Source organism: Pseudophryne corroboree, chromosome 1 (genome assembly GCF_028390025.1).
Source record: "Pseudophryne corroboree isolate aPseCor3 chromosome 1, aPseCor3.hap2, whole genome shotgun sequence".
NCBI classification, from domain to species: Eukaryota; Metazoa; Chordata; class Amphibia; order Anura; family Myobatrachidae; genus Pseudophryne; species Pseudophryne corroboree.
Genome location: NC_086444.1, coordinates 81853339 through 82141696, shown reverse-complemented (window position 1 = coordinate 82141696; position 288358 = coordinate 81853339). Strand labels below are relative to the sequence as shown.

Here is a 288358-nt window from a genome sequence, read left to right as displayed (position 1 = left end):
CCCCTGGGGATCACCACCTAAAACTATCCCCCCACCCTCTGCGTAGTATTTACCCGCCGTACTGTTATGACGATCGGGAACCTGGAGGTCGGGATTCCGGAGTCGGTGTCCTGGCCCCTTTCGGGATTCTGGCGTTGGCATTCCGATGGTGTGTCGGCATTCCGGCGCCGGTATCTCATGCACCGGGATTCTGACTGCTGGGATTTTAACCACATCATATATATATATATATATATATATACAGTATCAGTGGTGCAAGTAGAAAAAAAGTTTTACAGGTACTTGTGCGCCAATGAGAATGGGGGCGTAATACACATATGGGGGGGGGGGGCAGATACACATATGACCCCAATAGAGACAGATACACGTTGCCCCACAGTGCCAGATATACATTTCCCCAGGGTGCCAGATACACAAATGCCCCCTCAGTGCCATATACTGAAATGCCCCCACAGTGCCAGACACATATTGCCCCACAGTGCCAGATATACATTGCCCCAGAGTGACAAATACACATTGCCCCAGAGAGCCAGATACTCAAATGCCCCCACAGTGCCAGTTACACATTGCCCCAGTGTCAGATACACAAATGCCCCCACAGTGCCATATACTGAAATGCCCCCACAGTGCCAGACACATATTGCCCCACAGTGCCAGATATACATTGCCCCAGAGTGACAAATACACATTGCCCCAGAGAGCCAGATACTCAAATGCCCCCACAGTGCCAGATACACATTGCCCCAGTGTCAGATACACAAATGCCCCCACAGTGCCAGATACTCAAATACCCCCACAGTGCCAGATACACATTGCCCCCCAGTGTCAGATACACATTGCCCCAGTATCAGATATACATTGCCCCAGTGCCAGATACACAAATGCCCCCATAGTGCCAGATATACATTGTCCCACAGTGTCAGATACACAAATGCCCCCACAGTGCCAGATACACAAATGCCACCACAGTGCCAGATACACATTTCTCCCCAGTGTCAGGTACACATTGCCCCCCAGTGTCAGGTACACATTGCCCCCCAGTGTCAGGTACACATTGCCCCAGTGTCAGATACACATTGCCCCAGTATCAGATATACATTGCCCCAGTATCAGATATACATTGCCCCAGTGCCAGATACACAAATGCCCCCACAGTGCCAGATACACATTGCCCCAGTGCCAGATACACAAATGCCCCAGTGTCAGACACACAGTGCCCCAGTGTCAGATATACATTGCCCCAGAGTGCCCACGCCTCCCCCTCTCACCGCTGCCTCTGATGCTGCTATGTGAGGGTAGGAGAGTGCAGCGCAGCACCTCTCCTGCCCCTCCATGCTGGTAAAGTCCAGTCTCCGGCACTGGGTATCTCAAATGAGGCGCCGGTTCGTTAGCGAATCAGAGCTTGCGAACCGACAGCCAATCAGGAGCCGTGGCTGGCGGTCCGCGAGGTGTGATTGGCTAGCAAAGCGGTGCCTTATTGAGATTCACCCCGCCGCCACACATCACAGAGAATTGAGGGGCAGGAGAGGCGCTGTGCTACGCTCTCCTCCGCTCACACAGCACACATCTTTATTATCTGCGCCATGATATGGAATCCTTATATCCTGCCCTGCAAGATCATAACACATGTGAACAATGTAATTTTTGTCATGTCATGTAAATAATATAAGATGCATTATGCATCATAACTGTTGTGTAATTCCTGCCAGCAGTGGGAACCTGAAAGGAGGGGGCATTTGCTGGCCAAAGAGTTAAAGGGAAAAAGGACACAAAATAAACATGAGAACTCACTAATACTTGTGCAGCATCTGCAGCAGCAACAGAATATCCAAGCGCAGAAAGTGCCACTGCACTGATGGTGCAGTGTGCTTTGTGGCATTAGGCTCCGCCCATTTTGACGCAATTAGCAGGTCACGAAATGGGCGTGGCCAAGCGCGGGTGGGGGGCGGGGCTTAAAGCAAGGACCGCGGCGGGGGCTCCAATACAAGAAAAAAAACAAGGTGATCTGGCAGTGTCGTGCTCCACTTGAGGGAGGGGTGGGGGGTCGGGGAGTTGTTGGTGCCGGAGGGGGCGGGGCCAATGACGCTGCAGGCTGCAGTAGCAGGAATTTCTTTTTTCCTGTATACAGCAGCTGCATGGGCATTTGCAGATGGTGTGGGCCTGTTTTAGAGGGTGGGCCTGGAGCTGCAGCTCCATCAGCCCCATTGTTAATCCGGCCCTGCGTGGACCAGTGGACACTTAACAACCAATCTGAGGAAGCATTTATCAAGTACACCCTATAAAATGATAGGTTGAAGTTGATTGGGTTGCTATGGGCAACTTCTCCACTGGTCCACTTCTCCATTCTTTTCACTGCTTGATACATCAACCCCCATGTACAGTAATCACGCTGGAACATAATGACAGTTGATGTGAACTCTGACCACTCCCACCTGTGTCAGTGATTTACAAATAGAGAGTTCTGACATAACACTCCTCTACACTTAAGAAAACACTTCTGCCATGTCCTACTCATCCCATACACACAAAGAAAGAAGCCTTTCTTGGGGTGCACCGAGATTCAAATACCTTATCAATTAATATATAACTTTTATTGTTCTATATTAAAAAGTTTTTAGCCACAGGAAATATAAAATACAATTTTTAAGTGAAAATAAAGTGAAAAATAGTGAGATTAAAAATCTGTTATTCTCCACAGAGACTGCTGCTGCTGTGATGAAATATTCTCTTTCAATAAAGGCTCAATGGCCCCTGCTGCTATTATTGTTATTCACAACCTTGCTGATTTCATTGTTTTCTTTCAGCAATCACCAGTACCTCTTCAATCAATTCATATTTAATGTTTATTGTTGAAATAAATTGTGACTGGTGTGTTATTTCAATAAACTAAATTGTTTATGAAAACATATGTCTATACTGTAGTCTTGTGTCAATATAATAGGAAGCACTCAATTTATTCCACACATCTTTATTAACACTAGTTGTCTTTACTCTTGTTTTATCAGTGTGTCTGCATGGTTAATTTCATTTCTAATAACAATCAGTACGTAGGAATGTTTATTCATTATATTGATATCAGATGCCAGTGATATTCTTTCTCATATTCCCCCAAATATTGGATTATATGCCTGCATCTGGAACAATATTAATCATAAATGTGTTTGTGAATACATAAATGCTGATATATTGATCGTTTAATATCTATAAGTTCATATAGTAGTTCCAGATATTGATCATATGTTGCCGGTTAATTATCTCAGCCAGCACTTATAGACACCTGTTTCCAAATCTGCAATTATGTTTCAATCCAACGTCTCCAATTAATTTGAAAACTGTAGCCAGTATATAGTCATAACATTCCTTTACTTTTAATCGTTACATTCGTATAGTGAATTGAATAATTTAAATTATGCCCACAGTATATTTGGGTTTAACCTTTTATGGTACACACACTTATACACATGCTTATGTTAATTAAATAGTGGGAGCCAGTAGCGCTAATCTATTTCTTAGAGCCGGGTGTTTGGATTGATTAATGTTGCCTGACCTCACAACCACCTTTCCATGTAATCACATATGTTTCCTGGTTAATTTAATATCTCCGTGGTATGTTAGATGGTCAGGCTAGCATTTCACAGTGTTAGTGCTGTCTTAGATCTCAGCCGCATGCTGCGGCTCTGGACAGCCGTCGCGTGCGGCTGACTCTATCCCTCCGCCTACACGTCTCTGCACCCGCTCCTAATCTAACCGCCCAGTATCGGGTGTTACAAGGCCGTTCGTTCTCCTTTCCCCCGGCTACTCTATATCTGGCCCAAATGAGATCACTACAGTGTACAATTATAATTTGACATTATGTTTCCATTCTAAAGCAGCAGAATATTACAGCAATGCAGCAGTCTCTGAAAAAACGCCAACGCACGTTTCACAGAGGCTGCTTCGTCAGGGCATCAACCTGATTGTTATTCCTTACAGGTTTATATACCCCTCCCCTCCTTCCTATTGGTCATCATGTGCCTGATGTCACATTTATAAATGAGAGCATATTGAAGCCCTTTCCCTCAGAGCCATACATCCATTATTTCTCTTATATATAAAAGGGAGATACTATTTCAGTTGTATGAACCACAATAATTTTAAACCATTCATGTTCTAACCAAATGTTAGCATAAATTTGTATTAGTTAATTCACATATATTTTATGTAATTTATATATTTTCGATTTTTTTACACTTATATCCTAACTTATTTATTTTTAAATTTCCCAGAACTCCAATTGTTCCTATCAATTTCCAATTTGATGGTTTGTATAGATGGGTATTCTGCTCATACTTTCTTTTACCTATATGTGTATTTTTCTATCTTCAAGAAATCATATTGTTGGTATTATAACATCATTTCTGGCTCTACTTGTTTATTTACATTATTTCTTTTTTCATAGGGTGTATGATTTATTAAGTATTTTTATCATCTCTTTAATATATTAGAGCGGATACTGTCTGTGAATGAATTATACATATTTATTAAAGTGCTGTTTATTGTTTTTATACATTGAACATAGTGTATATATAGTGAAAAAAACTAATTATTTAAATAGTGGATATTATATCTACTAGTGTTATCAATAATTATAATCATTATTTGCTCTGTGATGTACTTGCATAATTATAAGTGTGATGCAGATAATCTGCTAGTGAACATGTCTAATTGATTTATTACATTATTACTTTGCTCCTACCTTTACCAATGTGATCAACAGGGTGCCACTCCACTACAATAAATTTTGTGAATAAAAACAGTACTCCCAACCCAACAGTTTATCCCCCCTTATATAGTTCTTTTTCAATCTATTATTTAGTTTGATGTATTTATCACATATTCAGTTATAATAACTTAATTGCCAACTGCTATCTCATCCACCCCTACTCCTTAACATGTTTTCAAAAATAAATCCTTTTTATTGAGCATATTACCCAGCTTCCCAAACCATCTGGATTCCAAACCCTGCTTTTTCCACTCCACCATTTCCCCAAGGTAAGTATAACTGAAATCTGTTTTTATGTATGATCATACATGATTGTTATTTTCATTATGTTCTTTTCAGCACTCATTAGTATATAACTGTATATCTTATATCTTGCATATTATTCATTTTTCTTATAATTTCTTCTCCCTTAATTTCCTCTTCTTTTTTCTCTTATCTACATTCAAAAAATATATATTTTTCATAAATCTTATATTTCTCTCCCAAAATCTCTCCTATATGTATTAGACTTCTGAAAGGATAATCGGTTCCAATAGCTATCATTATGAAATTGGTATATTCAATCCAAGAAAGTGGAAAACTGATTGTGTTCATTTAGACCCTCTGGGTCAACACTGTTCATCAAGAAGATCCACTTAGTTTCTTTCTTCAGAAGCTCTCTCTTCGCATCCCCTCCTCGAATTCCTAGCTGTAATCTTTCCAAACCTCTTATCCTCAAACTCTCAGGATTGCCACCATGTTTGCTCAGGAAATGTCTTGCTACGCTTGTTAAGTTTTTCATTCTGGATCAATCTTGTGCAGCATTATTAATGTTCCTGATATGCTCAACCAGTCTCATTCTCAGTTGTCTGCTTGTTAATCCAACATATTTAAGACCGCATCCACAGTGCAGACAATATATGACCCCTGTGGTCCTGCAGTTGATGAAGTCTCTTATGGGGTGTGTTTTTCCATATCTGCCCTGCACTTCTTTGGTTTGTTCCACATATTTGCATGTCCTACAATTTCCACACTGGAAACATCCTTTTGTTGTCCCCTCCTTCTTTCTTTGGTTCTCATAATGGCTATGCACCAATTTGTCTCTAAGACTGGGAGACTTTCTCCAGCTAGCATTAACCCTTCCTCCTATTACCTTAGCCATTTCCTTATCATTTGTGAGGATGTTCCAGTGTCTTTGGAGAATCTGCCGTATTTCACCCCATTCGTCACAAAATGTGCCAATGAACCTTATTGTAGAATCAACTTCCTTGTTCTTAATTTTAGGGCAAATTAGGGAATTTCTGTTTTTATCTGCTGCAGTTCGATATCCTTTCTTAATAAGGGTCCTGCTGTAACCCCTTTGTTCCAATCTATTCCCCAATTCCTTTGCTCTTAATTTGAATTGGTCATCACTGGAGCAGTTTCTTCGTGTACGCAAGAATTCTCCTTTTGGGACACCCTTAATTGTAGCTGGAAGATGCGAGCTTTCTGCATGCAAAATGCTATTACTGGCTGTTTCTTTCCTGAACATATCCGACGATATCCTTCCATCTCCATCAATCTCTATGGAGAGATCCAGAAATGTAATTTTCTTTTGACTCATCTCTGTAGTCAATTTCAGATTCAAAGAATTTTCATTAAGTTTTCCTAAAAATTCCTTCAGAAGTTCCACTTCTCCCTCACAAATGATTAGTAAGTCATCTATATATCTTGACCAATTTAGGACGTGATCCGTATATTGGTCATTTTCTGGTGAGAAGACGTATTGTTTTTCCCACCACCCGAGGTACAGGTTGGCATACGTTAGCGCACACGTACTGCCCATCGCTGTACCCCGGGTCTGTAGGTAGAACCTTTCGTTGAACACGAAATAATTTTTCGTGAGAATGAACCGCAATAACGTGATAATGAAGTCATCAAATATATTCCTTCCTTTTGTACCCAGAAAGTACTCCACTGCTTGAATCCCTCTTTCATGTTCTATACTTGTGTATAGGGACTCAACGTCACACGTACATAGCCATGTTCCAGGGGTGACTACCAGAATATCCAACCTCTTCAATATATCCATTGTATCTCTCGTATAGGAGGGTAATTCCATCACAAATCCTCTCAAATATTTGTCTACAAATATGCTTGCCTTTTCTGTAAGTCCTCCGATTCCTGAGACTATAGGCCTTCCCGGTGGTTTTTTCAGGTTTTTGTGGACTTTGGGGAGTGCATAAAAGGTAGGTATTTTAGGATTGGTAACTTCCAAAAATTCTTTTTCTCTTTTATTGATAGTTCCTATATCAAACTCACCCTCAACTAGATACTAAAATACTAAAATTGGGAAAGAAAGTGGATCTTTTCCTCAGCGTTGTATCCCTAAAGGTTTCAAGATTTCCTTCTCCAGTAGATAATTCCTCTAACATCCTGAGAGCTTCCTCATCAGTTCCATCTAATACAGAGCTGTCATATTCGTCATTTTTACTAGCTTCTCTTAATAGAAAGATTTTTTTAAGTAGGATCTTCCTCACAAATAGATAAAGATCTTTTTCTATCTCAAACCTGTTCACGGATTGTGTGGGAGAGAATGAGAGACCTTTGGATAGGACACTTAGATGGCATTCTGTGAGTTGTCTTTCAGAGAGATTAATAACTTTCAATGAATCATGTTCTTTCACCTTCTGTAAGTATTGTATTTCCTCTGGGGATTCGGTCCCCAATCTCCTCTCTCTCTTTTTCTTTCATTTCTTGTTGTTGTGTCCCCTCCTTGTTCTCTTATAGGGCCTCTTGAATCCATTTGACCAGTCCCTAAAAAATGATGTTGTCTTTTTACTGGATTTCTCCTATTCTCCGATCTAAAAAAAAAAAAATGATGAATATGACAGCTCTGTATTAGATGGAACTGATGAGGAAGCTCTCAGGATGTTAGAGGAATTATCTACTGGAGAAGGAAGTCTTGAAACCTTTAGGGATACAACGCTGAGGAAAAGATCCACTTTCTTTCCCAATTTTAGTATTTTTCCAGAAGCAAAAATCTATTTGGATTTAGTCTCCAAGGCTTTGGATAAACTATACTGTGGTAGAAGCAGCTTTCATAAACACAATCTTACTAGAGATGAGAATGAAGCCCTACGTGAGATTCAGAGTTGGAGTGAAGTCGAAATTAAACCTTCAGATAAAGGGGGAAATGTTGTCCTCTGGAAAAGAGATATGTACCTAGAAGAAGTCATGAGACAATTGAACAACCAGGAATGCTACCAGAAATTGATATTTAATCCAACAGCTAACTTCTTAAAACAATATCGGAATCTAGTTGAGGGTGAGTTTGATATAGGAACTATCAATAAAAGAGAAAAATAATTTTTGGAAGTTACCAATCCTAAAATACCTACCTTTTATGCCCTTCCCAAAGTCCACAAAAACCTGAAAAAAACCACGGGAAGGCCTATAGTCTCAGGAATCGGAGGACTTACAGAAAAGGCAAGCATATTTGTAGACAAATATTTGAGAGGATTTGTGATGGAATTACCCTCCTATACGAGAGATACAATGGATATATTGAAGAAGTTGGATAATCTGGTAGTCACCCCTGGAACGTGGCTATGTACGTGTGACGTTGAGTCCCTATACACAAGTAAAGAACATGAAAGAGGGATTCAAGCAGTGGAGTACTTTCTGGGTACAAAAGGAAGGAATATATTTGATGACTTCATTATCAAGTTATTACGGTTCATTCTCACGAAAAATTATTTTGTGTTCAACGAAAGGTTCTACCTACAGACCCGGGGTACAGCGTTGGGCAGTACATGTGCGCCAACGTATGCCAACCTGTACCTCGGGTGGTGGGAAAAACAATACGTCTTCTCACCAGAAAATGACCAATATACGGATCATGTCCTAAATTGGTCAAGATATATAGATGACGTACTAATCATTTGGGAGGGAGAAGTGGAACTTCTGAAGGAATTTTTAGGAAAACTTAATGAAAATTCTTTGAATCTGAAATTGACTACAGAGATGAGTCAAAAGAAAATTACATTTCTGGATCTCTCCATAGAGATTGATGGAGATGGAAGGATATCGTCAGATATGTTCAGGAAAGAAACAGCCAGTAATAGCATTTTGCATGCAGAAAGCTCGCATCTTCCAGCTACAATTAAGGGTGTCCCAAAAGGAGAATTCTTGCGTACACAAAGAAACTGCTCCAGTGATGACCAATTCAAATTAAGAGCAAAGGAATTGGGGAATAGATTGGAACAAAGGGGTTACAGCAGGACCCTTATTAAGAAAGGATATCGAACTGCAGCAGATAAAAACAGAAATTCCCTAATTTGCCCTAAAATTAAGAACAAGGAAGTTGATTCTACAATAAGGTTCATTGGCACATTTTGTGACGTATGGGGTGAAATACGGCAGATTCTCCAAAGACACTGGAACATCCTCACAAATGATAAGGAAATGGCTAAGGTAATAGGAGGAAGGGTTAATGCTAGCTGGAGAAAGTCTCCCAGTCTTAGAGACAAATTGGTGCATAGCCATTATGAGAACCAAAGAAAGAAGGAGGGGACAACAAAAGGATGTTTCCAGTGTGGAAATTGTAGGACATGCAAATATGTGGAACAAACCAAGGAAGTGGAGGACAGATATGGAAAAACACACCCCATAAGAGACTTCATCAACTGCAGGACCACAGGGGTCATATATTGTCTGCACTGTGGATGCGGTCTTAAATATGTTGGATTAACAAGCAGACAACTGAGAATGATACTGGTTGAGCATATCAGGAACATTAATAATGCTGCACAAGATCGATCCAGAATGAAAAACTTAACAAGCGTAGCAAGACATTTCCTGAGCAAACATGGTGGCAATCCTGAGAGTTTGAGGATAAGAGGTTTGGAAAGATTACAGCTAGGAATTCGAGGAGGGGATGTGAAGAGAGAGCTTCTGAAGAAAGAAACTAAGTGGATCTTCTTGATGAACAGTGTTGACCCAGAGGGTCTAAATGAACACAATCAGTTTTCCACTTTCTTGGATTGAATATACCAATTTCATAATGATAGCTATTGGAACCGATTATCCTTTCAGAAGTCTAATACATATAGGAGAGATTTTGGGAGAGAAATATAAGATTTATGAAAAATATATATTTTTTGAATGTAGATAAGAGAAAAAAGAAGAGGAAATTAAGGGAGAAGAAATTATAAGAAAAATGAATAATATGCAAGATATAAGATATACAGTTATATACTAATGAGTGCTGAAAAGAACATAATGAAAATAACAATCATGTATGATCATACATAAAACAGATTTCAGTTATACTTACCTTGGGGAAATGGTGGAGTGGAAAAAGCAGGGTTTGGAATCCAGATGGTTTGGGAAGCTGGGTAATATGCTCAATAAAAAGGATTTATTTTTGAAAACATGTTAAGGAGTAGGGGTGGATGAGATAGCAGTTGGCAATTAAGTTATTATAACTGAATATGTGATAAATACATAAAACTAAATAATAGATTGAAAAAGAACCATATAAGGGGGGATAAACTGTTGGGTTGGGAGCACTGTTTTTATTCACAAAATTTATTGTAGTGGAGTGGCACCCTGTTGATCACATTGGTAAAGGTAGGAGCAAAGTAATAATGTAATAAATCAATTAGACATGTTCACTAGCAGATTATCTGCATCACACTTATAATTATGCAAGTACATCACAGAGCAAATAATGATTATAATTATTGATAACACTAGTAGATATAATAGCCACTATTTAAATAATTAGTTTTTTCTCTATATATACACTATGTTCAATGTATAAAAACAATAAACAGCACTTTAATAAATATGTATAATTCATTCACAGACAGTATCCGCTCTAATATATTAAAGAGATGATAAAAATACTTAATAAATCATACACCCTATGAAAAAAGAAATAATGTAAATAAACAAGTAGAGCCAGAAATGATGTTATAATACCAACAATATGATTTCTTGCAGATAGAAAAATACACATATAGGTAAAAGAAAGTATGAGCAGAATACCCATCTATACAAACCATCAAATTGGAAATTGATAGGAACAATTGGAGTTCTGGGAAATTTAAAAATAAATAAGTTAGGATATAAGTGTAAAAAAATCGAAAATATAATATATAAATTACATAAAATATATGTGAATTAACTAATACAAATTTATGCTAACATTTGGTTAGAACATGAATGGTTTAAAATTATTGTGGTTCATACAACTGAAATAGTATCTCCCTTTTATATATAAGAGAAATAATGGATGTATGGCTCTGAGGGAAAGGGCTTCAATATGCTCTCATTTATAAATGTGACATCAGGCACATGATGACCAATAGGAAGGAGGGGAGGGGTATATAAACCTGTAAGGAATAACAATCAGGTTGATGCCCTGACGAAGCAGCCTCTGTGAAACGTGCGTTGGCGTTTTTTCAGAGACTGCTGCATTGCTGTAATATTCTGCTGCTTTAGAATGGAAACATAATGTCAAATTATAATTGTACACTGTAGTGATCTCATTTGGGCCAGATATAGAGTAGCCGGGGGAAAGGAGAACAAACAGCCTTGTAACACCCGATACTGGGCGGCTAGATTAGGAGCGGGTGCAGAGACGTGTAGGCGGAGGGATAGAGTCAGCCGCACGCGACGGCTGTCCAGAGCCGCAGCATGCGGCTGAGATCTAAGACAGCACTAACACTGTGAAATGCTAGCCTGACCATCTAACATACCACGGAGATATTAAATTAACCAGGAAACATATGTGATTACATGGAAAGGTGGTTGTGAGGTCAGGCAACATTAATCAATCCAAACACCCGGCTCTAAGAAATAGATTAGCGCTACTGGCTCCCACTATTTAATTAACATAAGCATGTGTATAAGTGTGTGTACCATAAAAGGTTAAACCCAAATATACTGTGGGCATAATTTAAATTATTCAATTCACTATACGAACGTAACGATTAAAAGTAAAGGAATGTTATGACTATATACTGGCTACAGTTTTCAAATTAATTGGAGACGTTGGATTGAAACATAATTGCAGATTTGGAAACAGGTGTCTATAAGTGCTGGCTGAGATAATTAACCGGCAACATATGATCAATATCTGGAACTACTATATGAACTTATAGATATTAAACGATCAATATATCAGCATTTATGTATTCACAAACACATTTATGACTAATATTGGGCCAGATGCAGGCATATAATCCAATATTTGGGGGAATATGAGAAAGAATATCACTGGCATTTGATATCAATATAATGAATAAACATTCCTACGTACTGATTGTTATTAGAAATGAAATTAACCATGCAGACACACTGATAAAACAAGAGTAAAGACAACTAGTGTTAATAAAGATGTGTGGAATAAATTGAGTGCTTCCTATTATATTGACACAAGACTACAGTATAGACATATGTTTTCATAAACAATTTAGTTTATTGAAATAACACACCAGTCACAATTTATTTCAACAATAAACATTAAATATGAATTGATTGAAGAGGTACTGGTGATTGCTGAAAGAAAACAATGAAATCAGCAAGGTTGTGGAATAACAATAATAGCAGCAGGGGCCATTGAGCCTTTATTGAAAGAGAATATTTCATCACAGCAGCAGCAGTCTCTGTGGAGAATAACAGATTTTTAATCTCACTATTTTTCACTTTATTTTCACTTAAAAATTGTATTTTATATTTCATGTGGCTAAAAACTTTTTAATATAGAACAATAAAAGTTATGGGGGTAATTCCAAGTTGATCGCAGCAGGATTTTTGATAGCAATTGGGCAAAACCATGTGCACTGCAGGGGAGGCAGATATAACATGTGCAGAGAGAGTTAGATTTGGGTGTGGTGAGTTCAATCTGCAATCTAAATTGCAGTGTAAAAATAAAGCAGCCAGTATTTACCCTGCACAGAAATAAAATAACCCACCCAAATCTAACTCTTTCTGCACATGTTATATCTGCCTCCCCTGCAGTGCACATGGTTTTGCCCAATTGCTATCAAAAATCCTGCTGCGATCAACTCGGAATTACCCCCTATATATTAATTGATAAGGTATTTGAATCTCGGTGCACCCCAAGAAAGGCTTCTTTCTTTGTGTGTTTGTGGTATAGTCTTCTAAGCCAGGGGTAGCTCTCCCGGACAGGAATAAAGTGTGGAGTCACACTATAGATTAGTTATAAGGGAAAGAGAGTAATTGTCTGGATAAATCTTGGCTGGAGAGGAATATCTTTTGCTCTATATATAACGTGTAGCTGGTGTCTTGCCAGCATTCTTATTTCCCAGCACGGCACTTGAATAAAACCTGTTTACAACATTAGAATAAAGAAAATACGATTATTGAAAGTATATATCCTTTCCAGAAATTTTATTAGAATGGCATCATTTAATTTAAGTCAGGATCTCCTAAATAGACAAGAGAAATGGAAAATGGAAAAAGGGAACATTTTTGGTGAAATGCAGATCGGTGCAGTTGGAGGAGTACAAACCAACTGGAATACCAACCTGATAGATCTAAAAAATGTCCTTATGAAACAGGCTAAAATATTTTGGAATAAAGCCATGTTTGAGAGTTATCAGCAGAACAAAATGACACAGAGGGTACTTCGTCCCAAGGTCTTCCCGGCTTTTGAACTGGAGGAAACATTAAAAAAGGAATGGGAGGAGGCCTTATTAAAATGTTCACATGAACTTATAAACATATTAATCAAACATGATGATACTAGAATGAGACTATGTACAGAGGAGATTACTGACTTAAGTGCTAAATTGAAGGATTATGAAAACCTAGAATCATTCCAGAAAGCCTATCAGAAATACAAGATTGAAATAGAAAATTTTGAAAAAAATCTGATAGAGAGGAAACAACAAAATTTTTTGCGAGATAAGAATGATTACATCAATAACACTGTGTTTAGATGGAATAAAAAGAGGAACCCTAGGGGAGATAGGAGATCTGGTGAGATGAACTCCACATCGGAAATGGAGACAACGGATGGTGAGCTTTCAGATGGCTCCTCGGAGAATAGGAGAAATCCAGTAAAAAGACAACATAATTTTTTAGGGACTGGTCAAATGGATTCAAGAGGCCCTATAAGAGAACAAGGAGGGGACACAACAACAAGAAACGAAAGAAAAAGAGAGAGAGAGGAGATTGGGGACCGAATCCCCAGAGGAAATACAATACTTACAGAAGGTGAAAGAACCTGATTCATTGAAAGTTATTAATCTCTCTGAAAGACAACTCACAGAATGCCATCTAAGTGTCCTATCCAAAGGTCTCTCATTCTCTCCCACACAATCCATGAACAGGTTTGAGATAGAAACAGATCTTTATCTATTTGTGAGGGAGATCCTACTTAAAAAATTCTTTCTATTAAGAGAAGCTAGTAAAAATGATGAATATGACAGCTCTGTGTTAGATGGAACTGATGAGGAAGCTCTCAGGATGTTAGAGGAATTATCTACTGGAGAAGGAAATCTTGAAACCTTTAGGGATACAACGCTGAGGAAAAGATCCACTTTCTTTCCCAATTTTAGTATTTTTCCAGAAGCAAAAATCTAATTGGATTTAGTCTCCAAGGATTTGGATAAACTATACTGTGGTAGAAGCAGCTTTCGTATACATAATCTTACTAGAGATGAGAATGAAGCCCTACGTGAGATTCAGAGTTGGAGTGAAGTCGAAATTAAACCTTCAGATAAAGGGGGAAATGTTGTCCTCTAGAAAAGAGATATGTACCTAGAAGAAGTCATGAGACAATTGAACAACCAGGAATGCTACCAGAAATTGATATTTAATCCAACAGCTAACTTCTTAAAACAATATCGGAATCTAGTTGAGGGTGAATTTGATATAGGAACTATCAATAAAAGAGAAAAAGAATTTTTGGAAGTTACCAATCCTAAAATACCTACCTTTTATGCACTTCCCAAAGTCCACAAAAACCTGAAAAAACCACCGGGAAGGCCTATAGTCTCAGGAATCGGAGGACTTACAGAAAAGGCAAGCATATTTGTAGACAAATATTTGAGAGGATTTGTGATGGAATTACCCTCCTATACGAGAGATACAATGGATATATTGAAGAAGTTGGATAATCTGGTAGTCACCCCTGGAACATGGCTATGTACGTGTGACGTTGAGTCCCTATACACAAGTATAGAACATGAAAGAGGGATTCAAGCAGTGGAGTACTTTCTGGGTACAAAAGGAAGGAATATATTTGATGACTTCATTATCAAGTTATTGCGGTTCATTCTCACGAAAAATTATTTTGTGTTCAACGAAAGGTTCTACCTACAGACCCGGGGTACAGTGATGGGCAGTACGTGTGCGCTAACGTATGCCAACCTTTACCTCGGGTGGTGGGAAAAACAATACGTCTTCTCACCAGAAAATGACCAATATACGGATCACGTCCTAAATTGGTCAAGGTATATAGATGACTTACTAATCATTTGGGAGGGAGAAGTGGAACTTCTGAAGGAATTTTTAGGAAAACTTAATGAAAATTCTTTGAATCTGAAATTGACTACAGAGATGAGTCAAAAGAAAATTACATTTCTGGATCTCTCCATAGAGATTGATGGAGATGGAAGGATATCGTCGGATATGTTCAGGAAAGAAACAGCCAGTAATAGCATTTTGCATGCAGAAAGCTTGCATCTTCCAGCTACAATTAAGGGTGTCCCAAAAGGAGAATTCTTGCGTACACGAAGAAACTGCTCCAGTGATGACCAATTCAAATTAAGAGCAAAGGAATTGGGGAATAGATTGGAACAAAGGGGTTACAGCAGGACCCTTATTAAGAAAGGATATCGAACTGCAGCAGATAAAAACAGAAATTCCCTAATTTGCCCTAAAATTAAGAACAAGGAAGTTGATTCTACAATAAGGTTCATTGGCACATTTCGAGCCGGTCCTAGTTCTAAAAATCCGGGGGGAAAAATGACAGGGGATCCCCCGTATTTTTAAAACCAGCACCGGGCTCTGCGCCTGGTGCAAAAAAACGGGGGACAAAAAGAGTAGGGGTCCCCCATATTTTTTACACCAGCATCGGGCTCCACTAGCTGGACAGATAGTGCCACAGCCGGGGGTCACTTTTATACAGCACCCTGCGGCCGTGGCATTAAATATCCAACTAGTCACCCCTGGCCGGGGTACCCTGGGGGAGTGGGGACCCCTTCAATCAAGGGGTCTCCCCCCAGCCACCCAAGGGCCAGGGGTGAAGCCCGAGGCTGTCCCCCCCATCCAAGGGCTGCGGATGGGGGGCTGATAGCCTTGAGAAAATTGAATGAATATTGTTTTTTCCAGTAGTACTACAAGTCCCAGCAAGCCTCCCCCGCAAGCTGGTACTTGGAGAACCACAAGTACCAGCATGCGGGAGAAAAACGGGCCCGCTGGTACCTGTAGTTCTACTGGAAAAAAAATACCCAAATAAAAACAGGACACGCACACCGTGATAGTAAAACTTTATTTCACACATGTCGACACATACATACTTACCTATGTTCACACGCCGACCTCTGTCCACTTGTCCAAGTAGAATCCTCGTGTACCTGTGAATAAAATTATACTCACCTGATCCAGTGTCCAGATTATAATCCACGTACTTGGCAAAAAAAAAACAAAAACGAACACCCGAACCAGGCGGACTGAAAGGGGTCCCATGTTTACACATGGGACCCCTTTCCCCGAATGCAGAGACCCCCCCCCCCGTGACTGCTGTCACAGAAAGGTCTCTTCAGCCAATCAGCGAGCGCAACGTCCTGGAACTCTGCTGATTGGCTATGCGCGTCTGCTGTCAGACAGCGCATCGCACAGCTCCCTCCATTAGTTTCAATGGTGGGAACTTTGCGGCCACCGGTGGGGTTACCCGCGGTCAGCCGCTGACCGCGGGTGACCTCACCGCTGACGCAAAGTTCCCACCATTGAATATAATGGAGAGGCTTTGCGATGCGCTGTCTGACAGCAGATGCGTAGCCAATCAGCAGAGTGCCAGGACGTTGCGCTCGCTGATTGGCTGAAGAGACCTTTCTGTGACAGCAGTCACGGGGGGGGGGGGTCTCTGCATTCGGGGAAAGGGGTCCCATGTGTAAACCAGGACCGGCTCGAAGAGCCCGAGGCTGGTTATGCTTAGGATGGGGGACCCCACGCAATTTTTTTTCGGATTTTTACCATTCCATTTTTTTTTTTAAAATAATAAAAAAAATAATATTTTTAAAAATATATAAATAATACTTGTGCCTCCAAAATAGACAAACCAAGTACCTAATCCCTTCTTATATAAATAGATATGCTATTACCAAAAAAAAAAAAATACAAAAAAAACATGTTTTAAATTTTTTTTATTTGATTCCGCCACCAAAGTGTGGCGGATTGAAAATGACGAATTTACTGTCTAAAAGCACTGTTGTCGAATTTCCAAACTTCAATTTAATGTACTTTTGGCGAATTGCCGCATTTGTACCATTGCAGAAATGTCGAATTTGACAAATGTCGAATTTCAAAAAGTCGAATTTTGAAAGTCCGTTTTTTTGACGGAAAGTACTGAATTGCATTGTCGATTTTTTTTTTTTGGCGAAAATGTCCTGTTTTTCGACATTTTCGGGAATTCGACCGCAATTGCATATACCCCACAGACTCTGGTGTGTGTAGGGAAGGAAGGAGAGATATACATATTTATATATTTGTATAAATAAATATATCAATATTTGTATTTTTTTTAAAGTTTATTATATAGCGCAAATTCCGTTGCACTTTAATAAATATATATATCTCATCTGAGGGGGCCCCAGTGATATTACTGTACGAGGCCCCAAGATTTCTGTTGCCGGCCCTGATTGTCTAATATCATAAGATAATGTTCGTCAACTTATTTATTTATGTATTTATTTATTTATTGATGCTCATTCTTTGTTAACCATATCTAATATAAAATGATATATAAATTGGACTCATGATAAAATTGAGTGATACAACTCATGTATTTAGTGACCCAATTTAATGTTATTATTATTATTATTATTATCATCCTTTATTTATATGGCACCACATGGGATCCGCAGCGCCCAATTACAGAGTTAAGAAGTAAGCAAAACATGAAGACAGTGACTTACATTTCAACACAATATAGGACAAGTACAGGGTATATAAACATAGCTGCATCAGTAAACAGCACTAAAATAAGTATCAGGGATTTGGTGCTATCAAAGGGAGTATTGAAAAGTTGATAGGTTAAGTAAGAGATGTAAAACCACATGAGGGAAGAGGACCCTGCTCGTGAGAGCTTACATTCTAAAGGGGAGAGGCACACAGACAGGGTTGACACAGATGGAGAAGAAAGTGAGCGTGGGCCACAGAAGGCTTAGGATGAGAGATGGCTGGGTTTGGTGAAGAAGTGTGTCTTGAGAGCCCGTTTGAAGTTTTGTAGAGAGGTGGAGAGTCTGAGGGGGAGAGGTAGAGAATTCCAGAACAAGGGAGCAGCACGTGCAAAATTTTGGAGGTAGGAGTTGGAGGAGGTAATCAGAAGACAGGAGAGGCGGCGTGCATTAGCAGAGCGAAGAGGACGGGCAGGAGTGTAAAGGGTGATAAGGTCAAAGATGTATCTGGGAGAGGAGTGGGTGAGGCTTTGTAAGTGAGTGTGAGAAGCTTGAAATGGATTCTGAAAGGGAAGGGAAGCCAGTGAAGGTCTAATAAGAGAGGAGAGGTGGACGTAGTGCGTTTGGTGAGGAAGATGAGCCGGGCAGCAACATTGAGGATAGATTGGAGTGGAGAGATGTATGTGATAGGGATGCCAGTCAGGAGGAGATTACAGTAGTCCAGTCTGGAGATGACCAGTGAGTGGATAAGGGTCTTGGTGGAATCCTGGGTGAGAGAGTGTCTGATCCTGGAAATATTTTTTAGATGAAAATGACAGATTTGTGAGAGGTGCTGAATGTGTGATTTGAAGGAGAGGGAGGAGTCAAGGATTATTCCAAGACAGTGCACTTGGGGGCTAGAGGAGATAGTTGTGCCATCGATAAATAATGAAATTGTGGGAGGTGAGGTTGTGTAGGAGGGTGGGAAAATGATCAGCACAGTCTTATGGTGCCCATACACTAGGACAATATTGGGTTCAATGATACGATTGTGACCGCATCGGTGCTATATATCGCATGGATCGCATATCAATCACGGTTTACCTGATGCGATGCACGGGCACGCTGGTCGAATCTCACATCTTAAGATATTATGTGCTGCACTTAATATTTATCGCACTGCATGTGCGATCGCATGGGGTTTTTAAGCACATGCGATTTATCGCACTGTAATGGCCAATCTGTGTTATTTTGAGCTCACCTCCTGGACACTCCCCTCCACCCATTGTGCTGAGGTTCCACGCTGCTCTGCTCTGTGATATAAACAAGGTATGCAGGCTACACCTCTGCCCACCAATGCAATATTATGCAGGCCTACTGCCCACCGTTAAGCTGGCCGCACTCTGGCCACCGATATGCTGGCCGCACCCTGCCCACCATTATACTGCCGCACCCTGCCCTCTATGTTAATTTAAAAGAGATCAACAAGATAAATCTGGTGTGCTTTGGGCAGCATGCGATGCGATCGCATGCGATCACACAATTTCAGGTTGCAAGGGGCATGCGATTTATTGCCTGATCGCATGTACATCAAATTCAAAGAAAAGCACTTCAGATGCGATTTATCGAAGCCTTGCCTGACGGGAAAATTGCATCATGGCCAATCGCACAAGTGTATGGGCACCATAAGACATGTTAAGTTAAAGAAAGCGCTGGGACATCCAAGAAGAGATAGCAGAGAGACAGTTGGATACACGAGTGAGGAGAGCAGGAGAGAAGTCAGGGGAGGAAAGGTAGATTTGGGTATCATCAGCATAGACATGATATTGTAAGTCAAAGAGCTAATGAGTTCTCCTAAAGAGGATGTATAGAGAGAGAAAAGGAGAGGACCAAGAACAGAGCCTTGGGGTACGCCCACAATTAGTGCAGTGTTTCCCAACCTCGGTCCTCAAGGCGCACTAACAGTCCTGGTTTTAGTGATATCCAGGCTTGAACACAGGTGACTTAATTAGTACCTCAGTCATTTTGATTTAACCATCTGTGCTGAAGCCTGGATATCACTAAAACCTGCACTGTTGGTGTGCCTTGAGGATCGCGGTTGGGAATGACTGAGTTAGTGGAAGTGGGGGGGAGGTGGAGCCATGAGAGGAGATAGAGAAGGAACGGTCAGAGAGGTAGGAGGACAGCCAGGAGAGGGCAGTATCACGCAGACCAAGGAAGTGAAGAATTTGCAGAAGGAGAGGGTAGTCCACAGTGTCAAAGGCAGCAGAGAGGTCAAGGAGAATAAGCAAAGAGTAGTGACCCTTGGATATAGCAGATTGGAGGTCATTGCAGACTTTTTTGAGGGCAGTTTCAGTGGAGTGAAGAGGACGAAAGCCCAACTGGAATGGATCAAGTAGTGAGTGGGAGCAGTGGCAAACGCAGAATTTCAATGGGGGGGGGGTTCCGTACATATACTGTATGTACGTGTGTATATATGCATGTATATATACAGTGCCGTAACTAGGCATTTTAGTGCTGTGTGCAAGAAACGACATTGGCGCCCCCCCATGTAAGATAGGGGCAGTGCGCGCAAAAAATATATAGGGGCGTGGCTTCACGGGGAAGGGGCGTGGCCACAAAATAATAGCAATTCATACTACGGTGCACAGTAGTCTCCATTATTCAAATTACGCTGCACAGTAGCGCCACTACACCAGGTAGAGCCCCTTTTACACATTACAGCAGACAGCGTCCCCCTTTTTACACATTACAGCAGACAGTCCCCCTTTTTACACATTACGGCAGACAGCGTCCCCTTTTTACACATTACGGCAGACAGTGTCCCCTTTTCTACACATTACGGCAGACAGCGTCCCCTTTTTTACACATTACGGCAGACAGCGTCCCCTTTTTACCCATTACGGCAGACAGCGTCCCCCTTTTTACACATTACGGCAGACAGCGTCCCCCTTTTTACACATTACGGCAGACAGAGTCCCCTTTTTACACATTATGGCAGACAGCGTCCCCATTTTTACACAGTACAGCAGACAGCGTCCCCATTTTTACACATTACGGCAGACAGCGTCCCCTTTTTTACACATTATGGCAGACAGCGTCCCCATTTTTACACAGTACGGCAGACAGCGTCCCCGTTTCTACACATTACGGCAGACGGTGTCCCCCTTTATACACATTGCAGCAGCCAGCATCCCCTTTTTTACACATTGCGCCAGCCAGTCTCCCTTTTTACACATTGCGGCAGCCAGGCCCCCTTTTTACATATTACGGCAGACGGTGTCCCCCTTTTTACACATTGCGGCAGCAGGCCCCCTTTTTACACATTATGGCAGCCAGTCCCCCTTTTTACACATTGCGGCAGCCAGGCTCCCTTTTTACATATTACGGCAGATGGTGTCCCCCTTTTTACACATTGCGGCAGTCAGTCCCCCTTTTTACACATTGTGGCAGCCAGGCCCCCTTTTTACACATTGCGGCAGCCAGTCCCCCTTTTTACATATTACGGCAGACGGTGTCCCCCTTTTTACACATTTTGGCAGACAGTGTCCCCGAGAGAGAGATAGAGAGAAAGAGAGAGAGAGAGAGAGAGAGAGAGAGAGAGAGAGAGAGAGAGATACTTACCATCTCCCCGCTGACAGGCTCCTTGTGCTGGCAGCTCCCTTGGTGCAGGCATCGGACAAGGAGGAGGAGGGAGGGGGAATGGAGCCGCAGCAGCGCTATTTCATTGGTAGTAAGTGCCGCTGCAGCTGTCCCCTCTCATTCCATATTGGCTGCCCAGCGCTGCTGTGGATGCTGGGATGGAGGAACCGCATCCCAGCATCCACAGCAGCGCCGGGCAGCCAATACGGAAGGAGAGGGGACTGCTGCAGCGGCGCTTACTACCAATGAAATAGCGCTGCTGCGGCTCCAGTCCCCCTCCCTCCTCCTCCTTCTCCGCTGCCCGGCGCTGCTCTCTCCTCCAGAGTGTGGCGGCGGCGCACGGTGCACACAGCAGAGGCGGCATGTAGTGAGTCAATTTGACTCATTACATGCCGCTGGCCGTGCGCCCTCAGGGCAACTGCGCTGTGTGCCAGGCCCACTTGGCACACTTAGTTACGGCCCTGTATATGTATATATATATATATATATATATATATAGATATGTCAGTAATGCTCGGCACTCAATGCCTCTAAACTAAGTGCCCTGGTGCCCTCCGATTACCTTACGGCAGAAATAGCAAACAGCAACGGATGGCGGCACTCACTCAGGACTTAGTATAGGAATGAAAACTGCAGAGATCAGCTGCTGTTAACGTTTCAGTTCTATTATGAACTTTCGTCAGAATATATATATATATATATATATATGTATCTCTCTCAATATATATATATATATATATATACACACATATATAATAATGCACGGATATATACACTGTTAAAAAAAATAAAGGGAACACTTAACACAATGTAACTCCAAGTCAATCACACTTCTGTGAAATCAAACTGTCCACTTAGGAAGCAACACTGATTGACAATCAATTTCACATGCTGTTGTGCAAATGGAATAGACAACAGGTGGGAATTATAGGCAATTAGCAAGACACCCCCAATAAAGGAGTTGTTCTGCAGGTGGTGACCACAGACCACTTCTCAGCTCCTATGCTTTCTGGCTGATGTTTTGGTCACTTTTGAAAGCTGGCGGTGCTTTCACACTAGTGGTAGCATGAGATGGAGTCTACAACCCACACAAGTGGCTCAGGTAGTGCAGCTCATCCAGCATGGCACATCAATGCGAGCTGTGGCAAGAAGGTTTGCTGTGTCTGTCAGCATAGTGTGCAGAGTATGGAGGCGCTACCAGGAGACAGGCCAGTACATCAGGAGACGTGGAGGAGGCCGTAGGAGGGCAACAACCCAGCAATAGGACCGCTACTTCCGCCTTTGTGCAAGGAGGAACAGGAGGAGCACTGCCAGAGCCCTGCAAAATGACCTCCAGCAAGCCACAAATGTGCATGTGTCTACTCAAATGATCAGAAACAGACTCCATGAGGGTGGTATATATATATATATATATATATATTTCCAAGTATGGCACTCAGCAGTCTATCATCGAGCAAACTCACGTAGCCAGCTTCGGGCTTTAATTCCCCATTTTCAAGCAGCATATACAAAATTGTATATGCTGCTTGTAAAAGGGGTATTAAAGTCCGAAACGTCGCTGAAGCTGGCTACATGAGTTTACTCGAAGATAGACTACTGAGTGACATACTTGGAAAAATGCATGTTACATTGTAATAGACACTGTGCCAAACTGCTTGAGAGGGGAGAGTGCCTGCAAATTGGATTTTATATATATATATATATATATATATATATATATATATATATATCCAACAAGCCCAGCAGCTGGACGGGAGTTAAAAGTGACCAGGGATAAGATACAGGAACTGGAGACGGAGCACAAAGACACTTTATCTTTGGAGACTAGCCAACATCTATTGCACAAATTGCAGACCCAATGTGAGAATTGTAGAAAAGAACTCATTAAGTTCAAACGCAATAAACATCAGTCTGTGAAGGAGGACTATGAGAATAATAGAGTTTACCGATGGGTTTCAGGAGGTGAGCCGGGTAACCACAGACCGTATAATCACAGGGCTAAATTTAGTTGGCGGAACCGTCGTGAAATGCGCCACAAGGATTCAGCCACGTCCAATAGTGACAATGAGTTTGTAGTGGCAGAATCGGAAGTTCCCTCTGACAGCAACAGCAGGGTCCCTTTAGGAACCTCACCGGTTGCTGCAGAACCAGCAAAAACAAGAGGACGCCCACCCGCAGGGGCCACCAGAACTACCGGATCCAGAAATGCCTCCAACAGAAGGAAAACCTAATTTATAATCTTTATGATAGGCAGTTGAGTAGCCTTGAGTTGAAGGTACTCAACTGGTACTCAACAATGGTCTGTCATTTACACCCACTAATAGATTTGATGGGTTTGAGTGGCAGATGGAATTGCACAAATTTGCACGTAAAATGCGACTTCAAGAATTTTTTCAGAACCGTGAGGGGGAAGTCACGAGTGATCCGCATCAGCACTTTATTAGTCAAAAGCACAAGTCCACTTTTGACCCTCAATCCAATAACCCCTCGATCAAAACTGTGACACGTTTATTGGATGAATCAGTTGGTAAATACACCATGGCAAATACCAATCCGAATTCCAATCTCTCTAAATCAGAGTTTAGAGCGTTGAAACAGCTGGGGACATATCAGGACATAGTGATCCGCCCCGCCGACAAGGGGGGCGGGATAGTGGTCCAAAATTTAACATACTCAAGGCTGAGATTTATTCTCAATTGTCGGATACAACAGTATATCAACCTCTGACGTTAGATCCCACAGCAAATTTCAAATTAGAGATTGATGACATCCTGGACCAAGCAGTAGGGTCTGGAACAATTTCAGAGAAATTATGTTCAGCATTGAAACAGGAGTACCCTAAGACACCAATATTTTTCACCGTTCCCAAGGTCCATAAGAGCCTCACGAGGCCGCCGGGCAGGCCCATAATTTTGGCACGTCAGTCACTTTATCAGCCAATCTCCATTTTCCTGGGCAGTGTCTTGCAACCTTTAATCCAGAAGCAATCCAATTTCATTAAGGACACTACCTCTTGACTCGTCTTAAGGACTTGAGTGAGATTCCAAGTGGTACACTACTTTGTACAGTAGACATTTGTAGTTTGTATACGAGTATACCACATGCACAAAGACTGGCAGCTATGAGATCCTTTTTAACCCGTGAAAATGTGACTGTAATTGACGTTGATTTATTCTTACACTTGTTGAAGCTTACATTGAGTAGAAACTATTTCCTTTTTGACCGTAGATTTTATTGTCAAACAAGTGGGTGTGCGATGGGGAGCAATGTCTCCCCATCCTTTGCTAATATTTTTATGTTACAGGAGGAACAGGATATGTTTTTTAAGATGCCAGAGGTCACTCAGTATATTTTACATTATTCAAGATTTATCGACGATATTTTCATTTTATGGACGGGAGGTCAAGATAGGTTTAATGCACTGGTAACCCAGATCAATAATAGGCTTTCGCCCATTAGAATTACAGCTCAGTATGACCTAGAGTCCATTAATTATCTGGACGATAATGTGTGTGTAAAAAATGGTAGGATTCACACGGAGGTTTATTACAAACCTACCGACAAAAAAACTCTCTTGCGGTATAACAGTCATCACCCCAGGGCCCTTAAGAAAGGTTTGCCACGATCACAACTCATCAGGGTGGCCAGAATAACAAGCGACGATAATAAACTTAAGGAAGCACTTACCACAGTGGTGGAACGTTTTGTCGCACGGGGATATGACCGCAATGAATTAATGCGAACCAAACTAGAGGTGATGGCCATTCCCAGGTCTGATTTATTGGCACCCAAAAAGAAAACAGGGCAACAAGTCCTACCTCTCGTCACTAAATATAATACCACTAGTCCGGTAGTCCCGAGGGCACTGAGGGCCTTGTGGCCTATAGTGGCCACGGACAAAAATCTACCGGCATTCAAACAGAAGCGACCACTCACATGTTTTACTAAAGGAAAAAGCATTAGAGATCACGTGGTACATACTGATATCACGGGATTTGGAACCTCTCCGGTAACTAACTTTTTATCTAAAGCACCGGGCTGCTATAGTTGCCTTGGATGCAAGACGTGCAATAGTTTACTGACAGGGTCCACTTTCAATTCAAGTGTGACAGGTAGATCTTTTAAAATTAGACATGTCCTTACTTGTACTACAACCCACATTATATACGTCATTACGTGTCCGTGTCAGTTGCAGTATGTAGGCAAGACAGTACGAACTGCCAGGGAGAGACAAGCTTTACATAGATCAGCTGTCAAAAGTGCGTTATCAGGCAAGGTGTCTGACCAACCTGTGGCCAGACACTACGCTGAAAAGAAACATGATCTATGTGATTTAAAATTCCAAATCATCATTCATGTCCTGAAATCTCTGAGAGGGGGAGTTTACTTTTAAGGAAAGAGGCCAGGTGGATTTATACTCTTGGCACAATTAAGCCGGCAGGACTTAATGATAAATTTTTATGGAATACATTCCAGTAATTATATAATAACCATTCGGGGAGGTCAGGCATGTATACTCAGTACTAAGTTCGGACTGTCCTTCTGCTTTGAGGTTTAGTATAGTTGGTGATCCAATTAATTTATAATATGTATACATATGGATATAGTCTCTAGTGATTTAGTATGCACAATTTTGTCTAAATGTTTATTGTCACATATGTCACTATGTTTTAAACTAGAGATGAGCGGGTTCGGTTTCTCTGAATCCGAACCCGCCAGAACTTCATGTTTTTTTTCACGGGTCCGAGCGACTCGGATCTTCCCGCCTTGCTCGGTTAACCCGAGCGCGCCCGAACGTCATCATGACGCTGTCGGATTCTCGCGAGGCTCGGATTCTATCGCGAGACTCGGATTCTATATAAGGAGCCCGCGTCGCCGCCATTTTCACACGTGCATTGAGATTGATAGGGAGAGGACGTGGCTGGCGTCCTCTCCGTTTAGAATTAGAATAGATTAGAGAGACACTTGATTTACTAATTTTGGGGAGCATTAGGAGTACTCAGTAGTGTACAGTGCAGAGTTTTGCTGATAGTGACCAGTGACCACCACTTTTATTTATAATCCGTTCTCTGCCTGAAAAAAGCGATACACAGCACACAGTGACTCAGTCACATACCATATCTGTGTGCACTGCTCAGGCTCAGGCCAGTGTGCTGCATCATCTATTATCTATATATAATATTATATATATCTGTCTGACTGCTCAGCTCACACAGCTTATAATTGTGGGGGAGACTGGGGAGCACTACTGCAGTGCCAGTTATAGGTTATAGCAGGAGCCAGGAGTACATAATATATTATATAGTGAGTGACCACCAGACACACAGTGCAGTTTATTTAATATATCCGTTCTCTGCCTGAAAAAAGCGATACACACAGTGACTCAGTCAGTCACATACCATATCTGTGTGCACTGCTCAGGCTCAGGCCAGTGTGCTGCATCATCTATATATATATTATATATCTGTCTGACTGCTCAGCTCACACAGCTTATAATTGTGGGGGAGACTGGGGAGCACTACTGCAGTGCCAGTTATAGGTTATAGCAGGAGCCAGGAGTACATAATATTATATTAAAATTAAACAGTGCACACTTTTGCTGCAGGAGTGCCACTGCCAGTGTGACTAGTGACCAGTGACCTGACCACCAGTATATAATATTAGTAGTATACTATCTCTTTATCAACCAGTCTATATTAGCAGCAGACACAGTACAGTGCGGTAGTTCACGGCTGTGGCTACCTCTGTGTCGGCACTCGGCAGCCCGTCCATAATTGTATATACCACCTAACCGTGGTTTTTTTTTCTTTCTTTATACATACATACTAGTTACGAGTATACTATCTCTTTATCAACCAGTCTATATATTAGCAGCAGACACAGTACAGTGCGGTAGTTCACGGCTGTGGCTACCTCTGTGTCGGCACTCGGCAGCCCGTCCATAATTGTATATACCACCTAACCGTGGTTTTTTTTTCTTTCTTTATACATACATACTAGTTACGAGTATACTATCTCTTTATCAACCAGTCTATATATTAGCAGCAGACACAGTACAGTGCGGTAGTTCACGGCTGTGGCTACCTCTGTGTCGGCACTCGGCAGCCCGTCCATAATTGTATATACCACCTAACCGTGGTTTTTTTTTCTTTCTTTATACATACATACTAGTTACGAGTATACTATCTCTTTATCAACCAGTCTATATATTAGCAGCAGACACAGTACAGTGCGGTAGTTCACGGCTGTGGCTACCTCTGTGTCGGCACTCGGCAGCCCGTCCATAATTGTATATACCACCTAACCGTGGTTTTTTTTTCTTTCTTTATACATACATACTAGTTACGAGTATACTATCTCTTTATCAACCAGTCTATATATTAGCAGCAGACACAGTACAGTGCGGTAGTTCACGGCTGTGGCTACCTCTGTGTCGGCACTCGGCAGCCCGTCCATAATTGTATATACCACCTAACCGTGGTTTTCTTTTCTTTCTTTATACATACATACTAGTTACGAGTATACTATCTCTTTATCAACCAGTCTATATATTAGCAGCAGACACTGTACAGTGCGGTAGTTCACGGCTGTGGCTACCTCTGTGTCGGCACTCGGCAGCCCGTCCATAATTGTATATACCACCTAACCGTGGTTTTTTTTTCTTTCTTTATACATACATACTAGTTACGAGTATACTATCTCTTTATCAACCAGTCTATATATTAGCAGCAGACACAGTACAGTGCGGTAGTTCACGGCTGTGGCTACCTCTGTGTCGGCACTCGGCAGCCCGTCCATAATTGTATATACCACCTAACCGTGGATTTTTTTTCTTTCTTTATACATACATACTAGTTACGAGTATACTATCTCTTTATCAACCAGTCTATATATTAGCAGCAGACACAGTACAGTGCGGTAGTTCACGGCTGTGGCTACCTCTGTGTCGGCACTCGGCAGCCCGTCCATAATTGTATACTAGTATCCAATCCATCCATCTCCATTGTTTACCTGAGGTGCCTTTTAGTTGTGCCTATTAAAATATGGAGAACAAAAATGTTGAGGTTCCAAAATTAGGGAAAGATCAAGATCCACTTCCACCTCGTGCTGAAGCTGCTGCCACTAGTCATGGCCGAGACGATGAAATGCCAGCAACGTCGTCTGCCAAGGCCGATGCCCAATGTCATAGTACAGAGCATGTCAAATCCAAAACACCAAATATCAGTAAAAAGCCTCTTTTTTTCTTTGCGTCATGTGCTGTTTGGGGAGGGTTTTTTGGAAGGGACATCCTGCGTGACACTGCAGTGCCACTCCTAGATGGGCCCGGTGTTTGTGTCGGCCACTAGGGTCGCTAATCTTACTCACACAGCTACCTCATTGCGCCTCTTTTTTTCTTTGCGTCATGTGCTGTTTGGGGAGGGTTTTTTGGAAGGGACATCCTGCGTGACACTGCAGTGCCACTCCTAGATGGGCCCGGTGTTTGTGTCGGCCACTAGGGTCGCTTATCTTACTCACACAGCGACCTCGGTGCAAATTTTAGGACTAAAAATAATATTGTGAGGTGTGAGGTATTCAGAATAGACTGAAAATGAGTGTAAATTATGGTTTTTGAGGTTAATAATACTTTGGGATCAAAATGACCCCCAAATTCTATGATTTAAGCTGTTTTTTAGTGTTTTTTGAAAAAAACACCCGAATCCAAAACACACCCGAATCCGACAAAAAAAATTCGGTGAGGTTTTGCCAAAACGCGGTCGAACCCAAAACACGGCCGCGGAACCGAACCCAAAACCAAAACACAAAACCCGAAAAATTTCAGGCGCTCATCTCTATTTTAAACACTATACATGTCGTATTATTCCAACCCAGAATGTGGGTTTCGTCATGCACCGGGTTGCCGGGAAGCGTTGGTCGCCTAGACGACACTAACAACCCTGGTTTCCAGGAAGCCGACGTATCCACGGAGCTAGGGCGGAAGTACGTCATCACGTAGCACCGTTGAGCCAGGCCGGGGGCGTGATCCACGTCGGGAGCTCGTCCCGTTCGCGGGTCTTCTGCTTCTTTATAAAAGGTATGTTGTGTTCACATGTTGTTATGTATCACCTTGAAAAAGGGTCGTTGTGGCCCCGAAACGTTGGACACTGAGTGATGAAATAAATGCACTTTATGCACTTTACTGACTGAGAATAGACCCGTGAGTGCCGCCGCTGCTGGGCTTGTTTTATTTAAAGGATTGTTCCGGATGGCACCAGGGCAGTGAATTGCAATTGGAGGGAGTGCCGGTTCATTTCTGTATGTATATATATATATATATATATATATATATATATTGTGAATGCCAAATTGTTTCCTTAAAAATATTTAAAATGCCCGCTCTAATATATATTGTAAACGCCTGCACCTCTTATTACCATGTGCCATGAATGTGCGCTATACATAGCAAAACACTGCATCCCATTAGAGAAAACAATACACCCACACATTATCTGAGTTCCAAAGCTCATTGATGTATATATTTGTTATTAAAAGGATATGGATTCAATATATTACAATGTACAGTATACACATAATTACATGGGTACAACTCACACAGTAAGCAGTTAATACATACAGTTACATACAGTTACAGGCCAGCGATACAATACCATTCCCTCAATGCACCTTATATCTCTCCCTTTCAGCAAATAAATACAGGAACTGGTCTGGCAGCAACTCCATCATCCTCTGGGACAAAAGCAGCAATTGCCTACTGTGTGATCAGCAATGTGTTATCTAGTTTTTGGGGGAGGGGACTTTCTCATTCATGATGAGTCACTAGTCTATTTGTATATGCTCAACAGGTTCAGCCTTGAAGACATCCAAAGGGGCTGGCCTGAGCTTCCTGTCCACTACGTGTTTGCAATATCTATTGTTCTAATAAAAGTGATTTTACCTTTCATACATTTAATCATAACTATTTGTTGCAATGTACTACAACTTAATAACAAGTATCAAATGAATCTACACATTAATCTGGTTGCTTTAATAGTAAATATGACAGGTCTATCTTGCTTCGTTCAAATAATACACATACATGAAATTACTTCATTATATAATTTTAAATCATCATGATGTCTGGCGCTTGATATTATTATAATTATGTACTGCATGAAATAAGTGTTGAATCCATCTCTGTGGCATGTCCGTGTAAATGCATGTGTTACCATATTTTGCTGTGCTCGCTGTGCATATTTGCAAGTATAGTGACTTATATGTGTGTAGAGTTTGTATGTTCTTTCTATGTAATATTTTTGACTTTGCCAGTCCACCCTTTGGCAGTAAACAACAACTGCCATCAATTATTAACATAAGAAAAAAAAATTCATACAATAATCGGTGACCTAGACACAAGTATGTATTCATTTCGCAAATAAGACACTTGACTATATTTGGGGAAGACAGGGAGGAGGACGAGACATCCTCTATATGCACTCGAAGGGCACGGGACCACTGGTTGGGTGTGGGACAACATTCAACCTATAGAGTATGCTGGGACAGTGCTTTGGCCTATAATGTCTGATTTGCGATGAACATTTCACAAATACATATACCTACGTCTTTGTACACTGATGTTTGGATTCGATTGAGGTTCTGCTGGGTAGATGAAGAAGACACAAACAAATCGTGACAGTGACATATAAAATTTTCATGATCTACATATTCCTATCATTTTCTGAACATTGTTTCCATATCTGGAACGTATGCTAGGTCTGTTTAATAATTGAACAAGGGTTATAAGTAGTATCCTTCCTAAATAACATAAACCTTCGGAGTTTGGGGAGAGACACTCATAAACCTTTCTTCCACATATATTAATGAGCTCTTTATCTGCAATGTGTGAATAGCCATTGTCTGATTGTTCCTGATTACCTCTGAACTCCATAACTACTAGACCTTTGATTTTTCTCTGACTTTAACAAACTGATCGGCTAATCCTGGGATCCTATAAGGAAATCACTCCTTCCTCCAGAACCAGTTCCAGTCCCACACTCGACTCCTCATAAAAAAAACCTTGCAAAAATAGAATATCCTGAAAAAAAAATGTTTGTCAGCGGGAAAGAGAGAACAGAGAAATAGAACAAAACAACTCTTGTTCATAACAAATCAATTACAATGACTGGTCTTTCTGCAATCCTTTAGTACGCTCAGGTAGTGTTCAACAGTGCCGCCTCTCAGTCTTCACGGAACAGAGTCTCTGGTGATACTTTTGCGATCTCACTCCATTTACGAGATACTTCCGGACTACCGACTTTCCTGCAATGGGAAACGTGGACCCAAGTCTATCTCTCGGCTACTTTCACTGGAATAGTGCTGTCAACAAAACTTGGTATGGTCCTTCCCACCTGTCTATTAGGCAACCTGAGCGTAAGAACAATCACACAGTCTCTTGGTTCACAATCAAGAAAGTTAGTATTTGGCATACCAGCAATCAACAGTTTCAAGTTCTTTTGTCAAGTTCTCAAATGCTGGCTCATCTCAATAAGGTACTGTACTGTCACCTCATTGGTTTATTTCTGATCATTGTGCGGATCAATCATGACATGAGGTTGTCTTCCAAAAACAACCCAAAAAGACACAAATACCAAAAACAAAAACAAATTTCGAAGATGGTGATTCGTCAAGTGAAGATCTGGGAGTGGTTCCGATGCTACATAATACTAATGGCAGTATCTATGATCACAATAGTACAATTTCAAGCTTTGCTCCTACTTCTAGGGGTACCATTATCTACACATAAATTTCTGCACAATTTTTCTTTGCTGTAAACACAGCAGCATCCATGGTACCCAGTTTGAGAAAACATTAGTGCACACCAATACATAACAATAATTCCTAAAGGGTGTTAACTGTACGAAGTCGATTTGTATTTCCTGAAAAGATCCGTCTGCAGGAGGGATATGGGATGGCTCTGTTGGTATTGCTTTACCAATATTCTTCCTCAAGCAAGCAAGACAGGTCATTGCTCTCTTACCTGCATGAGAATAGAATCCTGGCGCACACCAGTAGGCTCTCATCAGCCTGCACATACCCTCTTTGCCTAGATGAGTCAGCAGGGCCAGATTAAGACTATGGTGGGCCCAGGGCGCACTTCAGTCAGGGGGGCCCCTAATAAAGAGGCGGGCAGAAGAAGACACACACACATATCCCCACACGGTGCAACACTCTAGGCAGCTGAAATAAATACTATAACAGCAGCATATATTTGGTAACGTTTCAGTGCCGTTTATAGGTGACACTTTCTATGTGCTGCTGTTATAGTGTTTATTTCAGCCGCCTGGAGTGCTGCACTATGGGGGATGTGTGTGATTCAGAGTGTGCGGGCACCCGGCACTGATGGCTTTATTCTACAGAGAGAGCCAGACACCTTGCTGTGATGTGTGTGTGTGTGAGTGTGTGTGTGTGTGTATATATATATAAATATATATATATATATATACACGTGTGTGTGTGTGTGTGTGTGTGTGTGTGTGTGTGTATTTATTATAATGGGTAGGTGGGTGCATGTCAGAGCTACTTACTGAGGGCATCTGCTCCAATCCACTGGATCCTCTTCTAGATACTTGGTTTTCGATGTCCGAGACTTCAAATCTGTAGACATGTAAAAGTACGGAATCCTATGAATGTATGAACCCTAGCACTACAGCATGTCAAGTCGGGCCAATATAATATGTCCCAGTCGTTACCACCAGGAGACACATATCTGCATTGCATGGATAGCCAATTTCGTTAGGTGTTCCTGGGAGGTGATTGGATAGTGGTTAATAGCGGTAGACGAGTCAATGTCAGGGACTGCGTCATAAGATGCAGTTCCATTGGCACTGGCAGCCATGATCCAATGGACATTCTGAGCACCAAAGGGATTCTATAATGTCTGATCGTGCAACCGATGTTTGATCGATGGCCCATCTTCATGCACACATCGACAGATTTGCATTACAGCTGGTGGACGACACATAAGGGCGCCCACTGACTGCGGCATTAGCATAAAGACGTAGTAGCAGCTGCTGCAGCTACTGCAAATCCACCCACCTCCAAATCAGGCTCAAAGGGATATTCAATTACCCCCCGAAGAAACATCGGGAGTATAAACCCCCGATGTTTCTTCGGGAGCTGCGGTTGGGCTATTTGATTTAGTCGGCTGGTAAAAAGTGCATTTTCACCCGAAAACAGACAGGTTCAGTGAAACCTGTGTGTTTACGGGTTTACGGCAATACAATGTTTACGGCAGTGTTTACGGCAATACAGTACACCCGACAGCAAGTCAGGGTAATTGAATATCCCTTTCAGTATTATATAACCCCACCCCACCACCCAGATAACAGTAATATACCGCCATATTATTAATACACCCCCACCCCAACTCACCACCCAGATAACAGTAATATACCCCCATAATATTAATACACCCCCACCCCAACCCACCACCCAGATAACAGTAATATACACCCATAATATTAATACACCCCCACCCCAATAACAGTAATACTGTATAGTCCCCATAATGTTAATACACCCCCATCCTCTTAACATAACCCCAAAAATATAACATTAATACAACCCCAGACTGTATTAATATACCCCCCTACACTTCCCCATATACTTACCTCAGTAGGAAGTAGGCTGCCTGTTCTCAGCAGACTGCGGAGCTGGAACTCATGGGGAGAAGGAGAGACAGTCACAGATAGGGTAGAAGAGAGGAGGAGAGGGAAGGGGTGGAGACTAGAGCAGGATAAGCAAAGACATAGGGATAGAGGAGAGAAGGGGGTGGGGCTTCACGGAGAATAGGGGGCGAAGTCTCAGCAGGGGGGGGGGGAGTGAGCAGAGGCATCCTCACCGCAGCCCATTGGTGGCAGTGGGAGATGACCAGTTCAGCAGCTGTGACTGGCTGCTGCACTCACTGGCCCCGATGACAGCAGCAATGCAGCAGCAGAAGCTGCATGATCTTGGAGCCTAAGTGAAAGATTCCTACGGATCCTCTAGGGGGCCCCTGAGATTTGGGGGGCCCAGGGTAACGTACCCCCTGGGCTCCCCCCTTAATCCGGCTCTGTGAGTCAGACCGTGTGCCACCTCAGCTTGACTTGGAAGGTATGCTCTGGGGGCTACTGGCTTACCGTGTCCACCTGTCCACAGTCCTGAGGACTCCTGGCCATACCCCTTTGTCCTCCAGACTGCCTTTTCCTGTAGGGAACACACATTTTTCATTTTAATTTACTATCGTGTGTTTGCAATGTAGAGTACCATGAGCATAACTCAAAAAAACAAAAAACAAACATCTCTAGAGGAGAGAAAGAAGAAGAAAATGAAAAAGAAAATGTCAGGTTTGCCATTCACCAACAGGCATATCAGTGTCTATACAAAATTTCCCTTCACCAGTATTCCCATTCTCCACCCTTTGTGCATGACAAGGCACACTGCAGTAATACTGGAGTTATCGTGCTGCTGAGATATACTGGGTTTGGGCAGAACTCTGAAGGACCTAGGCATGTGGAATTTGAACTGTAATTGGGTCCATGTATTGTACCACCCTGTGTGAACGAAAAAGGTGAAGAGGAAACTGTAGAGAAACAGAATAGAGGTTGGTGACAGATGAGTTTGTAGAGGTGAAGATTTTATAAAAATTTGACAACTGGATTGGGCACTACGGGGAAGTGATTCTCTACTTGGTCTACTCCCCTTAAAAAAATTCTGTGTTTATCGTATCGCTATTGGGACTATCCCAGCCATCAATCCAGTGTCCTGTCCATCCTAAATTCATAGGGAACCCGGTATCTGTGAGATAATTTCCTCTACCTGTGATGGACATGCATCTAGAACAGTGATATGTAACATTAGTCTTCGTGGGTGTCTAACATATTTTGTTCTTCCTGAGCGGGAGCATAGTATATGTATATCATATCTAACAAAATTAAATTAATCAGGGGCCATTTCTGCAAGGAAAAAGAAGCAAAAGTTTAGAGGCCCCATCTTAACCCCAGCAAGTTTTGTCAAAGGGTAATGTTGCATTTATTTTGTTCTTCCCATTAGCCGAATCTGTGTTTTCTATATGGCTTATGATTCCTTACTATATGTCCCTTGGTCCCGTCTATGTGTTTAATAATGTGGCTTGTGTTTTCTGTCTAGGGGATCTATATTGACTATGTGTCCTACTACTCCTACAATCTCTGGCAAAATGCCCTTCCTTCCTACAAGTGTAACATATTATTGACCATTAGGGATCTGGGGTTTGGACTGATGGGTCTTTCCTGTATGTGCCAGTATACTTACCATCCTCAACCTCTCCACCTGTTGTTCTCTGCGCCTAGCACTATTCTTGTGATGTTCAATAGCACACTATCTAAGATTAGCTACTGTGACCTTTCCAATTTTGCAAAGAAGTCTGCACCCTGACACTCAATGCCTTATTGAGCCCGTACATTTGCACAGAGACAGCCACCTCCCATTTGCCGAATTAGTGTTTACCAGTGGTCTTATCCAGATGGAGAGTTTTCTATTACTGCAAAAGACAAAAGAAAAAGAAAAAAAGTTTAACAAGCTTCTAGGTCATGCGAAGTATTCATTCAATCCTTCTTATCCTGTATTAAGGGTCTGTACATGGTCCAACAAACATTTCCGAGCTCATCTTGACTAGGGGCATTACTAGGAATGAATACTTCTTATATGTAACTGAAAGAAATACCCGGGTGTTACCTTGTCTCTGTCCGTTTTCCTACTGGCAAATACTAATGTGCGGACAGGTTTTTCTCCATTTCTGACGTTACTTTCTTGATTTTTTTGGGGGGTGGGTTTTACTATATATGTACACGAATGATACCATACTTACCTGTTCCACTGGTCTCAGCCACTTCCCCCACAGGCTACTGCTCTTCTTTTACCAGTTGGATACTCCTCTGGGTGCATGAGAAATGGCAGAAAAAAATCAGGTCACCTTCTCCTCCTAAATAAAACTTCAACATTCATTAGTACATATATAGGTTACAGTCATATTTTTCATATTTTTATTATTTTCTATAGTTTTTATGCTGGCCGTAACTGCTTCCACACCTACATATGGCGGTGTACGTGCATTCTTTTTTTTTTTTTCCTTCCTACTTGTTTATTGTTGCTACAAGTTCAAACAGTTCTTTCCATTCTTGTCTTATATGACTTTGGTTAGACATATTACCTGCAATACCTTAGGATCAAACTCACCAACCCCTCTTGCTGTCACAGGTTTAAACAATTTGTATGTTTGACCCTTTGTTTTCGGGATTTTATCAGACATATTCTTATCCATAAGTTCTGCAGTACCTCTGGTTCAAAGCTGCCCACCTTAGGGAATGGTACCCTATCTTTGTCAGTCATACATACCCATTCAGACAAAAAGTCTTCAGTGTGTGGACCATATTTTCCACACATAACAAACCTCGCTGACCCCTTGGGCCGTGGCTCTTCAACCTGAACCCTGGCTACCATACATCCACCGCTTGTGCAATTGGATCCCATCGCAGACTTTTTCCTTTTACGCAATCCCCAATGCATGACACGGATAGACGGTGAAAGTTCTTAGAGCGCTTTCACCCACTCCTTCTCCGCTGAGTAACACGACTCACTCCAATAGTGACCACCGCGTACCCAGTGAGGTCGACCTAGTTGGTTTATATTTATTTGAAGTGCTAGGAGGAACTTACCTTTTCCAGCAAATATCCACCGCTGGAGATTTTCCTGAGAGAGACCAGCGAAAACTCCCTGTGCACTTATACACAAATCACGCTTGCGTATGCTCTATACAGCGCTAACGATACCGCGATTTTACGCAAAAGCTCGTAAAAGGGGAATCAAGTTGCGCTATATATCGCACCCACAAATGCGCGGTCCAATCGCACAGCATATAGGTACTTGTTACCTATCTGCCGTACGACCACTGGAATCGAATCACAAGCTGCAAAACCTCAGCCGGAGCGTATTAAAAAAACTACATGGGTCACACAGTTCACAATTCACAATTCCCTACCATGCTCCTGTGCAAGTCTCCTCACGACTTACGTATTTCAAATCCAATACTAACGTGAGTCAGCCGCCTCACGCCACCAAGCCTCCACTCACTTGGTGTACCGAACGACGGGATCCCGAATTCCGGGGTTCGAATCCACTCACTCCTACGTTCACTCACTCAAATACACTTTGTTTTTTCTGTACAGAAAATTTTAATTAATTCAGATTGGCAGCTTTACCCCCAGAGGCAATACAGTTTAAACAAAAGTTTTATACTAATCTGCTTTAGAAACCAGGTAGTTTTGTGCTATTGTAGCCTGGCTACTGTCCCACCTTTTAACTAAACGAACTATCGTGTGGTTTTATTATGCGCACACAACCCTACGCAAACTTGCGTAATTACACAACCGTGCGTACCTCTATGCCACCTGTGCGGCCTTGTGCCACGTGCACGTTTTTGTACGCTGTCCTCACGTTCCGTACTATGTGTACCAATGTGCGTACGCAATTCAACAAACCACACAGTCTCTATAAATGTGAGCAATACTAACTATAATCTCTCACTTAACACAACACCCATTTTTTCTTAACAACCATGCCAGAACTGCGTTTGTGTCTGTACACTTACTTCCTTAAATACTGTTATTTCAAATTTACCTATATAGCAACAAATGTATCCGGTTTCACACAGATCTATAATGACTGCAATAATCTATAATTTGATTATAAATGATATGATTCAGATTGGATAGCTATCTTGCAGAACATACACTGATATAAATATACACAGAATTATAATAATATTATATATATGTATCATTCACTAGCCTTCTATGTGACTCATTTACCCATTCAGTGCTTCTAATTTGCATTTCAAAGCTATTTGATTTTCACTGCTAAGAAGAAGCAGTTACACAGGTTAATTTGCATTTCAATAGCTATCCTATAGCAAACAGAGAGTTAACTAAATCCTGGGAAAGAAGAAGAAAAAAAAAGTATTTTTTTCTTTTCTTTTTTTGTGTGCAATTTCTTACACCAAGCCAAGCATTTATCTCACCATTTACTCTCACTAGGCCCAATTGAAACTATTTGTAATTAACTATGGCATGGGTTAAATAAATGCATTGGTAACTCATAAATGGTGCTTGATGTGACCAAGTAAACTGATTGTTCTGAGCAGACTGAAAATCAGCTATTTAGAAAATGACCTTCCTAAAATGGCCTCTGCTCCTCCCCCTTCCACATCCATGAGGTTTACACAAAATGGTGGACAGGCCATGTGCTAGTCCAAAATGGAGGACAGACCATGCGGCTTCCTTTGTCACAAAGAAATCACACATTATACAAGCACCAGAAGTTATTTTAGGCCTGAGTTAAAAAAAAAAAAAAACTATATCAAGGCTATGCAGCAACTTTTAAATGTACTTTTAAACCTACTTAACAGATAAACAATCCAATCTGAATAAAACACAATATGACTTATTTGAACTTTGTTTTGTAACAATAAAAATACATTTTAGCATTTTAAATATTCTGAGAAACGCATTGTCCCTTGAAATTTCATACAATTGGCTTACTGATATCACAACAATACACACAAATATGATTTTCTCAGCTATACGATGCGTCCACCACAAGCTGATCGACCACAGCATCGCATTTATAATGTACAGTGCATCATTAAGACCATGATATCGCGGACCAGCCCCCATCTGTGAATGCCAAATTGTTTCCTTAAAAATATCTAAAATGCCCGTTCTAATATATATTGTAAACGTCTGCACCTCTTATTACCATGTGCCATGAATGTGCGCTATACATAGCAAAACACTGCATCCCATTAGAGAAAACAATACACCCACACATTATCTGAGTTCCAAAGCTCGTTGATGTATATATTTGTTATTAAAAGGATATGGATTCAATATATTACAATGTACAGTATACACATAATTACATGGTTACAACTCACACAGTAAGCAGTAAATACATACAGTTACATACAGTTACATACAGTTACAGGCCAGCGATACAATACCATTCCCTCAATGCATCTTATATCTCTCCCTTTCAGCAAATAAATACAGGATCTGGTCTGGCAGCAACTCCATCATCCTCTGGGACAAAACAGCAACTGTCTCCTGTGTGATCAGCAATGTGTTATCTAGTTTTTGGGGGAGGGGCTTTCTCATTCATGATGAGTCACTAGTCTATTTGTATATGCTCAACAGGTTCAGCCTTGAAGACATCCAAAGGGGCTGGCCTGAGCTTCCTGTCCACTACGTGTTTGCAATATCTATTGTTCTAATAAAAGTGATTTTACCTTTCATACATTTAATCATAACTATTTGTTGCAATGTCCTACAACTTAATAACAAGTATCAAATGAATCTACACATTAATCTGCTTGCTTTAATAGTAAATATGACAGGTCTATCTTGCTTCGTTCAAATAATACACATACATGACATTACTTCATTATATAATTTTAAATCATCATGATGTCTGGCGCTTGATATTATTATAATTATGTACTGCATGAAATAAGTGTCGAATCCATCTCTGTGGCATGTCCGTGTAAATGCATGTGTTACCATATTTTGCTGTGCTCGCTGCGCATATTTGCAAGTATAGTGACTTATATGTGTGTTGAGTTTGTATGTTCTTTCTATGTAATATTTTTGACTTCGACAATATATACTGTATATATACCTCTGTACATAAGCATTAATACATACACATATAGCTGCATCATTGACACACAGAATACACCCCCCCAAATAACAGAAAGCACAGCAAGTGGTACAGTACAGCCTCTCACCTGGTGAGACCCCCCATCCCCACACACACGCACACACGCACGCACGCACTTCCCCCGACCCTATATGTGACTCACTGCAGAGTCCTTGGGAGTGCCGGAGACGGTCTTCACTACCCAGCACCTCACCCGCCTCAGTCAGAAAGTCCTGTGCCTGTGTGGAAGCTGTGCGCAGCCACTGCAGCTCTCCGTACATGCAAACAGCCAATCAGTGCAGCCACATTGTAGATGCAGCCTGCTGATATGCTCCACACAAAAACAAAATCGATCCACAGCGCCGATGGATCGGCAGTCAGGGGGGGTTTCTAGGTACTCGAACCCCCCCCCCCCTGCGTGCGTGTGTGAGTGGGAGGAAAGAAAGGCATTCAGGCGGTTATAGATAATATGCTCAAGGAGTTTGGAGGCAAAAGGAAGGAGAGAGATGGTTCGATAGTTGGAGAGAGTGTGTGGATCAAGGGTAGGTTTTTAAAGAATAGGGGAGACAAGTACATGCTTGAAGGCAGAGGGGACAGTGCCTGATGAAAGGGAGAGATTGAGGAGGTGGGCAAGATAGGAGCAGGCTGAGAGAGAGAGGTAGCAGAGGAGGCGGGAGGGGATAGGGTCAAGTTGGGAGGTGGAGGGGGTGAGGAACAAATGAGGGCCATGACTTCCTCACCAGATCCATGGGAGAAAGATGTCAGAGTTGGTAAGAAGGAAGGGGAGGGGTGGTAAGGGATAGGAGATAGCTGGTTGCTGATTCTTTGGTAGGATGTGATGTCCTGACTTTTGGAGTCAATTTTGGATGTGAAGTAAGTGGCAAAGTCAAGAGCAGAGAGTGAGGGGGGAGACTAGGTGGGGGTGGGCAGAGGGGGGAGTTGAGAGTGGCAAAGAGGCGCTGGTGGTTGGAAGACTGGGAGGACATGAGGTTCTTGAAGTATGACTGTTTAGCGAGGGAAAGGGAAGCACTGAATGATGAGAGCAGATGTTTGAAATGGAGGAAGTCTGCCTTAGAGCATGATTTCCTTCACTGTCGCTCAGCAGTACGTGAGCATTTTTGCAAATATTTGGTGCATTTGATGTGCCAGGGTTGAGGTGTTGATTTGCGAGAGTGACTATTGGTTGATGGAGAGATAAAGTCAAGTATTTATCTGTATAGGGATGTGGCTTGTTCAGGGCATGCGAGAGACAGTATAGGAGAGAGAAGTGAGTCGAGTAGAGAGGATAGGGAAGTGGTGTCGATAGCCTCAATGTTTCATTTAGTGATAATAGCCTTAGGAGGTAGAGATGGAGTAGCAGAGAGATATATGTTAAAGAAGAGCAGGAGGGGAAATGAGGAGTTGGAGAAGTCAGAAATATCACAGCGGTGAGTGAAGACCAGATTGAGTGAGCTCCCATTCACATGGGAGGGGGAGGAGGCCCACTGGGAAAGACCGAGTGAAAATGTAAGGTTAAGGAGTTTAGAGGTAGAGGATTTTGTGGGGATATCAATTGGGATGTTGAAGTCGCCTAAGATAATGGAGGGAATGTCAGAAGAGAGGAAGTGAGGAAGCCAGGAAGCAAAGTTGTCAAGGAATTTGGAGGACATGCATGCCAGCGGGACGGTAAATGACAGGTACTCGTAGATGGACAGGTTGAAAGAGGCATATAGCATGGACCTCAAATGTAGAGAATGCAAGGGATGGTTCTGGGTGTTGGCAGAGTGTTCTGGGTCATCTGGTGCAGTGATGTCAGTCCACACACTTAGTGACTTAAACAGTAATGCAGGTTTATTTAGTGAACACAGGTGACTCAGATGTAACACTGATATCGGTAATCAGGAGCCCATATATCACACAAGGTAACAGCATTAGGTAGTGGCACTTATCAGGAGATGTCTGTGGTGGACAGCCATGCAGTCTGACTCCCACTGTAGAGAAGATGATGCATGCAGTGGAAATGCTGTGAGACTCTGTAGCTGAGATCCGCCCCCGGTCTCAGCTCTGCACACTTGTACACCAGGACTCTGTCTCTCAGTCTCCGTGTGTGTCACACTCTACTCACTCTCTCAGAGATGGAGAAAATAGGAAACTACATCATAAGACTCCGCCTCCGAGTGACTCCTGGCACTAGAGGTCTAACACTAGGAGATACACCCATAGACTGGTACACAGAAGGATACAGGTACAGAGTGCACCATATCCTAACACTGGGGGGATGAGTTGGTAGGAGTAGCTAGAGGGTAAAAGGATCCCAACACCACCGCCAAGGCAGGTTGGGGTGTATGAGAGCAGCAGGAGAAGTGGTGTCATAGGGAGTAATCCAGGTTTCTGTAATGGCCAGGAGATGCAGGGAGTTGGAGATGAAAAGGTCATGGGTGGGGACCAGTTTGTTACAAACAGATCTGGCATTCCATAGGGCACAGGATAGGGGGGGTGAGTTTGAGGGAGAGATGCAAATTAGATTATCAGGGTTGCTGTAGCATTGAGGTGATTTTGATTTGAATGGAAGGGATAAAGCGAGCATAGTGTTAGTGCGGGCTTCTGAGCTAGGAGGGGAAACTGTAGGAGGAGGGTAGGGAGGGAATTCACTGTGATGTAGATGGAGATGAGGTGATGTGACAGAGAATGGAGGGAGGGAACTGGGTTGAGTGGTGGGGTAGTAGGACCGTGGTGGGGCAGAAGTGACTGAGAGTGGGGTGACAGGAAGAGAGGAGGGGAAGGGAGGGAGAGGGATGTATGGGAAACAGAGGAGGGGAGAGAGTAGGAGATGTAGGAGACTAGAGGGGAGGGATAGATGTGGAAGGAAGGTGCAGAAGAAAGAATTAGGTAGACAAGGGGTGATGGGGAGGGTTCATGTAAACCTGGACATAGTATTGGTGAGGTAAATGGGTGTCAAAAATAAGATTTTACTCACCGGTAAATCTATTTCTCGTAGTCTGTAGTGGATGCTGGGAACTCCGTAAGGACCATGGGGAATAGCGACTCCGCAGGAGACTGGGCACAACTAAAGAAAGCTTTAGGACTACCTGGTGTGCACTGGCTCCTCCCACTATGACCCTCCTCCAGACCTCAGTTAGGATACTGTGCCCGGAAGAGCTGACACAATAAGGAAGGATTTTGAATCCCGGGTAAGACTCATACCAGCCACACCAATCACACCGTATAACTCGTGATATTATACCCAGTTAACAGTATGAAATATAACTGAGCCTCACTAACAGATGGCTCATAACAATAACCCTTTAGTTAGGCAATAACTATATACAAGTATTGCAGACAATCCGCACTTGGGATGGGCGCCCAGCATCCACTACGGACTACGAGAAATAGATTTACCGGTGAGTAAAATCTTATTTTCTCTGACGTCCTAGTGGATGCTGGGAACTCCGTAAGGACCATGGGGATTATACCAAAGCTCCCAAACGGGCGGGAGAGTGCGGATGACTCTGCAGCACCGAATGAGCAAACTCAAGGTCCTCCTCAGCCAGGGTATCAAACTCGCAGACTTTGTCAAAATTGTTTGAACCCGACCAAGTAACAGCTCGGCAAAGTTGTAAAGCCGAGACCCCTCGGGCAGCCGCCCAAGAAGAGCCCACTTTCCTCGTGGAATGGGCTTTCACAGATTTAGGGTGCGGCAGTCCAGCAGCAGAATGTGCAAGTTGAATCGTGCTACAGATCCAGCGAGCAATAGTCTGCTTATAAGCAGGAGCACCCAGCTTGTTGGGTGCATACAGGATAAATAGCGAGTCAGTTTTCCTGACTCCAGCCGTCCTGGAAACATCTATTTTCAGGGCCCTGACTACGTCCAGTAACTTGGAGTCCTCCAAGTCCCATGTAGCCGCAGGCACCACAATAGGTTGGTTCACATGAAAAGCTGATACCACTGTAGGAAGGAATTGGGAACGAGTCCTCAATTCCGCCCTATCCATATGAAAATCAGATAAGGGCTTTTGCATGACAAAACCGCCAATTCTGATACACGCCTGGCCGACGCCAAGGCCAACCGCATGACCACTTTCCACGTGAGGTATTTTAGCTCTACGGATTTAAGTGGCTCAACCCAATGCGACTTCAGGAAATCCAACACCACGTTGAGATCCCACGGTGCCACTAGAGGCACAAACGGAGGCTGAATATGCAGCACTCCCTTAACAAAAGTCTGAACTTCAGGCAGTGAAGCCAGTTCTTTTTGGAAGAAAATGTACAGAGCCGAAATCTGGACCTTAACGTAACCCAATTTTAGGCCCGTAGTCACTCCTGACTGTAGGAAGTGCAGAAATCGACCCAGTTGAAATTCCTCCGTTGGGGCCTTCCTGGGCTCACACCAAGCAACATATTTTTGCCATATGCGGTGATAATATTTTGCGATCACATTTTTCCTAGCCTTAATCAGCGTAGGAATGACTTCCTCCGGAATGCCTTTTTCCTTTAGGATCCGGTGTTCAACCGCCATGCCGTCAAACACAGCCGTGGTAAGTCTTGGAACAGGCAGGGCCCCTGCCGCAGCAGGTCCTGTCTGAGCGGCAGAGGCCATGGGTCCTCTGAGATCATTTCTTGAAGTTCTGGGTACCAGGCTCTTCTTGGCCAATCCGGAACTTACTCTTCTCCTTCTTAGTATTCTCAATACCTTGGGTATGAGAGGCAAAGGAAGGAACACATACACCGACTGGAACACCCACGGTGTTACCAGAGTGTCCACAGCTATCGCCTGAGGGTCCCTCGACCTGGCGCAATATCTTTTTAGCTTTTTGTTGAGGCGTGACGCCATCACGTCACCTGTGGCCTTTCTCAACGGTGTACAATCATTTTGAAGACTTCTGGATGAAGTCCCCACTTTCCCGAGTGGAGGTCGTGCCTGCTGAGAAAGTCTGCTTCCCAGTTGTCCACTCCGGAAATGAACACTGCTAACAGTGCTAACACATGATTTTTCGCCCATCGGAAAATCCTTGTGGCTTCTGCCATCACCATCCTGCTTCTTGTGCCGCCCTGCTGGTTTACATGGGCGACCGCCGTGATGTTGTCGGACTGGATCAGCACCGGCTGGTGTTGAAGAAGGGGTCAAGCCTGACTTCTGGCATTGTGAATGGCCCTTAGTCCCAGAATATTTATGTGTAGGGAAGTCTCCTGACTTGACCATAGTCCTTGGAAGTTTCTTCCCTGTGTGACTGCCCCCCAGCCTCGAAGGCTGGCATCCGTGGTCACCAGGACCCAGTCCTGTATGCCGAATCTGCGGCCCTCTAGAAGATGAGCACTCTGCAGCCACCACAACAGCGACACCCAGGCCCTTGGAGACAGGGTTATCAGCCGATGCATCTGAAGATGCGACCCGGACCTCTTGTCCAACAGATCCCACTGGAAGATCCTTGCCTGGAACCTGCCGAATGGAATTTCTTCGTAAGAAGCTACCATCTTTCCCAGGACTCGCGTGCATTGATGCACCGACACCTGTATTTGTATTAGGAGGTCTCCGACTAGAGATGACAACTCCTTGGCCTTCTCCTCCGGGAGAAAACCTTTTTTCTTGTTCTGTGTCCAGAACCATACCCAGGAACAGTAGACGCGTCGTAGGAACCAGCTGCGACTTTGGACTATTCAGAATCCAGCCGTGCTGTTGTAGCACTTCCCGAGATAGTGCTACTCCGACGAACAACTGCTCCCTGGACCTCGCCTTTATAAGGAGATCGTCCAAGTACGGGATAATTAAAACTCCCTTTTTTTTGAAGGAGCATCATCATTTCGGCCATTACCTTGGTAAATACCCTCGGTGCCGTGGACAGACCAACGGCAACGTCTGGAATTGGTAATGACAGTCCTGTACCACAATTTTGAGGTACTCCTGGGGAGGAGGGTAAATGGGGACATGCAGGTAAGTATCCTTGATGTCCAGTGATACCATGTAATCCCTTTCGTCCAGGCGTGTAATAACCGCCCTGAGCGATTCCATTTTGAACTTGAACCTTCGTATATAAGTGTTCAAGGATTTCAATTTTAGAATGGGTCTCACCGAACCGCCTGGTTTCGGTACCACAAACATTGTGGAATAGTAACCCCGGCCTTGTTGAAGGAGGGGTACCTTGATTATCACCTGCTGGAAGTACAGCTTGTGAATTGCCGCCAGTACTACCTCTCCTCGAGGGCAGCAGGCAAGGCTGATTTGAGGTAACGGCGAGGGGGAGTCGCCTCGAACTCCAGCTTGTATCCCTGTGATACTACTTGCAGAACCCAGGGATCCACTTGTGAGCGAGCCCACTGGTCGCTGAAGTTCCCGAGACGCGCCCCCACCGCACCTGGCTCCACCTGTGGAGCCCCAGCGTCATGCGGTGGACTCAGATGAAGCGGGGGAAGATTTTTGATCCTGGGAACTGGCTGTCTGGTGCAGCTTTTTCCCTCTTCCCTTGTCTCTGTGCAGAAAGGAAGCGCCTTTGACCCGCTTGCTTTTCTGAAGCCGAAAGGACTGTACCTGATAATACGGTGCTTTCTGAGGCTTTGAGGAACCTGAGGTAAAAAATTTTCTTCCCAGCTGTTGCTGTGGATACGAGGTCCCAGGAACCATCCCCAAACAATTCCTCACCCTCATAAGGCAGAATCTCCATGTGCCTTTTAAAGTCAGCATCACCTGTCCACTGCCGGGTCCCTAATACCCTCCTGGCAGAATGGACATTGCATTAACTTTTGGATGCCAGCCGGCAAATATCCCTCTGTGCATCCCTCATATATAAGACAACGTCTTTAATATGCTCTATGGTTAGCAAAATAGTATCCCTGTATAGGGTATCAATATTATCTGACAGGGTATCAGACCACGCTGCAGCAGCACTATCCATGCTGAGGCAATTGCAGGTCTCAGTATAGTACCTGAGTGTGTATATGCAGACTTCAGGATAGCCTTCTGCTTTTTAACAGCAGGCTCCTTCAAAGTGGCCGTATCCTAAGACGGCAGTGCCACCTTTTTTGACAAACGTGTGAGCGCCTTATCCACCCTAGGGGATATCTCCCAACGTGACCTATCCTCTGGCGGGAAAGGGTACGCCAGCAGTAACTTTTTAGAAATTACCATTATCTTATCGGTGGAACCCACGCTCTTTACACACTTCATTCACTCATCTGATGGGGGAACAAAACACTGGCTGCTTTTTCTCCCCAAACATAAAACCTCTTTTATGTGGTACTCGGGTTCATGTCAGAAATGTGTAACACATTTTTCATTGCCGAGATCATGCAACGGATGTTCCTAGTGGATTGTGTATATGTCTCAACCTCGTCGACACTGGAGTCAGACTCCGTGTCGACATCTGTGTCTGCCATCTGAGGTAACGGGCGTTTTTTGAGCCCCTGATGGCCTTTGAGACGCCTGGGCAGGCGCGGGCTGAGAAGCCGGCTGTCCCACAGCTGTTTCGTCATCCAACCTTTTATGTAAGGAGTTGACATTGTCGGTTAATACCTTCCACCTATCCATCCACTCTGGTGTCGGCCCCACAGGGGGCGACATCCCATTTATCGGCCTCTGCTCCGCCTCCATGTAACCTTCCTCATCCAACATGTCGACACAGCCGTACCGACACACCACACACACACAGGGAATGCTCTGACTGAGGACAGGACCCCACAAAGTCCTTTGGGAAGACAGAGAGAGAGTATGCCAGCACACACCAGAGCGCTATATAATGCAGGGATTAACACTATAACTGAGTGATTTTTTCCCCCAATAGCTGCTTGTATACACATATTGCTCCTATATTTAGTGCCCCCCCCCTCTCTTTTTAACCCTTTGAGCCTGAAAACTACAGGGGAGAGCCTGGGGAGCTGTCTTCCAGCTGCACTGTGAAGAATAAATGGCGCCAGTGTGCTGAGGGAGATAGCCCCGCCCCTTTTTCGGCTGACTTTTCTCCCGCTTTTTTCATGGATTCTGGCAGGGGTAATTTATCACTTATATAGCCCTGGGACTATATATTGTGATGATTTGCCAGCCAAGGTGTATTATATTGCCCTCAGGGCGCCCCCCCCCCCCCAGCGCCCTGCACCCATCAGTGACCGGAGTTTGAGGTGTGCATGAGGAGCAATGGCGCACAGCTGCAGTCCTGTGCGCTACCTTGTTGAAGACAGAAGTCTTCTGCCGCCGATTTTCCGGAACACGTCTTGCTTCTGGCTCTGTAAGGGGGCCGACGGCGCGGCTCCGGGACCGAACATCGAGGTCGGGTCCTGTGGTCGATCCCTCTGGAGCTAATGGTGTCCAGTAGCCTAAGAAGCCCAAGCTACCACCAGTTAGGTAGGTTGGGCTTCTTCTCCCCTTAGTCCCTCGCTGCAGTGAGTCTGTTGCCAGCAGATCTCACTGTAAAATAAAAAACCTAAAATATACTTTCTTTCTAGGAGCTCAGGAGAGCCCCTAGTGTGCATCCAGCTCAGCCGGGCACAAGATTCTAACTGAGGTCTGGAGGAGGGTCATAGTGGGAGGAGCCAGTGCACACCAGGTAGTCCTAAAGCTTTCTTTAGTTGTGCCCAGTCTCCTGCGGAGCCGCTATTCCCCATGGTCCTTACGGAGTTCCCAGCATCCACTAGGACAGGGGTGGCCAGACTTTTGGAGTCTGTGATCTACTGTGAAAGCTAAAAAGCTTTTGTGATCTACCTAGGAGGAATAATAAGCGTGCAAAAAAGGAGGGCGTGGCATAACAAAAAGTGGGCGTGGTATAACTAAAAAAAGGGACGTAGCCTTGCTGCGCAGAGTGTAATGACTGCCTCACACGAAATAGCACATTGGCCCCCACAGGTAAAAACCTCAAGCACATGCCCCCACAGTGCCAGATACACATGCCCCCACAGTGCCATGTGCCCACAGTGCCAGATATGCCCCCACAGTGCCATGTGCCCGCAGAGCCAGATATGCCCCCAGTGCCACATATGACCCCACAGTGCCAGATATGCCCCCACAGTGCCAGATTACAGATATGCCCCCACAGCGTCAGATTACAGATATGCCCCCACAGTGCCATGTGCCCGCAGTGCCACATATGACCCCACAGTGCCAGATATGCCCCCACAGTGCCAGATATGCCCCCACAGTGCCAGATACAGATATGCCCCCACAGCGCCAGATTACAGATATGCCCCCACAGAGCCAGATATGCCCCCACAGTGCCACATATGACCCCACAGTGCCAGATATGCCCCCACAGTGCCAGATTACAGATATGCCCCCACAGCGCCAGATTACAGATATGCCCCCAGTGCCACATATGACCCCTCAGTGCCATGTGCCCAGTGCCAGATATGCCCTCAGTGCCGTGTGCCCACAGTGCCAGATATGCCCCCACAGTGCCAGATATGCCCCACAGTGCCATGTGCCCGCAGAGCCAGATATGCCCCCAGTGCCACATATGACCCCACAGTGCCAGATATGCCCCCACAGTGCCATGTGCCCAGTGCCAGATATGCCCTCACAGTGCCATGCCCCCACAGTGCCAGATATGCCCCCACAGTGCCATGTACCCGCAGAGCCAGATATGCCCCCAGTGCCACATATGACCCCACAGTGCCAGATATGCCCCCACTGAGCTATGTGCCCCCACAGTGCCAGATATGCCCCCATAGAAGAGCTCACCGTGCTGTGTGTGGAGAGTGCAGCGCGCGCTTCTCCTGTCTGCCGCTCTGCCTCCTCAGTCTGATCTCCGGCGGTGACGGCAGCGTGTATGGCTCAAATCAGGTGCCGGTCCGCAAGCTCTCATTGGCTAACGAACCGGCACCTGATTTGAGCTATACACTCGGCCGTCACTGCCGATGACCAGACTGAGGAGGCAGAGCGGCAGGCAGGAGAGGCGCGGCTTCGGGTGGCTGGGCGGCGGATCGCGATCGACTGGTCGCATGTCCGCGATCGACCAGTCGATCGCGATCGACTGTTTGGCCACCCCTGCACTAGGACGTCAGAGAAATATTTTTTTTTTATCTTTACATGTTTACAGGACGCCTATTTGGAGACAAACTGCTGCAATCATACAGACTAACAAGCTTCTGCTCACTTCTTTTGTCTAAGTTTGGACCTGAAAGTGTTTGCCATGTATTGTGTCATTATATGATTAAAAAATCCAATTTCTTATATTAATCAGTGCAGGGGTCCCGTGAAAATCAGCTATTCGTATGCATTATTATGTTCTCTACATAATTGACCCACTATCTATGAAAAAATTATGCAGTGACAGGTTAGCAGGACATGAGACAGCATGTACAGGAACCAAGGAAGGAAATGATAAAGGGGGACATTTACTAAGCAGTGATAAGAGCGGAGAAGTGAGCCAGTGGAGAAGTTGCCCCATCAACCAATCAGCAGCTCTGTATTATTTTATAGTATGCAAATTATAGATGTTACTTCAACGCTGATTGGTTGCCATGGGCAACTTCTCCACTGGCTCACTTCTCCGCTCTTATCACTGCTTAGTAAATATACCCCAAAGTCATCCATTCCTTTCTACGGACGGCGCTTAGTTTTGAGGTGCATTGCAAAAAAATATAAATTCCTTTTGCAGAGTGAGATCTCTGAAATGAGAAACTGGTGGCAACTTGCAAGTGCTAATTTTCAGGCTCCTTACCTTTCAGGAGGGTGCACATTGCAGCCCATCCATTCTGTAATAATAATTACACCTTAAAACTGTGCGAGGTGAATTACGATACCCTATCATAACCGTAGAGCCCAATATTCACGGTTATGTTCAAATTCAGTCAAATAATCTTAAATAGATGGCATTGCCAGTAGATAAATGTTATTTAAAATCATGTTATCATACACAGAAATAATAGAAAGGGACCGCAATGGTGCACACAGGTGGGTTTCTGAACACCCAGAAACCCCCCTGACAGACCAAAGTTTTCATGCCGAATTTTGCTGCTTGTGATTTAAGCCCCACCCAGCCTGCATTAGGCACCTCCCCTTTAGCAGATTCTTTCTGCTCTGTGTCTTCTAGCTGCGGCTCCCTCTGATCTCCAGTCTACCTCCATCCATCCACTATTCCAGACTCCATGCTGCTGCTTCCAGGAATGAATCTTATTAATGGGTATTTCAGCTGTCTGATGTCCTCTGCAGCCTGCTGTCTGGTTGTCTTTCTGGTGACACTTGTAAGTGCTTCTAATTATAGTTTATATTTATATATCTACTTCCCCACCCAGTATAATTTCATTGTTAAATTTATATACTGTACATATGTGTGTGTGCATGCGTGTGTGTGTATATATATATATATATATATATACATACTAGTGATCACTAATACATACACATAGTGCATCTGGAAAGTATTCACAGCGCTTCACTTTTTCCACATTTTGTTATGTTACAGCCTTATTCCAAAATGGAATAAATTAATTTTTGCCCTCAAAATTCCACACACAATACTCCATAATGACAACATTGAAAAATGGTTTATTTTTTTTAGATTTTTGCAAATTTATTAAAAATAAAAAACTAAGAAATCACATGTAAGTATTCACAGCTTTTGCTCAATACTTTGTTGATGCACCTTTGGCAGCAATTACAGCCTCAAATATTTTTGAATATGATGCCACAAGCTTGGCACACCTATCTTTGGGCAGTTTTGCCCATTCCTCTTTGCAGCACCTCTTAAGCTCCATCAGGTTGGATGGGAAGCGTCGGGGTACAGACATTTTCAGATCTCTCCAGAGATGTTCAATCGGATTCAAGTCTGGCCTCTGGCTGGGTCACTTAAAGACATTCACAGAATTGTCCTGAATTCACTCCTTTGATATCTTAGCTGAGTGCTTAGGGTCGTTGTCCTGCTAAAAGATGAACCGTCGCCCCAGTCTGCCGTCAAGAGTACTCTGGAGCAGGTTTTCTTCCAGGATGTCTCTGTACATTGTTGCATTCATCTTTCCCTCTATCTAACATCCCCACAGCATGATGCTGTCCCCCCCATGCTTCACTGTAGGTATGGTATTGACCTGGTGATGAGCGGTGCCTGGTTTCCTCCAAACATGACGCCTGGCATTCATGCTAAAGAGTTCAATCTTTGTCTCATCAGACCAAAGAATTTTGTTTCTCATGGTCTGAGAGTCCTTCAGGTGCATTTTGGCAAACTCCAGGCGGGCTGCCATGTGCTTTTTACTAAGGAGTGGCTTCCGTCTGGCCACTCTATCATACAGGACTGATTGGTGGATTGCTGCAGAGATGGTTGTCCTTCTGGAAGGTTCTCCTCTCTCCACAGAGGAATGCTGTAGCTCTGACAGGGTGACCATCACATTCTTGGTCACCTCCCTGACTAGGGGCCCTTCTCCCCCGATCGCTCAGTTTAGATGGCCGGCCAACTTCTTCCATTTACGGATGATGGAGGCCACTGTGCTCATTGGGACCAGCAGATATTTTTCTGTACTCTTCCCCAGATTTGTGCCTCGAGACAATCCTGTCTTGGAGGTCTACAAACAATTAATTTGACTTCGTGCTTGGTTTGTGCTCAGACATGCACTATCAAGTGTGGGATATTATATAGACAGGTGTGTGCCTTTCCAAATCATGTCCAATCAACTGAATTTACCACAGGTGAACTCCAATAAAGCTGTAGGAACATCTCATGGATGATCAGTGGAAACAGGATGCACCTGAGCTCAATTTTGAGCTTCATGGCAAAGGCTGTGAATTCTTAGGAACATGTGATTTCTTAGTTTTTTATTTTTAATAAATTTGCAAAAATCTTGAAAAAAAATGTCACGTTGTCATTATGCGGTATTGTGTGTACAATACTAGCAGAACAGATATATATGGAAAGCAGGAATACCTACTAGCAGAATAGATATATAAGGAAAGATGGGATAACACCTAGGAGAAAAGATATATAAGGAAAGCAGGGATAACTCCCAGCAGAATAGATATATAAGGAAAGCTGGGTAACTCCTAGCAGAATCGATATATAAGGAAAGCTGGGATACAGTAACTCCTAGCAGAATAGATATATAAGGAAAGCTTGGATAACTCCTAGCAGAATAGATATATAAGGAAAGCTGGGTAACTCCTAGCAGAATCGATATATAAGGAAAGCTGGGATACAGTAACTCCTAGCAGAATAGATATATAAGGAAAGCTGGGATAACTCCTAGCAGAATAGATATATAAGGAAAGCTGGGTAACTCCTAGCAGAATAGATATATAAGGAAAGCAGGGATAATGCCTAGCAGAATAGATATATATAAGAAAAGATGGGATAACGCCTAGCAGAACAGATATATAAGGAAAGCAGGGATAACTCCCAGCAAAATAGATATATAAGGAAAGCTGGGATAACTACTAACAGAATCGATATATAAGGAAAGCTGGGTAACTCCTAGCAGAATAGATATAAAAGGAAAGATGGGATAACTCCTAGCAGAACAGATATATAATGAAAGCAGGGATAACTCCTAGCAGAATAGATATATAAGAAAAGATGGGATAATGCCTAGCAGAACAGATATATAAGGAAAGCAGGGATAACTCCTAGCAGAATAGATATATAAGGAAAGATGGGATAACTCCTAGCAGAATAGATATATAAGGAAAGCTGGGATAACTCCTAGCAGAACAGATATATAAGGAAAGCAGGGATAACACTTAGCAGAATTGATATATTTGGAAAGGTGGGATAACGCCTAGCAGAATCGATATATAAGCAAAGCAGGGATAACTCCTAGCAGAATAGATATATAAGGAAAGCCGGGATAACTCCTAGGAGAATAGATATATATGGAAAGATGGGATAACTTCTAGCTGAATAGATATATAAGGAAAGCAGGGATAATGCCTAAGAGAATAGATATATAAGGAAAGCAGGGATAATGCCTTGCAGAATAGATATATAAGTAAAGCAGGGATAATGCCTACCAGAATAGATATATAAGCAAAGCAGGGATAACTCCTAGCAGAACAGATATATAAGGAAAGCTGTGATAACTACTAGCAGAATCGATATATGAGGAAAGCTGGGATAACACCTAGCAGAATAGAAATATAAGGAAAGCTTGGATAACGCCTAGCAGAATCGATATATAAGGAAAGCAGGGATAACTCCTAGCAGAATAGATATATAAGGAAAGCTGGGATGACTCCTAGCAGAATAGATATATAAGGAAAGCCAGGATAACTAATAGCAGAATAGATATATAAAGAAAGCTGGGATAACTCCTAGGAGAATAGATATATAAGGAAAGATGGGATAACTTCTAGCAGAATAGATATATAAGGAAAGCAGGGATAATGCCTAAGAGAATAGATATATAAGGAAAGCAGGGATAATGCCTTGCAGAATAGATATATAAGTAAAGCAGGGATAATGCCTACCAGAATAGATATATAAGCAAAGCAGGGATAACTCCTAGCAGAATAGATATATAAGGAAAGCTGGGATGACTCCTAGCAGAATAGATATATAAGGAAAGCCAGGATAACTAATAGCAGAATAGATATATAAAGAAAGCTGGGATAACTCCTAGGAGAATAGATATATAAGGAAAGATGGGATAACTTCTAGCAGAATAGATATATAAGGAAAGCAGGGATAATGCCTAAGAGAATAGATATATAAGGAAAGCAGGGATAATGCCTTGCAGAATAGATATATAAGTAAAGCAGGGATAATGCCTACCAGAATAGATATATAAGCAAAGCAGGGATAACTCCTAGCAGAATAGATATATAAGGAAATCTGGGATAACTCCTAGCAGAACAGATATATAAGGAAAGCTGTGATAACTACTAGCAGAATCGATATATGAGGAAAGCTGGGATAACACCTAGCAGAATAGAAATATAAGGAAAGCTTGGATAACGCCTAGCAGAATCGATATATAAGGAAAGCAGGGATAACTCCTAGCAGAATAGATATATAAGGAAAGCTGGGATGACTCCTAGCAGAATAGATATATAAGGAAAGCCAGGATAACTAATAGCAGAATAGATATATAAAGAAAGCTGGGATAACTCCTAGGAGAATAGATATATAAGGAAAGATGGGATAACTTCTAGCAGAATAGATATATAAGGAAAGCAGGGATAATGCCTAGGAGAATCGATATATAAGGAAAGCAGGGATAATGCCTACCAGAATAGATATATAAGCAAAGCAGGGATAACTCTAGGAGAACAGATATATAAAGAAAGCAGGGATAACTCCTAGGAGAATAGATATATAAGGAAAGCTGGGATAACTCCTAGGAGAATAGATATATAAGGAAAGTCGGGATTACTTCTAGCAGAATAGATATATAAGGAAAGCTGGGAAAATTCCTAGGAGAATAGATATATAAGGAAAGATGGGATAATGCCTAGCAGAATAGATATATAAGAAAAGCAGGGATAACGCCTAGTAGAATAGATGATATATAAGGAAAGCAGGGATAATGCCTAGCAGAATAGATATATAAGGAAAGCAGGGATAATGCCTTCCAGAATAAATATATAAGGAAAGCAGGGATAACTCCTAGCAGAATCGATATATACGAAAAGCTGGGATAACTCCTAGCAGAATAGATATATAAGCAGGGGTTAAAGTGGGGGGAACGAGGTGGAACTGAGTTCCCCCACCTGTAATGGAAGGGGGAACTAGTTCCACCACCTTCATTGACCTGAACAGTAATTCCAACAGAAAAACCTGGCTCATCACCTACATCAATAGATGATGCAGGTTGTGATAGTGTTATTGATGAGCTGCAGCCACCTCCCCCTTCCTCAGGTTCTGGTGGCTCCATGGTCCTCCTCCATTTACAGCTCACCCCTCTTGGTACTCACACACGCTGTGTCTGTTGGACAGTATTCATCCCCTTTCAGGTCCTAGTGGCTTCCTATTCCTGCATATCGTATGTTATGTCATGCTATTACCTTTGCTGAAGTGAAGAGGAGCCATGAAGAGGAGCAGGCTCTGTGTATCTTGAAGACGAGAGAGGGCTGGAGGAAAACAGAGGTGGGGAAGCTGCTGGAGGGATACAGGGCATGGAGCTGCTGGAGGGACACAGGCAGTGAGCTGCTGGAGTGGCAGAAGCAGAGATGTGTATAAGGGGCACTACTGTGGTCATTATGTGTAAGGGGCACTACTATTGTGGGCATTATGTGTAAGGGGCACTATTTTGTGGGATTTGTGTATAAGGGCACTACTGTGGGCATTGTATATAAGGGGCACTACTGTGTGGCATAACATGCACAGAGGGTCATTACTATGTGGTGTAATATGAATCAAGGGCACTACATGCGGTGTAATGTGAATAAGATTGTGCTACTGTGTAGTGTAATTTGAATTGGGGTAATATTACTGTATGTGACCATGTTGCATCTTTGTGAGATCAATGTCCCTTTATAAAGTATGGGAAGCAGGGCACAAATTTATAGTTTGCAGGGGGGTGCCGAAAACACTAGCACTGGCCCTGGCCCCTCTAAATGTGAGAGAAGGGGGTGGGGTGGTTTACGGGTATATGACTTCCACCACCTCTCTAGGACCACTTTAAGCCCTGTATATAAGGAAAGCTGGGATAACTCCTAGCAGAATAGATATATAAGGAAAGCAGGGATAACTCCTAGCAGAATAGATACATTATATATGGAAAGCAGGGATAACTCCTAGCAGAATAGATATATAAGGAAAGCAGGAATAACACCTAGCAGAATAGATATATAAGCAAAGCAGGGATAACTCCTAGCAGAATAGATATATAAGGAAAGCTGGGATAACTATTAGCAGAATAGATACTGTATATAAGGAAAGCAGGGATAACTCAGCAGAATAGATATATAAGGAAAGCTGGGTTAACGCCTAGCAGAATAGATATATAAGGAAAGCCAGGATAACTTCTAGCAGAATAGATATACAGTATAAGGAAAGCAGGGATAACTATTAGCAGAATAGATACTGTATATACTGTAAGGAAAGCAGGGATAACTCCTAGCAGAATAGATATATAAGGAAAGCTGGGATAACTCCTAGGAGAATAGATATATAAGGAAAGATGGGATAACTTCTAGCAGAATAGATATATAAGGAAAGCAGGGATAATGCCTAGGAGAATCGATATATAAGGAAAGCAGGGATAACTATTAGCAGAATAGATATATAAGGAAAGATGGGATAACTCCTAGCAGAATAGATATATAAGGAAAGCTGGGATAACGCCTAGCAGAATAGATATATAAGGAAAGCAGGGATAATGCCTACCAGAATAGATATATAAGCAAAGCAGGGATAACTCCTAGGAGAACAGATATATAAGGAAAGCAGGGATAACTCCTAGGAGAATAGATATATAAGGAAAGCTGGGATAACTCCTAGGAGAATAGATATATAAGGAAAGTCGGGATAACTTCTAGCAGAATAGATATATAAGGAAAGGTGGGAAAATTCCTAGGAGAATAGATATATAAGGAAAGATGGGATAATGCCTAGCAGAATAGATATATAAGAAAAGCAGGGATTACGCCTAGGAGAATAGATGATACATCAGGAAAGCAGGGATAATGCCTAGCAGAATAGATATATAAGTAAAGTAGGGATAATGCCTTCCGGAATAGATATATAAGGAAAGCAGGGATAACTCTTAGCAGAATCGATATATAAGAAAAGCTGGGATAACTCCTAGCAGAATAGATATATAAGGAAAGCTGGGATAACTCCTAACAGAATAGATATATAAGGAAAGCTGGGATAACTATTAGCAGAATAGATACTGTATATAAGGAAAGCAGGGATAACTCCTAGCAGAATAGATATATAAGGAAAGCTGGGATAACGCCTAGCAGAATAGATATATAAGGAAAGCAGGGATAACTCCTAGCAGAATAGATATATAAGGAAAGCAGGGATAACTATTACCAGAATTGATACTGTATATAAGGAAAGCAGGGATAACTATTAGCAGAATAGATACTGTATATAAGGAAAGCAGGAATAACTCCTAGCAGAATAGATATATAAGGAAAGCAGGGATATCTACTATCAGAATAGATATATAAGGAAAGCTGGGATAACGCCTAGCAGAATAGATATATAAGGAAAGATGGGATAACTATTAGCAGAATAGATACTGTACATAAGGAAAGCAGGGATAACTACCAGCAAAATAGATATATAAGGAAAGCAGGGATAACTCCTAGCAGAATAGATATATAAGGAAAGCAGGGATAACTATTAGCAGAATTGATACTGTATATAAGGAAAGCAGGGATAACTATTAGCAGAATAAATACTGTATATAAGGAAAGCAGGGATAACTCCTAGCAGAATAGATATATAAGAAAAGTAGGGATAACTCCTAGCAGAATAGATATATAAGGAAAGCTGGGATAACGCCTAGCAGAATAGATATATAAGGAAAGCAGGGATAACTCCTAGCAGAATAGATATATAAGGAAAGATGGGATAACTATTAGCAGAATAGATACTGTATATAAGGAAAGCAGGGATAACTATTAGCAGAATAGATACTGTATATAAGGAAAGTAGGGATAACTCCTAGCAGAATAGATATATAAGGAAAGCTGGGATAACGCCTAGCAGAATAGATATATAAGGAAAGCAGGGATAACTCCTAGCAGAATAGATATATAAGGAAAGATGGGATAACTATTAGCAGAATAGATACTGTATATAAGGAAAGCAGGGATAACTATTAGCAGAATAGATACTGTATATAAGGAAAGCAGGGATAACTCCTAGCAGAATAGATATATAAGGAAAGCAGGGATAACTCCTAGCAGAATATATATATAAGGAAAGCAGGGATAACTCCTAGCAGAATAGATATGTAAGGAAAGCAGGGATAACTCCTAGCAGAATAGATATATAAGGAAAGCAGGGATAACTCCTAGCAGAATAGATATAGCATACAAGCGTTGCATGCCTGTATATCCTCAGTGCAATGTACTGTATGTATGTACCATAGTACAGGTTGAGTATCCATTATCCAAAATGCTTGGGACCGGAAGAATTTTGGATATCGGATTTTTCCGTATTTTGGAATAATTGCATCCCATAATGAGATATCATGGCGATGGGACCCAAGTCTAAGCACATAATGCATTTATGTTTCATATACACCTTATACACACAGCCTGAAGGTCATTTTAGCCAGTATTTTTAATAACTTTGTGCATTAAACAAAGTGTGTCTACACTCACACAATTCATTTATGTTTCATATACACCTTATACACACAACCTGAAGGTCATTTAATACAATATTTTTAATAACTTTGTGTGTTAAACAAAGTTTGTGGACATTGAGCCATCAGAAAATAAAGGTTTCACTATCTCACTGTCACTAAAAAAATTCCGTAATTCGGAATATTCCGTATTTCGGAATATTTGGATATGGGATATTCAACCTATATAACCTACAAAGCACAGGAAGTCAGTGCGCCTTTTTCAAAGCTTTTCCTTTAAGGCGATTATGGATGGCCTGCAGGTGGTCACAGATGCCTTTCATCTTTACTTGCACCAAAGACATATTTTGTCAGGCTCAGAGCTTCCTATAAAGACAGAGTCCATTTACAAAGGGAAATGTCTGGTCACCTGCACAGCATATGGGCTCAGTTATTTAACACCAAGAACAGAATGTCTTACTTCAACATCTGACGGTACAAATCAACAATTCAATTAGCCTCTGAAAAGTGTTGTTTATTGTAGCAATGCATAATCTGTTGTGTGTTGTGCCTTTATTACATGATATCATGCGTGGCCGTGTTTTATTACATAGAGACTAAGCCTTGGAGAATAACAAAGTGGAGAGAGATAAACAGGGCTGCAGGGCTGCCATCAGAAATTGTGGGGCCTGGGACTGACAAAATAGGCAATGTCACTTGGGGTGGAGCTGTGGACAAGGTGAGCTATGTACAAGAAAGGATTGTCTCTTGGTTGGCGCACCTGTGAAGAAAATGTACATTTAAAAAGTAACTTATTAATATTATTAAAATTGCCTTGAAATGTGAAAAATAAAGAGCAAGAATAGAAAGTGAAAAATAATAAAGATAAATTATTAATTAAAACGATTCACTGTTTATTATTTCTCTGTGAATTTTATTGGCTTGTATATATGTGAACACCTATATTTATCTATAGGACTGCTTAGGGTTAGCAATTACATCATGCAGGATTATTCAAGGTTACTGGTGGTTTAGATAGAACAATCTTTATGGTTAGATATATATTTAAATATTGAGATCAATGAAATATAAATTTGCCAATATTCATATTACGGGATCTCAATTAATATATCAATACAGCCACAAAATTAATAATGTATTATGTGAACATAGTTTTAATAATATCAAGTGTGTCCCCTATTATTGAACATTGTAGCTTCCAGGAAATTATTAGGATTATTCGCTGGATTTGCTTGAAATATGAATAACTCCACTGGCAATGGTGCCCATACTACGTCTGTTATGCAGATAGGGTAATGCAGATGACAATTAGATATCGATGAGCATAGACGCTCCTTATAATAAGTCTGCTGACAGTGGCTATATATTCTTTTAGGTACTTCGTATTGTACGACTATATGCCACATCTATAGCGCAGACAATTGTTATAGGGTTCCTATTATTAAGATATGTCTGCTGACAGTGGCTGGATGCTCATTTATCTTATGGCTGATTTTGTCACGCTCAGCGTAAGTTGGGGTTCCGACAACCGAGTTTTGGCTGAAGGGACAGCTACCTGTGAGGAGAGTAAACGAGGTGGCTGAATGAATGGCCTGCGGGTGGTCACAGATGCCTTTCAAGTGTTAACGTTGATCGGAGGGCGTAAAGAAAAGGAGGACTTCGTAGGAAGATAACTGTAGTTTTAATGAATAATCAGGCTGTACAGGAATATTGGAGAAATAGAAGAAACTGGAAGAATTAGAGTCTATGGTTAAATGACTTGAAGAGTGAAGCTGAAGAACTCCAGTAAAGAAGAAATTAAGACTGTGTTTTGTGATTAAAAGATGAGGCTGAAGAACTTGGACTTTGAAGAAACTAAGACTGTGTTTTGTAATTAAAAGATGAGGCTGGAGAACTTGGACTTTGAAGAAATGTTGACATCTTCGGGAACTGCTGTTAGCACCTGGAGCTCCTCTACGGCCTGGGACCCCGTGAGCGCTTCCACGAGTGGCAATGGACTCAGACAGCAGGACTGCAGCAGCATTTAGGTAACCGATAGATGAGAGCAACCAGGACCAGGGAACCAGTAGTAACCTGGGAGCACAGAGCTGGAGAACCTTTCACAAGGAGGTAACTTGAAGCACTGGCACTCTCCCTCTGAGCCAGCCCCCTTTTGTAAGTGGAGAACATGCAGGATTGGCTGGACACAGATTGGGAACTTCATTGGTAATACTCTGGTCTCCAACATGGCTGCCCCCAGCACAGGAGACATACTTAGCTGTTAGCACACAGCTTTAGCCAGCTACTGTCTCTGACACACTATACTGTGTCACCACTAGAGGACCTTACCGCAGCGATCCCCGCTGCAGCGCCTGGCTCTCCAGACCCTCGGCCCCCGGCCCTTGGCAGCTGCAGATCCATCCGGAGGACCCGCTGCCAGCAGCTCCCTGCCGCTGCAGCCGCACCAACCAGCGGGACGGTAACCCGCGGGAGCACCCACCTTAGGTAAGGCTCCGGAGCCTGAAAGATTTAACCTTTTGTGGTGCAACAAGCCACATCTATTGTGCAGGCCATCTAGATATAGAGATATTCTCTGATATCTCCTGAATGTAGTGTTGGGCACTTCAACTCTTATGTGGACAAAAACATTTCTGTATAACCCATATGTGTGTCCACCTTGTTACAGTAAATATTCAGCAATGCTGATAGTAGACAGAGTTTGTGCTTTGAGTCAGTATCCAAAAATGTAACCAAAGCTCAGAATCTGGTTGCAATTGTTACATACTTCTAGTATCAATTAACAGTGATGTGACAATATTGATAAACAAAGTTGCCATATAGTCCTCATAAACTTGGCTGTTATATCTCATAAAATAGTTCAGTGGTGTATTATTTAATATCACCACCTATAATTTCTTAACATGAATGTCTCTGTAAAATAATGATGTTATTTTAATATTATTAAGTGGGACTGTAGTATGAGTAATTCAGTGCTATAAATAAACTGATTTTACCATTTTCTACACGTCTTGTCACTAGCAGAAATTAATCTCAAACATCAAATACTCTGCTAATTTATTACCATGTAGTCTATTGAGCTACACTAGTGCATTAATATTGGCATGAATCATCTGTCTCCGGCTATACATGAAATTCAGTAACTTCACACCTGCATGTATTCTATATTCAGAGTGCAGTAGTGTTGACTAGCAGTGTGTGTTTATGTATGGCATTAATACAACATCATGGAGATAATACTCCTAATCAGAACATGCCATTACAATACTGCCAGCAACTGTATTTGTCAAAAGCAGTCCATAATATTTATTTATTTATTATTTATTAGCAGTTTCTTATATAGCGCAGCATATTCCGTTGCGCTTTACAATTAGAACAACAGTTATAGAACAAAACAGGGCAAAGACAGACATAGCGGTAGGAAGACCCTGCTCGCAAGCTTACAATCTATAGGGAAATAGGTATTGATACACAAGGATAGATGCTACCTGTTACATAATGGTTCCCCAGATTGCTAGGTTCTTAATGGGTTGTATGATATGATCACCCAGCAATGTTGGAAGACAAAATGTGAGGTTATGGGGACTGTGCAGAGGGAATGTAACTGGATAGGGAAGCATTGAAGGTTATGTGTGTGGGTCAGGAATTTGGTAGGCTTGTCTGAAGAGATGAGTTTTCAGGGATCGTTTAAAGGTTTGGAGACTAGTGGAGAGTCTTATTGTGCGTGGGAGGGCATTCCACAGAGTGGGTGAAGCCCGGGTAAAGTCCTGTAATTTTGAGTGGGAACAGGTAATACATCTGGATGAGAGACGCAGATCTTGTGCAGAGCGGAGGGGTCTGGTAGGGAGATATTTTGAGATGAGTGAGGAGATGTATGATGGTGCAGTTTGGGTAATAGCCTTGTATGCAAGTAAAAGTATTTTATATTTGACACGGTAGAATACCGGTAACCAATGGAGGGACTGACAGAGCGGATCAGCAGACGAAGAACGTCTGGCGAGGAAGATTAGCCTTGCAGCTGCATTTAAAATGGATTGAAGTGGTGAGAGCCTATGTTTGGGAAGACCAGTAAGGAGACTATTACAATAATCAATGCGGGAGATGATGAGTGCATGGATCAGAGTTTTTGCAGTGTCTTGTGTAAGATAAGGGCGTATTTTGGATATGTTTTTAAGGTGCATGTAACATGATTTAGAGACAGATTGAATGTGTGGAACAAACGACAGTTCAGAGTCAAGGATAACTCCCCTGTAGGTTAGTAACTGGATAAGTCACAGAGTATTGTAAAATTATATGTTAGGTGTCATATAAAAGAAGATGTATAGCAACACTGAATCATTGTTAAACACAGTGCATAGGCGGGCATGGTGGCACCGCCATATAATGCCTATGTGCACATTTCACATCAGCTTTGTCAAGGTGCCTTGACAAAGTTTATGTGAAACGTGCACATAGGTGTTTCAAGGCAATTTTAATAATATTAATAAAAGTTACATTTTAAATATAATTTTTTTTCACAAGTACGCCAATAAAGAGACAGTCCTTTCTTGAACATTGCTATTTCCTATTTTTATTGTCCATGGCAGCATTCCCCGTTTATGAATGAGTATTTGTCCCAGGATAAAAAATTGGGGATTTTTTTGGTAAACAATAAAATACAAAGTAATAAATTAGAATAAAAGATTGACTAATAATCCATTCCCAATATCCCTTTATTCAGAGATAAGATGAGCTACAGTGGGGTTGGGGCATCAATTGGTGAGTAAACCAGTTAAAAAAATTGTCAAAGTTTGAGCTGTGGTTTGGGTGTTATTATAACATGTCAGTCTATCATATATATTATATGATACCCTAGCCCTGCCTCAGCCACCTCAGTATGATACATAAATACCCTCATGGCAGCTGCACCACACACACACACACACACACACACACACACACACACACACACACACACACACACACCCCATCCACCTCCCTCTCACACACATATACCCCAGCCATCTGAACTTTTACTCATATATGCTCACACATATGATCCTGTCCCAGCTCCATCCCTCTCACACATATAGATACCCTAGTCCTGCCACAGCCAACTCAGAATGATACATAAATACCCTCATGGCAGCTTGACCACACACACACGCACACACACACACACACACACACACACACACACACACACACACACACACACACACACACACACACATACCACCTCCCTATCACACACATATAGCCAACCCTGCTCCAGTCACCTTCCTCTCACACATATACCCCAGCACTGCCCCATCCACCACCCTCTTACACATATATACACCAGCCACCTCCTTCTGACACATATAGATACTACAGCCCTGACTCACTGCTGTCAACCATATTTTCTCGGTATGCTACTTGGTCAGCCATGATCCTGAAGACATAGGTGGTCATTCCGAGTTGTTCGCTCGCAAGCTGCTTTTAGCAGCTTTGCACACGCTAAGCCGCCGCCTACTGGGAGTGAATCTTAGCTTATCAAAATTGCGAACAAAAGATTAGCAGAATTGCGAATAGACACTTCTTAGCAGTTTCTGAGTAGCTCCAAACTTACTCGGCATCTGCGATCAGTTCAGTGCTTGTCGTTCCTGGTTTGACGTCACAAACACACCCAGCGTTCGCCCAGACACTCCTCTGTTTCTTCAGCCACTCCCGCGTTTTTCCCAGAAACGGTAGCGTTTTTTCACACACTCCCATAAAACGGCCAGTTTCCGCCCAGAAACACCCACTTCCTGTCAATCAGATTACGATCACCAGAACGAAGAAAAAACCTTGTAATGCCGTGAGTAAAAAACCTAACTGCATAGCAAATTTACTTGGCGCAGTCGCACTGCGGACATTGCGCATGCGCAATAGCGACTAATCGCTCCGGTGCGAGAACAAAATAACGAGCGAACAACTCGGAATGACCCCCATAATGCTGCCTTCTCTCTGACATGTTAAATGTGATGCTTCCTTGCGTTCCTATGCTATCCTATTTTGGGGTTTTTATTTCCTCCATGTCAGAGGACATTTCTATACAGATATCCTCATTTGCACCTGCAATGGTGGGACTCCTCTCTGTCCAGGCCCAGTACTGCAGTCCTGGCATTCCCCCTTGATGGCAGCCCTTGAGATAAATTACCAAAAATCAGCTCCTAAGTGTCATTCTTTAAACACAGCCTGTAACAGAGATGTATGGTTTGGATTTCCCGAAATACGAACACACTCAAACTTAGGGGTTCTGAGTCAATTCGAGTCCCAGTTCGGAATCACTTTAGGGTTCCAAACTTCCAAGTGGAACTGAAGCCTGGCTCGGGTCTGTTATCATTTTAGAACTCAGATTTAAAAACCAAACTAGGGTTTTTGATTGCATGTAAACAGGTCTAAAATACATGATTGTACCTGTGTGTTTGTGTTTTATTACATACTCTCTGTGTGGCAGTGTTTTATTACACCATCTCTTGTGTGTCTATGTTTTATCACATAATCTCTTATGTGGCTGTATTGTTTTACATACTCTTTTGTGTGGCTGTTTTTTTAATTACATATTCACTTGTATGGTTGTGCTTCATTACACACACTCTTGTGTGACTGTTAATTATGACATAATATTTGTGTGTCTCTGTGTGTCTCTATTTTATTATATCCTCTCTTGTGTGGCTGTGTTTTATTACAGAATCTCTCATGTGCAGCATCGGGCTGGCTGACCAGGGAACCGCTACCGGTCCATTTATGCCGGGACAATGTTTAGAAGCACCCAGTTTTTTACACCCGCTACCTGCAGTGCAGGTGACTGCAGGGTGCGAGTGCAGAGAACCGGATGCCTCTAAAGATTGTCCTGGCATAAATGGACCGGAATCAGTTCCCAGTCAGCCAGTCCGATGCAGCTTGTGTGCCTATGTTTTATTACACTCTTGTGTGGCAGTGTTTTTATTACATAATCTCTTGTGAGGCTGTGTTTTATTACATAATATCTCTGTGTGGTTGTGTATCATTACCTAGTGGCATATTTAGCAACTTTTTTTTTAACCTTTTCACATTATTTTAGTATCACCTGAATATATTAAAGTGCTTTTGGAGCAGTTTTCATTAAAAACTGCTCCAAACCCTTTAAATTAATTTTTAGTAAGCCAGATCGCATTTCCCATACTTATAATGGGAAATGCGATCTGACCAAATTTACTGAAAAAAATGTAAAAAAATATCACAGTGAGCCCTGTGATAATTACGCCAGTACCAGGTGGCTGGGTGGTCTTCTGTATGCCGAATGTCGGGATCCCGGCGCACAGTATACCGGCGCTGGAATCCCGACACCCGGCATACCGACAACTATTCTCCCTCGTGGGGGTCCACGACCCCCCTGGAGGGAGAATAAAATAGTGTGGCGCGCGTAGCACGCCACCGTGCCAGCAGCGTGGCGAGCGCAGCGAGCCCGCAAGGGGCTCCTTTGCGCTCGCCACGCTGTCGGGATGCCGGCGGCCGGGCTCCCGGCGCTGGTATGCTGGTCGCCGGGAGCCCGAGCGCCGGCATACCGTACGACACCCAGGTGGCCTAATCACAATGAAAACAGAGAAAACTGTGCAAGGATCCGGCCATTGTAATCAGCTACAGCATGTGTATCTGATGGACATACAAGCTGAACAATCTTTAAAATAAATAAATATATATTTTATTATATAATAGTCACAGAACAACCCCCCCTTCCATGTACGGTGCTCTCCTCCGGCTCTCCATTAATAATGTGATCTCTGGCTCCTGTACTCTGACCCTGGTCATTTACAGCAGTTTACAGTGTCAGATGACCTGGTCACAGTGCAGGAAGTTGGTAATCACATGACACAGAAGCACCAATCCCCAGGTAAGTATGTGGTAAAGGGGTGTAGTGGTGCATTGGTGCAGTAGAGACAGGGTTGGCGTCCAGCAGCAGTGTCGGTGGTAGTGGTGGTGTCAGTGGCACATGCGCAGCCATTATTCGCGGTATTTTTCACAAAAAATAAGCCGATTATGCTGCGGTGTAACATCGCAGGGACTGAGCTTTCTCGCAAGCTCTGTCCCTGCATGCAATAATTGATACATCCATGCGATGTCATCAATAACTGCATTGTTAGTTTGAGACAATGTTATCACCTCACATCCGCATCCTCAGATGCAGATGGTGATAAATTGGCACCTTAATCCCTTGTGTAACTGTGCTTTATTACATAATAATGTGAATGGCTGTTTTTTATTACATTAATCTTTTGGATAACTGTGTTTTTATTGAGGAACAGTACCAAGTTTTAATGATTAATGGTCCTATTATTACAAGTTGGCCAAATTGACGATATTGTATTTGGCGTGATTTAGAATTGCACGTGTGTCCATTTTGTAGACAGATCACTGCACCTGCATCCAGGGTGAGCACATGCAACTATTAACATCATTATTATTATTATTATTATTATTATTATGGTGCCATATAGTGGGGTCTGTGTACTAAGCCTTGGAGAGAGTTAAAGTGAATGGAGATAAAGTACCAGCTAACCAGCTCCTAACTGTCATTTTTCAAATACACTGTAACATGGCAGTTAGAAGCTGATTGGCCGGTACTTTATCTCTGTCCACTTTATCTCTCTCTAAGGCATTGGGGTCTATTCATAAAGCAGTGAAAAGAATGAAGAAGTGAACCAGAAGGTGCTCATAGCAACCAATCAGCATTGAATTAACATTTATCAAGTGCATTCAATAAAATAATATGTAGCAGCTGATTGGTTGCCATGTGCAACTTCTCCACTGGCTCACTTCTCCACTCTTTTCATCGCTTCATGAATAGACCTGATAGTACATAGACCCCCTATGTGTTCTGAGGTCATGTACTCAGAATTGCAGGCTAAATATTTTCAAGTGTACGAACAGTTTTGTAGGAAATCTAAGACAGGTTTTGCAACAGTTGTGGGGTGTCATGTTGATAAAGTGGTGATAGAAAAATGTATTGGTGATAAATTTCCGTATTGTCTTGATAAATTACCTGTTAATTATATAACGTTTAACTAGTATGGTTAAGACACTGAAGACTCCCATACTCAGCCTTTTTAAATCCAGAATCTGCAGCCGAGATTTAACATACAAGGTTTGGTAATAGCGGTATCAGTTTTTTCATAGTAAAGCATACTAAGTCCTTTTGTCACTTAAAATGTATTCCTGGCTAATTCAAAGAGATTAACATTGTTAGAAGACGTTAACGCCATTATTGACAAAGGTAACTTATTCATATATAAAAAACCTTTGACTCAGTGATTTAAGAAGTCTTTGTAAACTAGGTAAAGTCAAGAATTTTGGTGTGTTGTGTCAAAGGATTAAGATCCAAGTGGTTTGCTTCATTTGGTCCTTTTTGTTGATGAATATAGAAAACACTTAAATAATATAAGTGTGACGTTTAAAAGAAGATATATCTTTTAAACTGAGGTATTTTCCCTAGAAAAGACTTATTACTATAAGTGTGATGCTTTAAAGAGTAAGTCTGTTAAGCAGAGGTATATACTGACTTTTGGTTTTGAATACTGTGCAGTACAAGTAAAGGTGCACCCCTGAAGGATTTCACAAAGTGAATTGATCAATCACGCAAAGGGACAGCACAGTGAGCCCGTGTCAGTGCTAGAGAAGGAGAAATAGGCACTTATTGGTGCAATTTGTGTAAGGGGCAAACTTCCCAGAGGAAGGGAAGTGTTGACTATTGAAGGAGATTTGAAGCAAACAACAAACACTGGATTGATAAACGAGGTTTTACTGACACTGTTAAGAATTTGACAAACTGTTTCAGGGGCATAAGGTTCAATACATAACCTGTATGAATAAGTAGTTAAAAGCATAGATACATGTCGACAGAAGACGTATGCTCAGAGTGTTTGTGTGTGGCATTTATAGAAAAGAAAGGGCAGGGCCCTTTCATGTTGAGAGCTATTTCGTTTTGTGCTGAACCAGGAGTGTGGAGAAACACTACAGATTCAGTAGAAAGTGTTTATATATTGATGGGGTGTCACTATATTCCAAAACCAAGTGATATCGGCAAAGAGTGGTTGGGTTTCCTAGCTAGTCCAGGAAACCGAGCGTATAGCTAGATATCCCATGATCCTTTCAATCCTGGATATTGATACTTGGAAAAATACCTAAGTGTTAATGCTACCTAAGTTTAATATACTTGAGTGTTAAAAATACTTAATGGTTTAGTTGTACCCAACCTCCAGATTGGTTTTAAATATGTCATCCACAAAAACAGTGGATCCAATTGTTCCCTGGTTTATACAAAAGTATCAGGATGGAAATGTACAAATAGAGATTGTCAAAATTGTAATGTTCCTAGTTCTGAAAAATGCAGAACTGATAAGTCTGGGGTACTGCCCACAGCATGTAGTACTAGAAGCGGTAATAAGAAAAGGTAAGAGTTACTCCCTATAAGCAAGGTTCATGGAAATGTGAATGTGCTAGCGAAGGGAAAGGAACCAACAGACAAAGTAATTATTATTATTATTATTATCCTTTATTTATATGGCGCCACAAGGGTTCCGCAGCGCCCGATTACAGAGTACAAATGCACATAAAAAATAGGAAAACAGTGACTTACAGTTGAATACAATATAGGACAAGTACAGGGCAACTAAGCATAACTACACCAGTAAACATAGAGATAAGTTCCAGGTGGTCAAAAAACTGTGGGATCTGGGCAGTTGAGGATTATTAAAGAAAGAAAAGTATAAGCACATGAGGGAAGAGGGCCCTACTCGTGAGAGCTTACATTCTAAGGGGAGGGAATCATACAGAACCACAGCTACAGCCCGTCTATATTGTAAATCCCTCAGGGAAACCACAGAAGCTGGTTCCATATGGCCAATGTATGAACAATAGATAATTGATATATCACAGCTTATTGTAATAGTAACATTATCAATTATAATCTGTTATTCTATGTTCTCTGTAAATATACAGGCTGGGGATGGGAAATAAGGTAACAATTCACCTGTTAGTGCTATGTGACTAATTACATATGGATGTAAAATGTTTATGACTATGGAATATGGATAATATAACAGTAAGCAAAATTGCATTAGAAAAATGATTGTCATTTTATTCCTGAATGCCGTAGAAGGTTTTTAAGATAATTAGAAAGCAGTAAGTTTTATAGAACATGCTACTGCAAATTATATTAATGGGTGATTACGCATAATTATGCAGATTTATATATTTCCATAAAGTGATTTTTCATATATGCAATGTGTATTTTAGTTTTGGGTTAGAGAATAATTCTCAGCTGTCTGGTAGCTAAAGATAGTAGTATAGTGCTCATTATTACAGTACTTTACTATCGTTTAACATACAAAAAAATTTGTTAATGTAGTTTTGATGCAGGGGAAAATGAGTTAGACATTGCAGCCCTAAACATATTGATTGAGAACATTACATACCATGGTTTCAGTCAAATGTGTTGGGAATTGCAAACAAGCTACCAGGTATGAGGGAATAGAATCCTGCTGCATTCTTCAAGTAAATACAACACGTATATGATGTATGATATATATATATATATATATATATATTATGTTTATATATATAGACTCTGTTAAGTAAATTTAGAACAGGTTTTAAAAACAGCACGGCAACAGATTTCTTATCAGCCATATGTTAGGCAGCACACACGAGATGACAGAATATGAGGGTGTGAAACCCCTGTGTCGGCAACAGTGTACCCAGCCGCCACTGGCATTTCGACAAAAGTGACTTTACCCACAGGAGACACAGGGGTTTCAAGAACTGTTTTTATGCACAACCAGATACCTCCACGTTTACTTACAGATCAGGCCATCGCAACAACTGGATTGGGAGGTTAACCCCTGCAAGAAAGATGTAACCTGAAATACAAGCTGCTATACAAGAGTCTACCTCTTACAGGAAAAGTAAGACAAAGAGGAACAACAACTCCCAGCATGGACATCATTATGGCAAGATTACAGTGGTAATCCATGAGAAGAAGATTTAAAGCACCAGCAGCTCTAGTGTTAAAGCAAATAATAAGGAACAAGACAGAAGTGGTCGCAAAAGACAAATGATTGATGCGTCCTCTGCCAACGTGAATTGCAAGGCTTCTTCAGGTGCCTCCCAGTGAACATAATGTCTCCAGAAGAAACAACAGAAGGTATGATTACAGTCACATTGCCCACTGAAGAAGGACGCTTGTGTTCAATGAATACTGGAGCCAGCAAACGCAGAAGACAGCAGCGGGAGGTATCACAAGAACTGATGATATCAGAAACTCTTAAAGGAATAGGAGATGCAAGAACTACAGTCACCAAGACCAGTCCAGTTCTTGACCTTGGAGTACATGTCCAGTGACTTTGCTGGGACACAATGTACTGAAGCTTATCCAAGCAAGAATACAGTACACACCAGCAGAAGTTGTACAGCAATTTATCAAAGGACATAAAGAACCATTTGGAAGCAAGTTGGAACAGAAGTTCAGTATTGGCTCATTCCTGCAGTACCAGTTGTGGAAGAAAGTAAGCAATACTGCTAGACCAAAGTACCACAGGGAGGGGCTACATCACCAAGTGATTTATCCAGAAGACACACAGCTAGATAGAGTATGTAAATGAACTGCTGATTGCCACCACCACTGAAAGGAGTACCAAGAAGAGACAGTGTCCTTATTGAAATTTCTGGAAGGACAAGACTGCATAGCCTCGAAGGGAGAAATTGCAGCTAGCAAAGCAAAAGGTAATCTTCATAGGATACTCAAGGTACCCAACATCTCACAGAAAAGAGGGAGAAAATCATACTGCAAGCTAAGATGCCAACTAGTGTCAAGAAAGTCAGATGATCATTCCTGGGCCTAGTAGGATACTGCAGAAAATGGTTACCTTTAACATCAGTCTACATGCAAGCATTGTATGACAACACTGAAAGGGAAGGACAGTCCACATCCTACACACAGCAACAGATGAATACAGCAATTGGACAATTGAAAGCAGCAGTTGCCTCATCTCAAGCCCTAGAACTACCTGACTATAGAAGAAGGAGGCCATATATAGAAGTCATTATGCATAAATATGGACTAAGGCCGACAAGCTTGACAACGTTATTCAAGAAGCACCTACTGGCATCACAGCAGTGACAGCAGCAACCGTCCTAGAAGAGGACAAGAGCACAGACACTGCTAAATCAACAGTCCTAGAAGAGGACAAGAGCACAGACATAGTGCTGAAGCATGAGCTTATCATCCAGGTAACACATGCAGGTACAGAGAAGCTTCAACAAGCAAGAACCTAACACCTGTCAGCAGCAAGGCTGACCAAGTATGAAGTAACACTGCTGAGTGCAACAAATGTAACCATCAGAAGATGTACTACCCTCAGCCCAACAACCCTTTTTTCCAGCATTAATAAATGAAGGTGTTGAATCTCTAGATTCAAAAGGAGGGAGAAACAGATTATCTTCATTATCTACTGATGGATCAGCAAGAAAAGAAGAGGAAGAGAATAAGGACCAGGAACGTGGTCCAGAAGAGAAAGAAGCTTATCATCATGGACGCAGAGGGATGGTCCAGAGCAAGATGATAGTTCTACTAAGCAAAATCCAGAGCAAGATGATAGTTCTACTAAGGCCAACATTTTTCCTTTTCCCATGATTGTGTGGCTTTACTGGAACAAGAACTACCTTATGCTCAGCATGAGCGTTATGTGGATGGATCAAGGTACCATGAGGATGGAATTCCTTATACAGGATATGTAATAACCACTGCACATGAAGTTGTGGATTCAGGATCCTTACCATCCCAGTACAAGAGTGTGGGCCAGATATGGAAAAGCAGAGGCTTCAAGAAGGCAAGTAGTGAAGACATACAACATGCTTCACTGATCAGACACCAGTTCAGAGCTCTGCAAGGGCCACAGAAAAGGTTGCAGTAATGAATATCCAGGCACATGCAGGAAATGACACTCCTGAAACAAGATGCAACAATCTGGAAGATGCTGAAGCCAAGAGGGCAGCAAGATGCCCCCAGCAGAAAAGGCAAGTCTATACAGTAACCATTCCAGTGCCAGACCAGATGCCTGATTATGCTATGCTGATTGAACTTCAGAACCAAGCAGGAGAGAGTGAGAAAGTAGCCTGTGGATAAAGAAAGCAACCAAACAACCAGTAAAGGTAGCCGTCTACACCACACATACAAAAGTGACATAAAGAAGCAAAACCTCAAATGCCTGATCTACAGGATTTGAAGAAATTTCAGGAACAAGCAGGTCCTGAAGAAAAAGCAGCATGACAAGAGAAGAGCAGCCAGACAAGAAGAAGACACTTTGGAAGTTAGAAAATAAGTTATGCTTACCCAGAAACTTATATCCACTTATGTGTCAAGTCAACCATGGACTCACACACCTGGGAAAGGATCAAATGGGACATTCAGTTCCAGGATGTTATCCTGCTGCAACCAAGTTTGTACAAGCCTACTGGATATGTGGAAATGTCCAATCTAGGACAGAAGGTCAAGACAGAAATTCCCCAAAAGTTATTTTCCATTTCAAAGACTGCAAATTGACTATATCCGAACTGCCAAAGATGTATTGGTAGCCACAGACATTTTCAGTTATTTGCCAATGGCAAAAGCCAAAGCAAAATCAATAACTAGAAAATTAGTTTCAGAAGATATTTGCAGATATGGAGTACCAAAAGTTATAGTAGCAGATAGCGGTATTTATTTCATTAAAGAAACAATGTAGTACATAATGTATGATTTGGAAATACACCAGGCATTCTATGTATCTCCCACAGGTTAGTGGGTGTGTCACAGAAACCAGAAAGGGATGCTAAGGTGTTTATTTCTAGTAGAACCATATTCAGTAAAACCATAGGTTATTCACCTTATGAAATATTGTTTGATAGCATACCTAAGATAGGATGTTATTATCCATAAGAGTTACAGCATAAATATGGTAATTTGACTGCATATGCTAGGAAAGTCTTACTGAAGAAACTGACATCTCTGTAGTTTCTAGTTTTTTGCCTCTCTCCCAGATTCAGGAGCAGATCTGAATCCCCACAAACTTTAACCAGGAGATTGGGTGTACTTGGAAAGACACACGAGAGAGTCACTTGAGCCCAGATTTGATGGTCCATGTCGAGTGTTCCTGAACCCGCCCACTTTTGTGTCAATTAAGGAAAGAGAGACTTGGGTTCCACTGCAAATTTGCTCAAGTTAAGTTTGAACAATGAAATACACAAACATGCAGAGGCTAATTGGGCCTAAACTAGATAGGTCACTATGGGTCATTATATTGGGAACTTCAGTACTCATTGTTGTCATAATATACTCTATATCTCTCATAGGAGAGGGCAGAGACTGGCATGTCCACCAATCCAACGTTACATACCAGTGTTTAGTATGTAAAAAGTGTGGTATCAAGGCCACTAAATTTTGTGTTAAGCAAATTAAAGTAAAGATCATGAAATCTCTAGGATTTCAAAGATACCAGTTAGTTAAGAAATGCTGAGCTCACATGGGCCCACATCTGGAAAAGGAAGGGAATGGACATCTGTCCCCACTACATATAAGCATATAAGGGTTTTAAATTTCTTTGGAGCAAATACATACTACAAAATAGAGTGTGACATTTTTTAAAATGTGTATGAAGAGAACTCCAAGAATGTGTTGTATATTTATTACTAATGAAACAAATAGTGCGCAAGAAGTGGTTCAGAGAAATGTCCTGCTTAAACCCAGCTAATTGGTTTAGCGGGATCAAAGAGTAGATTGTTGAAATAGTGATTTTTTTTTTATAAAAAATTGTTGGCTTAGCAATTTGCATATATCTGTGTTTTATGATGCTATTTTGTTTCCTTTTCCTTCCAGCTTGAAAGAAGTCTGTAAACTCAAAGATGTGAAACCTCCAAGTTTAAGAAACTACAGAAGAGCTTGGCAAGAAGGAGCCATGAGCAGTCTACCTTAATGGATATGATGTGAACGGTTCTTTACCTACCGTGGGATAGAGTGACAAGCACGATCCTACGGGAATATAACCTTTAGCACCAATATAGCTAGACTGTTTGCCTAGACTCTTGTAGGTACAGTTTGTGTAATGCCTTGTAGCTCAACTGTAATGTCATACAGGTTGAGTATCCCTTATCCAAAATGCTTGGGACCAGAGGTATTTTGGATATGGGATTTTTCCGTATTTTGGAATAATTGCATACCATAATGAGATATCATGGTGATGGGACCTAAATCTAAGCACAGAATGCATTTATGTTACATATACACCTTACACACACAGCCTGAAGGTAATTTTAGCCAATATTTTTTATAACTTTGTGCATTAAACAAAGTGTGTCTACATTCACACAATTCATTTATGTTTCATATACACCTTATACACACAGCCTGAAGGTGATTTAATACAATATTTTTAATAACTTTGTGTAATAAACAAAGTTTGTGTACATTGAGCCATGAGAAAACAAAGGTTTCACTACCTCACTCTCACTCAAAAAAGTCCGTATTTCGGAATATTCCGTATTTCGGAATATTTGGATATGGGATACTCAACCTGTATTATTATTAGTGATGAGCGGGTTCGGATCCTCGGTATCCGACCCGCCCGAACTTCACCTTTTTTTTACACGGGTCCGAGCGACTCGGATCCTCCCGCCTTGCTCGGTTAACCCGAGCGCGCCCGAACGTCATCATCCCGCTGTCGGATTCTCGCGAGACTCGGATTCTATATAAGGAGCCGCGCGTCGCCGCCATTTTCACACGTGCATTGAGATTGATAGGGAGAGGACGTGGCTGGCGTCCTCTCCGAGTCCGTTGTATTATATTAGAACTTAGTTAGTTATAATTGTGGGGAGGATTGGGGACGGGGAGCAGCTGTTAGGGAGTACAGTGCAGGGTTTTGAGTTTAATCCGTTGTTTCTCTGCCTGAAAAAAAACGCTCCACCATATCTGTGCTCACTCAGTGTGCTGCACTGCTGCATGATATATCTGTGCTGAGTGCACTGCTCACACTGCCTAATTGTGGGGACTGGGGAGCAGTTATAGCAGGAGTACAGTGCACAGTTTTGCTGACAGTGACCACCAGTCCAGTATACGTTTGTCTGCCTGAAAAACACTGTGGTGTTTTTTTTTTCTTTCTTCATGCTAGTTTGTTTAGCAGTCTGCTGACACTGCAGTGTCCACCAGGTCCGTTATACAGTATATTATATATATAATTAAGCACTAAGCAGCAGTACGGTAGGCCACAGCTGTACCTACCTCTGTGTCGACTCGTCACTCGTCGTCCATAAGTATAAGTAATACTATCCATCCATCTACATTGTATACCTGTGGTGTTTTTTATTTCTTTCTTCATACTAGTTTAGCAGTCTGCTGCTGACACTGTCCACCAGGTCCGTTATACAGTATATTATATTTATATATAAGCACTAAGCAGCAGTACGGTAGGCCACGGCTGTACCTACCTCTGTGTCGTTACTCGTCCATAAGTATAAGTAATACTATACTATCCATCCATCTACATTGTATACCTGTGGTGTTTTTTTTTTCTTTCTTCATACTAGTTTAGCAGTCTGCTGCTGACACTGTCCACCAGGTCCGTTATACAGTATATTATATTTATATATAAGCACTAAGCAGCAGTACGGTAGGCCACGGCCGTACCTACCTCTGTGTCGTCAGTGCACTCGTCGTCCATAAGTATAAGTAATACTATACTATCCATCCATCTACATTGTATACCTGTGGTGTTTTTTTTTTCTTTCTTCATACTAGTTTAGCAGTCTGCTGCTGACACTGTCCACCAGGTCCGTTATACAGTATATTATATTTATATATAAGCACTAAGCAGCAGTACGGTAGGCCACGGCTGTACCTACCTCTGTGTCGTCACTCGTCGTCCATAAGTATAAGTAATACTATACTATCCATCCATCTACATTGTATACCTGTGGTGGCTTTTAGTTGTGCGCAAAATATGGAGAACAAAAATGTGGAGGTTAAAAAAATAGGGAAAGATCAAGATCCACTTCCACCTCGTGCTGAAGCTGCTGCCACTAGTCATGGCCGAGACGATGAAATGCCATCAACGTCGTCTGCCAAGGCCGATGCCCAATGTCATAGTACAGAGCATGTAAAATCCAAAACACAAAAGATCAGTAAAAAAATGACCCAAAAATCAAAATTAAAAGCGTCTGAGGAGAAGCGTAAACTTGCCAATATGCCATTTACGACACGGAGTGGCAAGGAACGGCTGAGGCCCTGGCCTATGTTCATGGCTAGTGGTTCAGCTTCACATGAGGATGGAAGCACTCATCCTCTCGCTAGAAAAAAGAAAAGACTTGCGGCAAAAGCACAGCAAAGAACTGTGCGTTCTTCGAAATCACAAATCCCAAAGGAGAGTCAAATTGTGTCGGTTGCGATGCCTGACCTTCCCAACACTGGACGGGAAGAGCTTGCGCCTTCCACCATTTGCACGCCCCCTGCAAGTGTTGAAAGGAGCACCCGCAGTCCAGTTCCTGATAGTGAAATTGAAAATGTCAGTGTTGAAGTACACCAGGATGAGGATGTGGGTGTTGCTGGCGCTGGGGGGGAAATTGACAAGGAGGATTCTGATGGTGAGGTGGTTTGTTTAAGTCAGGCACCCGGGGAGACACCTGTTGTCCGTGGGAGGAATATGGCCATTGACATGCCTGGTGAAAATACCAAAAAAATCAGCTCTTCAGTGTGGAAGTATTTCAACAGAAATGCGGACAACAGGTGTCAAGCCGTGTGTTGCCTTTGTCAAGCTGTAATAATTAGGGGTAAGGACGTTAACCACCTCGGAACACCCTCCCTTATACGTCACCTGCAGCGCATTCATAATAAGGCAGTGACAAGTTCAAAAACTTTGGGCGATAGCGGAAGCAGTCCACTGACCAGTAAATCCCTTCCTCTTGTAACCAAGCTCGCGCAAACCACACCACCAACTCCCTCAGTGTCAATTTCCTCCTTACCCAGGAAAGCCAATAGTCCTGCAGGCCATGTCACTGGCAAGTCTGACGAGTCCTCTCCTGCCTGGGATTCCTCCGATGCATCCTTGAGTGTAACGCCTACTGCTGCTGGCGCTGCTGTTGTTGCTGCTGGGAGTCGATCGTCATCCCAGAGGGGAAGTCGGAAGACCACTTGTACTACTTCCAGTAAGCAATTGACTGTCCAACAGTCCTTTGCGAGGAAGATGAAATATCACAGCAGTCATCCTGTTGCAAAGCGGATAACTGAGGCCTTGAAAGCTATGTTGGTGTTAGACGTGCGTCCGGTATCCGCCGTTAGTTCACAGGGAACTAGACAATTTCTTGAGGTAGTGTGCCCCCGTTACCAAATACCATCTAGGTTCCACTTCTCTAGGCAGGCAATACCGAGAATGTACACGGACATCAGAAAAAGACTCACCAGTGTCCTAAAAAATGCAGTTGTACCCAATGTCCACTTAACCACGGACATGTGGACAAGTGGAGCAGGACAGACTCAGGACTACATGACTGTGACAGCCCACTGGGTAGATGTATTGCCTCCCGCTGCAAGAACAGCAGCGGCGGCACCAGTAGCAGCATCTCGCAAACGCCAACTCGTTCCTAGGCAGGCTACGCTTTGTATCACCGCTTTCCAGAATAGGCACACAGCTGAAAACCTCTTACGGCAACTGAGAAAGATCATCGCAGAATTGCTTACCCCAATTGGACTCTCCTGGGGATTTGTGACATTGGACAATGCCAGCAATATTGTGAGTGCATTACATCTGGGCAAATTCCAGCACGTCCCATGTTTTGCACATACCTTGAATTTGGTGGTGCAGAATTATTTAAAAAATGACAGGGGCGTGCAAGAGATGCTGTCGGTGGCCAGAAGAATTGCGGGCCACTTTCGGCGTACAGGCACCGCGTACAGAAGACTGGAGCACCACCAAAAACACCTGAACCTGCCCTGCCATCATCTGAAGCAAGAGGTGGAATTCAACCCTCTATATGCTTCAGAGGATGGAGGAGCAGCAAAAGGCCATTCAAGCCTATACATCTGGCCATGATATAGGCAAAGGAGGTGGAATGCACCTGTCTCAAGCGCAGTGGAGAATGATTTCAACGTTGTGCAAGGTTCTGCAACCTTTTGAACTTGCCACACGTGAAGTCAGTTCAGACACTGCCAGCCTGAGTCAGGTCATTCCCCTCATCAGGCTTTTGCAGAAGAAGCTGGAGGCATTGAAGGAGGAGCTAAAACAGAGCGATTCCGCTAGGCATGTGGGACTTGTGGATGGAGCCCTTCATTCGCTTAACCAGGATTCACGTGTGGTCAATCTGTTGAAATCAGAGCACTACATTTTGGCCACCGTGCTCGATCCTAGATTTAAAACCTACCTTGGATCTCTCTTTACGGCAGACACAAGTCTGCAGAGGTTCAAAGACCTGCTGGTGACAAAATTGTCAAGTCAAGCGGAACGCGACCCGCCAACATCTCCTCCTTCACATTCTCCCGCAAATGGGGGTGCGAGGAAAAGGCTACGAATTCCGAGCCCACCCGCTGGCGGTGATGCAGGGCAGTCTGGAGCGACTGCTGATGCTGACATCTGGTCCGGACTGAAGGACCTGCCAACGATTACTGACAAGTCGTCTACTGTCACTCCATATGATTCTCTCACCATTGAAAGAATGGTGGAGGATTATATGAGTGACCGCATCCAAGTAGGCACGTCAGACAGTCCGTACGTATACTGGCAGGAAAAAGAGGCAATTTGGAGGCCCTTGCACAAACTGGCTTTATTCTACCTAAGTTGCCCTCCCTCCAGTGTGTACTCCGAAAGAGTGTTTAGTGCCGCCGCTCACCTTGTCAGCAATCGGCGTACGAGGTTACTTCCAGAAAATGTGGAGAAGATGATGTTCATTAAAATGAATTATAATCAATTCCTCCATGGAGACATTCACCAGCAGCAATTGCCTCCAGAAAGTGCACGAGGACCTGAGATGGTGGATTCCAGTGGGGACGAATTAATAATCTGTGAGGAGGGGGATGTACACAGTGAAAGGGGTAATGAATCGGACGATGATGATGAGGTGGACATCTTGCCTCCGTAGAGCCAGTTTGTGCAAGGAGAGATTGATTGCTTCTTTTTTGGTGGGGGCCCAAACCAACCAGTCATTTCAGTCACAGTCGTGTGGCAGACCCTGTCGCTGAAATGATGGGTTCGTTAAAGTGTGCATGTCCTGTTTTTACAACATAAGGGTGGGTGGGAGGGCCCAAGGACAATTCCATCTTGCACCTCTTTTTTCTTTCATTTTTCTTTGCGTCATGTGCTGTTTGTGGAGTATTTTTTTGAAGGGCCATCCTGCGTGACACTGCAGTGCCACTCCTAGATGGGCCAGGTGTTTGTGTCGGCCACTAGGGTCGCTTAGCTTAGCCATCCAGCGACCTCGGTGCAAATTTTAGGACTAAAAATAATATTGTGAGGTGTGAGGTGTTCAGAATAGACTGAAAATTAGTGGAAATTATGGTTATTGAGGTTAATAATACTATGGGATCAAAATGACCCCCAAATTCTATGATTTAAGCTGTTTTTTAGGGTCTTTTGAAAAAAACACCCGAATCCAAAACACACCCGAATCCGACAAAAAAAATTCGGTGAGGTTTTGCCAAAACGCGTCCAAACCCAAAACACGGCCACGGAACCTAACCCAAAACCAAAACACAAAACCCGAAAAATTTTAGGTGCACATCACTAATTATTATGAAAGGAGGGACTGAGAGAGATGAATTGAGCTTCAGCCATTTTGTTAGCAGCTATGAGCCATTTTGTTAAGTAGCAGCCATGATGTAGTGAATAAGAAGTATGCTTTGCTGGAGAAATCATAAAAATGCTGACATTTCATAGTTAGTACGTTCTGTGCGAAGCAAGGCCGTAGCTATAAGTCTTGAAAACATGTTATTAGACAGTTTTTGTGTTTTTAGACTTCTTGTGAAGGATACAATGGAGGGTGTCAGCTAGAAAGGAGTTATGAGAAGAGATGCATTATCGTTTTAAAATGTGACGTGTATCAAGTGTTCATGCAAGTACCTTTTTGCTATATAACGCCCTGCTGATTAAACGAGCTTTAGTCTCATTTTGTGGACATAACTGCGTGTGTTGTCTGCTTCCTGGGATTCCCAATCGATTGGTAACCAACCGGTATCGTAAAGACAATTGAAGAAGGAGGCTTATCTCCGACACAGTGATGACTGCTACTGTAACCAGTGGTTGAATGGGGGCACTGTTACCACATATATGTGTCAAACAGTGAATACAGATGAAAGATCTGCATTTGGGGCCTACCTGTGTGCAACTTTTAAGCCCATCATGTGAATAAGATGCTGTGCTCAGTGCGGATTTGCAGCATGCACAGTGGCAAAAAATCGCTCCACTGCGTCTGACATAGCATGGCATCGCAGGATCAGGCCCTTTGTAAGGACTCAGCCACTCCGATGCTTGACAGACATTGGGGGTCATTCCGAGTTGTTCGCTCGTTACCGATTTTCGCAACGGAGCGATTAAGGCAAAAATGCGCATGCGCATGGTACGCAGTGCGCATGCGCTAAGTATTTTAGCACAAAACTCACGTCCGAACAAAGATTTTTCATCGTTGAAGTGATCGGAGTGTGATTGACAGGAAGTGGGTGTTTCTGGGCGAAAACTGACCGCTTTCTGGGAGTGCGCGGAAAAACGCAGGCGTGCCAGGATAAAACGCTGGAGTGTCTGGAGAAACGGGGGAGTGGCTGGCCGAACGCAGGGCGTGTTTGTGACGTCAAACCAGGAACGAAACGGGCTGAGCTGATCGCAGTCTAGGAGTAGGTCTCGAGCTACTCAGAAACGGCTAAGAAATTTCTATTCGCTATTCTGCTAATCTTTCATTCGCTATTCTGCTAAGCTAAGATACACTCCCAGAGGGCGGCGGCCTAGCGTGTGCAATGCTGCTAAAAGCAGCTAGCGAGCGATCAACTCGGAATGACCCCCATTAGTTGCTAGTTTTAATAATGAGCATGTCTGTAAAGGATAACATTGACAGCTATTAAGGGAGCTGTCCAGCATCGGTAGCTTCCATCTGTCAGCAGTACACAAACATTCAACTAATTCTGAGTCATGTTATGGACATATGCAGGTAACGTTGATATACAGGACTAATCAACAATTACCCGAAACATTTACATGCAGTAATTGCTGCACAAGGGGGTCATATCAGATACTGAAAGCAAAGGGTCACATACTTTTGCCACTCACAGATATGCGATATTGGATCATTTTCCGCAATAAAAAAAATGAGCATGTCTCATTTGTTCTCTCGACTTTTAGGTGGTAGTTTTAGGCCAAATTCAGCAGAAATATAGAAAATTCTGAAGGGTTCACAAACTTTTAAGCACCGCTGTAAGTACACATGAATAAAACAATGTATATACATAACATAAGGCAGGCATATGAATATCAGACGTGTCAATGAAGTTAAGTAAAACAATGTAAAGTAGGCATGGCCAGCATGGAAACGGTAAAGGACAAAAAGGAGGTCCCCAAACAAACTAGATAGCTGTGGGCATGTCAACTGGAGCATTTCCCAGCAGTTGCATGGTTTCATACCATTGTGTTGAATGAAAGCATGTGTGCAATTGATGTTTAAGATCACCTGACAAAGAATCTATGAATTCTTCCCAAACCTGAAATAATTTTTCTGTGCTCTCCTGTGTATGGATGGTAGCCTCCAGCCATTCCATACAGTAAGCATAAAAAAATTGTCCCAAAACAAGTAGAAGGGGGGTCACTATGAATCCACGTATGCAAGACGCACTCTGATATACAGGAATTAGCAGATATCTTATTCTTCCCTGTAGCAGTCTAGTGGAGGAAGGGGCAATTCCCAGTGCTGCCTATTCTGCACTTAAGGGTACGTTTACTATTACTATTATTGGGGGTAATTCCAAGTTGATCGCAGCAGGAAAGTTTTTAGCAGTTGGGCAAAACCATGTGCACTGCAGGGGGGGGGGGGGGGGGGCAGATATAACATTTGCAGAGAGAGTTAGATTTGGGTGGGTTATATTGTTTCTGTGCAGGGTAAATACTGGCTGCTTTATTTTTACACTGCAATTTAGATTGCAGATTGAACACACCACACCCAAATCTAACTCTCTCTGCACATGTTATATCTGCCCCCCCTGCAGTGCACATGGTTTTGCCCAACTGCTAAAAAATTTCTTGCTGCGATCAACTTGGAATTACCCCCATTATTATTATATATTTATTTATTAACAGTTTATTATATAGAGCAGCAAATTTCGTTGCACTTTACAATTTGAAAAACAGTGATAAAACAAAACTGGGTAATAACAGACAGACATAAAGGTAGGAAGTGCCTGCTTGCAAGCTTACGGTCTATAGGGAAATAGCCATTGTTACACAAAGATAGGTGTTATCTATTGCATAATGATCCGCCCAGATTGCAAAGGTTATTGGTGGGCTGCATGATATGGTCACACATCAATAATGAACTGGGGTCAGGAGGATGGGAAAGTGAAGAAAGAAAAAATATGTGAGGATATGTGTGGACTCAACAGCAGGGATGTAATTGCATAGGAAAGTTTCTAAACGTTACAGTATATGGGCAGTTCCAGAATTTGATAAGCTTGCCTGAAGAGAGGAGTTTTCATGGAATGCTTGAAGGTTTGGAGACTAGAGGAGAGTCTTAATATGCGTGGTAGGGCATTCCACAGACTGGTTTCAGTCCAAAGAAAGTCCTGCAATCGGGAATGTGAGCAAATAATGAGTGTAGATGAGAGACGCAGATCTTGTGAAGAGTGAAGAGGTCGGGTTGAGAGATATTGTGAGATAAGTGAAGAGATGTACGCTGGTGTAGTTTGGTTCATGGCCTTGCGTGTGAGTAAAAGTATTATATTTTGAATATGGTAGAAACTGTCATAACGGATTCACAGGCAATGAATGTCTAATAAGGAAGATTAGTGGTGAGATTAGTGGAATTTAGTGGTGAGAACCTCATTTTGGTAAGACCAGTAAAAAGACTATTGCAATAATCAATGAGGGAGATGATGAGTGCATGGATTAGAGTTTTTGAGGGTCTTGTGTAAGGCATAGTTGTATTTTGGATATATTTTTTAGATGCATGTAACATGATTTTGAGACAGATTGAATATGGGGAACAAAAGATAGTTCAGAGTCTCGGGATAACACCTAAGCAGGGAGTTTGTGGGAGGGTGATAAACAGTGACATTGAGTTTGAAATAGGAGGAGAGCATGTAGGTGATAAGGTTGTGATCAGAGAGAGGGAAAGGAGTGTTAGTGAATTCAGAAACTGAGCATAGTCTGGTGAATACAATATCAAGGCAGTGGCCATCCTTATGAGTGGAGGTGTCAGTACTTTGGGGGAGGCTGAGAGAAGAAGTTAGAGAGCGTAGTATGGAGGCATGAGTAGCAGAATTCGGACTATCAATAGCGATATCGATATCACCCATGATGATGGTGGAGATGTCATAGCATAGGAAGTGAGGGAGACAGGCACTGCCTGCGCAGCATGTAGTAAAGTAGAGGAGGGCCCCAGGGAGAGTAGTGCAGCCGATGCCTGGCTCAGCCCACCCACCATACCGAACAAGTGCCGCCAAATTGCCAGGCTGTAGACGTCCGCTTTAAAACATAAGATATGGGCTGTGTCTGGCCTGGCTGATCCTAGCTCTATTCACGGCTTCTCCCTGGCTGTCTCCGACTCTCTGTCTCCTGCAGCCACTTTCAAAAGGAACCTGCCACCATGGAGGAACTGCCCCTGCTACAGCCTGCCTGCCCTCTTCACAGCTCTCCCTCCTCACTCAGATATCAACACACAGCCCTACCCTCCTCACACAGCGCCCCCTCAGATCCCCACACACAGACCTACCCTCCTCACACAACCCCCCCACACAGCTCTCCCCCACTCAGATCCCCACACACAGCCCTACCCTCCTCACACAGCCCCCCCCTCAGATCCCCATACACAGCCCTACCCTCCTCACTAAGTCCTCCCCCACAGCTCTCCCCCACTTAGATCCCCACAAACAGCCCAACCCTCCACACATAGGCCCCCCCACAGCTCTACCTCCACTCAGATCCCCACACACAGCCCTACCCTCCTCACACAGCCCCCCATAGCTCTCCCCCACTCAGATCCCCACACACAGCCCTACCCTCCTCACACAGGCATCCCCCACAGCTCTCCCCCCACTCAGATCCTCACACACAGCCCTACCCTTCTCACACAAGCCCCCCCTCACAGCTCTCCCCCCACTCAGATCTCCACACTCAGCCATACCCTCCTCACACAGCCCCCCCTACAGCTCTCCCCCCACTCAGATCCCCACACACAGCCCTACCCTCCTTACACAGCCCCCCCATAGCTCTCCCCCACTCAGATCCCAACACACAGCCCTACCCTCCTCACAACCCCCCCACAGCTCTCCCCCACTCAGATCCCCACACACAGCCCTATTCTCCTCACACAGGCATCCCCCACAGCTCTCCCCCCACTCAGATCCTCACACACAGCCCTACCCTTCTCACACAAGCCCCCCCTCACAGCTCTCCCCCCACTCAGATCTCCACACTCAGCCCTACCCTCCTCACACAGCCCCCCTACAGCTCTCCCCCACTCAGATCCCAACACTCTACCCTACCCTCCTCACACAGTCCCCCCCCACAGCTCTCCCCCCACTCAGATCCCCACACACAGCCCTACCCTCCTCACACAGCCCCCCACAGCTCTCCCCCCACTCATATCCGCACACACAGCCCTGCCCTCCTCGCACAACCCCCCCCGCAGCTCTCCCCCACTCAGATCCCCACACACAGCCCTACCCTCCTCACACAGCCCCCCACAGCTCTCCCCCCACTCAAATCCCCACACACATACATACCCTCCTCTCCCAGCCCACCCACAGCTCTCTTCCCCACTCAGATCCCCACACGCAGCCCTACCCTCCTCACACTGCCCCCCCCCCTCAGATCCCCACACACAGCCCTACCCTCCACACACAGCCCCCCCCCCCACAGCTCTCCCCCCACTCTGATCACCACACATACTTTCCTTTTGTATATATTTTTTTTTTTGGGGGGGGGGGGCACCATTATTGATCTTGCCCTGGGCTCCAAAAACCCTAGTTACGCCTCTGCCTTCAAACATCCAGTAACGTGTAATACTACTCATATTGTTTATTACATCAAATGCCCGTGTGTGCTCCTCTATGTAGGCAAGAGCATCCGCCAATTTAAAGAGTGTATAGCTCTACATCGCTCCAGCATCCGGGCAGCATTGGAGGGTAAAGACTCTGAGCAGCCTGTAGCAAGACATTTTAAGGAACATCGTCATAGTCTTGCCAGCATAAGATATAAGATAATTGATTGGATCCTGCCTAATATTTGCGGAGGCGATAGAGGTAAAGCACTTCTATGAAGAGAAGCAAGATGGATCCACACTCTGCAAACGGTCCAACCATTGGGAATGAACGAGATGCTTAGTTTAAATTGCTTCCTATAACATAACTGTGTGCATCTACTAGAAGTATGGTTTTTGCATCTTTCACCTTGTTAGGTCTATATGGTGTGTCTTCCTATGTGGATTAGTATCTTTCTGCTGAGTTGCTGAGATTAGTATTTGGTAATCCAAAGGAGGTATTATTATATTTACAGATGCCATGTTTGACTTATTAATGATAGTCTGGTTTCTGATATATACCTTTATAGGTGTTTTACTTATCATATATTACTATTAGCGTGGCTTATTTGCTTAGCTGTATTAAGGCACTGTTAATGGGTACACTTTATAGTAAGATCGTGAGTACCCTTATAACAATCATTTGACATGCCCGCTGCGTTTTTCCAAGAATATTTGGGATCTGTTCACATCTGTATTTATGTTTTGTTTGTTGCTAGGTTACGTAGACCATGTGACAGCAAGCCAAGCCTACCCGACAGGGACGGAGCGCCAGCGCAGTGTCGCACTGATGATGTCACTGGACTCCCGCTGGATGGCACGGCGGCTGCCTCTGCACGCTGGGTGAGTCTATTTAAATGTTGTATTCAGTAATGTGTTTTATATCTTGATTAAAGGGAGAACGGTCCCTGAAACGTCGACCGCCACTACACCTTTGTGTGTGTGCTTTCTTCATGTTCGTCTGAAGTGCCAACTACTCCGATTTTATATATATATATATATATATATATATAAAAATCCTATATATATATATATATATATATACAGGTTGAGTATCCCATATCCAAATATTCCGAAATACGGAATATTCCGAAATACGGACTTTTTTGAGTGAGAGTGAGATAGTGAAACCTTTGTTTTTTGATGGCTCAATGTACACAAACTTTGTTTTATACACAAAGTTATTAAAATATTGTATTAAATGTTCTTCAGGCTGTGTGTATAAGGTGTATATGAAACATAAATGAATTGTGTGAATGTAGACACACTTTGTTTAATGCACAAAGTTATAAAAAATATTGGCTATAATTACCTTCAGGCTGTGTGTATAAGGTGTATATGTAACATAAATGCATTCTGTGCTTAGATTTAGGTCCCATCACCATGATATCTCATTATGGTATGCAATTATTCCGAAATACGGAAAAATCCCATATCCAAAATACCTCTGGTCCCAAGCATTTTGGATAAGGGATACTCAACCTGTATAAAGTGTAGAGAATTCTCAAGGGAGCTATACCACCTTAATCAGTTAACACAAATTAATATAAAAATTATTTTATTATCATAAAAAGAACAATTAATTTTTTAACATTGTTGTATGCGTCTAAAACGCAAATACATAAAACAGATCTTATTCAGGCTCACATACATCAACTGCACATATACATATTATTTTAAAATCATCTGGAGAGTTTTTCTCTGATGGAAAAGTGCTGTGAAAGTCCTTCTCAATGTGCCAGGAATCTCTTACACAGCCAACATTGTGAAGGACTGTCACAGCACTTTTTCATTCTATATATTCTGGTGAAGTTAAATTGATATATCTATATTGTTAAACATTGATTATATTCTTCATATTGTCTGGATGTGACACACTGAGAATTAAAACTAGTGATGATCGCTCCCATTGTGAAAATTGGATATTAACCCCTGATGAAGTCCTAAGGATGAAACGCGTTGGGTTCCAATTTTTTTGCCAATTAGGACATACATCTTAGCAAATCTGTTGAATATTGGAAATTCTATCTGTCTAATAGACACCATCAGAGAAAAACTCTCTAGATGATGTTAAAATAATATGTATATGTGCAGTGTATATGTGAGCCAGAATAAGATCTGTTTTATGTATTTGCGTTTTACACGTATACAACAATGTTAAGAAATTTATTGTTCTTTTTATGATAATAAAATAATTGTTATATTCATTTGTGTTAATTGATTAAGGTGGTATAGCTCCCTTGAGAATTCTCAACACTTTCTATTTCTATCCTAATACCTTGTCTAACAGGAGGTATTTCTCTGGGGCGTAGCTCTTTATCTAGTGCTAGTTAGGGCTTAATCTGTCTCTCTCTCTCTCTCTCTCTCTCTATATATATATATATATATGTGTGTGTGTATATATTTATTTATTTTTTATTTATTTTTTATTTACATTTAATTTAATTCTCCCTTAACACTTGTGGTGCTTCTTTGGTGTGTCGTTTTATTGGCTTATTCCAATTACCCGCAAAGAGGGCAAATTGTAATTGCAGCACCCTGTAAACACCATCAGCAGCACTGCAAATGTCACCCCTCACTGCCCAATTTCACCCCAGATTCGCAGATTTTTGTACATGGCCCCATTGGACTGCGAACAAACATATGCGACTCTGACGATACCGCAAGTGCATCATACATTACTAAAAGACTTTCTTATCAATCATATTATCCTTGAAGATCTTTGCTTTGTCTATTAGACCAATACTGTAGATACAGAAATCAAACTTAAATGTTTCTTATTGCCTAACACCGGATTTTATTTTCTACAGAGCTTCCCAGGTTCTCCTGCCCCAAACTTTCAGTTTTCTTTCGTACAGACTGTTTGTCACCCAAAAATCCAGATGCTTCCACATTTCTACAGCGTTGAAATCACCACCGATTCCACTTCATGTTGGGCTCTATCATGAGAAGGATCCCGGGGTCTACCCGTCATTCTGTGAAAACAAAAAGAGACATTTGGCTGCCTAGAGGGCATTGACAGCAAGATTTAAAGCACATTTTCTGCATCTTTAGTAGAAGACTTGTGAGAGCCGTCACATCTTTGGAAGTCTGTTCAGTACATAAATGGAATTATCATGGTACAGAGCGTATTGTCAGAGATTCCTGACACCACAAAAGAGATTCTTTTAAAACAATTTATATATAAGATCAGGACTAGTTTTAGTGGCATTCACAAAGTTATGAATGGTGTTCTTAATATTCAGCTATATAATCTGCTCCCCCTTCTGTAGACACTGAGCTATGTTCCTGGGAACCTTTATTCACTACTCCAGTCTACTCTTTCCCAGGGATGACCCTGATTCACTGTCTTGGAACAAGCACCAGTAGTAGTCCATTACCAGTTATTCTCTGCAATCTGATTTCTATCAATTAGCGATGTGCCGTGACCCCTATGTTTTGGTTTTGGAGCTGTATTAACTTTGTGTTTTGGGTTTGCCAAAACCGCCCTCACGTGTTTTGATTTTGGATCAATTTTTTTTAATCTTCAAAACAGCTAAAAATCAAATTTTGTGGCCTTTTTTGTTTCTACAGTATTATTAACCTCAAATAACATTCATTTCCAGTCACAGAGCCAGCCCTGGGCATAGTTAAACTAGGCAATGCCTAGAGCATTTCGATTGCCTAGGGGTATCCCAAGCCTAGGGCCGACTCAGCTTGACAGTGGCAGTTTGCAGGGCACGCTGGTGCGGGGATAGGGAGGCGCTGACAGGGGGCAGTGATTGTGATCATATCGACTCAGTGCTTATATTTATGTGAATACAGTGGTGCACAATGCCTACACCCCGCACAAGTTGTACAAAATAAACTCCAACTATTTAAAGTTTCTATTATTTATTTGAAATTAACTTTACAAATGACAACTCACACTTACACCCTGACAGTGCTTATATTATGTGAACATAGAGGGGTACTGTCTGCAGAGTCACAGTACTTATATTTATTGAATGCAGTCGGGTACGGCCTGCGGAGTAACAGTGCTTATATTATGTGAACACATTTTTTTAACTTGAACTTTTTTCACTTTTTTAAATGACAACTCACACTGTGGAGTCACAGTGCTTATATTATTTATGTGTACTCAGTGGGGTATGGCTTGTGGAGTCACAGTGCTTATATTATGTGAATGCAGTTGGGCATGGCATTTAGGGTTACAGTACTTATATTTGTGAACAAACACGGTGGAGTACAGCACACACAAGTTGTAAAAAAAGCAAAAAACTATTTTTTCACAACTTGTTTCAAATGACAACTCACATTGCGGGAAGTCACACCACTTATATTTATGTGAATTAAGTTGCAGTGGGGTACAGCACACACAGGTTGTAAAAAATAAAATTTTTTTTAACTTTTTTCACAAATGACAACTCACACTATGGAGAGTCACACTGCTTATATTTATGTGAACAAAGTCACAGTGTGGTACAGAACACATAATATTTAAAGCAGAAATATTTTAAAGTCAACCTACTGTAGTTTTGTCTTTTATAAAAATTGCCCCACTGTGGCTTAATGCAACTTGCAGACTTTTACATATACAGTAGCCCATAGTATAATTAAGTGTTATACATTGTTTAAATCACTACTAATATATAATAATATAGTTTTCAGATTCAGAAAATGTGCTCTACAAAAGCATTTATTGAAACCAACACAACAAATATTCACTGGAATTGTTATGTACAGGGTGTTCACAAAATAACCAATGGTACAAAGAGCGTTATTGCAAATGATCTATAAATTGGATATCAGTGAAACTTGCAGCATATATAAATGAGAGTTTGTGGAAGTTATTTATGAGAGAATTTATTTTTTCATATTTTCCATAATAAAATGAAGAAAATCATACAAAACCTGATAGGGATAGAGGGCTATTAATGGCTAAAAATGGTCTATCTTCCCATGAGATTCCCAATAGCGCTGAGAATTATAACTCATTTTTGTCTTCCATAGATTTCTTCCATATACAGTGTGTGATTCAGGTTTGTAAGTAAAGCAAAAGAAAGCAAGCAACTGGGCAAAACTATGGGGGTAATTTAGATCTGATCACTGCTGTGCGTTTTCGCACAGCAGGTGATCTGATCTGAACTGCGCATGTACAGTATATGCACCGCACTGCACCGGCGCATCGCACAGCTACAACAGGCTTCGCCGGTCAGCGACGGGATGGTGCCAAGGATCCATTTGCACGGGCATTCGCAAAGAGATTGACAGGAAGAGGCCGTTTGTGGGTGGCAACTGATGTTTTCAGGGAGTGTCCAGAAAAACACAGGCGGGCTCAAACGGTTTCAGGGAGGGTGTCTGATGTCAGCTCCGGCCCCGGTCAGCAGGATTCCATTGCACAGGAAGAGTAAGGCCGTGTACACACGTTGAGGTTCGGACTTATCCGATTCTCACTGTGCGACGGGGGGGCGGGTCGGCACTTAGCCAGTATCGCAAGCACATAATGATTGTGCTTGCAATCCTGGTTCTGTGCGATTTTGGCTAAGTGTCAATCCTGACTATCTCTTCTATAGAGATAGTCAGGATTGACTTGCCTGCACAGCCTATTTTTTCGGCCGATGCCGACCGCGCGGGGCCGCGCATCGGCATCGGATCGGATCGGGATCGCAAGGTGACTGTCACCTTGCGATCTGCACTATCTTTTCTTCAGATTCTGACTGTATAGTCAGAAAACGCACACTTGCACAGCGTTTTTACCCTCCCCCTGTAGGCGGTGACTACCTGATCGCAGGGCAGCAAAAAACGCAGCCCAGTGATCAGATCTGAATTAGGCCCTATGTTGCACTGCAGATGTAACATGTGCAAAGAGAGTTAGATTTGGGTCGGGGAAATTTCAAACTGAAAAAAAAATTGCAGTGTAAAAATAAAGCTATCTAACATTTGTGGGCTACATGCAAAAGCAGACAGTGTTTACCCTGCACAGAAAAAATATAATGCTCCCAAATCGAAATCTCTTTGCACGTTACATCTGCCCCACCTGCAGTGCAACATGGTTTTGCCCAATTGCTTGCTTTTTTGCTTTACTTACAAACATGAATCAGGCCCACTGTCATTTACATATCTTCCAAAATGCTGCTGGAATCCGGTTTATGGGTCATTCGCTCTGCGTAGCATCAGTTATTGTACGTCTCTTTTGTTTGGAAACCGTGTGTTGTGTGTATTTCGCAGATCTTTTAGTCCTTGCAGGAAATAGCAAAAGTGACAATGGGTCTTGATGTTGGGTGTTCTCCGATGAAAGTACAAAGCATTGGAAACAAAAACTCCCTGTTCCCTGACCCCTAATCATGGATAATTCTGCTACCTCTTGGTCTGCCTTTGCCACTATAAATTGTCCTCCCATAGGAGGTCTGCTGCAACAGTCCTGCAGAAATAAAATGATTCCGTTCTCTATTCAGCCTCTATCTAAGTTCACCAGATAACAGCCCCAGAAACGAGGATGCATTCAGCCGGCCTGGTGGGGTACCTCTTCCTTATAATAACCTCTCCCACAGCCCTACCATCTACAGCCATTCACTGCCCACTAGCACATTTTTACACAGTACAATAAAAGACTTTGAAAGTCCAAGCTCTCGGCTTCTCACTGGGGATCCAGATTTCAGGATGCACAGCTTCTCATCAAAACAGAGAAATTCTATTAATGGCACAAATGGAATCGCCCAGCTTTGAGGAACACATGCCTCTTCTAAAACTTAGGCAGCTGTGTAAACAGAAACCTTCTGCAATATGGTGTTAATAAGTATTTTCAGTACCTATATAAACGCAATAGTTTTTCCTAGGCCAATGCTGTCACATGCATCTGTTACACGGTTAAGGCAACCTGGAAAATGATCACATCAAAATCAGCATTTGGAAAAAACTTTGTTAGAAAATATTTTGGCTGCAATATTTCATCCTATGTGTGCTACTTGCTTGTAGAGACATGTGACATTAGTACAGTAAACTATTCTAGAACTATGGCTGCTCCTTTTTACCCCTATGGGAACATATATATACAGCTTGTACCATCCTGATGAAGGAACGGATGCTCCAAAACCGTTAACTGTTGATAATCTAATACAAGCTTTTTTCATACATGGTCCAAGTGCCGTCTTCTCTGCCAAAGGATGTGTGTGTGTATATATATATATATATATATATATATATACAGGTTGAGTATCCATTATCCAAAATTCTAAATCCCACATTTTTTGTTCTCCTGCTGAGATAAATGACACATATACATATATATTATATGGGCGGACTGTAGCAGTGGGCTATATCCAGATGGCTTGTCAGGAATAAAACCCTTTTTTTCTTTCACCTACTAAACGTGAGTGCTGGTCTAATTCTTTTTTCTATAGGGCGGACTGTAGCAGTGGGCTATATCCAGATGGCTTGTCAGGAATAAAACCCTTTTTTTCTTTCACCTACTAAACGTGAGTGCTGGTCTAATTCTTTTTTCTATTGGGCGGACTGTAGCAGTGGGCTATATCCAGATGGCTTGTCAGGAATGAAACCCTTTTTTTCTTTCACCTACTAAACGTGAGTGCTGGTCTAATTCTTTTTTCTATTGTGGAAGAAGTGAGTGTCTTTATATATATATATATATATATATATACAGGTTGAGTATCCATTATCCAAAATTCAAAATCACACATTTTTTGTTCTCCTGCTGAGATAAATGACACATATACATATATATTATATTATATATCTATATAATATATCTATATATACACATAATATATAATATGTATATGTCATTATCTCAGTAGGGGTACCACAAAAATGTGTGATTTAGAATTTTGGATAAGGGATACTCAACCTGTATTTGAATATTTGTGGCATATCCCTTCCAAATTATCATATCTAAAATCTGAAAATTAGTAAATATGCCCCATAATCCCTGTATCCACCTGTTTTTCATGTGTAGTTCGCATGTGTCAGTCTGTTAATTGCCTAAAATGCATTGTGGATAAAATACAGTACTTCTAAAGAAAAAAACGTAGAGATGTGCGCCAGACACTTTTTGGGTTTTGTGCTTTGGTTTTGGATCTGGATCTCCGTTCGTGTTTTAGATCTGGATTGGTTTTGCCAAAACCATCCGTTCAGGTTTTGGTTTTGGATCTGGATTAAAAAAAAAACCCCAAAACATAAAAACAGGTAAAATCACAGAATTTGGGGGTATTTTTGATCCGACAGTATTATTAACTTCAATAGCATTCATTTCCACTCATTTCCAGTCTATTCTGAACACCTCACAATATTATGTTTAGGCCAAAAGGTTGCACCGAGGTAGCTGGATGACTAAGCTAAGCGAAAAAAGGGGTGCTGCACAAACATGTGGCCCATCTAGGAGTGGTACTGCAGTGGCAGACAGGGCGGCAGTTTTAAAAACTAGGCCCCAAAGAGCACAAAATGCAAAGAAAAAAAAGAGGTGCAAGATGGAATTGTCCTTGGATCCTCCCACCCACCCTTATGTTGTTTAAACAGGACATGCACAGTTTAATAAACCCATAATTTCATCGACAGGTGGTCCCCCTGGAAAAAGCTTGCGGAGTTCTCTGAATCATAGCTAGCTACAAACATACCACCTCCATATTTGATGACTTTTCAGATTATGAGAAGAGGCAAGAGGAAGAGGACAGTGTCAAGAAGGTGATTAAAAATTAGAGACGCACACGCAATCAGGAACAACACACAGTCTTTCACCTCCACTCCTATATTGGTGTGAAACAGAAAAGACTTTCACCAAGCAAATATACAGATGGAGCCACACTAGCATCTCCGTTGGATATTTTCACCTCCACGGAGTCTGGAGACTTATTTTGCTAAAATCTCGTGGGTTTCTTTATTTCCATTTTGTTATTGCATCTTTATTTACTTATTTTGTGGCAGAAGCCTTATTTAAATTTTTCACAGCTCCCAGTTACACGCATGTGAGCATACCTGTGTGTCTTGTTTATTTTATTCATATTTTATTTTTAAATAAAGCAGCCCCTTGGATATTTAAGCAGCCCCTTGTGAGCTCGCCTAGCAGCCCCAGATGGAGCAAGTTTGGGTGGGTTCGGTACAGTACTAAGCAGGACCGTGCAGTGAACTTTTTATTATTGAAGCCCTGCCCTAGTGGAGCCTACCACTTTAGTCCAAAATCATTTCATATTAAAAGTAGGACTGTGGGAGGAAGCAATGCCACCAGCATGCCTCAGCCTGGCAAGCCAGACATCTTCCTGGCTGTAAGCCACCATGAGACTCTATACCGGGCCGTAATTCAGTTACTGTTTATGCCTCACAGGAGCCCCTAACCCATCTAGTGCTGCAGTACAATGGAAAGCTGATGCAATGCAAGATCACTGAAACTCTGTTATAACACCGCGAGGTCTTGCGATAACCCTACACAGCCCTTATATTGTACAATTATTAAGGAGAAAACTTTTACAAAATAAAGGAAAAGAAGCCTGTACAACAAATGCGCATCTTGTAAATAATCCCAAAATGTGGAACATTAACAATAAATCAAAATTAAGGTTGACTAATTGGAGCCACTCATTTGAGTCCCTAACATGAAATAATTGAGAAGAACCTCTCTCTAATACACAAAGCACACTAGAAGATATATCTACTAGAGATGAGCGGGTTCAGACAGGGCACCCCTGGAATTATACGGCAGCGCCTTTGGACTTATACAGCAGATAGGCAACATCCCTGGACTTATATAGCGCAGGCAGCACGCCTGGAGAATTGCACAGCAGACAGGCAGCAACACCCCTGGACTTAAACGGCAGTGGGACAGCACCCCTGGACTGATAGGACAGGGAGGCAGCACCCCATATAGGGCAGCACCCTGGAAGATGTGGCAGACAAAGAAAAGACGTGCAAGATGGAATTGCCTGTGGGCGCTTCCACCTACCCTTATGTTGTATAAACAGGACATGCACACTTTAGATCAATCATTTCAGTGACAGGGTCTGCCATATGACTGTGGCTGAAATGATTGGTTTGTTTGTGCCCTCACCAAAAAAGAAGCAATTAATCTCTCCTTGCACATACTGGCTGTATAGAAGCAATATATCATCCTCATCCTCTGATTCCTCACCCCCTTCAGTGTTTACATCCTCATTCTCATAGAGAAATAATTCCACAAAGAAGAGGTGGATTTTTTGGTATTTTGCCCAGGCATGATAATGGGCTTTTTCATCACATGGCCAACAACTGTCTCCTCTTATTCAAACAAACCACATTACCATCAGAATCCTCCTCGCTAACTTTCTCCTCAGCGCCAGCTACACCAATATCCTCCTCATCCTGGTGTACTTCTATAGTGACATCCTCAATCTCAATATCAGTTACTGGACTGGTGGTGCTCCTCCCAGCACTTGCAGGGGGCATGGAAATGGTGCTAGTAGACTCCTTTTTCCATACAGTCTTGGGAAGGTCAGTCCTAGACATGGCAACGTGGACACACTTGGACTCTCCTTGGGGATTTGTGATATCTCTTTACGCACAGTTGTTTTTTCCCCTGTGCTTTAACAAGCTTAATTTTTTTTTAACTTTTTCGAGAGGGAGGAGGGCTTCCATCCTCATGTGAAGCTGAGCCACCAGTCATGAACATAGGCCAAGGACTTTCTTGCCACATGAATGGCATATTGCCAATTTTATGTTTCTCATCAGATAATTTTTTTTCTTTTCTGATTATTAATTCTTGCTTCTTGGATTTTACGTGCCCTCTATGACATTGGGCATCAGCCTTAGCAGACAACGTTGATGGAATTGCATCATTAATGTCATGACTGGTGGCAGCAGCAGCATCAGCACTATGATAATGTCGATTATCTTACAGGAAAGAAAGCTATACCTTATACACACTTAGAATACACTTTACCATGGAGCCGCTGCGGCCGCTAAACTTAGTACACACGCTACGTACTTTATACACTGTTTGCGTAAGGAGTCCCGTATCACTGTACGGACTTAGCGTACAAACGCCGCGCTGGGTGTACAAAGTACACACAGTGTGCACACACCCAGAGATACACTTTAAACCTTCACAGTAATGCAATGCAATGATAAAACACTTTAAACCTTAGCAGGGCAATGAAGACACGACACCAATTGTGATTTAACCGCTGGGTTCCGACACCACAGTGGATTATTGCTGAAAGGGGGTTACAATACAAATAATACAATACAATATAACAGAGTAAATGGCTACATTCAATGGTACATACTTGAGTAGATTCGCTTGCGCTTCCCGGCCCGATCCTCGGTCATCAAATAGATAACTTTGTGAGTCTTGTGATTTACCAGGCCAGAATCAGGCTCTCTTTATACACTTCTTCCAAAAGCAATACAATAGATACTGTAATCACTTTGTCCATTGGACACAGGAATGCACTTTTACAGTACGGGAGAGGTCATAGGTCGGTTTGAATAGGTAGGCGATGTCTTTCCCAACTGCTCTTGTGGGTGGTCTCCTCTGGATTCCCGCCCAGAGCCGGATTAAAGGGGGAGCCCAGGGGATACGTTACCCTGGGCCCCCCAAATCTCAGGGGCCCCCTGGACGACCCGTAGGAATCTTTCACTTTAGCTCCAAGATCACGCAGCTTCTGCTGCTGCATTGCTGCTGTCATTGGGGCCAGCACTCAGTGCAGCAGCCAGTCACAGCTGCTGCACTGGTCATCTCCCAGGATGCCTCTACTCACTCCCCCCCCCGTTGAGACTCCGCCCCCTATGCTCCGTGAAGCCCCACCCCTTCTCTCCTCTTTTCCTATGTGCTTATCCTGCTCTAGTCTCCACCCCTTCCCTCTCCTCCTCTCTTCTACCCTATCTGTGACTGTCTCTCCTCCCCATGAGCTCCAGCTCCGCAGTCTGCTGAGAGTCTGAGACCAGGCAGCCTATTTCCTACCTAGGTAAGTATATGGGGAAGTGTAGGGGGCTATATTAAGGCAGTCTGGGGTTGTATTAATATTATATGTGGGGGTTATGTTAAGTGGATGGGGGTGTATTAACATTATGGGGACTATACAGTATTACTGTTATTGGGGTGGGGGTGTATTAATATTATGGGGGGTATATTACTGTTATCTGAGTGGTGGGTTGGGGTGGGGGTGTATTAATATTATGGGGATATATTACTGTTATCTGTGTGGGGTGGGGTTATATAATACTGAAAGGGATATTCAATTACCCCGACTTGCTGTCGGGTGTACTGTATCGCCGCCGGGGGCTATCTAATTAGCCCCGATAAGCCGGCTGGGATTTTGTTTCACCTGCATCAGAGATTTTTACTCTAGATGTCTCTTTGGGGGTAATTGAATATCCCTTTGAGCCTGATTTGGAGGTGGGTGGATTTGCAGTAGCTGCAGCAGCTGCTACTACGTCTTTATGCTAATGCCGCAGTCGATGGCCGCCCTTATGTGACATCCACCAGCTGTAATGCAAATCTGTCGATGTGTGCATGAAGACGGGCCATCGATCAAACATCGGTTGCACCATCAGACATTATAGAATCCCTTTGGTGCTCAGAATGTCCATTGGATCGTGGCTGCCAGTGCCAGTGGAACTGCGTCTTATGACGCAGTCCCTGACATTGACACGTCTGCCACCATTAACCACTATCCAATCACCTCCCAGGAACATTTAACGAAATTGCATGGCTATCCATGCAATGCAGATATGTTTCTCCTGGTGGTAACGACTCGGACATATTATATTGGCCCAGCTTGACATATTGCTAGGGTTCATACATTCATAGGATTCTGTACTTTTACATGTCTGCAGATTTGAAGGCTCGGACATCAAAAACCAAGTATCTAGAAGAGGAGGTAGTGGATTGGAGCAGATACCCTCAGTAAGTAGCTCTGACATGCACCCACCCACCCATTATAAAAAACACACACACACACACACACACACACACACACACACACACACACACACACACACACACACACACACACACACACACACACACACACACACGTGTATATATATATACACGCACACACACACACACACACACACACACACACACACACACACACACACACACACACACACACATCACAGCAAGGTGTCCAGCTCTCCCTGTAGAATAAAGCCATCAGCGCCGGGTGCCTGCACACTCTGAATCACATATATCCCCACATAGGGGGTCATTCCGAGTTGTTCGCTCGTTATTTTTTTCTCGCAACGGAGCGATTAGTCGCTAATGCGCATGCGCAATGTCCGCAGTGCGACTGCGCCAAGTAAATTTGCTATGCAGTTAGGTATTTTACTCACAGCATTGCAAGGTTTTTTCTTCGTTCTGGTGATCGTAGTGTGATTGACAGGAAGTGGGTGTTTCTGGGCGGAAACTGGCCGTTTTATGGGTGTGTGTGAAAAAACGCTACCGTTTCTGGGAAAAACGCGGGAGTGGCTGGAGAAACGGAGGAGTGTCTGGGCGAACGCTGGGTGTGTTTGTGACGTCAAACCAGGAACGACACTGACTGAACTGATCGCAGATGCCGAGTAAGTCTGGAGCTACTCAGAAACTGCTAAGAAGTGTCTACTCGCAATTCTGCTAATCTTTCGTTCGCAATTTTGATAAGCTAAGATTCACTCCCAGTAGGCGGCGGCTTAGCGTGTGCAAAGCTGCTAAAAGCAGCTTGCGAGCGAACAACTCGGAATGACCCCCATAGTGCAGCACTCCAGGCGGCTGAAATAAACACTATAACAGCAGCATGTATTTGCAACTTTTCAGTGCCTGACGAAAGTGCCACCTATAAATGGCACTGAAACGTTACCAAATATATGCTGCTGTTATAGTATTTATTTCAGCCGCCTGGAGTGCTGCACCATGTGGGTATATGTGTGTGTGTGTCTTCTTCTGCCTGCCTCTTTATTAGGGCCCCCCCTGACTGAAGTGCTCCCTGGGCCCCCCATAGTCTTAATCCGGCCCTGTTCCCGCCGCATACATAATGTACAGTAAATACAGTTTATATCTATATTCTGCTTCTGCACATAACTATCCGCAGGAACATGCGATCTTCCTCAAACCAACACCGGAATGTTACCCTTAAAATACCCTACAGCTGGATACCAAACACCACCTTATGACCTTGTTCTGTCCCCTCCTATTCTGTAAAGGTGAATCCCTTTGTTCTGAAACCATTTAAACTGTTGTTAATTTCATATGTGGTGCAGGGGGACTATGTGTACATTGTGCACTATTTGGATTAAATATGTAATGTGTTTTGATAGCTCTCCATGCATTCACAAACTCTACCATAAATACCCATACCACGCGCTGATGCGCACGACCGCGGGAGCGACCATACGCAAATTGCGAATATGTGCACGCACAGCAGAACAAGTACACGCGCGGAGGCCATCTGTGTGTTGTTTGTACGTGATGTGTGTACTGCAATATTTTTTCGACTTTGACAACTAGTACTAGGAACTGGAAGTGGATCCTGATCTTCCACAATTTTTTCATTCAAATTGTTGTTCTACATTTCACAGGACAGCACCCCTTTATTATTACAGCACACAGAACAGTGCCCCTTTATTTTCACAGCACCCCTGTATCTTTACAGCATGCAGGACCAGTGTACTTTTATTCTAACAGCAGCACCCCTGTATTTTTACAGCATACAGGACCAGTGTGTTTTTATTTTAACAACACCACTGTATTTTTATTGCATACAGGACAGGGTCAGTGTACCTTTATTTTAACAACACCCCTGTATTTTTACAGCATACAAGACATGGACACAGCACCACTGTATTTTACAGCATACAGGACAGGGCCAGTGTAAATGTATTTTTAACAACACCCCTGCATTTACAGCATACAGTATAAGACCTGCACCTCTGTATTTTAACAACAACACCCCTGTATTTATACAGCATACAAGACAGGGCCACTGCACCAGTGTACCTTTATTTATAAAACACCCCTGTATTTTTTTACAGCATAAAGGACAGTGCCCCTATACAGCACAGTGACAGGACAGCAACACCCATGTACAGCACCCCTAACAGCAAAGGACACCGCAGGACAGCACCCCTAACAGGACACAGGACAGCACCCCTAAAGAGCACGCACTGACCCCACCTGACACCACCACCCACAGAGATCTCCAAGTCCGGAGTGAAAATGGCGTCGATGCACGACTCCTTATATGGAATCAAAAACCTGCGAGAATTCGACATCGGGATGATGACTTTTGCCTCATTCTGGGATCTGAGTCTGGCGGGAAGTCCTGAGGCTCGGTTCCCGGCTTGGATCATAATATTTTTTTGGGGGGGGATTTTCAGATCTCTGAGATTCTGAACTCGCTCATCTCTAGTACCTATAAGTGTAAATTATTTTAATTGTGAATGAACTTCAATGTCAGAGAGCTACAACCAATGTCAGTACACTATTGTTAGTGTTTGGCAATAATAATAATAATAGTAATAATAATAATATAAGTAATTAGAGATGCTTGAGAGTACTGATGGTCATCGGTGAGGTATCCATCGATGGTTACCATTGATGGTACCATTGATGGATAACCATGATGGTGTGAAACCATATGAATGGGAAACAGCAATGGTTTTACCCCCTGACGGTCACACCTGCTTTAAGGTGGGTACACACTATTAGATATATCTGCAGATCAATTGATCTGCAGATATATCTATGTACGGATCGGGCAGTGTGCTGTGCATACACACAGCCCGATCCGTCGGGGGACTGACGTCATGAACTGGGCGGGCGGGCGCCGCAGCATGTGTACGGGCGGTCGGACGACCGCCCCGTACACACACAGCGATGGGCCAATATATTGTTAGATATATTGGCTGTCGGCTGTGCTGCGCGGCCGACGCGATACGTCTGTGAACGACGGAGTTCACAGACGTATCGCCCGTACACACTGGCCGACGGTCCCGCGATGTATCGGCCGTTCAAGAGAACGGCCGATACATCGACCAGTGTGTACGGGCCTTTAGTGTACCACGAGCTGTGGGCCAATCAGACCTTGGTTGGCGGGGCTTTCCGGGTGTCCGGGGGCAGGGCTGCGAGGTAAAGTCTGTGTGAAAACGTGAAAATTAGGGGGTTTGCACATGTGAAAGACCCATTGATTCCACAATTTACGCGGAATCAGTGGGTTTCTGCGCATTATTCCCCGGGGAAAAGGCTTTTTAATTGAACAGCCTTTAACCGCACTGCAGGGATATTGGGGGTCATTCCGAGTTGTTCGCTCGCAAGCGGATTTTAGCAGATTTGCTCATGCTAAGCCGCCGCCTACTGGGAGTGAATCTTAGCATCTTAAAATTGCGAACGATGTATTCGCAATATTGCGATTACACACCTCGTAGCAGTTTCTGAGTAGCTCCAGACTTACTCGGCATCTGCGATCATTTCAGTGCTTGTCGTTCCTGGTTTGACGTCACAAACACACCCAGCGTTCGCCCAGACACTCCTCCGTTTCTCCGGCCACTCCTACGTTTTTTCCGGAAACTGTAGCATTTTTTCCCACACGCCCATAAAACGGCCTGTTTCCGCCCAGTAACACCCATTTCCTGTCAATCACATTACGATCGCCAGAACGATGAAAAAGCCGTGAGTAAAAATCCTAACTGCATAGCAAATTTACTTGGCGCAGTCGCAGTGCGGACATTGCGCATGCGCATTAAGCGGAAAATCGCTGCGATGCGAAGATTTTTACCGAGCGAACAACTCGGAATGACCCCCATTAGCCGGTAATTAGCAGCGGGCCTAATTGGATACCCCGCTTAGTGTCATTAATATCTACTGATAAATTTCTGCCATATATAAAAATCAGTGGTGCACGCAGGGGGGTTTCTATTTCTAAGTTCCCAAAAATCCCCTCTGATCGTCCAAATTCTTTTTTTCAGAAACGGAGACAGGTGTGTCTCCGTCTCAGTATAAACCGTCATTGCACTAGCGCGATTGTGATCACAGCTGCTGCAGGGAGCTCTAGTTGGAAGAGCTCTCTGCACATGCTTAGCCACAGCAGCTACAATGTATCCCACTTCTCACATTCAAATCTGCAGTGATCCAGCTACCTGACTCTTCCTCTCAGCTGTGCCGTGAGTACAGTATGTGTGTGTATGTTTGTATGTATGTATGCATGTAACTATGGGGGTCATTCCGACCTGATCTCACGCTGCACTTTTTCGCAGCCGTGCAACCGGGTCGGAACTGCGCTTGCGCTGCGGCTACAATGCGCAGGCGCCTCGTTGCCATCGCCGGGCAACGAGTCCTACGACGAAAGCATTCACAGCGGCTAACACATGAAGATTGACAGGCAGGAGGCGGATCCAGGCGTCAACTGACCGTTTTCGGGGAGTGGTGATCCAAACGCAGGCGTGTCCAGGCGTTTGGAGGGCGGTTGTCTGACGTCAATTCCGGGACCTGACAGGCTGAAGTTATCGCAGTGGGTAAGTAAGTCAGGACCTACTCCTAAACTGCACAAAATGTTTTTGCATAGCTCGGCTGCACAAGCGATCACAGCCTTGCTATGCAAAAAAACACTCCCCCCATAGGCGGCGACTATCTGATTGCACGGCAGCTAAAAACAGCTACCGTGCAATCAACTCGGAATGAGGGCTCCATGTACAGCATGTGTGTTGTATGTATGTATGTATGTATGTATGTATGTATGTATGTATGTGTGCGTGCGTATGTGTGAGACATAGAGATACAGTATATATTTTTTATGCATATAATATCTATCTATCTATCTATCTATCTATCTATCTATCTATCTATCTATCTATCATATTCATTTTTATATATATATATATATATATATATATATATATATATATACATGTACAGTATGTGTATACATATATATAGTTGTATGTAAATAGATAGCTTTAAATGCTTCTTTGTAAATATAAAGTTTACTCACACAGTTGACTAGCTCAACTCCAGTAAGAGTAAAGGCAAGGCAGTAAAGAGCTTGGCCAGGGCTGGGTAAAGCAGGGACCGTGATCTAATTGTGGGCAAAGAATGGCAGGGGGTGCTGTGAGCACGTCGGCGGGGTGATGGAGAGACAAAGGATGCTCACAGGCAAGAGGGGTTCAAGTGGGGAGGCAGCGGACACAGAACCCAGTCTATCACCTCCAGCAAGCCCCCTTTCTCCGCAGCCCTGGATATTGGACTTTGTATATCTACTGTATATTTGTTAATGTCTGTGTCAACTGAAAGTACCTATTAGAGTTCATCACGAGAATCCCAACATGACTGATTATATTTCGTCTATGACTCATAGTTTCATTTTATGTAAAGCTCATTGAAATAAAATAAAATGCAAATCTCGTGGGCTCCATAACAGCTCCTGGAATCCAGGGCTGCTCCGCGTATTATTATCATTTAAAATCTAAACTACACCCAAATCTACATTTTAAGCTCCGGTTCCATGATTGATCATTTTAAAGAAAAAGAAAAAAATTACAAAAAAAAATCTGTTTTTAACAATGTTTTCCATGCTGTGAGGTTTAAATAAAAATAAACATGAAATAACAAGAAAAACTATATATAGCTCTTGGAGAAACAACGTATAATAAAAAAACAAGCTTAGATCGGCTGCACTATTTACTTCTTTGTAAGGTTCTCTCTAGGATAGTGACCTCGGAGGGTCATATTTTGCAGTGGCCTGTGCCTAACCTCAACCTATGACCTTTCTAGAACAACATCCCTGTTTGTGCAAAGGTATCTCCGCCCCATGGCTACATCATCTGTTATTTAGATAAAATGCTTATATGATGTTCATGTTTCTCTATACTCTTCAATTGCTATCTGGAGTGTAATAAGTTATCAAAATGTATTATTACTTGTGTTACATACTTATACCACAGCGTAGTATTCATTATCCTGGAACTTCAATCAGAACTAAATACATGGCTGCTGATTTATGAATGCTGCCTGCTCTACCAGTCATTAGCCAATGCACAATGCCTGTGGGAAACCATCAGATACTATGGGGTCTATTCATGTAGAAAACGAAAACATAATTGCTACTTATCACTATACATCGCATCTCTTCGATGCGATGTATAGCTGTGATAAGTAGCAATTCATGTATACTCACCCTTCCGACGATGCGCTGCGGTGTCTGGGGCTTCTGCGGTGAGGTCTTCTCCAGTGGTCCCTCCCTGCGATGCGCGGAGTCCAGCGGCGGGTCCCTTTGCGCATGCGCAGCTTGATGACCTCTCGGCAGGCCGCAGTGGTTGCTGGGAGGTCGGGGGGCGGAGCCAGCACGAGGTGCCGAGCAGCGATCAGGGAAGCATTGAGCTTCCCTGATGTCTCCGTACTACAGTTCAGGTTACGCCGTCCTCAGATGGCGAACCTGAACTCCATGGAGAAGCGGAAAGCAGAGCTTTCCGCACCTTCATGAATCGCACTCACCATACAAAGGTATGGTGATGCGATTCAGGCACAGAGCGGGGGTACCGCTGGAGAAGTCAGAGACTTCTCCACGGTAACCGGCTCTGTGAATTGCGGTAAGCAGAGAAAAGCCCTGTTTAACGCAAAACAGGGCTTTTCACTGCTGCATGAATAGACCCCTATGTATCCTGGATTGGCAACGGGGCAGTGGATCTTTTGTGCAAGTGGAAAAGGTCAAATCATTCATGGTGTAGTAACAGGCCTCTGGGAACGGTGAAGGTGGTGAATAGAAGACTAGGCTATATGGTACAGACTATACATAGACTGATTTAAAGAGAACCTGACTCAAGATTGTTAAGTATTTGTTTGTTTTTAAATGTGTCCACCCAGTGTCGGACTCTGGAATGAAGGGCCCACCGGGGGAATGCTGTTGTAGGGGCCCATGCTTAAGTGTGTGGCCAGCCACCACAGAGGTTTGGCTAACCATTACAGAGTACATGTTCTGTGCCCCTTGGTCAATATATAATAAGCCATGTTCTTATGAAGTATATTGTAACATATGTATAATACATAATTCATGTGCACTAGGATAGAGACTGGAACCTGATCCCTAGAGGAGGAGGAGGGCCCTAAGGCAGTGGGGCCTACCGGTGGTTTCCCCTGTTCCCCTGTGGGCCAGTCCGACTCTGTGTCCACCTTTACCTGGGAAGCAGTATACTGTATTCTCATTACGGTGCATTATATGTGGTTTCAGTTAGAGGTGAGCGGGTTCGGTTTTACTCAAATTTACTCGGTTCTCAAAACGGCATCTTATTGGCTCACGGATGTCTCTTGTTTTGGATAGCCAATAAGATGCCGTTTTGAGAACCGAGTAAATCCGAGTAAAGCCTAGTAAAACCTGAACCGGCTCATCTCTAGTTTCAGTAGAATCTATCAACCAAACTAAAGACCTGACACAGTACACTGTGACATTGTAATAATAAAAACTTATATGGACTTAAAACAAACTGTAGAGCCCCATTCAACAACGTGACTTATTACAGTGGCATATTTTGTTTAGTATCACAGTGATAATAACAAATATACTGTTGGTATTTAACATTACTTACCTCCCCGGCGATGGCATCACCCTCCTTTAACGGCATCCTCCACTCTCTATGGTGTATATGCAATTGCGGTCGAATTCCCGAAATTGTCGAATTTCGGGTCATTTTCGCCAAAAAAAAAAAAAAATCGTCAATGCAATTCAGTGCTTTCCGTCAAAAAAACGGACTTTCAAAATTCGACTTTTTGAAATTCGACTTTTTGCAAATTCGACTTTTCTGCAATGATACAAGTGCTGCAATTCGACAAAAGCATATTCAATTCAAGTTTGGAAATTCGACAGCAGTGCTTTTAGACAGTAAATTAGTCATTTTCAATCCGCCACACTTTGGAGGGTGAAAACAATAAAAAAAAATTTAAACATGTTTTTTTTTGGTGGTTTTTTTTTTGGGAATAGCATATCTATTTATATTAGCAGGGATTAGGTACTTTTTTTTTTTTTTTTTTTGGAGGCACAAGTATTATTTATATATTTTTAAAAATATTATTATTTTTTTATTTTTTTTTATTGCTGGAACGGTAAAATAATAAAAAAAAAATGGCGTGGGGTCCCCCCTCCAAAGCATAACCAGCCTCGGGCTCTTCGAGCTAGTCCTGGTTCTAAAAATGCGGGGAAAAATTGGGCAGGGATCCCCCGTATTTTTAAAACCAGCACCGGGCTCTGCGCCTGGTGCTGGTGCAAAAAATACGGGGGACAAAACGAGCAGGGGTCCCCCATATTTTTCACACCAGCATCGGGCTCCACTAGCTGGACAGATAATGCCACAGCCGGGGGTCACTTTTATACAGTGCCCTGCGGCCGTGGCATTAAATATCCAACTAGTCACCCCTGGCCGGGGTACCCTGGGGGAGTGGGGACCCCTTCAATCAAGGGGTCCCCCCCCCAGCCACCCAAGGGCCAGGGGTGAAGCCCGAGGCTGTTCCCCCCATCCAAGGGCTGCGGATGGGAGGCTGATAGCCTTGAGTAAAATGACAGAATATAGTTTTTTTCCAGAAGAACTACAAGTCCCAGCAAGCCTCCCCGCAAGCTGGTACTTGGAGAACCACAAGTACCAGCATGCGGGAGAAAAACGGGCCCGCTGGTACCTGTAGTTCTACTGGAAAAAAAATACCCAAATAAAAACAGTACACAGACACCGTGACAGTAAAACTTTATTACACACTGCCGACACACACATACTTACCTATGTTCACACGCCGACATCGGTCCTCTTCTCCATGTAGAATCCACGGATACCTGAAAAGAAAAGATCAATATACTCACCTCAGCCATGGTCCAGAGATAAATCCACGGACTTGGCAAAAAAAGAAAACGAACACTCGAACCACCGGACTGAAAGGGGTCCCATGCTGACACATGAGACCCCTTTCCACGAATGAGACCTGTCAGTGACAGCTGTCACACAAAGGTCTCTAAAGCCAATAAGGAAGCGCAACTTCGTTGCGCTCACCTGATTGGCTGTGCGCTGTCTGAACTCAGACAGCGCATCGCACAGCTCCGTCCATTATATTCAATGGTGGGAACTTAGCGGCTAGCGGTGAGGTCACCCGCCGGTCAGCGGCTGACCGCGGGTAACCCCACCGCTGACGGCAAAGTTCCCACCATTGAAACTAATGGAGCGGCTTTGCGATGCGCTGTCTGACAGCTCAGACAGCGCACAGCCAATCAGGTGAGCGCCACGGAAGTAGCGCTTCCTGATTGGCTGAAGGGACTTCAGTGACAGGAGTCACGTGATGTCCCGGCATTCGTGGAAAGGGGTCTCATGTGAAAGCATGGGACCCCTTTCAGTCCGGCATGGAACGGGTATTCGTTTGTTTTTTTTAACAAGTTCGTGGATTATCTCTGGACGTGGATGTACCTCTGGACGCTGGAAGGTGAGTATAATTGTTTTCACAGGTACCCAGGGCCGGTTCCAGGGCTTCTGGCGCCCCGGGCGGCATTGGGGGACGTGGCTTCATACAGGGGGCGTGGTCATTTACGCCCCCTGTACAGACTGGAATGATGCGTGGTGCGCGATGACGTCATCGCGCACCGCACATCAAAGGTCCTTTCAACGAAGAGAAACTAGACGCGTAGCGTCTAGTTCCCTTCGTGGAGAGGACCTTGGCCGTGCGGTGCGCGATGACGTCATCGCGCACCGCACAGTAAAGGACCTCTCCACGAAGGAAAACTAGACGCGTACGCGTCTAGTTTCCCTTCCCAGCGGCCAGCGGCAGCAGGGCGACAGCGGGGGCCGGGGGGCACACACTGCAGCAGCGGATCTTGCCCTGGTGCGGCGCCCTCCGGATGGCGCCCTGCGCCCTCCGGAAGGCGGCGCCCCGGGCAAAAGTACTGCTTGCCCGTGGCAAGATCCGCTACTGCAGGTACCCTCGGATCGTCGGAGACCGTGGCAGTCGGCGTGTCAACATAGGTAAGTATGTGTGTGTCGGCAGTGTGTAATAAAGTTTTACTTGTCACGGTGTGTGTGTCCTGTTTTTATTTGGGTATTTTTTTCCCAGTAGAACTACAGGTACCAGCGGGCCCGTTTTTCTCCCGCATGCTGGTACTTGTGGTTCTCCAAGTACCAGCTTGCGGGGAGGCTTGCTGGGACTTGTAGTTCTTCTGGAAAAAAACTATATTCTGTCATTTTACTCAAGGCTATCAGCCTCCCATCCGCAGCCCTTGGATGGGGGGAACAGCCTCGGGCTTCACCCCTGGCCCTTGGGTGGCTGGGGGGGGGGATCCCTTGATTGAAGGGGTCCCCACTCCCCCAGGGTACCCCGGCCAGGGGTGACTAGTTGGATATTTAATGCCACGGCCGCAGGGCACTGTATAAAAGTGACCCCCGGCTGTGGCATTATCTGTCCAGCTAGTGGAGCCCGATGCTGGTGTGAAAAATACGGGGGACCCCTACTCGTTTTGTCCCCCGTATTTTTTGCACCAGCACCAGGCGCAGAGCCCGGTGCTGGTTTTAAAAATACGGGGGATCCCTGCCCAATTTTTCCCCGCATTTTTAGAACCAGGACCAGCTCGAAGAGCCCGAGGCTGGTTATGCTTTGGAGGGGGGACCCCACGCCATTTTTTTTTCGGGTTTTTCCCGTTTTTTCCCATTTTTTTAAATCGCGGCAAAATCCGGCAAATCGGCCGATTTTCGCCCGCGGGACTGTCGAATCCGTTTTTCATTGAATATGGTGAATTCCGGCAGCCACCTGCCGGAATTCACCTGTCGAATTGTGTCGAATTAAAAAACGGCGATAATTTGCCGCGATTCGCCGTGAATTGCATATACCCATATATCTGGCAGATTACTGATGACGGCGACGGGCCGCTGTTTTATGCGAGACGGCTGATCTGCACGTGTGCACCTGGAATGCTTCATGGAAGCTGGAGAGCCTGTTGCTTAGTTTCCACTACCAGCAGTGGGGACCGTATCGCTATGGGCATATATAGATGACATAAGCAGTACAGTGACAACCAGCGGTAAGCTAATACTGAAAGGAGCACATAACCGCTTTAGCGTCCCATTCTTAAATAGGGTCCATATTATTTATGCCAGGAAATTGTAATATTGTAACTGTCATTTATATGTATAACATGTGTACATGTGTTTAGAGCTGACTAAATCTGCTATCAAATTCTATGTTTACATGTTTCTTATATAGGAAGTGGGCAGAATGTGGAAGGGGTGCCCTCTCTTCTGAGGGGTGTGGGGACTACTTGAAAAATCAGGTGTCTCCCACAGGTTCAGGGAGTTTTGGGTGGATGCCTGATTAGTGGATAGAATGGTTGAGGGGAGATCAAGAAAGGTGAGTCTGTAGTCAACTTAGAGGAGGAAATATTAGGTCTGGTTATTGTTTAGGTGGATGGGTGAGTCTGTGGTGAGTGGAGAGAGGGAACGATTAGGTCTGGTTAGTGGGGAGGAGGAAAGGTGAGTGTCTAGTGAGTGGAGAAGAGGAAAGATTAGGTCTGGTTAGTGGGGAGGAGGAAGGATGAGTGTCTGGTGAGTGGAGACGAGGAAAGATAAGGTCTGGTTAGTGGGGAGGAGGAAGGATGAGTGTCTAGTGAGTGGAGAAGAGGAAAGATTAGGTCTGGTTAGTGGGTAGGAGGAAGGATGAGTGTCTAGTGAGTGGAGAGGAGGAAAGATTAGGTCTGTTTAGTGGGGAGGAGGAAGGATGAGTGTCTGGTGAGTGGAGACGAGGAAAGATTAGGTCTGGTTAGTGGGGAGGAGGAAGGATGAGTGTCTGGTGAGTGGAGACGAGGAAAGATAAGGTTCTGGTTAGTGTTGATGTGGAAGGATGAGTCTGTGGTGAGTGGAGAGAAGGAACAATTAGGTGTGGTTAGTAGGGAAGAGGAAGGGTGAGTGTCTGGTGAGTGGAGAGGAGGAAAGATTAGGTCTGGTTAGTGGGGAGAAGGAAGGGTGAGTGTCTGGTGAGGGGAGAGGAGGAAAGATTAGGTCTGGTTAGTGGGGAGGAGGAAGGGTGAGTGTCTGGTGAGTGGAGAGGAGGAAAGATTAGGTATGATTAGTATTGAGGTGGAAGGGTGAGTCTGTGGTAAGTGGAGAGAAGGAAAGATTAGGTCTGGCTAGTGGGTAGGAGGAAGGGTGAGTGTCTGGTGAGTGGACAGAAGGAAATATTAGGTTTGGCTAGTGGGGAGGAGGAAAGGTGAGTGTCTGGTGAGTGGACAGAAGGAAAGATTAGGTCTGGTAAGTGGGGAGGAGGAAGGGTGAGTGTCTGGTGAGTGGAGAGGAGGAAAGATTAGGTCTGGTTAGTGGGGAGGAGGAATGATGAGTGTCTGGTGAGTGGAGAGGAGGAACGATTAGGTTTGGCTAGTGGGTAGGAGGAAGGGTGAGTGTCTGGTGAGTGGACAGAAGGAAATATTAGGTTTGGTTAGTGGGGAGGAGGAATGGTGAGTGTCTGGTGAGTGGACAGAAGGAAAGATTAGGTCTGGTTAGTGGGGAGGAGGAATGATGAGTGTCTGGTGAGTGGAGAGGAGGAAAGATTAGGTATGATTAGTATTGAGGTGGAAGGGTGAGTCTGTGGTGAGTGGACAGAAGGAAAGATTAGGTCTGGTAAGTGGGGAGGAGGAAGGGTGAGTGTCTGGTTAGTTGAGAGAAGGAAAGATTAGGTCTGGTTAGTGGGGAGGAGGAAGGGTGAGTGTCTGGTGAGTGGAGAGGAGGAAAGATTAGGTCTGGTTAGTGTTGAGGTGGAAAGGTGAGTCGGTGGTGAGTTGAGAGAAGGAAAGATTAGGTCTGGTTAGTGGGTAGGAGGAAGGGTGATTATTAGAGATGAGCGGGTTCGGTTTCTCTGAATCCGAACCCGCACGAACTTCATGTTTTTTTCACGGGTCCGAGCAGACTCGGATCCTCCCGCCTTGCTCGGTTAACCCGAGCGCGCCCGAACGTCATCATGACGCTGTCGGATTCTCGCGAGACTCGGATTCTATATAAGGAGCCGCGCGTCGCCGCCATTTTCACACGTGCATTGAGATTGATAGGGAGAGGACGTGGCTGGCGTCCTCTCCATTTAGATTAGGGTTGAGAGAGAGAGAGAGAGATTGACCTGAGGCTGTGATACTGTAGAAGAGAGTGCAGAGTTTAGTGACTGACGACCACAGTGACCACCAGACAGTGCAGTTGTTTGTTTTATTTAATATATCCGTTCTCTGCCTGAAAAAAACGATACACACAGTGACTCAGTCACATACCATATCTGTGTGCACTGCTCAGCCCAGTGTGCTGCATCAATGTATATATATATCTGACTGTGCTCAGCTCACACAGCTTATAATTGTGGGGGAGACTGGGGAGCACTGCAGTGCCAGTTATAGGTTATAGCAGGAGCCAGGAGTACATAATATTATATTAAAATTAAACAGTGCACACTTTTGCTGCAGGAGTGCCACTGCCAGTGTGACTAGTGACCAGTGACCTGACCACCAGTATATATAATATTAGTAGTATACTATCTCTTTATCAACCAGTCTATATTAGCAGCAGACACAGTACAGTGCGGTAGTTCACGGCTGTGGCTACCTCTGTGTCGGCACTCGGCAGCCCGTCCATAATTGTATATACCACCTAACCGTGGTTTTTTTTTCTTTCTTTATAGTCATACTAGTTACGAGTATACTATCTCTTTATCAACCAGTCTATATTAGCAGCAGACACAGTACAGTGCGGTAGTTCACGGCTGTGGCTACCTCTGTGTCGGCACTCGGCAGCCCGTCCATAATTGTATATACCACCTAACCGTGGTTTTTTTTTCTTTCTTTATACATACATACTAGTTACGAGTATACTATCTCTTTATCAACCAGTCTATATTAGCAGCAGACACAGTACAGTGCGGTAGTTCACGGCTGTGGCTACCTCTGTGTCGGCACTCGGCAGCCCGTCCATAATTGTATATACCACCTAACCGTGGTTTTTTTTTCTTTCTTTATACATACATACTAGTTACGAGTATACTATCTCTTTATCAACCAGTCTATATTAGCAGCAGACACAGTACAGTGCGGTAGTTCACGGCTGTGGCTACCTCTGTGTCGGCACTCGGCAGCCCGTCCATAATTGTATATACCACCTAACCGTGGTTTTTCTTTCTTTCTTTATACATACATACTAGTTACGAGTATACTATCTCTTTATCAACCAGTCTATATATTAGCAGCAGACACAGTACAGTGCGGTAGTTCACGGCTGTGGCTACCTCTGTGTCGGCACTCGGCAGCCCGTCCATAATTGTATATACCACCTAACCGTGGTTTTTTTTTCTTTCTTTATACATACATACTAGTTACGAGTATACTATCTCTTTATCAACCAGTCTATATATTAGCAGCAGACACAGTACAGTGCGGTAGTTCACGGCTGTGGCTACCTCTGTGTCGGCACTCGGCAGCCCGTCCATAATTGTATATACCACCTAACCGTGGTTTTTTTTTCTTTCTTTATACATACATACTAGTTACGAGTATACTATCTCTTTATCAACCAGTCTATATTAGCAGCAGACACAGTACAGTGCGGTAGTTCACGGCTGTGGCTACCTCTGTGTCGGCACTCGGCAGCCCGTCCATAATTGTATATACCACCTAACCGTGGTTTTTTTTTCTTTCTTTATACATACATACTAGTTACGAGTATACTATCTCTTTATCAACCAGTCTATATATTAGCAGCAGACACAGTACAGTGCGGTAGTTCACGGCTGTGGCTACCTCTGTGTCGGCACTCGGCAGCCCGTCCATAATTGTATATACCACCTAACCGTGGTTTTTTTTTCTTTCTTTATAGTCATACTAGTTACGAGTATACTATCTCTTTATCAACCAGTCTATATTAGCAGCAGACACAGTACAGTGCGGTAGTTCACGGCTGTGGCTACCTCTGTGTCGGCACTCGGCAGCCCGTCCATAATTGTATATACCACCTAACCGTGGTTTTTTTTTCTTTCTTTATACATACATACTAGTTACGAGTATACTATCTCTTTATCAACCAGTCTATATTAGCAGCAGACACAGTACAGTGCGGTAGTTCACGGCTGTGGCTACCTCTGTGTCGGCACTCGGCAGCCCGTCCATAATTGTATATACCACCTAACCGTGGTTTTTTTTTCTTTCTTTATACATACATACTAGTTACGAGTATACTATCTCTTTATCAACCAGTCTATATATTAGCAGCAGACACAGTACAGTGCGGTAGTTCACGGCTGTGGCTACCTCTGTGTCGGCACTCGGCAGCCCGTCCATAATTGTATATACCACCTAACCGTGGTTTTTTTTTCTTTCTTTATACATACATACTAGTTACGAGTATACTATCTCTTTATCAACCAGTCTATATATTAGCAGCAGACACAGTACAGTGCGGTAGTTCACGGCTGTGGCTACCTCTGTGTCGGCACTCGGCAGCCCGTCCATAATTGTATATACCACCTAACCGTGGTTTTTTTTTCTTTCTTTATACATACATACTAGTTACGAGTATACTATCTCTTTATCAACCAGTCTATATTAGCAGCAGACACAGTACAGTGCGGTAGTTCACGGCTGTGGCTACCTCTGTGTCGGCACTCGGCAGCCCGTCCATAATTGTATATACCACCTAACCGTGGTTTTTTTTTCTTTCTTTATACATACATACTAGTTACGAGTATACTATCTCTTTATCAACCAGTCTATATATTAGCAGCAGACACAGTACAGTGCGGTAGTTCACGGCTGTGGCTACCTCTGTGTCGGCACTCGGCAGCCCGTCCATAATTGTATATACCACCTAACCGTGGTTTTTCTTTCTTTCTTTATACATACATACTAGTTACGAGTATACTATCTCTTTATCAACCAGTCTATATTAGCAGCAGACACAGTACAGTACGGTAGTTCACGGCTGTGGCTACCTCTGTGTCTGCACTCGGCAGGCAGTCCATAATTGTATACTAGTATCCATCTCCATTGTTTACCTGAGGTGCCTTTTAGTTGTGCCTATTAAAATATGGAGAACAAAAATGTTGAGGTTCCAAAATTAGGGAAAGATCAAGATCCACTTCCACCTCGTGCTGAAGCTGCTGCCACTAGTCATGGCCGAGACGATGAAATGCCAGCAACGTCGTCTGCCAAGGCCGATGCCCAATGTCATAGTACAGAGCATGTCAAATCCAAAACACCAAATATCAGAAAAAAAAGGACTCCAAAACCTAAAATAAAATTGTCGGAGGAGAAGCGTAAACTTGCCAATATGCCATTTACCACACGGAGTGGCAAGGAACGGCTGAGGCCCTGGCCTATGTTCATGGCTAGTGGTTCAGCTTCACATGAGGATGGAAGCACTCAGCCTCTCGCTAGAAAAATGAAAAGACTCAAGCTGGCAAAAGCAGCACAGCAAAGAACTGTGCATTCTTCGAAATCCCAAATCCACAAGGAGAGTCCAATTGTGTCGGTTGCGATGCCTGACCTTCCCAACACTGGACGTGAAGAGCATGCGCCTTCCACCATTTGCACGCCCCCTGCAAGTGCTGGAAGGAGCACCCGCAGTCCAGTTCCTGATAGTCAGATTGAAGATGTCAGTGTTGAAGTACACCAGGATGAGGAGGATATGGGTGTTGCTGGCGCTGGGGAGGAAATTGACCAGGAGGATTCTGATGGTGAGGTGGTTTGTTTAAGTCAGGCACCCGGGGAGACACCTGTTGTCCGTGGGAGGAATATGGCCGTTGACATGCCAGGTGAAAATACCAAAAAAATCAGCTCTTCGGTGTGGAGGTATTTCACCAGAAATGCGGACAACAGGTGTCAAGCCGTGTGTTCCCTTTGTCAAGCTGTAATAAGTAGGGGTAAGGACGTTAACCACCTCGGAACATCCTCCCTTATACGTCACCTGCAGCGCATTCATAATAAGTCAGTGACAAGTTCAAAAACTTTGGGTGACAGCGGAAGCAGTCCACTGACCAGTAAATCCCTTCCTCTTGTAACCAAGCTCACGCAAACCACCCCACCAACTCCCTCAGTGTCAATTTCCTCCTTCCCCAGGAATGCCAATAGTCCTGCAGGCCATGTCACTGGCAATTCTGACGAGTCCTCTCCTGCCTGGGATTCCTCCGATGCATCCTTGCGTGTAACGCCTACTGCTGCTGGCGCTGCTGTTGTTGCCGCTGGGAGTCGATGGTCATCCCAGAGGGGAAGTCGTAAGCCCACTTGTACTACTTCCAGTAAGCAATTGACTGTTCAACAGTCCTTTGCGAGGAAGATGAAATATCACAGCAGTCATCCTACTGCAAAGCGGATAACTGAGGCCTTGACAACTATGTTGGTGTTAGACGTGCGTCCGGTATCCGCCGTTAGTTCACAGGGAACTAGACAATTTATTGAGGCAGTGTGCCCCCGTTACCAAATACCATCTAGGTTCCACTTCTCTAGGCAGGCGATACCGAGAATGTACACGGACGTCAGAAAAAGACTCACCAGTGTCCTAAAAAATGCAGTTGTACCCAATGTCCACTTAACCACGGACATGTGGACAAGTGGAGCAGGGCAGGGTCAGGACTATATGACTGTGACAGCCCACTGGGTAGATGTATGGACTCCCGCCGCAAGAACAGCAGCGGCGGCACCAGTAGCAGCATCTCGCAAACGCCAACTCTTTCCTAGGCAGGCTACGCTTTGTATCACCGCTTTCCAGAATACGCACACAGCTGAAAACCTCTTACGGCAACTGAGGAAGATCATCGCGGAATGGCTTACCCCAATTGGACTCTCCTGTGGATTTGTGGCATCGGACAACGCCAGCAATATTGTGTGTGCATTAAATATGGGCAAATTCCAGCACGTCCCATGTTTTGCACATACCTTGAATTTGGTGGTGCAGAATTTTTTAAAAAACGACAGGGGCGTGCAAGAGATGCTGTCGGTGGCCAGAAGAATTGCGGGACACTTTCGGCGTACAGGCACCACGTACAGAAGACTGGAGCACCACCAAAAACTACTGAACCTGCCCTGCCATCATCTGAAGCAAGAAGTGGTAACGAGGTGGAATTCAACCCTCTATATGCTTCAGAGGTTGGAGGAGCAGCAAAAGGCCATTCAAGCCTATACAATTGAGCACGATATAGTAGGTGGAATGCACCTGTCTCAAGCGCAGTGGAGAATGATTTCAACGTTGTGCAAGGTTCTGATGCCCTTTGAACTTGCCACACGTGAAGTCAGTTCAGACACTGCCAGCCTGAGTCAGGTCATTCCCCTCATCAGGCTTTTGCAGAAGAAGCTGGAGACATTGAAGGAGGAGCTAACACGGAGCGATTCCGCTAGGCATGTGGGACTTGTGGATGGAGCCCTTAATTCGCTTAACAAGGATTCACGGGTGGTCAATCTGTTGAAATCAGAGCACTACATTTTGGCCACCGTGCTCGATCCTAGATTTAAAGCCTACCTTGGATCTCTCTTTCCGGCAGACACAAGTCTGCTGGGGTTGAAAGACCTGCTGGTGACAAAATTGTCAAGTCAAGCGGAACGCGACCTGTCAACATCTCCTCCTTCACATTCTCCCGCAACTGGGGGTGCGAGGAAAAGGCTCAGAATTCCGAGCCCACCCGCTGGCGGTGATGCAGGGCAGTCTGGAGCGACTGCTGATGCTGACATCTGGTCCGGACTGAAGGACCTGACAACGATTACGGACATGTCGTCTACTGTCACTGCATATGATTCTCTCAACATTGATAGAATGGTGGAGGATTATATGAGTGACCGCATCCAAGTAGGCACGTCACACAGTCCGTACTTATACTGGCAGGAAAAAGAGGCAATTTGGAGGCCCTTGCACAAACTGGCTTTATTCTACCTAAGTTGCCCTCCCACAAGTGTGTACTCCGAAAGAGTGTTTAGTGCCGCCGCTCACCTTGTCAGCAATCGGCGTACGAGGTTACATCCAGAAAATGTGGAGAAGATGATGTTCATTAAAATGAATTATAATCAATTCCTCCGCGGAGACATTGACCAGCAGCAATTGCCTCCACAAAGTACACAGGGAGCTGAGATGGTGGATTCCAGTGGGGACGAATTGATAATCTGTGAGGAGGGGGATGTACACGGTGATATATCGGAGGGTGATGATGAGGTGGACATCTTGCCTCTGTAGAGCCAGTTTGTGCAAGGAGAGATTAATTGCTTCTTTTTTGGGGGGGGTCCAAACCAACCCGTCATATCAGTCACAGTCGTGTGGCAGACCCTGTCACTGAAATGATGGGTTGGTTAAAGTGTGCATGTCCTGTTTTGTTTATACAACATAAGGGTGGGTGGGAGGGCCCAAGGACAATTCCATCTTGCACCTCTTTTTTCTTTTCTTTTTCTTTGCATCATGTGCTGATTGGGGAGGGTTTTTTGGAAGGGACATCCTGCGTGACACTGCAGTGCCACTCCTAAATGGGCCCGGTGTTTGTGTCGGCCACTAGGGTCGCTAATCTTACTCACACAGTCAGCTACCTCATTGCGCCTCTTTTTTTCTTTGCGTCATGTGCTGTTTGGGGAGGGTTTTTTGGAAGGGACATCCTGCGTGACACTGCAGTGCCACTCCTAGATGGGCCCGGTGTTTGTGTCGGCCACTAGGGTCGCTAATCTTACTCACACAGCTACCTCATTGCGCCTCTTTTTTTCTTTGCGTCATGTGCTGTTTGGGGAGGGTTTTTTGGAAGGGACATCCTGCGTGACACTGCAGTGCCACTCCTAGATGGGCCCGGTGTTTGTGTCGGCCACTAGGGTCGCTAATCTTACTCACACAGCTACCTCATTGCGCCTCTTTTTTTCTTTGCGTCATGTGCTGTTTGGGGAGGGTTTTTTGGAAGGGCCATCCTGCGTGACACTGCAGTGCCACTCCTAGATGGGCCCGGTGTTTGTGTCGGCCACTAGGGTCGCTAATCTTACTCACACAGCTACCTCATTGCGCCTCTTTTTTTCTTTGCGTCATGTGCTGTTTGGGGAGGGTTTTTTGGAAGGGACATCCTGCGTGACACTGCAGTGCCACTCCTAGATGGGCCCGGTGTTTGTGTCGGCCACTAGGGTCGCTTATCTTACTCACACAGCGACCTCGGTGCAAATTTTAGGACTAAAAATAATATTGTGAGGTGTGAGGTATTCAGAATAGACTGAAAATGAGTGTAAATTATGGTTTTTGAGGTTAATAATACTTTGGGATCAAAATGACCCCCAAATTCTATGATTTAAGCTGTTTTTTAGTGTTTTTTGAAAAAAACACCCGAATCCAAAACACACCCGAATCCGACAAAAAAAATTCGGTGAGGTTTTGCCAAAACGCGTTCGAACCCAAAACACGGCCGCGGAACCGAACCCAAAACCAAAACACAAAACCCGAAAAATTTCAGGCGCTCATCTCTAGTGATTATCTGGTGAGTGGAGAGAAGGAATGATTAGGTCTGGCTAGTGGGGAGGAGGAAGGGTGATTATCTGGTGAGTGGAGAGAAGGAATGATTAGGTCTGGCTAGTGGGGAGGAGGAAGAGTGAGTGTCTGGTGAGTGGAGAGAATGAATGATTAGGTCTGGCTAGTGGGGAGGAGGAAGAGTGAGTGTCTGGTGAGTGGAGAGAAGGAATGGTTAGGTCTGGCTAGTGGGGAGGAGGAAGAGTGAGTGTCTGGTGAGTGGAGAGAAGGAATGATTAGGTCTGGCTAGTGGGGAGGAGGACGAGTGAGTGTCTGGTGAGTGGAGAGGAGGAGTATTTGTTATTAACTTAATTCACAGATTACAAAAAAAAGTAAATTCCAATAAAGTTTTCGCTAAAAATATAACTTTTTTATATTGTGCTGATGACAGGACTCCCCCTGCTGGTTATTCCTGCATAACTGCACTTCCATGCTGATGATCAATGGCATTAACCACAAAGCTAACTCTTTAAGATACAGTACCACACTTCTGATCATGTCCTGTGCTAAGATTTACTTCTGGGCTATATAGGACAGGCATTTTAATGTTCTTTTAGATGTGACAAATACTATTTGCCACCCATGGACAATCGCTTGTGGATCAGCTGTTAAAACACATTGTGAAATAGTTGGCAAGATGAAAAAAGGCACTGAGTTCCTGCGGAGTCTGAGAGAATATGTCTCTTGTCCTGAAATAATTACTCTTAGGAAACGACGCTGAACATTAAAAGCATAGTGAAAGAAAGTTAATAAATAAGCCATGTAAATAGAACACATCTAACATCTTTACGTGCTGATCCATCACGTGTATAATACCTGTTTTATCAGATGTCAGGAGGGTAATGTGTACGTCTAATTTTCTATATTGTATGTACAGTATATATTTTAAACAAAATTTTATTTTTTCAGCGTCATTTGTGCTAATGCAGAAACATTTAATTGCTGTAACACTATATATAAGAGGCAATGGGCCAAATTCAAGGTTGATTGCAAAACAAAATTTTCCTCTAATGGGCAAAACCATGGAGGTCATTCCGAGTTGTTCGCTCGCAAGGCGATTTTAGCAGAGTTGCTCACGCTAAGCCGCCGCCTACTGGGAGTGAATCTTAGCATCTTAAAATTGCGAACGAAGTAATCGCAATATTGCGATTACACACCTCATAGCAGTTTCTGAGTAGCTTCAGACTTACTCGGCATCTGCGATCAGTTCAGTGCTTGTCGTCCCTGGTTTGACGTCACAAACACACCCAGCGTTTGCCCAGACACTCCTCCGTTTCTCCGGCCACTCCTGCGGTTTTTCCGGAAACGGTAGCGTTTTTTCCCACACGCCCATAAAACGGCCTGTTTCCGCCCAGTAACACCCATTTCCTGTCAATCACATTACGATCGCCAGAACGATGAAAAAGTCGTGAGTAAAATTACTAAGTGCATAGCAAATTTACTTGGCGCAGTCGCAGTGCGGACATTGCGCATGCGCATTAAGCGGAAAATCGCTGCGATGCGAAGATTTTTACCAAGCGAACAACTCGGAATGAGGGCCCATGGGCACTGCAGAGAGAGTTAAATTATGGTGGGGTGTGTTCAAACTGAAATCAAAATTGCAGTGTAAAAATAAAGCAGCCAGTATTTACCCTGCACAGAAACAAAATAACCCACCCAAATCTAATTCTCTCTACACATGTTATATCTGCCCCACTTGCAGTGCACATGGTTTTGCCCATTAGAGGAAAATGCTGTTTTGCAATCAACCTTGAATTAGGCCCAATAAAAGCATACATAAACATATCCCTCACACAGATGATCGCAGGGGAGACCACAGACAAGCAGTCTGCAATCAGCGATGGGCTACAACAGGGATGGGTGCAGTCCAGATCTGGAGGTAGGCCCAAAGCAACCCCATCCAAGTATAATATGCAGGTCATAGCCAGTGCCACTCCTTCCAGCTGTCTAATCTCATCCTCATGTTATCTTTTGCTGAACCGCATTATTTTCTATCACAAGGAAGGAGAAAAAAATGTACAATTATATTTGAAATTTGTACTATTTTTATATTGTCTAGCATTTGTCTTGCGCATCACCTCACCTCTTCAGTATTGCATATGTATTTTCATAATATACAAAGGTGCTTGTGAAGCCCTCACTGTATCATGCCTCCACTTCATTGCAACGGGACTGATACGGTATATGAGTAAAGTTCCAGTTGCGGATACTGCTACTACAGTATTTGGACTTTTAAATGTAATCCCATTACTGAAATGCAGTGACGGCACAGGGTTCTCTTCGTGAAGGCCCAACTTCTACTGAAGTGCAGACAGCAAAATGGAGCGTTGCCACTGTTGCATCCCATCTATAGAAGTAGGTGGTGTGGTGGTGTGCCAAAGGGCATTTTTCAAAAGTAGAAATGTTCTTTTATTGCACGTAATTCATAATTCTAGAATGCATGCAGAATTGTACTTGAACTCTACATTTATCTAGACTTCATTTCTTTGTGTTCCTGCTGAATTCATAGGCAACGTTCACATGAAAATTGGTCTACATTCAGAACCTCTCCACATTCTGGTATTGAGATGGCAGTTGGGAGGGGCAGAATGTTGTGTCGGATCTTGTCAGTCTAATCCTTGAAGTTATTGGCAATAATGTTGGTATTAGTGGTGGTCTGGTAGAGTTGAGAAGATATTTCAATGTTTTATAGTAAAGAGGCCTTAGGCGTAACAAATCTCAGTAGAGAGATGAAAGATAGAAAGTATATTTCCTTGGCAGTGTCCAGAGCATTTAGATAGAGGTGTTAGACAGTAATATGTTACAGAAAGTAGAAATGACTGCAGGTATGAAGAGGCACAGAGATATTCAAGTGGTGGAGGAGAGATTGCAGTAGATAAGCTGATGGTCTGAAAGAGGGAAAGGATGGAGTATTAGAGAAATCAGGGATGGATCAAAGTCTGGGGGAAACAAGATCAAAACAGTGCCCATCATGACCAGTAGTAGTGTCAGTCCACTGGGAGAAGCCGAGAGAAGAGATCTGAGGCACATGGAGAAGGTGGAGACTCAATTGGGATGTTGATATCAACGAAGATGGTGGATACATACCTGTATGAGTATAAGAAATGAGATAGCCAAATAAGCACTGAAGAAATTGTTGTGACATTCCATAGATAACAGCAAAACATAGAGATAAAGACTAAGGGGGAGATGTACTAAGCTTTGGACAGTGATAAAGTGGAGAAAGATAAAGTACTAGCCAATCAACTCCTAACTGCCATGTTACAGACTGTGGGGTCTATGGGGGTCATTCAGATCTGATCGCTGGGCTGCGTTTTTTGCTGCCCTGCGATCAGATAGTCGCTACCTACAGTGGGAGCAGGTTTTTGCTGTGCAGATGTGCAACCGCATGTGTAGCAGAGCTGTACAAACTGATTTTGTGCAGTCTCTGCGCAGCCCAGGACTTACTCTTCCAGTGCGATGAGAACAGGCTGATCGGGACCGGAGCTGACGTCAGATACCCTCCCTGAAAACTCTTGATCCTGCCTGCATTTGTTTGGACACTCCCTGAAAACGGTCAGTTGAAATTCACAAACGTCCTCTTCCTGTTAATCTCCTTGCGAACGCCCGTGCAAATAGATCCTTCGCACCATCCAGTCGCAGGGCGCCGATGCCCATTGCAGCCGTGCGATGCGCTGGTGCATTGTGGTGCATACGCAGTTCGTATCTGATTGCCCGCTATGCGAAAACGCACAGCAGTGATCAGATCTGAATGACCTCCTATGTACTAAGACGTGGAAAGAGATAATGTGGGCAGGGATAAAGTACCAGCCAACCAGCTCCTACCTGTCATTTTTCAAACACAGCCTGTAACATAGCAGTTAGGAGCTGGCTGGTACTTTATCTCCGTCCACTTTAACTCTGTCCAAGGCTTACAGGGGCAACCAACCATGGTTTTCAAGCACTACCAGCAGTTCATGTTTTCCAGTCCACCTGTGGATCAGTAGAATGTGTAAGTTAGGAATGAATGCCTTGCGTGTTTGAAAATGTGACAGTAATGAATCCACCTGTGCACCAGCTACAGTAGGTGGCCGGGAAAATGTGAACTGTTAGTAGCTGTTGAGGACCCAGTAGGTACCCTGGGCCTTAGTACACAGATCCCTGTGTTTGAAAAATGACAGTAAGGAGGAGCTGAAAACAGAGCGGGAGCTGTAGTCATAGTCAAGTCCCGGGCAACACGACCATTTGTCTATTTTAGAAATTTTAGATGCTCTGTGACATTCCCATGACAATTTCACAAGACAGAACTGCATTGTGAAATCGCATTATCATCATCCAGTACTTGATCCCAAAATTCCCAATTTACGCGAAGAGACATCAATCCAAGATCTGTCCAACTCAGAATTGGATAGAGAAATCGAAAAAATCACATCCCCTTTGTCTCAGATGACAAAGGTAAAATGTTATGGAGGTCTTAAACAGGGGAGCCAGGATGTAGGGTTGGGAGCACACTACCTGGACCTGCAAGCGAGGTGCAGCCACTCGACCAAAGTGATGAGACCACACCCCCTTCAGCAGAAGGGATATATCAATCCTTCTAAAGAGGACAAGTGAAACTGCTCATATCAAACAATCAGCTTCTAGCTGTCATCGCTCTAGTCAATTCAATAAAATGTTAAGTAACGCCTCCTTTTGTTCTCTTTATAAATTTTGATACATCTCCCCATAAAGTGCCCAATACTCATAGGGCTGAGTTCCCATGCCCACTTGCAATTCGCCACCTTCCCAAAATACCGGAGCCCTGCTTATATCATTCATAGGTGCCCTCACTAGTGAGCACAGCCTTATCACATTGCTGTCTTTTGCTTGCACATTTTTTAAACTGTAATTTTGGGCTCTATTTACTAACTAAGACTTGGAGAGAGATAAAGCAGACAGAGATAAAGTACCAGCCAACCAGCTCTTAACTGTCATTTTACTTACGTCCTAGAGGATACTGGGAATCCATTTAGTACAATGGGGTATAGACGGGTCCACTAGGAGCCTTGGGCACTTTAAGAATTTGATAGCGTGTGCTGGCTCCTCCCTCTATGCCCCTCCTACCAGACTCAGTTTAGAAAATGTGCCCGGAGGAGCCGGTTACATCGCTGGGAGCTCCTGAAGAGTTTTCAGCATTTATTTTATCTGTTTGTTATTTTCAGGCAGGCCTGGATGGCACTAGCCTGCCTGCTTCATGGGACTTAGGGGGGTGGGCGGCACAACCTCTTGAAGGGTTAATGGTCCCGTTCCCCGCTGAGAGCACAGTAGCTCTTGAGGGAACTATTCGCACGCCCCACCACGGCAAGCATACATTCACGCAGCACGCCGCCACCCCTAACAGAGCCAGAAGACAGAAGAGTGGTGAGTACTAAGCCGGCATCCCGGTTAGCGGGTCGCCGGCCATTATGGAGGTATGAGGGTACAGAGACGCACGGGGGCAGTGGAGTCTCCAGACTCAGTACACAGTGTGGATGCACCGCTTCTGAGGAATCAAACTGAGTCTAAGTACATTACGGGTGTACACAGTACCCAGACTGGCATTACAGACTTAAAAAGTGACTGACTCCATTTTAAGCACTAAAAATTACCTCAGCCAGTATAAAAAAGCGAGAAGACCGCCCGCCATTGAAGGGGAGGGGCTTCACTATGAGCAGATCCAGCAGCTCACCAGCGCCATTTTCCCTCTGTAGTGGACACAGATGCTGACTGAAAGGGATATGCAGTTTCTCCAGAGAGGTTCCAGATTACCTCAGCGGTACCAGGGGGTCATAGCAGGGGGAGAGCGCTTACTAGTGTACGAAGGGGGTCATTCCGAGTTGATAGCTCACTAGCTACTTTTTGCAGCGCTGCGATCAGACAGTCACCACCTATAGGGGAATGTATTTTAGCTTTGCAACTGTGCAAATGCCCGTGCAGCTGAGCTCTACAAAAACATTTTGTGCCGTTTCTGAGTAGGTCTGAACTTACAACAGACAAAGAGGAAGGGGGTGCAAATCCCCACCCCTAAATTCCCTTCCGCACACTGAAAATTTCCTGTAACCATCCCTGAACCTATCTGATAATAAAATTCAGAGAATTAGTCATACATGTTTGCAAACACATGTTTAGCTGCTGGCGATTTCACGGCTTCTCTGATACAGCAGTCCTAACCTATATAATAGCAGTGCCCACATAGGGCCATGTAATTGGTCACAGTAGGCCTCATGATAAAGGCTATTACTAAAACACTTCCAGACAGAGAGCTAACTTACCCGGGAGCCACCCCCAGGATTTCCCATTGGCACTACAAGGAACAGCATGCCTTCCAAATGCTGCTCCCATTCAATGCCTCTTGCAGACAAACAATTTGGAAGCTGCTCAATCATACCTGGAGATAATAATATATCAGGTGCTGGAAGGGGGAGGGGTCACAGACAAACAACAGACAAAGAGGAAGGGGGTTGCAAATCCCCACCCCTAAATTCCCTATCGCACACTGAAAATTACCTGTAACCATCCCTGAACCTATCTGGTAATAAAATTCAGAGAATTAGTCACAAATGTTTGCAAACACATGTTTAGCTGCTGGCTACTTCACGGCTTCTCTGATACAGCAGTCCTAACCTACATAATAGCAGTGCCCACATAGGGCCATAGTAGGCCTCATGATAAAGGCTATTACTAAAACACTTCCAGACAGAGAGCTAACTTACCCTGGGAGCCACCCCCAGGATCTCCCATTGGCACTACAAGGAACAGCATGCCTTCCAAATGCTGCTCCCATTCAATGCCTCTTGCACACAAGCAGACAAACAATTTGGAAGCTGCTCAATCATACCTGGAGATAATTATATATCAGGTGCTTGGAGGGGGAGGGGTCACAGACAAACAACAGACAAAGAGGAAGGGGGGTGCAAATCCCCACCCCTAAATTCCCTTCCGCACACTGAAAATTACCCGTAACCATCCCTGAACCTATCTGGTAATAAAATTCAGAGAATTAGTCACAAATGTTTGCAAACACATGTTTAGCTGCTGGCCACTTCACGGCTTCTCTGATACAGCAGTCCCAACCTACATAATAGCAGTGCCCACATAGAGCCATATAATTTGTCACAGTAGGCCTCATGATAAAGGCTAAACATGTGTTTGCAAACATTTGTGACTAATTCTCTGAATTTTATTACCAGATAGGTTCAGGGATGGTTACAGGTAATTTTCAGTGTGCGGAAGGGAATTTAGGGGTGGAGATTTGCACCCCCCTTCCTCTTTGTCTGTTGTTTGTCTGTGACTCCTCTCCCTTTTAGCACCTGATATATAATTATCTCCAGGTATGATTGAGCAGCTTCCAAATTGTTTGTCTGCTTGTGTGCAAGAGGCATTGAATGGGAGCAGCATTTAGAAGGCATGCTGTTCCTTATAGTGTCAATGGAAGATCCTGGGGGTGGCTCCTGGATAAGTTAGCTCTCTGTCTGGAAGTGTTTTAGTAATAGCCTTTATCATGAGGCCTACTGTGACAAATTACATGGCCCTATGTGGGCACTGCTATTATGTAGGTTAGGACTGCTGTATCAGAGAAGCCGTGAAGTGGCCAGCAACTAAACATGTGTTTGCAAACATTTGTGACTAATTCTCTGAATTTTATTACCAGATAGGTTCAGGGATGGTTATAGGAAATTTTCAGTGTGCGGAAGGGAATTTAGGGGTGGGGATTTGCACTCCCCTTCCTCTTTGTCTGTTGTTTGTCTTTGACTCCTCCCCCTTCCAGCACCTGATATATAATTATCTCCAGGTATGATTGAGCAGCTTCCAAATTGTTTGTCTGCTTGTGTGCAAGAGGCATTGAATGGGAGCAGCATTTGGAAGGCATGCTGTTCCTTGTAGTGCCAAGGGGAGATCCTGGGGGTGGCTCCCGCGTAAGTTAGCTCTCTGGAAGTGTTTTAGTAATAACCTTTATCATGAGGCCTACTGTGACAAATGACATGGCCCTATGTGGGCACTGCTATTATGTAGGTTAGGACTGCTGTATCAGAGAAGCCGTGAAGTGGCCAGCAACTAAACATGTGTTTGCAAACATTTGTGACTAATTCTCTGAATTTTATTACCATATAGGTTCAGGGATGGTTACAGGTAATTTTCAGAGTGCGGAAGGGAATTTAGGGGTGGGGATTTGCACCCCCCTTCCTCTTTGTCTGTTGTTTGTCTTTGACCCCTCCCCCTTCCAGCACCTGATATATAATTATCTCCAGGTATTATTGAGCAGCTTCCAAATTGTTTGTCTGCTTGTGTGCAAGAGGCATTGAATGGGAGCAGCATTTGGAAGGCATGCTGTTCCTTGTAGTGCCAAGGGGAGATCCTGGGGGTGGCTCCCGGGTAAGTTAGCTCTCTGGAAGTGTTTTAGTAATAGCCTTTATCATGAGGCCTACTGTGACAAATTACATGGCCCTATGTGGGCACTGCTATTATGTAGGTTAGGACTGCTGTATCAGAGAAGCCGTGAAGTGGCCAGCAGCTAAACATGTGTTTGCAAACATTTGTGACTAATTCTCTGAATTTTATTGCCAGATAGGTTCAGGGATGGTTACAGGTAATTTTCAGTGTGCGGAAGGGAATTTAGGGGTGGGGATTTGCACCCCCCTTCCTCTTTGTCTGTTGTTTGTCTTTGACCCCTCCCCCTTCCAGCACCTGATATATAATTATCTCCAGGCATGATTGAGCAGCTTCTAAATTGTTTGCCTGCTTGTGTGCAAGAGGCATTGAATGGGAGCAGCATTTGGAAGGCATGCTTTTCCTTGTAGTGCCAATGGGAGATCCTGGGGGTAGCTCCCGGGTAAGTTAGCTCTCTGTCTGGAAATGTTTTAGTAATAGCCTTTATCATGAGGCCTACTGTGACAAATTACATGGCCCTACGTGTGCACTGTTATTATGTAGGTTAGGACTGCTGTATCAGAGAAGCCGTGAAGTCGCAAGCAGCTAAACATGTGTTTGCAAACATGTATGACTAATTCTCTGAATTTTATTACCAGATAGGTTCAGGGATGGTTACAGGAAATTTTCAGTGTGCGGAAGGGAATTTAGGGGTGGGGATTTGCACCCCCCTTCCTCTTTGTCTGTTGTTTGTCTGTGACCCCTCCCCCTTCCAGCACCTGATATATAATTATCTCCAGGTATGATTGAGCAGCTTCCAAATTGTTTGTCTGCTTGTGTGCAAGAAGCATTGAATGAGAGCAGCATTTGGAAGGCATGCTGTTCCTTGTAGTGCCAAGGGGAGATCCTGGGGGTGGCTCCCGGGTAAGTTAGCTCTCTGGAAGTGTTTTAGTAATAGCCTTTATCATGAGGCCTACTGTGACAAATTACATGGCCCTATGTGGGCACTGCTATTATGTAGGTTAGGACTGCTGTATCAGAGAAGCCGTGAAGTGGCCAGCAGCTAAACATGTGTTTGCAAACATTTGTGACTAATTCTCTGAATTTTATTGCCAGATAGGTTCAGGGATGGTTACATGTAATTTTCAGTGTGTAGAAGGGAATTTAGGGGTGGGGATTTGCACCCCCCTTCCTCTTTGTCTGTTGTTTGTCTTTGACCCCTTCCAGCACCTGATATATAATTATCTCCAGGTATTATTGAGCAGCTTCCAAATTGTTTGTCTGCTTGTGTGCAAGAGGCATTGAATGGGAGCAGCATTTGGAAGGCATGCTGTTCCTTGTAGTGCCAATGGGAGATCCTGGGGGTGGCTCCCATGGTAAGTTAGCTCTCTGTCTGGAAGATTTTTAGTAATAGCCTTTATCATGAGGCCTACTGTAACAAATTACATGGCCCTATGTGGGCACTGCTATTATGTAGGTTAGGACTGCTGTATCAGAGAAGCCGTGAAGTGGCCAGCAGCTAAACATGTGTTTGCAAACATTTGTGACTAATACTCTGAATTTTATTACCAGATAGGTTCAGGTATGGTTACAGGTAATTTTCAGTGTGCGGAAGGGAATTTAGGGGTGGGGATTTGCACTCCCCTTCCTCTTTGTCTGGTGTATGTCTGTGACCCCTCCCCCTTCCAGCACCTGATATATAATTATCTCCAGGTATAATTGAGCAGCTTCCAAAATGTAGGTCTGAACTTACTCAGCCCTCGCGATCACTTCAGCCTGTCTGGTTCCGGAATTGACGTCAGACACTCGACTGCTAACGCTTGGACACGCCTGCGTTTTTCCAAACACTCCCAGAAAACGGTCAGTTGACACCCATGAACGCCTTCTTCTTGTCAATCTCCTTGCGATCGGCTGTGCGAATTGATTCTTCGTTAAATCCATCGCTCAGCAACGATCCGCTTTGTACCCGTATGGCGTTCCTGTGCATTGCGGTGCATACGCATGTGCAGTTGTGACCTGATCGCTGCACTGCAAAAAATAGCAGCATGCGATCAGGTCGGAATGACCCCCTAAGTCTCCAATCTGGGTACTTAGTCTGCGACCCAGCTAAGCTTGGCATTAGAAGTAAGGGTGCTGTGTGCTGGCTCCAGGCTATCTCTGTGTCTCTCTTGAAGGGCTCTTTGTGGGTTAATTGTGCATTTAACCTTTTCCTGTGTGTGCTGTCACTGTCACAGTACAATATGTCAGACATACAGTGTGTTTCATGTAAGGCACAGTGTTCCTCTTCTCCAGGCTAGCGGGGCAGAGCCAGCTTGGCTGGATTCTATTAGGGGAATGATTTCCAATATCTCTTCTAAATTGTCCCGCAATGAGAAATAGATGCAATACTTAAGACAATCGATGACTGAGTTTATAAACAGAGACTCAGTACCCAAACCAGCATCTCAGTCCCCTGCCATTTATCCGCAAAAACGTCCTTTGGCTCATATCCTGCAGTCTGACTCTGATGATGATGATGGGTAAGACAAAGAGGAGAGGGAGGTGGACTCAGAGGTGGAGGAGGCTACTCTGTCACAGGGAATAGAGCAGGGGTGGGCAATTATTTCAGCTGGGGGGCCGCTTAACACTTCCAGCGAATATTCGAGGGCCACACACAAAATACTCAAAAAGAGTCCCCTTTTTACACATTACGGCAGACAGCGTGCCCTTTTTTACACAATACGGCAGACAGCGTCCCTCTTTTTACACATTACGGTAGACAGCGTCCCTCTTTTTACACATTACGGCAGACAGCGTGCCCTTTTTTACACATTACGGCACACAGCGTCCCTCTTTTTACACATTACGGCAGACAGCGTCCCTCTTTTTACACATTACGGCAGACAGCGTCCCTCTTTTTACACATTACGGCAGACAGCGTCCCCTTTTTACACATTACGGCAGACAGTGTGCTCTTTTTACACATTACGGCAGACATCGTCCCCCTTTTTTACACATTACGGCAGACATCGTCCCCCTTTTTTACACATTACGGCAGACATCGTCCCCCTTTTTACACATTACGGCAGACAGCATCCCCCATTTTTACACATTACGGCAGACAGCATCCCCCATTTTTACACATTAAGGCAGACAGTCCCTACCCCCCTTTCCTCCCCTCCCCTAAACCCATATTGCAGTTTTTAATCCCCCTCCCTCCCCACCCCTAAACCTATATGGCAGCTTAAGCACTGATCCAGGGGTTGGCTGGACAGGGGGTTTACCTGTTTGTCACCGTGACAAACGATCCCCGCTGTCCGAAGATCCGCGCTGCTGCTGGCCGGAGTCACCACTGATGTGGCCTCTCCTGCTCCGGCTCGCTGCCCGCCGCTTCTCCTCACTGGCCACCGCTTAATCTCCTCCTCACAGGCCGCCGCTCCTGGTCACTGCAGTGCCCGCTCCCCGTGCCGCCCAGCTAACAGAGGAAATCCCGGTCAGCTGACTCTGTGACGTGACCGGGATTTCCTCAGCGGCGCCGCGTCTGAGAGCAGTGCAATGACAAGCGGCCTGTCGGGCCGCTTGTCATTGCACTCTGGTGGGGCACAGCGGGCCAGGCAGGATCGGTCCGCGGGCCACATCCGGCCCGCGGGCCGCCTGTTGCCCACCCCTAGAATAGAGGCTCTTATAGAAGCTATCAGAGATGTTCTGCATATCCCTGATAAGGTGACAGAAGAGACTGTTAAGATAAGATAAGGAATCTTATTTTAATATAAAAAAGAAATCCTCAGCCACTTTTCTTTTGTCAAAGGAACTAAATACCCTGTTTGAAGAACCGTGGGTTAATCCTGATAGGAAATTTCAAATCCCTAAAGGTTGATATCATCTTTTCCTTTTCCTCCTGAGGATTGGAAAAATTGGGAAAATCCACCGATAGTGGATGCATCAGTATCCAGGCTGTCACGGAAAATTGTACTGCCTGTCCCGGGTGCAGCTTCCCTGAAAGACACGGCTTATTGCAGAATTGAGAATACACTCAAATCTTTGTATACAGCTGCTGGTGTGGCCCAGGGACCCACTATAGCATATGGGTGGATTACTAAGGCAATTGCTAAATGGTCGGGTAACCTAATTGAGGGGTTAGGTACCTTGCCTCAGGGGGAGATTATTTTACTCCTGCAACATATACAGGTCAGTGTCAGAGGCTTATGGCTACGCCAGTGGACCGCTGATGCAGACTCCAGGAAAGGCGTGGAAGGACTACCCTTCACAGGAGATTCCTTATTTGGAGATGAACTAGACAAATGTATCCCCAAAGCTATTGCGGGTAAGTTTCAGTATCTTCCTTCCTCAGCTCCCCCAGCTAGGAAGGCCTACTCAGGACCTAATCTATAGTCCTTTCGGACTGCAAAGTTCAAGGGCAAAACCAGAGGTTCTTCTATAGCCACCAGAGGTGCTAGAGGTAAACCACGAAAACCAGCAACTGTCGGTTCACAGGAGCAGAGCTCAAGCTCTGCTTCCTCAAAGCCTTCAGCATGACGGGCAGCGATGCCTGGAGGACTGGCAGGTGGGAGCCCGACTATAATCTTTCAGTCACATCTGGACAACATCATGCCAGGATCCCTGGGTCATAGATCTTATTTCCCAGGGCTACAGACTGGAGTTTCAGGAGCTCCCATCTCACACATTCTTCATATCAGGCTTACCAGTTTCACAGGAAGCAAGTGTAACCTTACAGGATGCCATTCAAAAACTGGTACAGACTCAGGTCATTGTTACAGTTCCACCTCATCTGCATAACAACAAGGGATATTATTCCAACTTGTTTGTAGTACTGAAGCTGGACAGTTCAGTAAGACCGATTTTGAACCTCAAGTCGTTGAACCCGTACTTACGAGTGTTCAAATTCAAGATGGATTTATCGGTAGGTAATTAAAATCCTATTTTTTCAAATATAGCCTGTAACATGGCAGTTAAGAGCTGATAGGCTGGTACTTTATGTCCATCCACTTTATCTCTCTATAAGGCTTAGTACATAGGGGGTCATTCCGAGTTGTTCGCTAGCAGATTTCGGTCGCTGCCCAGCAATCAGGCAAAAAATCGGCACTTCTGCGCATACGAATGCGGCGCAATGCGCATGCGCATCATACTATTACAACGAACGATGTAGTTTCACACAAGGACTAGTGAAGCTTTTCAGTCGCACTGCTGGCTGCAGAGTGATTGACATGAAGTGGGTGTTTCTGGGTTTTAACTGAACGTTTCCAGGGAGTGTTCGAAAAAACGCAGGCGTGCCAGGAAAAACGCAGGCGTGGCTGGACGAACGCAGGGCGTGTTTGTGACATCAAAACAGGAACTGAATAGTCTGAAGTGATCGCAAGCGTTGAGTAGGTCTGGAGCTACTCTGAAACTGCACAAAATTATTTTGTAGCCGCTCTGCGATCCTTTTGTTCGCACTTCTGCTAAGCTAAAATACACTCCCAGTGGGAGGCGGCATAGCGTTTGCATGGCTGCTGAAAACTGCTAGCGAACGAACAACTCGGAATGACCCCCATAGATCCCATAGACACAGTGGAAGGCCTGAATATACATTACACCCTGTATGGCAGGCCTCCAAGAGGGGAAGTCCTTTTGTTTGGAGCCTTTAGGTTAAAAGCTGACTGGTGAGGAGGGGTTTAGTGCCTCCCACCGACTCCTTTAGGAATGCAGCATCGTGTGGAGGAGGTTATACTGTTTGTGTTATGGTTCCAAAATATATTACCCTATCAAAGCTTTCAGCAGAGTGATGATTTATGCATAACACTGTACTTTTTAGTTTTATTTTATAAGCTGGATTTCCAATAAAAAAATTATATTCGCATAATGGGCCTAATTCAGCATGGATCGCTATTCAGAGAAATCGCAAATGGATCAATTAGAGTGACTGGGTTAATAGCAACAGAAAATGCGTATAGATCTTAATCCCAATGTAGCTGCTGTTTGACTGATAAGAAGTTGTTGTTTCTGGGTGGAATCCCGCCGTTTTCTGGTGTGTGAGAAAAAACGCAGCCATGTCCAGGCGTTTTTGGGGAGGGTCTCTGACAACACCATAGACCACTTCCAGGCCGTCTCATTTGCAGATTAGTGGCAGCCTCAGACCTACTTACACTTGCTCAGATGGCAAAAAATCTTCGATGTTCTGGAAATTGCGTATGCACCTGCGTATATGGATAGCAATCTGTGATGCATTTGCAAATTTGCATGGGGCGTTTTTTCTTGTTGTCGAGGCGGCGCTTTTCTACTGGCAGACAACTGCAATTTCTCCGAATAGCGATCCATGCTGAATCATACTTATGTACTCTCCCGGAATGGCCGGGAGGCTCCTGAAAATCGGGTGGCACTCCCGGCCACCCAGAAGAGTGGGCAAGTTGATTGCACCCCCTCAGCCGCCAGCACCTGCCCGCACGCTGCGCCGAGGTAAAGTGGGCGGGGCGCAGTGAATCGCGTCATCGTAGCTCCACCCTCATTTTAGCAATGCCATTAATGTGGTCATTGCATAGCGGGGGTCGTGGCTGCGATGACGCGATTGCGTCTTCACGCCCACGGACCACCATCGGATGCTGAGCCCCGCCCCCTGATGAGCCGACCTTGCTGCTCTTTCCCGGGTGGAGTAGCCAAAAAAAACGGCAAGTATGTGCTGAAGTAGGCCCAATGTCAATTAAAGAACTGAAATATAGTTGGATGTTAAACCGGCCTCAAGAATCACATGAGAAAGAATTGAATAGCTGAAATAAATGATTTTCTACCCCTATCCATCTGCAATAAATCTGTGAGATGCTGCATTATCATTCTGCGCAGCACATAACACCCTGTTACCATACTAGAAAGCCCTGTAACTGCAGAAAGTAAACTGTCCCATATTCGATCGACTGCTATATCTGATAATTAAGCAGAACAAAGTGAGTTGGTGTCATTTCTTATTGGCTCCAGGGATTGTCTGTATTCGTCTTTTGAAAATGACTTTATGTTCTCAGGCCCTTTGATGAACTTTTGGCGTTTGATACAATGATGCTCTCCTCTTTCAGAACCTGTCATGTCTACAATGTAATTTGATCGTCAGCTCCGGGGCACTCAGATCCCAGCCTACCTTTTATCCGTAGCAGCAGCAGTAATACATTAAGGAGAGGTGCAGACGGTATGAACATCTGCCCTAGAAATCTGTGAGAAAAGGACATTATGTATGGTGAAATGATGCAGGATGTAGAATGTTCAGCAATAAGATATCAACTTACATTGACATATAAAATTACTTAGCATGACAGTAAAGGCTCGTGTTTTGTAATGCCAGTTATCTTTCACTGAAAGATACATTATAATGCAATGCTGAGTGCACCTAAGGTCTTTGAATGGGTATCTGGACTCCAGGTTGACAACCAATTAGGTCTACACCACTTAGGTTGATACCAATTGGTCGACACACCTTAGGTCGACACAGGGGCGCTTTAAGAGAGGAGGAGGCCCGTGTTCAGCCTCCTCCGTTCGGGGCCCCTCCTCTCCGCCCGGAGCGCTGTAGAGTCTAAGCACTAGAGGACTCAGACTCTACTGCGCATGCGCAGATCTCCGGAAAAATGGCGCGCCGGCCATTTTCCATGAGATTTCTCTACTGCACATGCGCAAAACTCTGTGAAAATGGCCACTGAGCCACTTTCACTGTGTTTTCACAGCGCTGTGGATGCCGGTGCTGGACTTCGGAGGGGTGAGTATTTTAAAAATGGGTGCAGCGTGTGCGGTGGGGGCTCCCTCTGGTCTCAGGGGCCCTTGTGCACAGCACACACTGCACCCATTATAGAAACGCCAGTGGGTCGACACCAGAAATAGGTCTACACAGACAAAAGGTCGACATGAAAAAGGTTGACATGAGTTTTTCACATCTTTTTTCATTGTTTGAACTTTTTCATACTTTACGATCCACGCGGACTACAGTTGGGAACGGTAACTGCCCGAAGCATGGGGAGTGAAGCTAGCCATGCGAGGGGACATGGTGCACTAATTGGATTCCCCGTCACATTACGAAGAAAACTACACCAAAAAAAACATAAAAAACTCATGTTGACCTTTTTCCATGTCGACAATGCCCATGTTGACCTTTTGTCCATGTCAACCTATTTCAGGTGTCAACCTAGTTTTTGTTGTGTTTTTCACTCTTTATATAGACGCATATCATATGTCAGGTTTTCCTGAGATGTCACATCTGGGATGCGGTCAATTTACCTACGGTCAAAATACTGTCAACCATTGACCAATGGTCAAAATCCCGTCAAGGTCAAAATACCAACATTTAAAATGTCGACAGGTCAAAAAGTCAACACGCGTGCTTCATGATTTTTTCATTGAAACTGACTTGTTCATACTTTGCCATCCCAGTGGACCTGGAGGGGGAATATAATAGTGCCCGAAGCATGGCGAGTGCAGCGGTATCCATATCGACCTATGTCGACATACACACCCAAAAAACACAATGAAAAACCCTTGTTGACTTTTTGACCCGTCAACATTTTAAATGTCAGTATTTTGACCTCGTCGGTATTTTGACCGTCGGGATTTTAATTGTAGATATTTCATACTAAATCCGTCACATAAGGTGTTAGCATGCATAAAACGGGGTATGGAGACAAGGGATGAGAGTGTAATCCTGCCACTGTATAAATCATTGGTGCGGCCACACCTGGAATATTGTGTACAATTTTGGGCACCGCACTATAAAAAAGATGTCTTGGAACTCGAAAGGGTTCAGAGGCGAGCCACTAAACTGGTTAAGGGGTTAGAGGCACTGGATCAAGAGGAAAGACTTAAAAGGTTAGATATGTACACACTGGAAAAGAGGCGACTAAAAGGGGACATTATTAATATTTATAAATACATTAAGTGACAATACAAGGATTTATCAAACGATTTGTTTACAAAAAAAAACACTACATACAGTAGGACACGAGGACACCCCCTGAGGTTAGAAGAAAAAAAATTCCATACTCAATGGAGAAAAGGGTTCTTCACAGTAACAGCAGTAAGGATTTGGAATTCTCTGCCAGAGAAGGTAGTAATGGTGGACTCAATCAATAAGTTTAAAAATGGATTAGATAAATTCTTAGCGGAAAAAAATATCCAGGGACACAACATTTAATTAATAAAAAAAAAAATATATATATATATTATTATTATTATTATTATTTTTTATAATATAGGTTGAACTCGATGGACAATTGTCTTTTTTCAACCTCAACAACTATGTAACTATGTAACATTCCCATATTTCAAACCTCTCTGGTCTACATAAACATCAAGGTTAGATGTCATTTTTTAAGGAATTCAGATGTGGAGAGTATTGTCACAATCCAGCTATATAGTTTAGGGGTCTATTTAATACCATTCATGTTTTAGCCCCCTGGTAATAATATTTGCCTTAATAATGCGGAAATAGTATATAATAATATTTCCAATAGTACAGTATGTAGTTACCAACCTGATATCTCTAACACTGTTGATAATGTGACAATGAACACGACCGCACAAGTTCGCTGCCTAGGTGTCATCCTTGAGTCTGATCTGTCCTTTGTTCCCCACATTCAATTTGTTTACAAATCATGTTAAATGCATCTAAAAAATGGGATTTTAATTACCTACCGGTAAATCCTTTTTTCGTAGTCCATAGAGGATACTGGGGTCCACATTAGTACCATGGGGTATAGACAGGTCCACTAGGAGCCTTGGCCGCTTTAAGAAATCAATAGTGTGCACTGGCTCCTCCCTCTATGCCCCTCCTACCAGACTCAGTCTAGAAACTGTGCCCGAGGAGACAGACATATCCTGAGAAAGGATGTAACAGAACAGTGGTGAGATTCGAACCAGCACACACAAACAAGAGGAAAGCTATGCTAACAAACTTGAACAGGAACAACAACAGCTGAACCAACAACAATACTTAACCAAGTAACAGTGCAGGAAAAACGAAGCACTGGGCGGGCGCCCAACATCCTCTACGGACTACGAGAAAAGGATTTACCGGTAGGTAATTAAAATTCCATTTTCTCTTACATCCTAGAGGATACTGGGGTACACATTAGTACCATGGGGATATACCAAAGCTCCCAAACTGGGTGGGAGAGTGCTGAGGTTCCTGTAGAACTGATTGACCAAACTGAAGGTCCTCAGAGGCCAAAATATCAAACTTGTGGAACTTAGCAAACGTGTTCGAACCCGACCAAGTAGCTGCTCGGCAGAGTTGTAAACCTGAGACACCCCGGGCAGCCGCCCAGGAAGAACCCACCTACCGAGTAGAGTGGGCATGTACAGATCTAGGAACCGGCAATCCTGCCGATGAATAAGCATACTGGATAGTATGCCTAATCCAGTGAGCAATAGACTGCTTTGAAACAGGACACCCAATTTTCTTGGGATCATAGAGAACAAACAGCGAGTCAGATTTCCTGTGACGAGCGGTCCGCTTCACGTAGATCCTCAAAGCTCTCACAACATCCAAGGACTTTGAAGTAGCAGAGGTGTCAGTAAGCACCCGAACCACAATAGGTTGGTTGATATGAAATGCAGACACCACCTTAGGAAGAAATTGCTGACGAGTTCTGAGTTCAGCTCTATCTTCATGAAAAATCAAATAGGGGCTTTTGTGAGACAATGCCCCCAGCTCCGACACATGCCTTGCAGAAGTCAAGGCCAACAGTGTGACGGCCTTCCACATAAGAAACTTTACGTCAACGTCCTGTGAAAGGCTCAGACCAACGTCCTGTGAAAGGCTCCGATTGTAGGAACTGCAACACCACGTTGCGATCCCAAGGTGCCGTAGGAGGCACAAAGGGCGGTTGGATGTGCAGAACTCCCTTCAAAAATGTCTGAACCTCAGGGAGAGAAGCCAATTTTTTCTGGAAGAAAATGGATAAGGCCAAAATCTGGACCTTCAAGGAGCTCAAACGTAGGCCCACATCCACACCCGACTAGAAAAAGGAGAAAACGTCCCAGTTGAAATTTCACTGCAGGAAATTTCCTGTTTTCACACCACAATACATATTTTTTCCAAATACAGTGGTAATGTCTAGACGTTACCCCTTTCCTGGCTTGGACCAGGGTTGGAATAACCTTGTTCGGAATGCCTTTCCGGGTTAAAATTTGACGCTCAACTTCCATGCCGTCAAACGTAGCCGTGGTAAGTCTTGATAGACAAATGGCCCCTGTTGTAGAAGATCCTCTAGAAGAGGTAGAGGCCACGGGTCCTCTAGGAGCATCTCCTGTAGATCAGCGTACCAGGCCCTTCTCGGCCAATCCGGAGCAATGAGAATTGCTTGAACCTTTTCCCTTTTTATTCTTTTGAGAATTCTTGCGATCAGTGGAAGAGGTGGAAACACGTAAACCATTTGGTAGACCCATGGAGTCACCAGAGCGTCCACCGCCTCTACTTGAGGGTCCCTCGACCTGGAACAATACCACTTTAGCTTCTAGTTGAGACGAGAGGCCATCATGTCTATCTGTGGAATTCCCCACCGATGTGTTAAGGACTCGAACACCTGCGGGTGAAGACCCCACTCTCCCGGGTGGAGGTCGTGTCTGCTGAGGAAGTCTGCTTCCCCGTTGTCTACTCCCGGAATGAAGATTGCCGACAGCGCCACCGCGTGTCTTTCTGCCCAGAGGAGAATTCCTGTTACCTCTGACATTGCTGCTCTGATCTTCGTTCCGCCCTGTCAGTTTATGTATGTTACTGCTGTCACATTGTCTGACTGAACCTGAATGGCATGAATTTGAAGAAGATGCGATGCAAGTAACAGGGTGTTGTATATGGCCCTTAGTTCCAGAATGTTGATCGGAAGAATGGTTTCTTGACTTGACCATTTTCCTTGGAACTGTTCCCCCTGGGTGACTGCTCCCCAACCTCTGAGGCTTGAATCTGTGGTTAGCAGAAACCAATTTTGAATTCTCAACCTTCAACCCTCGGTAAAGTGAGAAGTCTGAAGCCACCACAGAAGAGAAATCCTGGCTTTTGGTGACAGACGTATCCTCTGGTGGATGTGAAGATGCGATCCGGACCATTTGTCCAGCAGATCCAGCTGGAAGGGCCTCGCATGAAACCTTCTGTACTGAAGAGCCTCGTTAGAGGCGACCATCTTTCCTAGCAGGCGAATGCATAGATGCACCAATATCCGGGCTGGTTTTAGCACCATTGACTGGATTACCAATGCTTTTTCCAATGGAGGGAATACATTCTGTTCCTCCGTATCCAGTATCATCCCCAGAAACAGAAGCCTCCATGTTGGTTCCAAGTGCGATTTTGGTAGGTTCAGAATCCATCTGTGATCCTGAAGTAGTTGGGTTGAGAGGGCAATGCTATCCAACAACCTCTCCCTGGAAGGTGCTTTTATCAGCAGGTCGTCCAGGTACAGTATTATGTTCACTCTCTGCTTGCGAAGGAGAAACATCATCTCTGCCATTACCTTGGGGAATACCCTCGGTGCTGTGGAGAGGCCAAATGGCAGGGCCTGAAACTGGTAGTGACAGTCCTGTAGTGCAAACCTTAGCTAAGCCTGATGAGGCTGCTAAATCAGAATATGAAGGTACGCATCCTTGATGTCCAGAGACAACAGGAATTCCCCCTCCTCCAGACCTGAGATCACCGCTCTCAGAGATTCCATCTTGAACTTGAACACCCTTAAATACGGGTTCAGTGATTTGAGGTTTAAAATGGGCCTTACCGAACCGTCCAGTTTTGGTACCACAAACAGGTTGGAGTAATAACCCTTGTTTTGTAGTTGAAGTGGAACTGGGACAGTGACCTGAGTCTGTACCAGTTTTTGAATTGCTGCCTGTAAAGTCATACTTGCTTCCGGAGAAGCTGGTAAGCCTGAGTTGAAGGTGAGATGGGAGTTCCTGAAACTCCAGTCTGTATCCCTGGGTGATAAGGTCTGTGACCCAGGGATCCTGGCAAGATGTTGCCCAAACGTGACTGAAATAACGTAACTGAGCTCCCACCTGCCTGTCTTCCAGGCAGTGCGGACCACCGTCATGCTGAAGGCTTTGAGGAAGCAGACCCGGAGGTCTGTTCCTGAGAACCTGCAGCTGCTGGTTTTCTGGGTTTTCCTCTATTACCTTTGAAGACTGTAGAAGAATCTTTGGATTTGCCTTTGAATTTCGCTGTCCTAAAGGACTGCAGAGTTGGAGCAGAGTAGGTTTTTCCTAGCTGGGGGTGCTGCAGAAGGAAGGTACGTAGACTTACCCGCCATAGCCTTGGATATCCACTTATCCAGTTCATCTCCAAAAAGGTCCTCACCTGTGAATGGTAGGTTTTCCACGCCTTTCCTGGAATCCGCATCCGCAGTCCACTGGCGTAGCCACAAGCCCGTGCATGCTGACACTGCAATGGCAGTGGTGCGTGCGTTGAGCAAACCGATTTGCTTTAAGGCCTCCACCATAAAGTTAGCAGAGTCTTGAATATGCTGCATGAGTAAAACTAATTCCCCCCTGGGTAAGGTATCCAAACCGTCAGTTAGGTTACCTGAGCACTTTGCAATGGCTTTAGTGATCCATGCGCAAGCAATAGTGGGTCTCTGGGCCACCTCAGCAGCAGTGTATAATGATTTGAGAGTGTTCTCAATCTTGCGGTCAGCTGTGTTCTTTAAGGATGCTGCCCCAGGAACAGGTAAGACTATCTTACGTGACAACCTAGATACCGATGCGTCCACAATCGGCGGGTTTTCCCATTTCTATCTGTCTTCCAGAGGAAAGGGAAAGGATGTAATTAATCTTTTAGGGATCTGAAATTTTTTGTCAGGGTTAGCCCAAGTTCCTTCAAACAGGGCATTCAATTCCTTTGATGCAGGAAAAGTAGCTGAGGATTTCTTTTTTACATTAAAATAAGATTAGTCCGCTACCTCTGCCGTCTTGTCAGGAATGTGCAGGACATTTCTGATAGCCTCTATCAGGGCCTGTATTCCTTGTGACAGGACCGCATCCCCCCCACCACTCGCATCCACTTTACCCTCCTCTGGATCTGATGTATCATCATCAGTATCATCCTGTATGAGCTGGGCCAGAGTACACTTTTGTGGCGGGGGTTTGAGACGCTGGTATGGGAACTGAATCTCTATTCATCAAGTCATCCATAGACTGTCTTAAATTCTGAGTCTCTTTCTCATTATGGTATAATTTAGTACAAATATTAGATATCATCCCTTTAATGGAAGCTAACCATGGGGGTTCTGCCCCACTAGCTTGAGAATGTGCACTATTCTGAGTACAGGGTAATGAGTCTTCAGGGGAGGAAAGACACTCAGCTGTGCAGGAAACACAGTCCCTGGACATGGTAACGGGAAGGGACACACACACACACACACACACACACACACACACACACACACACACACACACATCCACAGACAGAAGGTGAAAACACAATTTAACCCACTCAGAGCCCTCAGGGAGAAACAGAAATCGGAGCCAGCCACACAGAACCCCTGTAACCAAGTAAAATTTAGCTGGGTCGCCACACTAAGTTCCTTAATAGGGCTTAGTATACTACAAACCATTCCCCCCACCCCCTTCTAAGACCCTTTGGTACCGCTGAGGAAACGTGGAGTCTTTGTGGAGGAGCTGCGCTTCCCTGTGATTCCTGTCAGTGTAAGTTGCAGAGGGAAAATGGCGCTGGTGAGCTGTTGGATCCGCTCATAGTGAAGCCCCACCCCCTTAATGGCGCTCGGCTTCCTGCTTTTTTATACTGACCTGAAGTAGGTTGTTAGGTATGATAGCCAGTGTGGGGATGCATTGGGACACACGTCTGTGTATGGCCTCTGAGCCCCCTGAAGCACAGCCTGCACTCAGAGCTGCGCTCCTACTCTTGTGCCGCCATTCCCGCCGGCGACCCACTAACTGGGATGCCGGCGCTGTAATCACCACTCTTCGATCTTCTGGCTCTGTTAGGGGTGGCAGCCACTGGCGTAACTACTGCCCCCGCAGACCCCGCCGTGGCTTGGGGGCGCCGCCACATTGATTGACAAGCAGCTTGGTCTGGCTCTGGCAGCCTGGCTGACAGATAGATTGGCCAGCCAATTAGACCGAGGTGAGGGTGGAGCTTTAGGTGAGTGGCAGGCAGCTTTATGTATGACAATGTGACTGAGGGGGGGACAGGTTAAGTGTGTATGCCCCCGCCCCCCGCCCCGGTACGTGGCAAGGCACGGACTCACCACGGAGACCGAGGAGGAGAGACTTGTCTGGCACAGTGGAGACGGAGGCGGAGGCTGTTTGTGCAGGGACCGGGTCCTCGTCCTCTGAGTCCTGCCGCAACTTACATTGCCTGCCTCCCTCTTGGTGAGTGTGCGCGCCGCTCCGCAGGCTTTGTCAGTCAGGGCACAGTGACACTGGGCAGGATGAGCTGCGCTGCGGCCTAGTCTGATCCGTCCCGCGAGACCCGCCGCCTGGGAAGACATCGCCGCCTCCTTGGTGAGTGACTGTAAATTGTAACCTGATCCGAGCTGAGGATCATCTGATTCTGAGCTGCAGTCTGCTGCTGCCGCGGGCCGCCTGTCCTGGGAATACATTCCCGCCGACCGGCCCGTCGTTGCCCGCACTTGGCGTGTTTTATTTAGTCAGAGATGCCTGGTTGGTGGCTGGTGCGGAGGCTGTCAGGGGGGGTACCCGACGGGGTCTCACTGCTAAACAAACACAGACTGATTTATTTACGCTAGTCAGTCGGTCTGTGTGTAATATGCAGTCGCCGGCCACGCGGAGCAGGAGTTGAGTTCCATACTGTTTGTGTGTGCAGTGCAGTGCAATGCATGTGCTGCACATGCCTTGCACTGCACACACAAACAGTATGGAACTCCTGCTACACGTGGCCGGCGACTGGGACACACAGGCACTGGTTTAGAACAGTTTTACATTGCTGGGGGTGATCCTGGGATTCACGGGCATTGCGGTACGTGTCACAGGCATTACGGTGTGTGGTATATTATATCACGGGCATTGGGGTATGTGGTATAATGTCTCAGGGGCATTGCAGTGTGTGGCATAATGTATAACGGGCATTGTGGTGTGTGGCATAGGGTATAACGGGCATTGCAGTATGTGTCACAGGCATTACGGTGTGTGGTATATTATATCACGGGCATTGTGGTATGTGGTATAATGTCTCAGGGGCATTGCAGTGTGTGGCATAATGTATAACGGACATTGCGGTGTGTAGCATAGGGTATAACGGGCATTGCGGTACATGTCACAGGCATTACAGTGTTTGGTATACTATATCACGGGCATTGTGGTATAATGTCTCAGGGTCACTGCAGTGTGTGGACATTGCAGTGTGTGTCATAATGTGTCACAGACATTGTATGTGCTATAATGTATCAGGGGCATTGCAGTGTGTAGCATAATGTATAACGGGCATTGCGATTCCTGTCATAATGTGTCACAGGCATTACGGTGTGTGGCATAATGTGTCGGGGGCATTATGGTGTGTGCATATTGTTTCATGGGCATTATTGTGTGTGGCATAATGTCTAATGGCCATTGCAGTATGTGGCATAATGTATACTGGGCATTACTATAAGGAGGAAAAATGACAAATAATGTAAGGGGCATGAATCAGGATTATTTTTCTTTCCTGTGGTGGCTAACGTCTGGGCGTGCAGGTTGCAAAACTGGGGTATAAGGTAGTCTTTTCCTGCAATGCCACACCCCTTTGCGCGAAGCCACGCCCATGTCAACGAAGCCACACACCCTTTCGGCGCGCACATATTTGTCCCTTTACTAGTGCCAATTATGGTGGGTATGGGGGGTGGGGGGCACCGAAGGATTTTTTGGCTTGGGGGAGAAAAATTTCTAGTTACGCCACTGGTGGCAGCGTGCTGTGGGAAGGTACGCTCGCCGTGGTGGGGCTTGCGAATGACTCCCTCAGGAGCTCAGTGTCCTGCCAGCTGAGAAACGGGACCATTAACTCTTTGGGAAGTTGGGCCGTTCTCCCCCCTAAGTCCCAGGAAGCAGGCATGCTGGTGCCACCCAGCAATGCCTGTAAAATAACAAACAGAAAATAAATGTAGAAAACTCTTCGGGAGCTTCCCTGAGCGTGATCGGCTCCTCCGGGCACATTTTCTAAACTGAGTCTGGTAGGAGGGGCATAGAGGGAGGAGCCAGTGCACACTATTGATTTCTTAAAGTGTCCAAGGCTCCTAGTGGACCCATCTATATCCCATGGTACTAATGTGGTCCCCAGTATCCTCTAGGACGTAAAAGAAAAAACATATCCAAACTGCAACCATACCTTACACAAGACACAGCAAAAACTCTAATCCATACTCTCATTATCTCCTGCATTGATTATTGCGGTAGTCATCTTACCAAATACAGGCTCTCACCACTACATTCCATTTTGAATGTAGCTGCAAGGCTAATCTTGCTCGCTAGACGTTCATCGTCTGCAGATCCGACCTGTCAGTCCCTCCATTGGTTTCCGGTATTCAGAGCCGGCCATAGGCATAGGCAAACTAGGCAATTGCCTAGGGCATTTGATATGCCTAGGGGCATCAGCAGCTTCTGCTGATTAAAATGATATGCGGCATGCCTATATTCTGTCTGTAGCATTTCATATGCAGATACAGCCATAGTCTCACACAGTATATAGGCATGCTGCATATCATTTTAATCAGCAGAAGCTGCTTGTGCATCATAGCCACATAGCAATGCAAATAAGATGCATTTTCATAAAAAAAGGTGCCTGACGTTAGTATTGAGGCAAGATTTATCAGGACACATCTGTATCCAAGCAGAGGCAGAGGTCACAGTGTTTGTGGCAGTGTGAGTGTTGTGTGCATGTGAGTGGGTTGGTTGTGCAGTAGTGTTTGGAATATGTGTAAGGAGCATTATGTGTGTCATGTAAAAATGCATTAATAATGTGCAACATATGTGTAAGGGGCACTATGCGTGTCATTATGTGTATAAGGGCATTAATAATGTGTGGCATATGTGTAACAGGGTACTACTGTATGTGTGTCATTATGTGTATAGGGGCACTAATAATGTGCAGTAAATGTGTAGGGGGCACTATGTGTGTCATTATGTGTATAAGGGCATTAATACTGTGTGGCATATGTGCAAAGGGCACTATGTGTGTCATTATTTGTATAAGGACATTAATAATGTCAGGCATATGTGTAAGGGACATTATGTGTGTCATTATGTGTATAAGGGCATTAATAATGTGCGGCATATGTGTAAGGGACATTATGTGTAACAGGGCATTAATAAAGGTTGTCATAATGTGTAAGGCACATTATGTTTATAAGGACATTATTAATGTGTCTCATATGTGTAAGGGGCATTACTGTGTGGAATTATGTGTATAAACGCATTACTAATGTGTGGCATTATGTGTATAAGGTGCTCTACTATCTGGCATTGCGTATAGAAAGGGCACTACTGTATCGTCTAAAGAGCAATAGGTATGGTGTAATGTGAATAAGGAGCAATTCAGTATGATGTATTGTGAATAAGGGGCTCTACTGTGAGGAGTAACGTTTATAAGGTAAAGTGATACTACTATGGGATGTAATATGAATTATGGACACTATCGCATAGTCAAATGTGAATAAAGTTGCAGTACTGTGTGGCCTAATTGGAATTGGGGGTACTATTGTGTGGCCTTGCCCCTTGCCAGCAAAAACACACCCCTTTTTAGGCTGTGCGCCAAATGTGCGAACTGTTCCTATTTAAAATATAGGGGGTACAAATACCAAAATAAGGACTGCTATGGGTGAGGGGTAATGGTGCTGGGAAAGAGGTGCAAGGTCAGAGGCGGAACCAGCGGTGGTGCTAGGGGGCACCAGCCAAAATCTTGCCTAGGGCATCATATTGGTTAGGGCCGGCTCTGCCGGTATTCTACCATATTCAATATAAAATACTTTAACTTACACATAAGTCTATTAACCAAACTCCACCAATGTACATCTCTTTGCTTATCTCAAAATATCTCCCAACTCGACCTCTCCGCTCTGCACAAGAGTCACAGCTACAGGACTTTTGTTGTGCTGCATCCACCCTGTGGAATTCCCTCCCACTCTCCTCTAGTCTCCAAACCTTCAAGTAGAACCTGAAAACTCACCTCTAGAGGCAAGCTTATCAAATTCCACAACCACCCACATAGCCTCAATAAACTTTCCTACCCAATTGCATCCCCTGTATACAGTCCACACATAACTTTACGTATTTTCTCTTTCTAAACGTTTACATATTCCTGACCCTGGCCAACCTTCCTGTGTAACCATATCATACAGCCTACCAAGAACCTCTGCAATCTGATAGGACCATTATGCAATAGGTAACACTGATCCTTGTGTATCAATACCTATTTCCCTATAGATTGTAAGCTTGCGAGCAGGACCTTAATACCTTTATGTCTATATGTTATTACTTAGTCTTGTTTTTTTACTGTTTGTTCCCAATAGTAAAGTGCAACAGAATTTGCTGTGCTGTATACAGTAAGTAAATAAAATAAAATAAATATAATAAATATTTGTGTATTTGTAATCATCCTGCTGAACCGTCCGTATGAAATTAAATTCCTGGTGTGTTTTTTTGACATCAGTCACTATGGCAGGCTAGAAGAACAAGGGGGGTCATTCCGAGTTGTTCGCTCGGTAAAAATCTTCGCATCGCAGCGATTTTCCGCTTAATGCGCATGCGCAATGTCCGCACTGCGACTGCGCCAAGTAAATTTGCTATGCAGTTAGGAATTTTACTCACGGCTTTTTCATCGTTCTGGCGATCGTAATGTGATTGACAGGAAATGGGTGTTTCTGGGCGGAAACAGGCCGTTTTATGGGCGTGTGGGAAAAAACGCTACCGTTTCCGGAAAAAACGCAGGAGTGGCCGGAGAAACGGGGGAGTGTCTGGGCGAACGCTGGGTGTGTTTGTGACGTCAAACCAGGAACGACAAGCACTGAAATGATCGCAGATGCCGAGTAAGTCTGGAGCTACTCAGAAACTGCTACGAGGTGTGTAATCGCAATATTGCGAATACATCGTTCGCAATTTTAAGATGCTAAGATTCACTCCCAGTAGGCGGCGGCTTAGCATGAGCAAATGTGCTAAAATCCGCTTGCGAGCGAACAACTCGGAATGACCCCCAATATTAGTACAGGTTGAGTATCCCATATCCAAATATTCCGAAATACGGAATATTCCGAAATATGGACTTTTTTGAGTGAGAGTGAGATAGTGAAACCTTTGTTTTTTGATGGCTCAATGTACACAAACTTTGTTTAATGCACAAAGTTATTAAACATATTGTATTAAATGACCTTCAGGCTGTGTGTATAAGGTGTATATGAAACATAAATAATTGTGTGAATGTAGATACACTTTGCTTAATGCACAAAGTTATAAAAAAATATTGGCTAAAATTACCTTCAGGCTGGGTGTATAAGGTGTATATGTAACATAAATGCATTCTGTGCTTAGATTTAGGTCCCATGACCATGATATCTCATTATGGTATGCAATTATTCCAAAATACGGAAAAATCCCATATCCAAAATACCTCTGGTCCCAAGCATTTTGGATAAGGGATACTCAACCTGTATTTACAATTTTTCTTTGGTTTGTTTCATCAGCCTGCTAATAATGATTTATAATTTTGGAGTACTGTGGAATCCACAGTCACAAGTAACAGGATGTAGTGAGCAGAGACGCTTTGGAAGAGCCCTCTGATCTCTGTCTGAACTGTGCTCTGTGAAATCTTCCCCATCCCTCTTTGCACTTTACTATCCCATGACAAGGTGAGTGCTGTGACCCTGTGGAAGACATACTTGTTTGCCATTCAGAGAGAAATTTGAGAAGAGTAGAGCTAAAACGTATTACTATCAGATAGTTGTGTAAAAGGCATTTAGATATTTAAAGAACAATACGGTTTTGCCTTTGAAATTATTGCTGCTTTAAAAATACTTGACTAAATCATGCCCATTTCGGCATCTTGCAGGCTATTACAGAAGGCCCTAAAAGTTGTTCTGCAAATAAAATATCCTACACTGCAAAGTGACCCCTTTGTTTGAGGAGTAGACATGGGGGTTTTAAGATTTTTTTAAGATGTTCTGTATAGTTTTCTGTGCTCAAAAACACTTGTTTTTTTACATGTAGTTAGATATAGCATTTGCCCATAGGGAGGAAGTTATATTTTTATGAGTATTCTGTAACATAGCAAAAAGGCTCTTTTTTTAAAGCAGGATGTGATGTCACAATTGAGTTATGAGTAACACTAGTATAAATATAAGCCCAGTCCCACTCTACCTTTATCCCTTGATGAAGTCTGTGTGATGAAACGCGTTGGACATCAGATTAACCTCTGACTCAGATAAGCACTTTAATATCTTGCACTTTATATCTTTTTACATAAATGTCTAATTACTTTTTATCCCATTTTTAGAAAAAGTTTTGTAAATTTTTAACAAATGTTTTAATTGTTTAAAATATCTTGTAACTAATTTATTTTAGACAGCAGTAGTCGCTAAACCCCATCCCTTTCCTTCATCAGACATGGGGGTTTATTTACTAATATTCGTGTTTGAGTCTATTTGTGTTGAGTTTAAACTCGTTTTTTATCGGACGCATTTTCCTGCAACTTTTTAAATCCATCTACGCTAATTTACTAAACTGTCGAGTTATTTGTTTATTATTTTTCGTATTTTCCGATGTCGATGTTTTTCATTTTTTTTTATATATTTACGGCCGCAAATCACTTTTTCGTTCGTGTTTTTGTTATTTTTACTTGGATCGTGACTATGTTAAACGCGGCAGTGTTTTTAACCAACTACGGCTGCATTTGCACTTTTACTTTCGTTTTTCACCTTCGTTTGTGATTGGTTGTGTTTCAGATGGTAGGAGTGTCTGTGCGCAACCATATAAATATGCCCCAAACCGTACGCACCTCATGGGTTTAGTTAGTGGTGAGGAGAGAGGTTGTGCTGTGGAGGTTGGTGAGTAGTATTTTTTTGGAGGAGTATTTTAGGCGAATTCTGAGTGTAGTATTGTGTGTGAAAGTAGTCTTGTCATTCTTGTAGTCTTGGTTCTTTTTGATTTGTCTTATTTTTTGTCCTAGTGTTTTTTTTTTGGAGTCTATAGTCAGTGTTTGTTTGTTTGTTTGTTTGTTTGTGTGTGTGTGTGTGTGTGTGTGTGTGTTGTGTGTTGTGTAGTGGTAGTGGAGGAGTGTGTTTGTCTATTTATTTTCCAGTGTTAATTGTTTGTAGTAAAAAATATGTCTGACTCAGAGGTGGGTGAGTTGGGTGAGGTGGGTGAGGTGGGTGAGGTGAGTGAGGTGGGTGAGGTGAGTGAGGTGGAGGGTGTGAGTGAGGGGGAGGAGGTTGGTGAGGTGGAGGAGGTGAGTAAGAGTGAGGAGGTTAGTGAGGTGGAGGAGGTGGGTGAGGTTGTTGCTGCAGCCTCGAGTGACAGTGACAGTCATGCAGCTCCGCAGCCACGCACCACTACTAAGACTGGGCGCAATGTAAAATTTAGTTATGCTGAGAATGTTGCTTTGGTGTGTGAGCTGATCAAATATCAGTGTCAGTTATTCGGGCCTGAGTCCGCAAAGGTTCCTTCACGGAAGAAGACGTTGTTGTGGGCTAAAGTTGTTGCTGCTGTTAATAGTGAGGGGGTGGTCAAACGGACGGAGGACACGTGCCGCAAACGGTACTATGATATAAAGCACCCTGTGAAGTCCAAAATGGCAAAGGAGGCGAAGTCAGCTCGCCAGACCGGTGGAAGTCAGCCCTTCATTGCCAGATATCTGGACTATGAGGAGCCCATGCGGCCTCCTGAAGTAGTGTCAGCAATCCATGTCCATGATTCCGATCGGCCCAGGAAGGATGGTGAGCATGTTTTTTTTGTTTTTTTTTAGAATTGATGTATATGGAAAATGTGTGTAATGTGACCTAGCGCATTAATACCATCTTCAACTACACGTCACTAAAACCCTTGTGTTTGTTAATGGGAAATCCAAAAGCCAATGTAGCACATAACAGTATTGTATGTGAATATTTATAATTGATATTTTATTGTGATTGTGAAGTTGTTATTTTGTCTGGCATTTAATTTACAAACTCCAAGCTTGTTCTACAACACATTTGGCCGAAAAATCATTGTACTCTGTATTAAGTTGCAGTTAGCCATGTGCAAGGTTTCGTAAACAGTGGTTTAGATGTTATAGGCTGGAGTAGGCCTCAGAAACTTAAAACCAGTGACATGTGCCTCATAATTGGAACACACTTTAATCATTTTTAAAAAGAAGTCCCTATATTGATCATCGCTTGGCAGCTGTATTTGTCACCTTCCCCAACACTGCTTTATCAGTGACTGATATATTTGGATGGTTTGAAACTCTGTTTAATGGTTTCCTTAGTTTAGTCGTGATATTGTGCTAGTGTGTGTTTCATCAGAGAGATTTACACAAATTCATTTATTATTGTGTAAATGTGATTATAGAAGCAATATGTGTATGATTTGTAGTGTTATGTATGTATTTGGAATGTAGGCCCATGTTTGTGGCCTCTCCATTATCTCATGCATAGCACTTTCCTGAGTGCACATGCCAATTGTGCAATATTGTTGTGGTAATGTGTGTGTGTGTGTGTGGTCAATCTCAGATTATGTAATAATTTGGTTGTTAACAAAAACACAGCACACAAAATAAGAAGTTGGTGTCATCTTTATAAACATAATGCCTCAAATGTAGAACAAATGCATTATACATTGTCATTATGTTTTTTTCTTTGTCTCCGGATGTACAGTGTTGAAAAAAAGCACAACTGCTCACCCTACAGTCAGTCCCACGAAATCTGATGCTGATGATGCTGCGGAAGCAGGTAATGTGTCCATTGTAGTACATGTTTTGTTTGTAAAGGAATGGACATACAATATTTGTCACTTCAATACTAGGTCCCTCAATACAAGGCATGACCAGCAGAAGACGGCCTCCTGAACCCCACAAAAAATGGACAAATGTGCCACCCAAGAAACCAAGGTCGGATGTCCAGGCCAAACCACACCAGACTACACCGCCACAAAGAATGTCAGCAGTTGCTTCTGTTCCACCACTCCAAATTTTGGACACTCCACCAAGACGCCAACCACACTCCCCTCATCTGGATGGTGAGTAAGAATCTATAAAAAATAAATAAGAGATTAGTCATCGCTTAATTATCCATGAATTTACATTCATAAACTGGACACACAGCACAAGCAGCCATACTTACAGAAGAACAGCAAACAGAAAATGCCCACAAAGTTGAATGTCCATCTCCGCCTCCATTAAATATATGTACAGTATGTCCACTTCAGCCATACAGTAGCAGAATGTCTGGAAGATGCTGCAACAGAAACTGATGTCTAAGCTTGACAAAGAGTAAGGCTGTATTTTTTTTATACATTTTTATTTTTGGAACAAACATTGGCTTCAACATGAAACAACATTCCAATGTTTTTCCCGAGCACAGTAAAACCCAACACTTTTGGAAACAACTCACACATTTCTCGTGGAGTATGTATGATATAGCAGACAAATCATGTGTTTGCTTTCACATTGAACAACACAGCAAAGAAACAATGACAGAGGCATATGTTTTTTTTAAGGCAGTAGTGATGTTGTTGCAATGCATAATATGTACAATCTGCCTTCACATACATGTGTACAGTGTCCTTTGTTTGTGAAACATTTGACTAACATATATGGGTAACTAACCAAAAATGCTTTGTCCTTCCAGAATCAAGTAATGCTACCAGCATCCCTCTGACACAGCAGCAACACAGTGACATGGATGAGACAATCATTTTACAACTTCAGCCAATAAACACACCCCCAGCACCTGTGAGTACACCACCACCGCTACACACCCCACCACCACAACACAGCCCAACAACACCAGTAGCACAAGGGCCTGATCAAGTGTTTTGGGACAATTGGGCTACACAGCAGGCCACTAATCAGGAGACAGACACAAATTTTTGCAAGCCTGCCATCTCACCTCAAAAGAATCAGCGGAAATATCAGTCGACAAACTGTACCAACCACGCAAATGGCAAACACCATGGAAATAATGCGGGCAGACATGACACATGTAATGGGAAACTTACAACACGTAATGGAAGAACATCACAGACAACAGCAAAGCTACCTAAACATTTTAGAAACCAATCAAATGCTAATTAAATCTACATGCCGTATCATGGAAAATCACAATGCAGCAACGCATGAATTCAATGCCACCCTCACTAACCTCAATGAAACACTCAGCTCCCAGCACCAACAGCAACAAAGCACCATTTCTGGTACGACTACTCCACTTATATCGCCTGTGTCCTCACCACCAAGGTGCTCCAGCAGAACACGCCCACACGACAGTGGTAAAGGCAAAACACCATCCAAGCAGCCGCCAAAAAATAAGTAACTCATATATGTAGTGTTTTCTGTTAGGAGGACAAACAACAATGAGTTAGTAAGTGTCTGTTTAACAGTATGGATTGACCACTTAGCACCTTACTAATTTAAGCAACATCATTAATTATCCCAAAACTAATATTTCAAGTGTATTTCTAATTCACACTGCTATTTACCAGTCTTTGACAATTTTTTGCCCAGGAAAATGTTATCTGTGCTACACATTGGGGGTACCGTATTTGCCGGCGTATAAGACGACTGGGCGTATAAGACGACCCCCAACATTTCCACTCAAAATATAGAGTTTGTTATATACTCGCCGTATAAGACTACCCCCTCTTCCGCACACCTTCCACACACCAAATAAAACATAAAAGAACATCAGATTGTAAAATGTATAAAAGTATACCCCTGTGTGCATTTACTGTTACCGGTTTCACATAAGTGCCATTAGTATTAGTGCCATTACAGTACCTGTCATTGTCACCATTGTACGGCCACAACGCGACCGCAGCGCCTCCGGCCAGTCCCTGCATCTCCCTGTAATTAGCACTAGTGCGCAAGTCCGCATGTGCGAGCTCTGCATAGACAAGGGGCGGGCCACGCTGATGACCCGCCGTGGCCGCACTGGATACCGCGCGATACTGGATGGTATGTAGAATGAGGTGGGCGGGCATCGGGAGGCCACTATGGGCACCGGGCGAGTATCGGAAGGCCACTATGGCAGCTTTGTCTATCCCAACTGAAGTGCACCCGGCGTATAAGACGACCCCCCACTTGGAGGCATGTTTTTCAGGGCAAAAAAGTAGTCTTATACGCCGGCAAATACGGTAATTCCAAGTTGATCGCAGCAGGAATTTTTTTAGCAGTTGGGCAAAACCATGTGCACTGCAGGGGAGGCAGATATAACATTTGCAGAGAGAGTTAGATTTGGGTGGGTTATTTTGTTTCTGTGCAGGGTAAATACTGGCTGCTTTATTTTTACACTGCAAATTAGATTGCAGATTGAACACACCACACCCAAATCTAACTCTCTCTGCACATGTTAAATCTGCCCCACCTGCAGTGCACATGGTTTTGCCCAACTGCTAACAAAATTCCTGCTGCGATCAACTCAGAATTACCCCCATTGTGAGTTGCATGCAGGAATGAGCCAACAATCTTTGATTAAATAATTAATATTTCAAGATTCTAATCAGTCTCATATACAGCAGCTTGACTACTGCACAGCCATGTAAATTAACACATGACCCATACAACCTATTTTGTAACTTTGTATGGTAATTTGTTCTCAAATTGACGCCATTAGGATAATAATAGTATTGCGCTACAAGAAAGTGTCCGAATATGTTTAAACCAAATTGTTAGCATTACGTTTTTTGGTGGTTTATCATTTATGTCCTGCCATTTTTGTGTGTGCTAAAAAGGTGTAATAGTTTTTCTATTTGGAAAGCATACAAAAAAATCTTAAAAACCTTGCAAATGGCAAAGTAATGTGTGGAATAATGGATACATCTTGTTTACTGTGTTGTGTCTAAAAAACATGCTGAATTGATCCAGCAAACAAAAAACAATAAAACATTTTGGATGAAACAAAGTTTGTGTCCCTTAAATCCCATGGAAGCCCACACATAGGGATACATGTATTAAGCATGGAGAATATTGTAAACATGTTGAAGTGTAACGTTAATACATAGCACACATTCAGATAGTAACTAACATTTTGTAAAACAATCATGATGATGTAGTGGTTTATCACCTTCCAGTTATCATTGCTTAATGACTTCTCCATCCTTAATCCATGTGCATCATAATATGATGTGTACTGAAAACAGAAACACACAATACACATGTTGCATTTGTATGGCATGAAGCCAGGGTATGTTTGTATGTGTTAGGAATCATACACATTCTGGTGAAGTAACATGTTTTAAAAAACAAAACAAAAAAAAACAAGAATTATGTCTCAAATTTAGATGTAGATATAAAAATATACACATATACTTACCTTAAAAATGTAGATTGATAAGCTTTTGCCTTACCTGCCTCCCTACATCTGTACTCCAAGTGTTGCCAGATGTATCTAACTCCTCTGCTTGCTGACTGCTTTCTTCATCCTCCTCCTCAACATGTGGCAGATGTTGCAAACACATGTTAAGAAAACAGCAGCAGAACACAATTTGGGTCACCTTTAAGGGACTATACAAGAAAAGCCCACCAGACTTATCCAGACACCGAAACCTAGATTTCAGCACACCAAAACATCTTTCTATCACATTCCACGTGGACTTATGTGCATTATTGTAATTGTGTTCAGCAGGGAAATCAGGGCAGGACAATGGAGTCAGAAGCCAAGAGAAACAGCCATATCCCCCATCACCTGAAAGACATATAAAGTAACATGTGTAAAGTACATAGACAGCAACACATAACTAACACAGTGGATTTTGGCGTAGTATACAAAGGCCTACACATATAAAATCACATACCCAGCAACCATCCATCTGGCATTTGTCCGTCCTCAAATTTATCAAAGAGGGATGACTGACTGAGGATGAAGGAGTCATGGCAGCCCCCAGGGTAACAAGCAACAACACTCATGATTTTTAGTTTTGCATCACAAACCACCTGTACATTTGTGGAGTAGTCAAGATAACGATTTGTATAGATGTGCTGCCTGCCCCTAGGTGGTCTTAGCTGAATGTGTGTGCAATATATGGCTCCCAGCACATTGGGCATGCCAGCAAGGCCATAGAAAGCTACCCCGATGGCATGACACTGAGACTCCTGGGTAGGGAAGCAGATAGAGGTATCGATGTGGGGCTGCAAAACATCCAACACCTGTGTATATATTTGAGAAAAAAATTGTACTGAGATTACATTACATAACATCATCACTGGTCACTGACATTACTAAAACCAAATAATTAACAGATGAGGTTGTTAGGTATACATCACCTGGGTTAGTATTCTTGTTAAGGCGGGCTGTAAGATCCCAATGACATCCCCAGAGACAGCCTGAAAGCTACCAGTAGCCATAAAGTGCAATACAGCCAGGAGTTTGTGCAGGCCTGAGACAGGGCGAGAGCATGCTGTCTCAGGGTCTAGGTCCAGATTGACAAGGTCATACAGACGGAAAATGTTGGTATGATTTAGAACATCTGTATGACCCTGCATCGGACAATGCGTTCAACTTTAAACGCCCCCTAAAAAAACTAGGCCTGTGCAGCCTCCACGGAACCTGTACAACCTGCTGACCATGTTCAGTTTCTTGGCCCTGGTTACTTACAGGCTGATGTCTGAGTCTCAGGAATCCCACAGCACACAAAACATCACTGCACCATAGTCCAGCAGCCATTTCTGATTGTAGTTTGTTTGAAATGGGCCTAAGATCCTTTTATACCCATTCTAATTCAGGTGTGATTGATTTTTAAGTTGCAACACATGTAAACACGCCAGGAAAAAGCAGGTCTATTGTTTGCTGCTTTTTTTTACGAATCGCAAAAAAATACGACCGCAATTGACCATTCAGGGACAAACACCCAAATATGAATGAATAGTCAATTCCTGTGTTGTATGAACAAACAGGTGCGTTTGACCGATGGTCTATTCATTCGTATTTCTGATGCCGTGAAAACCATTACGAATAGGCCAAACACTGCCGAGATTTGTGCTTAGTAAATTCCTGTGTTGACACTTAGAAAACAAAAACAAATTCAGACAAAATCGGGACTTTAGTAAATAAACCCCATGGTGTGAAGATGTGAAGACACCCAACACTGATTTCAATACAGATATTTTTTCCTGTGATGCTGAAGCTTAAGAAAATTTAAATAAAAACTAAGGGGTCTATTTTGTAAGCCTTGGATGGAGGTAAAGTGGATGGAAATAAAGTACCAGCCAATCAGCTTCAGTCATTTTTCAAACCCAGCCTGTAACATGGCAGTTAGAAGCTGGTTGGTTGGTACTTTATCTCCATCCAAGACTTAGTAAAGAGACACCGTAATGCCCAACCGTTTCTGTTTTAGACCAAAGTTTCTTCCAAGCCTTCCTTGGCTGGAGCCTGCTGTATAGACCAAAAGGAATAAACTACACTATTATACACAACTGTGTATAATAAGTTAGGTTTTATGCCCCCTGCAAGTGCTGGAAGGGGCACCCACAGTCCAGTTCCTGATATTTAAATTGAAGATGTCACTGTTGAAGTACACCAGGATGAGGGTATGGGTGTTGCTGGCGCTGAGGAGGAAGTTGACGAGGATTCTGATGTTGATGTGGTTTGTTTAAGTCAGGCACCCGGGGAGACACCTGTTGTCCATGGGATGAAGAAGCCCATTGTGATGCCTGGGCAAACTACCAAAAAAGCCACCTCTTCGGTGTGGAATTATTTCTCCACAAATCTGGACAACAGGTGTCAAGCCATCTGTTGCCTCTGTCAATCTGTAATAAGTAGGGGTAAGGATGTTAACCACCTAGGAACATCCTTCCTTATACGTCACCTGCAGCGTATCCATCATGTCAGTGTCAAGTTGTGTAACTTTGGGTAAGAGCGTAAGCAGTCCACTGACACTTAAATCCCTTCTTCCTCCTGTAGCCAAGCTCCTGCAAGCCATAGCACCAACTCCCTCAACGTCAACTTCCTCCTCAGTCAGGAACATCAGTAGTCCTGCAGGCCATGTCACTGTCAAGACTGAGGAGTCCTCTCCTAACCGGGAATCCTCCGGATGATCCTTGAGTGGTACACCTGCTGTTGCTGCCGCCGCTGCTGTTGTTGCTGCTGGGAGTCGATCGTCATCCTAGAGGGGAAGTCGGAAGACCACTTGTACTACTTCCCGTAAGCAATTGACTGTCCAACAGTCCTTTGTGAGGAAGATGAAATATGACAGCAGTCATCTTTTTGCAAAGCGGCTAAGGCCTTGACAGCTATGTTGGTGTTAGACGTGCATCCGGTATCCACCATTAGTTCAGTGGGACTTAGAAAATAGTTTGAGGTACTGTGTCCCCGGTACCAAATACCATCTAGGTTCCACTTCTCTAGGCAGGCGATACCGAGAATGTACACAGACATCAGAAAAAGAGTCACCAGTGTCCTACAAAATGCGGTTGTATCCAATGTCCACTTAACCACGGACATGTGGACAAGTGGAATAGGCCAGACTAAGGACTATATGACTGTGACAGCCCACTGGGTAGATGTATGGCCTCCCGCAGCAACAACATCAGCAGCAGCACCAGTAGCAGCATCTCGCAAATGCCAACTCATTCCTAGGCAGGCTACGCTATGTATCACCGCTTTCCATAAGAGGCACACAGCTGACAACCCCTTATGGATACTGAGGAACATCATTGCAGAATGGCTTACCCCAATTGGACTCTCCTGGGGATTTGTGACATCGGACAACGCCAGCAATATTGTGCGTGCATTACATCTGGGCAAATTCCAGCATGTCCCATGTTTTGCACATACAATTAATTTGGTAGTGCAGAATTTTTTGAAAAATGACAGGGGTGTGCAGGAGATGCTGTTGGTGGCCCAAAAAATTGTGGGCCACTTTCGGCATTCTGCCACTACATGCCGAAGACTGGAGCACCAGCAAACACTCCTCAACCTGCCCTGCCATCAACTGAAGCAAAAGGTGGTAGCGAGGTGGAATTCAACACTCTATATGCTTCAGAGGATGTAGGAGCAGCAAAAGGCCATTCAAGCCTATACATCTGCCCACGATATAGGCAAAGGAGGGGTAATGCACCTGACTCAAGCTCAGTGGAGAATGATTTCAGTCTTGTGCAAGGTTCTCCAACCCTTCAAACTTGCCACACGTGAAGTCAGTTCAGACACTGCCAGCTTGAGTCAGGTCATTCCCCTCATCAGGCTTTTGCAGAAGCAGCTGGATAAATTGAAGGAGGAGCTAAGATGGAGCGATTCCGCAAAGTATGTGGGACTTGTGGATGGAGCCCTTCATTCGCTTTGCCAGGATTCAAGGGTGGACAATCTGTTGAAATTAGAGCACTACATTTTGGCCACCGAGCTCGATCCTAGGTTTAAAGCCTACGTTGTATCTCTCTTTCCAGCAGACACAAGTGTGCAGAGGTGCAAAGACCTGCTGGTTAGTAAATTGTCAACTCAAGCGGAACGTGGCCCGTCAACAGCTCGTCCTTCAATTTCTCAATTTTTGGGCTGCAAGGAAAAGGATAAGATTTTCTAGCCCACCCGCTGGCGGTGATGGATACGGAAGTGAACAAGTCCCTACGGGCGAAACGCGTTTTCCACGGGGGGTCCGCTCATCCAATACTCCCATGGCACCATCTCCTCTCACCTGACTAAGTTCTGACCTGCTTACCTGGTTTGAAGATCCGTAAGCCCCATCTATTGTGTGGATGCGTCCCACAAATAGCAACATTTCAGCTATAGATTTATTTAACTATATCTGCATTTACTGCATATCTAAGCTAATTTTCCTATGTGGGTTTTACTTTCTGATATGAGCAGGAATTACTATCTTCAATTGAGACCAGGACATTTTTAATTTTCATACCAGAATTTCTGTGATGATTATTATTATCATAGGTTTTTTCAGTGTCAGGACCATATAAAAAGTGTACACATGTTAGCTTATCTGCAATAGAGGCATTGTTTGTGTATCCATATCTCTGATAACACTTCGGCTCATACGGTATTTGCAGAGAGATATATATATATTTTTTTTCTGCTGTGGTAAATAATTTACAAGTCGAATACCGTTGCCCATAACGACATCCTGCATCAACTTATGGTGATTTATGCATTCTCTTCCTGATAATATTAGGATATGTTTACAGGCTGAATGCTACTGCTCAATAACAACACCCTGCATCTATGTATGGTGATTTATGGATTTTCTCCTGAATAACAATTTTTTTGTGTGATACAACTTTTCCTAGATTCAGTTTCATAGTCCAAACCTCATTAGGGTCAGGACACTGATGATTCTTGTCTCATAACCTATAGGATCTGCAGCATCTGTGTGATTTTTTCACAATAATAGCTAGGCTGCTTTATTTATCTATTGAGGCAACTACTCTGCCACACTGGTCTATTTCGTGGACTCTCATCCATGATCCACGGAGCACAGTGCCACGTTTGTGAGAACTGTTGAACCGTGCCTAACGTGGAAAGCAGATCCACACATTTTCACTCACTTTACTTATTCATCCCTCCTTTCCTATTTTTCTTTCATCATTTCTTACTTTACAATTTCTTATATAGGTGCACTCTCATTGGTGTACAGATCACATAATCCTCTACTACCATACCACGCTGTAAGCGCCCGATCTCGTCCGATCTTGGAAGCTAAACAACGTTGGGCTGGGTTAGTACCAGGAGAGGAGACTACCTGTGAATACCTGGTGTTGTAGAGGAGGAATTAATTTCCCTCTCTATGTGAGAAGGGACACCAACAGCAGTATTACCACTAATTCTATCAAGTACTTTTCTACCATCACATTTAGTCATCTGATTTTGATTGCAGTTCAATGCCTCATTTTTTGGCTACAAATATGGCATCTGTCTATTTCTTAGGTGTGTAATTAAATCTTGATGACCACTGATCATTATTCAGTTTAATCTAAGTGATCACAATTGGATATCTTCATAATATCTTGTTTAACCACCCCTCGGTTCCATTAATACAGAAATTCTGTACTGGTCAGGGGAAATGGGGGTATGACAACTCAGTGTCTACAACCTTTCCAAATATTCTTTGAACTAAAGAGACCAGAACATTTTAACAATTTTCATAATTCTTTATTTTTTCATGGATCTTTTGGATGAGTAACTATGGTTTAAATATTATCATTAAAAGTTATGTTTTAAATAATCCTTTTTTCTTTGTACAAGAGTGCGCCCACACAAGAGCCTTCTCTCTCTCCCATTGCTAGTCTGTGTACTCTCTGGCTCTGGGCGCACCACCAACTAGGACAGCACACAACAGGAGAAAATTGTATATATTTCTCTCCTTCCCACTAATAAGGATAATTTACTGTCCAATTTTGGTCTTTTCTTTTATCAATATTATTATACCTAATGTGACCTGTGCCCGACCGCCCTGTGTCTTGTCGGTGATGCAGGGCAGTCAGGAGCGAGTGCTGACATCTGGTCCGGACTGAAGGACCTGCCAACGATTACTGACATGTCTACTGTCACTGCATATGATTCTGTCACCATTGAAAGAATGGTGGAGGATTATGGTGGTCATTCCGAGTTGTTCGCTCGGTAATTTTCTTCGCATCGCAGCGATTTTACGCTAATTGCGCATGCGCAATGTTCGCACTGCGACTGCGCCAAGTAAATTTGCTATGAAGTTTGGTATTTTACTCACGGCATTACGAGGTTTTTTCTTCGTTCTGGTGATCGTAATGTGATTGACAGGAAGTGGGTGTTTCTGGGCGGAAACTGACCGTTTTATGGGTGTGTGTGAAAAAACGCTACGGTTTCTGGGAAAAACGCGGGAGTGGCTGGAGAAACGGAGGAGTGTCTGGGCGAACACTGGGTGTGTTTGTGACGTCAAACCAGGAACGACAAGCACTGAACTGATCGCACTGGAAGAGTAAGTCTCGAGCTACTCAGAAACTGCACAGAGAAGTCTTTTCGCAATATTGCGAATCTTTCATTCGCAATTTTGTTAAGCTAAGATTCACTCCCAGTATGCGGCGGCTTTGCGTGTGCAATGCTGCTAAAAGCAGCTTGCGAGCGAACAACTCGGAATGAGGGCCTATATGAGTTAGAGATGAGCGGGTTCGGTTCCTCGGAATCCGAACCCGCCCGAACTTCATTTTTTTTTACACGGGGCCGAGCGACTCGGATCTTCCCGCCTTGCTCGGTTAACCCGAGCGCGCCCGAACGTCATCATCCCGCTGTCGGATTCTCGCGAGGCTCGGATTCTATCGCGAGACTCGGATTCTATATAAGGAGCCGCGCGTCGCCGCCATTTTCACACGTGCATTGAGATTGATAGGGAGAGGACGTGGCTGGCGTCCTCTCCGTTTATAGAGAGTGAGACTAGAGTAGAGAGAGACACAGTATTATTTACTTTAGTAATTTTGGGGAGCATTAGGAGGAGTACTACTACTTGCTGAAGTGATAGATAGTGTGACTGTATATCTGACTTGTGGGGGAGACACTGACAGTGGGGAGCAGTTAGAGTCTGAGAGCAGGAGTACATATTTTAACGTACAGTGCACACTTTTGCTGGCACTCTGCTGCCAGAGTGCCACACTGCCATTGTGACCACACTGACCACCAGTATATATTGTGATTGTCTGCTTAGGAGTACTACTTGCAAGTTGCTGACAGTGTGACCAGTGACCTGACCACCAGTTTAATTAATCACCACCAGTTTAATATATATATATATATATATAATTGTATATAATATATATATAATTGTATATGTATACCGCACCTACCCGTGTTTTTTTTTTCTTTCTTCTTGATACATACTACTATAGTAGCTTACTGTAGCAGTCTGCGGTGCTGCTGAGCTGACAGTGTCCAGCAGGTCCGTCATCAGTCATTACATAATAAACATATATACCTGTCCGGCTGCAGTACTAGTGATATTATATATATATATATATATATATATATATATATTAATTTCATCTCATTATCATCCAGTCTATATTAGCAGCAGACACAGTACGGTAGTCCACGGCTGTAGCTACCTCTGTGTTGGCAGTCGCTGGTCCATCCATAATTGTATACCACCTACCCGTGTTTTTTTTTTTTCTCTTTCTTCTTGATACATACTACTATAGTAGCTTACTGTAGCAGTCTGCGGTGCTGCTGAGCTGACAGTGTCCAGCAGGTCCGTCATCAGTCATTACATAATAAATATATATACCTGTCCGGCTGCAGTACTAGTGATATTATATATATATATATATATTGATTTCATCTCATTATCATCCAGTCTATATTAGCAGCAGACACAGTACGGTAGTCCACGGCTGTAGCTACCTCTGTGTCGGCAGTCGCAGGTCCATCCACAATTGTATACCACCTACCCGTGGTTTTTTTTTTCTCTTTCTTCTTGATACATACTACTATAGTAGCTTACTGTAGCAGTCTGCGGTGCTGCTGAGCTGACAGTGTCCAGCAGGTCCGTCATCAGTCATTACATAATAAATATATATACCTGTCCGGCTGCAGTACTAGTGATATTTTATATATATATATATATATATATATTAATTTCATCTCATTATCATCCAGTCTATATTAGCAGCAGACACAGTACGGTAGTCCACGGCTGTAGCTACCTCTGTGTCGGCAGTCGCTGGTCCATCCATAATTGTATACCACCTACCCGTGTTTTTTTTTTCTCTTTCTTCTTGATACATACTACTATAGTAGCTTACTGTAGCAGTCTGCGGTGCTGCTGAGCTGACAGTGTCCAGCAGGTCCGTCATCAGTCATTACATAATAAATATATATACCTGTCCGGCTGCAGTACTAGTGATATTATATATATATATATATATATATTGATTTCATCTCATTATCATCCAGTCTATATTAGCAGCAGACACAGTACGGTAGTCCACGGCTGTAGCTACCTCTGTGTCGGCAGTCGCTGGTCCAACCATAATTGTATACCACCTACCCGTGGTTTTTTTTTCTCTTTCTTCTTGATACATACTACTATAGTAGCTTACTGTAGCAGTCTGCGGTGCTGCTGAGCTGACAGTGTCCAGCAGGTCCGTCATCAGTCATTACATAATAAATATATATACCTGTCCGGCTGCAGTACTAGTGATATTATGTATATATATATATTGATTTCATCTCATTATCATCCAGTCTATATTAGCAGCAGACACAGTACGGTAGTCCACGGCTGTAGCTACCTCTGTGTCGGCAGTCGCTGGTCCATCCATAATTGTATACCACCTACCCGTGGTTTTTTTTTCTCTTTCTTCTTGATACATACTACTATAGTAGCTTACTGTAGCAGTCTGCGGTGCTGCTGAGCTGACAGTGTCCAGCAGGTCCGTCATCAGTCATTACATAATAAATATATATACCTGTCCGGCTGCAGTACTAGTGATATTATATATATATATATATTGATTTCATCTCATTATCATCCAGTCTATATTAGCAGCAGACACAGTACGGTAGTCCACGGCTGTAGCTACCTCTGTGTCGGCAGTCGCTGGTCCATCCATAATTGTATACCACCTACCCGTGGTTTTTTTTTTCTCTTTCTTCTTGATACATACTACTATAGTAGCTTACTGTAGCAGTCTGCGGTGCTGCTGAGCTGACAGTGTCCAGCAGGTCCGTCATCAGTCATTACATAATAAATATATATACCTGTCCGGCTGCAGTACTAGTGATATTATATATATATATATATTGATTTCATCTCATTATCATCCAGTCTATATTAGCAGCAGACACAGTACGGTAGTCCACGGCTGTAGCTACCTCTGTGTCAGCAGTCGCTGGTCCATCCATAATTGTATACCACCTACCCGTGGTTTTTTTTTTTCTCTTTCTTCTTGATACATACTACTATAGTAGCTTACTGTAGCAGTCTGCGGTGCTGCTGAGCTGACAGTGTCCAGCAGGTCCGTCATCAGTCATTACATAATAAATATATATACCTGTCCGGCTGCAGTACTAGTGATATTATATATATATATATATATTAATTTCATCTCATTATCATCCAGTCTATATTAGCAGCAGACACAGTACGGTAGTCCACGGCTGTAGCTACCTCTGTGTCGGCAGTCGCTGGTCCATCCATAAGTATACTAGTATCCATCCATCTCCATTGTTTACCTGAGGTGCCTTTTAGTTGTGCCTATTAAAATATGGAGAACAAAAATGTTGAGGTTCCAAAATTAGGGAAAGATCAAGATCCACTTCCACCTCGTGCTGAAGCTGCTGCCACTAGTCATGGCCGAGACGATGAAATGCCAGCAACGTCGTCTGCCAAGGCCAATGCCCAATGTCATAGTACAGAGCATGTAAAATCCAAAACACCAAATATCAGTAAAAAAAGGACTCCAAAATCTAAAATAAAATTGTCGGAGGAGAAGCGTAAACTTGCCAATATGCCATTTACCACACGGAGTGGCAAGGAACGGCTGAGGCCCTGGCCTATGTTCATGGCTAGTGGTTCAGCTTCACATGAGGATGGAAGCACTCAGCCTCTCGCTAGAAAAATGAAAAGACTCAAGCTGGCAAAAGCACCGCAAAGAACTGTGCATTCTTCGAAATCCCAAATCCACAAGGAGAGTCCAATTGTGTCGGTTGCGATGCCTGACCTTCCCAACACTGGACGTGAAGAGCATGCGCCTTCCACCATTTGCACGCCCCCTGCAAGTGCTGGAAGGAGCACCCGCAGTCCAGTTCCTGATAGTCAGATTGAAGATGTCAGTGTTGAAGTACACCAGGATGAGGAGGATATGGGTGTTGCTGGCGCTGGGGAGGAAATTGACAAGGAGGATTCTGATGGTGAGGTGGTTTGTTTAAGTCAGGCACCCGGGGAGACACCTGTTGTCCGTGGGAGGAATAGGGCCGTTGACATGCCTGGTGAAAATACCCAAAAAATCAGCTCTTCGGTGTGGAAGTATTTCACCAGAAATGCGGACAACATTTGTCAAGCCATGTGTTGCCTTTGTCAAGCTGTAATAAGTAGGGGTAAGGACGTTAACCACCTCGGAACATCCTCCCTTATACGTCACCTGCAGCGCATTCATAATAAGTCAGTGACAAGTTCAAAAACTTTGGGCGACAGCGGAAGCAGTCCACTGACCAGTAAATCCCTTCCTCTTGTAACCAAGCTCACGCAAACCACCCCACCAACTCCCTCAGTGTCAATTTCCTCCTTCCCCAGGAATGCCAATAGTCCTGCAGGCCATGTCACTGGCAATTCTGACGAGTCCTCTCCTGCCTGGGATTCCTCCGATGCATCCTTGCGTGTAATGCCTACTGCTGCTGGCGCTGCTGTTGTTGCTGCTGGGAGTCGATGGTCATCCCAGAGGGGAAGTCGTAAGCCCACTTTTACTACTTCCACCAAGCAATTGACTGTCCAACAGTCCTTTGCGAGGAAGATGAAATATCACAGCAGTCATCCTGTTGCAAAGCGGATAACTGAGGCCTTGACAACTATGTTGGTGTTAGACGTGCGTCCGGTATCCGCCGTTAGTTCACAGGGAACTAGACAATTTCTTGAGGTAGTGTGCCCCCGTTACCAAATACCATCTAGGTTCCACTTCTCTAGGCAGGCGATACCGAGAATGTACACGGACGTCAGAAAAAGACTCACCAGTGTCCTAAAAAATGCAGTTGTACCCAATGTCCACTTAACCACGGACATGTGGACAAGTGGAGCAGGGCAGGGTCAGGACTATATGACTGTGACAGCCCACTGGGTAGATGTATGGACTCCCGCCGCAAGAACAGCAGCGGCGGCACCAGTAGCAGCATCTCGCAAACGCCAACTCTTTCCTAGGCAGGCTACGCTTTGTATCACCGGTCTCCAGAATACGCACACAGCTGAAAACCTCTTACGGCAACTGAGGAAGATCATCGCGGAATGGCTTACCCCAATTGGGCTCTCCTGTGGATTTGTGGCATCGGACAACGCCAGCAATATTGTGTGTGCATTAAATATGGGCAAATTCCAGCACGTCCCATGTTTTGCACATACCTTGAATTTGGTGGTGCAGAATTTTTAAAAAAACGACAGGGGCGTGCAAGAGATGCTGTCGGTGGCCAGAAGAATTGCGGGACACTTTCGGCGTACAGGCACCACGTACAGAAGACTGGAGCACCACCAAAAACGCCTGAACCTGCCCTGCCATCATCTGAAGCAAGAAGTGGTAACGAGGTGGAATTCAACCCTCTATATGCTTCAGAGGTTGGAGGAGCAGCAAAAGGCCATTCAAGCCTATACAATTGAGCACGATATAGGAGGTGGAATGTACCTGTCTCAAGCGCAGTGGAGAATGATTTCAACGTTGTGCAAGGTTCTGCAACCTTTTGAACTTGCCACACGTGAAGTCAGTTCAGACACTGCCAGCCTGAGTCAGGTCATTCCCCTCATCAGGCTTTTGCAGAAGAAGCTGGAGGCATTGAAGGAGGAGCTAAAAGGGAGCGATTCCGCTAGGCATGTGGGACTTGTGGATGGAGCCCTTAATTCGCTTAACAAGGATTCACGGGTGGTCAATCTGTTGAAATCAGAGCACTACATTTTGGCCACCGTGCTCGATCCTAGATTTAAAACCTACCTTGGATCTCTCTTTCCGGCAGACACAAGTCTGCTGGGGTTCAAAGACCTGCTGGTGACAAAATTGTCAAGTCAAGCGGAACGCGACCTGTCAACATCTCCTCCTTCACATTCTACCGCAACTGGGGGTGCGAGGAAAAGGCTCAGAATTCCGAGCCCACCCACTGGCGGTGATGCAGGGCAGTCTGGAGCGACTGCTGATGCTGACATCTGGTCCGGACTGAAGGACCCGACAACGATTACGGACATGTCGTCTACTGTCACTGCATATGATTCTCTCCCCATTGAAAGAATGGTGGAGGATTATATGAGTGACCGCATCCAAGTAGGCACGTCAGACAGTCCGTACTTATACTGGCAGGAAAAAGAGGCAATTTGGAGGCCCTTGCACAAACTGGCTTTATTCTACCTAAGTTGCCCTCCCACAAGTGTGTACTCCGAAAGAGTGTTTAGTGCCGCCGCTCACCTTGTCAGCAATTGGCGTACGAGGTTACTTCCAGAAAATGTGGAGAAGATGATGTTCATTAAAATGAATTATAATCAATTCCTCCGTGGAGACATTGACCAGCAGCAATTGCCTCCACAAAGTACACAGGGAGCTGAGATGGTGGATTCCAGTGGGGACGAATTGATAATCTGTGAGGAGCGGGATGTACACGGTGATATATCGGAGGATGATGATGAGGTGGACATCTTGCCTCTGTAGAGCCAGTTTGTGCAAGGAGAGATTAATTGCTTCTTTTTTGGTGGGGGTCCAAACCAACCCGTCATTTCAGTCACAGTCGTGTGGCAGACCCTGTCACTGAAATGATGGGTTGGTTAAAGTGTGCATGTCCTGTTTATACAACATAAGGGTGGGTGGGAGGGCCCAAGGACAATTCCATCTTGCACCTCTTTTTTCTTTCATTCTTCTTTGCGTCATGTGCTGTTTGGGGAGTGTTTTTTGGAAGGGCCATCCTGCGTGACACTGCAGTGCCACTCCTAGATGGGCCAGGTGTTTGTGTCGGCCACTAGGGTCGCTTATCTTACTCACACAGCTACCTCATTGCGCCTCTTTTTTTCTTCTTTGCGTCATGTGCTGTTTGGGGAGTGTTTTTTGGAAGGGCCATCCTGCGTGACACTGCAGTGCCACTCCTAGATGGGCCAGGTGTTTGTGTCGGCCACTAGGGTCGCTTATCTTACTCACACAGCTACCTCATTGCGCCTCTTTTTTTCTTCTTTGCGTCATGTGCTGTTTGGGGAGTGTTTTTTGGAAGGGCCATCCTGCGTGACACTGCAGTGCCACTCCTAGATGGGCCAGGTGTTTGTGTCGGCCACTAGGGTCGCTTATCTTACTCACACAGCTACCTCATTGCGCCTCTTTTTTTCTTCTTTGCGTCATGTGCTGTTTGGGGAGTGTTTTTTGGAAGGGCCATCCTGCGTGACACTGCAGTGCCACTCCTAGATGGGCCAGGTGTTTGTGTCGGCCACTAGGGTCGCTTATCTTACTCACACAGCTACCTCATTGCGCCTCTTTTTTTCTTCTTTGCGTCATGTGCTGTTTGGGGAGTGTTTTTTGGAAGGGCCATCCTGCGTGACACTGCAGTGCCACTCCTAGATGGGCCAGGTGTTTGTGCCGGCCACTAGGGTCGCTTATCTTACTCACACAGCTACCTCATTGCGCCTCTTTTTTTCTTCTTTGCGTCATGTGCTGTTTGGGGAGTGTTTTTTGGAAGGGCCATCCTGCGTGACACTGCAGTGCCACTCCTAGATGGGCCAGGTGTTTGTGTCGGCCACTAGGGTCGCTTAGCTTAGTCATCCAGCGACCTCGGTGCAAATTTTAGGACTAAAAATAATATTGTGAGGTGTGAGGTGTTCAGAATAGACTGAAAATGAGTGGAAATTATGGTTTTTGAGGTTAATAATACTTTGGGATCAAAATGACCCCCAAATTCTATGATTTAAGCTGTTTTTTAGTGTTTTTTGAAAAAAACACCCGAATCCAAAACACACCCGAATCCGATAAAAAAAATTCGGTGAGGTTTTGCCAAAACGCGGTCGAACCCAAAACACGGCCGCGGAACCGAACCCAAAACCAAAACACAAAACCCGAAAAATTTCAAGTGCACATCTCTAATATGAGTGACAGCATCCAAGTAGGCATGTCAGCCAGTCTGTATGTATACTGGCAGGAAAAAGAGGCAATTTGGATGCTCTTGCACAAACTGGCTTTATTTTACCTAAATTGCTCCCCCTCCAGTGTGTACTCCGAAAGAGTGTTTAGTGCAGCCGGTAACCTTGTCAACGATCGGCGTAGGAGGTTACTTCCACAAAATGTGGAGAAGATGATGTTCATCAAAATGAATTATAAATTCCTCCGCGAAGACCTTTACCAGCAATTGCCTGCAGAAAGTACACAGGGACCTGTGATGGTGAATTCCAGTGGGGACGAATTAATACTCTGTGAGGAGGAGGATGTACACAGTGAAAGGGGTGAGAAATTGGAGGATGATGATGAGGTCGACATCTTGCCTCTATAGAGCCAGTTTGTGCAAGGAGAGATTGATTGCTTCTTTTTTGGTGGGGGCCCAAACAAACCAGTAATTTCAGCCACAGTCGGAGTGGCAGACCCTGTTGCTGAAATGATTGGTTTGTTAAAGTGTGCATGTCCTGTTTATACAACATAAGGGTGGGTGGGAGGGCCCAAGGACAATTCCATCTTGCACCTCTTTTTCTTCTTTGCATCATGTGCTGTTTGCGGACTAGTTTTTTTAAGTGCCATCCTGTCTGTAACTGCAGTGCCACTCCTAGATGGGCCAGGTGTTTGTGCCGCACACTTGTGTCGCTTAGTTTAGTCATACAGCTACCTCATTGCACCTCTTTTTCTTCTTTGCATCATGTGCTGTTTTGGGCCTATTTTTTAAATCTGCCATCCTGTCTGCCACTGCAGTGCCACTCCTAGATGGGCCAGGTGTTTGTGCCGCACACTTGTGTCGCTTAGCTTGGCCATCCAGCTACCTAATTGCACCTCTTTTTCTTCTTTGCATAATATGCTGTTTGGAGACTAGTTTTTGAATAGTGCCATCTTGTCTACAACTGCAGTGCCACTCCTAGATGGGCCAGGTGTTTGTGCCGCACACTTGTGTCGCTTAGCTTAGTCATACAGCCACCCCGGTGCAACTTTTATTGTGAGGTGTGAGGTGTTCAGAATAGACTGGAAATGAGTGGAAATGAATGTTATTAAGGTTAACAATACCGTAGGAGCAAAATTACCCCCAAATTCTGTGATTTTAGCTGTTTTTATGTTATTTTTAAAAAAATCATCCAGATCCAAAACCAAAACCACAACACGAAAGGGTGGTTTTGGCAAAACCAAGCCAAAACCAAAACACGAAAGTGGAATTAGAACCAAAACCAAAACACAAAACACGAAAAGTGTCAGCCGCACATCTCTACAATAGGTCTGGCTGTATTCTGGGCTTAGTAGGTGAAATCTGAATATGATATTTTTGGGGAATCACTGGTTTATTGGAATGTGATGTATGTTATCTTTCCACTATTCATAAAACTGAGTTTCAGGTGAGCAAGAGAGCGCAGACCTCACGTCTTCTAAATACACTCTCCGAGACTGGAGTGAAAATGGCTGCGACGCGCAGCTCCTTATATGGAGTCCAAATCCCACGAGAATCCGACAGCGGGATGATGACGTTTTGCCTCGTTCGGGTTACCGAGTCAGGCGGGAAAACCCGAGCCTGCCTCGGATCTGGGCTCTGAAGGCAAAGTCCGATAGGGTTCGGTTCTCTGAGAACCGAACCCGCTCATCTTCTGATGGCAAGAGACAGAGGTGACTGTTCAATATTAATCCTTCCTGATCTCTCGGCAGCATTTGATACTGTGGACCATGGGCTTCTGATTGAGCGACTGATACATTTCTGTGGTCTGGATGGCACAGTCCTAAGCTGGTTCAAATCATTTCTCACAGGCAGGTCACAGAGAGTATCGTCTGGATTATACTCATCACCACCAGTGCCACTGCCATCCCCCATGCTTTTTGTAGTATACATGCTCCTATTGGGCGAAATAATCAGGCGCCATGGCCTGGTCTACCACTGCTATGCAGATGATACACAACTGTACTTGTCCTTTGCTCCGGGCACTGATAACCCAATAGCAACCCTAAATGGCTGTCTAGCTGAGCTACAGGAGTGGATGAGCGCCAGTTGGCTGCGACTGAACCCGGATAAAACAGAGGTCCTTATGATACAACCGCAACATCAAAGGACAAGACTACAGCATAGCCAACCAACTGGACTTACACTCGGGGATTCAGAATTACAGACCACTGATCGTGTGCGGAATCTTGGCGTTGTCCTGCATGGTGGCTTGACACTTAAACATCAGATATCAGCCACAATCAAATCCTCATTCTTTCACCTGGGGAACATAGCCAGAATCAAGCACTTAATTCCCTCAGATGATCTGCCAAAAGTCATACATGCATTTGTATCATCTCGATTAGACTACTGTAATGCCCTCTACCTTGGTATCCCAGCAAAAGAATTGCACCGCTTACAGCAGGTGCAAAACACAGCTGCCAGGCTGTTAACCAACCAGCCCCGTTCTAGCCACATAACAACCATCCTCTACTCTCTTCACTGGCTGCCTGTGAGATGGCGAATCATCTTCAAGATTGGCTTACTGAGTTTCAAAGCCTTACATGACCAGGGCCCAAGGTACCTGAAGCAACTTCTGACCCCATACTGCCCCACTCGATTACTGCGATCTATAGATGAAGGACTTTTAGCAGTACCTAGAATCTCCCGTAATTCATCTGGGGGTCGAGCTTTTAGTCATGCAGCTCCGACTCTATGGAACTCACTTCCTTGCACAGTACGGGAGGCCCCAACTATAGAAACCTTCAAAAGTAGACTCAAGACTTTTCTGTTTACTCAAGCATTTCCATAATGTCCCTTTTAGTATCTTCATGCTTCTGTATTTTATGAAAATGTACTTCATTATTTTCTGTACTATATTATGCTATGTATCTGTTAAGCGCCTTGAGTCCTATTGGAGAAAGAGCGCTATATAAATAAAATTATTATTATTATTATTATTATTATTATTAATTTTATCTCTAATTTAATGTAGCTTTATTGAAACTGGAGATTCCTTTCTCTAGTGTATTACTCTTCTTCTTGGTCTTGCACCCTTTATGTATCATAATCACTATAGGTGAAATAATTATGCACATTGCAATCCCGGGTCTGAGCAAACACACCAGTCCACACAGGAACAAATCTGACACAAGTTACTGAAATAAAGGAACATTTAATAAGGGAAGGAAATAATAATGACAATTTACAACTAAGAATATCAAATAAACAAAAAATAGAACAATACAGAACACAGGGCCTTCAGAGATTCAGTGATGTTGGGGAATTAGAATAGGGGCTGGGAGAACCTGGGGTAGGCAGACAGAGTCCAGGAATACCAAATACAAGAGATTTTGGAAAGGTCCAATAAACAGGATTAGGTAGAGTCATACAAGAGTAAGCTTTCAGGATGCTTAGACTCTGCGGGGTAAATTTACTAAAGTGTGAGTTTTTTAGGAGTGGAGATGTTCCCTATAGCAACCAATCAGATTCTAGTGATTATCTTCTATCTAGAAGGTACTAGATGAATGATAAGTAGAATCTGATTGACTGCTATGGGCAATACCTCCATTTCACTTATGGCACCTCATCCCTGAAGAAGTATTGTACGAAACGCATTGGGTGTTTCTTGTTGGTATACTGCCATCGCCCACATTGGAAGTTTTGCAATGACTGGAGCTCCCATTCTGAGTGCTGTTATGGCGTGTCTTGGTGATGTATCTAAAGGGCGCTTTATCAGCAGCTGAAATTCATCACTAAACTTGGCAAGGTATGCGGTGATAACAGATTTGGGTTTGGTGCATTGCCTTTGATAATGGCAGAACAGATGTTCCAGATGAGCAGCGATCTGGATAACCAAACACGTCCACCACCGGCAGGGAGAGACATTACATTGTCACCATACAACTCAAGTTGGTGATGAATTCAGCTGCTGATGTGCCCTTTAGATGCAGAATCGGATCACACCGCGCACCTCACTGTGTGACCATGTTTCCGCCAGCTACGCCATCTTACACCTGATGTTGGGACAGTATGACTGATATGAGGCGAAGTCTAATGGCGGTGAGGGGAAGCAGCTGTCTACCTGCTCTGGTCTGGTGGGAAATTAGAATAAAATAGAGACCATTACACATGTAAGAGCTAACATAAGCTATCTTTCTTAATGAACCACCCTCGTATATACATACACACACACATATATATATATATATATATATATATATATATATACACACACACACACTGAGTATCAAGCTATCTGTCTCCACCTATGACAGACTGCAGTATCTACCACCACTCAGACTCAGCCATGTAGACAGGCATCCTGATACATTATGTATATTCATTGGAAGTCAGCTATTTTCCGTCCCACGAATGATCCCAATTTTGGCTACGTGAGTTCTGGGTAGAGAATGTTGGGTTAATTGCAAGCTTTTTGCTGTCTGACATCATTGTCTCTTTTCCCACTATTAGGTTATAGCATTTGATTAATGCTGGCTATTTACCATAGTTGCCATGGCGATTGTACACAAATAAAGTGTGAATGGAATCCCACTGAAAGACTGGGAAATGCTGCTAAGCGAACAACTCTTTTAAGCAACTAAACTAGAAAAAGAAAACAAAAAAATCTCAGTGTGTCTTGTGTACAGAGATAATCTTTCTCATGCATTCACACATTAATTGGTACTTTTAACATCTTGGAGCCCAAGGCAATAATTGCCCCTGCTTTCTGCATACAGTATGTGTGGGCACACAGGTCTGGATTTTTCTATGGACAGATAAGAGTTTATTTTTTAAAATTTTTATACGTGTTCTACTTACCATTTGCTTTTATTCATTGATAAAATAAACCCTTTTATTATTTCTTTATTTATTAACAGTTTCTTATATAGCGCAGCAAATTCCATTGCGCTTTACAATTGTACACAATGATAAAACAAAACTGGGTAATAACGAACAGTCATAAAGGTAGGAAGGCCCTGCTCGCAAGCTTACAATCTATAGGGAAATAGGCACTGAGACCCAAGGATAGGTGCTATCTATTGCATAGTTGTCCACTGGAGTGTATGGGGTTTGGCTGGTACTTTATCATCATGCTATTTATCACTCTCCAAGGCTTGATAAATCTGGGCCTTTGTTTAGAAACCATTGTAAAAATTTGAGTGGGCCATAGATCCCTGATTCACCATTCTGGAGGTCTGATCCTCTTATCGGTGATCTGATTAGCTGGTCAGCGGACATTATTGATCAGCGATCCGTTGAGGAAATTTAACATGTTAAAAAATTCCAGACTCACATTTCCAACCATTTTATGGTCGGAATCAGCAAGTTGGGGAAAGCCAACATGTTGCGAATACCCTATGGTGTGCTGGGGAAAATCTATTTTGTGTAGTTTTTTTGTTTAGAATAAACCCTCCTTTTCAAGCACCTGAGGGGTATTATTAAATTGATTGAGCAACCTCCATTCTACGTTGCAGTTCTAAGAGGCACAGATGGGACCAGCATTTGGAGAGCATGCTGGTTCTTGTAGTGCTATTTGGAGGATCTAGTGGTGACTCTAGCAAGCTGGCTCTCAGTTTAGATATATTTTTGTATGTGCTATTATCCCATGGCTGTACAGTAAACAATTATATGTCCCAGAGTGGGTACTGTTGTTATGCATTGTAGGGACCACCAGTATCAGAGAAGCCTTTGACGTTTGGTCTGGAGGCTTACCATGGGGGAATGTAATAGGGTGTGAGAATCATAAAGTGAGAGATTTTGGGAGAATTCTCCAGTATTTTTAAAGTGGCAAGCATTTACATGACAAAAGCAGGTTGATTTTGCATGTAAATGATTGCCACCTTAAAAAAAAACAGGAAAACTCTCCGAAAATCTCTCACTTTCTGATTCTCACACCCTATTACATCCCCCCCCCCCCCCCCATATCTTTGCAGATATGTGTAACTACGATCTCTGAATTTTTTACTACCATGTAGTGTTCAAATCTTATTGCTAATATCCTTTGGTGTGCTGGGGAAAATTAGTTTTGTGTATTTTTCTCAGTCCAGAGGAATGCAGATGACAATGTTTTAATATATTTTAATGTTATATTTAATATACTGTGACCAGTTCTAGAATTGTGGAAACGTATTTTTAAATGTATGGACTGTACACTTTTATTATTTATTCAGCATTTTATTTTATATGACTTTTGCCATGGAGAATGAGAAGTACAGGAGGTTATAACACATTTAATCTAAGATAATGGAGTCCTATTCACCACGTCCAATATGTGTGAAAAGTGCATGAAATCTGTATTTTTTAGTGCATGTTTTAGTGCTTTTCACATGTCATTTGCACCGAGCAGGATGAATATGTAGCCCGTCTCGCTTCCACTTCTCTTTCTTTGAACTTCTCTGTAGCTTTATCTTTTCCACCCACGGTCCAGAATTTAATTGAAAAGAACATGTCGCTTTTTTTTGTAAAATCATTTGTTACACGGCCTGGGAGAAAGCGCGGACAGTGACATACGGGGCTCATTCACAAAGTTGTGAATTGCTTGTTTTTCCCCAGTAATATTCCTCCCAAAATAAACTATAATATTTGTAATGCCGTGAAGAAGTGTTTTCTGTGTGTGTTAATTGTTTTTCGTGGATTTCCACGGCAACCGTGGGTAAGTCACCTTTCCTTCCCTCTGCTACACCTTCTACGAGGAAACCATTTTCCCCAACTGCATCGCAGTCCTTTCGGACCGCTAGAACAAAAAGGTCCAAGCCTCATACCACCTTCTTTAGAGGTGGTCGTGCAAAATCCAAAAAGCCTACACCCGCAGGCTCCCAGGACCAGAAACCTGCTTCTGGTTCCTCAAAATCCTCAGCATGACGGTGGACAGCACAGCCTGGAGGACGGGCTGGTGGGTGCGAGACTCAGATATTTCAGCAACGTCTGGGTGTCGTCCGGCCTGGATCCCTAGGTACAGGATATTGTGTCCCAGTGGTAACTCCCGCCTCACTGATTCTTCAAATCAGGCTTGCCAGCTTCTCTGATAGACAGGGCGATCCTACAGGACGCCATCCAAAAATTGGAAATGTCACAGGTCATTGTCCCTGTTCCACCGCGTTTGCAACGCAAGGGTTACTATTTGAACCTTTTCGTGGTACCGAAACCGGATGGTTCGGTCAGACCAATTTTGAACTTGAAGTCGCTAAACCATTACCTGACGGAATTCAAATTCAAAATGGAGTCTCTGAGAGCGGTGATTTCAGGTCTGGAGGAGGGAGAGTTTCTGGTATCCCTGGATATCAAGGATGCGTACCTCCACATTCCGATTTGGCCGCCGCACCAAGCTTATCTCAGATTTTCACTGTTAGACAGTCACTATCAGTTTCAGGCACTGCCGTTCGGCCTCTCCACAGCACCGAGGGTTTTCACCAAGGTTATGGCAGAGATTATGGTTCTCCTCCGCAGACAGGGGGTGAACATAATCCCATATCTGGATGATCTACTGATAAAGGCGTCATCCAGGGAGACGTTGTTGCAGTCCATTGCTCTCACGACTCATCTGCTAAGGAAATACGGTTGGATCCTGAACCTTCCAAAGTCACATTTGGAACCGACAAGGAGATTGTCTTTTCGGCGGATGATCCTCAACACGGAAGTGCAGAGGGTGTTTCTGCCGGAGGAGAAAGCATTGGTGATTCAAACAATGGTCCGGGATGTCCTGAAGCCAGCCCGGGTATCGGTTCATCAGTGCATTTGTCTTCTGAGGAAGATGGTTGCCTCCTATGAGGCTCTACAGTACGGAAGGTTTCATGCTTGGTCCTTCCAGCTGGATCTCATGGACAAGTGGTCGGGATCTCACCTACACATGCACCAGAGGATACGTCTGTCGCTGAAAGCCAGAATTTCACTTCCCTGCTGGCTGCAAATGTCTCACCATCTGGAGGGCCGTAGGTTCGAGCTTCAGGACTGGATCCTTCTAACCACGGATGCAAGCCTCCGGGGCTGGGGCGCAGTCACTTAGGGAGAAGCCTTCCAAGGAAGATGGTCAAACCTGGAATCCAGTCTTCCGATAAACATTGTGGAACTAAGAGCCGCCTACAACGGTCTTCTCAAGCGGCTCATCTTCTGCGAGATCGAGCCATTCAAGTGCAGTTGGACAATGTAACGATGGTAGCCTACATAAACCAGGTGCTTCACCGGCCCCCTGGGCTGAACTTCAAAGAAAATAGATGAGGTTGGGCCTCTTCTGTATTGTTGACCTTGGGTGAATAAATAGCACCTGTGGCTATTGGAGGTCAATGAGGAAACAAAAATCGGCTGGGGGCTGATTGAATCTGATCTGCGGTGTGTATGTGAACTCCCCAGATTTTGAGAGCAGTACTGAGTAGATGATAATGTGATACTACTGTGAAGAGATTGGAGTATAGGAGAATAGGTATAGGAAAGAGACAGAGAATCAGGTCTGATTCTTTGAAGTTCAGCCCAGGGGGCCGGTGAAGCACCTGGTTTTGGAGACCATCAGTGAATATCAGGTACCGCCAGTATCTCTATTCAGGAGCATCCAGTAATCTCATCAAAAAACTTTGGGACTTCTCAGAGCCTTAATACATGGTTCCAGGTGTCATCAAGAGGGATATACCTACCTGCCGTCAAACCACACTGAGTATGCCCAACCTCATCTGATCTTGGAAGCCAAGCACTGTGGGCCAGGTTAGTACCTGGTTGGGAGACCACCAGAGAATACTTGGTACTGCAGGTATTTATATCCAAATCCAGGACATAGGACCTAGAACCAAAGTATTATCTTCCATCCAAATTTTAGGAATTTCACATACTACTAACTATCAATGTGGAGCCCGGTTTACTAGATTGATTAATACCCCTTCCTTCCGCTATATTTCCATTTTGATTATAAGTACAGTTTATTTTTGTTACAAATTCGGAAGAAGGCAATATATTTTCTCTAACATCAGAGACACATACATAATTTCGCCCAAAGAGCTATCATGTCAAACTTGTATCACCAAATTTGATGTCTATTTGGATAGACAAAACTTTATGACAATTGTTGCTATCATCAGTATTATTATTTTCTCCTTTGCCTCATAGCCATTTTTTTAAGAGGGTTACTAATAAAAGTTATATTTTAAGTATTACAAGACCACATAATTTTCAAGAAAAGTGTGCCCCAGAAGAGACACATAGTCTTTCTTTTTTTCTTTTTTGGCTCCTGTACTATACAAGAACCATACACTTTTCTTTGACTAGTTTACTGAACTATTTCTGGGAGCACCGCCAACCCAGTGCCGAATACCAATTATTTGTTTGATATATGGCCATATGTTGGTTTATTTTAGAGCTATAGCTTTAACTGATATCATCTAAAGTACCAAGCATTTAGACTGAGTGATCCTGTGCAGACTCTACCAACCCCTTTTAGCCTACATAAACCGACAGGGTGGAATGAAGAGCAGAGCTGAAATGTCAGAGGTAACAAGAATTATCCTCTGGGCAGAAAAACACGCATTGGCGCTGTCAGCAATCTTCATTCCGGGAGTAGACAACTGGGAAGCGTACTTCCTCAGCAGACACGATCTCCATCCAGGAGAGTGGGGCCTCCATCCGGAGGTGTTCACAGAGGTGACAAATCTTTGGGAGGTACCTCAAAAAGACATGATGGCCTCCCATCTCAACAAGAAGCTTCGGAGGTACTTATCCAGGTTGAGAGACCCACAAGCAGAGGCGGTGGACACCCTGGTGACTCCATGGGTGTTCCAGTCAGTGTACGTGTTTCCTCTACTTCCACTCATTCCAAGGATTCTAAAACTCATAAAGAGAACAAGAGTTCAGACGATCCTCATTGTTCCGGACTGGCCAAGAAGGGCTTGGTACGCAGATCTTCTGGATCTACTGCTGGAAGATCCGAGGCCTCTTCCTCTTCGGGAGGACCTGTTACAACAGGGGCCATTCGCTTATCAAGACTTACCGCGGCTACGTTTGACGGCATGGAAGTTGAACGTCAGATATTAGCTCGGAAGGGCATTCCAAACAAGGTTATTCCTACCCTGATACAGGCAAGGAAAGGAGTAACGTCTAAGCATTACCATCGTGTTTGGAAGAAGTATGTCTCTTGGTGTGAATCCAAGAAGCTTTCTACAGTGGAGTTTCAGTCTCTTCCTGCAAGCAGGTGTGGATATGGGTCTGAGGTTGGGATCCGTAAAGGTCCAGATTTCGGCCCTATCCATTTTCTTCCAGAAACAGTTGGCTTCCCTCCCTGAGGTTCAGACTTTTTTGAAAGGGGTTCTGCACATCCAGCCTCCCTTTGTGCCACCTACGGCACCCTGGGATCTTAACGTGGTGTTACAGTTCCTCCAATTGGATTGGTTCGAGCCTCCTCCGGAGGTTGAGGTCAAGTTTCTCATTTGGAAGGCTGTCACTTTGTTGGCCTTAGCGTCTGCTAGACGTGTGTCGGAGTTGAGGGCTTTGTCTTGTAAGAGCCCCTACTTGATCTTCCATGAAGATAGGGCTGAGCTCCGGACACGTCAGCAGTTTCTTCCTAAGGTTGTCGGCTTTTCATATTAATCAACCTATTGTGGTGCCAGCTGCTACTGACTCCTCAATTACTTCAAAGTCCTTGGATGTGGTAAGGGCTCTGAAAATCTATGTGAAGAGGACTGCTCATCACAGAAAATCGGACTCTCTGTTTGTCCTCTATGATCCAAAGAAATTTGGGTGTCCTGCTTCTAAGCAGATGATCTCTCGCTGGATCAGGTTCACTATCCAGCATGCGTATTCTACGGCAGGATTATTGTGTCCAAAATCTGTTAAGGCCCACTCTACTCGTAAGGTGGGCTCTTCCTGGAGTGTCTCGGCTTTACAGCTTTGCCGAGCAGCTACTTAGTCGGGGTCGAACACGTTTGCTAAGTTCTACAAGTTCGACACTTTGGCCTCTGATGATCTGAAGTTTAGTCAATCAGTTCTGAAGGAGCCTTCGCGCTCTCCCTCCCGTTCTGGGAGCTTTGGTACATCCCCATGGTACTAATGTGGACCCCAGCATCCTCTAGGACGTAATTGAAAATAGGATTTTAATTACCTACCGGTAAATCCTTTTCTCGTAGTCCGTAGAGGATGCTGGGCGCTCGCCCAGCGCTTCATTATCCTGCAGTAGTTATTTGTTTCAGTACAACTTTGTTCTTAGTTAAGTACTGCGTTGTTACTTGGTTAAGTAATGTTTTCAGCTATTGCTGAGTTTCAAGCTAGTTAGCTTGGTTTGCCATGTTTGTGTGAGCTGGTATAAATCTCGCCACTATCTTTGTATTTCCTTCTCTCGAGGTATGTCTGTCTCCTCGGGCACAGTTTCTAGAATGAGTCTGGTAGGAGGGGCATAGAGGGAGGAGCCAGCCCACACTATTAAACTCTTAAAGTGCCAATGGCTCCTGGTGGGCCCGTCTATACCCATGGTACTAATGTGGACCCCAGAATCCTCTACGGACTACGAGAAAAGGATTTACCAGTAGGTAATTAAAATCCTATTTTTTACGCAGTGAGTGATTATCGTCCGACTGTGCATGAGACTAGGTTGCACTGCGCATGTGGCGCGACAGTGGTTGCAGTGATTTATTTGCAAGGTGATCGACATTTAGGGACCATTTGGCGGCGTGTCTCAGCCTGACTGTGATCCTGTATGCAGCTGCAATGAGTCCAGTGTCTTATTTCCTGCGCCCATGCTATGCGACCATAGGGCTATTGAGATGTTCGATAAACCACGATCTATGACCGATGCTTTATTTTTGGGGCTTGCAAAGCTGGTGGTGGGCATATTAATACAAATCCAGGTGGCTGCATCATTTGCATATTTTCACACAGTTGCTGCATACACATTCACAGCTCCCGCTGCATTATCGTACATCTCTGAATGAGGCCCGCTTTTAGCATGGCTATGCCATTACTGTGCTTTGACCACTTCTACACTTCTGCATATGTGGCCAGTACCTTACAAATAGACAGCCTGCCCCTACAAAATGGTACTGCATACACCAGAGACACTTGGTAAAGGGGAAAATAGTGGTAGTGATTGTACATGTATGCTGTGTTTCTTTAATGTGGAAGGCAGGAAGTTGCATCACTGCCTTCCACTAGTCATTCAGAAAGTGCCTCTGTAGGCATTGTTCACAGCATGACTGCAGGTAGTAAAGACACACTTCTGCAGCTCTCCAGACTCCTGTGGTGATTTGCACACAGACTAATTTACATGGTGTCATGTGCAGAACAGGTCTTGCGATACCGCTCACAGCCCTGTCATCCACAGCATGAATGATTGACACGCTGCAGCAGTTGGGGGGCAGAGCGGAGGCACCCCTGTTTTGTAGGTGTGATGGGTCCAGGGTCTTTGTCATCAGATGCAGACTTACTAGACCTGGGTGTCCGAATCTAACAGCTAGCCTGAGTAAGATTTAGTTTACGCACGCTAAATGGTGCCTAAATGGTCGTGATGGTGATCCAAGGCTGCATCCTCAAATGCAGAACTCGGATCTCGCAAATATATTTTCCTACAGACGCCTCCTGCTGCATTTGCATTTTAATTACACGGAATTGCACAGCCGCTTCTTTGCAGCTGTGCATTTCCTTGCAAACATGAATTAGGCCCAATGTCTGATTTCCGGTGACGCCATCGCAGAAGCATGGCTCAAGTAAAGCTGAATCAGGTAATTATAGACCAGTTAGTCTTACATCTATAGTGGGGAAAGTATTGGAAGGTATTCTAAGAGATAGTATTCAGAAGTTCCTTGAAACCAATAAGGTCATTAAAAGGAATCAACATGGGTTTATGAAGGACAGATCCTGTCAAACCAACTTACTTGGCTTTTATGAAACAGTAAGCGCAAACCTAGATCAGGGTAAAGACGTGGATGTAATCTTTTTAGACTTTGCCAAAGCGTTCGATACTGTACCACACATGAGACTTATCTACAAGCTACAAGAATCAGGGCTAGGAAGCACAATATGCACTTGGGTCAAAAACTGGTTAGATAATAGGAAGCAGCGCGTTGTGGTTAATGGATCTTTTTCAACTTGGACTGAAGTGCTAAGTGGTGTGCCGCAAGGCTCAGTATTAGGACCGCTATTGTTCAATATTTTCATTAACGACCTAACAGAAGGTCTAGAGAGCATGGTGTCAATTTTTGCAGATGATACCAAATTGTGTAAGGCTATAAATATAGAGGAGGATGCCGAGTCTCTTCAGAACGACTTAGTTAAATTAGAAGCATGGGCAGCCAAATGGAGAATGCGCTTCAACACAGACAAGTGTAAGGTAATGCACTGTGGTAACAAGAACATAAATTACACCTACCTACTAAATGGGGTAAAATTAGGGGATTCTGTACTGGAAAAGGACTTACGTGTCCTCATAGATAGCAAGCTAAGCAGTAGTACCCAAAGTAGGACTGCAGCAAAGAAGGCTAATAAGATATTAGCATGCATAAAACGGGGTATTGATGCTAGGGACGAGAGTATTATACTCCCGTTATATAAATCACTAGTGAGGCCACACCTTGAATACTGTGTACAATTCTGGGCACCGTACTACAAAAAGGATATCCTGGAGCTTGAAAAGGTACAGAGGAGGGCGACCAAACTAATTAAGGGCATGGAGACGATGGAATACAAGGAAAGGCTTGAAAGACTAGGCATGTGTACATTGGAAAAGCGGAGACTAAGAGGGGATATGATCAACATCTACAAATATATAAGGGGACAATACACAGAGCTTGCGCGGGACCTGTTTTTGGTAAGATCAACACAGAGGACTCGTGGACACTCGCTCAGGTTAGAGGAGAGGAGATTCCGCACAATACGGCGTAAAGGCTTTTTCACGGTAAGGACAATACGTGTTTGGAATTCCCTGCCCGAGGGAGTTGTAATGGCGGAATCTGTCAACACCTTTAAGAATGGGTTAGATAAATTCCTAATGGATAAGGATATCCAGGGGTATGGTGCATAGTCATGCATTATAGTTACTATAAATAGGGATAAAATGCAACAGCTGACAGCAGCATCAGTCAGAAATTTTAGTCAAATCATCATGCATAGGAGACCACAAATAGGTTGAACTCGATGGACAATTGTCTTTTTTCAACCTCAGATACTATGTTACTATGTTACTATGTAAGTTCAAGAAGGAATGGTGCATATACTGCTGTGCCGGACTCTCAGACAAATCAAAAAAGGTACAGGAATATACTGTACTTTGCTCAACATTTGTCCATTTGGAGAAGGAAGATCAAGAGGATCCAGACTCTATAATAAAAAAGTTTGATGAGATACAGTATGCTTACCAATAAAAATTTTTATAATGTCCACAGACATATCCAGTGGCGGCACTGGGGTCAGTGACACCCTAGTGCGGCCAAGAGACATGCTGCGCACGCTGAAGGTGCTTACCTGAAAAGGGTATGTGGCTTCCTTGGTAAGGGGCATGGCGTCGCAGAAGTCTCCCGCTGAAATCACCAGAGGGGAGATGTCCAGCATTCCCAGAGATGCTGGGCTGACCCTAGAGACCATGGCTGCACCTCCAGCTCCTTCTCAGTTATAGGAGCTGAGTTCTGCAAGATAATGTCACAGTACAGCACCCGGCTCCTGTCTCCGAGGAGGAGCTGGCATTTTGGTGTTACCCCTGGAAGTGTGATACCTGGGTGTATCCCGCACCCCCCCTTGTGACGCATCTGGCGGTCATTCCGAGTTGATTGCTCACTAGCAGTTTTTAGCAGCCATGCAAATGCTATGCCGCCGCCCACTGGGAGTGTATTTTAGCTTAGCAGAAGTGCGAACGAAAGGATCGCAGAGCGGCTACAAAATATTTTTGTGTAGTTTCAGAGTAGCTCAAAACCTACTCAGCGCTTGCGATCACTTCAGACTATTCAGTTCCGGATTTGACGTCACAAACCCGCCCAGCGTTCAGCCAGCCACGCCTGCGTTTTTCCTGGCACACCTGCGTTTTTCCGCACATTCCCTGAAAACGGTCAGTTGCCACCCAGAAACGCCCACTTCATGTCAACCACTCTGTGGCAAGCAGTGCGACTGAAATGCATTGCTAGACCCTGTGCAAAACTACATTGTTTGTTGTGCCCGTACGACGCGCGTGCGCATTGCGCAACATACGCATGCGCAGAACTGTCGATTTTTAGCCTGATCGCTGCGCAGCGAACAAATTCAGCTAGCGATCAACTCGGAATGACCACCTCTAGACATAACTTTTAACACTGCTGTACAGAGTCCCCTGATAGAATTCAGTCATACGATGCTAGTTTGAGACTTCTAGCAAAGAAATGTAATAATGTTGCATTAGCAAATGACCACATCAGAGATAGGATTGCGTGTGTGACTTACAATGATGTAGCGCGTGTACATTTAATATGAGAGACGGAATTAACACTGGACACTGATATACACATATAAATGCTGCATGAGCAGTCCTATCAAAGTACAGTGAAGTTCAAAAGTGACTCTGTTATATGTGACCTCCGGCAAAACATGCAGCAACATACAAGGTGTGTGAATTGCGGTGGTCGCCATTCTCATGAACGCCATTAATGTTCTGCTTTCAATAAATACCAGTCAGTGCGGGGAAAATCTTTGCTAGAACCTGTGCACAACCACAAAGAGCTTTGTACTCGTACGATGCGCGTGCGCATTGCGGCCCATACGCATGCGCAAAAATGTCACTTTTTTACCTGCTCGCTGCGCTGCAAAAATCGTCAGCGAGCATTCAACGCGGAATGACCCCCCATGTTAATACATTTACACATATAGGGCCTAATTCAGACCTAATCGTAGCCGTGCAAAATTTTGCACGGCTACGATCAGATACTCAGACATGCGGGGGTCGCCCAGCACAGGGCTAGTCCGCCCCACATGTCAGGCCCTACTCCCTCCCCTCCTCCGCACAAGTACAAAAGCATTGCGCAGCGGCGATGTTTTTTATACTTGTAGAGTAGCTCCCTACCAGCACAGCTCCTGCACGGTCCGGGCACGCCTGCGTTTCATGGACCGCGCCCCTAAAATGGCAGCCAAATGCCACCGGGCCGCCCCCTCCCGCCCAGCGAACACCTCTACCTGTCAATCAGGCAGAGGAAATCGCAGGGCTGAGACGGCTGTCGGCTGTCTGACATGCGCCGGCACACTGCGGCGTCGATGCATGCGCAGTTCAGACCTGATCAACTGGTGTGCGAAAATGCACAGCACCGATCAGGTCTGAATTAGGCCCATAGTCCAAAACAAAAAAATGCTTAATTACCTTAAAAGCTGGTTAATCATAGACCCAGATTGGGGTAATGGAGGTGTGGGGTGTGGTGCCTCTGGACTGGCTGAGCTGGATGGCCTTAGTGTGGCATACCTTTACATTCTATTAACACTTTTCACATACTAATTTCTTTAACACTATTTCTCCATTTTAATTACATCTCATTTTTGTATCACTTTCTCTATAGCTTCATCTTCCTAACACTAATTTATTAACACTATAGTTTTTTCACTGGTATGCTGCCCTGGTCTTTCTGGCTTATTCTGGTGCTTTGGGGTGCCGCACTCTGCACCTAGATATAGCACTAGGGACCCCAAATATACAGAGACGCCTTGATGCGGCTTTGGGGCTTATTCATACATTTGCGCAAATATATCTAACCGAGATCTCTGAATTCTAATATTGTGTGGGATTTATATCTGGTTACTGTTATCATTCAGGGTGCTGGGGGAAACAAAATGCCCTTTTTTTTTCTTACCTTAAAACCTGTCAGTAGAAATCATATTATTCGAGCACACTTATTTTTAATAGAAATTTACCATGTGACCCACATTCCCAAACCCAAGTTTAACTTACAATCAGCAGTAAATGAGGCAGTTCCCAGGTTTGAGTTAGCGCAGACTCAAGGACAATGACACTGAGCACTTAGTATGCAGATCAGAGCAGCTCTCACTGAAGGCCACAACATTGATATTCTGGGCACATGGGCCCCTGGCTCTAGATAAAGTCCTGGAGTTCCCTCACACAATGCTGATCGTTAATCCTCTTTGTAATGGTCAATTTACATGTTAGAAGATCTAAAAGACAGGAAGTGCCTAGTTTGGCTGCAAATTTTATTCTTCAATCCAACCCCTCCACTGCCCCATTAGTAAAATAGAGAGCCTCTAAATTTACTGTTGGCTGTTATGAGAACTACCATGGGGGCTTTCAAACATCTCAGGAGAACGGCAGATCTGGAGACAAGAGGAAATATGTGAGACTCAGGATGAATATTCATACACTTCATACGTACAAAAACAACCTTTCAGCACAAACAAACAAGTGTTTTCATACAACGATTCCAGTGTTAGACCCAGGCTCTGTCTTCTCATTATGGGCTCAGAAAACATCTCTTGAGATGTTGCTAGTTTTTGAGTTTTATTTATAACCAGTAAGTAAAATAGAGGACATTTGGTACAGTGAATCTCATCTGCACAACACAAAACGGCTGTAAAGTCCAATTTCGTGAAGTTGCACAATTCGATCTTGTGTATAGTTGTAGCGAGGGGTGTACGACTGGTGTCCGGGGAATGGCAAAGTCGCTGCCCTGATGGCAACCTTGTACAGCTTGCAGGGTACCATGGAGTAGGGATTGCTATTGATGGCTAGCTACCAACGATAGCTGGCCAAAATCATTGGTTGGTTGATCATTTTGCCATTGATGGTGGAGATCAGATGAAATCTTCCTCTGTGTAGAAAAGAAACAATATGAAGCTCTCTCTGTTGGGCTCTTCCATCACTGACCACATAAATGTGACGTGTCTCATCGCTTCTCTGCTATGCACACAGTGGCGGGTACTCGTTGTCCCTTCTCTCCGGCTTCACCTCAGTGTTATAGCTTGCTCCCAGTCTTCTTCCTGCCAGATGCAGACCTATGGGGAGACTCACTATCTACAGATCCCTTCCGTCTTCTGCGAATGTGTGACTTTCCAGTTGTCCCTTCTGTTATATATTAAGAGACCAAAAAACCAAAAGTTCACATATTTGCTCATTAAAGGGGAGATGTAAGAAATTAGGGTGGGATGTACTAAGCATCGCTTCCACAATGCGGTACATATTGCCACTTACCGCAGCTATACTAATCACATATGTCCTTTGCTATCACCGCACTTCCGGGTGCATGCGCAGAGGAACGTGGTGACCCCCATGATGAAATGCTGGGAGGGATCCAATTGTATCCCTCTCGGGCAGAATGCAGAAAGAAGTCCATAGGATTCTATAAAATAACGCAAAAGCTGGCGTTACCCACCGCATCGAAGCCTAGGATTGAGGGGCTTAGTACACACGGTAAATGCGACCAAACTCACAAAAGCAGTCTTTTTCGGGGGTTTTGGCTGAATTGATGTACTAAGCGTACAGGACCCCCCTGTTTACCGCATTTTCCTAATGTACTATCCCCCGGCCACCAAGTCAGCGCCGTGGAGGGGCTTGCCAGCTTTTGTTGGCGATACCCCATAGAAGCCTATGGGCTTCTCTCCGCACCGCTGTGTGAGGGATCCGATCGGATCCCTCACAACATGGCCCACGCGGCCACCCCTGTGATTCTGCACATGTGCAGAATGACACAGGCGGCCGAAACCTGGAAGTCAGGGAGACGCCGGGGATCGCGAAGGACGGCTCTTAATGGAAGAGCTGTCCTTCGCAATTCTGAGCGCTTATGTAAATACATATGCGCTTAGCATCGTGGCGATGGGCGGCGATGTCACATACTACATCCCGCCCTAAAGGAGATAAAGTCTAGAAGTTGCTCTTAACAACCAATCAGATTGTAGCTATTATTTACCTAGCACAGTCTATAAAATGACAGCTAGAATCTGGTTGGTTGCAATGGGCAACAGCTCCACTTTTTCCTTTTAAAAGTTGTAGTAAAACTAGGGATTATATTCTTCTTTGCCTTAATCATCTTTTTTCTCCACACTTGTATAGAGAACCTTGTGCATATGAAATATATATTTGAGTTAATGAAGATTTTGATCCAAAATAATAAATTAAAATCATGATTACAGCATCTAAAATATTGTCTTTTTTAATTCTCATTTGCCTTAATCATCTTTTTGTGAACTGAAATCTTGATCCATGCCTATTGCGTGGTTTTTTTAAATACATAATTTTTTAAAATATGTTGTGCTGTGTCCGTCCTCCTAGTATATACATCCAAGGGCTGCTGCTGCTCGGTCCAGCTACCTTGGTGCAACCTTTTGGCCTAATCTAGATAAAAACAAAAATTGTGAGCTGTGATGTGTTCAGAATACCCTGGAAATGAGTGGAAATTAATGTTATTGGGGTTAATACTGTAGGAACAAAAACACCCCCAAATTCTGTTATTTTAGCTGTTTTTATGTTTTTTGCTTTTCAGAAAAATACAGATCCAAAACCAAAACCAAAATTATGTATTTAAAAAAAAAATACACAATAGGCATGGCTCAAGATTTCAGTGGCAAAACCAATCCAGATCCAAAACACGAACGGAGATCCAGATCAAAAACCAAAACACAGAACCTGAAAAATGGCCTGGCGCACACTCCTAAGTAAAACCATTCCTAAGTTCTGTAGTACTTTGCTTTTTTAGGTGTTCTGAGTTGCCCCCTGGAGGGCACAACATTTTTTTTTAAATATTAATGGTATGGGATTTCGACACAGGATTTACTAGAGAAGTAGTTTGGCAACATTAATGCATGTTAACATGGTTGGAATGCTATTTAAAGCATTTTAACCATGTCAATATTATAACTTTACAATCATCTTTAAAGTTGTAATGCCGACATGACTAAAATGCTTCCTGATATTCTATATTGAGGCAATCTTTTATTTCAAAACATGCCATTCTTCGGGCAGGCTGCTTTTGCTCGATTGACCATGGATGGTCAATCAAGCAAAAGTTGAAACAAATGTGAAAACCCCCCAAAAACTTGTGTCAACCATTGCCATGATGACCTTTTGAACATGTTGACCTTAAGCACTGTTTACCTCTTGACCATGTCGACCTAATGCATATGGTGTCGACATATTGACCGTCTATCTAGTCAGTGTGGCTCTCTCAACCGGATACTAAGAAGGTTATGGTTCTGTGCTATCATGGCGTTTGGTTTAGCAGTAACATATTATACTTAGGGTAGATGTACTAAGCCTTGGAGAGAGATAAAGCAGCAAGAGATAAAGTACCAGCCAAACAGCTCCTAACTGTCATAATTTAAACACAGCCTGTAACATGGCAGTTAGGAGCTGATTGTCTGGTACTTTATCTCTCTCCAAGGATTAGTACATTTTCCCCTTAGCAGATAATTGACTCTGGACTGGGATTGGCGCAGGGCAAGTACCCAGAAGGATTTAGATAATAGAATCCTCCTGCTGGATGCATGAATTGAGCCGTCATCTCTTCAAGAGCAAATGCATTCCTATACACACAGACATGTCTCTATGGAGGACGTAGGTATGGAAGAGCTTCTTATAATGGGCCATTCATACATACGTAACTAATAGCCATATTATGCCAGTTCCGGATTAATAAAAACCTCAATGAATAGTGAATACCATGAGTGGCAAGCTAGCTGAATGGTCACAGATTTACTAATTACTCTGCTTCAGTTGATATCAAATAGTGAGAGACAGATAAAACAACAAGAGAGACTACAAGTCTGACAAAAAAGAACATGATGCTCTTGCACAGCCCAGATAAAGTGAAGGGATGCTACTGAATGGAGAAGTCAATGCGGTTTTCTTACCAGGTTGCACGGTAGAGAAACATCCGTCACCCTGTGACATTCCTGTGAAACCTTTCCCTGTGTGACCGGTTAGGCTGGCATTTTTCCATAGTGGAAACAGGGGAAACACCTGAAATAGTGGGTCTGGCACTGGAAAATACATAAGTAGCACCACTGCGATGTCTGGCTGCTCACATCACCACTTATTAAGTTGAGGAAGCTTCGCTCATTTACCTGTCATCTCTGTGGCTTGCGAGGAAGAATGAGTGAAAATTTATCAACCTTGAGTACCTTTATGACCGTTCCGGAGATATATCATGGCGATCGGGATGTAGTCAAAAGGTCAACAATAGTTATATTCATAATGTCACCACAATGTCGGCAGGCATGTCAACATTCTCAGACATTTTGACGGGTAACATGTTGACTTTGTTAGTATTAGGCTGTGGATGGGAGGGTTAGGGTTGGGCTGCAGGTGGGAGGTTAGGGTTGGCCTGTGGGTGGTAGGGTTAGTGTTAGGTAGTGTGGGGGAGGATTAGGGTTAGGCAGCAGGTGGTAGGGTCAGGGTTGAGCTGCGGGTGGGATGATTAGGGTTAGGCTGCAGGTCGAAGGGTTAGCATTAGGCAGTGGGTGGGAGAGTTAGGGATGGGCTGAGTGGGAGAGTTAGGGATATGGGTGGGAGAGTTAGGGTTAGGCAGCGGTTGGGAGGGTTAGGGTTAGGCTGCAGGTGGGAGGGTCAGGGTTGGGCTGTGGGTGAGATGATTAGGGTTAGGCTGCAGGTGGAAGGGTTAGCATTAGGCAGCGGGTGGGAGGGTTAGGGATGGGCTGTGGGTGGGAGAGTTAGGGATATGGGTGGGAGAGTTAGGGTTAGGCTGCGGGTGGGTGGGCTAGTGTTGGGCTGTGGGTAGGAGGGTTACGCTGCCGGTGGGAGGGTTTCGGGTTGGACTGCAGGAGGGGAGAGTTAGGGTTAGGCAGCGGTTGGGAGGGTTAGGGTTAGGCTGCAGGTGGGAGGGTCAGGGTTGGGCTGTGGGTGGGATGGTTAGGGTTTTGGGAAGGAGGGTTAGGCTGCGAGTGGGAGGGTTAGGTTTGGGCTGCAGGAGGGGAGGGTTAAGCACTACAGGAAGGGTTAGGAGCAGAGATTAGGGTGAGAAGGAAAACTACATACCAGAACACTGGAGACAGCAGGCCTGGAACTGGGAATGACGGTCACATGACTGTTGGGACCCAGAAGATGCTGCTGGAGCCGCCAGGAGAAGGTAAGTCACCGCTGGACCACTAGGATGAAATGTCAACATTTCATCACTGTCTACATCAGGCCTGGCCAACCTGTGACTCTCCAGCTGTTGTGAAACTACAAGTCTCAGCATGCCCTTCTACACTTTTGCTATAAGGAAATGCTAAAACTGTAGCAGAGCATGGTGGGATGTATAGCTTCACAACAGCTGGAGAGCCACAGGTTGGCCAGGCCTGCTCCAGATGATGAATGTCGACATGATCACTGTCAATATTATGACCATGTTGACATTATGACCATGTTGACATGTTGACATTTCCTACCATAGCCACAGAGATCTGAATCGCCTCACTAATTTTATCACTTCTTTATGGGTCCGATATTATATGTTGACAGCAGTGACCGCCAGAGTGTCAACAGCATGTTATCATCAAGTTTCAAGTTGTAATGTCGACACAGTTAAAATACTGTAAATAATATTATGTGTTGGCAGTCTCTGGTCAACATTGTGACAGCATCGCTGTTACCTAATGACCTCCCCCTATATTGTTAATTTCCCAAGAGCAGTATAGCACAAAGAATTATTTATTCTTTTAACTACTAGCAAAAAATGAATCTTATGACACTTTGATGCATGAGGTAATTTGTCTTCCTAGGACATCAGGGTGATAGAATAAATCCAACCCAACACACGCAGGGTTATGGCTTTAGTAAAATTACTGTTTATAATCACAGAAAACAATGGCAATTTGAAATAACAACAACTTTATAAATGAATAGTACCGCTCATTCTCTGTCTCCTCACATGACTCCACCTCCCCCGCCCTACTTCCTCTAACAGCAGGTGACCCCCACGGTTCTGTTCTTGGACCTCTCCTGTTCTCTCTATATACATCCTCTTTAGGTGAGCTTATTATCTCTATGCTGATGATACTCAAACCTACCTTTCCTCTCCTGACCTCTCTCCCTTTTGCCTCACTCGTATCTCCATCTGTTTCTCTGCTATCTCTTCTTGGATGTCCCAGCACTTTCTTAACCTCACCTCCCACAGTTTCATTATTAACGAGACAACTATCTCTTCTAGCCCCCAAGTACGCTGTCTTGGAGTTATTTGAGTTACCCTTGACTCCTCCCCTTCCTTTATACCACACATTCAGCACCACGCTCAGTCCTGTTATTTCCATATCAACAATATTTCCAGGATTAGACCCTTTCTCTCCCTGGATGCTACTAAAACCCTTATCTACTCACTGGTCATCTCCAGACTGGACAACAGTAATCTCCTCCTATCTGGCCTCCCTGACAACTGCCTCTCTCTACTCCAATCTATCTTCACTGCTGTTGCCCATCTAATCTTTCTCTCCAAACATACTACATCTGCCTCCTCTCTCTCTCTTGCAAGACCTACAATGGCTCCCCTTCCCCTACAGAATTCAATTCAAACGTATCACACTCACTTATAAGGCCCTCACTCATTCCTTTCTCATTTACATCTCTGACCTTATCTCCCTTTACACTCCTGCCCGTCCTCTTTGCTCCACAAATGCACACCGCCTCTCCTGCCAACAGATTACTTCCTCCAATTCCTGCCTCCAAGATTTTGTATGTGTTGCTTCCAATCCCTGGAATTTTCTACCACTCATAAATGGTGGCAAACTGCTCTAATCAAGCTGGTAACAATCCTCAGGTGCTGCGGTAGGGGGTTACTCTAAACAAGAAAAACAAAAGGGATTTTTCCCACGCACTCTGCAGGCTGTTAGTAAGAAGAACTATATACTATGTAATAATAGAAAATGTAGAGCTCTTCGTTACATATGTTTTGCAAAAGATATGATAAGCCTCCAGGCCACTTCACGGCTGCTCTATTACTGGAGGTCCCTAACTAAGCATAAGTCCAGGGCTTGGACCCCACAAAGTCGGCTCAGGCCCGACCACCCTAGGGCAGCACACCATTGAAATACTAAAGTGTTAATATTTGTTAAGAAAGAAGCAGAAGCTATGGGTTAGAAAGTGCTACAGAAATAAGGGTGTTAATAAAATACTCAAAAGAGTAATATTAGTGAAAAAATAGGAGTGTTACATAAGTGCTAAATAAATAATATGGCGTGCTGCCCCAAGGTAGCCCAGTCACACCAGACCTGAGGGGTACCACTCCCCAAACTCACACACAGCATAATAATAATAATAATAATAATAATAATAATAATAATCATCATCACTATGGGTCATACAATTGCTTACTGTACGGCCACATGATAATGGCACATACAAAACTTATCCAGATTGAGAGCTAGCTTACCTGGAGGTACCCCTGTATCCTCCAAACGGCACCAAAGGACCCAGCATGCCCTCCTAATGCTGGCTCCATCTATGCCTCACATCTAGGCTGTACATTAAGCAATTGTATGACCCATAGTGATTATTATTATTATTATTATTATTATTATTATGCTATGTGTGAGTTTGGAGAGTGGTACCCCTCAGGTCTGGTGTGACTGGGCTACCTTGGGGCAGCATGCCATATTATTTATTTAGCACTTATGGAACACTTCTATTTTTTCACTAATAATACTCTTTTGAGTATTTTATTAACACCCTTATTTCTGTAGCACTTTCTAACCCATAGCTACTGCTTCTTTCTTAACACATATTAACACTTTAGTATTTTAATGGTGTGCTGCCCTAGGGTGGTTGGGCCTGAGCCGACTTTGTGGGGTCAAAGCCCTGGACTTATGCTTAGTTAGGGACCTCCAGTAATAGAGCAGCCGTGAAGTGGCCTGGAGGCTTATCATATCTTTTGCAAAATATATGTAGCGAAGAGCTCTACATTTTCTATTATTACATAGTATATAGTTCTTCTTACTAACAGCCAGCAGAGTGCGTGGGAAAAATCCCTTTTGTTTTTCTTGTCTAGAGTAACCCCCTCCCGCAGCACCTGAGGATTGTTACCAGCTTGATTAGAGCAGTTTGCCACCATTTATTGCAGATCAGTGAGGCATAGATGGAGTCAGCATTAGGAGGGCATGCTGGGTCCTGTGGTGCCATTTGGAGGATACAGGGGTGCCTCCAGGTAAGCTAGCTCTCAATCTGGATATGTTTTGTATGTGCCATTATCATGTGGCCGTACATTAAGCAATTGTATGACCCATAGTGATTATTATTATTATTATTATTATTATGCTGTGTGTGAGTTTGGGGAGTGGTACCCCTCAGGTCTGGTGTGACTGGGCTACCTTGGGGTAGCACGCCATATTATTTATTTAGCATTTATGTAACACTCCTATTTTTTCACTAATATTACTCTTTTGAGTATTTTATTAACACCCTTATTTCTGTAGCACTTTCTAACCCATAGCTTCTGCTTCTTTCTTAACACATATTAACACTTTAGCATTTCAATGGTGTGCTGCCCTAGGGTGGTCGGGCCTAAGCCACCTTTGTGGGGTCCAAGCCCTGGACTTATGCTTAGTTAGGGACCTCCAGTAATAGAGCAGCCGTGAAGTGGCCTGGAGGCTTATCATATCTTTTGCAAAACATATGTAACGAAGAGCTCTACATTTTCTATTATTACATAGTATATAGTTCTTCTTACTAACAGCCAGCAGAGTGCGTGGGAAAAATCCCTATTGTTTTTCTTGTCTAGAGTAACCCCCTCCCGCAGCACCTGAGGATTGTTCCCAGCTTGATTAGAGCAGTTTGCCACCATTTATTGCAGATCAGTGAGGCATAGATGGAGCCAGCATTAGGAGGGCATGCTGGGTCCTGTGGTGCCATTTGGAGGATACAGGGGTGCCTCCAGGTAAGCTACCTCTCAATCTGGATATGTTTTGTATGTGCCATTATCATGTGGCCGTACATTAAGCAATTGTATGACCCATAGTGATTATTATTATTATTATTATTATTATTATTATTATGCTGTGTGTGAGTTTGGGGAGTGGTACCCCTCAGGTCTGGTGTGACTGGGCTACATTGGGGTAGCACGCCATATTATTTATTTAGCACTTATGTAACACACCTATTTTTTCACTAATATTACTCTTTTGAGTATTTTATTAACACCCTTATTTCTGTAGCACTTTCTAACCCATTGCTTCTGCTTCTTTCTTAACACATATTAACACTTTAGTATTTCAATGGCGTGCCGCCCTAGGGTGGTCGGGCCTGAGCCGACTTTGTGGGGTCCAAGCCCTGGACTTATGCTTAGTTAGGGACCTCCAGTAATAGAGCAGCCGTGAAGTGGCCTGGAGGCTTATCATATCTTTTGCAAAACATTTGTAACGAAGAGCTCTACATTTTCTATTATTACATAGTATATAGTTCTTCTTACTAACAGCCAGCAGAGTGCGTGGGAAAAATCCCTTTTGTTTTTCTTGTCTAGAGTAACCCCCTCCCGCAGCACCTGGGGATTGTTACCAGCTTGATTAGAGCAGTTTGCCACCATTTATTGCAGTTCAGTGAGGCATAGATGGAGCCAGCATTAGGAGGGCATGCTGGGTCCTGTGGTGCCATTTGGAGGATACAGGGGTGCCTCCAGGTAAGCTAGCTCTCAATCTGGATATGTTTTGTATGTGCCATTATCATTTGGCCGTACATTAAGCAATTGTATGACCCATAGTGATTATTATTATTATTATTATTATTATTATTATGCTGTGTGTGAGTTTGGGGAGTGGTACCCCTCAGGTCTGGTGTGACTGGGCTACCTTGGGGTAGCACGCCATATTATTTATTTAGCACTTATGTAACACACCTATTTTTTCACTAATATTACTCTTTTGAGTATTTTATTAACACCCTTATTTCTGTAGCACTTTCTAACCCATAGCTTCTGCTTCTTTCTTAACACATATTAACACTTTAGTATTTCAATGGTGTGCTGTCCTAGGGTGGTCGGGCCTAAGTCGACTTTGTGGGGTCCAAGCCCTGGACTTATGCTTAGTTAGGGACCTCCAGTAATAGAGCAGCCGTGAAGTGGCCTGGAGGCTTATCATATCTTTTGCAAAACATTTGTAACGAAGAGCTCTACATTTTCTATTATTACATAATATATAGTTCTTCTTACTAACAGCCAGCAGAGTGCGTGGGAAAAATCCCTTTTGTTTTTATTTTCTACCTCTCCCCATCAGAATCTCCACCTCTCTACAAAACTTCAACCTGGCTCTCAAGACCCACTTCTTCACAAGCCCAGCCTAATCTCATCCTAACCCTCTGTTCCACACTCACTGTCTACACCATCTGTGTCACCCTTGCCTGTCTACCTCATCCCTTTAGAATGTAAGCTCTCACAAGCAGGGCCCTCTTCCCTCATGTGCTTTTCCTTCTCTTACTTAGACTATCTTCTACTCCTTACTCCTTACATCGGAAGTTCGGAACCTAGAAAAGAGTCTTTTCTTTCTTATTCAGTTTGCCTTACATCGGAACCTAGCCCTCAGTTTCGGCCACCCTGATGCTTCTTTCAGTGTCACGTCCACTGATGCAGGAATGTTTATATCTACCCTGTATTTGTCCTACATTGTCTTACATACCTCCCAACTGTCCCGATTTTCACGGGACAGTCCGTTTTTTGGGGACTGTCCCGCTGTCCCACCCGCGGGCCACAGTGTCCCGCGGTGGGGGGGCAGTTGGGAAGCTCCTGTCACTGCTGCTCTGCTTAGCAGAGCAGCGGAGAATAGAAGCTGTGCGCACGTGCATAGTGTCTATTCACTGAAGACAGAAGGAGAGGGGGCATGCCAGCAGCTCAGAGAGCGCTGGGCATGTCCCCCCAGTGCAGAAAATGGAGGGCGTGACTCGCGATTGTGGCAACCCTGTGAAGCCACGCCCCTTTTCACATGCCACGACCCCTTTTCAAAAACGGGTGCGGCATTGCCGCACTGATGTCCCTCTTCCACAGGATTCAATGTTGGGAGGTATGGTCTTATACTCTATGGGGGACATTTACTAAGCAGTGATAAGAGCGGAGAAGTGAGCCAGTGTAGAAGTTGCCCCATCAACCAATCAGCAGCTCTGTATCATTTTATATTATGGAAATTATAGATGGTACTTCAGTGCTGATTGGTTGCCATGGGCAACTTCTCCACTGGCTCACTTCTCCGCTCTTATCACTGCTTAGTAAATGTCCCCCTAAGTCGCTGTTTTTCTTATTTTTCTTATTTGCTTATGCACTTTGTTAAGTGCAGCGGAAGCCTTGTGGCACCATGCAAATAAATGATTATAATAATGGTTAATAATGCACTTCATCTTACTTCATCTTTCTTCTTAATAGAGCTTATGTCCTGTAAATGCTGATTTACTTACAGGACTAAAAGCAATACCTTATTACACTAAAATTCAAGCTGCTGCGGCCGCTGTATGTAATCCTAAACCTACGTACCTTTTACTCTGCGTACAAGTGCCCGTACCGTGTGCGCACTTTGCGTACACATGCCGCGACGGACGTACAAAGTACACGCAGTGCATACACACACACACACAGACACACTGAGAGCACAATGCAGCTGCATGTGTGGCTGAAATACACTTTAAACCTTAGCAGGAAGGAGACACGACACCAATTGTATTTAAGATGTTGGGCTCCGACCCACCAACATATAATTGCTGAAAGGGGGTTACACAACAGATATACAATCACAATAACAGAAAAGAGGCTACAATCAATGGTACATACGTTTGGTTTCACCAGCACCACACGGTCCGGTGTTCAGTCAATCAAGCAAGATGACCTTCAGAGAGAGATGAATGACCGGCTAGGCAGCTTGGCTTTTATACAGTTGGTCAAAACACAATACAATAGAAACCGTAACCTCTTCATCTATAGGACAAAGGGCTGGTCATTTACAGTACAGGAGGGGTCATAGGTTGGTTTGAATAGGTGGGCGATGTCTGGTCCAGGTGTGCTTGCAGTTGGTCTCCACTGGGTTCCCGCCGAATATCAGAGCACAGTAAACACAGTGTAATATTAATATCCTGTTCCTGCACATAATTATGCGCAGGAGCGTACTATCTTCTGCAAACTGCTACCGGAATGTTGCCCTTAAAGTACCCTATAGTTGGATACCAAACACCACCTCATAACCTAATGCAGTCCCCTCATATCCTGCAAAGGTGAATCCCTTTGTTGTTGTACCTTTTAAACAAGTATAACTTGCTGGTGTGGTGCATGTGGGCTATGTGTATATTGTGCACTATGTGGATTAAATATGAGATATGTCTTTGAGGCTTTTCCATGCGAATACAAATGCTACCGTAATTACTCATACCACGCGCCAATACGCAGGACCGCGTGAGCGGTCATACGCAACTTGCGAATATGCGCACGCACGGCAGAACAAGTACGCGCATGGAGTCCATCGGTGTGGAGTTTGTACGTGATGTGTGTACTGTAATATTTTCCGACTTTGACAGTCCCCTACTGTATTCACCTCCAAAGCAATTCTCTCCTAGTTTGTTGACAATTCTCTCCTTTTAATTATCAGCACCTCCTACATGGATAAAATGGGACGAATATTATGATATCCCTATAATCTTTATATTTAAAGGGTTGAAAGATCCATTTAAAATGGGCTAAATAATCAAGCAGTGCGGAGGATTCCCTTTGGCTACTTATCTCCCTTAGAACACATATAGTCAGTTAATGAAAATAAAATAAAAACCGAGTTCAGGTTTAGAATATTAATTTTAAAAACAACTTTTACTTTAGTAGAAAACCATGCAGCTCAGCACGATTTTTAAAAGGATGTATTCCTCCTTTCAGCCTCAAGGAGTCACTGTTGCCAATACTACCTACAGAATGTACTTGGCCAATAGCTGTGTTTCTCCATACACGGCAGCAGAAACAGTGACACCTGCAGGCCATAAAAAAATATATATACAGTATATATATATTTTTAATAAAATGTGGTAACAGTCTTTTTATAAAGTACACGGTATAACCGTGTACAAACTACAATCAAGTGATACTTTAATATGATAATTTGGAGAATTTTTTTTTTTTAATTATGTTTATTGTTCTCATGAACTTCCATTTCAATATTATATAATTTGACAATATATAGTGGTTACTGTAGCTAGTGCCCGTCATATGGCTGTAAGCTTCAAGTTTAGGCTATAAACTTCTCAATAATAATGACACACATCTAAGTAGGTTGACTTTGCACACTGGTGGTCATTCCGAGTTGTTCGCTCGTTGCCGTTTTTCGCAACGACGCGATTAGGTGGAAAATGCGCATGCGCATGGTACGCAGCGCGCATGCGCTAAGTAATTTTACACAAAACTGTGGAGATTTACACAAGCTCGAGCAACGTTTTTTCAACACTAGAGTGATCATAGTGTGATTGACAGGAAGTGGGTGTTTCTGGGTGGCAACTCTGCGTTTTCAGGGAGTGTGCTAAAAAACACAGGCGTGCCAGGTAAAAACGCAGGAGTGGCTGGAGAAACGGGGGAGTGGCTGGCCGAACGCAAACCAGGAACTAAACGGACTGAGGTGATCGCAGTCTAGGAGTAGGTCTGGAGCTACTCAGAAACTGCAAGGAATTATTTAGTAGCAGTTCTGCTAATCTTTCGTTCTTTCGTGGTATTGTAAATAACCATATATTGCTAATAACGACCACCTGGTCATTATTAATATTGACCAAGTGGTCGTTATTAGCATCAGTGTTTACAGATGGAGCGGCTTGGTCTACAAATTCATTCAATTGTGATTTTACAAGACCATATATTATTGGACGTATACTTATGCTTATTTGTAGCTTGATCTAAAAATTAATTCAATGGTGATTTCACAAGACCACACATTATTGGCCATACGCTTATGCTTATTTGTATTTTTTTTATAAATTTTTTTCCTATATGTTCTCTGTCTATAATGTTTGGATACACTGCTTATTTTTAGACAAAATTGAATAAAATGTATGTTTTAAATTTCTTCTTATCTATTTAAGAGTGCACCCACAAAAGAGTCTTTCTTCTTCTCCAATTTTGTATAGTTACATAAAAATAAGTAGGTGAGGTTACAGTAAAAAAAGTGAGGTTGGAAAGTAGAAACTAGAAAGTCACCTAAGACAGACATACATGTGATAGAGAAAGGCGTTATTCAGCCTATTAAAAAAAAAAAAAAATAGTTTTTGTTAATTTATCGGCTATGGGTCTTTGATGCTGTGTTTGAGAAAGGAGGGCTCAGTGAAAACAGTATTTAAATTCATGTCACCCAAGCACTCAGTTCACTACAACAAAGGAGAGTTTAGCATTCTGGCGAGAGCCGGGCAGTGATACATTCTGCAGATATTAACTCTTCCTCATCTTGATGTTTTGCCTATTCAGATTCCTTTTTGCCAAACCAAATATCATGATATCACTCCAGAACCAAAATAAACTATTTTATCAATGAAAAACAGTCACTTCTTTGGGTGTAAGAGAATTTCATCAACAAAGATGTGAGTTCTTCAGTTTATCAAATATTATTGCACTGGAGATCACTTTTCCAACCATTAGACACTTTCCCTGTATTGTTCGCCAATCCCTCTTACCCAAACATCCTAATGACCCACAGTATCATCTGTTAGAAAATGTATCCTCTGTTATTAAAAGCATTCTGCCAATAAATTAGATAGAAGATCATGTATTAGGGATGCAGTCAGATTACCGACGCTGGAATCCCGACACTATTCGGAATGCCGACACCAGCATCCCGGAGTCTGAATCCCAACAGCTGGGATGCCGAACGTCCTGACACCACGCCGCTGAAGAGGTAAGCCGCGGGGGTGGGGGGAGGTTAGGTTTAGGCTGTGGGGGGAGGGTTAGGGTTAGACTGCGGGCTGGGAGGGTTAGGTTTAGGCAGTGGGGATGGGAGAATAGGTTTAGGCACTTCCGGGGGGAAGGTTAGGGTTTGGCACTAAGGGTGAGGTTAGGGTTAGGCAACATGTAGGGAGGCTTGGGGTCAGGGGGTAGGGGAGAGGGTATAGCACCCCTTACCCACCTCTGTCGGCTTCTTCACAATCGGGATCCCGAGGTCAGTATTTCGAACGTCGGGATCCCGTCCACCGGCTTACTATACTGATCCCATGTATTAGTGGTTGGGACTGAAATGCCAGCGTGCCGGGATCCCGACCACCAGGAACCCGATTGGATTCCTATTTGACACCTCAACTTTGTAGCATCAGGTGGCTCATATCATTAATCTGCTGTTGGGAAACCCCAGGCTTTCTACTATGCAACTCCCAGTCTGTGGCTCTCCACTTGTTCTGGTCCAGTTACTGAACCATTACAGCTATCAGCACAGATCACCCACGATTAGCCTCCAGAAAGATGAGTGCTCCTATGTTCCGCATTGCTTTGAATTTTAAGCCTTATTCCAGTGGCATGCGGTGAGGGCAATGGCTAATTTAAAAAGAAGAAATAAACGTAGGCTCCCCACTCCCCCGAAAACAGTAACCAGCCCAGGACCTCTTACAATACAGTAAAGATAGGAATAAGTAATAGTGCTCTCTCGTTTAGCAGTCAAAATGTGATCAAATGTCACCCAAACACAAAATAATAAATAGCATTTTGAAAAGGATTATAAAAAACTTCAAGTGCTACTAGTGTCTCACAACGGTTATTAAAATACCGTAGCAGTCAACAGATCACTCAGTAGTTCAAGAAGTCCTTTGGTAGGTGTTTCCAAATAGTTTCAACCTGGATTATAATTCTTGATCAAATTCCGATATAATGGATAGTTCTCTGTATTGAATGTATAGCCTGTGGTTCCAAGGTAATACGGACTCTCCACTGTAAAAATAAGGAAAATAGAAAGATGTAGTGTAGAATGTCTGAAAATATGTAGACATTTAATATAAAAATGATAAAATTGTATCGCCAGGGCTATCCAATTATCCCCGATGTGGCGCACTCCTTCCCCTATGCCGGCATTTATCGGGAATTATGCACACCCGCAGCATAATCTGTGATAAGTGTCTGCCGGAGCTGTGATAACACATATGTTATCGCACGATCGCGGGTCCAATTTCAACCAATGAAAACGGTCTCTAATTGGATACCACGATAATGACCATCAGACATTAATCGCAATAACCATCCATTTTTATCGGCTGAAACAGCATCAGGGCCTATTGGATACCTCCCAAAGACATATATATCCAAAAAATAAATTACAATTGGATTTTTCAAACGTGAATGAAACTGTACCTTGGGGCAAATTCAGACCTGATCGCTGCTGTGCATTTTCGCACAGCAGCGATCAGGTCTGAACTTCGCATGTGCTGGTGCCGCAGTGCGCTGGCGCATACCAGACAGCCGACGGCTGTCTCAGCCCTGCGATCGCGATTGACAGGCAGAGGCTGTCGCTGGGCAGAAAGGGTTTTAGGTGGCGCATCTGGGCAACGCAGGTGTGCCCGTACCATTGGGGGGGCGGGCCACGGCGGCTGCATGACATCACGCGCAGCCGCTGCGACCCTCACAGCGACGGGTAGCACCCTGTCAGCGTGCAGGAGCTGCGCTGGTGGGGAGCTACTCTTCCAGTACAAAAGCATCACCTCCGTGCGATAGTTTTGTACTTGTGCAATGGGGCAGGGACTGACATGCGGGGCGGACTAGCCCTGTGCTGGGCATACCCCCACGTTAGGGAAGCAGATCGTAGATGTTCTAAATGTAGCACATCTACGATCAGGTCTGAATTACCCCCCTAGTAAGTTCACATTGGGAGGTTCTGGATACCTTCCCTAATCCCCTCAAGGAAATATACTGGAGTCTCCACGGGATCGGTATTTCTAATTCCAGTAAGTGTCACCAAAGATTCCAACGCGTTTAGAATCAAAGGATTCTTCTTTAGCCTGGTCTGTTATTGGAAAATAGGGGAAAAAACAACTTGGGGTTAAAATAAACACAAGACACACACTGAATGTGATTATATTTTATTTTTAAATGAAACCCCCACACCGCATGTCCACCATGTTTTCCAATTTCTTACAAATCCTCGGATAAAGGTCCTCTCCAGTCCATAGGGCCATCTCTTAACAGCATTGTAGGCCCTGGGCAAAGCAATGCACTCTCATTACCAGGCTGTGTGACGCTTAATTGATGTAACCTCAAGGGTCAGCATCAATTGACCTTGTGGTTAGTGGGGAAACCACAAGGTCAATTGGTGCTGACCCTTGCGGTTACATCAATTAAGTATCACACACCCTAGTAATGAATGGAGCATAGCGTCTCCATTCATTACACTGGGGAAGCCGCTATTGGCTGTACCCTATCAACATAGAGCCAATCATGAAGCTGCTGCTGCGGCAGCGGCTCCTGATTGGCTGGCAGGACCCTCTATTGATATTACTATCGGTAGAGGGTCCTCATTTGCATAGTAGAAGTGTATGTTTACACATACACTTCTACATGTTCATTGGTTCGGGTGAATGCGTTTTTTTATTTAACCCCTGGGATGCCTACATGGATCGAAGAGGACAGATCTTCACAGGATTTTTGGTGAGTATATTTTTTGTTAAAACAGGTACACTAATGGATTCTACTTGGACAAGGGGACGTGAATGGTGGCGCGGGATGTAGGTAAGTATATGTGAGTGTGTAAGTGTGTAAATAAACTTTCACTTTCAAGGTGTGTGTGTCCTGTCTTTTTTGGATTATTTATTTTGTTGTGGAATTACAGGGACCAGTGGGCCCATTAATTCCCCGCATGCTGGTACTTGTGGTTCTCCAACTACCAACATGCGTGGGCGGCTTGCTGGGACTTGTAGTTTCACAGCAAAAGACAATATTATTTTTAACACTTTAACGGCTATCAGCCCTCCATCCACAGCCCACGGATGGAGGGGACAGCCGCGGGCTTCATCCTTGGCCCTTGGGTGCCTGGAGGTTGTGGGCCTCTTTATTTATTGTTTTATTTTACCACTTTCTTTACTGTTCCATACAGAAGCATGCACGGATCACACTGATCTGTGCAAAGCTTCTCCAAAAATTGCCAGTCTAAACCTGGTCTATTATTCTGGCGATTTTTGGTAAGGTTTTGTGTGCAAGTGAAAAAATCGTATCCTAGTACATTTGCGATTTTCATTGTTTTCAATGGGAAAACATCTGGATGCGATTTTTCACTTGCGATTTTTGGTATATGTTCAAAACTTGCGATTTTTAACAAAATTGCAAGCTATTACAATTACGATTTTTGGAAAACGTGCAAATTTGCTGTAAAAATCGCACGTTTTCCTAAATCGCACCCTATTACATTTAGCCTATAAACTCAATTTACTTAATTTAATATTTATTTCTACATTTCTCAATAAGAAACTTTTGACCTTGGGATGCCCTGAAAAAAATTCTGATATTCTAGGGCGCCGTGATTCAAAAAAGTTGGAGAACTACTGCATTAAATACATGTTCTTCACCTACAGTAATTCACTTCTTTAAAAAAAACATCAATTCTGAGCAGTTTTTGGGATAAAAATTTGTCAGTTAAGTGGTTAATGTAAAAAAAAAAACATTGATGGGGATCTGATGTTGTCTTCTAAAGTCTGTGTTGGCTGCGCATTCCTGACGGTTTTGCTTTTAGTAAATCAGCGGATCGCAAAACGGATGGAAAACCACTGGAAAAACTGCAGACATAATAGGAACTTTTATATTAATGAATGCTCAGCAGTGAATTACACTAGAACAGGGTCAGGTTTATTAACAGCCCTGATGTGGGTGAGGAATTCCTGGGGGGTTTGCACTGTAGCAGAGATATATCATACCTTCAAAAAAAGGAAAAGTGGAGGTGTTGCCAATATCAACCAATCAGATTCAATTTATCATATAATCCAATGTACTAAATTATAGCTAGGAGCTGATTAGTTGCTATGGATGACTTCTGCACTTGTCATCTTTAGAAGGTTTGATACACCTCCCCCTATCTCTCTGGAGCACACGTTCCTAGTGAATGTCCTGTAATCAGTTTTTCATCTCTAACAATAAGTCACCGTTCCCCCACCCCACCCCAGGTAGTATTATAACACCTCATAATACCTGCCCCAAAATGGATGGTGATAAAGGCTAAGCTTTTTAGACAGTTCCCAGCTATGGGTATGATTAAGGTTAGTAAATTGTGTGACATACACTTTGCATATGGGAACTTGAGCTGAATGTCTACAAGCACATTGTATCCATTCCATTGGTGATTTGTCCCACTGTTTGCAATTTTCAGAACAAATATAGGAAGACTCTAGGCAGAATCTTATATAAACACAACCTTAAGAAAACTTGTCCCTGACCTGTGTTTGAACAGCTGTCCATCTGCAGGAGAACCGGATCTAGAAGATTCCCAGACCCTGCAGGCAGTGTAGAGGCCATCATTGTGCAGGGCCACACATGCACAGTGCTAAATAAACTCCTGCTAAATATATTCTACTTCACTGCATAATATGATGATTTCCATGATCTAGGCTGCAATAAACAAGGAGCTCTGAGAACCCTTTTTGCTGCCATTGTCCTCAATATTGTGGGATCATTGTACAATAACACACAAGTAACTAATATCTGTAGAAAATAAATGTCCTGTTGCCATTGCTTATATTTGGGAGCTTCGATGTTATCACATTAGGTTTAATTAAGATAACTGTTGTCAGCAACGGCGTAAGTTTGTCCCAGTTGCCCGGAGGCAAGATAAATATTGGTGCCCCCCTATATACATAAATATATGTATGTATATGAAATGTTCTAAAAATTTGCATATATATATAATTTTTTTTAAATCACACATTTCTTAGCAGTCATACCCAGGATTAGAACCCATGACCTAATTACACTGAAGGGAAGCACCTTACTGATGGAGATATTTGTTCCTGCATTGCAAATTTGCAGATTCTAACTATATGAAGCTGCTACATAGAATTGTCAGTTCAAAACCATTGCAACTAGGCAGATCTATGTAGTGTATAGACACACTACTACATAGATCTGCTCAGTCACTCACAAAGCTTATTATTTCTCTGACAATTATTTTACAAATGTCATACCCAGGATTAGAACCCACAACCTTACTAGAAACATGCACCTTACTGATGGAGATATTTGTCCCTATATAGGAAGCATGAGAATTCTAACCATATGAAGTTACTTGTACTTGTCAGAAGGTGATCTTAATCAGTAAGGTGTCTGTTTGGCGCAGTTATGACGTTTTTGATTCATATTCTGGTTGTGGATTTTGCAATAATTGAATAAAATGTTGCCATTGGAAAGGAGCCTGGTTTAATCATTGTTGAGTGTCACAGAACCCAGCTTACTATCCACAATGACCTGGTAAAGTATTATGCAGTGGTGCAAGTAGAAAAAATGTCTTACGGGTACTGTGTGCGCGCGCCGAAAGCGCACGCGCAAAAAAATGGGTGTGGCCAAATGCCACATGGGGCGTGGCCAATGAAAATGGGGGCGTGATACACATATGGGGGAGGGGCAGATACACGTATGACCCCAATAGTGCCAGATACACGTTGCCCCACAGTGCCAGATATACATTGCCCCACAGTGCCAGATACACATTGACTAACAGTGCCAGATACACATTGCCCCACAGTGCCAGATACAGAAATGCCCCCAGAGTGCCAGATATACATTGCCTCGCAGTGTCAGATACACGTTGCCCCACAGTGCCAGATATACATTGCCCCACAGTGCCAGATACACAAATGCTCCCACTGTGTCAGATATACATTGCCCCCCGTGCCAGATACAGAAATGCCCCTACAGTGCCAGATATGCCCCCAGTGCCAGATATCCCCCAGTGCCAGGTATACATGCCCCCCCAGTGCCAGATATCCCCCAGTGCCAAGTATACATGCCCCCCTGTGCCAGATATCCCCCAGTGCCAGGTATACATGCCCCCCTGTGCCAGATATCCCCCAGTGCCAGGTATATATGCCCCCCAGTGCCAGATATCCCCCAGTGCCAGGTATATATGCCCCCCAGTGCCAGATATCCCCCAGTGCCAGATAGAAATGCCCCCCCAGTGCCAGATATCCCCCAGTGCCAGATAGAAATGCCCCCCCAGTGCCAGATATCCCCCAGTGCCAGGTATAACATGCCCCCCCCCTTCCCTGCTCACCGCTGCCGCTGGCCGCTGCCGTCCTGTGTGAGGGAAGGAGAGCGCAGCCTGTGCCTCTCCTTCCCCTCAGTCTCCGGCGGGTGTCTCACAGTTTAATTCAGCGCCGATCCGTGAGCCAATCAGAGCTCGCACCGCACAGGCTGCGCTCTCCTTCCCTCACATCAGCGGCGGTGCGAGGAGCGGCGGCCCGTCGGTGTGGGTACGGCGTACCCACGGCTAAATTCTTACGGGTACGCCGTACCCACCCGTACCCGCCCACTTGCACCACTGGTATTATGGATCCGTCATTGACATAGTTGATAGTTTCTGTCACAGCGCACTGCACCTTGGCAACTGACCGAGTTCTAAGGTGCTGGTATTCCTGAGGCATGTCGGTCTTCTGCTGACACTCTGCCTCCTCTCTCTCCCTTTTGCACTCCCTGCTGCTAGTGCTCTCTGCTCTCACCGCACTGTAGACGCTTATGGCCGGCTCTCCCAGCAGTTTGTTAGTTGAAGTCATGTGACTGCTGACGTCATGCTGGCGCCAAATACATAGATGCCCAATCCGGCATCTATGGGCAGCAATGGATCTGGCATGTGCCAGTCCCAACACCTGTCAGATCCATTGTGTAGGTGGCGGGACCCAGAGCTGGCAGCTGGTTTTCTCCTCTCCATGAATGGAGGTAGTGGTAGCTCCTCTACCAAATGTAAGTAGGAGCCGCCGCTGACATGGACCCTTCTTTCTGCCCTCATTCTGTCCCTAACAACCACTGGGAGCTCTGAGTGGGGCTGGAGCAATTATTAGTTTCTATTACATACTTTATGGGAAACCACACAAGGGATCCGGTCTCTAGGTCGCCAGTAACTAGGTCGACACTATCTAGGTCGACCACTATTGGTCGACAGTAACTAGGTTGACAGGGTTTCTAGGTCGACATGGTTTCTAGGTCAACATGGTCTCTAGGTCGACAGGTCAAAAGGTCGACATGAGTTTTTCACAATTTTTTTTTTTTTTTTTTTACCTTTTCATGCTTATGATCCATGTGGACTATGATTGGAACAGTAATCTATGCTGAGCGAAGCGAGGCACCTTGCCCGAAGTGCGAGGGGACACGATGCACTAATTGGGGTTCCCGGTCACTCTACAAATAAAATGACACAAACCCCCCATAAAAAATGCATGTCGACCTTTTGACCTGTCGACCTAGACCATGTTGACCTAAAGACTCTGTCGACCTAGAGATCCTGTCGACCTAGTTACTGTCGACCAATAGTGGTCAACCTAGACACTGTCGACCTAGTTACTATCTACCTGCCATACCACACCCCCACACAATGCTACTCTTGTGTCTGCAGTACGGTAATTCTTATATTGGTTCATACTCTGTAATGTTATGGGCCCTACACACTGGCAGATAAAACAGAACGATATGAACGTTCTCGTTCATAAATGAACGAGAACTCATTCATATAGTTCTGTGTGTAGGCACCAACGATTAACGATGCGCGGCCCTGCGCTCGTTAATCGTTGGTGCCCCGTTGCTTATGCATGCAGGCCAATATGGACGAGATTGTCCATATTAGCGTGCAGTGCTATGGAGCCGGGTGATGGGGGGAGTGAAGAAACTTCACTCCCCCCGCCGCCGGGTCGCCCCCTCGGCCGTATCCGCTGTTGGGCAGCTCGGCGGCGGATCGGTATGTGTATAGGGCCCATTAGTCAGCGTTTATTATAGCTGCCTAACAGAAAGAGTTTTTAAAAAAAAGTGATTGCGTACAGTGTATATAGAAGATAGATAGATAGATAGATAGATAGATAGATAGATAGATAGATAGATAGATAGAAAGATAAACAGTGCAAAGTCTTTAACAACATTGTTGCTAAAATTAGGGATTTATAAGACTGCTGGCTGACAGGGGTACTACAATACCCAGCTATCAAATATATCATTTCTGTGATCCTAACATCCTTTTGAAGTACTGTATGCTACAGAAGGAGAAAATACAAGAATGAGACGGCCTGAAAATCAATCTAGCCTCAATTATTCGGCCCTTTTACACTGCCCTGAGGTGGATCAGGGAGTGTCCATCCTCGTGGGACTGTCAGCATTCATCAGAAGACATGGATATGACCCTGGCAAGGTTATCCGGGGGACACACACAATGGCACTGGCCTGGCATTATGGTTGTTATGGCAATACACAAGGATTAAGCGATAGTTCTCCCTCCCTGGCCACCTAGCTCTCATTGTTCCCCAGATATAGCTATCTCATAGCCAGCTGAAAACCAAATCTGTTTTGCATAGTTTCATATTGTTATTTGGTTGCAAATATTACAATAGGCAAGAACAATGAGCGCTTTCGAAAGAAACTAAAAGTTTGAATGAAATCCCTTTTTAAGGGACGTTATACTGAAGAGGACTTACTGAAAATATGTTGCAGCGGTCTTGCTAAAGAAAAGAAGGATAAAGGGGGTCATTCTGACCCGTTCGCTCGCTGCTGTTTGTCGCAGCCGAGCGAATGGGTCTCTACTGCGCATGCCAGACGGCCGAGGGCCGTAGCAGGGCTACGATCACCTCTGCCTGATTGACAGGCAGAGGCGGTCGCTGGGCGGGAGGGGGCGGAACGGCGGCATTTGGCCGCTGTTTCGTGGGAGCGGTCCGGCCAACGCAGCGTGGCCGGACCGAACGGGGGACGGGCCGCAGCGGCTGCGTGACATCACACGCAGCCGCTGCGGGCCAGGGAACGATGAGTAGCTCCCGCCCAGCACGCTAAAGCTGCGCTGGCTGGCAGCTACTCTTGAAGTGCAAAGGCATCGCCGCTGTGCGATGCCTTTGCACTTCTGTGTGGGGGGGCCGGCACTGACATGTGGGGCGGACTAGCCCTGTGCTGGGTGTCCCCCCGCATGTCAGTGTGAATGATTGTAGCTGTGCTAGATTTAGCACAGCTACGATCAACTCATAATGACCCCCAAAGTGTATTGTGTGGTGACTGCAGTCAATAGTTGTACAATATTTCACAATATTTGGGACACGGGGCTCTGTTCCATTTGGGTTGAGGGCCAATAACTAGTTTTACACTTGTGTCAGCTTTCGCAGTCTCACTTGAGGAAGTGAGAAAAACCACAGAAGGAGATGACCCCCGGCTCTGCAGCCCAAGAAGGTGCAAAAGTTGTATCTTTAACTGGCTTTACTCTTTGCTCTAAATGAAGCTCTGCTCAGTCACTTGAGAAGACGTAGGGGGTATCCAATTAGAAGCGATCCGTTTTTTGGCCAATAAAAACAACCTGATATCGCGATTTTTGACCGATGGTCATTATCATGGTATCCAATTAGGGGCCATTTCTCTAAGCCGAAAAATGGACCTGCAATCGTGTGATAACACATGGGAAACGGGATAAGCTGGTGATCTTACGTGTTATCGTGGCTCCAGCAGCAATTGCATAATCTTCGATAAGTGCCAGAATCGGGGGGAAATTAAGCTTCAAAGGGAATGAAAATATAAAGATCATTTTAAGGTTTAGTAGTCCATCCAATAATTTGGACTATTACACTTTAATTATATCTGCTTTTGCATCTGAGCTCTCCACATGCAGAGGTGGACGTGGGACATAAAATAAGAGGTACCATCGATGGTCACTTTCAATGGTTCCATCAGTGCTGCTTACCCTTGATGGTATAAAACCATTCACAAGGAAACCATTGATGGTTTCACCTACCAATGATCAAGCCTGCTCTATGGCTTACTAAGCTGCCAGCCAATCAGAACTTGGGGGCAGGGTTTCATAGATCTATCGGGTGGTAGAGCTAGTCCCCCGATGACATTAGGTAGGAGGAAAAAAGAACATCCTTCGGGGACTCTCTACCATCGATGGTGAAGAACCATTGGTTCTCTGCCATCGATGGTAAAGCTATTTAACATCGGTCCTTAACCATCAATGGTTTGTAATCATCGATGATCGATGGCCATCCCTATCCTATTGTGATTGACTGTCTACTCTAGTGGAAAAACGGATGTAGTTTATTCATTCAGAATCTTTACTGCATTTTTGGTATGATTTATAATAATTACAATTAGTTTCGCAATATTAAAAACAATGGACCTTATTCAGACATTGCGGCCGCATCGTAACTAAGGTTAACCCCTGGCTGCGCTGTCAGGCGGTCTGATGTCATTTTATTTTGGAACGGCTGCATGTGATGTCACGCAGCCGCCCCGAGCCCCCGTTCGGAATGTCCCTTCCCCAACAACGCTGCGACGATGCCCCCCGATGGCCAGCTCTGTCAATCATACTGCGGCTGCATCCTTCCTGGATGCAGCCGCAATGTGCAAGGTCATGCACGCGCACAACTGCCGCAGCGTGTATGCAGAATCACCTGGATGTGGCCGTTGAATGCAAACGCGTGGCTGCGTCCAGGTATGAACAACCCCCCATATTCTTTACTGAAAGGCATGCATCCTTTAGATTCTGACTGCCTGCGCATGCAGAGACGTAGAGCCCTGTAATATTACAACCGCTGTAGTCACTAACTGGAGGTTTTTCCCAATTACATTTCATTCTAAATGGAGACATTCTTAAATAACTGTTGTACTTGTTTAGGTAACAATTGCGTTTGGTTTATTTTCTAAACAAAACAGCAAACCTCTGCAAATGAGAAATAATCAGTAAAATAGCTGCAGGCTGTGTATTTATATAGGACAAATGCATATTCTGTGAACTTTGCTGCTGCATTATAGACTTTATATAAAGTCGTCACTAATTGTATTCCCAAAAAGTTATTAAAAGTAAAAACCCGTAATCAGGGGCGTTTCTAGAGAGGAGGAGGCCCCTGTGCAGGCTTTGTCTGGGCCTTCTCCTCTCTAGACTCCCACTCCTACCTCCAAGATTTTTCACGTGCTACACCACTTCTTTGGAATTCCCTACCTCTCCCCCTCAGACTCTCCACCTCTCTACAAAACTTCAAACGATCTCTCAAGACCCACTTCTTCTCCAAACCCAGCCAAATCTCATCCTAATCCTCTGTTCCACGTTCTCTATGTACCCCATCTGTGTCACCCCTGTCTGTCTACCCCTCCCCTTTAGAATGTAAGCTCTCACGAGCAGGGCCCTCTTCCCTCATGTGCTTATCCTTTGTCTTACTTTAATAATCTTCAACTGTACCACATCAAGCAGTCTTCTGCCACCTGATACTTATTCCAGTGTCATCTGCTGATGTAACTATGTTTATTTATCCTGTACTTGTCCTATACTGTCATCAACTGTAAGTTTCTGTTTTCCTGTTTGATTATTTGTTTATGTACTCTGTAATTGGGCGCTGCGGAACCCTTGTGGCGCCATATAAATAAAGGATTATAATAATAATAATAATAATAATAGACGGCAGAGCCTAGAGCACGTGCGCAAATCACCAGGAAAATGGAGCGGTGGCCATTTTCCCAGTGATTTTTCTACTGCACATGCACAAGTAATTTTCCCAGTGATTTCCGCCGCGGGACTCCGGAGATTAAGTAGATAAATTAATGGGTGCAGGGTGTGCGGTGTCCCATGTGCACCATACACACTGCCAGTGCCCATCAGGTACTTCCCAGAACATAATATGTATTTAACAATGTTTCCGTTATGGCCATATAAGATAATACCAGAAACATTTCACTACAAGAGGAAAGAGAGACGAATGACAATATTGAGGTTTAAGGTTTGTTTACTTATAACATTGGGCCTCATTCTGAGGAGGACGCAGCCACTGCATTCGCATGCAGTGACTGCGTTCATTGGGTCTGCACGCGTGCACTGGTCATAGTGTCCATACGCGACCCTTCACCAAGGTGATTGACAGCGGCGGATGTTGGGTGGGTGGTGACATAGCATTGCGGGGGCGTGGCAGGCAAAACGGGGGCGTGGCGGGAGCGTTTTCAGGGCGGCTGCACAACGTCACATGCTGCCGCTTCGAGAAAAAAAATGTCTCCAGACTGCATGTGAGCGCAGCCATGGGTGGACCTTTAATCGATGTGTTCACAATTAAATTGTGAAACACATCACGGGGCGGCACCACACACAAGCTGGACGGCCTTACCCTGGCCCCCAGCATGTGAGTAGATGGACGCAGATGTTGCTGTGGAAGCAAGATCTGCGCCCATCTCTAAATAACACCCATTGTACTTAATGGTTGGGTTGTGCGTTTTCACCTCTGTAACTCATTGCACAGGCAACATCATTCATTACAATACTTCCATTGCTGCTCCCCGAATCCCCATGGGCAGAGCCGCCACCAGGGGGGGACTGCCGGGACTGGGGTCCCAGGCCCAGACAGACAGGGGGCCCACCCCTGGCTCCTAGCATACAATAGTGTGCTTGCGAGTACTTAGCACTGCACTCCATTCATCCAGACTGTGGCAGACTTTACAATCAATCTAAAAATCCTCAGGGCAAATCAGTGCTTGACAAGCAGAGCTTTGCTGTGAGGATTTTAGATTGATTGTAAACTCTGCCACAGTCTGGATGAATTGAGTGCTGAATGAAGCCCATGAGCCTGCACCCCTGCCAAGAGCCCTTGGACAGCAGCTGCATAGGGGCAACGGCATAGTTCATGGCGGTGATAATGAGTGAGGGTCCCACCACTAACATCACATAAGGGTGGAGGGCTGCGGCTGAATACTGTAGATTCAGAGGAGAGGGGGGCCTGAATGTTTTGTCGGTCCTGGGCCCAGGGCCGTTTCTTGGGGCAGGCGAGCAATGCAACCGCACTGGGCGCCCGCCGCGGCACTAACTGTGGCTCCCTGCTTCCCCCTCCTATTTCTCCCCGAGTAACCCGCTCGGGGGGCGGAGTTTCACGGAATGATGCGGTTGCGTCGTTACGTCACGACGCAACCTTGTCACTCCACGAAATCCCCCCCCCCCTCCCCCGAGCGGAGTACAGAGGGGGATCCAAGTTAGGAAGAGGGAAAGGCCGGCGCGAGGAGCGACTGGTGAGGCGGGCCGAAGAGCGGTAATCGCCTCTGTAAGTATTCTCTCTCTCTCTTTACGGCAGGGACACCTGCCGTAATGTGTGAAATGGGGACTCTTGCCTGCCGTAGTGTGGGGATTTAATGTATTAAGGGCATTGCGGTGTGTGGCATAATATGGTGCAGGGGGCCTTACTGTGTGGGGCTTAATATGGTAGAATTTTTTTTTCCTGTGGTGGTCGTGATCTGTTGGAGCAGGGTCAAAAACTGGATTGTGAGGTAGTCTTTTTAGACGAGGCCATGCCCATTTAAATGAGACCACACCCATTAAGATGAGGCCACGCCCCCTTGTCGGGTGCACGCGCAAGTTTTTTTTTTATCTAGGTGTGTGGGTGGGGGGGGGCACATTTTTTTACGTCATGGGGGGCGCATTTTTAAATCTCGCACTGGGAGCCAAATTGGCTAGAAACAGCCCTGCCTGGGCCCCACAAATTCTGATGGCAGCCCTGCCCATGTGCAATTGTGTTGCTGCAAACTAAATATCACTAGTCCCCATCTTACACAATAGCTCCTCCTAGGAGCTACCCCTGCATGGAGCCATAGCACTGCCATCTCCTGACCCCAGCACTTTGCAGCAGGGAAGGCAGTCTGAGCAACGCCAGGACCCACTAAGTAACTAGACCAGTTATATTTTAATAACTGTACATGGAATTACATGTATTTTCACACAGGTGCACTTCAACAGATCTTTGCATTTATCCATTTAGCACACAGTTTCCCAAGCATATATTGGGAAGGGGTTATGGTAAAGGTGCATACACACTAGACTACATGCTCTATGAGCTACATCATCTAGTGTCCTCCCGCGCCGGGCAGTCGGAGGCCGGGCATATATACTAGAGATGAGCGGGTTCGGTTTCTCTGAATCCGAACCCGCCCGAACTTCATGTTTTTTTTCACGGGTCCGAGCGACTCGGATCTTCCCGCCTTGCTCGGTTACCCCGAGCGCGCCCGAACGTCATCATGACGCTGTCGGATTCTCGCGAGGCTCGGATTCTATCGCGAGACTCGGATTCTATATAAGGAGCCGCGCGTCGCCGCCATTTTCACACGTGCATTGAGATTGATAGGGAGAGGACGTGGCTGGCGTCCTCTCCATTTAGATTAGGGTTGAGAGAGAGAGACAGAGATTGACCTGAGGCTGTGATACTGTAGAAGAGAGTGCAGAGTTTAGTGACTGACGACCACAGTGACCACCAGACAGTGCAGTTGTTTGTTTTATTTAATATATCCGTTCTCTGCCTGAAAAAAACGATACACACAGTGACTCAGTCACATACCATATCTGTGTGCACTGCTCAGCCCAGTGTGCTGCATCAATGTATATATATATCTGACTGTGCTCAGCTCACACAGCTTATAATTGTGGGGGAGACTGGGGAGCACTGCAGTGCCAGTTATAGGTTATAGCAGGAGCCAGGAGTACATAATATTATATTAAAATTAAACAGTGCACACTTTTGCTGCAGGAGTGCCACTGCCAGTGTGACTAGTGACCAGTGACCTGACCACCAGTATATATAATATTAGTAGTATACTATCTCTTTATCAACCAGTCTATATTAGCAGCAGACACAGTACAGTGCGGTAGTTCACGGCTGTGGCTACCTCTGTGTCGGCACTCGGCAGCCCGTCCATAATTGTATATACCACCTAACCGTGGTTTTTTTTTCTTTCTTTATACATACATACTAGTTACGAGTATACTATCTCTTTATCAACCAGTCTATATATTAGCAGCAGACACAGTACAGTGCGGTAGTTCACGGCTGTGGCTACCTCTGTGTCGGCACTCGGCAGCCCGTCCATAATTGTATATACCACCTAACCGTGGTTTTTTTTTCTTTCTTTATACATACATACTAGTTACGAGTATACTATCTCTTTATCAACCAGTCTATATATTAGCAGCAGACACAGTACAGTGCGGTAGTTCACGGCTGTGGCTACCTCTGTGTCGGCACTCGGCAGCCCGTCCATAATTGTATATACCACCTAACCGTGGTTTTTTTTTTCTTTCTTTATACATACATACTAGTTACGAGTATACTATCTCTTTATCAACCAGTCTATATTAGCAGCAGACACAGTACAGTGCGGTAGTTCACGGCTGTGGCTACCTCTGTGTCGGCACTCGGCAGCCCGTCCATAATTGTATATACCACCTAACCGTGGTTTTTTTTTCTTTCTTTATACATACATACTAGTTACGAGTATACTATCTCTTTATCAACCAGTCTATATATTAGCAGCAGACACAGTACAGTGCGGTAGTTCACGGCTGTGGCTACCTCTGTGTCGGCACTCGGCAGCCCGTCCATAATTGTATATACCACCTAACCGTGTTTTTTTTTTCTTTCTTTATACATACATACTAGTTACGAGTATACTATCTCTTTATCAACCAGTCTATATATTAGCAGCAGACACAGTACAGTGCGGTAGTTCACGGCTGTGGCTACCTCTGTGTCGGCACTCGGCAGCCCGTCCATAATTGTATATACCACCTAACCGTGGTTTTTTTTTCTTTCTTTATACATACATACTAGTTACGAGTATACTATCTCTTTATCAACCAGTCTATATTAGCAGCAGACACAGTACAGTGCGGTAGTTCACGGCTGTGGCTACCTCTGTGTCGGCACTCGGCAGCCCGTCCATAATTGTATATACCACCTAACCGTGGTTTTTTTTTCTTTCTTTATACATACATACTAGTTACGAGTATACTATCTCTTTATCAACCAGTCTATATATTAGCAGCAGACACAGTACAGTGCGGTAGTTCACGGCTGTGGCTACCTCTGTGTCGGCACTCGGCAGCCCGTCCATAATTGTATATACCACCTAACCGTGGTTTTTCTTTCTTTCTTTATACATACATACTAGTAACGAGTATACTATCTCTTTATCAACCAGTCTATATTAGCAGCAGACACAGTACAGTACGGTAGTTCACGGCTGTGGCTACCTCTGTGTCTGCACTCGGCAGGCAGTCCATAATTGTATACTAGTATCCATCTCCATTGTTTACCTGAGGTGCCTTTTAGTTGTGCCTATTAAAATATGGAGAACAAAAATGTTGAGGTTCCAAAATTAGGGAAAGATCAAGATCCACTTCCACCTCGTGCTGAAGCTGCTGCCACTAGTCATGGCCGAGACGATGAAATGCCAGCAACGTCGTCTGCCAAGGCCGATGCCCAATGTCATAGTACAGAGCATGTCAAATCCAAAACACCAAATATCAGAAAAAAAAGGACTCCAAAACCTAAAATAAAATTGTCGGAGGAGAAGCGTAAACTTGCCAATATGCCATTTACGACACGGAGTGGCAAGGAACGGCTGAGGCCCTGGCCTATGTTCATGGCTAGTGGTTCAGCTTCACATGAGGATGGAAGCACTCAGCCTCTCGCTAGAAAAATGAAAAGACTCAAGCTGGCAAAAGCAGCACAGCAGAGAACTGTGCATTCTTCGAAATCCCAAATCCACAAGGAGAGTCCAATTGTGTCGGTTGCGATGCCTGACCTTCCCAACACTGGACGTGAAGAGCATGCGCCTTCCACCATTTGCACGCCCCCTGCAAGTGCTGGAAGGAGCACCCGCAGTCCAGTTCCTGATAGTCAGATTGAAGATGTCAGTGTTGAAGTACACCAGGATGAGGAGGATATGGGTGTTGCTGGCGCTGGGGAGGAAATTGACCAGGAGGATTCTGATGGTGAGGTGGTTTGTTTAAGTCAGGCACCCGGGGAGACACCTGTTGTCCGTGGGAGGAATATGGCCGTTGACATGCCAGGTGAAAATACCAAAAAAATCAGCTCTTCGGTGTGGAGGTATTTCACCAGAAATGCGGACAACAGGTGTCAAGCCGTGTGTTCCCTTTGTCAAGCTGTAATAAGTAGGGGTAAGGACGTTAACCACCTCGGAACATCCTCCCTTATACGTCACCTGCAGCGCATTCATAATAAGTCAGTGACAAGTTCAAAAACTTTGGGTGACAGCGGAAGCAGTCCACTGACCAGTAAATCCCTTCCTCTTGTAACCAAGCTCACGCTCACGCAAACCACCCCACCAACTCCCTCAGTGTCAATTTCCTCCTTCCCCAGGAATGCCAATAGTCCTGCAGGCCATGTCACTGGCAATTCTGACGAGTCCTCTCCTGCCTGGGATTCCTCCGATGCATCCTTGCGTGTTGCTGGCGCTGCTGTTGTTGCCGCTGGGAGTCGATGGTCATCCCAGAGGGGAAGTCGTAAGCCCACTTGTACTACTTCCAGTAAGCAATTGACTGTTCAACAGTCCTTTGCGAGGAAGATGAAATATCACAGCAGTCATCCTACTGCAAAGCGGATAACTGAGGCCTTGACAACTATGTTGGTGTTAGACGTGCATCCGGTATCCGCCGTTAGTTCACAGGGAACTAGACAATTTATTGAGGCAGTGTGCCCCCGTTACCAAATACCATCTAGGTTCCACTTCTCTAGGCAGGCGATACCGAGAATGTACACGGACGTCAGAAAAAGACTCACCAGTGTCCTAAAAAATGCAGTTGTACCCAATGTCCACTTAACCACGGACATGTGGACAAGTGGAGCAGGGCAGGGTCAGGACTATATGACTGTGACAGCCCACTGGGTAGATGTATGGACTCCCGCCGCAAGAACAGCAGCGGCGGCACCAGTAGCAGCATCTCGCAAACGCCAACTCTTTCCTAGGCAGGCTACGCTTTGTATCACCGCTTTCCAGAATACGCACACAGCTGAAAACCTCTTACGGCAACTGAGGAAGATCATCGCGGAATGGCTTACCCCAATTGGACTCTCCTGTGGATTTGTGGCATCGGACAACGCCAGCAATATTGTGTGTGCATTAAATATGGGCAAATTCCAGCACGTCCCATGTTTTGCACATACCTTGAATTTGGTGGTGCAGAATTTTTTAAAAAACGACAGGGGCGTGCAAGAGATGCTGTCGGTGGCCAGAAGAATTGCGGGACACTTTCGGCGTACAGGCACCACGTACAGAAGACTGGAGCACCACCAAAAACTACTGAACCTGCCCTGCCATCATCTGAAGCAAGAAGTGGTAACGAGGTGGAATTCAACCCTCTATATGCTTCAGAGGTTGGAGGAGCAGCAAAAGGCCATTCAAGCCTATACAATTGAGCACGATATAGTAGGTGGAATGCACCTGTCTCAAGCGCAGTGGAGAATGATTTCAACGTTGTGCAAGGTTCTGATGCCCTTTGAACTTGCCACACGTGAAGTCAGTTCAGACACTGCCAGCCTGAGTCAGGTCATTCCCCTCATCAGGCTTTTGCAGAAGAAGCTGGAGACATTGAAGGAGGAGCTAACACGGAGCGATTCCGCTAGGCATGTGGGACTTGTGGATGGAGCCCTTAATTCGCTTAACAAGGATTCACGGGTGGTCAATCTGTTGAAATCAGAGCACTACATTTTGGCCACCGTGCTCGATCCTAGATTTAAAGCCTACCTTGGATCTCTCTTTCCGGCAGACACAAGTCTGCTGGGGTTGAAAGACCTGCTGGTGACAAAATTGTCAAGTCAAGCGGAACGCGACCTGTCAACATCTCCTCCTTCACATTCTCCCGCAACTGGGGGTGCGAGGAAAAGGCTCAGAATTCCGAGCCCACCCGCTGGCGGTGATGCAGGGCAGTCTGGAGCGACTGCTGATGCTGACATCTGGTCCGGACTGAAGGACCTGACAACGATTACGGACATGTCGTCTACTGTCACTGCATATGATTCTCTCAACATTGATAGAATGGTGGAGGATTATATGAGTGACCGCATCCAAGTAGGCACGTCACACAGTCCGTACTTATACTGGCAGGAAAAAGAGGCAATTTGGAGGCCCTTGCACAAACTGGCTTTATTCTACCTAAGTTGCCCTCCCACAAGTGTGTACTCCGAAAGAGTGTTTAGTGCCGCCGCTCACCTTGTCAGCAATCGGCGTACGAGGTTACATCCAGAAAATGTGGAGAAGATGATGTTCATTAAAATGAATTATAATCAATTCCTCCGCGGAGACATTGACCAGCAGCAATTGCCTCCACAAAGTACACAGGGAGCTGAGATGGTGGATTCCAGTGGGGACGAATTGATAATCTGTGAGGAGGGGGATGTACACGGTGATATATCGGAGGGTGATGATGAGGTGGACATCTTGCCTCTGTAGAGCCAGTTTGTGCAAGGAGAGATTAATTGCTTCTTTTTTGGGGGGGTCCAAACCAACCCGTCATATCAGTCACAGTCGTGTGGCAGACCCTGTCACTGAAATGATGGGTTGGTTAAAGTGTGCATGTCCTGTTTTGTTTATACAACATAAGGGTGGGTGGGAGGGCCCAAGGACAATTCCATCTTGCACCTCTTTTTTCTTTTCTTTTTCTTTGCATCATGTGCTGATTGGGGAGGGTTTTTTGGAAGGGACATCCTGCATGACACTGCAGTGCCACTCCTAAATGGGCCCGGTGTTTGTGTCGGCCACTAGGGTCGCTAATCTTACTCACACAGTCAGCTACCTCATTGCGCCTCTTTTTTTCTTTGCGTCATGTGCTGTTTGGGGAGGGTTTTTTGGAAGGGACATCCTGCGTGACACTGCAGTGCCACTCCTAGATGGGCCCGGTGTTTGTGTCGGCCACTAGGGTCGCTAATCTTACTCACACAGCTACCTCATTGCGCCTCTTTTTTTCTTTGCGTCATGTGCTGTTTGGGGAGGGTTTTTTGGAAGGGACATCCTGCGTGACACTGCAGTGCCACTCCTAGATGGGCCCGGTGTTTGTGTCGGCCACTAGGGTCGCTAATCTTACTCACACAGCTACCTCATTGCGCCTCTTTTTTTCTTTGCGTCATGTGCTGTTTGGGGAGGGTTTTTTGGAAGGGCCATCCTGCGTGACACTGCAGTGCCACTCCTAGATGGGCCCGGTGTTTGTGTCGGCCACTAGGGTCGCTAATCTTACTCACACAGCTACCTCATTGCGCCTCTTTTTTTCTTTGCGTCATGTGCTGTTTGGGGAGGGTTTTTTGGAAGGGACATCCTGCGTGACACTGCAGTGCCACTCCTAGATGGGCCCGGTGTTTGTGTCGGCCACTAGGGTCGCTTATCTTACTCACACAGCGACCTCGGTGCAAATTTTAGGACTAAAAATAATATTGTGAGGTGTGAGGTATTCAGAATAGACTGAAAATGAGTGTAAATTATGGTTTTTGAGGTTAATAATACTTTGGGATCAAAATGACCCCCAAATTCTATGATTTAAGCTGTTTTTTAGTGTTTTTTGAAAAAAAACACCCGAATCCAAAACACACCCGAATCCGACAAAAAAAATTCGGTGAGGTTTTGCCAAAACGCGTTCGAACCCAAAACACGGCCGCGGAACCGAACCCAAAACCAAAACACAAAACCCGAAAAATTTCAGGCGCTCATCTCTAATATATACTGAGCGATATGACGACCATAACGCTCAGTGACGTCACGCAGCTGCCGGGCCATGCAGGCAGCTCTTGGACGACAGTCTAGATTGAGCTTGCATGCACGGTGGATAGCGAGGGTTGTTAATGACCCATGGGACCATGCATCGGTTGTCGTCGCCGGCATACACACTTGCCGAGAAAGTGAACAATGGCGCTCAGGAAGGGTGAAAATAAGCGACATTGTTCATTTTATTGGCAAGTGTGTATGCACCTTTAGGAAGATTGCCATATCCACCAACATTATTCTACAGAATCAAAGAATCAAGAACTTAGGGGGATATGTATCAAACCATGGAGAGAGAAAAAGAGGAGAGAGATAAAGTTCAACCAATCAGCTTCTGTCATTTACCAAAAAAATGGGGACTGACTTGAGACATTTCCCCCTGTATCATCATTCTGGATCATATGGGTGGATGCAATCCTCTTTCCATGCCCACACAGGGTAACTGTGCAAAGTGAACTATCATATTAACAGCATGCGTAACGCCAGGGATAAAGAGCCATTAACCCATATTCCACAGCTGTGTGTAACTTGCTATATACTTGGAAATTCCTTATAAGAAAGCTTTTAAGCTGCGACTGATGCTATTTTTGGACACATTCCAATTCCAGCACCACAGAAGTCAATTATATTGCACTGAATAGATGCAATCAGACATTGCTGATGTGTTTTACTATCCCTTGAGCTCACTCCTACAGCTGAGCATGTGGCAGTGTTTTCTCAATGTAGGCCAGACTTCCTGCCAAGGGGTTTATTTAGGAACACTGAAGGGGGGCTTCCTGGTGCCTGATAGGACTGATAACAGAGAGCAGCCTGAATTCAGCTACAGAGACCTTTTATTTGAGATGGCAGCTTGTATTACATTAATGGTCTTTTCAATGTTCCTAAAGGAAGAATTACAACTACATAGGCGTGCGCAGCACATTTTATTAGGGGGTGCACCGTCGTAGGGGTGTGTCTAGCACCACCTTTTGGGCGTGTCTAGCACCATCTATTGACGGTCAACGCAATATAAAATACCACCCTTGTACCAATCCTAATAAAGCAGATACATTGTCAGATATTGTGGTGTGCACCAAACAAACACCCCTGATGGCACTCACTGCAATTACACTGCTCCTCCTCAGCCTGGTCTGGCTCCCCCTCTCTTTCCCCTGCAAGCTGCAGTAACTCACTGACACTGACAGTCGCAGACTAGTACTGCTGCTGCTGGAAAAACGAGTGATGTGTCAATGCTGCTGCCGACCGCCTGTCAGTATTGAATTTGTCTTCCTAAGAGGAACGCTGGCTGCATGCTGATCCTCATCAGTGGCTGGCGTTGGCATAGCATAGAATGAGAGAGGTGGGCATGTGGCGGGTGTGGTGGGTGGGAGTGAAAGCAGCATGACGTAATCACATCACATCATGCTGTTTTTGTACATGGAAGTAGAGCCAAGAGTTTGAAAGCCAGTGGCAGTGGCACCCTTGATTAACCCAGGCATCCGGTCAGTAATACAATCCTGACAGGGTGCAGCGCAGAGGGGACAGTTATCAGCCTGCTCGGCGATCGCTGCATCAGGCATGTGAGATAGGGGTGCCGGACATTAGGGGGTGCCTGTGCGCACCAGGAACCCCCCCTGCGCACACCTATGTACAACTATACAATATTTCTGAGTTGTCAAGGGCAGGTAGAATTAGCAGATGATGGTCACCAGCATTAGCTACCTGCTAAAGTGTCTGCGACCTAAACCTGGCATACACCAGACAAATATACTGCCCTGCTGACCGGAACGCACCCTAAGCTTGTACCTGGGCGAAAATACGCAGTTTTTTCAATGAGAAGTTATATTCATTTTATGGCCAACTCTTCATCATTCCATACTTACCTATTCTCCTGGAAATGTCCAGGTGACTTACAAATTCTGGGTGACTCTCCCGCACTCCGGAGAGAAGGCAGGTCTCCCACATGGTCTCCCCGGTAGGACTGAGGACACGATTCATAATAGAGCAGTCATGTCGCCACAACCCCCTGAATCTACCACCTTAGAGGTCAGCAACTATTCATTAACTCGTTGCTTGCTAATACTTAAAAAACAACTAAAATACTTTAATTTGCAGTGAGCACTGTTTGTGTACTTCAGTGGTTTTCAAACTGTGTGCCGTGGAACCCTGGGGTGCCTCAGGGAACTTGTAGGGGTGCCTGGGATTGGAGGTCCAGGACCAGAACCAATTCAATTTTTTTATGGTCAATTTAATAGGCACAACCAGTGCTGGTGGCTGCCAATCATAAAATATGTGGACCAACAGAAGTAAATCTTGTCCCTCACTACAAAACTGAACCTAAGGATGACATATAAACACAATTTACTTCATTCACTATTTCTTTCTAAATTTTTCAGCAAGAAACTTATGGTCTAGGAGCGGCGTGAAAAAAATTCTGATACTCTAGGGAAGGCATTCCCAACCACGGCCCTCAAGGCCCACTAAAGGGCCCTACACACTGGCCGATCCGCCGCCGAGCTGCCCGACGGCGGATACGGCCGACGAGCAACCCGGCGGCGGGGGGGCAGTGACGGGGGGAGTGAAGTTTCTTCACTCCCCCCGTCATGCGGCTCCATTGAAGTGCAGACAAATATGGACAAGATCGTCCATATTGGCCTGCATGCACAGCCGACGGGGGTCCAGCGATGAACGAGCGCGGGGCCGCGCATCGTTCATCACTGGAGCCTCCACACTGAAAGATATGAACGAGTTCTCGTTCATTTATGAACGAGATCGTTCATATCTTTCAAACAAATCGGCCAGTGTGTAGGGCCTATAACAGTGCAGGTTTTAGTGATATCCAGGCTTCAGCACAGGTGACTTAATTAGTAGCTCAGTTATTTTGATTTAACCACCTGTGCTGTAGCCTGGATATCACTAAAACCTGCACTGTTGGTGTGCCTTGAGGACCGTGGTTGGGAATGCCTGCTGTAGGGCATAGGTCTGCAAACTCGGTCCTCATTACCCCACACAGTGCATGTTTTGCAGGTCTCCTCACAGAATCTCAAGTGAAATAATTAGCTCCACCTGTGGACCTTTTAAAATGTGTCTGTGAGTAATTAATACACCTGTGCACCTGCTGGGTTACCTGCAAAACATGCACTGTGTGGGGTAATGAGGACCGAGTTTGCAGACCTATGCTCTAGGGCAGGCATTCCCAACCACGGTCCTCAAGGCACACTAAAGGGCCCTACTCACTGGCCGACCCGCCGCCGAGCTGCCCGACGGCGGATACGGCCGACGAGCGACCCGGCGGCGGGGGGGGGGGGGGCAGTGACGGGGGGAGTGAAGTTTCTTCCCTCCCCCCCGTCACACGGCTGCATTGAAGTGCAGGCAAATATGGACGAGATCGTCCATATTGGCCTGCATGCACAGCCGACGGGAGACCAGCGATGAACGAGCGCGGGGCCGCGCATCGTTCATCGCTGGAGTCTCCACACTGAAAGATATGAACGAGTTCTCGTTCATATCTTTCAGAAAATGGCCAGTGTGTAGGGCCTATAACATAACAGTGCATGCTTTAGTGATATCCAGGCTTCAGCACAGGTGGCTTAATTAGTAGCTCAGTTATTTTGATTTAACCATCTGTGCTGCAGCCTGGATATCACTAAAACCTGCACTGTTGGTGTGCCTTGAGGACCGTGGTTGGGAATGCCTGCTCTAGGGTGCTGTGATTGAAAAAAGTTTGAGAACCACTGGTGTACTGTGATGCACAGTCTCCATCTGCTGGCCAATCAATGAATTAAAGAAAATGTATTTGGTAGTGGAGGATATTTTAATGGGGTTTTCCATTACCCTCAAATATAGATGATTAAAGTATTCTATAGATAGCTATAGAAAAAATAGCTGATGCAGCACTGGATACAAGTGTGTCCCAAATTGCAGCCATAAAATGCATTCACTAAGTAATCTGCAACTGCGTGCATATGCAAAGCTGTAACTATTGCAAGGAGTGCAGGACGACAAAAGTACACACCATCAAAATGTCACATACTGTACACTCACAGACGTAGTTGTAACATTTTGTTTTGCTGGCAAAACATGCACATGCTATTAGTCTTCAATAAAAAATTAAAAACCTCTCCAATACAGTAAGACGAACTTTCTAACTAACAAAAGAAAAAAAAAGTACTATGGAACCTATTCTGGTTGGATCGCAAAATTTGAGAATCGCAATTCAGCCGATTATCGAATGACTGCACGGGCGCACCCACGATTAACGATTATTTATGTGAACGCATTGTGCTTCAACGCAATAGCATTTTGATTGACAGGAAGCCAGCATTTAGGGGTTGGAAACATGACGTTTTGTGGATGTTTTTGTAAAAACGACAACGTGGCAAGGCGTTTTTCGGGTGGGTTTCTGACGTCAGCAATGACCACTTCCAGCCTCTTTTGTATGCCGCATTATTGATGACCTTGCCTAGCGCAGATGAAAAAACTCTTTGATGTTCCAGTATTTGCGTACGTTAATGCGATCACATCACGCGTTTTTTTCTCTATTTCTGAGCGGCAACTATTTTCTCGCAGCAACTGTTTTTTTTAGCAAGATTAGTGATCCAAACTGAATAGGGCCCTATATGTACTATATGCAAGAATGACAAAGAAAGTGCCTGTTATTACCCTGTGGGGCAATTTGTAATCAGATGTAGGCCCAGATTTATCAAACCTTGGAGAGTGATAAATAGCATGGTGATAAAGTACCAACCAATCAGCTCATATCTGCCATTTTTCAAACACAGCCTGTAACATGGCAGTTAGTAGCTGATTGGCTGGTACTTTATCACGTGCTATTTATCACTCTCCAAGGCTTGATAAATTGGGGCCGTTGTTTGTCACTAATGCTGGCAGCTATCATTATCCTCATCACATCTGTCCATTACACTGCTGTTACCACTGGTGTATATGCCTGTTTGTTCCTGAATCTGTTCACCACTGCGTAAACAAGGAAAGGCGTAACTAGGGTCTTTGGCGCACAGGGCAAGATGAAGAAAGGTACCCACCCATCCAAAAAAATAAAAAGTATTCCTGCGTGCACGGCCCTGAAAAAGGGACGTGGTCAACAGGGAGGGATGTCATTTCACTTTTTTGGTTAGTAACTGTGAAAGAGAGACATGGGGCAGAGAGGGAGGGAGAGAAAGAGAGAGAGGGAGAGAGAGAGAGAAAGCGGGAGGGAGGAAGAGGGAGAGAGAGGGGCCAGGGGCAGAGAGAGAGAGAGAGAGAGAGAGAGAGAGAGACACCTTCGAGGGAGAGAGAGGGAGAGCCACCTGGGAGGTAGGGGGAGAGACACTTGGGAAAGTGACAGAGAGAGAGAGAGAGAGAGAGAGAGAGAGAGAAAAAGGGAGGGAGGAAGAGGGAGAGAGAGAGAGGCCAGGGGCAGAGAGAGAGAGAGAGAGAGACCTGGGAGGCAGAGAGAGACCTTCGAGGGAGAGAGAGGGAGAGACACCTGGGAGGGAGGGGGAGAGACACTTGGGAAAGTGACAGAGAGAGAGGTAGACCTCAGCTCCCCATTTTAGGTTGCACTCACCTGCTTGTAGTTCTTCTCGATCCACACTCAGACACAGTCAAGCTGATAACTACTTCCGGGCTCTCCAAGAACTTGGTGACCAGGAGTTCCTGCTTCCTCCAGCTCAGGGCTAAGTCATCATGCTCCTTCTGAGTTCTGCCACCATAGTTCACTGACCCATCCTCTTCCTCAGTCTTTTTGTCCTCCTCCTCAGATGCCCATCAAGCCCTGCTCTGGCGCCAGTCCTGCCCACTATGCTGAGATTAACACTGTAGCCTCTATGCAATGCAGACTCCTGACACCCAACCCAACCTCCCTGGCACTCACTCACCCATTTACGTTGCTCCAGCTACACATTGGCTAGGAAGCAATTACCCCCCGCCTCCTTTAAAGGTCCCTGCAGCTATTGGCCCGGTGGCCTCTTTCTACACCCATGGGAACGCATCCCTCGGCCCCACTCACACCCCCCTAGTTACGCCACTGCAAACAGGCCTTTATTGTACTTAACCCACAGTATTCCTCCCCATGCCATCTCTCCAGGCGAATATGAGCAAAAGTGCCGGAATCACGCATATCTGCATAGGTGACTATTTGTGTCACCACTTTTGCATTTGCAGAATCACCAACTGCTTTTTTACCCTCACTCCACTGTTACCCACAGTACCTGACTGTCAATCTTTTTGCAAATAAATCCTCTCTGTGACGGGCATCCCAAGGCAATGTCACAAGACATATGCAATGCAAATTAGACTAATGATAATTACTTAACTGTGTAAAAATCAGGCTTGTGTACATCTTTGAATCAGGACCTGTGACCTCAACATCACTGCCAGATTCGCGCCTCAGAATGCTGTGCGATCAACATTCTGAATCGCATGCACTTGACATAACATTAAATTCAAGTTCATAGAGGGAAACTTCTGAATACTATTATCTGATCTCTGGAGAGTGCAGCCCACAACTGTGACCAGCTCTGCTACACTCTGCATGTGGTGGGAGAGGTCAGGGAGGTAGTGAGAGACCACAGGGGACATAATGAGAGAGACCACAAGGGAGATAGTGAGAGAGACCACAAGGGAGAGAAAGACAGAAAGACCACAGGGGAGATAGTGATAGAGACCACAAGGGAAATAGTGAGAGAGACTGCACTGGAGATAGTAAGAGAGACCACAGCAAAGATAGTGAGAGAGACCACAGGTGAGATGGTGAGAGATAGAGAGACTGCAGGGGAGAGGGAGATAGTGAGAGAAACCTAAAAACTGTACCTGTGGGGACCAATGTGTTGATTTTTTTGCTGTTGGGGGCTAATGTCAGGTTCTAATGTGTTTGTTTTATTTACTGTCTGGGGCTAATGTGTTTTTTCTCCTATTGGGGGCCATTGTGTTTTATTTTTTTTCTATTGAGGGCAATGTGTTTGTTTTTGTGTCCTGTGGGGGCCAGTGTGTTTTATTTTATCCTTTTGCAGGCTAATGTGTTTTTTTTTCTTGTGGGGAGCCAATGTGTTTTATTTTTTCCTGTGGTGGCCAATGTGTTTTTTCCTCTGTGGAGGCCAATGTGTTTGTTTTTCCTGTAGGGGCCAATGTGTTGTTTTTTTTCTTGTGGGGAGCCAATGTGTTTTATTTGTTCCTGTGGTGGCCAATGTGTTTTTTCCTCTGTGGAGGCCAATGTGTTTGTTTTTCCTGTAGGGACCAATGTGTTTTTTTTCTGTGGGCGCTAATGTACCAGGTCACCCGTCAGGTGCACAGGCAGCATTCACCAACTGTCATATTTTCAAAGAGCACATTGGTGATTGGCTGGTGGATGTTTTGCCACAAAACTCCGAAACAAAGCAACCAATCGCAACACCAATATAATTATTTGCATCTGCAGACCAAGAGCTTCAATTTGATATATGATTTACCCTGCTCAGGCAATGGTATCATAGAAATAACTCACTCATAAAAATCCTCTTTACGCTATTAATACACTGCTCAAAAAAATAAAGAGAACACTTAAACAACACAATGTAACTCCAAGTCAATCACACTTCTGTGAAATCAAACTGTCCACTTAGGAAGCAACACTGATTGACAATCAATTTCACATGCTGCTGTGCAAATAGAATAGACAACAGGTGGGAATTATAGGCAATTAGCAAGACACCCCCAATAAAGGAGTTGTTCTGCAGGCGGTGACCACAGACCACTTCTCAGCTCCTATGCTTTCGGCTGATGTTTTGGTCACTTTTGAAAGCTGGTGGTGCTTTCACTCTAGTGGTAGCATGAGACGGAGTCTACAACCCACACAAGTGGCTCAGGTAGTGCAGCTCATCCAGGATGGCACATCAATGCGAGCTGTGGCAAGAAGGTTTGCTGTGTCTATCAGCGTAGTGTCCAGAGCATGGAGGCGCTACCAGGAGACAGGCCAGTACATCAGGAGACATGGAGGAGGCCGTAGGAGGGCAACAGCCCAGCAGCAGGACCGCTACCTCTGCCTTTGTGCAAGGAGGAACAGGAGGAGCACTGCCAGAGCCCTGCAAAAGGACCTCCAGCAAGCCACAAATGTGCATGTGTCTACTCAAACGATCAGAAACAGACTCCATGAGGGTGGTATGAGGGCCCGACGTCCACAGGTGGGTGTTGTGCTTACAGCCCAACACCGTGCAGGACGTTTGGCATTTGCCAGAGAACACCAAGATTGTCAAATTCGCCACTGGCGCCCTGTGCTCTTCACAGATGAAAGCAGGTTCTCATTGAGCACATGTGACAGATGTGACAGAGTCTGGAGACCCCAAGGAGAACGTTCTGCTGCCTGCAACATCCCCCAGCATGACCGGTTTGGCAGTGGGTCAGTAATGGTGTGGGGTGTCATTTCTTTGGGGGGCCACACAGCCCTCCATGTGCTCCCCAGAGGTAGCCTGACTGCCATTAGGTACCGAGATTAAATCTTCAGACCCCTTGTGAGACCATATGCTGGTGCGGTTGGCCCTGGGTTCCTCCTAATGCAAGACAATACTAGACCTCATGTGGCTGGAGTGTGTCAGCAGTTCCTGCAAGATGAAGGCATTGATGCTATGGACTGGCCCGCCCGTTCCCCAGACCTGAATCCAATTGAGCACATCTGGGACATCATGTCTCGCTCCATCCACCAACGCCACGTTGCAGCACAGACTGTCCAGGAGTTGGCGGGTGCTTTAGTCCAGGTCTGGGAGGAGATCCTTCAGGATACCATCCGCCACCTGATCAGAAGCATGCCCAGGCGTTGTAGGGAGGTCATACAGGCATGTGGAGGCCACAGACACTACTGAGCCTCATTTTGACTTGTTTTAAGGACATTACATCAAAGTTGGATCAGCCTGTAGTGTGTTTTTCCACTTTAATTTTGAGTGTGACTCCAAATCCAGACCTCCATGGGTTAATAAATTTGATTTCCATTGATAATTTTTGTGTGATTTTGTTGTCAGCACATTCAACTATGTAAAGAACAAAGTATTTAATAAGAATATTTCATTCATTCAGATCTAGGATGTGTTATTTTAGTGTTCCCTTTATTTTTTTGAGCAGTGTATATAAATATATAGAACTACTGATGTATGTTTCCACCATACTCATGGCACGCCCCCATTTCCATGGAGACCGGTGGGGACGGCTCAACCATTTAGACGGAGGCTGCGCTGCATGCGGCCTTCCTGGCTCTCTGAGGGACCAGACTGGCCCACCTGCCCATCGGCCCTTCTGGCATATGCCAGAAGTGCCAGATGGGCAGTCCGGCCCTGACCACAGCTAACTGAATCGGGCAGCACGTTTAATTCGTTGTGGGGTAAACCCTGCACTTAACTTAATCTCCACTTATAATTACAGTGGAAACTATGGGGCAGATTTATCAACTAATTTTATCATACACAAGGAGCTTTAAAACTTGTTGCGTATGATAAATGGTGCTCCAGCCAATCAGCTCCTGTCGTGTGTTTGAAAAATGACAATTGGAAGCTGATTGGCTGAAGCACCATTTATCATACTGAGCTTGTCAATTTCCTTTTTAAAAACAAATTAACGCTGTAGACTAGAATACATATGTAAAATGAGGGTTCCAATATATAGACAGACAATGTCTAGGTCGACAGCCATTAAGTCGACCCCATAAGGTTGACATACATTAGGTCAACACTGACAGTTGTGGAGAGAGACACATAGGGGTACATTTACTAAGCTGCCCATTTTGATTCAAAGTCATTCAAGTTTAATCTCGAATTACATTGTTAGTGTTTGTGTTGTTTTTTGGGGAAATTCGGATACCAAATTTACTAAGCTGCCGAGTTTGCATCATTCGTATGTTCCGATGGTGTATCCATTCGTAACCATTCGTATTTTCATCCGTGTTTTCTATCTGTATTGTACAAACTTGGGGGGTAATTCCAAGTTGATCGCAGCAGGAAATTTTTTAGCAGTTGGGCAAAACCATGTGCACTGCAGGGGGGGCAGATGTAACATGTGCAGAGAGAGTTAGATTTGGGTGTGGTGTGTTCAATCTGCAATCTAAATTGCAGTGTAAAAATAAAGCAGCCAGTATTTACCCTGCACAGAAACAATATAACCCACCCATATCTAACTCTCTCTGCACATGTTATATCTGCCTCCCCTGCAGTACACATGGTTTTGCCCAACTGCTAACAAAAATCCTGCTGCGATCAACTTGGAATTACCCCCTTGGTTCGGTTCATATTGTGTAAATGTGTTCGTGTTCATTGAAACTCGTCTGATTATGGAAGATTCGTAATAAACATGCGTGATTTGTTGAAACTTGTGGCATACATGGGAGTGTCTTGGCACAGACATACAGTACAAATACGCCCCAAACCCCTATGAACCTTGTGGGTTTAGCTAGAGGAGTGGTAAGAGAGGTGTGTAGAGGAGCTGGTGAGTTTTGGAGAATATTAGGAGTTTGTTGGTGATTTCTGTGAGTTGTATTGTTTGTGTTAGTGGTGTTGTCTTTATTCTAGTGCTGTTGTTTTTAAGTCTATCTTTTTTTCTGTCCATGCTCATTTAAGTTCAGTCTGTTGTCAGTGTTTCTGTGTGTGTGTCTGTAGGCTGTTAGAAGAGTGTGTTTGTTTGTCTTTATTTCAAATTTTTAATTTGAACTATACTTTTGCTGGGACCAAATTTTGCTATTCCTGCCAACCCCAATATTGTTAACAATATTGGCTGTGCCGCCAACAAACGAGATAGCACAAACACACTGTACGAAATTGGAAAACAAAATTGTTTAGTGTCATCACCGGTAACCCCGCTATGCATGCACTCTGACAATATTGTCAGATTGAGTAGCATGCACAGACGGGGTTTGGGGGGCTTAGTTCATGATGCACGGGAAAGTGCATTATTATTGATATTGAGCATACACACTGGCCAATGTTCATGCTATATTGTTGACGATATTTTTGACATGCATATCCTTAACCATACAGATGGGTCCACGGTTATCTTGGCTAGTTTGCTGCACCTAGGCACAACATGGTTTATTAACATAAACCCTTCATCTATTGGCCCTCATTCCGAGTTGTTCGATCGGTAATTTTCTTTGCATCGCAGCGATTTTCCGCTAATTGCGCATGTGCAATGTTCGCACTGCGACTGCGCCAAGTAAATTTGCTAAGAAGTTTGGTATTATGGGGGCGGGCACTTCAAGGCATTAGGCTCCACCCCCCTAAATACCAGCAAATCGTGGCACTGTCAGCACGAGCCAAGTAGGGCAGGGGCAGAGCAGGCCGGGCCAGACTTTTTGTCCCCTCTCCCGCTACATCCTCCATGTGGCCACTTGTGGATGTGGCGGAGCCACTGTGGGGGAGGAGGTGGCCCCATGGAGGAGTTCGAGACCACCTGAGACAGAGTTATGCGGTGCGATGAGGAAGCAGGAAGAGCAGCTGCTGCACAACAGCTGTAAAATGCGGCAGCCGGCAAAACGGTATTTCACCTGAATGTCTGCCGCTCCTCTGCTATAGTTGATAGGTGCTTCTCTCATCTTTGCAGGGGGGCGAGTTTCCCCCTTGCCCCCCATCCCCCCCCCCCCCCCATCCCGAGACCACTGACAGTAAGGGATAAAACAGCTCCAGTACTGTAGTAAGCAATAATACGTAATTCAGGACTCAGGACTACAGAGATCTGCAGCATAAGCTTGCTATGCCCAGTCAAATGAAGAGTAAAGTATACAGATGAGGACAGAGACCTTCTGCAGCTCACTAAAAGATACTTTTAGTTGCACTAATCACCTGCGAGGTAAAGAGATACCTTTGCACACAAAAAGTCTTACAATTTCCAATTACTTACACAATGTTAAATTAGGAGATTTTTCCAATATCAATTTATAGCAAATACATATAATTCCAGTGAAAGCATGTTAAAACAATGGCCCCGATTTATCAATGAGTTTCCTTGCTGGAAACTCGTTTTTGGAGTTAAATGGGACCAATAGCTATTAACAAGGCTAACAGCGCTGCTAACTAGCAGCGCTATTGGCCTTTCATATTCCCCATACTGCGGCACTCTAAACTGTATTTAAGAACGAGCGCTATTTCTGAAATAGCGCTCGCTTACCTGTTATGGCCTCGTCTGCTCCGGGCAGACGTTAGGACACTGCTGCAGCGGAGTCCGTCCTGCGCTCCGGCTCCCCCCTCCCGCAGCAATCCCGGCATGCATCACACCTGCCGGGTTGCTACAGAGACAGGAAGCCTGAGGAGTCCCAAATGGCCACCGCGTCCGGAAATCACTAGTGCGCATGTGCTGGAAATTACCATATTCCGGCACATGCGCAGACTCTCCCTACACAGATCATTCGTCAGCGCTGATGTAAGGTAAACATCAGCACTGACGCGGCAAATACCGCATTCGCTCACCATGGCATAGGCTCTTCTTAAATAGAAGAGCTCGATGCCACTATACCACGGCGGGGGAATACTGTATTTTGCAATTCAAATTTTTCAGCATGGTAAATAAGGGCCATTATTCCATAACACTTCTTTTTATAACAACTTATTATATGTGACAAAAAAATTATATATAATAAAAATAAGAATTTACTTACCGATAATTCTATTTCTCGTAGTCCGTAGTGGATGCTGGGGACTCCGTAAGGACCATGGGGAATAGCGGCTCCGCAGGAGACTGGGCACAAAAGTAAAGCTTTAGAACTACCTGATGTGCACTGGCTCCTCCCCCTATGACCCTCCTCCAAGCCTCAGTTAGGATACTGTGCCCGGACGAGCGTACACAATAAGGAAGGATTTTGAATCCCGGGTAAGACTCATACCAGCCACACCAATCACACCGTATAACTTGTGATCTGAACCCAGTTAACAGCATGATAACAGAGGAGCCTCTAGAAAAGATGGCTCATTACAGCAATAACCCGATTTTTTTGGTAACAATAACTATGTACCAGTATTGCAGACAATCCGCACTTGGGATGGGCGCCCAGCATCCACTACGGACTACGAGAAATAGAATTATCGGTAAGTAAATTCTTATTTTCTCTGACGTCCTAGTGGATGCTGGGGACTCCGTAAGGACCATGGGGATTATACCAAAGCTCCCAAACGGGCGGGAGAGTGCGGATGACTCTGCAGCACCAAATGAGAGAACTCCAGGTCCTCCTTAGCCAGGGTATCAAATTTGTAGAATTTTACAAACGTATTTGCTCCTGACCAAGTAGCTGCTCGGCAAAGTTGTAAAGCCGAGACCCCTCGGGCAGCCGCCCAAGATGAGCCCACCTTCCTTGTGGAATGGGCTTTTACAGATTTTGTCTGTGGCAGGCCTGCCACAGAATGTGCAAGCTGAATTGTACAACAAATCCAACGAGCAATAGTCTGCTTAGAAGCAGGAGCACCCAGCTTGTTGGGTGCATACAGAATAAACAACGAGTCAGATTTTCTGACTCCAGCCGTCCTGGAAACCTATATTTCCAGGGCCCTGACAACGTCTAGCAACTTGGAGTCCTCCAAGTCCCTAGTAGCCGCAGGCACCACAATAGGTTGATTCAGGTGAAACGCTGAAAACCACCTTAGGGAGAAACTGAGGACAAGTCCTCAATTCCGCCCTGTCCGAATGGAAAATCAGATGAGGGCTTTTACAGGATAAAGCCGCCAATTCTGACACGCACCTGGCCCAGGCCAGGGCCAACAGCATGACCACTTTCCATGTGAGATATTTTAACTCCACATATTTAAGTGGTTCAAACCCAATGTGACTTTTGGAACCCAAAAACTACATTTAGATCCCAAGGTGCCACTGGAGACACAAAAGGAGGCTGTATATACAGTAGAGATGAGCGCCGGAAATTTTTCGGGTTTTGTGTTTTGGTTTTGGGTTCGGTTCCGCGGCCGTGTTTTGGGTTCGACCGCGTTTTGGCAAAACCTCACCGAATTTTTTTTGTCGGATTCGGGTGTGTTTTGGATTCGGGTGTTTTTTTCAAAAAACCCTAAAAAACAGCTTAAATCATAGAATTTGGGGGTCATTTTGATCCCAAAGTATTATTAACCTCAAAAAACATAATTTACACTCATTTTCAGCCTATTCTGAACACATCACACCTCACAATATTATTTTTAGTCCTAAAATTTGCACCGAGGTCGCTGTGTGAGTAAGATAAGCGACCCTAGTGGCCGACACAAACACCGGGCCCATCTAGGAGTGGCACTGCAGTGTCACGCAGGATGGCCCTTCCAAAAAACCCTCCCCAAACAGCACATGACGCAAAGAAAAAAAGAGGCGCAATGAGGTAGCTGACTGTGTGAGTAAGATTAGCGACCCTAGTGGCCGACACAAACACCGGGCACATCTAGGAGTGGCACTGCAGTGTCACGCAGGATGTCCCTTCCAAAAAACCCTCCCCAAACAGCACATGACGCAAAGAAAAAAAGAGGCGCAATGAGGTAGCTGACTGTGTGAGTAAGATTAGCGACCCTAGTGGCCGACACAAACACCGGGCCCATCTAGGAGTGGCACTGCAGTGTCACGCAGGATGTCCCTTCCAAAAAACCCTCCCCAATCAGCACATGATGCAAAGAAAAAGAAAAGAAAAAAGAGGTGCAAGATGGAATTGTCCTTGGGCCCTCCCACCCACCCTTATGTTGTATAAACAAAACAGGACATGCACACTTTAACCAACCCATCATTTCAGTGACAGGGTCTGCCACACGACTGTGACTGATATGACGGGTTGGTTTGGACCCCCCCCAAAAAAGAAGCAATTAATCTCTCCTTGCACAAACTGGCTCTACAGAGGCAAGATGTCCACCTCATCTTCACCCTCCGATATATCACCGTGTACATCCCCCTCCTCACAGATTATCAATTCGTCCCCACTGGAATCCACCATCTCAGCTCCCTGTGTACTTTGTGGAGGCAATTGCTGCTGGTCAATGTCTCCGCGGAGGAATTGATTATAATTCATTTTAATGAACATCATCTTCTCCACATTTTCTGGATGTAACCTCGTACGCCGATTGCTGACAAGGTGAGCGGCGGCACTAAACACTCTTTCGGAGTACACACTTGTGGGAGGGCAACTTAGGTAGAATAAAGCCAGTTTGTGCACATTCTGTTTGTGCCGTGAACTACCGCACTGTACACTGGTTGATAAAGAGATAGTAGTATACTCGTAACAACTAGTATGACACTATGACGACGGTATAAAGAATGAAAAAAAAACCACGGTTAGGTGGTATATATTATAATAATAATACAATTATGGATGGACGGACTGCCTGCCGACTGCCGACACAGAGGTAGCCACAGCCGTGAACTACCGCACTGTACACTGGTTGATAAAGAGATAGTAGTATACTCGTAACAATTAGGATGACACTATGACGGTATAAAGAATGAAAAAAAAACCACGGTTAGGTGGTAGGTATATAATAATAAATAATACAATTCTGGTCGGACGGACTGCCTGCCGTGTGCCGACACAGAGGTAGCCACAGCCGTGAACTACCGCACTGTACACTGGTTGATAAAGAGATAGTAGTATACTCGTAACAATTAGGATGACACTATGACGGTATAAAGAATGAAAAAAAAAACCACGGTTAGGTGGTAGGTATATAATAATAAATAATACAATTCTGGTCGGACGGACTGCCTGCCGTGTGCCGACACAGAGGTAGCCACAGCCGTGAACTACCGCACTGTACACTGGTTGATAAAGAGATAGTAGTATACTCGTAACAATTAGGATGACACTATGACGGTATAAAGAATGAAAAAAAAAACCACGGTTAGGTGGTAGGTATATAATAATAAATAATACAATTCTGGTCGGACGGACTGCCTGCCGTGTGCCGACACAGAGGTAGCCACAGCCGTGAACTACCGCACTGTACACTGGTTGATAAAGAGATAGTAGTATACTCGTAACAATTAGGATGACACTATGACGGTATAAAGAATGAAAAAAAAACCACGGTTAGGTGGTAGGTATATAATAATAAATAATACAATTCTGGTCGGACGGACTGCCTGCCGTGTGCCGACACAGAGGTAGCCACAGCCGTGAACTACCGCACTGTACACTGGTTGATAAAGAGATAGTAGTATACTCGTAACAATTAGGATGACACTATGACGGTATAAAGAATGAAAAAAAAAACCACGGTTAGGTGGTAGGTATATAATAATAAATAATACAATTCTGGTCGGACGGACTGCCTGCCGTGTGCCGACACAGAGGTAGCCACAGCCGTGAACTACCGCACTGTACACTGGTTGATAAAGAGATAGTAGTATACTCGTAACAATTAGGATGACACTATGACGGTATAAAGAATGAAAAAAAAACCACGGTTAGGTGGTAGGTATATAATAATAAATAATACAATTCTGGTCGGACGGACTGCCTGCCGTGTGCCGACACAGAGGTAGCCACAGCCGTGAACTACCGCACTGTACTGTGTCTGCTGCTAATATAGACTGGTTGATATTTAAAGAGATATTAGTAGTATACAACAATACTATACTGGTGGTCAGGCACTGGTCACCACTCCTGCAGCAAAAGTGTGCACTGTTAATTAATATAATTGTACTCCTGGCTCCTGCTAACAACCTGCAGTGCTCCCCAGTCTCCCCCACAATTAATTATAAGCTTTTAATTTATACATTGATGACTGTGCAGCACACTGGGCTGAGCTGAGTGCACACAGACTGAGTCACACTGTGTGACTGACTGTGCTGTGTATCGTTTTTTTTTTCAGGCAGAGAACGGATATAGCAGAGAGAAGTGAACGGATATATTATATTAAATAAAAGTTAACTAGCAACTGCACTGGTCACTGACTGTGGTAAACTAACTCTGTCTGCGACTCTGCACAATCTCTCTCTCTCTATCTAATCTATCTCTATTCTAATGGAGAGGACGCCAGACACGTCCTCTCCCTATCAATCTCAATGCACGAGTGAAAATGGCGGCGACGCGCGGCTCCTTATATAGAATCCGAGTCTCGCGATAGAATCCGAGCCTCGCGAGAATCCGACAGCGTCATGATGACGTTCGGGCGCGCTCGGGTTAACCGAGCAAGGCGGGAAGATCCGAGTCGCTCGGACCCGTGAAAAAAAACATGAAGTTCGGGCGGGTTCGGATTCCGAGGAACCGAACCCGCTCATCTCTAATATACAGTACCCCTTTCACAAACGTCTGAACTTCAGGGACTGAAGCTAGTTCTTTTTGGAAGAAAATTGACAGGGCCGAAATTTGAACCTTAATGGACCCCCATTTCAGGCCCATAGACACTCCTGTTTGCAGGAAATGTAGGAATCGACCTAGTTGAAAATTCCTCCGTCGGGGCCTTACTGGCCTCGCACCACGCAACATATTTTCGCCAAATGCGGTGATAATGTTTTGCGGTTATATCTTTCCTGGCTTTGATCAGGATAGGAATGACTTCATCCGGAATGCCTTTCTCCTTCAGGATCCGGCGTTCAACCGCCATGCCGTCAAACGCAGTCGCGGTAAGTCTTGGAACAGACAGGGTCCTTGCTGGAGCAGGTCCCTTCTTAGAGGTAGAGGCCACGGATCCTCCGTGAGCATCTCTTGAAGTTCCGGTTACCAAGTCCTTCTTGGCCAATCCGGAGCCTGAATATAGTGCTTACTCCTCTCCATCTTATAATTCTCAGTACCTTGGGTATGAGAGGCAGAGGAGGGAACACATACACTGACTGGTACACCCACTGTGTTACCAGAGCGTCTACAGCTATTGCCGGAGGGTCCCTTGACCCGGCGCAATACTTGTCGAGTTTTATAAACATGTGGAAGACTTCTGGGTGAAGTCCCCACTTGCTGACAGTGCTATCACATGATTTTCCGCCCAGCGAAGAATCCTTGCAGCTTCTGCCATTGCCCTCCTGCTTCTTGTGTCACCCTGTCTGTTTACGTGGGTGACTGCCGTGATGTTGTCCGAATGGATCAACTCCGGGTGACCTTGAAGCAGAGGTCTTGCTGAGCTTAGAGCATTGTAAATGGCCCTTAGCTTCAGGATATTTATGTGAAGTGATGTCTCCAGGCTTGACCATAAGCTCTGGAAATTCCTTCCCTGTGTGACTGCTCCCCAGCCTCGCAGGCTGGCATCCGTGGTCACCAGGACCCAGTCCTGAATGTCGAATCTGCGGCCCTCTAGAAGATGAGCACTCTGCAACCACCACAGGAGAGACACCCTTGTGCTTGGTGACAGGGTTATCCGCTGATGCATCTGAAGATGCGACCCGGACCATTTGTCCAGCAGGTCCCACTGGAAAGTTCTTGCGTGGAATCTGCCGAATGGGATTGCTTCGTAGGAAGCCACCATTTTTCCCAGAACCCTTTCATTGATGTACTGAGACTTGGCTCGGTTATAGGAGGTTCCCGACTAGCTCGGATAACTCCCTGACTTTCTCCTCCGGGAGAAACACCTTTTTCTGGACTGTGTCCAGGATCATCCCTAGGAACAGACGACGAGTCGTCGGAATCAGCTGCGATTTTGGAATATTGAGAATCCAATCGTGCTGCCGCAACACTACCTGAGATAGTGCTACACCGACCTCCAACTGTTCCCTGGATCTTACCCTTATCAGGGAATCGTCCAAGTAAGGGATAACTAAAATTCCCTTCCTTCGAAGGAGTATCATCATTTCGGCCATTACCTTGGTAAAGACCCGGGGTGCCGTGGACCATCCATACGGCAGCATCTGAAACTGATAGTGACACTTCTGTACCATAAACCTGAGGTACCCTTGGTGAGAAGGGTAAATTGGGACATGAAGGTAAGCATCCTTGATGTCCCGAGACATCATGTAGTCCCCTTCTTCCAGGTTCGCAATCACTGCTCTGAGTGACTCAATCTTGAATTTGAACCTCCGTATGTAAGTGTTCAAGATTTTAGATTTAGAATCGGTCTCACCGAGCCGTCCGGCTTCGGTATCACAACAGTGTGGAATAATACCCCGTTCCCTGTTGCAGGAGGGGTACCCTGATTATCACCTGCTGGGAATACAGCTTGTGAATGGCTTCCAAAACTGCCTCCCTGTCAGAAGGAGACATCGGTAAAGCCGACTTTAGGAAACGGCGAGGGGGAGACGTCTCGAATTCCAATTTGTACCCCTGAGATATCACCTGAAGGATCCAGGGGTCTACTTGCGAGTGAGCCCACTGCGCGCTGAAATTCATTGAGACGGGCCCCCACCGTGCCTGATTCTGCTTGTAAAGCCCCAGCGTCATACTGAGGGCTTGGCAGAGGCGGGAGAGGGCTTCTGTTCCTGGGAACTGGCTGATTTCTGCAGCCTTTTTCCTCTCCCTCTGTCACGGGGCAGAAATGAGGAACCTTTTGCCCGCTTGCCCACGAAAAGACTGCGCCTGATAATACGGCGTCTTCTTATGTTGAGAGGCGACCTGGGGTACAAACGTGGATTTCCCAGCTGTTGCTGTGGCCACCAGGTCTGAAAGACCGACCCCAAATAACTCCTCCCCTTAATAAGGCAATACTTCCAAATGCCGTTTGGAATCCGCATCACCTGACCACTGTCGTGTCCATAACCCTCTACTGGCAGAAATGGACAACGCACTTAGACTTGATGCCAGTCGGCAAATATTCCACTGTGCATCACGCATATATAGAAATGCATCTTTTAAATGCTCTATAGGCAATAATATACTGTCCCTATCTAGGGTATCAATATTTTCAGTCAGGGAATCCGACCACGCCAACCCAGCACTGCACATCCAGGCTGAGGCGATTGCTGGTCGCAGTATAACATCAGTATGTGTGTAAATACATTTTAGGATACCCTCCTGCTTTCTATCAGCAGGATCCTTAAGGGCGGCCATCTCAGGAGAGGGTAGAGCCCTTGTTCTTACAAGCGTGTGAGCGCTTTATCCACCCTAGGGGGTGTTTCCCAACGCACCCTAACCTCTGGCGGGAAAGGATATAATGCCAATAACATTTTAGAAATTTTCAGTTGTTATCGGGGGAAACCCACGCATCATCACACACCTCATTTAATTTCTCAGATTCAGGAAAACTACAGGTAGTTTTTCCTCACCGAACATAATACCCCTTTTTGGTGGTACTCGTATTATCAGAAATGTGTAAAACATTTTTCATTGCCTCAATCATGTAACATGTGGCCCTACTGGAAGTCACATTTGTCTCTTCACCGTCGACACTGGAGTCAGTATCCGTGTCGCCGTCTATATCTGCCATCTGAGGTAACGGGCGCTTTAGAGCCCCTGACGGCCTATGAGACGTCTGGACAGGCACAAGCTGAGTAGCCGGCTGTCTCATGTCAACCACTGTCTTTTATACAGAGCTGACATTCCAACAGTTCATCCACTCAGGTGTCGACCCCCTAGGGGGTGACATCACTATTACAGGCAATCTGCTCCGTCTCCACATCATTTTTCTCCTCATACATGTCGACACAAACGTACCGACACACAGCACACACACAGGGAATGCTCTGATAGAGGACAGGACCCCACTAGCCCTTTGGGGAGACAGAGGGAGAGTTTGCCAGCACACACCAGAGCGCTATATATATACAGGGATAACCTTATATAAGTGTTTATCCCCTTATAGCTGCTGTATTTTTAATACTGCGCGTAATTAGTGCTCCCCTCTCTTTTTTAACCCTTTCTGTAGTGTAGTGACTGCAGGGGAGAGCCAGGGAGCTTCCCTCCAACGGAGCTGTGAGGGAAAATGACGCCAGTGTGCTGAGGAGATAGGCTCCGCCCCCTTCTCGGCGGCCTTATCTCCCGTTTTTCTGTGTATTCTGGCAGGGGTTAAATTCATCCATATAGCCCAGGAGCTATATGTGATGCATTTTTTGCCATCCAAGGTGTTTTTATTGCGTCTCAGGGCGCCCCCCCCCAGCGCCCTGCACCCTCAGTGACCGGAGTGTGAAGTGTGCTGAGAGCAATGGCGCACAGCTGCAGTGCTGTGCGCTACCTTGTTGAAGACAGGACGTCTTCTGCCGCCGATTTTCCGGACCTCTTCTGTCTTCTGGCTCTGTAAGGGGGCCGGCGGCGCGGCTCTGGGACCTATCCATGGCTGGGCCTGTGATCGGTCCCTCTGGAGCTAATGTCCAGTAGCCTAAGAAGCCCAATCCACTCTGCACGCAGGTGAGTTCGCTTCTTCTACCCTTAGTCCCTCGATGCAGTGAGCCTGTTGCCAGCAGGTCTCACTGAACATAAAAACCTAAAACTAAACTTTTCACTAAGCAGCTCAGGAAAGCCACCTAGTGTGCACCCTTCTCGTTCGGGCACAAAAATCTAACTGAGGCTTGGAGGAGGGTCATAGGGGGAGGAGCCAGTGCACACCAGGTAGTTCTAAAGCTTTACTTTTGTGCCCAGTCTCCTGCGGAGCCGCTATTCCCCATGGTCCTTACGGAGTCCCCAGCATCCACTAGGACGTCAGAGAAATCAGAGGTTAAAGTCGGGGGACGAGGTGGAACTGAGTTCCACCACCTGTAATGGTAGGGGGGAACTATTTCCACCACCTACATTGCCCTGCACAGTAATTCCAACAGAAAGACCTGCCCTATCACCTATGTCAATAGATGATGCAGGCGGCGCTAGTGTTACTGATGAGCTGCAGCCACCTCCCTCTTCCTCAGGTCCTGGTGGCTCCATGGTCCTCCTCCATTTACAGCCCACCCCTCCTGGTTCACACACATGCTGTGTCTGTTGGACAGCATTTATCCCCTCCTCAGGTCTCAGTGGCTTACTTTTCCGGCACTGCGTATGTGATGTCATGCTGTCACCGCTGCTGAAGTGAAGATGAGCCATGAAGAGGAGCAGGCTCTGTGCATCTCGAAAACAAGATGAGAGGGGGCTGGGGGGACAAGAGAGGGGGTGAGCTGCTGGAGGGACAGAGGCAAATATGTGTATAAAAGGCACTACTGTGGGCATTATGTGTAAAGGACATTTCATCTGTGGGCATTATGTGTAAGGGACAGTACTGAGTGATGTAACCATAATAAGGGGCATTACTATGTGGCGTACTATGAATCAGGGGCACTGCATGCTGTGTAATGTGAATGAGAATGTGCTAGTATGTGGTGTAATTGGAATTGGGGGTACCATTGTGAGACCACGCTGCTTCGTTGTGAGATCAATGTCCCTTTATAAAGTGTGGAAAGTAGGGCACTAAGTTATAGTTTGCAGAGGGGGGGGGGGGGGGGGGGGGGGTGCCAAACACGCTAGCACTGACTCTGCTTAATGTGAGGGAAGTGTGTGTGTGTGTGTGTGTGTGTGTGTGGGGGGGGGGGGGGGGGGGTTGTAGGTAGCGGTAAATGAGTTCCACCACCTCTCCAGGACCACTTTAAGCCCTGAATAACATTGCATTTGGGGCCCCAGAAAGTGTAGTGCCAGTTCAGCTGAATAATTCTCGGGTGGGGTCTGATGTTGATGAAATTCCTGAGTTTAATGTCTGAATTCTTAGTCCACAGTCCTATATTAAACTTAAAGGCTTGTAAGAAAAGATTTTACCTGTTTGAAGAAACTTGTGTTTTCATTTCTTAAATGGTAACAGTTTGCAGCTCCAGGTAATTCATGTACCAAAAGTATCTTTTACTGAGCTGCAGAAGGTCTCTAGCCTCATCTGTATACTTCACCCTTTATCTGGCTGGGCATAGAAAGTTTACACTGCAGATCGCTGTAGTGCTGAGTCCTGAATTATCATTGCTTACTACAATACTGGAGCTGTATTACCCTTTACTGTGCTATCAGTAGCGGCTCTTGCCACGGGCAAGCAGGCTTTTTGCCCGGGGCGCCGTCGCCGCCATGGCAAGAGCCGCTACTCCTGATCCAGGTGACCCCCTGGAACCCCCCCGCTCCCCGGCTGCAGTGGGCGCTGTGGGCTGTGTGGGCACCTGCTGCAGCCAGCTCCAGTGACAAACATTGGAGGTCTTAATTGACCCTTAGTGTCTGTGCAGCGCTGCTATGGGAGAGACGTCATGACGTCTCTCCCATAGCAGAGAGGAGCCGGCAGCTGGAGACGGAGGGCAGCACAGCGGAGCGGTAAGTATTGTGTGTGTGTGTGTGTGTGTTTTTTTTTTAATGTGTGTGTGTGTGTGGCACTACTGGGGCACAACTACTGGGGTCACTGGCATAGCTACAGGGGGCACAACTACTGGGGCACTGGCACAGCTACGGGGGTCACAACTACTGGGGGCACTGGCACAGCTGCAGGTGGCACAACTGCTGGGGTCACAACTACAGGAGGCACAACTACTGGGGGCACAGCTACAAAGGGCACAGCTACAGGGGGCACAACTACTGGGGGCACAACTACTGGGGGCACAACTACTGGGGGCACAGCTACAGGGGGCAAATCAACTGGCGGCACATCTACTGGGGGAAAATCTACTGGGGGCACTGCTACTGGGGGCACTGCTACTGGGGGCACTGCTACTAGGGGCACTGTTACAGGGGGCAAAGCTAAAGGGGTCACAGCTACTGGGGGCACAGCTACGGGGCCAACAACTATTGGGGGCACTGCTACAGGGGGAACAGCTGCTGGGGGCACTACTACTGGGGGCAAATCTACTGGGGGTACAGCTACAGGGGGGCACAAGTACAAGGAGATAGCTGTGGCCATGCTCCTTCCCTAGGAAGAAGCCACTCCCCTACTTTTGAGCGCGCGCCTTCGTCGCGCACCAACTCTGTTTTACCTGGGGGGGGGGGGGGGGGGGGGCACCACAGGAAACTTTCACCCTGGGTGCCACAAGGTCTAGAACCGGCCCTGTGTGCTATGGATCTGCCGCTGATGCAAGATAATACTGCCGGGTCCACCTACCAGCCTGGGCTGCTGTCACTCACAGGTGCGATCCCTGGTTGGTGCTGCTGCAGCTCCTGTCTCTATGAGGACTGAAGTGCTGGCTCAGGAGCTGGACTGGAGTGCTCCTCTCCGTCTCTACACTGCTTAGCTTAAGGCCACAGCAGTCCCAGTTCTCACAACCATCGGGAGCCGCCACTTTTACAGGAGACTCCAGCAGTACAGCTCTGCATGCCGCCGCTGCCCAGCCCCAACTGCCACTCACTTCCAACTGTCACTGGCCTCTTAACACCTGACTGGTCATGGAACCTGCTCCTGAGCTCTTGAGCAGTTGCTGAGGCTGCTGGGAAATATCTGCCTGTATGATTACATACACATGCACTGTAATGCTCTGCCCACTGGCATATTTATAACGGGTGCAGTGTGTGCGGTGCACATGGATCTCTGGGTTCCAGGGGGCCACACTACACACCGTGCACCCATTATTTTCAATACGTACCCTCGAGAGTCCCACATCGGCAGCGTCAGCAGCGCGGAAACCATCAGAAAAATGTTGCGGCGGCCATTTTTCTGTGGTTTCACGCATGCGCAGTGGGAAAATCTCTGGGAAAATAGCCATTTCTGCAGCATTGGTTTCCACGGGGAAACTTCGGGTGTAGAGTGGATCTTAATACAGAGAGGCACCAACAGGCTAAAGCTTTAGGCTGTTCCAGGATGCATTGTGGAGCCTCCTCTACAACCCCGCCTCCAGGCACTGTGAGCTCAGTTTTGAGTTGGTGCCTGTAGAATCAGTCACTAACAGGAGGGCTGCACTGGGCAGCCCTGAAAAAGCTTTTTTTGACAGAAAATTTCTTAAAAACTGGGCTGTCAGCACTGTATGTCATGGTGACACTTCAGCGCTGCAGCTCCATCACCTCTCGAGCGGCATTGCATACTCCCGCGGGCTGTACCCGGCAGGGCCATCTTAACAGCAGTGTAGGCCCCTGGCCACAGCAATGCACTAGTGCCCCTACCCATGCTCCAGCGGTAGGGGGGAGCTATCAGCGGGTGTTCTATCTTCTGCTCAGCATGTAGGACCTGGAGCAGTAATTTCTGCTAATTGCTCCTTTACTGCACAGATGGTGGGAGATGGGGCGGGAGGGAGAACACTAACTGTAGGAAGGGGAATTCGGCTGAATGAAGGGGCCCCGGTACATGACTTCAAGGGTGGCGGGGGGGTTTAATACGTAGGGGAGGGGTGGATAGTGGATTGGGCTTAATATTCATAATTTTGCGGTGGGAGGACAGCTTGCTTGACCGCAGATATCTCAAGTTCCTGGAACTGATTTCTTAGCTTTGAATGGGATAACAAACTAGAGAGTCCCACCTTTCAAAATGTACTGGGGACTTGGGGATCAGAGTTCAGGAGCCAAAGCAATCCACCAACGAAAATATATAACTGTATATTAGGCAAGTGGAGCTGGTGCAAGGACCAGCTGCTTGAAGGCTGATATCTCTGGTTCTGGCAATAGTAGAGACAAGCTGCCAGTGTCCACCAAAAGGAGAGACACAGCTTTTGGCTTATACCCTCATAAAAACTCTAAGTCAGACAGAACCCGAGATATCTGGCTGGGAAGAGCAATTAACATGCTTGGATGGGGACCACTGCTTTGAAGTCCGATATCTCTGGTTCCACAGGGACGATTTTCAAAAATCTGGTACCCCTGGAAAGAGGGGACCCTCAGCTATCAGCCTAGGGCCCTTATACTCCTGGAGCCCTTGGGCAAGAGCCCATTGAGCCCATACGAAAGGACGGCCCTGGTTCCCGGGTACTTGCGGCGGAGATGCTATGGCTCTAGGCACATGGTTGCAGATGCTCTCCTGGTTCACGTGGCTGCTACTGGGAGGAGGTAAGAGGGTCCCCCAGGTGGAACCAGCCACTAAATCGCATTCCTGCCGCAGTCTAGGGAAATGGACTGCGACGCTGGCGTGGACACTGTAACCGAGCAGGGACCCCACTATATCCACAAAGGCATAGAAGTACAGGTCGGATATACTAATATCCATTTTAATAAGACTCCATAGTACCAGGTGGTGAAGTCCAGCATAGGGGAATCAGCGCTTGACCTGTAGCCTCTCCCCCGGCCCAGGGCGCCATCTACTGCTTGTGTGCTCGCCCTGGAGCTGCCTCACACTCTCCCTCACTCCCTGACTGAGACGCAGGGCGCCATTTTCTAAAATAGATGCGACTGGTCTCCAGGACTGCAGGGCAAGGTCTCCTTTGTAAACGCGCCTGTAGATCAGCGCCATGGTTTTACAAGCACTTAAGTTTTCTACATGTCGATATTAAGACAGCGTTCGTTAAGAACAAGTGTTCTGCTATGTGGATTTCACTTTCAGTGTATCCCAGCTATATCTATCACTGTATTTTGTACCCTAAGGGACTGGGTGCGTCAGGGTCCATATATAGTGCTTCACAGTATTTACCGACTAAAGTGTTCTCTATTGTGTACTCAGTCACCTAATGCCAGATTTATTAGCTGGTGTTGTGTACTGCCGGCTCAGTCGCATAATACCGGACTTATTCGCTGGTGTCACATACTAGGGAATTTATTCGCAGGTATTGTACTCTGTTTGGCTGCATCGTACTAATCCGAGGACACTCCTGCATCCTGCAGCGCATGTGCCACGGATATATCTGAGGGGGAAGTTTTGTATGACGGTCTGTGTACTATGTGCCATACATCTCCCAGTCAGTCCACGGCTCCTGTAACCAATCAGGAGCCACCTTGGGCGGTGTTCTCAACTATGCTCAATACGCTTGTGACATGCCTTACGCCCCCTATGGGACATCCTGTGCAATTACAGCCACATATTGTCCTTATGGTAAATCCGCCTTGGGCGGATAATTGGTCTACCCAGTTGCAGCAAAGGAGTCACTCCTTGGTTAGACATAAAACTGCCCCAAGTCACTCTCACGTCACGGGGTCATCTAAGCAGGCTACTTCCTCCTCACAATCCACTAATCTCTCAGAAGATTCTTCTGATGAGGATGGGAAGTATACTGTCCCATCAGACACTGACACATCTGCTTCTGATGAGGAATTCACTACTCAGGTTGATGTCCCTAACTTAGTGGTTGCTATTAAGCAGATCCTACAAATCACTGATGATGACGAGGAATCCACTATGGTGTCTAAGAAACCTCATAGGTTTGAACGTCAGAAGGTTACTAAACCGTTATTACTTCTGACCATCTGTTGGACATACGACAAGAATCCTGGTCTTTTCCAGCAATTAAATTCTCCCTGTCCAAATAAATTAGTAGCTCGCTATCCTCTCCCTACAGAGATACAAGTGGGGAAATTCACCACCGGTGGATTTCCATGTCACCCGTCTAGTGGTGTCATCTATTCTGCCTGTCACCACTGTCACCTCACTGATGGAACCGACAGATAAGCATGTGGAAGGATGCCTGAAGACTGTTTACTCTCTTACAGGTGCTGTACATAGACCCACTATAGCAGCCTCTTGGGCTGCAAAAAGGAATTGAAGCATGGTTTCAGGCATTAGAGGAAGAGCTGCCTCAGGATATAGCTGACATTGCCAGACAGTACCTGTCTCACATGACCACCGCCGACTATTACATTCAGGAGGCATCCTCTGAGGCAGGTGTGTTGGCGGCCAAGGCATTGACTATGTCCATCCTGGCTCGCCGTATTCTGTGGTTGAGGTCATGGAAGGTGGACCTGGACTCCAAAAAGACCTTGGAGGTACTCCCTTTTAAGGGAGACATCCTGTTTGGAGAAGACCTCAATAAAATTGTGGCTGACTTGGCAGCTGCTAAGACTGCCTTTCTCCCTAATACTACTTCTTCTGCACAGAAGGCAAAAGGTACCACTTTTCGCTCCTTTCGGCCTCAAGGGAAAGCAAAAGGTCAGGAATACCCGAGACAATCTCGTGCTTCCAAAACCACAAAGTCCAAGGCTAAACAATCCTGGGCATCCCGTCAGCCTGCTTCTAAACACGACAAGCCTGATGCATGACGGGACAAGCCTCCCCCTGGGGGATCCCAGGGTGGGAGGCCGTCTTCTGCGATTCACCCAGGTCTGGTTAAAGACCACTTCAGACGCATGAGTGCGAGAAGTTGTCTCTCACGGGTACGCAGTCTTTTTCAAGAGGCATCCCCCTCACCAGTTCTGCACAATGGTTATCCCTTCGGATCATTTATAGGCGCAAGCTCTACAAATGGTTGTGAGTTCCCTCCTGGATACAGGAGTGGTGGTACCGGTACCTATATCCCAGAGAGGCAGAGGATACTAGTCGACCCTGTTTCTAGTACCGAAACTCAATGGGTCTTTCTGGGCTATACTCAACCTCAAATCAAGTTTGAGAGAGTATCCAAGTTCCGTATGGAAACACTGCGATCAATTGTACTGGCCATGGAACCTGGAGATTATATGGTATCCCTGGATATAAAAGATGCTTACCTGCATATACCTATTGCCATATCGCATCAGCATTATCTGCTGTTTGCTATTGGCAACCTTCACTATCATTTCCAGGCTCTGCAGTTTGGACTGGCCACGGTCCCTCGGACCTTCACCAAGGTTATGGCCGTGATGACGGCTCATCTCCGTCGCCAGGGAGTAAGGACCCTGCCGTATCTGGACGACTTGCTGATCCTGGCAAATTCACACAATGTCCTCCTCAGTCATCTGCAACTGAAGGCAAACTTCCTACAAGCCCACAGATGGCTCATCAACTGGAAGAAGTCCTCGCTAGTCCCTGTTCGGAGCATGGTGCACCTGCTGGACACACACAGTCAACGGCTGTTTCTGTCTCCAGAGAAGGTCCTGAAGCTTCAGGACAGGATAAGATACTTCCTCTCTCACCCAAGAGTGTCAATACACTCGGCAATGCAAGTACTAGGCCCAATGGTGTCGGCTTTCGACATGGTAGAGTACGCTCAATTTCAATCCCGCCCTCTGCAGAGGTTATTCCTTTCCAAGTGGGACAACCTACTTCATCGGATCAGGTCTCACATGATCTCCTTGACTTGGGAGGTTCATCTATCGCTGACCTGGTGGCTACAGGACCAGCAATTCAACAGGGGCCGTCCCTTCTGGATACCCAACTAGGTCTTACTGACTACAGATGCCAGTCTGAAGGGCTGGGGCAACTGCATCAAGAAATGATAAAAACAGGCGCTATAACTGGGCTGGTTCTCTAAGCTGCCATTGGATAGGGTGATAGCTGGTCACCCTGAATTACATAAACAAGTATACACAAAAAGGACCAACTGCACTAAGAAAAATCACGATTAACATACAACATCCAATTAAAACCAATAATTTGATGTTTAATAACAACATATAAAATGAATGAATGACATTATTCACATAATAAGAAAACACACTAATAAAGAACCTTAAAACCAATCCCTAGACCACAATTAGTCTCTCGAAGGGCAGTCTGTATGTATATGCCGCCATGAACAGTAATATGCTGATGAATGAGCAAATTGATCCTGCAGGACAATATTATTGTAGCATCCAGTCTGGAGATTAATAGTTACCAAATCCCTTGTGGTGTTTAGCCGGGTATTCCACCTAGCGAGGGTCCAGAGTATCCTCTTTATCCAACGCAATGATCATGGTGGCTCTCCCTCTATTAATGTCCACAGTAGAGGGGACTGGAATCTCCCAAAGCAAAGATGGTTGTGCAAAGTCCTGCTTGATTTTCAGCAATGACCTGGTCAGATATTGCACCTCTAACGCGTTTCGCTGTCACTTGGCAACTTTATCAAAGGGCCTTTGATAAAGCTGCCAAGTGACAGCGAAATGTGTTAGGGAGTCCAATCTCTGACCAGGGCATTGCTGAAATCAAGCAGGACTTTGCACAACCATCTTTGCTTTGGGAGATACCCGCTAAGAAGGGAGTCCAGGAGGGGTCATCCTTCTCTCTGGATTCACCTCTGGCTCTGCCCAGTGTCAGATGTAATACCTTGCATAGTGGGGTATAGCACACTTTCAAATTGTGTACTATAAACTCTTATTGAGTGTTGAATGATGTTATATATCACATTTGTGTTGGTAATGTATATACAAAATAGTTGTTTCTGGAGGGCACAGTAGAGTGCGCTGCAGTGAGCAGCAGAAGCAAATGTCTAGAAAATGTTAGTGACAGTAAAATGCCCAAATAAGTAGGCTTACCATACTGTCCCTTTAAACCGGGACACTAATGGATTGACTAACTGGCTGACTTCGAGCCTGCAATTCACCTGGTTTTAATCAGCCATAGGGCCTAATTCAGACCTGATCACTCCTCTGCGAATTTGCAGAGGTTTGCGATCGGATAGTCGCCGCCCAGACATAGTGAAAATCCGTCCCGTGCAAGTCTGCGTACCCTGTGTGAAAAGCTTTGCACGCGTCGGTCAGCTGCAAATCCATTTGCAACTCACTCACCATTGAATATTTTTTCCAGTCTATGCAGTCTGCTCGTAGCCCAGGATCAGGGGTGTATCTAGGGGTCCAAGCGCCCCTGGCAAAGTAAGGGACTGGCGCCCCCCTTTCCCCACCCCCCATTTTCAGGTATAACTTGGATATTTGCAAATAAACACAAAAGTTAGCAGTTTTGAAAGAAATAACTCTTTATTAAACATTTATTACAGGTTGCATTAGTAAAAATATGTTACAATGGTAACTTGATCAATGCAATGTTCTGAAATTTTAACGATCTGTACCTGCCAGGTAAATATCTTAACCCTCTCCCTCTACCCTCCTAACTCTCCCTACCAGCGGCCTAACCCTAATTCCTCCCCCACCCCCCCGCTGCCTAATGCATCCCCCCTTGGTGCTTAGCATTAACCCACCCGCAGCCTAACCCTCCCCCCCTTAGTGCTTAACCCTAACCCTCCCTCCCCACGGCCTTCCCTGAACCCGACAGTCGGGATTCCAGCATCAGCATTGTGATCCATGTTGGGATCCCGACTCATGCCAAATGCCAGTATGCTGACCGAATCCCTATAATAAACACTAACCTTTTCCTACTTCTCCCAGTTGATTCCCTGGGAACCTTTCTTCCAAGATGCAGCTGCTGCTGTTGTCACCCATTAAGCTCCTGTTCTCTTCAGACTCCAGGTTTTTAGTCACCCCTGAGTCACTATTACAACATCCCAGTAGTCATCTCACCACTGGTCACGTAAAGGATGAGAGAAATAAGGGGAGGGGCAGGGGTCAGTGAGTGCTGTTGTAAAGTCTCTGTTCTACCTCTGTCAGGGGGGAGGGGGAGGAGCTTGTTGGACATCTGATCCTCTGCTGCTGTGGCATGGAGAAAGCCTCTACAGCAGGGGTGGCCAACCAGTGAGAGGCAAAGAGCCAGAAAAAAAACATAGTCAAGGAGAAGAGCCACTATGCGTGCGGTGAAGGCATGCAAAAATGGGGGCGTGGCCTTGTCACAAAGTCACACCCCATGTTTTGTGCACACACCTTTTTGACATTTGTAGGAGTATGACCTTTTGTCATGACCCCATTTTTAGTCATGTTGTACAGTGCCACATACATATAATGCACCAGTAAAGTGCCAGATACATATATGCCCCCACAGTGCCAGATACACATATGTCCCCAGAGTGCCAGATAAATATATGCCCCCAGTGCCAGATACATATATGCCTCCAGTGCCAGATACGCATGCCCCCACAGTGCCAGATACATATATGCCCCCACAGTGCCAGATACATATATCCCCCACAGTACCAAATACATATATGCCCTACAGTGGCAAATACATGTATGCCCCCCACAGTGCCAAATACATATATGCCCCACAGTGCCAAATACACATGTCCCCACAGTGCCTGATACATATATGCCCCCAGTGCCAGATACACATGTCCTCACAGTGCCAGATACATATATGCCTCCAGTGCCAGATACATATATGCACCACAGTGCCAGATACATATATGCCCCACAGTGCCAGATATATATAAGCCACATAGTGCCAAATACTGTACATATTTGCCTCACAGTGCAAAATAAATATATGCCCCACAGTGCCAAATACACATGTCCCCACAGTGCCAGATACATATATGCCTCCAGTGCCAGATACATATATGCACCACAGTGCCAGATACATATATGTCCAACAGTGCCAGATATATATAAGCCACATAGTGCCAAATACTGTACATATTTGCCTCACAGTGCAAAATAAATATATGCCCCACAGTGCCAAATACACATGTCCTCACAGTGCCAGATACATATATGGCTCCAGTGCCAGATACACATGTCCTCACAGTGCCAGATACATATATGACCCCAGTGCCAGATACATACATGCCCCACAGTGCCAGATACATACATGCCCCACAGTGCCAGATACATATATGCCCCACAGTGCCAGATACACATGTCCCCACAGTACCAGATATGCCCCCAATGCCAGATACACATATGCCCCACAGTGCCAGCTATGCCCCCAGTGCCAGACACACATGTCCCCACACAGTGCCAGATATGCCCCCAGTGCCAGATACACATGTCCCCACAGTGCCAGCTATGCCCCCAGTGCCAGACACACATGTCCCCACACAGTGCCAGATATGCCCCCAGTGCCAGATACACATGTCCCCACAGTGCCAGATATGCCCCCAGTGCCAGAAACACAGGTCCTTACAGTGCCAGATATGCCCCCAGTGCCAGAAACACAGGTCCTTACAGTGCCAGATATGTCCCCAGTGCCAGAAACACAGGTCCTTACAGTGCCAGATATGCCCCCAGTGCCAGATATGACCCCAGTGCAGATACACATGTCCCCACACAGTGCCAGATATGACCCCAGTGCAGATACACATGTCCCCACACAGTGCCAGATATGCCCCCAGTGCATATATTGTATATATTGTATGATACACTATGCACACACCACCCGCGGGTGCCCCCCCTAAGTTATAGAAATGCTACAGGCTGCATTATTAGGGAGCAACTTATTAAAGCTTACAAAGAGATAAAGTGGAGAGAGATATAATACCAACCAACCAGCTTCTAACTGCCATTTTTCAAACACAGCATGTAACAAGGTAGTACGGAGCTGATTGGTTGGTTATATCCGTCCATTTTATCTCTCTCCAAGCTTTGATAAATCTCCCGCTTTGTGTGTAAACAATAACATTAGAAGCAGGGTTTTGTCTAATAAAAGTGTATTTATCCAAGACAGTAAAACATGTGCATTTAACTATACGTAACTATGTCGGTTTGGAATGCGGTTAATTTATCAGCTGTCAGGATCCTGGCAGCCAGGATACCGATGCCAGATTCCCGACAGCCGGGAAAATGCCAGTGGTCCGAATACAGACAGAAGCCCAGTATTCCCACTCGGGTGGTGGTCCATGCTACCACCCGAGGGGGAATATAATAGTGCGGCGAGCAAAACCACTGGGCCCAAAGTGTGGTGAACGCAGCGAGACTGAGAGGGGACTTGCTGTGCTCGCTGCCAGGATGCTGACTGTTGGGATTCCAGCATCCGTCTCCTGACCGTCGGGAACCCGACCGCTGGCATTTCATACCGAATCCGTCAGTTTGATTAAGACTATTTCCATTGGAGGGTAAAAAAGCATACTTGCAGACTTCAAGGCAAAGCCCTCTGGGGAGTTAGCGTACACATGGGGATTACGGGGATGCGGAGCCACGATTGTGTCAGCAGTCAGCTGTACAATACCACTATTACAATGATTGTACAGTGGGGATATAAGCGCGGGAGGGGGGCACCCAATAATGCATTAAACACTGCATGCTTGACTGGGATAGTGGGCGGCAAATGGAGACCAGACCTTTTTTTCTGGAGTCCAGGAGACGCCCCCAGCACTTAGTAAGGTGCTTGGTTTACATCTTTACAATGGAGTTTCGGACACTGTTGCGCTGCTATCATTTCTGATCAGTGATAGCTGAATTTTTATTATTATTATTATTATTATTATTATTAGGTTTCCTAGTGCTGCAGATTAAACATAGGTAAAAAAAAATATTTGATCTATCCTCCTTGTATTATCATACCACGTGAACCATATTATAATAAAAACATTACCAATATTTTGTTTGCCTGGTATCAAAATGAGTGTAAGGAAGGTTGGCATCAGTGGGAGCCGCATTTCACCCCTGCAATGAAAGCAGCAATGGTAACCATGTTTGTCTGATTTTGTTGGCAGCACCTAACTTTTTCATCCTACATAAAGACGTTATTTGGACACCACTTCTGAGGCTACTTTCACTGGAGGCCCATTTGTTCAACCTACAACTTTAGAATGCAGAGGCGTAACTAGGGTTTTTGGAGCCCAGGGGAAGATGGAAAATGGCACCCCCCCAAAAAAACCCAAAACAAAACAAAAAAACAACAAGAAGCATGTGCGTGCGCGCCGAAAAATGGGCGTGGCCACGCACCAGAAGGGGTGTGGCCACTGAAAATGGCCCACAGTGCCAGTTACATTGCCCCACAGTGCCAGATACAATGCCCCACAGTGCCAGATACAATGCCCCACAGTGCCAGATACATGCCCCACAGTGCCAGATACATTGCCCCACAGTGCCAGTTACATTGCCAGATATATTGCCCCACAGTGCCAGTTACATTGCCAGATACATTGCCCCACAGTGCCAGTTACATTGCCCCACAGTGCCAGATACATGCCCCACTGTGCCAGATACATGCCCCACTGTGCCAGATACATGCCCCACTGTGCCAGATACATGCCCCACTGTGCCAGATACATGCCCCACTGTGCCCCACTGTGCCAGATACATGCCCCACTCTGCGGATCCCCCGGTCACTCACCTGCTGTTGTGTCTGTGAGGGGAGGAGAGCGCAGCGCAGCGCCTCTCCTTCCCCTCACCGCTCCCGGTCTCCGGCGGCTGTGTGGCGCCGGTTCGCCAGCCAATCAGAGCTCGCGGACCCGCAGCCAATCAGGAGCCGGTCCGCAAGCTCTGATTGGCTAACGCCGGAGACCGGACACACGCAGCGCTGCTGGCAGCGCTGTTAGTGCTCTGGCGGCGGTGAGGGGAGGGAGAGACGCTGCGCTCTCCTCCCCTCACATTTCGGCGTGATGGGGGCGAGTGGGGCATGATGCCCTGGCCGCCGGCAGCGCCCCCCTCTCCTGGGCCTGCCAAGGCGCCCTGGGCACGTGCCCCACTCACCCTACCCTTGTTACGCCTCTGTTAGAGTGATCTGCTACGCTACCAGTGTATTTCATATTATAAGCTATACTACTGACTTTTTAAAATGTGATAACTCCATTCTCTTCTTGGGTTTATGAATTATGGGGGTCATTCCGAGTTGATCGCTCGCTAGCAGTTTTTAGCAGCCGTGCAAACGCTATGCCGCCGCCCACTGGGAGTGTATTTTAGCTTAGCAGAAGTGCGAACGGTTGTATCGCAGAGCGCCTGCAAACATTTTTTGTGTAGTTTCAGAGTAGCTCAAAACCTACTCAGCGCTTGCGATCACTTCAGACTATTCAGTTCCGGATTTGACGTCACACACCCGCCCAGCGATTGCCCAGGTGTGCCTACGTTTTCCCTGGCACACCTGCGTTTTTCCGAACACTCCCTGAAAACAGTCAGTTGACACCCAGAAACGCCTACTTCATGTCAATCACTCTGCGGCAACCAGTGCGACTGAAATGCATCGCTAGACCCTGCGCAAAATTGCATCGTTCGATGTGTCCGTACGTCGCGCGTGCGCATTGCACCGCATACGCATGCACAGAACTGCCGGTTTTTAGTCTGAACGCAGCGCTGCGAACAAATGCAGCTAGCGATCAACTCGGAATGACCACCAATGTGATGCTCTTTGTGGTCCCCAGGCTTTTCCTGACAGAAGCATGCACGGATCTCACACAATGTAATGAAACTGACATTACAATGTGCGAGTTTTCATTCGAGAAAACTCGTACACACTCGCACAATGTAATAGTCTCAAACTTAAAAACTCGCAGGCCATTACAGTGGGCGAGTTTTGCACCTTCTAATGTCCGAAAAGGTGCACGTTTATTACATCCCACCGCAAAACTGAACTGAACTAAACCAAAAAGCAGCTCAGAGTGGGGCACAACATCACCAAACCTTGAATTGCTCTTCTATCACAGGGTAGGAATGTTTTCCCATCTCTCCAGTTTGCTACTAATTGTTATTATCATTGCTTCATAAATAGACTCTTGGGGGTACATTTACTAACATTCGTAATTCCCGAAAATAGGTCAAAGTTCAATCACGAATGACATCGACAGTGTAAAACTGCAACTTTTTGAATTTATTACGATGGATTTACTAAGCTGTCGTATTCGTGTTTTTCTTTTCTTCCGATGTCGATGTCATTCGTTTTTTTTTTACCTAATTTTACGGCAGTGATTAGCAAAACACTGCCTTTTTTTTTTTACAATCAATCTCGGCCGGATCTGTGTGATCCGTGCTGGGGTTCTTTTTTTTTTTTTTTTTTAATTAAACAATGTAAAATCCCCAAAAAAATTGCGTGGGGTCCCCCCTCCTAAGCATAACCAGCCTCGGGCTCTTTGAGCCGATCCTGGTTGCAGAAATATGGGGAAAAAAATGACAGGGGTTCCCCCATATTTAAGCAACCAGCATCGGGCTCTGCGCCTGGTCCTGGTCCCAAAAATACGGGGGACAAAAAGAGTAGGGGTCCCCCGTATTTTTAAAACCAGCACCGGGCTCCACTAGCTGGACAGATAATGCCACAGCCGGGGGTCACTTTTATATAGTGCCCTGCGGCCGTGGCATCAAAAATCCAACTAGTCACCCCTGGCCGGGGTACCCTGGGGGAGTGGGGACCCCTTCAATCAAGGGGTCCCCCCCCCCAGCCACCCAAGGGCCAGGGGTGAAGCCCGAGGCTGTCCCCCCCCATCCAATGGGCTGCGGATGGGAGGGCTGATAGCCTTTGTTGTAAAATAAAAGATATTGTTTTTAGTAGCAGTACTACAAGTCCCAGCAAGCCTCCCCCGCATGCTGGTACTTGGAGAACCACAAGTACCAGCATGCGGCGGAAAAACGGGCCCGCTGGTACCTGTAGTACTACCACTAAAAAAATACCCAAAAAAACACAAGACACACACACCGTGAAAGTATAATTTTATTACATACATACACACATACATACATACTTACCTTATGTTCTCACGCAGGTCGGTCCTCTTCTCCAGTAGAATCCAAGGGGTACCTGTTGAAAAAATTATACTCACGAGATCCAGGGGTCCAGGCTCCTCGGGAAATCCAGGGATAATCCACGTACTTGAATAAAACAAAAAAACGGTTGCCCGACCACGAACTGAAAGGTGACCCATGTTTGCACATGGGTCACCTTCCCACGAATGCCAGAAACCCACTTTGCCTTCTGGCTAAGTGGGTTTCTTCAGCCAATCAGGGAGTGCCACGTTGTAGCACTCTCCTGATCAGCTGTGTGCTCCTGTCTTCACTGACAGGCGGCACACGGCAGTGTTACAATGTAGCGCCTATGCGCTACATTGTAACCAATGATGGGAACTTTCTGCCCTGCGGTTGACCTAAAGTGACGTCACCGCTGAGCAGAAAGTTCCCATCATTGGTTACAATGTAGCGCATAGGCGCTACATTGTAACACTGCCGCGTGCTGCCTGTCAGTGAGGACAGGACCACACAGCTGATCAGGAGGGTGCCACAACGTGGCACTCCCTGATTGGCTGAAGAAACCCACTTAGCCAGAAGGCAAAGTGGGTTTCTGGCATTCGTGGGAAGGTGACCCATGTGCAAACATGGGTCACCTTTCAGTTCGTGGTCGGGCAACCGTTTTTTTGTTTTATTCAAGTACGTGGATTATCCCTGGATTTGCCGAGGAGCCTGGACCACTGGATCTGGTGAGTAGAATTTATTCAACAGGTACCCCTTGGATTCTACTGGAGAAGAGGACCGACCTGCGTGGGAACTTAAGGTAAGTATGTATGTATGTGTGTATGTATGTAATAAAATTATACTTTCACGGTGTGTGTGTCTTGTGTTTTTTTGGGTATTTTTTTAGTGGTAGTACTACAGGTACCAGCGGGCCCGTTTTTCCGCCGCATGCTGGTACTTGTGGTTCTCCAAGTACCAGCATGCGGGGGAGGCTTGCTGGGACTTGTAGTACTGCTACTAAAAACAATATCTTTTATTTTACAACAAAGGCTATCAGCCCTCCCATCCGCAGCCCATTGGATGGGGGGGGACAGCCTCGGGCTTCACCCCTGGCCCTTGGGTGGCTGGGGGGGGGGACCCCTTGATTGAAGGGGTTCCCACTCCCCCAGGGTACCCCGGCCAGGGGTGACTAGTTGGATTTTTGATGCCACGGCCGCAGGGCACTATATAAAAGTGACCCCCGGCTGTGGCATTATCTGTCCAGCTAGTGGAGCCCGGTGCTGGTTTTAAAAATACGGGGGACCCCTACTCTTTTTGTCCCCCGTATTTTTGGGACCAGGACCAGGCGCAGAGCCCGATGCTGGTTGCTTAAATATGGGGGAACCCCTGTCATTTTTTTCACCATATTTCTGCAACCAGGATCGGCTCAAAGAGCCCGAGGCTGGTTATGCTTAGGAGGGGGGACCCTACGCAATTTTTTTTGTAAAAATAAGCACTTTCCCACCCCTTCCCACTGATATACATGCACGGATCTCATGGATCCGTGCATGCCTATCCAAACACGAATAAAAAAAAAAGTTCTGTTTTTTTTTAGCACTTTTTTACGAGTTGTAATTTTTCACGGCAGTGTTTGTTCTTTTTTTGCTTTGCACTTCTTAGTAAATGACCGAGATTCATACTTAAACAGCCGCGTTTTGACCGATGGTGTATTCATTCGTAATTTTTTACCTGAACTAGCAAAAAATTACGAATGCCCTCATCACTGCCGTGATTAGTGTTTAGTAAATGACCGAGATTAACCGAGATGACACTTTGAAGAAAAAACGGCATCTCGGTCAAAATCGGGAGCTTAGTAAATATACCCCTGCATGTTCGATATCTCTGACAACAAGAGCTCTGATTGGCTGTGTGAGTGATTTCAGCGTTAAGAACCTTCTTCGCCAAACGCATAATTCAGAAATATGATTCTAGCCCAAACGTAACAGATTGCAGGTTGCAATATAGCCAAAATATTTTAAGCATTAATTTTGGTTTTGCCTTTACAGAAAATACCACTTTAAATCTCGCAGCTAAATCACTGAAATCTCTGCATTTTTTGCAACCAGCAAGCTATTATATTAGGACCTCAAACTCATATGTAATTATTTTAGTCAAATCTCCTCAGCAAATGTATCAGGTAATTAATTACACTGCTCGCTATGACAAGGGGCATCTCAGCACAGCGCACAGTGGGGGTAATTCCAAGTTGATCGCAGCAGGAAATTTTTTAGCAGTTGGGCAAAACCATGGGGGTCATTCCGAGTTGTTCGCTCGGTAAAAATCTTCGCATCGCAGCGATTTTCCGCTTAATGCGCATGCGCAATGTCCGCACTGCGACTGCGCCAAGTAAATTTGCTATGCACTTAGGAATTTTACTCACGGCTTTTTCATCGTTCTGGCGATCGTAATGTGATTGACAGGAAATGGGTGTTACTGGGCGGAAACAGGCCGTTTTATGGGCGTGTGGGAAAAAACGCTACCGTTTCCGGAAAAAACGCAGGAGTGGCTGGAGAAACGGGGGAGTGTCTGGGCGAACGCTGGGTGTGTTTGTGACGTCAAACCAGGAACGACAAGCAGTGAAATGATCGCAGATGCCGAGTAAGTCTGAAGCTACTCAGAAACTGCTACGAGGTGTGTAATCGCAATATTGCGAATACATCGTTCGCAATTTTAAGATGCTAAGATTCACTCCCAGTAGGCGGCGGCTTAGCATGAGCAAATCTGCTAAAATTCACTTGCGAGCGAACAACTCGGAATGACCCCCCATGTGCACTGCAGGGGGAGCAGATATAACATGTGCAGAGAGAGTTAGATTTGGGTGTGGTGAGTTCAATCTGCAATCTAAATTGCAGTGTAAAAATAAAGCAGCCAGTATTTACCCTGCACAGAAACAAAATAACCCACCCAGTGGCGGATTTAGGGGTGGGGGGGGGGGGGTACCAAGGCACGTGCCCCCCGTGTCATTTAGGAAATGTTTTTTGTTTGTTTTTTAACTGCGCGGCGCCGTTAAATAATGTCCGGCGGCCGCGCACCTGCCCGATACAATTAAGAAGCTGCTGGGGATGTCACTCAGACACTGTAATCCCTTCCTCCCCACTGTCAGCTGCTCCAGGCCAGCAGTGGCGGATTTGCCGCTAGGCAACCTAAGTGGTTGCCTAGGGCCCGCCAGGTCAGGGGGCCCGAAGCGGGCCCCCCGCTTGTGTCACTGAGACACGCTGCCGCTCAGTCCGGCTGCAGCGTGTCTCAGCTGTCAGGAGAGGAGAGCGCCCGCCAGCGCGGCTGTGTCTGGCGCGGCGGCGTATAGCGGACTTCAAACCAGCCGCCGGTTCGTGAGCCAATCAGAGCTCGCGGACCGGCAGACAATCAGAAGCCGCCAGTCCGCGAGCTCTGATTGGCTCACGAACCGGCGGCTGGTTTGAACGAAGTCCGCTATACGCCGCAGCGCCAGACACAGCCGCGCTGGCGGGCGCTCTCCTCTCCTGACTCACCCGTCCCTCACAGCCGCAGCCCGGAGGAGGAGCAGCAGCAGCAGCAGTGCAGCAGCGGTAAGCAGCTGCAGCACTGGCTGCTGTGGGGGCAATTGTATACCTGGCTTTGTGGGGGCAATTGGCTTGCACTGTGGGGCATTTGTATACCTGGCACTGTGGGGGCAATTATTTACCTGGCACTGTGGGGGCATTTGTATACCTGGCACTGTGGGGGCAATTGTGGATCTGGCACTGTGGGGGCATTTGTATACCTGGCACTGTGGGGGCATTTGTATACCTGGCACTGTGGGGGCAATTGTGGATCTGGCACTGTGGGGGCATTTGTATACCTGGCACTGTGGGGGCATTTGTGGATCTGGCACTGTGGGGGCATTTGTGGATCTGGCACTGTGTGGGCATTTGTATACCTGGCACTGTGGGGGCATTTGTGGATCTGGCACTGTGGGGGCATTTGTATACCTGGCACTGTGGGGGCATTTGTATACCTGGCACTGTGGGGGCAATTGTGGATCTGGCACTGTGGGGGCATTTGTATACCTGGCACTGTGGGGGCATTTGTGGATCTGGCACTGTGGGGGCATTTGTATACCTGGCACTGTGGGGGCATTTGTGGATCTGGCACTGTGGGGGCATTTGTGGATCTGGCACTGTGGGGGCATTTGTATACCTGGCACTGTGGGGGCATTTGTGGATCTGGCACTGTGGGGGCATTTGTATACCTGGCACTGTGGGGGCATTTGTGGATCTGGCACTGTGGGGGCATTTGTATACCTGGCACTGTGGGGGCATTTGTATACCTGGCACTGTGGGGTCAATTGTGGATCTGGCACTGTGGGGGCAATTGTGGATCTGGCACTGCACTATTGGGGGCATATGTCTGTGTTTCACGTCCCATTTTAATTGGCCACACCCATTTTTTTGGCGTGCGCGCGCCGTGGGGCACAGTACCTCTATGGGGCACTCTCTGTCTGATTGGTCGCCGCTTAGCCCCGCCGGGAGTGCACGCAGACGCTCTCATTCCAGTGAATGGGGCGCGTGCGTGTCACGGACACGTGCGCGCCCCAGACGCGGTGATAGGCCCAGGCACAGACGGAACTCCATCTGTAATGTAAGGGGGCATAAGTCAGAACAAAAATATAGTGCTATGGATTGTTTGAGGTAGGGAGGCCCCAAATCGGTATTTCGCTTAGGACCCCATGAGGTCTAAATCCGCCTCTGCAGGCCAGTGTTCCTCCTGGAGAAATGTGACATGCATTGGCAGTGCAGTCAGTGCGGAGGACTGGAGCCGAGCAGGAGGCGGCGCTTCCCGGATTCAGACCCACCGCCGCTGCCGCTGAGGGACAGCGCACCACCAGCCTACACAGACACAGCGCACCGCCCGCCAGCCCCTGGAGTTACACCACGGCGCCGTCCGCTGCTGAGGGTCCAGGACATCGCGCGTACTCCCAGCCAGGGCAGACACCAAGAAAGAAGACGCACGCTGGTACTGCGGACCGGACGCCCAGGCCAGCAAGCAAGAAGACGGCCTGGCCCTGCATTCTTCACTGGTGGTTATTGTCAGTGTCTGGTGAGCTGTGTTTTGCTGGGTGAGGGAGGGTAGAAGGCCTAGGAATTTAGGAGCCTCAGCCTGCTGCTGAGGTGGGGAGTCTCAAGTGGTGCGGACAGAGGCCAGGTCCGAGGAGCTGTCAGTGATCGCAAAAATGCGCTATAGCACGTATTTTACCCGCTTTTGATGGGGACGCGCTCCGCAGCAGCAAATACTCCGGGACTCACATTTAGCAGCTGGACGCGATCATCTGAATCTATGATCGCGCCAGCCAGTCAGCGGCACGCAGGAGGTGACTGGCTGTTTCCTCAACCAATCACCTCCTGTAGTCTCCAGCCAATCATCACCTCCTGTAGTCTCCCGCCAGTCCGCCCGCTTTGAATCCTCCTCCCCGCTGACCTGGGCTCCACCGCCAGCACATGAATCTGTGCTGCAGCGCTGAGCCCCGCTCATCTCCAACTCCTCCCCGCTACACGCTCCGCCGCCGCCTCCAGCAACAAGAGACTGGCCCCGATCATCTCCACCTCCTCCCCGATGCACGCTTCGCCGCCGCCTCCAGCACCAAGAGACTGGCTACGCTCACCAGGCACAGCGCCCTCCGCCGCTATGGTGAGTACCGCTCCACATCTGCCCCTGTGTCCAGGCTGCAGCAGGCTGCCAGTGTGGTGGTGGATGGTCTTGCTGAAGGTTTCCCGTGATACTGGGGGGGGGGGGGGGGGGGCGGGGAGAGAGAGAGACTGGAGGTCATAGGTGTTTACTGCAATGTGCCTCAGTGCGCTCTACCTGGCGCAATGTGCCTCAGTGCGCTCTACCTGGCGCAGTGTGTATAATAACGTGCTCTACCTGGCGCAGTGTGTATAATGTGCTCTGCCTGGCGCAATGTGTTTAACGTGCTCTGCCTGGCGCAATGTGTATAACGTGCTCTACCTGGCGCAATGTGTATAATGTGCTCTACCTGGTGCAGTGTGTATAATGTGCTCTGCCTGGCGCAATGTGTATAATGTGCTCTGCCTGGCGCAATGTGTATAACGTGCTCTACCTGGCGCATTGTGTATAACATGCTCTACCTGGCTCAGTGTGTGTAAATAACGTGCTCTAACTGGCGCAATGTGTATAACGTGCTCTACCTGGTGCAATTTGTATAAGTCTTCTACCTGGAGCAAAGTGTATAACGTGCTGTACCTAGTGCAAAGTGTATAACGTGCTGTACCTGGAGCAAAGTGTATAACGTGCTGTACCTGGAGCAAAGTGTATAACGTGCTGTACCTGGAGCAAAGTGTATAACGTGCTGTACCTGGAGCAAAGTGTATAACGTGCTGTACCTGGAGCAAAGTGTATAACGTGCTGTACCTGGAGCAAAGTGTATAACGTGCTGTACCTGGAGCAAAGTGTATAACGTGCTGTACCTGGAGCAAAGTGTATAACGTGCTGTACCTGGAGCAAAGTGTATAACGTGCTCTATCTGGCGCAATATGTATAAAGTGTTCTACCTGGTACAATGTGTATAAGCGGCACTATTATGTGGTCACGCCCCTTCCACATGAAGCCACGCCCTTAAAATTTGCGGCGCGCCTTGCCTATACTTTACGATCTGGGAGGGTGGAACACCAATTCACTTTCTGCCTAAGGGCACCAAAATGTCTAGTTATACCTCTGGAGCAGGGTGTTCTGCATGCTACACAGCAGCATTGTCACCCCCATCCCCCCACCTTGCAACACTTTTGTAGTGTCCAAACAAGATTAAGATTAAAAATAACCTTCATTCCGATGGGACCCAGAAAAAGACCGGTTGACACCAATTTTTAAAAGTGAGGGGTCCCTGGGACCCACTTTTTTTTTGGCTCACCGCGATCACTGGCTGTGCTGTGACTGGAAGCTAGGGGCTGCTGCTGGGGAGGGGTTGAATGGTGAGCAAGCTGTACTAAGTAGGGGGAGAGGGGGGTACTTCAAGTCAGAAAGTAGACTGCATAATGCTGCTGCTGCTGAGTGGGGGAGTGGGTGAGATAGCCCAACCACTTATGGTGCCCCCCCTGTAATTTTTTTCTGGATCCGCCCCTGAACCCACCCAAATCTAACTCTCTCTGCACATGTTATATCTGCTCCCCCTGCAGTGCACATGGTTTTGCCCAACTGCTAAAAAATTTCCTGCTGCGATCAACTTGGAATTACCCCCAGTATGTGCACTTCCTCTAAATGTAAATAGCAAAGGAGGGACAAATACTGTCTGGAAATAAAAGTTATCAGCTAGGATGGACAGCGAATGTTACTCGTTTTTTTTTTTAAGCCCTAGGTGCCTTCTGCAATAACCCAGTGCAGTGCAAAACTGTGCTGGGGATTTGGATCTTTGTGTCCTCTCCAAAAGTAGAATGGCACAGTTTTTCCACCTCTATGGCTAGCCAGCCAGGGCCCAGATAAATAATTAGTACCGACCCCCAAGATTTGCGCTCACAATCATTTCCTCCCATAACACATACCTCCCAACTGTACCGATTCCAGTGGGACAGTCCCGCTATTCTGACACTGTCCCACCCGCGTGGTGCCGTGTCCTGTGGACAGGGGGCAGTTGGGGAGCCTTTGATCACCTGTCGCTCTGCTCTGCAAAGCAGCGGGTGATCTCTGAATAGATGCCGTGCGCACGCAAGTTGGGAGGAATGCATAACCTAAGCAGTGCTGGCGAGAGTGTAGGGGGCAGGTACTAATTATTTGTTGGAGAGCCCCTCCCCCCCCTCCCCCACCGGAGTATACTTAGCTTACTCTGGCAAACGTGTCTCTCCTCTGTGGCGACTCCCATTGACAGCTTCGGGAAGCAATAACTTTGCTCTCTAGTCAGGGGTGTTTCAATGGGATCAGTATGATTTGCCGATGGATGGGATGCCGGCGGTTAGAATACCGACAGCGGCATCCCATCTATCAGAATCCCGACAGCCTCCCAGTAAGCCCCCCTAACCCTCCTCTGCCCCCTACCATAACCCTAACCCTCCCTTGTGGGTACGGCTGGTGTAATGGTTAGCATTACTGCCTCACAGCACTGAGGTCATGGGTTTGATTCCCACCATGGCTCTACCTGTGTGGAGTTTGTATATTCTCCCCGTAGTTGCGTGGGTTTCCTCCCACAATCCAAAATATACTGATAGGGTAATTGGCTCCCAAAACAAATTAACCCTAGTATGAATGTGTGCTCGTGTACATGTGATAGGGAATATAGATTAGATTGTAAGCTCCACTTGGGCAGGGACCGATGTGAATGGGCAAATATTCTCTGTAAAACGCTGCGGAATATGTGTGCGCTATATAAATAACTGGTAATAAATAAAATAATAAAATAACCCTAACCCTCCCCGGTGGTGCCTAACCCTAACCCTCTCTGCTTTGTGCCTAACCCTAACCCTCCCTTCCACGCCGCCTAACGCTAACCCTCCTCGCTTGATGCCTAACCCTGATTTCCATCATCAGACGTATAATTACTGGACCCAGGTGTATCCAGATCCTATGGCCAGCCTGGGTAAGCTTGAACTTAACGCAGGATGGCCGGTGCCTGTAGCCATTGCGAATCGCGGACTACATCTATGGTCTGCATCGCCTGCAGCCCATAGAAGCCAGCTAGGGCTGACGATTTGGCAGGGAGTGGCTTCCTGTAGGAAGTCAGCTCTCTGCTAATCGCTGCCCGGTCTGGCAGTCCCAGAGGGAGGAAACACCTCCCAAAGGGACTGCCTGTCCTGCAGGTGACTGGCAGGTAGGACTTTCAATAGGAAGTCACTGCCAGTCACCATGTAGCCAGTGCAGTCATGGACTGTTACTAGCTCACTACAGTGGTGGATTTTACTGGGGGGTTAAAATCCACCACTGGTCCTGACTGGGTGTAACCTGCAAGTAAACAAGGGGTTACACCAACATTCTTCTTATAGCCTGCCATAGTAATTTATGTTAGAAAGCAACACGCCTCATTTTTTTCCAGGGGATTTCTGCTTTAACCATATAATTTTCTTATCAGCTACCGAAGTCACTGAAGACTCATCCCTGTTCGGAGATGCAGCTATTGAGAAATAAAGGAAATAGAATTACCTATATGTGGGTTAGCACAGCAGGTTAAGGGACAAATACTTCATACAAACACATCAGAGGGTCTATTTCAGATGTGGTCCGTAACGCAATAGCAGCTGCGTGCGAAAATATGCTAATACCATAGCAGCCCGGAAATGTACTGAGACTCCCACCGGCTGCAACGCAGACCCAAGCAACTGCGAACAAATATGAATTGGTGGTCGCAGATCCATAGAAAATCGACAATCTGAGTAAACCCTATGGTTGCGCAGAAAGATCACGCAAGCTGACACATTGTTGCCATGTTTTTTGCATATGGGATCGCAGATGTAAGCAGATAGAAAGCCTAAAAACCATAGGTAAAACACAGGGGGGGTTCCTGGAAACACCCCTTCTCAATAGCCTGGCCAACGGCTACTACATACAGTATAAAGGGCTGAATGCAGCTGCTGCACATGCCCAGTGAAAGTGTGTGTGTCTGTGGATCTGGTTGCTGAATCATCGCACCAGAGAGAGAGAGTCTGGTAAGTGGCTTACCATGACCACTGGGCCTGCATGTGCCTGAAGCACTGTATTACATACTGTACACTGCACTTTGTTTGGGGCAGACTATAGCTTGTTACATGCTAATCATGCATCCTTCATGGGCTGGTGACTGTTGTCCTAAAATCAAGCAATTGGACCCCCCCCCCCCCCCCCCCTTCCCCAGAAATCCTGTGTTTGTCCCTGCTGAAAACGGTCACGACACTCCCACATTTTTGCTGCCACTCCCGGTACCTTCCATAAGATGGCCCAAGTCTGTCAGTCACTTGCAAGAGTAGTGGCATTTGATCACAATGCAATCGCTGTGCAGTCCACAATAATCTCACAACTGTGTGAATATCGAAATAGCGGCCACATCTGAATCAAGCCCAGAGTTCCCGTTTCACCATTTATTGGAAAGCATTAGCAGCATAGTAAACCAATTTTTTTTTTTTTTTTTTTTTACTTGAAGCCCGAGGTGCGTGGCTTCACCACCCAGTGTCTGTGCCAAACGTGCTGGGGGCGTAGGCTCTTGGACCCTCTCCAAAAGGAGAATGGCCCCGTTACTCCCCTACCCCTCAGAGCCAAAAGGCCTACTGAGGGGAAAAAGGGACTGTGGGTCCCCCCTTGCCGAAGCATAGAGGGACCCTCGGGTATCCCCAAGGTTGGCCGAAGCTTCCCCTGGGGATCGAAACAGCCTCTGGCTCTCCGCAAAAGGAGAGGGCCTCGGCAACTGGGGGAGAGGGTGGTCCATAAGGGTCTCAACTAAACCCCAACAAAAAACCGTGACGTGACTTACAAAGAAACATAAATAAGTGCTGTGTAGTGCAAAATAGTGCAAAACACGGGAATAAATAAATAAATAAATAAATAAGCCCCAGCCAGAAGGCCGGGGGGGTATAAAAAATTATCCCTGCCCTAGCCGAAAGGCCAGGACAAAGGAAAGTGGGTGCAGAGAGGAAGGGTTGAAGTGTTCTGTGCTAAAGTGCCTTAGTGCAATGGTGGTCCGAATCCCCAGTGCATTTCCAACACCCCTGTCCCTTCCAGTTCCAGGGACACAAAACACCTCGAGCTTCAGGCTGCTCCCGACCTCTCAGCCAGACCAAGCTTCATACCCACTGTGTGCCAGGGTCAACACCCAGTACGAGAGTAGATACTAGACCAGGCCGTTCCCGCTCCACGTAAGGGGTCCTATTTTAACCCCTAAGAAGGCAACGGATACTAAGCCCAGTTTTTCTCCACTCTCGACCAGAGGCATTGCCACACCCCGGCATGGTACTCCACAAGGTTTTTCTCCATTCCACACCAGGAACCTCTCACGCTCCTAGTGTAAGAACAGGTACTCCACCGAGTGTTTCCCTCGAGCAGGTACTACACTTGATCTTAGCCAAAAGGCAGAGTATGCCAATGTGACAATCACTGTTATCAGTGGTGTTCACGTTATCGAATCCTATGTAATGGCTTCTGGGCAATTCCATTTGTGCATGAGTGAGATTATGGAAAAAAAAATCAGTAGCTGTTATTTAAGGAGGGTGTCAAATGCATGCCGATGACAGCAGGTGTCGGTTGGACATGAAACCATAGAGCATACTGGCCGACTCTTGTCTTCTTTCCAAGCAAAGCCCAGAGAGGCGGCCCTTTGTCATTAGATTATGTCCCACTATGGCAAGGTGCAGCGATTTTCAGGTCAACGGGTAGGGGGCAGAGCTAAAATGATACAATTTGCATAATTTAGCCCTCATCCCCCCACCCCCCTTGATTCCTGGAATAATATCTCCATCCTGCCCGCTTTAGTAGGAAGTGGGCATAAATGAGGATGCGGGAGAACTACCTAGACACCAGGGGGGGTGCGGGGGACTTCCTTAAAATTCAAGAGTCTCAAGCAGCTTCCAGGAGAGGAGGTCTGCGTAGCATCCTCAGATGTTACGCAGTACTTGGCAAGGATGAAAAACTCAGCTTTTTGTCTCTTACTTGGTAAGTTACCAGAATTCTTCACCGACGATTACATTAATTGTACAATCAGATAAGCACCGATGAAGAAATCTATGATTCTGCCTCAGAATGTCTTATCTTACATAATGAGGCACGTGTACTAAGCCTTGCAGAGGGTGTAAACATCGCTAGATACATTTGCCCCGAACAACTTACATTTTCCCATAGGTGATGTCAGGAAAGCTAGGATGGTCAGGCTATGGAAGATTTGGAGATTGTGCAGCTAAAAATTGCCGTCACTCATGCAAAATAGCGTTTTATGTTTAGCCGCCACATAAAAATAACTAACAGAAATATGCCGGTGAATACTGTAACTATCACCGTAACTCCTACTAACTCCTCGGTTGTATATAAAAGCATTTTCATTTGTACTGGTCAGTGTGCAGGTTAGTGATATGGGCAGCCCTTATCTGGAAAGCAGGTCACTTTATTCTAGACCAAATAAAGCATAATTACCAAAAGTATATTGGTAAACTGCAGACTTAAGTGAACTCTGTGGTGGTGGAAAGCAAGGCATGATTTCAAAGTGACACAGCATTGCAAAGCATTAATTAACTGTACACAGACCTACATAAAACATGCAGACAAGCGATAGGAAATTTCCACAGCACATTGACAGCACATGATCATCCTGTTTACTCCAAATAGCTCCAAGGAGGTTTCGCTGTTTATACTGTACAGTACATTCTTTAGAACAGATAACAGTGTTTCTGTCTTTTTACTTATTTCTTCTTCTTTTTTTTTTTTTTTTTTTTTACAGATTCTAGATCAACAACTTCTCCATTCCCTTAACTTCTGCTAACCATGCAAATTAATCCAGTTTCCAAATAGAAATAATTCCTAATATGTGAAAAAAAACCTGTATTTACAATGTTTGATATCTCTTGCCCGATATCGGGAGAACGAGCCGCCAATTGTATAGGTATGTACTACTGTACGCTGTGCCGATGCTGAAACATTAGCCGAAAAAAGGCATGTATCAATCCTGCAATGGCCCGGATCAGGAGATCGCAACAACAGTTGACCTCCTGATCCTCATAGACGAACTGCTCCCCCCACCCCACCCCACTGCTAACCTGCCTCACAGGAGGCCATAGGGTTTACCCGATCAGCTGGGATTGAACATATGTGTGTACCTAGTTTTAGATACAGCTCCATAGTTATACACTAGAAATCTGTGCAAGCATGATGCACAGGGGTGCAGAGGATGGTGTGGCCGTGATCCCTTCCTGGTGCATTTTTCTGCAGAAGCCCCAGTAATCACAACAAGGAGTATTCACGCCCCCATGTATTTTGTCACCCCCCCTCCCCCTCTAGTATGGCTACCCCACAGATCTCAGATATACTGCAGGTCAACTGTATTTACAGCATACAGGCCACATATGTTTTTGGTGACATCTAATATACTAGAATTTCCAGAAGAGTATTAGCTATTATATAACCAGCTCATGTGTCAGTCCAGCAGCTGCACAGTAACAACTGGGGGGCTGCATAGTAACAGCTGGGGGAGGGGGGTGGTCCCACCTGGTCCCACCCCTCACGGGGGTTGGGGGGGGTCCCAGGGGATGGTCCCACCCCTCACAGTGCTCACTGGCTGTTTGATGGATATAGCTTCTCCTGTCCCCCTGCAATTCCCCACACATGGGATAAAATGTCTTGAACAGGAGAGAAATAGAGGGGAGAAGAGAGGTAGCTGTAAGAAAGAAGGAGAGAGATAGAGAAGGGAGATTGAAGGAGAGAATGAGAAGGGAGGACGAGGGAGAAAAAGAAGGCAGGAAGAGAGAGATGAGAGCAGGAAGAAGAGAGATGGGGGAAAAGAGACAGAGAAATGGAGGAAGAGGGGTAGGTAGAGGGATGTGGATGGAAGATAGGAAAAAAGATATGGAAGAGGGCATGAAAGGGAAGGACGATGGAGATGAGCATGAAAAAGAGAGATGGAAGGAGGAGGGAGAGAGCTGTGGAAGGAAGAGGGGGGAGAGAGATGGAAGGAAGAGGAGGAGAGAAATGGAAGAAAGAGGGGGAGATATATGGGAGAAAGAAGGAAGAAGAGAGAGTTGGGAGGAAGAAAAGGAAGGAGAGATGGGAGGAAGAGGGGTAGAGAGAGATGGGAGGAAGAAGGGTAGAAAGTGAGATGGGGAGGTAGGTGAAGAGAGAGGGAAAGAACTGCAACACCGGGAACAATAGCTAGTGACCCAGCCAAGGTAGGGTCCAAAATACTAGTTCCTTATAATATACAAAAATTCCCAATGAACACTGATAACATCAGAGCACAACGTTTTACCGGTGTTACATCGAATACAGCCACCCATTTGAGCAAACTGATTTAGCCTTAGGAGCTTCCTAAAACACTTTCACATACAAGGAGATATTTATCAAACCTTCTAAAAAAGGACAAGTGGAGGTGCTGCCCATAGCAAACAGATTCTAGCTGTCATTTATCTACAATGTTTTATAAAATTATAAAATATGATCGTTTGCTCGGGGCAACTTCTTCAATTGGTCAGATCAGTTCTGGCTCCTGAAAACGATTCACGTGGCTGAACGAACACTAAAAACAAAGTTTATGGCCACAATTCTGATTTTTACTGCCTAGTCCTCTGCAGAGGAGCTGGTCGCAAGAGAGGGCTTTGTTTCAACAATAAAACCTAGTGCGTGAAGCTCTTTAAAGCATTCTTAGAAAATGTTATTATGTTTTTATGACTACTACTAGTTATTGACTAAATATTCCAAGGGAAGTGTTTGGCTATGCAACAAGAATAATTGCTTCGATATTGCAGTTTTGTTTACTATAAAATCCCTTAACATGGCAGGAAAACAAGTGTAATTACAGTACTTATATAATTTGTTATGTAATCTGAAAGACTGGTTATGTTAAATTATCAGCTCACCCATGATGTATTGTCAGCATTTATCCGTGCCAATGTTTAATGTTCAACATGCATCATGATTTTATGGAAAAACACACAGTTAGGGTGTGTCTTCAGGGGGATGCGGTCAATATACCTACAATCAAAATCCCGGAGGTCAAAATCCCGACATGGTCAAAATACCGACATTTAAAATACCAACAAGCAGGGGCGGATCCAGAAGAAAATGATAGGGGGGTCATCATGGAAGGGGCAAGTACATTTGCGTGCGGCTTCCGTGCATGTGAGGTGGCGCTTCTTATACGATGCCCACAGTTGTAGCGCTCATTATGCAATGTCCACTGTACTGGTAGTGCCCCTTATATAGACCCCATAGTAGTGGTGCCCCTTATGCAATGCTCGTATTGCCCCCAGTAGTAATGTTGCCTGTAGTAATGCCCCCAGTCATTTAGCGCCCTAGTAGTTATGCCCCCAGTGGTAATGCCCCTGCAGTTATGACCCCAGTAGTTTACCCCTGCCCCCTTTAGTTTAGCCTCCCAGTGGTAATGCCCCCAGTTTGCCTGCTGGTTTAGCCACCAGTAGTAATGCCCCCCTGTAGTTTGCCCCATTGTAGTTTAGCCCCTGTAGTTATGTCCCCCTTGTAGTTTAGCCCCCATTAGTAATGCCCCCAGTAGTAATGCCCCCAGTAGTTTGGACCCTGTAGTTATCCTCCAGTAGTTTGGCCCCTGTAGTTATGCCCCCAGTAGTTTGGCCCCCCTGTAGTTTAGCCCCCAAGTAGTAATGCCCCTGTAGTTATGCCGCCAGTAGTAATGCCCTCCTGTAGTATGCCCCCAGTAGTTTGCCCCATTGTAGTTTAGCCCCTGTAGTTATGCCCCCTTGTAGTTTAGCCCCCAGTAGTAATGCCCCCAGTAGTTTGGCTCCTGTAGTTATCCCCCAGTAGTTTGGCCCCTGTAGTTATGCCCTCAGTAGTTTGCCCCCCCTGTAGTTTAGCCCCCAAGTAGTAATGCCCCTGTAGTTACGCCGCCAGTAGTAATGCCCTCCTGTAGTATGCCCCCAGTAGTTAGCCCCTTTGTAGTTGACCCCCAATAATAATGTCCCCCAGTAGTTTGCCCCCAGTAGATGCCCCCCAGTAATAATGTCCCCCAGTAGATGCCCCCCAGTAATAATGTCCTCCAGTAGTTTGCCCCCAGTAGTAATGCCCCCTAGGAGTTTGCCCCCAATAGATGACCCCCCAGTAGTAATGCCCGCAGTAGATGCCCCCCAGTAATAATGCCCCCAGTAAAAATGTCCCCAAGTAGCTGCCCCCAGTAGTAATGCCCCCAATAGATGACCCCCCAGTAGTAATGCCCCCAGTAGATGCCCCTCAGTAATAATGCCCCCAGTAGTTTGCCCCCAGTAGTAATGCCCCCCAATAGTAATGCCCCTTGTTGATGCCCCCCAGTAGTAATGTCCCCCTGTAGTTTGCCCCCAGTAGATGCCCCCGCTGCATTAAGGAAGAAAAAACCATCATACTTACCGAGCCCCGTTCCCGCTTCCAGACTGCTGCAGTCCTCCTCTTGGCATCCGCTCCTCAGCACTATGAGAGAGACGTCATGACTGACGTCTCTCCCATAGAGCACGCCGCACAGTGACAGCGCCGGAAGCCGGAGCTCAGTACTGAGCTCCTGCCTCCGGCTGCCGCTGTGCAGGGAGACGGGCGCCCACTAGTAACACAATCTCAGTGGGCGCCCGTCATCTCCCTGTGCGGCGCCGGCGCCGGGGGGGGGGACGGGGGACGGAGGCCACAAATGACAGGGGGGGCACTTCCCCTGGATCCGCCACTGCCACCAAGAACAAAATACCGACATTTAAACTGTCGACAGGTCAAAAAGTCGACAAGCATGGCAAGCGCAGCGCGCCATGCAAGGGGACGCAGGACACTTATACGGTGGCCATGTCGACATATGTTGACATACACCAAAAATACAATGGAAAACTTGTGTTGGCTTTTTGAACTGTCGACGTTTTAAATGTCGTCATTTTTACCTTGTCGGTATTTTAAAAGTTGGTATTTTGACCTTGTCAAGATTTTGACAATTAGGATTTTGATTGTAGGTATTTCATACTAAACCCTCTTCACGTGGAAGGGAGCCCAATGGTGACACCCCTAGTGGTGCTGTTGTGTGTGTCAGTGTGGATCGTACCTTGCTTCAGGACCCCCTTTTTGCCATGGCAGAGAGATAGAAAACTCCACCGGTTCCCCAATGCAATGATAAGACCAATGAGAGAAGCAGTGCTGCATGTATGGCGGTACGGGGCAGTAAGGCGTACCGGTAAGAAATTACCAGCCGGTACGCCGTACCACCGAGCCGTCCACCATACCTGCAGCCTGCTGCTGTGTGAGGGAGGAGAACACAGCGCAGTGCCTCTCCTGCCCCTCAATGCTCTGTGATGTGTCCGGTCTCTGGCGGTGGGGTGAATCTCAATAAGGCACCGGTTTGTTAGACAATCAGAGCTTGCGGACCGGCAGCCGCGGCTTCTGATTGGCTGCCGGTCCACGAGCTCTGATTAGCTAACGAACCGGCGCCTCATTTGAGTTACCCGCCACCGGAGACTGGACTTCACGAGCATTGAGGGCTCTCCTCCCCTCACACAGCAGAAGCAGAGGCAGCGGCGAGCAGCGGGGGGGGGGGGGGGGGGGGGGCACTCGGGGGCAATGTGTATCTGACACTCTGGGGCAACGTGTATCTGACACTCTGGGGCAATGTGTATCTGGCACTCTGGGGCAATGTGTATCTGGCACTCTGGGGCAATGTGTATATGGCACTCTGGGGCAATGTGTATCTGACACTCTGGGGCAATGTGTATATGGCACTGTGGGGGCATTTGTGCATCTGTCACCATGGGGCATTTGTGCATCTGGCACTGTGGGGGCATATCAGGCACTGTAGGAGCATATCTGGCATGGTGGGGGCGTATCTGGCACTGTGGGGGCATATGTGTATCTGGCACTATTGGGGTCATATGTGTATCTGGCCCCCCATATGTGTATCACGCCCCCATTTTCATTGTCCATGCCCTATGTGGGATTTGGGCACACCCATTTATTGGCACGCGTGCACACACAGTACCTATAAGACATTTTTTCTACTTGCACCACTGGAGAGAAGTCACAGAAAAAAATTATATATAATATAGATAATATATATATATATATATATATATATATATATATATATATATTCCATAGACAAAAAACCTTACGGTTTCACATGTCCCATTAAGGCTTCTTAGACATGATCGAAATTTCAGAAACCTGTTGTAACTCTTCCACTCAAACTCCAAAAAGCAATGAAATTCCGATCATTAAGGCTGACGCCTTAATGGACGTGTTCCTTGCGCAATACAGATATGGTATGCCATCACAGCCTGTGGGTAAGTGCAGATTCAGCACTCTCACAGAGTGAGATTGCTGTCACTCACACAATGGTGGAGCTGCTAATTCACAGATTTGTGTGCTCATTGGAATACACACATGCAGTCTATGCAACTGAAGGTCTGAGCAGTTTTGTGGTGCTCCCATCCCACACAGTGCCCACAACCATCCCATTCGGTCACAACCATCCCACCTTGTTACAACATCCTTCTGACTCCATACATCCATCTCACATAGTATACACATTTAGCTCCCTCAAACATCTTGGTTAATTGCTAAAACTATAATACCCTATCTACGGTCTATGCATCTACACTTACATCCCCTATACACCCCCATGCTGCCCTGTCTTCCCCAATCCCTACTGCTGTGTTCTCCCATCTGTGCTAGTCTGTACTAACTTATCTGCACCATCTGTCTTTCCCCACCTGTGCCTTGTCTGTACCACCGTTCCCTTCTCTCTGTGCTGCTCAGTGTTTCCTTCTTCAACGTCACTCTGCCTCCTTCAGTACATGGCACACTATTTTCTCTCCCATCTGCACCAGTTTTCTACCCATCCATGCCAGTGTTTTCAACCCATCTGCACCGCTCTGTCTCCCTTCCCATACTTGCTGCTTAATCTACCCCCTATCCACACCACTCTTACCCCATTCATGTAGCTGACATCCTGAAGGTAAATTTCGTGGATCATGTGCTCTTGGCAGGGGGATAACCGCTACAGCCCACCCCCCAGTGGTCTGGAAACGCCTCCGTTGTGCAGACCATGCCCTGCCAATGGCATGCTAACGCTGTTTGCACGCCCCCCTCCTTCCCCGCAACCACCTCTGCCTATCAATCAGGCAGGGTGATCGCAGCCAGTGAGATGCTGATAGCATCTCACTGGGCTCCTGGGGTACGCACGCGCAGTGCGGCCATTGCACGTGCGCACCTCACAAACTAATTCAGACTGCGATTGCTGCTGCTGCGGTCTGAATTACCCCCTGTGTTTCTTTGTCCCCCCCATCAGTGCTGCTTAGTGTTCAACTCTATCCACACACTTCTGTTCCCCCATCCACACCGCTCTCCTCCCTCCAATCAACAACACTCTTACCTCATCTGAGCAGCTTTGTCTTCCGCTCAGACCTTCAGTTGCATAGACTGCATGTGTGTATTCCAATGAGCACACAAATCTGTGAATTAGCAGCTCCACCATTGTGTGAGTGACAGCAATCTCACTCTGTGAGAGTGCTGAATCTGCACTTACCCACAGGCTGTGATGGCATACCATATCTGTATTGCGCAAGGAACACGTCCATTAAGGCGTCAGCCTTAATGATCGGAATTTCATTGCTTTTTGGAGTTTGAGTGGAAGAGTTACAACAGGTTTCTGAAATTTCGATCATGTCTAAGAAGCCTTAATGGGACATGTGAAACGGTAAGGTATTTTGTCTATGGAATTTCATCGCTTTTTTAAAATTTATTCTTTTTATTCAGAAATGTAAAATTTCACTGTAAGAATAAACATTTGATTTTTTAAATGTTTAATGAAAATGTTCGTATAACATCACTGTTCTGTGCAAAATTATTTTATTAACCAAACCGAATTGTTTAAGGTCCATACACACTTAACGATTTAATGAGCAACGTCGCTCATTTTCCCCCTCCTTGAGCGATGTCGCTCGTTTTATCGTTAAGTGTGTATGCCGCCAGCGACGAACGATGCGCGGCCCCGCGGGTCGGCAACAATCGTCGCTGTCGGTAGGTCATGCATGAAGGATGTGGACTGTCGTCCACGACCTTCATGCAGGGCTGGCGGGGGCGTGACGTCACTGAGCGATATGAGCGGTCATATCGCTCAGCGTGTACAGTTGGCCGCCGGCCGGCCGGGGGAAACATTAGATGATGTCGCTCACAGAGCGACATCGTTTAATGTGTATGGGCCTTTAGACTTTGGTCAAAATATTTTGCTGCCTTTGCAGCTGATGCAGGGAGGGGGGTAGGCGGCAGCAGCCTGTGACTGAGGCTGGAGGTAGGCGTAAAATGCATTGCTTGTACGTGTGAGTGCGTGGTGTCAGGTGCTGCGCGTGTATATGTGTGTGTGTGTGTCAGGTGCTGCCTGTGTATCAGCTCCTGTGTGTGTGTGTATGTGTGTCAGGTGCTGCGTGTATATACGAGTGTGTCTGATGGTGCGTGTGTATGCGTCAGCTGCCGCACGTGTATGTGTGTCAGGTGTTGCGGGTGTATATGTGTGTGAGTATCAGGTGCTCCGCGTGTGTACAAGGGTAGGTCTGGTGCTGTGCATGAATACGTATGTCTGTGTCAGGTGCTGCGCGTGTACATGTGTGCATCAGGTGCTGCGCGTGTACATGAGTGTGCATTAGGTGCTGCGCGTGTACATGAGTGTGCGTCGGGTGCTGCGTGTGTACATGAGTGTGCATTAGGTGCTGCGCGTGTACATGAGTGTGCGTCAGGTGCTGCGTGTGTACATGAGTGTGCGTCAGGTGCTGCGCGTGTACATGTGTGTGCGTCAGGTACTACACGTGTCTATGTGTGTGTGAGTAAGGTGCTGCATGTGTATGTGTGTGTCTGATGGTGTGCGTGTATATGTATGTGTCAGGTGCTGCGTGTATATGCATGTGTCAGGTGCTGCATGTTTATTTAATTGTGTCTGATGCTACGTGTGTGTGTCAGGTGCCGCACGTGTATATGTGTGTGTGTCAGGTGTTGCGCGTGTATGTGTGGGTCAGGTGCTGCATGTTTATTTTATTGTGTCTGATGCTACGTGTGTGTGTGTCAGGTGCCGCACGTGTATGTGTGTGTCAGGTTGCGCGTGTATGTGTATGTCAAGTGCCGTTCCCCTTCTTCCCATCCCAGCTCTCTCTGTAGAATACAGCTCTGCACCCAGAGAGAGGGAAAGACTAGGGGGCTGATCACTGCACTGCTCACTTTTTGGTCATGAGTTCGGCCTCCTGTTTCTTCCAGTGCTGTGTTCCTGCAGCCCAGCCCTCCCTGTTGTGCCAGAGAATCAGCCCTTCCTTCCCCTGCCAGAGAGAGAGAGAGCCAGAGGCAGAGACACTCTTCCCGTAGCTGGCTTACCCCCAGTACTTCAGCACTGGCCATGCGGCAGTCAACAAAGGAAACCAGCAGGGGGTTCTGGCAGCATCAGCTGTGGCCGCAGCTGGATCGGGGAGGCCTGTAGTGTCTGAGGTGGGCAGCACTTCCTCCGCCGCTGTCACCTTCCCCTGCCGGAGAGAAAGCCAGAGACATACCCTTCCCGCAGCTGGGCTACCCCTAGTACCTCAGCGCTGGCCAGGCGGAAGTCTATGGAGGGGACCGGCAGGGGTTTCAGGCCACAGCAGCAGCGGCCGCAGCCAGATCAGGGAGGCCTGCAGGGTCAGAGCTGGGCAGCACTTCTACCAACACTGTCACCTCTGTGCTGGGCATGTACACCAGTCCGTACGGACGGAGGTGTCCACAACAGGCAGCAGTATAATGAGTCAGACAAACTCATTACACGCCGCCCACTGCTGCGCCGCATGCACTCGATGGAGGAAGCCTAGATGCGGTCCCCAGCTGCAGCGAGGGAGAAGGGTGATCACATCACCCTTCAACCCGGCACCTCACAATCAGCTGGGGATCTGCAGTAGCTTCATCTCTCTCTTCCTCTCTGACAGCACAGCAGCCCCTCTGGGTCCCATGTAGCTCTGCCCCCCTGCTCAGAGTTCACTCGGCCTCTCCTGATTAAAAAGAAAATAAGAGACTGACCTGCTGCTCAGATGCGAGGAGGGGACGGGCGGTAGGTCCTCTGTGAGTACACTACACAGTCAAAATTAACTCTGACTCCTCACAACAGTGTGGACTGCGGGCGACGTCAGACGCCAATTTGGGTGTGCTTGCCGCACTACCTGCCCATCAAGCCCAACGTGGTGCCATGGTGCAGCCCCGCCCACTATACGGATTCCATTTTGTATTAGGAACCCTATAACAGCATTCTGACATCCCTCCCCATGATGCTGCCATCCATACACTGCCGCTCTCACACAACTGTACACTGCTGCTCTCATACATCCATACACTGCCGCTCTCATACATCCGTACAACCCCGCTCTCATACATCCGCACACTGCCGCACTCTTACAGCCGCACACTGCCGCACTCTTACAGCCGCACACCATTGCACTCTTACAGCCGCACACCATTGCACTCTTACAGCCGCACACCATTGCACTCTTACAGCCGCACACCATCGCACTCTTACAGCCGCACACCATCGCACTCTTACAGCCGCACACCATCGCACTCTTACAGCCGCACACCATCGCACTCATACAGCCATACATTGCCGCTCTCATACATCCGCACACTGCCGCTCACATCTATACAAACATAGCCTCCATACATCTACACATCCAATCCCCGCGCAAGGGAACACTGAAATCACTATCACTTTTGCCCGGGGTGTGACCACAGCCAGCCACTACTCCGGCCACCTTCTTGTGACACCAAAATGCATCTTACCTATCATCAGGGTGGTGCTGCTGCTGGGGGTGGGTTGCTGCCTCAGTCTCCAGGTTGGTGCTGCGATTGGAGGGGGTACTGCTTCCCTGTGCTGCCACTGTCTCCCGGATCATCGTGCCGCTGGCTGAATTGCAGCTTGACGCTACTGCTGCCGGGAGTAACAGCTTCCTGGCTGTTGTTGCTGGTGGCTGCCTACTGTTCATTGCCACCGGAACACTGACCGGCTCGGCAGTGATGCTGGCGGAGGAGTAGTGGCGGTGGGGTGGGGGTGGGGGGGTGCCTGCTCCCTTCCCTCGAGCATGCTGCAGTGTACAAAAATAAATAATAAATAGAGAGCTTACCAGGGTGAGAGTCTGTATGGATCACAGTGATTACATGGGGCACAGCAAAAGGACACCTTGCTGTGAGGGGCTCTGCCCACACAGATTGCTGCACCCTCTCTGATGTCAGCCGCTGCCCTCTCGTTCTCTGGGCGGCTAGTTCCAGTGTGAAGTAGGAGAGGAAGAGAACACACAGGAGAGCAGCCCTGATATGTAACAGAGGTGGAAGTTCTATAGGCAGCAGAGACGGAGACCAGCCAGCCAGTCTCCCAGTGCCCTGATCACTACACGCCTCCAGCACAGCATTACAGGAGGGTCCTATAGTGCTGCCCTGAGCTAACAGGTGTGTGTACCAAGTGTACCCCATACAGTGTGCTGCGCCCTGGTATCTCTGAGAGGGGTGAGGTCACCGTGCCGCTTTAGTATATGGCTTTTCCTTAGTACTGTACGTTACAGCCCTGCACTAGTGGTGGCAACTCTGCCCTATGTGAACCTGTGAGGTTATTTTCCTATTTACAGAATAACCGGGGAGAAGGCGGCCATATTGCGGCTCTCAAGTGAAGGCACTCTAATACACCCCCTGCTGGCGGCCACTGTGCAGGCGCAACAAATTGAAATGCCCGATCTCTAATGGGGCATATTTCTCTTAATTAAAAAAAACCTGTAACTTTCTGAAAAACCACAACCCCAAAAGGCACTTCACTGGGACATGCTCTATCTAATAAAACAAACCCCAAGTCATATATATATATATATATATATATATATATACACACACACACACACACACACACACACTCATGTATATACATGTATACACAAATACACGTATGTCCATGTTTATGTATGTATAATACATTGATAGAGTACATTATATTTATGAATTAATTGCTTCCCGATTCTGCAGCAGCATCATCAGCACCACCAGTGTTACTCACAGTCACTTCACACTGACTGCTGCACAACACATCACTTAATTTCCGGGCCGCCCGCCACCTGGTGAAGAGACATGGGAGATGAAGGACCAGCAGTGCCACGTTGAGCGGAAGTATTGTGAATTAGTTACCCACACACTCCTTGTGACACCTGCTCCCCGTCTGCCCTCCCACCCGCCGCCTGCCGTCCGGAACCCGCACTGACAAGTAAGTCTCAGCAGAATGTGTCTGCCGGCGGCTCCCAGTCCCCAGTGGTGTGGCGGCCGCGGCACACTAGGACTGAGAGACCGCAGCGGGAGGAAAGCACAGGTGGGCGGGAGGAGAGCATGGGCGGACATCACCAAGTCACATTGCAAGGTGACGCCAGTCCCCCCAGTGAGGCCGCCAACTAATGCACTCAGCATAGTATTAGCAGCAGGCAGAGGGGGGGCGGGCGCATCGGTGGTGGGAGGTACGGAAATGAGCTGCAGGCTAGGCTCCACCGATCACACACTCAGTGATCACTGTGCTACAGCAAGCGTGGCGTGCAGCGGTGCTGGACATTAGGGAGTGCCTGTGCGCACCAGGCACCCCCTGTACGCACGCCTATGCGCTACCACCCCCCATATGCCACACTACATCACTATGCTATAGCCCTCCCATATGCTGCACTTCATAATTACACTATACCCCCCATACAACATACTACATCACCACACTACACTACTCACAATAAAATTAAAGCATCCCAGTTCCTCATTCTTAATGAGCTCACGTGAGTTCTCTTCCCAACGGAGCTCCAGACCAAGTAACAATGAAGACACCAGCAGCGTGTAGGGGCATGCCTGGTCCACTTGTCAGGAGAGAGCAGTCACTGGAGGGTAAGAAGGGGGCGGGGCCTAGTCCTACAGACGGGAGAGAACACAGACAGGAGAGAGCAAGGTACAGGGGTAGAAGGGGACGGCTGATGTGAAGAAGGGGGCGGGGCCTATTCTTACAGGCTTTCAAAATTCGATTTTTTTAAAAATTCGACATTTGACAAATTCGACTTTTCTGCAATGGTACAAATGCGGCAATTCGACAAAAGTATATTCAATTGAAGTTTGTAAATTCGACAACAGTGCTTTTAAACAGTAAATTCGTCATTTTCAATCCGCCACACTTTGCTGGCGGAATCTAATAAAAAAATGTAAAAACATGTTTTTTTTGCAGTTTTCTTTTTTGGTAATATCATATCTATTTATATTAGAAGGGATTAGGTACTTGGTTTGTCTTTTTTGGAGGCACAAGTATTATTTATATATTTTTTAAAAGATTATTATTATTTTTTAAATGGAATGTGAAAAACCCGTAAAAAAAATTGCGTGGAGTCCCCCCTTAAAGCATAACCAGCCTCGGGCTCTTCGAGCCGGTCCTGGTTCTAAAAATCCGGGGGGAAAACGGACATGGGATCCCACGTATTTTTAAAACCAGCACCAGGCTCTGCGCCTGGTGCAAAAAATACGGGGGACAAAAAGAGTAGGGGTCCTCCTTATTTTTTACACCAGCATCGGGCTCCACTAGCTGGACAGATAATGCCACAGCCGGGGGTCACTTTTATACAGTGCCCTGCGGCCGTGGCATTAAATATCCAACTAGTCACCCCTGGCCGGGGTACCCTGGGGGAGTGGGGACCCCTTCAATCAAGGGGTCCCCCCCCCAGCCACCCAAGGGCCAGGGGTGAAGCCCGAGGCTGTCCCCCCCATAAAAGGGCTGCGGATGGGAGGCTGATAGCCTTGAGAAAATTGAAAGAATATTGTTTTTTCCAGTAGTACTACAAGTCCCAGCAAGCCTCCCCCGCAAGCTGGTACTTTGAGAACCACAAGTACCAGCATGCTGGAGAAAAACGGGCCCGCTGGTACCTGTAGTTCTACTGGGAAAAAAATACCCAAATAAAAACAGGACACAGACACCGTGAAAGTATAACTTTATTTCACACCTGCCGACACACACATACTTACCTATGTTGACACGAAGCAGTCGGTCCTCTTCTCCAAGTAGAATCCACGGGTAACTGAAAATAAAAGATAATTATACTCACCTGATCCAGGTTCCAGATTAAATCCACGTACTTGGCAAAACAAACCGAACACACGGACCAGACGGACTGAAAGGGGTCCCATGTCCACGAATGCAGACATCCGAATCTCGCGAGAATCCGACAGCGGGATGACAACGTTCGGGCGCGCTCGGGTTAGCCGAGCGAGGCGGGAAGGTTCGAACCTGCCTCGGACCCGTGTAAAATGGGCGAAGTTCGGGGGGTTCGGATTCCGACGAACCGAACCCACTCATCACTAGTATGTACGTGTGCGTCAGGTGCCGTGCGTGCACGTACGTGTGTGTCAGGTGCCGTGCGTGTACGTACGTGTGTCAGGTGTCGTGCGTGTACGTGTGTGTGTGTCAGGTGGCGCGTACCCACATGTGTATGTCAGGTGCTGTGCATGTGTGTACGTACACGCGTGTATGTGTCAGGTGCCGCACGTGTACGTGTGTGTGTGCCAGGAGCCGCGCATGTACATGTGTGTGGGTGTCAGGAACCGCGCGTGTACGTACATATATGTGTATGTGTGTGTGTCAGGAGCCGCGCGTGTACGTACATGTGTGTATGTGTGTCAGGAGCCACGCGTGTGCATACGTGTGTGTGTGTGTGTCAGGTGCCACACGTGTATGTACGTGTGTGTGTGTGTGTCAGGTGCCGCGCGTGTACGTACGTATGTGTGTGCCTGGAGCCGCGCGTGTACATACATGTGTGTGTGTGTGTGTGTGTCTCAGGTGCTGCACGTGTATATGTGTGTATCTCAGGGGCTTCATTTGTATGCGTCAGCTGCCACGTGGGTGTCAGGTGTTGAGAGTGTATGTGTTTGTGTCAGGTGTCGCATCTGCATGTGTGCGACTGTCAGGTGCTGCGCGTGTATGTGAGTGTCAGGTGCTGCATGTATATATGTGTGTGTTAGGTGCTGTTCATGTATGTGGGAGTGGCAGGTGCTGCATGTGTATATATGTGTGAGTAGCAGGTGCTGCGTGTGTATATGATTGTGTGTCAGGTGCTGTGCGTGCGTGCGTTAAATGCCACATGTATATATGTGTCAGGTGCTGCCTGTGTGTGTGTCAGGTGCTGCATGTCTGTATGTGTGTGGGTGTGTCAGGTGCTGCATGTCTGTGTGTGTGGGTGTGTCAGGTGCTGCATGTCTGTGTGTGTGTGTGTGTGTGTGTCTTTCAGGTGCTGCATGTGTGTGCCAGGTGCTGCATGTCTGCGTGTGTCCGGCGCTGCATGTCTGTGTGTCAGGTGCTGCGTGTCTGCGTGTGTGTGTCAAATGCTGCGTGTGTGTGTCAGGTGCTGCGTGTCTGTGTGTGCGTGTCTGTCAGGTGCTGCATGTGTGTGTCAGGCGCTGCATGTCTGCGTGTGTGTGTGTGTGTCAGGTGCTGCGTGTCTGGTGCTGCGTGTGTGTGTGTGTCAGGTGCTGCGTGTGTGTGTGTGTCAGGTGCTGCGTGTGTGTGTGTGTGTGTGTGTCAGGTGCTGCGTGTCTGCGTGTGTGTCAGGTGCTGCGTGTGTGTCAGGTGCTGCGTGTGTGCGTGTGTGTCAGGTGCTGCGTGTGTGCGTGTGTCAGGTGCACATCCCAGTTCCTCATTCTTAATGAGCTCACGTGAGTTCTCTCCCCAACGGAGCTCCAGACCAAGTAACAATGAAGACACCAGCAGCGTGTAGGGGGCAGGCCTGGTCCACTTGTCAGGAGAGAGCAGTCACTGGAGGGTAAGAAGGGGGCGGGGCCTAGTCCTACAGACGGGAGAGAACACAGACAGGAGAGAGCAAGGTACAGGGGTAGAAGGGGACGGCTGATGTGAAGAAGGGGGCGGGGCCTATTCTTACAGGCTTTCAAAATTCGACTTTTTAAAATTCGTCATTTGACAAATTCGACTTTTCTGCAATGGTACAAATGCAGCAATTCGACAAAAGTATATTCAATTGAAGTTTGTAAATTCGACAACAGTGCTTTAAACAGTAAATTCGTCATTTTCAATCCGTCACACTTTGCAGGCGGAATCTAATAAATAAAAGTTGTTGTTTTTTTGGTAATAGCATATCTATATTAGAAGGGATTAGGTACTTGGTTTCTCTTTTTTGGAGGCACAAGTATTATTTATATATTTTTTAAAAGATTATTATTATTTTTTAAATGGAATGTAAAAAACCCGGAAAAAAAAATTGCGTGGGGTCCCCCCTCCAAAGCATAACCAGCCTCGGGCTCTTCGAGCCGGTCCTGGTTCTACAAATCCGGGGGAAAAACGGACAGGGGATCCCCCGTATTTTTAAAACCAGCACCGGGCTCTGCGCCTGGTGCTGGTGCAAAAAATACGGGGGACAAAAAGAGTAGGGGACCCCCGTATTTTTTACACCAGCATCGGGCTCCACTAGCTGGACAGATAATGCCACAGCCGGGGGTCACTTTTATACAGTGCCCTGCGGCCGTGGCATTAAATATCCAACTAGTCACCCCTGGCCGGGGTACCCTGGGGGAGTGGGGACCCCTTCAATCAAGGGGTCCCCCCCCCCAGCCACCCAAGGGCCAAGGGTGAAGCCCGAGGCTGTCCCCCCCATCCAAGGGCTGCGGATGGGAGGCTGATAGCCTTGAGAAAATTGAAAGAATATTGTTTTTTCCAGTAGTACTACAAGTCCCAGTAAGCCTCCCCCGCAAGCTGGTACTTTGAGAACCACAAGTACCAGCATGCGGGAGAAAAACGGGCCCGCTGGTACCTGTAGTTCTACTGGAAAAAAAATACCCAAATAAAAACAGGACACAGACACCGTGAAAGTATAACTTTATTTCACACCTGCCGACACACACATACTTACCTATGTTGACACGAAGCAGTCGGTCCTCTTCTCCAAGTAGAATCCACGGGTACCTGAAAATAAAAGATAATTATACTCACCTGATCCAGGTTCCAG

The 288358-nt window shown here is 45.2% G+C and overlaps 1 long non-coding RNA gene and 2 pseudogenes across 3 annotated transcripts; 2 read left to right on the top strand and 1 right to left on the bottom strand.

Moving 5' to 3' along the window:
- Positions 1–89447: 89447 nt before the first annotated feature.
- LOC134939341 (uncharacterized) lies at positions 89448–246849 on the bottom strand. 3 transcript variants are annotated; one of them, XR_010181413.1, is made up of 3 exons: positions 246616–246849; positions 245307–245442; positions 89448–89633 (listed from the first exon to the last, which is right to left on the bottom strand). It is a non-coding gene; the product is annotated as an uncharacterized LOC134939341 (long non-coding RNA). The 3 variants fall into 3 exon arrangements; XR_010181397.1 differs by lacking the exon at positions 89448–89633 and adding an exon at positions 187716–188262; XR_010181405.1 differs by lacking the exon at positions 89448–89633 and adding an exon at positions 244394–244650.
- On the top strand, positions 161139–161257 carry LOC134953966 (5S ribosomal RNA; annotated as a pseudogene).
- LOC134949865 (5S ribosomal RNA) lies at positions 178902–179019 on the top strand (annotated as a pseudogene).
- Positions 246850–288358: the final 41509 nt, after the last annotated feature.